This window comes from Eriocheir sinensis, unplaced genomic scaffold (assembly GCF_024679095.1).
Source record: "Eriocheir sinensis breed Jianghai 21 unplaced genomic scaffold, ASM2467909v1 Scaffold19, whole genome shotgun sequence".
NCBI lineage: Eukaryota > Metazoa > Arthropoda > Malacostraca > Decapoda > Varunidae > Eriocheir > Eriocheir sinensis.
The window spans coordinates 880,136-1,120,135 of record NW_026111294.1 but is presented as its reverse complement, the minus strand read 5'-3'; the positions used below and the strand labels follow the sequence as shown (position 1 = coordinate 1,120,135).

General features: G+C 44.0%; 3 protein-coding genes and 1 long non-coding RNA gene across 15 annotated transcripts; 1 reads left to right on the top strand and 3 right to left on the bottom strand.

Annotated features, from left to right (window-relative positions):
• Nucleotides 1–106,096: 106,096 nt before the first annotated feature.
• On the top strand, nucleotides 106,097–181,069 carry LOC126990689 (gamma-aminobutyric acid receptor-associated protein-like 1). 11 transcript variants are annotated; one of them, XR_007744645.1, is made up of 6 exons: nucleotides 106,112–106,253; nucleotides 106,567–106,666; nucleotides 122,033–122,091; nucleotides 176,740–176,919; nucleotides 179,313–179,419; nucleotides 180,850–181,069. XR_007744645.1 is itself a non-coding variant. In XM_050849373.1 (5 exons), the coding sequence occupies exons 1-5, from the start codon at nucleotides 106,246–106,248 to the stop codon at nucleotides 180,997–180,999; spliced, it is 531 nt and encodes a 176-aa protein (XP_050705330.1). In that variant the 5' UTR covers nucleotides 106,097–106,245; the 3' UTR covers nucleotides 181,000–181,069. The 11 variants fall into 11 exon arrangements, 3 of the variants coding, with proteins under 3 accessions (XP_050705330.1, XP_050705332.1, XP_050705331.1); XR_007744642.1 differs by having other exon boundaries at nucleotides 106,113–106,253; nucleotides 180,860–181,069; XM_050849373.1 differs by lacking the exon at nucleotides 122,033–122,091 and having other exon boundaries at nucleotides 106,097–106,253; nucleotides 179,313–179,415; nucleotides 180,860–181,069.
• LOC126990690 (uncharacterized) lies at nucleotides 180,857–208,488 on the bottom strand. Of its 2 annotated transcripts, XR_007744650.1 has the most exons (5): nucleotides 208,289–208,488; nucleotides 205,034–205,201; nucleotides 184,810–184,976; nucleotides 184,401–184,551; nucleotides 180,857–180,953 (listed from the first exon to the last, which is right to left on the bottom strand). XR_007744650.1 is itself a non-coding variant. In XM_050849376.1 (4 exons), the coding sequence occupies exons 1-3, from the start codon at nucleotides 208,466–208,468 to the stop codon at nucleotides 184,512–184,514; spliced, it is 387 nt and encodes a 128-aa protein (XP_050705333.1). In that variant the 5' UTR covers nucleotides 208,469–208,488; the 3' UTR covers nucleotides 180,857–180,953; nucleotides 184,401–184,511. The 2 variants fall into 2 exon arrangements, 1 of the variants encoding a protein (XP_050705333.1); XM_050849376.1 differs by lacking the exon at nucleotides 205,034–205,201.
• A 6,992-nt stretch (nucleotides 208,489–215,480) lies between these two features.
• Nucleotides 215,481–223,239, bottom strand: LOC126990681 (uncharacterized). Its single transcript, XR_007744639.1, has 5 exons — nucleotides 223,010–223,239; nucleotides 221,692–221,801; nucleotides 218,096–218,231; nucleotides 217,173–217,250; nucleotides 215,481–215,979 (listed from the first exon to the last, which is right to left on the bottom strand). It is a non-coding gene; the product is annotated as an uncharacterized LOC126990681 (long non-coding RNA).
• Nucleotides 223,240–223,288: 49 nt separating this feature from the next.
• Nucleotides 223,289–233,026, bottom strand: LOC126990680 (protein SpAN-like; the record flags this gene model as incomplete). Its single annotated transcript, XM_050849364.1, has 10 exons — nucleotides 232,963–233,026; nucleotides 232,230–232,416; nucleotides 231,617–231,804; nucleotides 230,741–230,944; nucleotides 229,731–229,857; nucleotides 227,175–227,309; nucleotides 226,789–226,872; nucleotides 226,157–226,322; nucleotides 223,536–223,676; nucleotides 223,289–223,382 (listed from the first exon to the last, which is right to left on the bottom strand). Coding segments are annotated over exons 1-10 (1,338 nt in total), but the record flags the coding sequence as incomplete, so codon positions are not given.
• Between the last annotated feature and the right edge of the window lie 6,974 nt (nucleotides 233,027–240,000).

Sequence of the window (240,000 nt, the reverse complement as noted above, 5' to 3'; positions counted from 1 at the left end):
ACATGTACATGCTCTGATACCTAATAATTCACGTAAACAACATTATATAGTTGGACAAAGCGGGCATCGGCCCGCCGCTGTCGGGGATGTTCGGTGGCGGTGCAGGCTAGCGGCGTGGTGTTGTGGCAGCGCTGTCAGCGCGGCTCACGTCGCCCGGCTGTGCGGGGTGCGGGCGTTGGTCACCGTGGGGGGGGTGCCGCCCGTAGCACCTCGAGGAGGACCTGTGACGGGGTGTGTCGGACCGTGAGGGCGGGCGGCCTTGGCTTCACACCGCCTCAGGGGCCGGCCGTCTCCTGCAGGATGGGCGGCAGCCGCTGGCGCTGGTCTGAGGCGCGCGGTGGCTGGGCAAGACAGTAGGTAGTGCACCAGGGGGCGGCGGGCGCGCTCTTCACAGTGCTCGCATATCCGCCCATCGAAGCCGTCGTACAGCTCCTCCCTGGTGCAGTAGCCCAGTCTCAGGCGCTGCAGCAACGCGTCGTCTGCCCTGCGCTGCTGGTAGGCGGCGTCCAGTTGGGTGTAGGCGGTGGCCGCAGCGTACCAGGCTGCCTGTTTCTTTGTCCCCTCCAGTTCTCGGAGCTGCTGGTGGGCGTGGTGGACTGCTGCGTGTTTGGCCTGTGTCTTGGCCTGTTGCAGGCTCGGCCGCACAGGTTTGGTGACGGTGGGGCCTTTGGGTGCCCTCTTGGCGGCCTCGTCGGCGGCGTCGTTCCCTCTGACTCCCACATGGCTGGGGATCCAGTGGAGCCGCACCCGCCTGCCTTGCGCTGCAAGGCTTTGCAGGATGCCCAGGATGGCGGTGATGAAGCCCACGCTGTCCTTGGGGTGGCCCCCCGGGAGTCTGTGTGGAGCACGACGGTGTCCCCTTGGCGATGATGTGCGTGCTCGAGGGCGTGCAGGATTGCCACTAGCTCTGTTTGGAGGGAGGAGTAGTGGTCTGATGTCCTCCACGCCCGCTGCCGTCCACCAGTGACGAAGGCGGCGCCCGTCCTCCCGCTGTCGAGGTCGACAGAGCCGTCAGTGTAGTACACCGCAGCGCCCCGCTCAGTGACCTGCGCCATGGCCACCAAGGCGTGCTGACGCAGCTCCGCGGTAGTGCACTGCGCCTTGCTGGCGGGCAGCTGTGTGGCAGTGAACACTGCGGCAGAGGGCTCCCAGGGGGCAGAAGGCCTGTAGGTGGGGTGCGGGCGGTCCGGCTCTCGCCACAGCCAGTTACCCGCGTGCCGGCTGGTGTTGGCAGCAATAGTGGTGCCGATTAGCCACCCGTTGTTGTGGAGGCACTCGACGCCCTGTGCCATGGCTAACCGGAGTCTTTCCGGCGCCACGCCCTCCACGTCGCGCTGCAGCACTCTGGCCACCCGGCAGGCCATGATGCAGTCCACCCTGCAGGTGAGGGGCACCAGTCGGGTCTCATTCTGCATCACGCAGGCGCTGGTCCACCGCGGTGCTCCCAACATGGTCCTCATGGCGTTGTTCTGCACCACCTCCAGGCGCCGCTGCTGGTGCCGGGACAGGCCTACGAGGACAGGTGCGCTGTAGTCCACCAGAGAGCGCACCGCCCGCAGGTAGTACAGCCGGAGGACGGAGAAGGTGGCGCCCGCCCACGGCCGCGTCATGGCCCTCATGATACGCTACGAAAGCATTGTTAAATGTGTGTGTTTGGGCGCCGCTGTGTTTAATATGACCCTACCTCTCTTCTATCCTCCTTGCTCTTGACCTTTCCCTCGGCCCAGAGATCCTCCGCCTCTTTTCATGGTTAATGCGAGGGTTTCTGATCGCTCTTGTGTTCCCGAGGCCTCGCGTGACAACCGTATATAAATTTCAGGTGATTCATTTAGGGGCTTTGATAGGCGGGAGAAGGGTGGGATAACATACTTGTGACGCAGTGAACGTTTGATTGACTATAATATCTGTAGCATATAAAACAGGCGGTGGCATTGATTGGGAGATGGGTGGGATAACTTATTTGAGGCACAGTAATAAACGTTTAATTGACAATAATATCGTAGCGTATAAAACAGGCGTACTAGAGGTGGGTGGCGTTGATAGGAGTGGCTTTGACAAGTGGGAGAAGGGTGAGATAACGCAGGTATTTGTGACGCAGTGAACGTTTGATTGACTATAATATCCGTAACGTATAAAACGAGCGTACTAGAGGTGGGTGGCATTTATTTGAGGCTAAGAAATGCTATAATAGTGTTATGCCGGACGTGGTACTTGGGTTCCGTGTCGCCGTCAGGAGACTCCGTGGGAGGGAGATATGTAAACACTTTGCACAGCTTCTGTAGTTTAATATTCTTCCTTAGTAGTACACTTCACTCTGACTCTTCACTTACCACTAGCTTACTATGACTGGGACTGGCCCTCTCTCGCCCTCTTCTCCTATATATATCCAGAACAGTACAGTCTAGAATATTACAGTATATTTCAGATCATACAAGAACATGTAGCAAAAATATATGCGAGTTGGCAACACTTCCCGCCTGGCGCCTGGCCGCGCCCCGTGGGGCGCGGACGGCTCGCCTTGCTCCCCGCCCCTTTGCTCGTTTCTCCGGGAGCCTTCTAGAGGCCTATGGTCGCCGGGGGAAGCTTCCAGCACAACACTATCCCCCCCTCTTAATTGTGATCGTCCCGATCACACACTTAACTATGTACAAACATAAGAGAATTAATCAAAAACATAATAATCGTCGTATCGCTGTGGACGCCTGCGTTGTCTCTGTCTTCTGTTCGTTGCCTCCTGCGCGTCTGTCTCCTGGTGCGCCTCGTCGTCGTCCGCTTCTTGGGGTGTCCCTGAACATCTGCCGAAGCCGGAGGTTATCTCCCTCGGCTGAAAGGGCCAGGAGGCCTACGTCGTCGTCGACCTCCTCTCGGTCCTGGACGTCCTTGCTTTTCGTCGGCTGCTGGGTGTCTGTAGTTGTTCCAGGTGTAGTTTCCCGGACCGTGGTACCTCCATAGGCGGTTGACGTGGACAACTTTCGGCTTGGTCTTTTCCGTTCTCCGGATTCGGTAAGTCACGTCGGAGAGGCGTTCTAGCACAGTGTAAGGGCCTTCCCAGGGGCTCTGTAACTTCGGAGACTGTCCTTTCTTCCTCTGCGGGTTGTAAAGCCAGACTCGGTCTCCTTCCTTGAAGTCAACGTGGCTTGCCCTCATATTGTAACCGCGCTTCATGGCCTCCCCGGAGAACTTCAAGGCACCTCGGACTTGATGGTGCACCTCTTCCAGCCGTTCCTCTAGTTGACGGGCAAAACTGGAGGCGTCCCTTGGAAGGCTTTCCCCAGGAGGCCTTCCTGTCAGTAGGTCCACCGGCAATCGCAGCTCACGTCCAAACATCAGCTTTGCCGGTGAATACCCCGTAGTCTCGTGGGCGGCAGACCTGTAGGCCATGAGGAGCGCAGGCAGCTTCTGATCCCATGAAGACTTATCATTGTTGCACTGCTTCGCCAACTCCAGGCCCAATGTCCAATTAAACCTCTCCACCATTCCATCTGAATGTGGGTGCAGAGGGGTGGTCCGGGTCTTCTTGATACCCAGAAGCTTGCAGCACTCTGCAAGGACTGTTGACTCAAAATTCCTTCCCTGGTCGGAATGGAGCTCGTTAGGCACACCGAAGCGACAGAAGAACTCCTCCACCAATACCTTGGCGATAGTAGTGGCTTCCTGGTCAGGGATGGCGTAGGCTTCCGGCCACTTGGTGAAGTAATCCATTGTGACGCAGATGTACCTATTTCCGTTTGTCGTCAGAGGCAAGGGTCCTGCTATATCCACTGCCACCCGTTCCATGAGGGCTCCAACCTGGTATAGTTGCAATGGGGCACGGTGGCGCTTCTTGGGGCCCTTCTTTGCACAGCACACCTCACACGCGTGACACCATTCTTCCACTTCCTTCCTCATGCCAACCCAGTAGAACCTTTGGCGCAGGCGACTCAGTGTCTTCTTTACCCCAAGGTGTCCGCTGGTGATGCTATCGTGCATTTCTTTCAAGACGCCTTCCGGGGACTTCATAGGTAGCACCGTGGACCAGTAGTGGTCAAGACCATCATGAGAGACCCAGCGTCGCTGCAACACCCCGTTGTCCATCCGAAGAGTGTCCCACTGAGTCCAGTAATTCTTGGTGGTAGGGCTTTCTCTCGAGATTACTTCCCACCCAGGTCGCGTTGACGACTGACTCAGCCACTCCATAATTGGTCTCAGATCTCGGTCCTCCCGTTGCAGTTTTCCCAAGTCTTCCCATGGCACCTCCGCTGTCTGTTCCACTATAGTGCGGCGGCACATATTCTGGACGCTTTCCCTCTGGAGGCAATGTTGACACTCAGGTAGGCAGGGGCGCCGGCTCAAGCTGTCCGCGTTACCGTGTGTTAGTCCAGATCGGTGCACAATAGTATAGTGATGCTGCTCTAGTTTACCTATCCAGCGAGCAAGCTGGCCCTCAGGGTTTTTCAGTGACTTCAGCCACCGCAATGCAGCGTGATCCGTGAGGATGGTGAAAGTTGCACCGTACAGGTAAGCATGGAAAAAGTCAAGGCTCTTGACTACTGCCAGGAGTTCTTTCCGGGTCACTCAATAGTTTTTCTCGGCTGGAGTGAGCTTCTTGCTGAAGTAGGCCACAACCCGTTCCATGTCGGCACATGCCTGGGACAGCATTCCACCAATCCCCTCATCACTGGCATCACAATCCAGTATAAAAGGCTTAGAAGGGTCTGGGTAGGTGAGTACGGGCGAGCTGATGAGGGCCTCCTTGAGCTTCTCAAAGGCAACCTGAGTTTCCGCTGTCCACTCAAACTTGCGCCCCTTCTTCGTCAGGAGGTGCAGTGGTGCAGCAATCGTAGCGAAGCCTTTCACAAACCTGCGGTAGTATGAGCACAACCCGAGGAAGCTCCGCAGCTCCTTCACGTTGGTGGGTGTCGGCCAGTCCCTTACCGCAGCCACCTTCTCAGGATCAGTGCGTACTCCAGCCTCGCTCACGATGTGTCCCAAGTATTGGACCTCCTTTTGGAACAGACAGCATTTCTTCGGGCTGAGCTTAAGGTGTGCAGCTCTAAACCGGGCGAAAACCTCTGATAGCCTTTCCATCTCCTGCTCGAAGGTCTGGCCAAAGACAATCACGTCGTCGAGGTAGATGAGTGCCGTCTTCCAGTGAAGTCCCTCCAGCACCCTCTCCATCAGCCGCTCGAACGTGGCCGGCGCGTTGCACAGGCCAAAGGGCATGACCTTAAACTGCCACAGGCCTTGACCGTAGGAGAAGGCTGTTTTCTTTGTCCTGCTCCGCCATTTTGACTTGGTGATACCCAGACTTCATATCCAGTGTTGAAAACCACTTGGAGCCCACCAAGGCGTCGAGCGTGTCGTCGATCCGTGGGAGTGGGTATGAATCCTTGATGGTGAGATCGTTGAGGGCTCGGTAGTCCACGCAGCACCTGAGGGAACCGTCCTTTTTTCTGACGAGCACTACAGCAGACGCCCACGGGCTGCTGGACCGCTCGATTAACCCCTGTTGCCGGAGATCATCCATTACCTCATCCATCTCCTTGCGACGGGCTGGTGCCATCCTTCGAGGAGCTTGCTTCACTGGGCGGTGGCTACCTGTGTCGATGTGGTGCTCTACCAGATCCGTACACCCCAAGTCCAGGTCTCCTGTGGAAAACACATCTGCATTCCTTACGAGAAGCTCCCTGAGCTGTTCCACTTGGGGCTCCTCTAGACACTTGGAGCTCCTGTCAAACAGGTCGCGCAGGTAGTCGGGCAGCTCCTCCTGGGGCTTCGTCAGGGTTCTCCTGCAGACACAGGTTCTTGGTTTCTGGTCGATCTCTTGGCACAACCCCAGCATGGTCCCTTGTTCTATTTTCTTTGGGCTGAAGGAGACATTGGCCACGACGACAGGCACTTCCGCTGCAGCAGGGTCTACCAAAGTACTGCCTACAATCACCCCGTTTTCTACCGGACATCGACTTCCACTCTCTACCACACACAGGCTAGCCGGGTGGGCACCCGTAATTTGACAGGGTAACAACATCTCCGACCTCGCAGGGATAATGGTGGTGCGCTTGACCGTCACTGGCAGGTCTTCCTTGTTCACAGTCGTCAGTGGCACCCTCCTTCCTCCTACAGTCAGCTGCTTAGCGCGAAAGTCCAGCTCGCACCTGTGGGAGACAAGATAATCCATACCTAGGATGCAGGGGTCGTCCATGTCGGCCACGTACACAGAGAGGAACTCTTCCTTTCCTCCGAGCTCAAACTTCACGTCCACTGGACCTCTGAGCTCTGCATACTGTCCAGTGACTCCGCACAGTCGATGCGACGTCTTAGGAAGCCGACGATGACTCACCACGTCAGGCCGCACCAATGTGCGTTCCGAGCCTGTGTCGACGACCACAGGCCACAACACTCCGTCAACCTTGCCTCCACTTGGCAGCTCGTCATGGTGGTTCTCCTGCACATTGACATCTTCGGGGCATGTACAGGACAGACTGGTCGTTGCCCCGTGAACCAGTCCTCCTTAGTTTCCTGAGTGGTGGTCCCAGTACAGTTTTCCGACACTCATTCTTCCAGTGCCCCTTTCTCCACAGGTCCAGCACTTGGGTCCTTCTCTGGGCTTCTTCTTAACGCCACCTTCATATTCTTTCTTCCTCTTATAGCATTCGTTCTCCTTGTGCCCAACCTTCTCGCAGTACCAGCACGTTCCTTGGAACCTGTCTGTGTCGCTGACAGCGCCCTTTCGTGCCCTAAAGCCAGAAGTCGAGTCGTCCCTGAAGCTTGACAAGCTAGACCTAACAAAGGACTCAAACTCCATGGCACGTGCCAGAGCTTCCTGCATTGATGTTGGCTTAGCTTGGTTCACTTGTATCTTCAGCTGAGGGCTGTCCAGGGCATCGATGAATTGATCACGCAGCAAAACCGTCAGCAGGTCAGGGGTGGCACCTGGGTAGGCCTTGTGCGCCATGCTCTCAAGGTCCTGAGCGAGTTCCTGAAGAGACTCGCCGCGCCTCCTGTTGCGGGTTCTGAACCTAACCCTGAAGAGATCGTTCTGGTGCTTGGTCCCATATCGTTGCTCCAGCGCCTGTGCCAGCCCGCTGTAGCTGCCCTTTGTCGCATTGTCGAGCTGAGCAAGGACCTCCAGCGCCGCCCCTTTCAGGCTAGTGGCCAGCTGTACCGCGCACTCTTGGTCATCCCATCCGTTCCGAGCTGCCAACAGCTCAAACTGAGCGCGGTAAGCCTCCCAGGAGACCTTGCCATCAAACTCCTGAGGCTTCTTTCTAACAGGCGAACCCAGCAGACTCATGGGGCTGGCGGAACTTCTTGCGGGGATAAACTCAGGCGAAACAGGGCCCAAACTACCCCGGACTTGCGTAGGAGAAGCATCTTGGGTACAACTAGCCCCTGCAGGCACTGGCTGTCCGTTTCCAGCCAAGCAGTCTTCAAGGGCCTTCACTCTGTCACTTACGTCACAAACTGCCTGTTCAGTACGGTTCACCTTTCCCTGCACTACTAATATTTCTTTGTGTGTCGTCTCCCGTACCACCTCCATCTCTTTTTGAAGATTTGTGTGTTCTTTCTCCACTTCTATCAGGCGTTGTCCCAAGTTCGTGGTCACATCAGTCATTTCTCTTCGCACTGACTCACTTCCATCTTGTACTGCTTTAAGCTGTAGCTGTAATCCTGTGAAGCGATCTTCTAGCTGTTCTTTGAGTTCTTCGAGTGTTCCTTCATGTTGTTGCTGTGCTCTTTCTTGTTGTTGCTGTGCTCTTTCTTGTTGTTCTTTGAGTTCTTGGTGTGCTCTTTCTTGTTGTTCTTTGAGTTCTTGGTGTGCTCTTTCTTGTTGTTCTTTGAGTTCTTGGTGTGCTCTTTCTTGTTGTTCTTTGAGTTCTTGGAGTGTTCTTTCTTGTTTCTCCCCCTGTAGTCTCAAGGCTTCCAAAAGTTCAGTCAACATGTCGTCACTCTGGGCAGCTTGGGAACGAGTCTCCATGGCGAAAAAACAAATGGCTACACTCCTGACACCAGTGTTATGCCGGACGTGGTACTTGGGTTCCGTGTCGCCGTCAGGAGACTCCGTGGGAGGGAGATATGTAAACACTTTGCACAGCTTCTGTAGTTTAATATTCTTCCTTGGTAGTACACTTCACTCTGACTCTTCACTTACCACTAGCTTACTATGACTGGGACTGGCCCTCTCTCGCCCTCTTCTCCTATATATATCCAGAACAGTACAGTCTAGAATATTACAGTATATTTCAGATCATACAAGAACATGTAGCAAAAATATATGCGAGTTGGCAACACTTCCCGCCTGGCGCCGGGCCGCGCCCCGTGGGGCGCGGACGGCTCGCCTTGCTCCCCGCCCCTTTGCTCGTTTCTCCGGGAGCCTTCTAGAGGCCTAAGGTCGCCGGGGGAAGCTTCCAGCACAACAATAGTTCCTTCCACGGGAGGGATAAATAAGAAAAACATGAACACTGACAATAACGCTCAGAAGTGGAAAATAAATAACATTAATAAAAATACAATAGTAACAGCTGTAATAAAACAAACAGCAGTAGAAATACCAGTCAGTAAAAAAAAGTCACTCTACTTAACCTCCATGGAAAACAAAAGTAAAACTGGACAAACGAAAGACTAATGATCAAGAAAGAAAACAATGACGCCAAAAACATACAACATGAATCATAATAATGCGAAAAAAATGCAACTTAATTCACAATGATAATGCTCGCCAAGAAAAATTTCTCGCACATTAGTTACGTTACGAAGACGGCATTAGGCTAACCGATGATGCTGACGATGATGATGATGATGAAAACAAAACAGAAGGAAATGAGGAGAAAAATGATAACGACTAAAACATGACAACTTAGAAACAATACAGAAATTACACTAATACTAATACTCATAACACTGATAACACATAAACAAGAAGCAAGACAAATAAAGGGAAAAAAGAACTAGTATACATGATAAAATAGAAATAATACAAAAATGATAATGATACAAATAACACTAGCACGTATATATATATATATATATATATATATATATATATATATATATATATATATATATATATATATATATATATATATATATATATATATATATATATATATATATATATATATATATATATATATATATATATATAACACAAACAGACGGACGAGGACACACACACACACACACACACACACACACACACACACACACACACACACACACACACGCATAAAAAGACAAGTAGATACAGACCGGCAGACAGACACAAAGGCAGAAATAAAAGAAAGACACACACACGAACCAGGAGAAACCCAGACAGACAGACACGAAAAAACAAATACACAGACACACACAGAGGAATACAGGCATAGACAAGAAGGTCACCATGACGCAATAGTCTCGAGATGGCTTTCTCTCTCTCTCTCTCTCTCTCTCTCTCTCTGACTTACTCCCTCACTACAAACAATAACCGCCGTGGTGTACCGGGCCGGTACACCATTGTATTTCCTGTATTTTTTGTCTCTGCCCTTCTTTTCTTTTCTTCCTCCTCCTCTTTCTCCTTCTTCTACTCCTAAATCGTGCCTGTCTCCACCTACACATCCATTTCCACTTAGCTCCTCTCTGCCCTCTTCACTTCTTCCTTTCTCTCATCCCTTCGCTCCTTCTACATCTATCAAAAGTTTAATTACGACATTTTTTTTTTACAGAAAGGTAGGCAGCTCAGGGACACATATCAATACAACAGCAAAACAAAATCTCGCTCGGCGCTGCCCAAGCAAAAGAAAAGAGATTGAGACGCCAGAGGAGAGGTCAATAACTTCAGATGGAGAGGTGTCTTGATATTCCTTCCTCTTCAAAGCGTTCAGGTCGTAATTATAACTGACTCACTCACTCACTCCCGAAGATAAGTAATAAATCCAACACAGATGTTTATATATATATATATATATATATATATATATATATATATATATATATATATATATATATATATATATATATATATATATATATATATATTACAATTTGTTTTTACCATTAACTTCCGCTCTTGTTCTGGTTCTTCTTTCGCCTGTCATAACTTTTTTTTACCAACTGGCTCACCCAAGAATATAAAACCACTAATTCCAGCCCAAACTACAGAAAACAATATATCCAACAAAGCTTTTTTATATAGTAATTTCTTTCATAAATTTAACTTATGTTTGACTTTTGCTTGTCATGGCATATTTTAACTAACTAACTCATCCCAGAAAATAAAACAACTAATTCCAGCCAAAAATACAGAAAAAAAAACCGGCTGCATTACTATAACAAAACTAATACGAGGTTTGAATAATAACAACAAAAATAATAATAATAATAATAATAATAATAATAATAATAATAATAATAATAATAATAATAATAATAATAAAGGATAACGATAATAACATTCCAACCTTCCTCCTCTTACTCGCTCTAGTGACCACAATAAGACAGAGGAGAGAAAGCAACAACAGCCTAACCAACACACACCGGACAACAAAAACACCCTACCCTGTGACCTCTCTCTCTCTCTCTCTCTCTCTCTCTCTCTCTCTCTCTCTCTCTCTCTCTCTCTCTCTCTCTCATTTCCCTTCTATATGACATCGTAAAACACAAATGAAAGACAAATAAAAGGTCACCCACGTGTCTGCATGGTGTGTGTGTGTGTGTGTGTGTGTGTGTGTGTGTGTGTGTGTGTGTATGTAATTAGCCTGCTTCAACCGGTAGAAAAGAAGCAAAAGTTAACTATTCTTGCTGATCAAACACCTGCTCTCTCTCTCTCTCACACACACACACACACACACAGGTACACATACAGTCACAGGTATGTATACATAAACCCACATTCTGCTGTAGACACACATACATATAAACCTACACACACACACACACACACACACACACACACACACACACACACACACACACACACACACTCATTCACCGCTATCGCCGCTTCTGCCGTCACGCTTGTAATGCCATGACCGCATTTCACTGTTTGGGGGGAGCTGATTCCCCCTCACCCCCTCTCTCCACATCGCCTGCCCCCTCCTCCCTTCCCATCCCCCACCACACCTTCCCCTCTTACCCCTTCCCTCTCTTCCTCTTCTCCTACACAATTTTTCCCCCTGCCACACGTCTCCCTCTCCCCCTGTCCCCTCTTTCCTTCCCCTTCCCCCTTACCACTTCCCCCTTACCCTTCCCCCTCTCTCCTATACTCTCCTCCATGATCTCTTTTCTCTCTCTCCCTTCCCTCATATCTATCCCTTCATCACCTCCCATCATTGCCCTACTTCCCTACCTCTTCCCATTCCCCTATTTTCAACTCCCCCTCGCCCCGCCCCTCCCATTCCCATCTCCCCATCACCACAAATCACAGTCGCCTGATGTTCATGTACTCCCCATCGCCCCATCCATCCTCCCTCTCCTATATCTGACGCCACAATAGCCCCTCCCACCCCCCATTCCCTTCCTCCCTCCCCTTGTCCCTTCCTCGTCTCCCTTTATTCACAGTCAATTTCCCTTCCCCTTCCCTCCATCCTCCCTTCGTCTTGTGCTCTCTCTTATTTGCCCTTTACCTTTTATATATATATTTTTTTCTTGTTCCCTCTCAGTCGTCTCTTTCCTAATACATTTCACCCTCCATGCTCTTCCCTTCTATTTCTCCTTGTCTTCTTTGCTCTCCAACACTCCCCAGTTTTCAGAATTCTGTTTGAAGGGAGGCAAAGACTGTCACGTAAAGGTGGCACATGTTATCCTCATACACTTTACAAACTGCACATGTCTTATTATTTTCCAACTTTTTCCCTTCTCTTTTTCGGGTGGTGGCTGGGACGGTCACTCCACACACAGACATTCACTAATCTATGTTTTCTTTTTATTCTCCTTCTTTCAGGGTGTAGGAAGGGGCAGGTACTCGGTGATATAAGAGCAAAGAAAGAAGAAATGCGGGAAAGGAAAAGAATAAAAAAGAAAGCGGAGTAGAGGAAATGAGGAAATTAATCTGGGAGAGCTGGAGGAAAAGATGACTTAATCGATCACACATACAGTTTCCAAGACTCCTCCTTTCGGGCAGTGAGAGGGGGAGGGGGAGGGGGAGGGGGAGGGGGTTGGGGTTGGGTGCTACACATAAAAAGAGTCACATACATAATTTTTTTCTTCAAAGGAAATGAATGGTGGAAGAGATGGACGAAGAGATAACATAAACGGACGCACATACACATTTTAATCTTTCTTTCGGTCAGTGAGAGGGCGGGGAGGCGGGTACTCCGTATGCAAAAGATCACATATGTATATTTTTTCTTTCCCGAAGCCTTGATCCGCAGAAAGGCAACAGTAATGGCGGCCCAAACGTCGACTTCCAGCACTTGGCGTCTGGCTCGGGCCGCGGCCTGCACAGAATCCGAAATATCATCCTCTTGCCTTGCCATTCATGCAGGGAGATGGTGGTGGGGGTTGAGGGAGAAGGAAGGGGGAGGGAGGAAGAAGGGAAAGGAGGAAGGTGGAGAGGGAGGAGGAAGGGATGGGGGAGGAAGGGGAGGAAGAGAAAGCGGAAGAGGGTGATGCATAAAGTGTTGAAGACGAAGAGGAAGAGAGAGCAAGGAGGTGGAGTAAAAGAGTGATGCGGAAGTAGAAAGAGTAAAAGATGCGGAAAGAGATGAGAGGGAGAGGAGAAGGAGGAAGAGGAAGGGCAGAGGGAAGGGGTGAGGTGGAAAGGGTGAGGCAGAAAGTGTTGAAAATGTGGAGGAAGAGAGATCAAAAGGAGAAGCAAGGGAGTGATGCGAAGGAAGAAAGAGTAAAAGATGCGGAGGAAGAGTAAGAGGAGGAAGAGGATGGAGTGTGCGAGTAATAAGAGAGAGGGGAGGGGGAGGGGAGGAGGAGAGGTGGAGATGGGGAGGAGGAGAGAGCAGGAGCGAGGAAGGGGAGAGGCGGAGACAGAAAGAGTGGGTGCTGGTGAGGGAGAAAGTAAGGGGATGGAGTGAGAGGGAGAGGAAGACGGGGAGGGAAAGGTATATATGGAGAAAAATAGAGGAGGAGGAGGAGGGAAGGGAGAGGGAAAGTTAGAAGGATTTATAGAGGGAGAAGAAAGGGGAGATAGAGAGGTGAGAGAAAAGGAGCAGGCAGGATGTAGGAGAGGATTGAAAAATGAAACAGAAAACAGAACAAAATATATGGAAGGAGCATGGAAGGAAGAGATGGGAGGGATGACGAGTAGTGGAGTAGGATGAAAGAAAAGGTGAGAAGGGAAACAGGAAAGGATGGATGGAAAAGATATGGCGGCAAGGAGATATGGAGGAAAAAAGGGAGAATATAAGAAAAAGCTAAATTATAAAAAAAAATAAGAAAATAGAAAAGAACAAAAAAAAACAATAGCAAACTCGCAAAAGTAAAGGAAAAGAAGAAATAAAGGAATTAAATAATATATAAAAGGAAAATAAAAAAAATGTAAGACGAATAGAAAAGCAGAGAGGAAATAGGCAAATTTAAAGAAGGAGAAATAAGAGGAAAGAAGACAAAGAGAAGCAAAGAAAGGAGAAAAGAAAACTAGGAGATAAAGAGTCTGCCGGAAGATAAATTGCGAACTGTTGAAGAGACAAATTAACGAAACGATTTATAAAGAAGAGAAAGGAGAGAAGAGACAAAGACAAATGGAGACACAGGAAGAGAAACAAGGAGAAAAAAGGGAAAAAGAAAGAAAACAAACCAAATATATATAAACCGAAGACACACAGAATGCCAAGACACGAGAGAAAACGACGTAATGGAAGTGAAAGTGTTGGAGAAAACTGGAGAGAAAAAAAACAAAAATAAGCAAACGTGAATGTAGTGGAAAAAGAGAAGATAAAAAAAGTTTGCAAGGAAAGAAAAATCTGGAAAAATGGAAACGAATAAACAAGAGTGAGAAGGAGAAAAAGGGGGGGGGGGGAGAAAGAGACAGTGGGAAGAAGAATATAAAAAAAGTTCGGAGAAAGGAGAAAATGAGCAAGAGAAAGTAAGTAAAGTGATTAAGGAAAGAAAAAAGACAAGGAAACAAACGAGGGTGGAGAGAGAGAGAGAGAGAGAGAGAGAGAGAGAGAGAGAGAGAGAGAGAGAGAGAGAGAGAGAGAGAGAGAGAGAGAGAGAGAGAGAGAGAGAGAGAGAGAGAGAGAGAGAGAGAGAGATTTACATAGATTTACATAGAAAATCAGACCACACAGACCCCATGGTCCAGACTTGGTGGTCTGTCCTTAAACCTAAGTGATTTTACATTAATCAGAAGACTCCAAAACGTTGCACTTCTACTCTAGTTGATATTAAGTTGAAGGAAGTGACGGTCGAGCTTATTTTTGAAGGAGTCAATCGTGTTACACTGGACCACTGATGGTGGAAGCTTATTCCATTCTCGCACTACAACGTTGGTGAAGAACAATTGGTGCAGTCTGAATTTACTTGTCTACATCTGAGTTTTACGCCATTGTTCCTCGTGCAGACTGTCATCGATCATAAACAATGTTGATCTGTCTACATTCGTGAAACCATTAAGTATTTTAAAACATTCGATCAGTTTTCCTCGGAGGCGACGTTTCTCAAGAGAGAACATGTTAAGGGTAGAAAGCCTTTCTTCGTAGGATTTGTTGCGCAAGGAAGGGATCATTTTCGTTGCCCGACGCTGAACACCTTCTAATTTAGCAATATCCTTTGTATGGTGGGGGGACCAAACTGTACCGCATAATCCAAGTGGGGTCTGACTAAACGGTGGGAGAGCGGGAGTCTTACATCTTTATTCTTGAATACAAAGTTTCTTTTAATGAAGCCCAACATTCTGTTCGCTTTATTTGCTGCATCGATGCATTGCTGTGAGAATTTGAGGTTTGACGCGATTTTGACCCCCAAGTCTTTGACGCATTGAACGCTTTTGAGTTTAACGCCGCTATTGAGTTTAACGCCGCTAAAGAGAGAGAGAGACGGTCGAGAGAGAGAGACGGTCGAGAGAGAGAGACGGTCGAGAGAGAGAGACGGGAGAGACGGAGAGAGAGAGAGAGAGGTTAAGGCTGAGGAAAGAGCAAAGAGGAGGTGTGAGGTGTTTACGAAATAGGCCAAGATTTGTTCCACGAGCTATTCGTTTCTTCCTGACGCCGGAAGGAAGGGAGAGAGGAAGACAGGAAGGAAGGAAGGAAGGAAGGAAGGAAGGAAGGGAGAGAGGAAGAAAGGAAGGAAGGAAGGAAGGAAGGAAGGAAGGAAGGAAGGGAGAGAGGAAGAAAGGAAGGAAGGAAGGAAGGAAGGGAGTCAGGAAGGAAGGACGGAAGAAAGGAAGGAAGGAAGGACGGAAGGAAGAAAGGAAGGAAGCAACGAAGGTACGAAAGAAGGACGGAAGGAAGGAAAGAAGGAAGAAAGGCAGGAGGGTAGGAAGAAAGGGAGAGAGGAAGAAAGGAAGGGAGGAAGGAAGAAAGGCAGGAGGGTAGGAAGAAAGGGAGAGAGGAAGAAAGGAAGGAAGGAAGGAAGAAAGGCAGGCTGGAAGGAAAGAAGGAAGGAAGGAAAGAAGGAAGGAGAGGAAGGAAGGTAGGGAGGAAGAAAGGAAGGAAGGAAGGAAGGAAGAGAGGAAGGAAGGAAGGAAGGAAGGGAGAGAGGAAGAAAGGAAGGAAGGAAGGAAGGAAGGAAGGAAGGAAGGGAGAGAGGAAGAAAGGAAGGAAGGGAGGGAGGAGGATAAGAAGAGAGGAAAGCCAGATCCAGTTTTCTGTATCACTTGCACTTTCTTTTTGCATCCGTGTGTGTGTGTGTGTGTGTGTGTGTGTGTGTGTGTGTGTGTGTGTGTGTGTGTCACTTTGGTAGTCATCAATCACTCATCTCTTTCCTCTCAGGTATTTTTCAATTCGTTTCATTTTTTCTGCTTCGTTTTAAAACATTTTCGTGTCTGTTCGTTGCTTCGTTAGTCTCTTAGTCAAGCAATCCGTCGGTCAGTCGTCCAATTTGTCTGTCTGAATTTGTTTGTCTGTCTATATGAGCCTTGTTTATGACTCTCCCGATTTTTTTCTGCTTATCTGTCAGCGTGTCTATCTGCCTGTCTGTCTGTCTATTTGTGTATTTACCTGTATTTGTCTTTGTTTGTTTCTCTGTCTGTCTGTCTGTATCTGTCTATCTATCTGTACTTGCCCCCCCCCCTCCCCCCCTCTCTCTCTCTCTCTCTCTCTCTCTCTCTCTCTCTCTCTCTCTCTCTCTCTCTCTCTCTGTGCCATCGGGGTCGTGTACGGCAGGAAACGTTTCAGGCTTCGCTAAAATACAACCTTGACTCGCGAGGCTCAGGGCGGAGAAAAGACAGAGAAAATAAGAGAGAAACTGCACAGAAAGAAAAACAATACAGCACTTAGGAGATAAAAAAGCCAAAGCAATGAGAGAACGCACATAAAAAGGAGAGACGCTTGCACACCTTTGCTCTAAAAATAAAGAATATAATGAATAGCAAACAGGGAAATAAATATCATGATACTTACAGATGAAAAAGGAAGAAGACAAAGTTCATACGAAAATAAAATACAAAGAAGATGAAACACATGCACATCTTCACCTTCCTCCTCCACGCCCCCCTAAAATATAAGAAAAAAATAAAACTAATTACAAATAAATAAAAAAAACTGTCAGAGCAATGACGTGGCAACAGGTGGAAAAGATAAAGGTTAAAACAAAAAGAACGAAAAAAAAAGAAACCCTGTGCGCACCTTCACCCCTCATATAACTAAAAGAAAACATAATGAATTGCTCGGGAGGGAAAACAATGACAACGTTAAAATGAAAAAGAAAAAAAATCAAATTGCATTCACCGGACATCTGATGCAACAGACCAACAAAGAAAAGAATGAGAAGTTAAAAAGAAAACAAATAACTCGACCTGCATCAGCCAAACACTAAACATTAAAAAAAAAAAAAATATATATAGATATATATATATATATATATATATATATATATATATATATATATATATATATATATATATATATATATATATATATATAAACCAGGCAAAAAAAAAAGTGATGAAACAGAATCCAACAGTTACTTTAATTCAGAAAAAATAAGAAAACTGTCATTGAAAAGAAGACAAGTGAGAATACTAATGGAAACAGTTTACTGAAAGACAAAAAAAGAACAAGAAAAAAAACAATCGAAAAAAAAGAAAAAAAAAATCTAATAGAATAAACAAATGGAAGTTATTAGCAAGGAACAGTTAGTGAAAGAATATAAAAACCACAAGAAAAATCGAAAGTAAAAGAATATAAAACAAATTGAAATAGTTTAGTTAGACACCAATGGGAAATCAGAGAGCAGCCTTCAACGCATTCACTTACACAAAACATAACAAACATTCATCAAAGAAAAAACACATTGAAAAACTAATCCAACAAGGAGGCGGTGGCTGAGTCGTCAAAGTAACGGCCTCGTGTTCAAGAGGACGCGAGTTCAATCCCCGCCCGGTGCCACCAAGCTGGGATTTTTCAGCCGCCGCCGAGTGGCTTAAAACTACCCACATGCTGTCCAGAAGACCACCTATCAACCCGGACTCTAGATTCTAGGATCAAAGATGAGCTCCGGGAGGGCAGCATGAGCCAATGCAAGATGGCGCCACTATAAACACTCGCCTGCGCCAGAACGGGCTGGGCCGACCATCAGGACCTACCGGAAAGAAGCCTTGGACCGACCATCAGGATCCACCGGGAAGAAGCCTACCGGCGCAATAGGCTGCAATGTAAAAAAAAAAAAAAAAAAAAAAATGGTTTAGTGGACGGCCATAAATATCGAAGACCCCCCGTCACGTTACCGAGTGGAAAACGGGAGGCACGGACTGGAAAGAGAGAGTGGGAGGAAAGGTGCGGAGGGGAAAGGGAGACAGGGAGGGAGGGAGAAACTTGTAGGCAGGCAGGTGGAGAGGAAGGAAGATGTATAGGTTTTTGAAAGGAACAAAGGAGAGAGAAATAGGGAGAGGTGGAGGGAGAGAGCGAGGGATATTCGTGGGAAGGCAGAGAAATGGAGGAAGATAAAAAAAGGGAAAAAAAGGAAGGATGGAGGTGGCAGTGAGGTAGAGATATTCGTAAGAAGGTAGAGAGGAAGGAGATAATTAGAAATTTTGGTAAACAGAGAGGGAGAATAGTGAAAGTAAGCAGAGAGACGAAACGCAGAAGGCAGAGAAGGAGAGTTAGGGCTGATTAGTTAAGTTTATTGACCACACATTTCAGTCGGCATACAAAACAATCTTAAATGATACAAACTCTAATATAACACAACAAAAAGTAGTATTGAACATAAAACATTAATGTTCCATAATTTTCTGCCAACCATAAAAACTGATGGATGCAATTACACACCTAAAGGATAATTGAAAACACAATAAACTGGAAGGACGCGCAAAAAAAACGTCAAGAAGAAAAGGAAGCTGTCCACTACTATAAACTCAAACCCAGACAGAGAGGGAGATACGGAGAGAGGAAGATATTCAAGGAGATTAAACGGAAGGAACAGACGTATGGAGCGAGTTTTGACACACGGAAGGGAGGGATGGAAGTAAATAAGAGACTGAAACGATAGGCGGGAGGGAGGCAGAGGAAGTTGGGTGTAACTGAACGTTTGTGGAGGGAGCAGCGTGGGTAAACACACAAATACAACATAATATAAATAGAGGAGGAAAGGGCAGCGCGGTGGGGAAGCTATAGCGAGGGTGCCATAACGAGGGGGGAAAGTAAGAAGGATTTACAAGTCAAACAGGAAAACAACACTCAGCGCCTCACGTCACAACACAAAGCTTGGCGTGGGTGGTCTGAGCGGCTTACTGAAGCCTACGCCCATACTCCGAGCTCTCCCTCCCTCCGCCATTCCCTCGACATCAATTGCAACAATGGCATTACTCCAGACTCCCAACGAGCTGTCTATGAACCTCTGTTACGGGTTAATGGCCACGCCTAACAGTTTATACCGTACTTCCCTTTCAGTATTATTATGGCGCGTAGAAGTCCAGAATAAAGGAATTGGAAGTGAAAGATGTGGAATTTAAATCAAACGAAAGAGTTTAAAAGCTGACACAGGTTGAGAATAACAAATAAACAATGTAAAAATAAATAATAATAAATGAATATATAAATGTAAACTATTAGGTCACTTATGTCACTTCCGATTCAATGGAGGGGAAGATTGCAGAACATCCTGTGGAATGAACTTTGATGCTATTTTGAGAACACGGACAAGAGCTGAGGAAGGGAGGAAGAAAAGTAGAGATAACGTACGTGTGTGTGTGTGTGTGTGTGTGTGTGTGTGTGTGTGTGTGTGTGTGTGTGTGTGTGTGTGTGTGTGTCACCTGCAAGACACTCGCCTACGCGAGCATGATCAGGAAGTGTATGCAAAGGCTTGGCCCTTAATCCAGGCGGAGAAAGGAGGTCACCCCCCCCCCCCTTCTCTCTCTCTCTCTCTCTCTCTCTCTCTCTCTCTCTCTCTCTCTCTCTCTCTCTCTCTCTCTCTCTCCCCACGCCGCCTAGCATAGCACACAGGACGCACCGGGCCTCGGCAAGTGTATCATTATGCAGATTAAACCAAACGGACGCGAGCATGTAATAGGAAAGGACTTGAGACGGAGATTAAACAGCGGCCGGGCATCCATACCGAGGCAGTCAGTCCCCTCTTAGTGTGCGGAGCCCCGGAAGATGATGTGCAAAGAAAACGTGGAATGGAGACGTGGATACGGAAACACGAAGCCAGGAGGAGCAAAGCTTAATATTAATAGGAATAAAAATGATAATAATAATAGTAATGGAGTTGCTGATGTTTCATGAAGGTCTCAGAGGATTAATATGAGGCTGGCTTGATGAAGAGGAAGTGAGAGAGAGGAGGGGAAGAGGAGAAGAGGAGGGAAATGGGGGGGGCCGACGTGGAGGTTGGTAAAGAGCGAGAGTTCACCTAATGATTCATGTTCTTGGGCTGGGAAGGGGAAGAAGAGATGGTGAGGAACTGAAGAGGCTACAGGAAGGTGAGATGAGAGAATAGAAAAGGAGCTCTGACTTCACCAATACCTTTCTTATTCCTACTTTTCCTGTGTGTGGGTTGGAAGAAAAATAGGAAGGAGGAAACAGAGTAAAAAGAAGAGTGGGGAAAAACAGAAGAATGGGAAGGAGGATATAAAGAGAGGAAGGAAGGAGAATAACAGAGAGATATAATTATCTGGAGAAAGAGAAAAAGAGAATTATAAAGCAAGTGGATGCTGCTGAGAGACAAAGGGTAAGGTGAGTAGAGAGAGGAGGGAAAGGTGAAAAGGTTAGTGTTCTGTGGAAGAAAAGAAGGGAAGGGCAAAGGAAATAGGGTAAGAATTGTGTTTGGATACGGCTGAGAGGGAGGAAGAAGGGAGGGAAGGAGAGAGAGAGGTGATGCAGATGAATGTGAAGAGGTAGTAGGGTGAGGAGGAAGAGGGAAAAACAAAGTGAAAAGGGCAGAGCAGGGAGGAAGAAAAGACGGGAGCGAGAAAAGTGGGAGATAAATTTTTCTTTTTTCTCATTATTTCGCCTTTTTCACTTCATTTTCATTCAACTTTTATTTCGTTGATTCACTGGCGAGGAAACATCTGGCGGCGAAAGACGATTAATAGTTTTGTGAATAATACGAAGAAAGGAACATTACGAAAAGCTTCACGTTTTGTTTCCCAGTCATGATTCTTGGTCCGTATTTTGTGGGAAAACCGGAAGTTATTATAGAAACCATTACTACTTCATTATTACGACGGAAACTGTGTGTGTTTGATGGACACACACACACACACACACACACACACTTTTATATTCACCTGGGTTATGACCGATTACACACACACACACACACACACGCACACGCGCACGCACACACACACACACACACACACACACACACACACACACACACACACACACACCATTAGCTCATCACAGTCATGTCGTCAAAAGTATGATATGAAAAAGAAAATCAATCTCTACTAAAACGTCCAAATTTTAACCATCCAATACATCGTTCTGATCCACGCATCCACCTGTGTACACCTCCCTGGCCATCCACTCAGCCATATACACCTATCTATCAATGAACCAATCCACTATTAGCAGCCAATCCACCATCACAAATCAATCCACCATCATGGGTCACTACTAGGCGTACATCATGACTGAAGGAGACAGGTTTGTTGCGGCAGTAATAAACATGAAGCTCAAGTGAGTCGTGTTACCTGGCTGCGTCGCCACGCCCCGTACAGTATGAAGAGTAGAGTGGAACAATCTGGGAGCTCCATCATCACCTCCGTCAGACAGAGCTCGGCCTATGTATGTGGATCTATGCGGCGGGAGTGGCTGGGCCTTCTGTACGTGTAGATTGTGCATAAGTGTGCCGTGCATACGCATATATAATCATTAAGCTTTCATCTATTTGAGTGTGTTACGCCTCCGTGGTCTCGTGGTCAGCGTGCCTGGCTACTACTCCGCGGGCCCGGGTTCGAATCCCGGCCCGGGCAGTCGGTGCGCAGCTCACCCAGCTGTTCTTCCTCCCTCTCGGGCTGGTCGATAAATGGGTACCTGGGGAAACCTGGGGAAGGTAAATTGTGGTGACCCGGATGTCACACTGGCCCTGTGTCCCGGGGTAATGGGCTCTCTCCCACCACAGGCTCAATGGCCAATGTCACGGAGATGAGCACAGAGGCCACGCGCTGCTACAGCGTATGCCCCCAACTTTACCTACCTATTTGAGTGTATAATTATGTATTTCGATTTTATTTTCGTTCGTTTACTTGTCCTGTTCTTTATATATGCCGATGTGCAAAATAAAATTATTATTATTATTATTATTATTATTGTGTGTGTGTGTGTGTAATATGTATGTAATAATAATAATAATAATAATAATAATTAGTGGCTGCAGGTGAGCGCCGGACAGGTGGAGGGACAGGACGGGTGGCGGGTCACGTGTCGCTGATTGCTGGGCTGTCTGTCTGCCTGTCTGTCTTGCTGTTATATCGTTTTTTTTTTTTGGGGGGGGGGGGGTGATAGTTTGTCTCTGTGTCTTTTTCCCTTTTTTTTTGTGTCTGCTTTTCTTTTCGTCGATATATCTGTCTGTCTGCCTGTCTATTGTCAGCGAATCAGTTTGTCTGTGTCTGTCTGTCTCTCTATCGTCGTACTGTTCTTCATCTTCATAGATTTTCTCTTTCCTCCCGGTTGTTTATTATTTTTCTTAATTTAATCGAGTTTTATTTATTTTCCATATTTTCTTTCGTTTTTTTTCTTTATTTCTTTTTCTTTCCTTTTCTGTTCCATCCGTAATCCTCTCTGAAATAATACTGTCCGTTAATGTGTGTGTGTGTGTGTGTGTGTGTGTGTGTGTGTGTGTGTGTGTGTGTGTGTGTGTGTGTGTGTGATAATATTATAATAATATTCTCTCTCTCTCTCTCTCTCTCTCTCTCTCTCTCTCTCTCTCTCTCTCTCTCTCTCTCTCTGAAGCCTTTCCAATTAGCTCCCCTCCCCTCTTCCCCTACGTTCTCTCCCCAAAGTTTTCCCTCCACTCTTCCCGCCCACAAACCTACGCACAACCAGCCTCACCACCTCACAGATGTTGCCCAACCCTTTCTTCTACCCCAATCCCTATTCCACTCTCTACCTTATCCTCCCCCTCCACTCCTCCCCCACCACCACACCCCTGCCTCCTACACCAAACAACCCCCCCCCCTTCCCCCTCTACCCTCCCTCCTTCCTCCAACCCTCACACCGCTCCCTCCCACACCCTCTCCCTCCGCAGGTGCCGCCCACAGAACCCTGGAGGCGGATCAGCTGTGTCCCACCTGTCCTTATTTCCTGCCCACGTCCTTCGAGGTCACTACACCTGTGGGCATCCCGGCAAACCTCATCTGCGGCGTCAGGCAGCTCGGGGACAAGAAGGTGCGAGGGAGGAGAGGAAGGGAGATGAGATTTAACCTAGTCCTTAATGGTCTTGGGTGAGGAGGGAGATGAGGTAAAGAGGAGATGAATGTGAGAAGTGAGGAGAGAAATGGAGGTCTGAGTTCACCTATTTCTTTCTGTTCGTTGGTGAAAGAGAGGAAAAGGAGATGAGGAGAAAGGTGGTGAGGAGATGAGGAGCAGGAGGTGAGGATATGAGGAGGTGAAGAGGAGACGTATTCCTGTTCTTGGGTGAAAGAGGAGAAAGAGGAGGTGAGGAGAAGACGAGGAGCAGGAGGTGAGGAGAAAGAATAAGTAAGAAGAGAGGAGAGGAAAGGAGCTCTGAGTTCATCTATACGTATTCCTGTTCTTGGGTGAAAGAGGACACAAAGAACACAAAGCTAGAATAAACAACAGCAGACCTGCTGGTCCTTACGAGGCTGTTTGTGACAAGCTACACTAACTATCTAATCAAAGATGGAAGATGAAGGAGAGCAAAGGCGAAGGCTCCTCCCCTCCAGCCTAAGCTGGCAGGAGAGGAAAAAGAACCATGCGGCATGGAAAAACTGCATGGAAATTATGTAGGAAAGAGGAAAGAACTACCATTACTGCTACCACTAACCAGGGGATAAAAGCGGACAAGGACACCAGTATTCGAAAGAACTTAACGTTATTACGACAATGAGTAATATCTTAGTTGCTGGTTGGATTCAAAATACTTGTCTAATCTATTCTTGAAGGCCGTAACTGTTGTACTATCAACGACATCACAGGGTAGAGAGTTCCAAACATTAACAGCTCGATTGAAGAAGAAGTGTTTATAATCTTTTACCACTTATCTCCAAATTGTGATTTCTTCTTGTTCTATTTGATCGATCAATTGTAAAGTCATCTTCAGCATTAATATCACTAAATCCTTTAAACATTTTAAACACTTCTATTAGATCGCCTCGCATTCTTCGTTTTGATAGGCTGAATAAATTTACTTTTTTAAGCCTTTGTTCATATGATAAATTTCTCAACCTAGGAATCATCTTTGTTACTCTTCGTTGAACCCGTTTCAACTTTTTCTATGTCTTTTCTGTAATAGGGAGACCAAAACTGTACACAGTACTCTAGACGGGGTCGAACCAACGAATTATACAGTTTTAATATTACTTTTTCCGAATTATTATTAAAGACTCGTCCGATGAAGCCAACCAATTTGTTTGCAGTTTTAACTACTTCTGAACAATGCTGACCGGGCTTTAAATCGTTTGATATAGTGATTCCAAGATCCTTTTCTTTACTTACTGTAGAAAGTTGTTGGCCATTCATTACGTATCGAACGCGATTGTTATTTTTTTCCGATGTGCAACACTTTACATTTGTCAACGTTAAATTTCATTTGCCATTGATTGGCCCAACGTGCAAGTCGATCTAGATCTGATTGTAAAGCTTCTTCGTCGAGTGTTGCAGTTACTTTACTAGCAATTTTTGTGTCATCAGCAAATTTTGATACTTTGCAAGTGAGCCCCTCATTGATATCATTAACATAAATTAAGAAGAGCATGGGGCCAAGCACTGATCCTTGAGGTACGCCGCTTTTGACATCGAGCCAATTAGATGTAACACCGTTTAGAACTACTCTCTGTTTCCGCTCAGAGAGCCAGTCCGCAAGCCAATTGTGAATGTTACCCGAGATACCGTGCGCCAATAGTTTGCTGAGCAATCGTTGGTGGGGGTTCTTATCAAATGCCTTTTGAAAATCCAGATATATGACATCTACTGATCTGCTTTCATCGAACACCTCAAAAATAAAATGAAAAAAATCAAGTAAGTTAGTTAAACACGAACGTTTACTACGGAAGCCATGTTGCGAATTATTTCTTATATTATTTTCTTCGAAGAATTTCTCCATGTTGTCGCGAATGATAGTGTCCATTAACTTACAATCAATCGATGTCAGGCTAATTTTTTATGATGTACTGTATGAATAATTTACTTGGTCAGGAGAGTTTACTAAGGCTCTTCGTCTCATCAGCTCTCCTGCTCTTACTGATAGTCTTCTACCTCTTAAATTCCGCCGCCATGGTGCCTCCCTTTCTATCTTCTATCGATATTTCCTTTTTACAGAGAGTCTTTTTCTTCCTTTATCTCTTTTTTTACTGTTTTTTTTCTTTTCTACCGACAGTAATAAAGTCTCTTTCAACCTTTTTCTAATTTTTTTTTATTTTACTTATTATAATTTTTGCTTTACTTTTACTTTTTACTCATTTTTTCTTCTTTTCTGTTATACATAGTGACAAAGTTTCTTCCTTACTTTATTTTCTCTTTTTCTTAGCCACAGACGACTCAAGTGATTCTACGTTATATTCATACTAGTTCATCTTTCAAGCTATGTGTAAATGCAAGTATTTTACTGACCTTTTTCTTCTTTTCCTCCTATTATGAATTCCTCTAATTACCTCACTTTTATATCTATTTGTCTTTATATTTCCTTGCGGTTACTGTCTCTATCTTCCTATACATTCACCCGTTTGATATTTCTATTCCTTTCCCGTAACCGTCATGTATATCTAATGAAGCCGCACCATACGAAACCTGACGTGTTCCGTTCTAGCTTGTGTCTGTTCAAACACTTCTTGTTTTTTGCAGCGTCCTTTTCCTTCTCTTTCGTCATTCTTTCTTCCGTCTCTTTCCTCTGTCGACTCCCTTCCTCTATAGGTGCCCATTGCCGGCCTTTTCTTTTACACCAGTTTAAAATTACTCAATCTTTTTCCAGGTCATTTCAACGGTTTCCAAAGGCTGCTGCTGAACCGTGATAGGCTGCAGATTTTGTCATGTAAATTATCTGCTGTTCGGCGCCCCAGTAACGCTATAGTGCAGCACCAATAACCTCAAGCTAACCTTTTCGATCGTACGGGGGTCGGAGACACATGCCGATCACAGTCACGACCCTGTGTAACCTCCCGCGAATTACAGGTCGCTGGTTGTCGTTATTAGGTCGTAAAGTCAGTGTGCCTGGGGCTTTATCTGCTCGTATTCGAGCCTGTACACCTGTCTAATTAAATACCTGTACCTCGAGAGACGGATGAAGTGGCTTTAATAGGACAAAAGGGATGTGGTAATTAGTGCGTGTGTGTGTGTGTGTGTGTGTGTGTGTGTGTGTGTGTGTGTGTGTGTTTACGTTTTATATAACATTCAACGTTGTATTGATTGCAGCAACACAGCTCTATCTCCCCTCCCCTCCTCTCTCTCTCTCTCTCTCTCTCTCTCTCTCTCTCTCTCTCTCTCTCTCTCTCTCACATTATACATTTTCATTGTGCATATCAAATCGTGGGTCGTGGCAGCAACACACACACATACACGCACAAGCACACACGCGCGCGCGCACACACACACACACACACACACACACACACACACACACACACACACACACACACACACACACACACACACACACACACACACACACACACACGTTAAATGGCTGAGTCCGATAATAATTTGGGTCTTGTTGATTATTCCGCAGTAACAGTGTGGGTATCCCGACCGCGGCGGGGGGGAGGAGGGGGGGTAGTAGTAGCAGTAGAAGTAGAAGAAGTAGTAGTAGTAGTAGTAGTAGTAGTAGTAGTAGTAGTAGTAGTAGTAGAACAAAGGAGTACAAAGGAAAAGCAAACATCAACAGACCACTTGGTACTAACTAGGCTGTAGCCTTTTTGTTGTTGCTACCATCTACTCTAATCTACGAGTCAGAGACACAGGACAGCAAAGAAGAAGGCTCACTCGTTTCCTGACCCTCCTAGGCTAAGGTCACGACCCCCGCTCGCTCCGGCTAGAGTGTTCACCGTGATTCAGTGATTCAGTGTTAACCGTGATCCCTTGATTTAGTGTTAACCGTGATACAGTGATTCAGTGTTAACCGCTATTCCGTGTTTCAGTGTTAACCGTGATTCAGTGATTCAGTGTTAACCGCTATTCCGTGTTTCAGTGTTAACCGTGATACAGTGATTCAGTGTTAACCGCTATTCCGTGTTTCAGTGTTAACCGTGATTCAGTGATTTAGTGTTAACCGTGATACAGTGATTCAGTGTTAGCCGCTATTCCGTGTTTCAGTGTTAACCGTGATCCCTTGATTTAGTGTTAACCGTGATACAGTGATTCAGTGTTAACCGCTATTCCGTGTTTCAGTGTTAACCGTGATTCAGTGATTTAGTGTTAACCGTGATTCCTTGATTTAGTGTTAACCGCTATTCCGTGAGTCAGTGTTAACCGCGACTCTGTGATTCGGTGTTAACCGCGATACCGTGATTCAGTGTTAACCGTGATTCCGTAATTCAGTGCTCACCGTGATTCCTCAATTTACTGTTAACCGCGATTCCGTGAATTAGTGTTCACCAAGTGTGTTGTGCAATCTTTATACGCCATCGAGGACTTTAACTGTAGTTGATATTACTTGAAGAGGTTGGACATCGCTCATCGGTAACTTCATCGTCGCTTCACTGCCTAGCAGACATCACCGCCGCTGTGGAACGCTAAGTGTCATAATTCTACTGCTTCCCGTACCCGTCACAGGGTAACAAAGTAAAGTATTTCAACAACAGCACACACATTGTTTAAACATAAACCCGAGTGATACATTTACACACTTATTATAGCAAGTATTTTATTTATTTTATTACTATAGTAAACGGTCAGATCACAATTCACTGTATTTTCTTGTTCATTACCAATCGTTCCTGAACCCCGCCCTATTTATTTCCAGGGGTATAATTACTCCCGGTACCGCCCGTTAAGTCTGAAATTTTCCGGGATTAGTGAGGTCGGCTAATCTTTTCACCGGCACTCCCTCACCAAGACAGTCAGGTGTTCACACACCAAGACCCAGGTGTTCACACACCCGCCCATATCCCACAGCCACCGAGGGCTTAACGAAGGAAACCACCCGGCACTCCTTAAATAATCCTAATCAACACAGGTATTTCTATTTCTATTTTAATCACCTTCCCTACTCCTCCTTCTCCGCCCAAACCCATATTTCCTCCTCCGCCTCCTCCTTTAACCATTTCCTCCTCCTCTAACTATTTCCTCCTCCTCCTCCTCCTTTGTGCTCCTTTGTGTTCCTTTAACTAAACAAGCCTCTCTACCGTCCAACTAATTACCCCCGCGGGACTCGACCCGACCCCTACCTAACTCCTTCCAGGTGTTCAGTTGAGCTCCTTCCTGGTATTCAGCAAGCCACCCACGCGGTTTCTAAATATATCATAACTAAAGTTTCTTGCTACAGAAAAAATAAAAGAAAAAAAGGAATTGTAACCATGCCCAAATATTTCACTTGCGGTAATTGTTCGCAGAAATTTGCCACGATCCACTTTCAACTCAGCGAGTCTAAATGTAAATATTGTGTCTTGGACTCGCGTATCCAAGCACTTAGCTCGATTAACGATGAGTTGAAACGCTCAAACGTTCTGATATGGGAAGTTGTGACGTCATTCCCCGCCCTTCCTACTCCAGCTTCCTCCACCTCAAACTCATATTCTGACGTTCTGACCCAATTACATACCTCCTCCTCCTCCTCTGCCTCGCCTGAACCCGCCTCCATCCTTACTATTCCTTCCGCCCCATCCACCTCCCTTGCTACCTCATCCACTCCCACTCCCTCTTCTCCCTCCACCACCCTTGACTCCTCCCCTATCCTCATCACCACTCCATCTTCCCCTTCCACCTCCACCACGAGGAACGACTCAAGCGACTCAATCTCTTTACATTGGAGAAAAGACGCCTACGAGGGGATATGATTCAAGTCTTCAAGTATCTAAAGAAGTTCAACAACGTCGATTACTCCAAATTCTTTGAACTGCAAACCAACTCAAGAACTAGATATAACGGTTTACCCATTCAGACGAGTCGATGCAACACAGACATTGGAAGGAGTTTCTTTTCAAACCGAGTCATCCGCCACTGGAACAATCTTCCCTCAGAAGTAGTAAATGCGAATACCATCAACTCCTTCAAATATAGAATCGACCGTCATTTCGCTGCGTCGGGAGTAAACTGAATAACGAGGGGCTTCCATCTGCTCCCCAATATCGAGGTGCTTTCATCTGCTCACCATGCCCCAAGTGGCGGTCGAGGAGATTAAATCACCCAAGCGGGCGACCTCGTAATGAGCCAATAGGCTTTCTGTTGCCTGCATTTCCATGTTTCCTCTGCCTCGCCTCAACCACCCCACTCCTCTGCAACGCCTGAACCCGCCGCCACCCCTACCATTCCTTCTATCCCATCCACCTCCCTTGCTACCTCATCCACTCCCACTCCCTCTTCTCCCTCCAACACCCTTGACTCCTCCCTTATCCTCATCACCACTCCATCTTCCCCTTCCACCTTCAACACGATCTCCTCTGCCACGCCTGAACCCGCCGCCACCCTTACCATTCCTTCTACTCCATCCACCTCCCTTCCTACCCCATCCACCTCCATCCACAGTACCACTCCTTTCTCCCGCTCTCCCGTCCTCGCCCTCCACCACCCTTGACTCCTCCCCTATCCTCATCACCACTCCATCCTCCACTTCCACCTCCAACACGAACTCAACCTCCGCCTCCTCCTCCACTTCTGATACCACATCTCCCTCCATCCACACCTCACCCTCCACCCTTCCCCAACCACCCACTACTATCACCACCACCACTTCCAAACCCACCTTAGCCCGCGCTCCCTCTTGTACCTCGCGCCCTTCCAGAAGAAATCACAAGACCATTCTACCAGCTGTCACTTGTACGAACCAGACGCTATTTCCTGGTATGGGCAAACTAACTACTAGAGTCAATTTAGTTGGAGACAGTGTGGTGAGAGGCCAACTTACGGAGTTTTGCGGTCGGAATACGTTGACACGGCAGCGTTTCTGTATCCCCGGAGCCAAACTGGTCGATATTGAATCAGCTGTCGATGCAGTTTCAGTAAATGCGAAGGACGACACAGTGTATCTGATCCATGCGGGAACCAACGACCTTCAGTCAAATAAAATTCAGGACCTGTTAGCAAAATAACGTCAAGTCATACGGAAATACAAGACCAAGTCCCTCACATCATCGTCTCTGGAATTCTACCGAGAGTCAATACGTTCGCCGGATACAACAACAGTAAAGCGTACGGCGTCAACACTAGTCTAAAGCAGTTATGTAACGATGAAGGCGTAGGGTTCATGAACGCATGGCATCACTTCAACCAGCGCCCAGATTTGTTTTGGGAGGACGGACTCCATTTGAACGAGGTTGGTTCGGCGCGGCTAGGAAGGCTCCTGAACGATGCAGTTGAAAGCTTCTCGAAAAGCTATTCAAAAAACTGGAGGCGAGGGCAAGGCAAAGGCAACCCTTGATCAACCGAACCGTAGCGTCGATGCGGCTTGCAAGAAACTGTGTAACCAACGACGCCTCCGACAAGCGAACTCATTCAACACGACGCGGCCAAACCAGTAGTCACATTTCCATTTTGTACACAAATGCACGCAGTCTATTACCCAAAAAGGACGAAATTAGGGCGTATATTGCAACTGAGAAACCAGATGTGGTAGCCATCACAGAGACTTGGGCCAACTCTGCACATCTAGTATCTGAACTGTCATTTCCCGGGTACGAAAGCTTCCAAAAAAATCGAATGCACAAGAAAGGAGGAGGAGGAGTTTGCTACGTAAAAAGTACGCTCCCTGCCATAAAAATAGACAAACAGGACGCAGAGAATTACGACTCCGTCTATGTGGAAATAACTGCGAATAATAAGAAACTAACACTTGCGACCGTATACAGGCCTCCAAAACAACAGGCAGCCGATGACACTGCCCTGTACGAAGAGCTTCACTCTTTAACACAAAGTAAAGAAGCAATAATAATTGGGGACTTGAATTGCCCTAACATTGACTGGGGACAATTGACCGGAGAACAAGAGGGTAACAGGCTTATAGAAATGGTGGAGGATTCGTTCCTCATTCAAGTTGTAACTCAACCAACAAGAGAAAACAATCTGCTGGATCTGGTATTAGTAAGCGTCCCCGACCTCATTCGCGACTGTGAAGTTGGTGAAAAAATTAACGGTTGCGATCACCACTTAATCCGTTTCAATGTCAACATAAGTCACAAACTCGTAGACAATCCGTCAGTGATACCAGACTACAAAAAAGCAAATTTCAACCTAGCCCGTGAGCTGCTTCCCTCTGCGACCTGGGACCAACTTCACCTAACCGACAATACAATCGACAACGTGTGGAACAACTTCAAAGATAAGCTTTTGGGAGTAGAAAAGGCTACAGTGCCGACGAAACCCAGGCGAGTAAATGGTGCCGTAGATCCACCGTGGATGATCAGAGAAATAAAAAGGGCGGTAAACTTAAAAAAAAGGAATTATAACCTAATGAAAGAGAATGACACGGCCGAAGCCCGTACTCAGTACCACAACAGCCTCAGAGCTTGTCGCACCCTTATTCGGAGTAGTAAACGCAACTACGAAAAACAAATAGCGCGTGACATCAAGACAAACTAAAAAAAAAATCTTCACATACATCAGATCGAAAAAGAAAGTAAAATCCAATATTGGTCCCCTGACAGACGAGACTGGATCTGTAACTCAGGACAGTAAACAGATGGCCAGAATCCTCAACAGTAACTTCGCATTCGTATTCACAGTCGAGAACATCGAAACCATGCCCGAGAACCCTGACCCGCCGAGGGGAATCACGCCCCTGAAAATTGACTCAATATGCGACCAAGAAGTGAAAGAGTATTTGGATAAACTCGACACGAACAAGTCAACAGGACCTGACGGTTTGTCCCCGCGGTTATTAAAAGAACTTAAACAACAAATACTTCAGCCACTCACTAACATATTCAACCAGTCTGTTCAATTGAAAAAGGTCCCGGAAGACTGGAAGATGGCGAACGTAACACCAATTTTCAAAAAAGGAGACAAAAGCGTTTCATTAAACTACAGGCCCATAAGTTTGACATCAGTGGCAGGAAAAATACTCGAAAAGATTATTAGAGACAAACTTGTTAAGTTTCTAGAAGACAATAATGTAATCTCCGACACCCAGCATGGCTTCAGAAACAAGCGCTCCTGCCTAACGAATTTATTAGACTTCTTCCAAGGTATATATAAGAACTGGGATGCCCACATCCCCAGTGATGTTATATACCTGGACTTTCAGAAAGCCTTCGACAAAGTACCGCACGAGCGACTCCTTAAGAAACTGCACTCGGCGGGCATTGGAGCCAACCTGATCGCGTGGATAAGAGATTGGCTCACCGACAGAAAACAACGAGTACTACTCAACGGACAGCCTTCCGATTGGCTTCCAGTCACTAGTGGAGTGCCTCAAGGGTCAGTGCTGGGACCCATTCTCTTCATCATATATATCAACGACCTCGAAGCAGGACTGAAATCCACAATATCGAAATTTGCTGATGACACTAAGGTGGGGGGAAAGGCCCTCACAAAGACCGACTGCGAAATCATTCAGAAAGACCTCAATCAAATTATCGAATGGTCGGAAAAATGGCAAATGTCTTTTAATGTTGACAAATGCAAAGTCATGCACATTGGGTCCAGAAATAGTAACCACACATACATCATGAATGGGAGACCTCTGCAAGCGATGCAGGAGGAAAAGGATCTTGGAGTCACTATCAGCAGTGACCTGAAACACGCGAATCACTGTAAAAAAGCATACAACAAAGCCAACACTATGCTCGGGTTCATAGCGAGGAACTTCGAGTGTAAAACGCCAGACGTGATGCTATCCTTGTATAATTCCATGGTAAGACCGCACCTCGAGTATGCAGTACAGTTCTGGTCTCCTAATTACAGAAAGGACATTGATTTACTGGAATGGATTCAGCGACGCGCCACGAAAATGATACCAACCTTAAGGGCTCAACCGTACGAGGAACGACTCAAGCGACTCAATCTCTACATTAGAGAAAAGACGCCTACGAGGAGATATGATTCAAGTCTTCAAGTATCTGAAAAAAATTCAATAACGTCGATTACTCCAATTTCTTTGAATTGGAAACCAACCTAAGAACTAGAAATAACGGTTTACCCATTCAGTCTAGTCGATGTAACACAGACATCGGAAGGAGTTTCTTTTCAAACCGAGTCATCCGTCACTGGAACAATCTTCCTTCAGAAGTAGTAAATGCGAATACTATCAACTCCTTCAAATATAGAATCGACCGTCACTTCGCTGCGTCGGGAGTAAACTGAATATTGAGTTGCTTTCATCTGCTCCTCAATATCGAGGTGCTTTCATCTACTCCTCAATGTCGAGGTGCTTTCATCTGCTCCCCAGGCCCCAGGCTGTCGAGTAGATTAAATCACCAAAGCGGGCAGCCTCGTAATGAGCCAATAGGCTTTCTGTTGCCTGCGTTTCCATGTTTCCATGTTTCCTCCCCTCCCACCAGTCCCTCCAGCCGAGGCTGGCACGAAAAGGAAGAATACCATGTAGTACAGAAAAACTACAATGGAATTTTACATGGACAGAAGGAAGATCATACAAGACAACTAAGCTAACACTACTTTCTGTTGGACCGGAGCAAAATAGCGGATGTTCGGATTAGCTTCTAAATATGTCTAGTCGTCTTTTGAACGTGCAAGTAGTCTCGCTTCCAGCGACGTTTTGAGGCAGACCATTCCATACATTGATGACACGTTTAAAGAAGAAGTGCTTTGATTCATTTGAGTTGAAACGCTTCCTCGTTATTTTATATCCATTGTTTCTTGTTACGCTTGATTGAGAGACTGTAAAATAATCATGAACATTAACGTTGTCGAATCCCTTGAACATTTTAAATACTTAGACAAGGTCACCTCTTAGTCTGCCTTTGATAAGCAGAATAAGTTCAGTTAACATAAGATCATAAGAACGTAGGAGTCTGCAAGAGGCCGGTAGGCCTGTACAAGGCAGCTCCTTTGAACCTAGGCTCCCGTGTATCTAACCCCACCTAATATCGCTGTCCATGAATTTATCTAATCTATTTTTGAATGTGACAATTGTATTGGCACTCACCACGTGACTGCTAAGCCTATTCCACTCATCCACCACTTTGTTAGTAAACCAATTTTTTCCAATGTCCCTGTTGAATCTGAATTTATCCAGTTTAAACCCATTACTTAGAGTCCTATCCGGTTCTCTTACCAACAAAACCTTATGAATATCCCCCTTATTAAAGCCCTTCATCCATTTATAAACCTCGAGCACGTCTCCACGCACCCTTCGCCTTTCTAGAGAATGCAAGTTTAACTGTTTGAGTCTTTCCTCGTATGGCGCCACTATAAACACTTGCCTGCGCCATGACGGGCTGGGGCCGAGTACCATCCAGGCCCCTCAAGCAAGCCTACCGGCGCAATAGACAGAGACGTAAAAACAAAAAAATAATAATATGGCGAGTTTCTCAACCCCTGAATCATCTTAGTCATCCTCCTCTGCACCGATTCTAACATTTTGATATCCATTCTATAGCAAGGTGACCGTTCGAACTTATTACTCCAAGATCTTTTTATTTGCTAGCTTCAGAAAGTCACACTCCGTTAATTTGATAATGAATACGATCGTTGTTGATTCCGATATGCATAACCTTGCACTTTTCAATATTGAAATTCATTTGCCATGCTCGTAGTATTAGTATTAGTATTAGTATTAGTATTAGTAGTAGCAGTAGTAGTAGTAGTAGTAGTAGTAGTAGTAGTAGAAGTAGTAGCAGTAGTAGTAGTAGTAGTAGTAGTAGCAGTAGGAGGAGGAGGAGGAGGAGGAGGAAATTGGTAGGATTGAAGAGCATGGAGATTAGCATAAGTTGACATCAGACTGAGGGAAATGGAGGAGATATGGAGGTGTTTTGGGTGGATATTGGAGGAGGAGGAGGAAGAAAAAGACGAAGAGGATGCAGACTGGTTCAAAGTGGTGGCAGGTAAAGAAAGGTAGTTTTGTAGTAGAAAAGAAAATATAGAAAAAAGAAACAAAAGAGGATGAAGTGAAGGGGAGACAGATAAGAGAAAGGTGGGCAGTGGATATCCCTAGAGGAAGAGAAAGGAGGAAGAAAGGAGGAGGAGGCAGGTGGATGACTGGCAATTCGTGGAGGATGCTGGGAGAGAAGAAAAGTAAAAGGTAAATAGAAAGATAGCAAGTGGAGGCCAGTGGAGATCGGTAAAGAAAGTAAGATAAGGTAAAGTAAGATAAGGTAAGGAGAGGTAAGGTAAGGTGAGGTAGGGTAAGGTAAGGCAAGGCAAGAGATAGATCAGTAGTGGAGATTGTGAGAGGGAGGATACAAGACCGCTATTGAAGTGGAGGTATTCAGGGCACGGGAGATAAGTGGAGGCCAGCAATGAGACTAAACCCGCTAACAGTGTCGAGAACATATGTGGAGATGAAGGCAGCGTGGGGAGGCGGCTTAACCTGATGGACCTTCCCGGGAGCCTACCAGACGAATGGGGGTAACGGGAAGGGGAAGGGGAAGGAGGGGGAGGGGGGAGGGGGGAAATGGGAGCTACTAGGGTGTAACTTGTAAGTACTTAGGGGGCAGCGTTACCACCTAATGAGGTTAAGATAAGGGGTCTGATCGCCTACATATCAGGGTATTAGAAACGACCCACGAGCATGTTATAAGGGGAGAAGGAGGAGGAGGAGGAGGCTATTGCTAGATTAAGAGATGGGAGAAGATGTGGAGGAGAGGAAAGGCCCCCAAAAAGATAAAATAGAGAGAGGACTAGAAAAACGTAAAAGACGTCATGGAATAATCAGGGAAGAAAACAAGAGGAATAAGGAGATAAAAGAGGAGGAGGAGGAAGGGAAAGGGTGGAAGTAAGATCAGGAGGAAAATGAATAAAAATGAATTCAAGAAGAAAAGCTAAGGAGAAAAAATGAAGAAAGACAGACGAAACAGGAAAAAAAATATGAAAAAAGATAAAGACAACGAAATGAGAGGAAGTTGAAAATAAGAAGACTAAAAAAACAAGAACCGAAAAAGAAGAACCAATGGAAAAAAAGTGAAATAAAAAATCAAGAAAACAAACAAAACGTAGAAAAGAAACAAAGCAAACCATGACCTGAAAACGAAAGAACCGAAGGAAAAAACAAGAAAAGAAGAAAATAAACAGAACACGAAGACCAGAGGTAAGGCAAGTAGAGGTCACAATTTGAGACGAAGAATTAGTGGGCAAAACCTTTCCCTCAAGAGCTTCACGTCTGTCTGTCAGGCCCCGCCACGCCCCTGACCAGCGCCGAGGGGAAGCAGCACAACAGCCTGGCTCCCCACGCCCTTGTCACACTCACACACACACACACTCAACTTCCTTCTTCATCCCTTCTTTATTCCCTCGTATTCTTGTTCTTGTCCTTCCCTTATCTTTTACCTTACCAACTCATTCCCTCCTTCATTTCCTCCTGTTCTTTTTCCTAATCTTGTCGTCCCCTTATTTTCCTCATCCTATTTTCCTTAAAACCCATCCATGCTCTTCCTTTTATTTTCTTCCTTTCATCTATAGGTCTGGATTAGACTGAGCCGAAGAAAGGAAAAAAGCGAGAGAAAGGGAAGGAAGTAAGGAAGGAGGGAAGTAAGGAAGGAATTAAGGAAAGAATGAAGGGTAGAATTACGTTTTTAGTGGACATCATAATAAAAAGTGAAACATGAGTAAAGTGAATGAAAGGAGCGGCTGAAGAAAGTAAGAATGACAGAAGGCAGTGATGGGAGGAAAAGTTGAATGGAGAGATGGATTGAAAGGAAGGACGAAAGTAGAAAGTGAATGAAGGAGGAGAAAGTTGGGATGCAAAGGACAGATGATCTGAGAGGAAGAACGAAAGAAGGAAGTGAAAGTTGGAAAGTTTGGTTTAGTCGGCGCAACATCTGTGGTCATATGCCGGAGAGAGACAGAAGGGGAAGGAATTATAGAAGGGAACAGATCCCAGGAGACGGGACACAACCCTCGATTAATACCTGGTACCCATTCACTGCTGGGTGGACAGGGGCGTAGGGTATCGGAAAAGCAGACAAAATTTTTCCATTCCGCCCGGGAATCGAACCCGGGCTTTCTCGGTTGTGAGCTGAGTGTGCTAATCACTGTACCACGAATACCCCTCTAAAGGAGAAAGAGAAGAAAAAGGAAGAGAGGGGAGGAGAAAAGGGAAGACAAAACAGGGAGGAGCAAGAAATGAAGTAAGAAGCGATAAAGAAGACGACAAAGAAAAGAAAAAAGAAAGAAAATAAGGAGATAAAGAGGCTGCCGAAAGATAAATTACGAACTGTTAAAGAGACAAAAGGACGGAACGACTTATAAAGACGAGAAAGGAGAGAAGACACAAAGGAAAATGGAGACAGAGGACCAGAAAGAGAAAGAAAGGGAAAGAAAGAAAACAAACAAAATGTGTATAAATAGACGGCACACGGAATGCCAAGACAAGCGGGAAGAAAAAAAAATGGACTAAGAGGAAATTAGCCTGAAAAAAAGTATCAATGAACTGAATGAGAGATAGAGGGAAATGATGATGTGGAATGGCCAATGGCATGGAACGAAAGGAGGAACAAAAGGTGAAAGGAGGAAAAGGATGGGAATGAAGGGAAGCAAGAACAAGGAAATGGTAGAATAATACGGAAAAGAAAAGAAAGAAAGCTAGGAAGGACGGCAGGAAGAGAACTGGTGGAAAAAATAGGAGGAAATAGAAAACAGGAGGAAATGAAGAAAATAATGAAAAATGAGAGGGAAAGGAAAGCATGGATGGAATGAAGGGAAAAGACGATAAGGGAAAAGGTAAGAAAAGGGTAAAACACAAAATGAGAGAGAGAGAGAGAGAGTCTGACGTAATAATAAAGTAATTAGTGTAAATCACATATTGGAGGGTGGGATGACGAAGGAAGAGAAGAAGAAAGGGAGGAAGGAGGAAAGGAAGGTATGAAAGAAGATAAGACGGTAAGAACTGAAGGAAGAAATAAGGAAAGAAATGAAGAATGAATGGAAAGAACACAAATGAAGGAAAAAGTGGACAAAGGAGGGAAAAAGAAAAGGAATGGACAGAGGAGAGGAAATGAGAGAAAGGAAGGAACCAACTAACGAAACAACGAGCAAACGAATGAAGGAAGAAAAGCAAGGGAAAATGACAAATACATAAACAATGAAGAAAACTGAGATAAGTGAGGGCAACAACACAGCCAAAGAAGAAGAGAGAAAGGAGGAAGAGAAGGAAAACAGGAAGAACGGAAAAAAAAGAGACCGAGATGATAATAATAGAGCTCATATATGGGAAGAAGTAGGGAGAGGGGAAGGAAGAAGGGAAGGGAAGGGAAGGGAAGGAAAGGGGAGGCGAGCTGAGGGTTTACGGACAAGGGAGATGAACCTTAAACCGATAACCTTTTCATCTACTAAGAGAAGGAGTGAGAGGATGCGTCTGATAATGTTGTGTGTGATGAGGCGATTTAGCCGGTGTGAGTTGTCTGTTTAACGGAGGAGGAGGAGGAGGAGGAAAAAACTAGCCTATTTTCACCTTTCGTCAGGGGAAGGGAATAAAGTTAGTCGTGCGTGTGACTGGCGGTGAGAAAATGATACTTGTGGGAACGTTCATGTAGGAGGGATTACGCATATTAAGCTGGCAGAAGGCGAGTCTGTGGTAGTGGGAAAAAATCTTATTGCAACGCTTAAGCTTAAAAAAAAGTAATGAGATGGAGTGTGGCGATGAGGAAAATAAAATAATCCCAACATGTAAGTTCGGGAAAAGAATAAAGTTTGCGAAAGGTGTTACTGGCAAGAAAATGATGCTGGGAAAGGTTGTAGATATGGTAAGGGAAGTAAACAGCCTATCCCAGTGTGCGAGCGAAAAGTGTTTATCATCACTATCACCACCACTACCACATTCCTCTCTAAACACCCCTTCGACTATCATCACCATCTTCCTTTCCATCATTATCACAATATTCATCACCCAACATCTAAACTATCATCATCACCACCTTCATTTAACACTATCATCACCACCCTCATTCAATCCACCACACTCAACACTATACTCTAACACCTTCACCACCACCTCTCACCATCAGAACTCCTCCTACTCCTTCTCCATCACCATCACCCAGCCTAAAACAAAGCTAGATAAATGGAAAAGAGAGGAAACAATGGTGGCGGTCAACTGTTATCTTTTATTTTCACGGTAAAGAGGCGGATCAAGCGCTTAAATAAAAATAAAACAATAAAATACAATCCTGCCAACGCAGTGCTCCCATAAAAATAAAAGAATTAATGAAAAAGTAATGTTCCTGTTTAATAACAGAGTTGTAAAAAAAGGTGTTTAAGCTCTTAAAGCAAGCCTCACACGGCACGACCTAGACCAAAGACCTGCCGCGACCTCGGGGGTCGCCAGTGATCGCAGTAGGTCGGGAACACATCCTAAATAGGTCAGGGGGGGATCTTGGGTGAGGTCGAGGCGGGTCGTGAGGTCTTGTCCAAAATCGTGGGATTTTCAAAATGTTCAAAAAATTCCACGACCTGGGCCGCTCGCAGGCAGCTCTGAAACGCCTCGGAATCGGCTCTTTCATACTCAGATGCTGCTCGGATCGGGTCTTTATTGGTCGATGTCGTCAGATGCCATCTGTATACGATTTACTTAGTTTTAAAATGATTTTTCTTCTACTTGGAACAATTTTATTCACAAATATGGCATTAGTTACACATTTTAGAAATACAATTGGCATTAGTTACACATTTTAGAAATACAATTGGCATTAATTACACAGTGTAGAAATACAATTGGCATTAGTTACACAGTGTAGAAATACAATCGGCATTTGACATCATAATGCAATTCATGGCATTGGCTACACAATAAAGAAACTCAATCGACAATACAATCAGTAAATATTTAAATTTAAATCATCTTGTCCTGCCATGGCATCGCCCCAATATTGTTGTAGTAGACTTGTAGAAAGTCTCGCTGTTCCCTGGCTGTCCTTCTTGATGTGTTGCCTGCCAGGGCTTGCAGTCCTTGTAGCCATTCTTCTCCAACTTCATCTCTCCAGGCTCCTCTAATTACTTCATGGGAGTTTGGATCTTCTCTGTCTACATCTGCAGCAGCTCTCGGGTACCTGGTCAGGATCAAGTTGTGCAGAACACAGGCAGCCATTACCACAGACACAACTTTCTCTGCGGCCATCGCCATTGTTGTCAACAGGAATCTGAATCACTGGGTCAGAATTCCAAGAACTGCCATCTGTAAGTTCTTCTGCATCTCTTCCACTTCAGCACTTTGCCATGGCATGACCTCACCAGTCAATGGTATGGAACTGGTTCTCCAACTTTTGAAGAACTGTTATCTCTGAAGACACCACTGTCAGTTTCTGCATCTGCCATTGGACCCACAGTCAATGAAGATGAATTTGTGACCAGCATTTCAGTGAACAGCTCTTCATCTACCCTCAAAAAGTTCTTGTAGCCAGGTGGGTCTGTTTCAGCAAATCTGGCAGAAGATCCTTTTCCTTCTTCTTTAACCATCCCTTGACCCACTTCTATTTTATCTGGGCCTGGAGGGGAGGTGCCTTCTGTGTCTGAGGAGGAGTCATCTAGCAGGGCCGCTGCTGCCTTCAGATAGGTTTCTTTCTGCAGCAAACCAAGAACTTGCTTCTGCTTCCTTATGTGCCATACTGATACTGATCTCTGTTCTGTCTTCTCTTCTGGATTTTTGGAGCAACTGAATGCTGGCCTGACAGGGCTTGCTTTTATACGGTGCAGACAGACAGTTGCGACCTCCGGAATTCTGAAAACTCGGGAAACAGATCGAAAAATGGTCCAAAACGAGTCTTTTGTTGTCGCAAGAGGTCGTGACAGGTCGGAAGAGGTCGGTGACGGTCGAGTCGGACACAGGCCGGAAAGGTCGGGAAAGGTCGAAATAGATCGGGAATAGGTCGTAACAAGTCGGAAACGGGTCACGGATGGTCGTATGTACCTCGTAAGTAGGTCACAGATAACTCGTATATTGGTCTTGTCTGGTCGCATGTGGGTCGCTCAAATAAACCCGATTTTCTTACGTCTTGAACAGCGAGCAAACGGTTAGGTGCCGGTATTTTGAGGTCTTTAAAGGTCTGTAAAGGTCGCTGGGGTTTGGGACATTTTTTCGTAGCTAATCTTGAGTATATCCGAAACACGTCGTACACTCGTGTGAGCCTGCACGATCAGAGGCCATGATTCACAGGTCGGCTGGGTCGGCGACCCCGAGGTCGCGGCAGGTCTTTGGTCTAGGTCGTGCCGTGTGAGCCTTGCTTAATTCTCTCATTCTCCCTCCTCTTCCTCCTGCGCCTCGTTACGTCAAGCGCTGAGGGGAAGGTGGTAATCTTTCTTTACTCCTACTTTTTTCCTGTAACTCTCCTTTTCTTTTACTTTTCTTTTCATCTTACTTTCCTTTTCCTCTTACTTTCTTTTTCCTCTTACTCTTAAGCTTTTTCTCTTAGATTCCTTTACTTCTTACTTTCTTTTTTTCTTCCCTCTTACTCTTACCCTTCAGTGTTAGTTTTTTTACTCTTACTCTTTGGTTTCCTCTTTCACCGTTTCCTCATTTTCCACCTGGTTAAGGAGAGCAGGTGTACGCTACAGGGGTGGTGGTAAAGTGTCACGTGTCACTTTCTTACTCTTTCTTCTTCAACTTGGAAGGCAAGAGGCGGGAATTCATGCTTTTTTTTGTTCCTGATCATGAAAATATAAAAAAAAAACTTTACACTTCGACATTTTCTGCACCGTCACAATTTTTTATTATTTTGTTTTCTGTTTCTACTTAACTTTCTTTAATATTTGTTTGTTTACTTGACTTCATTCTATTACATTTTTATATATCAAAAACGAAAAACATTCCATTCCTTCTTTTTTTTCTAACTTTTAAACACGTTATCTTTTTTATCGTTTATTCATCCACATTCTTAAAAGTACCCACACCAACCTTATGTTTTATTGCTTTTCATTACTCTTTTTCTCCTATTTAATCTTTTTCCTCATCTTATTTCTTTCCTTCTTTTTCGCTCACATTTTTAAACGTCTTTCAATATTAATTACAAGCATCTTCTCTTCCTTTATCGCTGTTCTTTAACGTTCTTTCCATCATTAACGTTTTTCTTGTTCTCTCTTCTTTCCTTGGTCCGCATTTTTACACTTTTTTTTTTTAATAATAACTACACGCGCCATCCTTTACATCGTGTTTCTCCACTCTTTCCGCCCCGTTACGTTCTTTCTCCCCACGCTTCCACCCCGCCCCTCAGTCTTCACACCTCTTTAATGGCCCGAGCACGAGGCGACCAAAGGCATCCTCTGCTCCTCTGTTATTTCCACTACTTAAGTTTTCCTCTAAACTTTTCCTCCGCTCTTTTTCTGTCACTCTCTTTCCTTTCATGATTGTTCTCATTTCTCTTTGTTCACTTGCTTCCGTATTAACTAAAAACAACCAAATTTAAAAAAAATTATTGATATCTTTTCATTTTGCGCCTTTATCCTTTCTTCAAATCTTTTCTCTTTTACTTTATTTTCCACAATATCTTTCTTCATATTTTTATTCTTTTCTTATATCCGCAGCAAAGAAAGTTGGCCACATTTCTTCCTTTCTTTAGTCTTTCTATTTTATTTTTACACTCATGTTCCTTTTCGTTCTCTAATCGCTTCTCTTTCAATTTTCAGCTTAATCTATTTTCACTTTTCACATTTATTTTTCTTGCTTCTTCAGCCACCAAAAGGAAGCACCACCATTACTTTTTAATCCATCATTCCATATGTTTACATCTTTCCTTCTTTCGCTTTCTTAAATCCCAAATTCCTTCCTTTTATTTTTTTTGTTTTTTTCTCACCTCCATCTATGATCAGGGGTACATAGTAAATACCTCAGCCAATCTACTTTCCTAATTCCTTCTTTGTTTTTAAAAGTTCTAGTATCATATTCTTTTCTCACGTAACTTTGTTACCACGAATACTAACAAAAAACAAACTTTACTGTTTTCAGGTCAACAAAAACAACAACAACAAAACAAAAACGTCGATAGTCAGCAATTAAGACATTCAGTGATAAAAAAAAAACTAAGAAGACATACATGAAATTATATTAAAAAGACTAACATAAGAATACACATTAAATTTTATCAAGACATGCATGAAAAGACACGTACATCTAATAGATGTCTTCATCTACTCGATGTACATATGTAAGTCTTTTCATGTATGTCGATAAAATTTCATGTATGTCTTCTTATGTTTGTCTTTTTAATATAATTTCATGTATGTCTACTTGTTTGTTTTTTTACACCAAACTGGTAAGACATAAAATAGATATGCATGGAATCGATAAACATATCAAATAATAAGAAAAAATACTTAAAATAGATGAAACAAAAATGTACAAAAAACAGACTCGCAAAACAAACACGAAACAAAACATACACAGAAGACAAAACACATCAACAAGTAGATACTTGGCTAAACAAAAAGGCAAAGCGACAGGTAATCAGGTTAATCTATAGGAGAGGAGGAAAACCCAACAGAAGGAGAGGAGGTAGGACAAGGGAAAGGGTAGGAAGAGGGTGGCAATGAGGGAAGAAGGGAGGGAGGAAGTGAAAGAGGGAGGGAGGGAGAGATGGAAAAGTAGGTAGGAAGAGGGGAAGGGGAGGAGGAGAGGAGCAAGGGGAAGATGGCTGCAAGGGAAGGAGAGGAGGAAGGAAGGGGGAGGGAGAGTGGAGAGAATTGTGGGGAGGGAGGGGCTAATAAGGGTCAGTTTGCAATGCTCTCTCCACATGACCAAAATTCCCCTTGAGCTGACTTTACCAATGTTGTCTGAAGGAGGAGGAGGAAGAAAGCTGGAAAGTTTCGTTTAGTCGGCGCAACATCTGTGAATTATAGAAGGGAACAGATCCCAGGAGACGGGACAAAACCCCCGATTAATACCTGGTACCCATTCACTGCTGGGTGGACAAGGGCGTAGGGTAAGGAGGAGGAGGAGGAGGAGGAGGAGGAGGAGGAGGAGGAGAGAGGAAAATACAATCTAGAAAATGACAACGAAGGAAAGAAAATCAGACAAAGAGGCAAGATAACGCTAAAAAGAAAAGGACAAAGAGAAATGAAAAGGAAAAGGAAGAGGAGGAGGAGACCGCCGAAAGACAAGGAAAAGAAGGAAGAGAAAGAATAATAATACGACTTTAAGGGAGAATAAACGGAGGAGGCGTAGATGTGGAGGTAAAAGTGGAGGCGAAGATGGAGGAGGACGTGGAGGTGGAGAGGGAAACCACGTGATGAGAGAGAGAGAGAGAGAGAGAGAGAGAGAGAGAGAGAGAGAGAGAGAGAGAGAGAGAGAGAGAGAGAGAGAGAGAGAGAGAGAGAGAGAGAGAGAGAGAGAGAGAGAGAGAGAGAGAATGGAGTAGAGGGTAAAGTTTTGAACTGGGTCAAGGCGTGGCTTAGCAATAGGAAGCAAAGAGTGCAAATCAATGGTAAAAGATCTGACTGGGGATGTGTTACGAGTGGGGTCCCACAAGGTTCGGTATTAGATCCACTTTTGTTTATTATTTATATCAATGACTTAGATACAGGAATTAGTAGTGATGTTAGTAAATTTGCAGATGATACCAAGATCGGTAGAGTAATTGAGTCGGATCAGGACGCTAGTATTCTCCAAGGTGAACTCAACAGATTGTATGACTGGGCGGATAAATGGCAGATGGAGTTCAATGTAGGGAAGTGCAGTATTCTGAGTGTAGGTAGGAACAACCCCTCACATAGCTATTGCTTAAATGACACTCTCATAAGCAGGTCTGGGTGCGAGAGGGATTTAGGGGTCTTAGTGAGCTCTGATCTCCGTCCAAGGGCACAATGCATTCAAGCTAGAAATCGAGCTAATAGGGTACTGGGATTTATTTCAAGGAGCGTAAGCAACATAAGCCCCGAAGTCTTCCTCAAACTATATTTAGCATTAGTTAGACCTCATCTTGACTATGCGGTTCAGTTCTGGTCACCTTACTATAGAATGGATATCAAAATGTTAGAATCGGTGCAGAGGAGGATGACTAAGATGATTCAGGGGTTGAGAAACTTGCCATACGAGGAAAGACTCAAACAGTTAAACTTGCATTCTCTAGAAAGGCGAAGGGTTCGTGGAGACATTATCGAGGTTTATAAATAGATGAAGGGCTTTAATAAGGGAGACATTCATAAGGTTCTGTTGGTAAGAGAACCGGGCAGGACACGAAGTAATGGGTTTAAACTGGATAAATTCAGATTCAACAGGGACATAGGCAAAAATTGGTTTACTAACAGGGTGGTGGATGAGTGGAATAGGCTTAGCAGTCATGTGGTGAGAGCCAATACAATTGTCACATTCAAAAATAGACTAGATAAATTCATGGACAGCGATATTAGGTGGGGTTAGATACACGGGAGCTTAGGGTCAAAGGAGCTGCCTTGTACAGGCCTACCGGCCTCTTGCAGACTCCTACGTTCTTATGTTCTTATGTTCTAAGAAGACAAGATCATTTATTATAATACATGGAAGAGAGAAACTAATGGAAGGGAGGGAGGAAGGGAGGGAGAGAGAGGAGGAGGAAAGAGAGGAGAGAGGGAAAGAGGAAGGAGGAAGAGTGGAAGAAGGGAAGAAAGGAAAGGGAGGAAGGGTAAGATGAGGAGAGGAAGAAGAGATAATGGAGAAAAAGGAAGAGACAGATAGGCAGAGCCGGAGCGAGAGAAGAGGGAACAGAAAGAATGAAGGGAAAGGGGATAAAAAGAAGGCAGAGGAAAGCAAGCCGAGAAGGGGAAGAGAGTAGAAGGAAGGAGACGAATCTGATGCTCTTCCTCCAATCTGCAGCCTCTTTTTCCCTCGGCTGATCTCTCGTCTCTCCTTCCTCTCAATTTCCTTCCTCTTGCTCTCAAACTGACTGCCCTCTCACCCTTTCCCTTCCACCTCCTCCTCCTCCTCCTCGTCCTCCTCCTCCTCCTCTTCATTCCTTTACATATATTCCTCTCTTGTTTACCTATCTATCTTCCTCCTTTCCTCCCTTCCTGCCATCTTGTTTTCTCTCCATTTCTCCATCACCTCTCCTACTGCTTCCCACCTCCTGCTTTTTCCATCTTTTTTATTCTTCCTTGTTTCTCTCTCCCTTTTACCTCAGAACATCACATCTTCCTTTTGCGTCTTTTTCCTTTCCTGCTTTCCTCTTTGCTTCTCTCTCCGCTGCTCTATCTTACCTCTTCCTTTTCTTCTTTTTCTCGTCTTTCCTTTCTTCCTCCTCACATATTAATTATATTTCAACCTTCTTCTTTCCTGTCTACTCTTATCTACCGTTCTTCTTTGCTTTTCTCTTCCGCCACACTTTCTTACCTCCTCCACTTCCTCCTCCTCCTCCTCCTCCTCCTCCTCCTCCTCCCCTCCCTGCTCCCATACTTTCTTCCGTCTCTCTTTTCATACCACATTTCTTTCCTCCTTGTCCGCTTTTCACCAGCTTATGCCCACCTTCCTTTTACTTCCTCCCTTCCTCCTCCCTCCTTCTCTTCTTTCACGCTTCCCGCTCTCCCTCTTCCGCTTCCTTGCTACTTATTATCTCCCTTCTTTGAGTTCTTTCCTCCTACTATGAAACTTTTCATCCTTTCTTTCCGCCTTTCTTCCTTTCTCCTTTCGTCCCTCCCTCCTCTCATCCATGCACTTGCTCCAGCCTTCTCTCTCTTTCTCTACTTTCGCTTTTTACTCACACCTTTTCTCACCTGATCTTCTTCCCTCCTTCCCTCGCTACCTTCTAATCCCAAATCGTTTTCCTTTTATCTTTTTCTTCCTCCATCCTCTCTTCCTTCCCCTCCTCCCTTAAGCTATTTCTTCATACCTCCTTTCCTTCCTGACCTTTCTTCCTTCCCCAACTACCGTCACACACCAAGTCATCTTCCTTTCATCCTCTCCTCCCCCTTCTTTCTCTCCTTCCTTCACTTCACCGAACCGCCATGGGCCTCCCCCCCACACTGGGTCAAAACACCTTCACGCAATATCTCCCAAACGTGAATAAATAAGGGAGAGAGAGAGAGAGAGAGAGAGAGAGAGAGAGAGAGAGAGAGAGAGAGGATATTTTATACATTGTCTGTCTCCAACCCAACGCCTTTCTCTGCCTCTTGTCTCTCTCTCTCTCTCTCTCTAAGCAAAAGTGTCACGTATCACAATAAGATATTATTTTGATTATTATTATTACTATTATTATTATCATTATTATTTTTATTATCATTACCATTAATAATATCATTATCATCATGATCCTACCAACCAGCCAAGCTACATGCAGGCAATTAGTCAGTAAGTGTCAGTCAGTAAGCGAGTAAATCAGTCATTCAGTCTGTCAGTTCGTCAGTCAGTTCATTTACCAGTTGGCATATCATTTCGTCAGTCAGTCAATTAGTTGAGTGGGTATGAATCCAATTACTCAGTCATCCAGTCAGTCAGTCAGCTAATTAGTTCATCGCCAGCATAATCAATCAATCAGTAAATAAGGTCGCAATCGCCATAGTCATTCATTCATTCAGTCTTCCTTCTCCTCCTCCACCTATACAACCTTCTCCTTCTCCTCCTTCACTCCTTCCGCTTGGCATGGTATCTATCTCCTCCTCTGCTTGTTCCTCCCGCTTCTCAGTTCGCTCATCTTCCTCCTCCTCCATTTTCTCCTTCCGATTTACTTTCTCCCTGATGAATTTCTTGTAATCTCTTTCGCTGATCTCACACTTCCTCCTCCTCCTTTTCCCCCTCTTACCAAAATCCCAATTCTGTTACTACTGCTTCGTCTTTTTTTTTTCTCCTCGTTCGCTTTTTCTTCCATATTCCACTTATTCCTAACCACCAGTGCCCAACCAGTAACCATCCCGTTACCATCAGTAGATCCCGTACCTTGAATCCACCTCATCCTTGTTTGCATATTTTTGGTGAACAGACTAAGGATGTTTCTAGTTGGGAGTCGCTCTTGATTCTAAACTGACATTTGAGAAGCACATACGTTCCACGTCTTCCACTGTTGCACAGAAGACAGGCTTGCTTCGGTAGTGCTTCAAAACATTTGCTTGTGACTCAACTGTAATCAAATCTTCGTATGCATTAATTTTGCCCCACTGAGTATTGCGCTCCTGTTTGGATGTCTGCTGCCAATTGCCATTTAAAGTTACTTGACAGAGCTATCAATTCAACTAAATTTATTTCTCCGGCACTTGTTCTTGATCTTGACATTGGCATCAAGTTGGTGCCCTCAGCATTTTATTTGAAGTTTTTAAGAAAAATCGGCATCCCTTACAGTTTACACAATGCTTTGCCTGTTCCTTTTACTCATGCCCGGGTCACGAGGTTTGCTCTTAGTCAAAACGATCTTGCTTTAAATCCCACAAATCTTTGCACGACACAATTCTCACGATGTTTTCTTCCGTCGTTGACAAATTTATGGAATCAGTTACCCAGTGAGACTGTCCTTTCTGCAGACATTTCTACATTTAGGTCTCGTGTGAATTTCTGTTTAAAACAGTATTTTTATTTTTCCTCCTTTTGGCTTTGACTGGCCAGTTTCTTAACTATTCGTTGCCTTTGCTTCTCTCCAGTGTCTTTTGGTATTTTGTGTGGTTCAACTTGTTGTATCTGCACCCTGAAGGGAGGCTTTGGTAGCTTATCATAATAATAATATTAACCACACACACCTTATCACCCTCCTACACAGCTTTCTCCTCCTCCTCCTCCTCTTCCCATCGCCTCCTTCAGAAGTAACAACACACTTAAAGGATCTGTGCGGCATCAGGCAATTTAAGTTTCTCACAATCTTCATGTAAGTTAAGAGGACGGGAATATGATAATGGATATAGATTGTGTAGCCGCGAAGCAGACGATGTAAAGTGTGCCCCGGAGACCACTTGAGCCACCCCTTCGAAATACATCTTCTACCTCCTCATCCCGTTTTTTTTCGTTTTATTTCTCTCGTGAGTAAACAGAAGAAAGAAAATGGTGTCTTGGATACTCTCTCTCTCTCAACACAGGCCCAAAGAAAATGCGTCCACGCGTCAATTATGAACAACAATGAAAACGAATACCTCCCACGATTACTGCTCCCCTTCCCATTCACCTCACCCATCCACACATTCTCACAAACCTAACCCCCTCACCCCCTCATCCACATCCGACTCACGTTCCCCACCCATTCTCCTCTCACCCGCTTCACACACACCCAAGTCATCCACCTTGCCATCCATCTGATACACTGTCACCCGTCTCTCTGCTCGGTGACCGCATATCGAAAGGGTGGAGGAGAGGGAATTTTAAGAGATGGGGTGGTGGTGGGGGTGGTTGAGAAAGTGGAAGAATGAAAATAGGAGGTAGTTGGGTGGTGGGTGAAGAGGAGGAATAAAAGGAGGTAGTGGAGGAGGTGGAGGGAGAGATGAATGTGGTGGCTAGGTGGAAGGGATGTGGTAGGGGAGGTGGTGGAAGAGATGGAGGTGGTGGTTGAGTGGCGGTGGAAGTGGAGGAAAAAAAGGAGGTGATGAAGGAGGTAGAGGAAGAGATGGGTGTGTTGTTTGGGTGGCAGTGGAGGAAGAGGTGGAGCTGATGAATGCATTGTGATGGTGCTTGAAACAGCGGGGAAATGATGCTAAAGTTTCGTTTTTTTTACCGATTGTTTAGTTTAGTTTCCCAGATATTCCTTTTGACGTGGTTGCTGATTATGTCATGCCATCAACCTTTAAACACACACACACACACACACATACACACACACACACTTCAACACTTACGTACATGACGCGACGACTTGAAGACACACACAACCCACCTTTCTCCTGTAAAATAACAGAAAAATACAACTCAAAATCTTTGGTGTAGAACTTTCTGACTATTTAATATTGTCTCGCCAACACACACCTACTTTAATGTTGTACTTTTGTAATAATATGACATATTTGTGGAGTTTTTTGCTCATGGTTAAAAAACAAAACAAAGGGAGACAGAAAGACACAAAAAAATCATAAAAAATCACAAATACACACAAAATGACAATTAATACATACACTAAGAAAACTAAAAGAAACAAAATTCTAGTTAAAAACAGTAAAGCACAGATCCACGAATACACAGCAAAGATGCAAACATAAAACACACAATACCGATAAATAAACACACACACACACACACACACACACACACACACACACACACACACACACACCGCTCCGATAGCTCAGTGGTTAAAGCTCTGCGCGGCCAGGCTTCGCGGCTTGGCTGGGGGAGGTTTGAGCCCCGCTCACGCCAAGATTTTCCGCTGGTAAAGAGCGGTTACTGTCCCCCCTTGTGCAAGGAGGATGGTGTGTGTGGTGTGTGAAGGTCTCAGCAGTACCCAGAAATCGACTATAATATAATGAGCCTTGCTCTAATCGGAAGGGTACCTGCTGGCGACGACGAGTCCAGCTAGTGATCAGGACGTCGGTGAATTACACACACACACACACACACACACACACACACACACACACACACATAAAAGAAAAACACTAGAGAAAGCATAAACTCGTCCCGACCACAACATGTTCCGGTAAAGTCTACAAATAAAACACACACGCAGACTTATTAACGGACCAAGTTAAGGTGGACCAAACAGAGCAGCACGAGTCACACACGAGGAAAACACCGGCCCGCAGCGCTGCACGGAGGGGGAAAATAACACGGAAATGACCGAAAGTAACGGAACAAAAAAATGGTAAGAAGGTTAGATAAAATGATGTTGACCTTGGGCGTGAGGAAAAAGTAATTAGAGCTAAAGTCTGGCTGTATTATACTACCCAGGAAACCGTGTCCGCGCAGGTAAAAAATGTGAATAAAAGGCGTATAATGTAAAAAGGTGCGGTAATTCGGACTTCTAAGGAGAAAAACGTAAATACACAATGAGGGAGAAGGGGTTGAAGGGAGAGGGGATGGGGGAAGGTGGCACAAACAGGTCAGTATGGGGAAGGGGAGGAGGCAGGTAAGAATAGAAAGGTGGAGGGAAGGCAAGGAAAGGAAGGGGGAAGGAAGGGAAGGAAGAGAAATGGAGGGAAGGAAGAGAAGGGAAAGGAGGAAAAGAAGGGAAGGGAAGGAAGATAAAGGAAGGAATGAAAGGGAAAGGAAGGAAAAGAAGGGAAGGAAAGGAGGAATGAATGGAAGGAAGGAAAATGGAGGAAAAGAAGGGAAAGTATGGGAAGGAATGAAAAGGAAGGGACGGGAAGGAAAGGAGGGAATGAAGGAAAGGAAGGAATGGAAGGGAAAAAGGACATGGAAGGAAAAGAGGGAAGAGGAGGAAGGAGGAAGACAGGAAGGGAAGGGAAGGAAAGGGAAGGGAAAGGAAGGGAAGGGAGAGGAAGGGGGATGAAGGGAAGGGCAGCTCACCTGGCGTAATTAGTAGCAACATTAGTCTTAAGAAACGGGAGATTACCTGCGTAACGAATGAAAGGGAGAATTATCTAAGGGGGAGGTGAGAGGGGGGGTAGGAGGGGGGGGGTTGAGACATGACGAGAGGGTGTGTTCGTCTTTGGTTTGGGGGAGGAGGAGGAGGGAAAGAAATATAGAGACACAAGAGGAAAGGAGGAAGATGGCAAGGGTATAGAGAGTGCCATGATAACGGGAGAGTTGGAAGAGGACGAAGGAGGATTGGAAGGGAGAGAGGGAGGATATCCAAAGTGGAGAACAGGGAAAGGGAAAGGAGGAGAATGAGAGTGATGGAGGAACAGGGGAGGGGAGAAGGAGAGGATACAAGGAAGGTCATGTTTAAGTAAGAGTTGGAGGAAAACGAGGGAAAAAGGAAGGAGAGGGGAGAATATCTAAAGTGGAGGAGAGAAGGAAAGGAAGGAGAAGAAAGGAAGGAACGAGCGGGAAGGAAATTAAATAAATGGAAGGTTGGAGGAAACTGAAGGATGAGAGAAAGCGAAAGGGAAATATCAAAAGTGGAAAAGGGGTGGAGATGGAGAAGAAGGAGGAAGAGGAAAGAGGGTGATGATGAGGAGGAGAGATATTGCCGGGCCAAGCCACCAAAAATGGAGAAAAAAAGCTATATTGGATAGGGATGGAGGAAAGCTGCGAGGGATGACAGGAACATGAATGTGGAGGAAAGAGAGAAGGGAGGAAAAATTACTGGAGGTAAACTGTGATAAGAAAATAAGAAAACTCTGTAATGAGAGAGAGAGAGAGAGAGAGAGAGAGAGAGAGAGAGAGAGAGAGAGAGAGAGAGAGAGAGAGAGAGAGAGAGAGAGAGAGAGAGAGAGAGAGAGAGAGAGAGAGAGAGAGAGATTTACATAGATTTACATAGAAAATCAGACCACACAGACCCCATGGTCCAGACTTGGTGGTCTGTCCTTAAACCTAAGTGATTTTACATTAATCAGAAGACTCCAAAACGTTGCATTTCTACTCTAGTTGATATTAAGTTGAAGGAAGTGACGGTCGAGCTTATTTTTGAAGGAGTCAATCGTGTTACACTGGACCACTGATGGTGGAAGCTTATTCCATTCTCGCACTACAACGTTGGTGAAGAAAAATTTGGTGCAGTCTGAATTTACTTGTCTACATCTGAGTTTTACGCCATTGTTCCTCGTGCGCAAAGTGTCATCGATCATAAACAATGTTGATCTGTCTACATTCGTGAAACCATTAAGTATTTTAAAACATTCGATCAGTTTTCCTCGGAGGCGACGTTTCAAGAGAGAACATGTTAAGGGTAGAAAGCCTTTCTTCGTAGGATTTTTTGCGCAAGGAAGGGATCATTTTCGTTGCCCGACGCTGAACACATTCTAATTTAGCACTATCCTTTGCATGGTGGGGAGACCAAACTGTACCGCATATTCCAAGTGGGGTCTGACTAAACTGTTGTAGAGCGAGTATTACATCTTTATTCTTGAATACAAAGTTTCTTTTAATGAAGCCCAACATTATGTTCGCTTTATTTGCTGCATCGATGCATTGCTGTGAGAATTTGAGGTTTGACGCGATTTTGACCCCCAAGTCTTTGACGCATTGAACGCTTTTGAGTTTAACGCCGCGCATTTCGTACTCGAACTTCTTATTCCTCGTTCCAACTTGAAGGACCTGGCACTTGTCTACGTTAAAGGGCATCTCCATCTATCCGACCAAGCTGAAATTTTGTGCAAATCCTCTTGGAGGCTTTGCCTGTCTTCGTCAGTGAGAACCGAGTTACCAATCTTTGTGTCGTCTGCAAATTTACTAATGCGGTTATTGAGTCCAACATCCACGTCGTTGATGTAAATAATGAAGAGCACTGGGCCAAGGACCGAGCCCTGAGGGACGCCACTAGTGACAGGCGCCCACTCTGAGTTAAATCCGTCAATCACTACTCTTTGTTGTCTGTTGCTCAACCAATTCGCGATCCATTGGTTTACTTGACCGTCAATACCTATTTGCTTTAATTTGTAAAGTAATTTTGATGGGGGATTTTATCAAACGCTTTCTGTAAATCAAGATAGACTACGTCCAGTGATTTGGTTACGTCATAAACAGTGAATAGGTCGTTATAAAAGGTTAATAGGTTTGATAGGCAGGATCTTTTGTTTCGGAAGCCATGTTGTGAGTCCCCAATCAATGAGTGGCTTTCAAGGTAACACAATTTTGTCTCTAATTATGCCCTCAAGTAGCTTACCTACAACCGAAGTTAGACTAATGGGCCTGTAATTACCTGGTACTTTTTGTCTCCTTTCTTGAAAATCGGTGTCACGTTAGCCTTTTTCCAATCTGAAGGGACGATGCCTTGTCGCAAGGACATATTGAATACGGTTGTGAGGGAGGAGAGTATTTCGCACTTTGTTTCTTTCAGCAGAGTTGGATATACTTTGTCAGGTCCAGGACTTTTATTTGTTTTAAGTGAATGGAGAGCTTTAAGGACTTCATCGGTTGTTATTTCAAAATTAGGCAATGCATGCTCGAGATTTACAATAGTACTGATGTTGGTGGTAGCGAGAGGAAGACTGTTAGTATTAAACACCGAGGAAAAGTAATTGTTTAAGAGGTTTGCAATGTGTTGGCTGTCAGTCACTAGTGCACCGTCGCTGTTTGTTAAAGGTCCAATACCACTTTTGATCGCCTTTCTGTTGTTTATGTAACTGAAGAAAGATTTCGGATTATTTTTACAGTTGGCTGCAATATTTTCTTCGTATCTACGCTTTGCCTGGCCTACTAGTCTTTTTACTCGTCGCCTGGCATCATTATAAAGTCTAATGTTTTCGGGCGTGCTTTGTTCTTTCTTTAACCTGTAAAACAATTTTCTCTCATTGACTGATTGTTTAATTTCGCTATTAAACCACGGTGGGCTTGTATTAGTGTTAATTCGCTTCTCGCACAAGGGGACGAATGTGTTCTGCTGAGTGAGTAAGTGATTTTTAAGGCTTAGCCAGGCTTCCTCTACGTTGCCGTCATCTGATAGTTGTATTTTTGTTAGTTTTTGTCGAATTTCTACGAAGTTAGCTCTTTTGAAATTGGGCACCTTTACTTTATTTTCAGTCACTGATGATTGAGCTTTAATGTCGACGCGCACTAATTTATGATCGCAAGAACCGAGGTGTTCTCCTACCGTGACACTACTGACTAGGTTATCTTGGGTCGTTATAACAAGGTCGAGTACATTATTTTGTCGAGTTGGCTCAGAAACCATTTGGCTTAGATAATTTTCTTCTAGAAATTCGATCATTCTATGTCACTCGCCTTCTGTACCTGACAGTGTCGCCCAGTCGATATGGGGGAGGTTAAAGTCTCCTAATATCAGTGAGTCGCTGTTATTAAGTGACTGCCTTAAGACGCCGTACATTTCAAGGTCGTCATCGAGTGATTGCCCGGGAGGTCTGTAGGTGACAGATATATTTAAATTGACTTTTGCAATGTTTACTCGCACGCACAAATGTTCAACGTTACTGTTTCCCGGTGTTTTGTCAGTGGGTTGCAAATAGCTTTTGACATAAAGGGCGACGCCACCGCCTCTACGGTTTACACGATCTTTGTTGAAGAGTCTGTAGCCATCTATGTTGTATTCGGAACTTAAATCAATATTTGTGGTGTCGATAAATGTTTCGGTTATAGCAATTATGTCAAAATTTTCTGTTAAAGCAAGACATCTCAGTTCATCAAATTTGTTCCTTAGGCTACGCGCATTGAAACTAAGGATTTTTAAGTTATCTAGAGGCTTGGTAATAGAGGTGGTGGTACTTGCGGTATCACGGTTCGGGGTTTGTTGCTATGCAGGGCGTATTTTTACAGGGGGGGGGTGGGGGGACGTGGCCGTGACTCGTTTTTTGCTCGGATGACACGCACTGCTTCGTTGAGGAGCCTTCCGAGTCTGGCTGCCCCGATGGGACAAAGGTGCAATCCGTCCCTGTGGAAGAGCTCATTTTGTCCATAGAAATTGTCCCATGTGTTTAGGAACTCCACGTCAAGCTCCCTACAAAGAGTCTGTAAGCGGTTGTTTAGGCTGAAGGCCTTACTGAAAAAGTCGCTCTCCGCCCAAGTCCGTGGTAGAACTCCTGATATCAAAATGTTAGGGGATTTAGACTTATACTGCTGGATGAGCCTACGGTACTTCTCCAGGAGTTCCTCAGACCGGGTCGTGGTGACGTCGTTCGTACCTGTGTGAATAACAAACAGTGAATCATTAGTAGCCTGGGGGGAGATCTCCTCAAGAGCAGCAGTTATGTCGTCGATCCCAGCACCAGGATAGCAATAGTTCCGTCTTCGACGAGGAACTCTGCCGCAGAACTCAACAACCTGCTGGCGAATCATGGAGTCACCCACCAGGAAGGTGCTCTCCTGCTCGTCCTCCTCCTCCAGAATGGCAAACCTGTTGAAGCAATGAACAGGATAAATCGCTTGTCTGGCTGGTTTGGCTCCTCCAGAGAGAGAGAGAGAGAGAGAGAGAGAGAGAGAGAGAGAGAGAGAGAGAGAGAGAGAAACATACAAAGAGCGAAAGGAAAAGCGCGAGAGAAAATGGAAAAAAGATCGCTGAGGAGACGTGGAGAAGGAAAGGAAATTATTTATAAGGAAAAAAAATGGGGAAGGAAATTGAATAAAAATGAAAAAAAGAAAAGAAAAAAAGAGAAAGGAAGAAAATGAGAAGGAAAAGGGGTAAAGGAGTAAAAAACGAAAAAAAAAGATGAATGAAAGGTTGGAAAGGAGAAAAAACAAATGACAAAGATTATGAAAGGATGAATTGATAAAACTAAGTGGGGAAGAAGAGAAGAAAACAATAAACAGGCTAAAAGAAAACAAACACGAGAAGATGGAAGAAAGAAATCTGAAAATAACGAAATAAGAGAAAGAAAACCAAGAGAAAACAAAAATAATGGAAAATAGAAAAAGGCAACAGAAGAAAACAAAGAAAACGGTAAAAAAATAAGAAACTAATGAAAACCGGGGAACAACAACATGAAGAGAAGGAAAACAACACGACGAAGAGAAAAGAGAAAACGGTGAAGTGGAGGAGACTGGAGAAAAGGAAAAAAAGAAAACGAGTAATATAAATAAGAGGTGAAATATTGAGGAAAAAACACGGAATGAAGAGAAATCTAGAAAAAAACGCTGACGAGGATAAAATGGTGGAGAAAAGATGACCAGAGAGAAGAAAAGGAAATAAGGAAAAAGATGTAATAAAAATAAAGAGAAGAAAGTCGGAGAAGAAAACGAAACAATGAGAAAACAAACAATGATGAATGACGAAGAGAAAGAGAAAATGCTGAGGAGGAAACTGGAGGGATGAGAAGGAAAGGCGGAAAACTACGTGATAAAAGTAAGAGATGAAAGACAATAGTAGAAAACAAAAAAATGAAGAGAAAAAGAAAAAAAACGACAACGAAGAGAAAAAAATGCAGAGGAGGCCGGAGCGACGAGGAAAGAAGGAAAACGAGTGAAAATAAGAGAAAAATGAAAACCGGGGAAAGAAAAATGAAATGAAGAGAAAAAGAAAAAACGACTAGGAAGAGAATGAGAAAACGATGAAGAGAGGAAGAGTCTGGAGAGAGAATAGGAAAGAAGGAGAACGAGGTAATAAAAATAGTCGAGATATCCTACAGGAATTTCAGAACCCAACAGGAATAGTAGTAACAAATGTACGGAAGTGGGGGTTGCCCCTCTGCGGGGGGGACTGGAAGTGGGGGTTGGGGGGGTCAGCGGGGGGGTTACGGAAGAGGGGGTATCTGGACCCCCCCCCCACCCATCTCTTTTACCTTTTCACCAACCCCCCCCCCCTCACCCCCTCTCGGACTAGCGTACGGAAGCGAGAGGGTGACGGGAGTAGGGGTGCCCAGCAGGGAGGGGGGGTGACGGGAGAAGGGCTACTTGAAGGGTTAAGATAAGATCTTGGACCCTCGAATGACCACGAGATTATAATCACGGAAAAGGTTAAGGACATTAGGTTAATGACCAGGCTGGAATATGAATTTACTCTCTAATGCAAGTCCGAAAATAAAATAAAAAATCGCCATTGAACGTAAGACTCGATAAATTATTTAAGTTTTTGCTGGATGCATTGTATCATTATCTTCTTATTTCTCATTTCTCAACTTGTTTCTTCTTATTTCTTTCCTTAATATATATATATATATATATATATATATATATATATATATATATATATATATATATATATATATATATATATATATATATATATATATATATATATATATTTTTTACTCCGGTTATTTGGTGCCATCTAACCCTAAACACTGCAGCACCAAGTCTTTTTTTTTCTGATTTTGCATTAATTAATGTCTTATATCTCATTTCTTAACTTCTTTCTTCTTATTTCTTTTCTCAACTTGCATTTCTTTATATTTTCTGCCTGCTCTTCGATGTCATATGACCTTAGACGTTGCTGCATCGAGTTTACCTTTTTTCCGTGAAAAAGGGATCATGTGTGTGTGTGTGTGTGTGTGTGTGTGTGTGTGTGTGTGTGAGTGTGGGTGTGGGTGTGTGTGTGTGAGTGTGTGGGTGTGTGTTCCATTCCTCTCTGATTCTTGAGAAATCTGCGGCTAGCTCGAAATTTTGTGGGCCATCTTTTTTAGCCGATTATATGCTCCGAAGCGGAATTTAGTGAGGATTCTTATGGTATCTTCAAAAAGTTACACCGATAAAACTATTTTTTTTTCTCTCGTCAGAGTAGCCTAACAAATAAAAATCACTCAAAGCTCCTCATCTACGTTCCTTAGAAAGATTGTCATATGTTACTATTAAACTTGTCCCAACAACAGCAAATTTGACGCACTTTCTTTTTTTTTCTGATTTTGCATTAATTTATGTCTTATATCTCATTTCTTAACTTCTTTCTTCTTATTTCTTTTCTCAACTTGCATTTCTTTATATTTTCTGCCTGCTCTTCGGTGTCATATGACCTTAGACGTTGCCGCATCAAGTTTACCTTTTAGTGATGATTCTTATGGTATCTTCAAATTCCTCATGCGTCTATTAGTCCCCGAGTTACACCAAGAAAACTGTTTTTTTTTTCTCTCGTCAGAGTGACCTAACAAATAAAAATCACTCAAAGCTCCTCATCTACGTTCCTTAGATAGATTGACATATGTTATTATTAAGAAACTTATCCCAAGAGCCGCAAATTTGACGCACTTTCATCGAAAACTTAATTTTTAATCATTTTTTATTTACTTTTATGGCGCGTTTCGCGTCATCGTCCGCCAGAACCTTTTACCCTTGATGACACGAAATGCGTCATCGTGCGCGAAAGGGTTAAATAAGTCAGATTTATCTCAAATTCACTGTCTGGGCTGACAAATATTCGGAAAAGAGAAGGCAAACCAGTTTGTAGATATATATAAATATGCTGTATATTCACGTTCTTATGGATATCTTCTTGTTGATTTGGGTATAAATACTCCTGACTCCCTACGGGCCTACAGTTTCGCTCAACTCTCCCTTCCATCATACCTTTCTCCCTCCCTCTTCTCTCTCCTCCCCCCCTCCCTCCCTCCCTCCCCTTCCCTTTCCTTCCCTCGTGTTATTAAATAAGTCAGATATATCTCAAATTCACTGTCTGGGCAGACAAATATTCGGAAAAGAGAAGGCAAACCAGTTTGTATATATATATATATATATATATATATATATATAGATATATATATATATATATATATATATATAAATATATTTATATATATAAATATGCTGTATATTCACGTCCTTATGGATATCTTCTTGTTGATTTGGGTATAAATACTCCTGAATCCCTACAGTTTCGCTTAAACATTGTTGGAGAGCCTCCCAGGTGAACGCGTATTCCAATGGTGAGCTCCAGGAAAAAGGAATTCTTACACGTTCTATACTCCCAACATAACGAACCCTATGGTTTAAGCTCTCAGCTACTTCTGATCTAACTCTCTTAAGCCTTTGCAGCTGCTTTTTTAAACCCTCGAAGTCCGTCTTCCTGAAGTCAGGTATTAAGTGTTGTTTCTGCTGACTCTATCCTCCCATTTAATATTAAATATAATTTCCTTATGATCACTGTTACCTAATGAACCCCCAATCTCAATGTTGCTTATTATGTCCTCTTTATTAGTTAACAACAAATCCAAAATATTTTCTTCCCTCGTTGGTGTTCTAATTAACTGCTTAAGGAAACTATCCTGGGGAAATGAAAAGAACCATGCAGCATGGAAAAACTGCATGGAAATTTGTGTGCCTGTGAGAACAAGACAACGCTTGCTGAGCACCCAATGATGATCACAAGACTAAGATTCCCACCTGCGGGATATACTGTGAAATTTATTAATAATGCTAAAGGATATGAGCCATCTTATTTAGCATTCTATGTCTTTGAGAGTATTCTCGTAAAGCCTTCTTCGAATGGGTGTAAAGAGACATCACTTTGCCATAGCGTATGCTTACATTATAGTGAATAGAAACGGAGAAACAGTAGAAAGCGGATCCTATTGTGGAAGTAATGCTGTAAACCATTTTAGCTGAACCCACACTGTTTTGTATATAGAACGAACTTACATTAGCTGAACTCACACTGTTTTGTATATAGAACGAACTTACATTAGCTGAACTCACACTGTTTTGTATATAGAACGAACTTACATTAGCTGAACTCACACTGTTTTGTATATAGAACGAACTTACATTAGCTGAACTCACACTGTTTTGTATATAGAACGAACCTACATTAGCTGAACTCACACTGTTTTGTACATAGAATGAACTTACATTAGCTGAACTCACATTGTTTTGTATATAGAACGAACTTACATTAGCTGAACTCACACTGTTTTGTATATAGAACGGTCTTACATTAGCTGAACTCACACTGTTTTGCATATAGAACGAACTTACATTAGCTGAACTCACACTGTTTTGAATATAGAACGAACTTACATTAGCTGAACCCGCACTGTTTTGTATATAGAACGAACTTACATTAGCTGAACTCACACTGTTTTGATTATAAAACGAACTTACATTAGCTGAACTCACACTGTTTTGTATAAAGAACGAACTTACATTAGCTGAACTCACACTGTTTTGAATATAGAACGAACTTACATTAGCTGAACCCACACTCCTGGAAGAAGTTAACATTTTCTAAAGGCTACAATAAAATCAATATGACCGATGAAGATACGGCACGTCACAATGAACAAATTCACTGTCTTCTCTGTAAATACGGGTTTTAAAAGGTAAAGGAGTAAAACATCATGACCATGAAAAATCAGGAAACAATTACATTGAAGCTTATTGTAATAGATGCAACCTTCAAATGAAAAAATCACAAATTGCAGCGCACTCTCATTGCACATAATGCGGATTACGACATGACGTTAATCCCGCGTGAATTAACGCTACCTGACTTTGAAAATCAAACTAAGACCAAAACATTCAGTTCACAAATACCATGAAGTCATCATAAATGACTTGAGATTTATTGACGCGTATGTCTTTATGTCTGGTTCACTCGCGGCTTTAGCGAACCAATTCATCAGCAATGGGAACGAACCCATATGCACACAACAGATGTTGAAAGATGTGCCAGCACCTGCGTTACCATTATTGATCAAGGGAAAGCAGGTTTTTTTTATGACTATATGGATTCGATGGAACGACTTTCTGAGACACGTCTTCCATCCCGCGAAGATTTTTTCAATTCGCTTCAAGAAGCAGAGCTTTCCGAAAGTGATTATAAACATGCTCAGAATGTTTGGAAAGTAGCTGGGTGTCAGAGCCTGATGGACTATTTGTTGCTTTATGTAAAAGCGGATGTTGGCCTTCTATGTGATGCCTTCCTAGAGTGGAGAGGTATTTTGAAAACTCAGTGGAGGTTGGATATTGTAAATTGTGTTAGCCTGCCAGGATTTGCCTGTGACTCTTTTCTGTTAAAAACACAGCAGGAATTAGAGATGCTTAGTAGCCCACACATATATCATTGCATTCAAACAAATGTGCGTGGGGGCTACACAAGTGTTGTGCGTCGTTTTGTACGCACCAATAACATCTACACGAGCCCTCAGTTTAATCCAAAACATGATAGAAACACTTTCCTTTCATATCTTGACTTCAACAGTCTTTATCCCACTGTAATGCAAGAGAAGTTACCATGTGGAGATATGAGAAAACTAGATGAGACAGAAATGCACTGGTTTTTGAGCGGGAGGGGGGCTAGGTCAATCGAGCAACCGATGGCGATTTTGGATACCTCATTCTGTGCGATACTGAGGCTGTCTCACGTGAAGTCATTGAGAAAACGGATGACCTCCTGACCATTATCAGACACAATATCAATGCACACGAATGGTATGAAGAAGAAAGACGGTTTTCTTCTTCATACCATTCGTGTGCGGCTGACGATATATCTCTATTGATGATATTGTGTCTTCTGTTTGATGGCGTAATACAGAGCACCTACAATACCTGGTGAATGGTTAGCCATATTTAGGTGGAATCCTGGAATACCCTCAGGAATAAGACGGGAATACAGGTGTCAGAAAGTAAAAAAAAACAAAGACCACTAAAAAGAGAGAGAGAGAGAGAGAGAGAGAGAGAGAGAGAGAGAGAGAGAGAGAGAGAGAGAGAGAGAGAGAGAGAGAGAGAGAGAGAGAGAGAGAGAGAGTCTACTGTAATACATGTTGGACTAGAATTTTGAAACAAATAAAAGCTGTATTTCAGAGATTGCGTTAGGTGAAGAATGTAAGAGTTTCAACAGCTTTGGTTAGGATTTATGTGTGGTGATGAGAGACTACGCGCCGGGCAGCTTCATTTGGACCCGCACGGAACGACACTCGGCTCGAAACACCAATGCGGGATCTTGACGAGCTCACGATATATCGCTCGTTACATCATTACCGGAAGCCTTATGGACGAGTTAAGCATGAACAACACCAAGTATAAGCTACATACACAACCTTAGTATAATAAAAGATGCATTGCGTAAAATTAACACACTATCGAGACTTGCTGCGGCTTGTCTTGCTGACCCTAAGACCCTCCTCTCCTCCCTTCCCCCTCCCTCCTTCCCTCCCAGCAGCCTGAGGTACGACGATTATCTCCTCATCACTCCCTCACACTCACGCTCCCCGGTTCCTTCACACTCATTCCTAAGCATTGTGTCAGACTGCTCATGACTGTTCATGCTACACACACCCACGCCGCCCCGGCCCTCTCGTCGGGGCGGGGCAGAGCGCGACTCACACTCCGATCACCGCCGCGGCGTCAACATCACCGGCCAGGCACCGATGACGTCACGGCCGGCAGCCAATCACAGCACGGAACAACCTCCTTCAAATATTACGAATTATACGCCTTTAAATACCTTCAATTCACTCCCCAGGCGATTCTCAACATGGACAAGCCTCACAATCACAGTAATAATCAAGAATAGTCGCACGGGAAGGAGCAAACTGGCAGGACAAGGCTTCAGGCAGCAGGGTGCTCACTCCATCCTGCTCTCAATCATTGTCTATACGCCGCGTCCCTTCCTGCAAGAACAACCACACCGTTTCTCACCTGATCCTTGCCTCGCCTCGCCTCAGCACACCGCCGCCCGCCTTGCACACGCGCGACACACCCGCTGGGACCCCAACACGCACGGCACACGGACACGCCCTCACTCCGGCACTTTCCGCAGCACTCTGGGCTCGGCGTGACGTCACCGATGCGCCTTTGTTTTACTCACAATGCCCCGATGGTTTTGTCGACATGGTTACATTGACACCTGGGCCCGTATCCTCGACAACTATTAATACTAAACTTGGTATTAACTTTCGACTTTGGTATTAACTTCACTCTCAAAGTGTATCCTCAACAACTATTAGCCTAATACCTACTCTTAACTTTGGTATTAACTTGAGAGTGCTGGCGAGGACTTCTAAACACTTAATAGTAAAGTTAATAGTGAATCCCAGACCCAGACCCATATCAACATGGCCACCGGACTTCCTCGTCCAGCCCGCCTCCGCAATTTAGAGTTTGATAGGGCGCTTTGGAACTGTATAACGATGGTGAACTTGTCAAGACATACATATTAGACCGTGCAGGAATGGAGTATGTGACTGATTTGGTGAGAAGAGAGCTACAAAATCCAGTTCAAAGGGAGCATTCCCTCACCCCGGGGTTGAAAGTGATTTTGACTTAAGGTACTTGGCTACAGGAAAAATGCTGCAGTGTTCAAGTGATGAGTTAGGGGGTAAGCCAGAGTAGTGTAAGCAGGGTGATTGTGGAAACTCTGGCCGCCCTCAGTGACCCGTAGGTAGTCGGGAGGTTTATCCAGTCTCCCCTTGATAGGGTGGAGATCCGTGGGCAAAACTCAAGAACAACCACTCCAAACCAATATTCGTAGTATCTTAGCACGTGAAAGAATTATTATTATAATGCATTTTCGTATACGTTTTACCTTGGGGAGGGGCCAGGGGGGCAAGCCTCTTTAATTATAGAGTTAGGTGGCTTGGATTTTCTAAGTCCATTGTTATTGTTTCACAAGCGCCTCTATGCACAGACTGAGCCTCATACCTGCCTTGCAGTGCACCCTACAAACTAGTTCCTAAGTCAGTAATATCCAAAATGCGCATGGATTATAACGATTTCGGACAAAAAAACGGTCTTTTAAGAGTTTTATGTTATTTTTTTCTCTATATTAATTAAAGCAACTAATGCCACAGCTATTTGTATTTTCTAATACATTCGTAAAATGTTACTACGCGAGGGTATCAGCGGCGGCACCTAACGGCGGGTTCCTGAAGTCAGTTGTTTTCAAGCCGCCATAATGGATGGAAGGCCCGACACTCACTCCCTCAAAATATCCGTCTACTTTACCTTTCGGTAAGTGTTAACTGAGTATTTAACCTCTTTATTGGTGTGCATGTAGGTTGACAAAAGGACCGATTACTATCCCAGTACCGGGTCCAACAAAGACACGGGCGTGTCAAGTGTAACATATGGTGTGACAAGCACGTGTCAGAAAACAAACGGATATTGTTCAATGCGCGATACTTAAAGTGGAATTTGAGTAAAATGGAGGCCAGGGTCATACGTAGCAGTCGGTAGGTCACTCCCGCGTCAGTTAACAGCAGGAGCGTCAGTTCGATCTGGATGACAGCTGTCACAAATCTGTTTTATTTTGTATCTTAAACTACTCGGTAAAAATGATCTAGCATCAACTTACAAGAAGTGGACGGGTTAACCGTCAGTATTGTACCATATGTAATTATGAAACATGACATTTCCCAAGAGTTGCTTGACTACGATTGGGGTGGTGGGGTGGGGGTTCAACTACGCTGACCATCCAAGTACACGCCCTACACTCGTCAACAGACCCGCTGCAGCGGCTACTACGTTATATAGGAATAGATTACAGGAGTATACGTTAGGGAATTTCCTTTCTTTAAAGACTAGGGATTTTTCCCGATTTTGGGGATTTTTGTAGGGACATTTTGAGAGCCCATTTTTCAGTGATTTGGCCGCCCACCACCAAAATCACTGTTCCCTACAAGGATTAATCGAGCTAACGACCACCAAAACCACAGCTCCTTAAAGGGATTAATCGAGCTAACGCCGCCGCCGCAAAATAGCTCGCATTCACTACCTACCGTATGAAGCATCACTTGGTCTTCATATATTTTTTTCTACAAACGTTTGTTTAGCGACGGTACGCTTGGTTAGCAACGGTACACTTGGTTAGCGCTGGTATGCTTGGTTAGCGATGGTACGCTTGGTTAGCGATGGTACGCTTGGTTAGCGGTGGTATGCTTGGTTAGCGACTAGCCCACGCATGTGAGACCAGGTCCACCACGCGTGGTTATTATTTTTTTTAGAACACGCAGCCCAACGGCTGCCATGCTGAGGGCCGGGTATAGCCCGGGCCGGTTCAGCCCGAGTCCCGGATGACCTTGAGTCATGGCTCAGGGCTGTTTTGGGGTGGTTAGCGATGGTATGCTTGGTCAGCGATTAGCCCACGCATGTGAGTATACGGTAGGGATTTTTCCTACTTTGGAGACTAGGGAATTTTTCCTGATTTAGGGATTTTTCTAGGGAAATTTTGGAAGGCCATTTTTCAGTGATATGGGCCCAATACCCCGGTTCCCCACATTTCCCCAGGCTTGTCTTGGGAGATTGGGGGGGCTGGGGTGGTGGAGGGGGTGGAGTGGTGATTCTTAAGATTTACCGATCCGTGTAAAGCAAGCAGAATTCTACCAACTTGCCGGTGTTGTGGGAGTGATAGACTGCACCCATGTGAAAATAATGGCACCAAAGAAAAACGATGTAGTTTATGTCAACAGAGAAAAAAAATAAACATAGCTTGAACATACAATTAGTGTTTAATGCCTTTGTTATTGATTAAAATGTGAAATATTCGAGTTAAGGAAAACAAAACATGGGAAAAAAACTTTTATTTGTAGCAGAAAGGTACACACATGCAAATGAAAAAGATGACATTAAAATTGCATTAAAATGTCATTTAGAATATGATTTATAATTATTGCTGCCGGTTATTCATATTGAGATAATGGTGGTAAGAAAGCTTGTTAGAGACGTCTGCCAGTGTGAGGGAGGAGGAACGAAAGGTCGAGATGACCACATCGCGAACATCATGACTTATGAGTGAAGTAAAACGAGGTTACTTGGTTTCTGTTTACAAAGTTCCAAGTGGAAAAACAACTTTATTGTGAATTCAGTGTATACTTTTCTGGAGTATTGTGGTTACTGAGTGAATTGGTGACCAATCTGTTGCTATTTGTGTCTTGCTTGAAGATATTCATCATTGGATTCAAAGCTATGGTATTAATGTGCAATAGTCATCATAACAAAATACGTAGTAATTAATTATATATGTCAACCTATACATAGCTTTTTTATCTTGGCTCCATTACAAATTCAGTATATAATTACTCTATTAGTGGAATCTAGTTTTCAGCATCTTTTATTATTATGCCAATATTCTAAGCACTCAGCTTGCAAACATGCTTAGGTTTATGTTGTCAGCTTGGGTCGGACTTATGTGAACACTTTACCAAGTGACCTAAGATTACTCAATGCTCGCAAAGCTATGGTATTAACGTGCAATGGTCATCATACCAAAATACGTAGTAATTAATTATATATGTCAACCTAATTATTTTCATGAGATCATGGTATGACCGCTGAAAACATAGCTTTTTTTTATCTTAGCTCCATTACAAATTCAGTATATAATTATTCATATATTCAATAAAGTAGTGGAATCCAGTTTTCAGCATCTTTTATTATTATGCCAATATTCTAAACACTCAGCTTGCAAACACGCTTAGGTTTATGTTGTCGGCTTGGGTCGGACTTAGTTGAACACTTTACCAAGTGACCTAAGATTACTCAATGCTACCATATAGGTATACTACATCTTTGATTGCGAGTTCATCAGAGAGCACTGGAGAGCAGCATGAGTCTAATTAGGTGCTAATGAATATCCTGCCTGCATCACAGACTACGTAAAATGCAAATATGATCAGTGCCTAAAGGTGTTATAAGCTAATGATGGTATATATATATATATATATATATATATATATATATATATATATATATATATATATATATATATATATATATATATATATATATATATATATATATTTATAAAACTGTCTGCCCTAATGTCCCTCCCACTTTTGAAGGCCAAATGACGCCCCTGATTGTAACAACGCATCTTGTAACAACCATGACTGGGTGCCGGTGCAAATCTCCTCATTTAACACCGAGAAATTAATCTAGGCTCTACGGAACTCGGAAAAATCCAAGTTAGAGAGTGCTGGCTGTGGAGATTGAACCAGTGACCTTCGACATACAAAGCCATGTCTGTCAGTCGAGCCAATAAAGGTAAAGGTAAAGTTGGGGCATACGCTGTAGCAGCGCGTGGCCTCGGTGCTCATCTCCGTAACATTGGGCCTTGAGCCTGTGGTGGGAGGGAGCCCATTACCCCGGGACACAGGGCCAGTGTGACATCCGGGTTACCAGAGTTTCCCCAGGTAGTCATTTATCGACCAGCCCGAGAGGGAGGATGATCAGCTGGGTGAGCTGCACGCCGACTGCCCAGGCCAGGATTCGAACCCGGGCCCGCGTAGAAGCCAGGCATGCTGACCACTAGACCACGGAGGCGTATTGGAGCCCAATCTCAAGTGAACCCACTCACAATGGCACACAATTTTTTTTCCCGTAAATTTTGTGCTTTGAATGAATTTGCTAACCATTTCTGTCGAAAAACAGCAGAGATTATTTTTCACCCCTTACACCCTAACCTCCTCAGTAATAAAAAAAAAGTGACAAAATCATAGCCTTGAGGCAGTAATATTCAGCCCCAGCATCAAAAAATTATACTGCTGCCCTATGAAAGGCATCTCTTAACTCCGATGAAGTAGGTGGTGACTGTGGTGGAGCAGTTTCATTGTCATCCCTTGCAGTGGCAGGTGTCATTGGGCCAGCAGATGATGAAGCAGTGGCTGGTGTCATTGGACCAGTAGATGATGAGGCAGTGGCTGATGTCATAGGGCCAGCAGATGATGAAGCAGTGGCAGGTGTCATTGGGCCAGCAGATGATGAAGCAGTGGCTGGTGTCATAGGGCCAGCAGATATTGAAGCAGTGGCTGTTGCCGGAGCAGCTAATGGTATCTTTTCCACAAGTAATGAACAATGTGCTGGGATGGTCTCTAGCAATACTGATAAAGTGTGTATCTACAAAGAATATGAATTTAAGGGTAATTAATAAATTGTTTTAATAAGAATATAAAAGTTTTTGCCAAAAACATACAGGCCAGTCAGTCAATATTTCACTGCTGCTTGACTGTTGCTGCTGTCCTATCCCTAGAACATCAAGTCAATGCTGAATGGCTCTGGTACCCCTTCAAATACACGAGACGAGTAGCCTATGATGTCATACACCAGTTTATCTACCACAGTTAATGTCATAGCTATATAGGCAGGCGCCTGCGTATCTGTGGTGCCACACGTGTGGGGCACTCAGGTGCTGGGGGAAATGTCATTGTTATGAAGGGGCAGGGGTAAACCAGTGTATGCTGTGAGGCCTTGGTGTGGAAGTTCCCTGTCTGAACTGTGCAGCTAATCCCCCATACAGTGAGGGCCTTTTTTACTCCCTCAGGGGCTGTGAAGCTGAGAGAGTGGTGTACATGAGTGTGAGTGTGTGAGTAAGTGTGTGCCTGTCTTGGCTAAAACCCTTCACTGGGGGAAGACAACCAAGGTATTTAGATAGACTGATAGTCATTGACAGATGAACATTAAAAAAATTTCTATATCAAATATGCAGTTCACTGCTATGAACTTATTAACTTTAAGCTGAAATAAAGGCATTGTGGCCAGTATAGCTGCATTCTGTGAGCACATAAAAAAACTAACTAATATAAGTTTTACGTTTAAAGACATAACAACAACAAAAAAATTACCAGTCTGCCGCTGCTCATTCTTGCACTTGGCAATGCAAGGCTTTGATTTTTGTTGTACGTTGTACTAACGCCTCTCACAGTCATCCTGCGTACGGGGTCCACTCCCAGGGAAGGCACTGTCAGGGTATAAATGTGAAGCAAGTTTCTTAATCGTTTCACTATGGCATGCTTTTTATTTCCCATACCTTCTCCAATAACATTTAATACATGCTGTGATGGAAAGCTAAATCAGTACCAATATTTTATTTACATGCATCAAAAGACATAAACTTTTTAGTTGTTATGAACATGGCCATAAATACTACTTTTCATTACCTACTTTTCTAAAATGCTTTTCTCTAAGTAGGATGATATTACACAATACAGCTATACAAAAAAATTCAAAGCATTAATCTTAATTCCATTCTTTTGAGTACTTCTAACCTAACATTATATCACCAGAAACTGTTTGGCCAATGCTATCAAAATAATATTTTAATCTTACTTTACCATTCTCATCAAATCTACCTATTCCGATATAGTCTTAACATAAAATATTTGTAAAAGTGTTGAGAGCCAGGCATGCCCAACCCACCCACCCCCCAAAAAAAATCTAAATAAGGAATAAATAAAATAACAGGTAAATATGACTTGACTCTCTTATACTAACCCCCTTTCCACCCTAACAAACTTGGGGACCTACCATGTTAGGTTAGGACGTGTTTGGTAGGACATGTTTAGCAGGAGTTGGTTTAGTTATGTTCGATTGTTGAGGGAGTGGGGGTTGCAGCAGAAATGGTCATGATGATGCTATTCACATGGAGCAGTAGGAAAAAGTATGTCCTGTTTGGAAACTCTGTGGTTGTGTTTGTACACAAAAATACCCATTTGACGAGGTTAGGTTAGTTTGCAAGTTACTTGAATCATGGATATGTGAATATGTAACAAAAAATAAATAAAAGCGTTAACCTTAATTTCATTATCTTGAGTACATTCCAATCTAACATTATATCACCATAATCTGTTTGGCCAATGCTATAAATATACTATTTTAATCTTACTTTACCGTTCTCACGAAACCTACCTATTCCCATATAGTCTTGACATAAAGTACTTGTAAAAGTGTCCATAGTCTGGCATGCCTAGCATCCCCCCCCCAATAAAAATAAATAATAAACAAATAAAAATAAATAAAGAATAAAAAAAGGGCAAATATGCCTTAACTATCTATACCAGTGGTATTCATTGCGCGGCTCGCGAGCCGCTGGCGGCTCGCAATGACTCAATTCACGGCTCTCGAAAAATATATAAATTAATTAATAAAAAAATACATAGAAAAATAATTTAATAATTTATCAAGAAAGATATATATTTTCATGAGGTGAGATGGAAGACAAAGTCACAGTAAGCGATAACATTCTAACATCCCTGCCCTAATCGTACAGAAATCATACGTGTCTACTACGGGAAAACTGATCAGCGACACGTCTACGTAGTTCTAGGCCGCGCGAAATCATACGTGTCTAATACGGGAAACATCAGCGACACGTCTAGCTCTAGGCCGCGCGTCGGTGGTCTCCCCGAATCAGTTGAGTTAAACCTTTCGGGGAGACTGGACGTATTGCGTTACTCTTACTCCTGGAGATTTGTGTTTGAAATTAGGCAACAGATATTTGAGACTGCGGCAACATATATGAAAGTAAGGGCTTAACTGTTGCTGCTTGTGGAAGGTAGCTGCGATGGGCTAGTTTTACTTGAAACCAAGTGCAGTCAAGTAGTGTCCGTTATGATGGATCGATTTGTGGTTAAACAAAAACGCAAATGTGATGAACAACCATCCCAGACCCGACCAGTAGAGAAGGAGTATGAAGGAGAATCGAGTGGTCAACAAGGAGACTGTGAGGGACAGGTAACCAAAAAGAGAAAGGTACGAGCGATTCAAGATGAACATAGAAAATTTCAAGAAAAATGGACGGAAGAGTTTGCCTTCGTACCTCATGACACAAATTCACTATGTTTGATCTGTCAAAAGGTGTGCTCTGGTTTCAAACGTGGAAATTTAGAACGTCATCTCAAAACAAAACATCCAAATTTCAATAAGACGTACCCACCTGGGAGTAGCTTGAGAAAAAATAAAATTGAGCAACTTACTACCTTGACTGTATGACAGCAAAAACTGATTCACAGATCGACCTTTGCTGCTGAGAAATTGACAGAGGCGTCATTTGAAATTGCATGGATCTTGGCTAAGCATAAGAAGGCCTTTACAGACGCAGAGATAGTTAAAGAGTGTTTCTTGGCCTCGTCTGAAATAATGTACGCTGACTTTAATAACAAAGATGAAATCATAAAACAAATTAGAGGACTACAGCTATCAGACACAACAGTAATGAGGAGGGTAGAAGAACTTGGTAAGGACATTCGGGGCCAGTTGATTGCAGATTTATCAGCTGCACCATGCTTTAGCATTGCATTGGATGAAAGCACAGATCTGTGTGATGTTGCTCAAGTGTGTGTATGGGTCAGGTTTCCGAAAGAAGACTCTTTTCGGGAGGAACTATTGTGTTTGTTACCACTGCAGGGCCAAACGAGAGGAGATGATATATTAAAAGCTCTTCTATTCTTTTTCCATGAGAATAACCTGAACTGGTCAAATCTAGCATCTGTGTGCACTGACGGTGCTCCTAACATGAAAGGAAAGGAGAAGGGAGTTGTGGGTTTGATGAGGAAGAGGGATTCTATACCAACCCCCTCTTCCCCCCCAACAAACTTGGCATGTTAAGTTAGGATGTGTTCGGTAGGACGGGGCAGGTTTGGCACTTGGGGACCTACCATGTTAGGTTAGGATGTGTCAGGTAGGACAGGTTTAGCAGGAGTTGGTTTAGTTATGTTAGATTGTTGAGGGAGTGGGGGTTGCAGCAGAAATGGTCATGATGATGCTATTCACGTGAAGCAGTAGGAAAAAGTATGTTCTGTTTGGAAACTCTGTGGTTGTGTTTGTATACAAAAATACCCATTTGACGAGGTTAGGTTAGTTTGCAAGTTAGGATGTGTTCGGTAGGACAGGGCAGGTTTGACATGGTTAGGTTTAGTTATTTTAGGTTGTTGAGGGAGAGGGGGTTGTGGCAGAAATGGTCATAATGAATCTATTCAGATACAGAATGAAAAGGTATGTTCTGTTTGGAAGGTCAGTGGTTGTGTTATTATGCAAAAAATACCCAATTGATTAGGTTAGGTTAGTTTGTAAGCTAATTGAACCATGAATATGTGATTCCCAACCTTGTTACAGCTTCTGCCACTTCAGTCCACGCTCTCTTCTTATCCTCAGGGGTGATGCTCTTCCCATAACACCCTCTGATTATACGTATTTTTCTTGAATTTGATGTAAGAAGACCGTTTCATCTGGCGACCAATTAAAGTTACTCCTTTTCTGCGCTGGTTCTCCGGCCCATAGATGTGCTCATTGGGGCAGATGACATGGTTATGGTGCGGTAATTTCAGCAGAGCAAGTCGTGACGCAGGAGGGGAGATACGGGCATTGACGAGTGACGGAGTAAAAGCAGCCTTTGAGGCTGCTTCTATCTGCCACAAAACTCAGTATTTTCTTGTGTTTGCCATTTATTATGTTTCTGTTGTACATTTATACATCTTTTCTTTATTTTTCTTTTGAAATATATACTTAATTCATGTCAGATGTTTACGTTTTGCACGGAGGCGTCCTTAGCAACGAGCCCGCCATAAAGAAGAAGAAGAAGATAATAGTAGCCAGGGATTTGCTAATACTTACACTCAAAGTTGACGAGGATAGCTTTTACTCTTAATAATTTGAAACTATTAACTTTGATAGTAACTTTAAGAGTAAAAGTTAATAGCTCTCGAGGATACGGGCCCTGGGGCACTTTGGTCGCTTTCCATCGAATAATGAGCATTGCTATTGAAGTTTGCGATTAAATAAATAACTTCTTCCATTGCTTAGTTAAATAGTAATACTAAAATATAATGGCGTTCCCTACGTTACCTCTCTGAGAGTTGGCAACACAAGGCGCCTTCCATCTACGTCGGTGCTTCGCCACTCGCTTGTTACTGCCTAAATATTTCACTATAAACGAAGGACTCCATGCTATAAATCATTCCTCTGTTTGAGGCGGCGCAGGGATCACTGTACACCCCCCTTTCCCATCCCTGGAGTCGTGACCTCAAGTGAGGTCGCCAAGCGTTTTTCCTGGGGTCGCCAAGACCTCAAAATTTCAATCATTGTGTTATAATAACACATATACAACTAAACTACTGGGGTCGCAGTCATGTCTAGAGGTGCATGATTGGGGTCGCAGTCATGTCTAGAGGTGCTTGATTGGGGTCGCCTGAAAAAAGGTTGGAAAACACTGCGGTACACCAGCATGATGACTTGTACGCCCCACGCGTGCATGATCACTTCCACCAGGGAGACACATCGTTCACAGGCTTGCCAACACTGCTGACACACATAATAATGCGGCCCTTATAACCACAAAAAAAAAAAAAAAAAAAAAAAAAACATTTCAAACAAAATTCCTCCCCTCGTACACACAACCAGGTATTCTTCCTTCCCAGGTGTCACAAATCATACAAAAGTTCCTGATATTCCTCTAATAATTTCATCCCTTAATTAAAACCAGGCACCTCATCAACCATTACAAGAACAAAACAAAACACACATTTCTCCCGCACTACATCAGGTGTTCTCCCCCCCAGGTGTCGTGGATCAGGCGCCAGGACCTGCACGTGCTGACCACAGGTAACTTCACGTACACGACGGACACGAGGTTCCGCGCGCTGCACCTGCCCGGCTCGCCCTTCTGGAGCCTGGAGGTGGACCGGCCCGCCATCACCGACTCCGGCCTCTACGAGTGCCAGGTGTCCACGCAGCCCAAGATATCCCGCCGCTTCAGGCTCAGCGTTGTGGGTGAGTGATGATCCTATTCAAGTTAATGAAGTAGACGCTCAGATTAGCACCATGAAACCTAACATGCCTTGTGGACCTGATGGTCTCAGTCCCGGTGTCTTGAGATTATTACCTGCCCAGTGGATCCTCACCATTTCAGTGTTATTTATTGCAGTCTTTTCCTCAGGGTGTTATCCCTCATCCTGGCGCCGTGCTCGTATGTTCACTATATTTAAGAGAGGTAACAGGAAAATTCCGGTGAACTACCGAGGGATCAATGTTATTAATTGTTTGGCAAAGCTCTTTGACTCAGTTTTGGACCCTTCTTTTCTTGTATTAAATCAACTCTTTTATCACACATTAATTACTCAATAAAGGATCTCACCGTCTCGTATCCCTGGTAACGTGATCCGGCTAAGTTGTTATTGGAGACTGGTGTTCGGGGATAAACAAGGGAATAAGAAAATATACATTTATTTAAAATTAAATGAAAGTAGTTGACTTACGCAATATTCTATGCTCAGACGATCATAACACTGGCATATTCAGCAATGGATGAAACATATGACAAACGACAAGTCTTAAACATAATACTACAATATGTGCTCAATTGTTGCCAATAATAATAACACTCGTCGTTCCACAAGCAGTGGTTTGTATATCTCTGCTTACATCACAATCATTATGTACTCTCCTCACAATCCTACTACACATTCCTATAGTATACTCTTCAACAAGTCACGGAGGCACCAAATTATACCACACCCAGTGGTTTTACCTTTGCTTTACATCGCAAACAAATAATCACAATCCTGTCCCACTCACAATCCTACATCACATCTCCTACATTATAATCTCCAGGACAATACAGTCGGTTTCCCTTAGATTCTCGAATTTCTACTCAAGCTTAAGATCACAACAGCCATTCTCGGCTGAGTGAGTAGCAGGTCTGCTTGAGGCGAGAACCAAGCTCGGTCTACTCATACCACTGATTTATAGGCCACATTTTTCTTTGCTTGAGGCGGATTTACATCCTTGACACGCCCTTAATTTTCTACATAACCAATGGCCAATACTTCCTGTCACACCCATCTGCTCGCTCATTATGTTGTATTGTTTTACTTCTCCTGCTATTCGTGATTCAGTCTTAAGACACTCCCGCAGTGATTTTTCTGTTAAATTATTGGCTCATAACATATCGCCACGACTGACGTCACGGATCAGAGTCTTACATAAGAACATAAGAACATAAGAACGCAGGAGTCTGCAAGAGGCCGGTAGGCCTGTACGAGGCAGCTCCTTTGACCCTAAGCTCCCGTGTATCTAACCCCACCTAATATCGCTGTCCATGAATTTTGTCTAGTCTATTTTTGAATGTGACAATTGTATTGGCACTCACCACATGACTGCTAAGCCTATTCCACTCATCCACCACCCTGTTAGTAAACCAATTTTTGCCTATGTCCCTGTTGAATCTGAATTTATCCAGTTTAAACCCTTTACTTCGTGTCCTACCCGGTTCTCTTACCAACAAAACCTTATGAATGTCTCCCTTATTAAAGCCCTTCATCCATTTATAAACCTCGATCATGTCTCCACGCACCCTTCGCTTTTCTAGAGAATGCAAGTTTAACTGTTTGAGTCTTTCCTCGTATGGCAAGTTTCTCAACCCCTGAATCATCTTAGTCATCCTCCTCTGCACCGATTCTAACATTTTGATATCCATTCTATAGTAGGGTGACCAGAACTGAACCGCATAGTCAAGATGAGGTCTAACTAATGCTAAATATAGTTTGAGGAAGACTTCGTTGGCTTCTGTTGCTTACGCTCCTTGAAATAAATCCCAGTACCCTATTAGCTCGATTTCTAGCTTGAATGCATTGTGCCCTTGGACGGAGATCAGAGCTCACTAAGACCCCTAAATCCCTCTCGCACCCAGACCTACTTATGAGAGTGTCATTTAAGCAATAGTTATGTGAGGGGTTGTTCCTACCTACACTCAGAATACTGCACTTCCCTACATTGAACTCCATCTGCCATTTATCCGCCCAGTCATATAATCTGTTGAGTTCACCTTGGAGAATACTAGCGTCCTGATCCGACTCAATTACTCTACCGATCTTGGTATCATCTGCAAATTTACTAACATCACTACTAATTCCTGTGTCTAAGTCATTGATATAAATAATAAACAAAAGTGGACCTAATACCGAACCTTGTGGGACCCCACTCGTAACACATCCCCAGTCAGATCTTTTACCATTGATTTGCACTCTTTGCTTCCTATTGCTAAGCCACGCCTTGACCCAGTTCAAAACTTTACCCTCTACTCCGTGAGCCTGTAATTTAAGCAACAGTCGTTGGTGAGGAACTTTGTCAAACGCTTTACTAAAATCAATATAGATTACATCATAATTTTCATCTCTGTCAACCGCCTCAAATACTTTATTGTAGAAGGACAAGAGATTGGTGAGGCATGACCTACCTTTTGTGAACCCATGCTGCGAGTCGTGAATTAAGCTATGTTTCTCTAAATGCTCCCGAATGTTCCTGGCTATTATGGACTCCAGCATCTTCCCTATAACCGATGTTAAGCTAATTGGGCGATAGTTTGAAGCAACTGACCTGTCCCCTTTTAAAATCGGCGTCACATTAGCTACTTTCCATAGGCTCGGCACATAGCCAGTGTTTACCGACATCTTAAAGATGTCGGTTAGTTAGTGGTCACTGATTATATCACCTAACTCCTTTAATACCCTCGAAATATCCCGTCAGGACCTGGCGACTTGTTCTTCTTAAGCTTATCTATCTCATCCTGAACTACTTGCCTGGTAATGATTATATCCCTCAATTTATCGCCATCCCCGCCCTCGTACACCTGAACTCTTTCCGGTATAGTCGTTCGATCCTCCTGTGTGAATACTGAAAGGAAGTAGTCGTTCAACAATGTGCTCATATTTTCGTAATTTTCTACTAGCTCCCCTGTGTTTGTTTTCAGCGGTGGTTGGTTGGTGGTTGGTTGGAATGGTTGCTCACACTTTCTGACCACGCCCACTGGGTATCTGTTTTCTGTATCTGAGTCTGGGTATCTGTTTTCCTTTATCCTCGCTGTTTCCCTCCTTGTTAGTGTTTGTCCTATGAGATGTTTACACAGTTGTATATCTGTCACCCTACTTGTTAATGTTTGTCCTGTCAGATGTTTACTCTGTACTGTTATGGCTGTTCCTCTTGTTTGTTCGTTTTCTGGTTCCCGACATACTTCCCCTTCCGGAAGATCTCGCCTCTGAGATCTCACAGGTGTTGGTGGAGAAGATACACCTTGCAATGTCTGCAGTTGGCTCGAGTCTGGAAGGAGGCGGCATTGTGCGTACCGCAGGACATAGGAATACCCAACGGCAGACGTCACCAGCAGAAGAACCAGGATGACGACAATGGCGAAGACAATCCACCAATGGATTGCGGATTGGAAGGGCTGTTCCGGCTCGACCACAGAATTGAGGGGCTGCAAGCCAGCTGTTAGCTCCTGTAGGGGGATGGACTCAGCACTGCGAAGAGAACCTTGCCGAAGCGTCAATATCCCATTACCCGCCAGGCTGACAGTATGTCTGTTTACAGGATTGGTATGGCATGTGAGTGTCAGAGTGATGGGGGAGGCAAGTGAACAGGTTCAGTAGCCAGGACCTTTTATAAACATAGGGGGAAATGTTTTCAAGACTATTGTGTGGCAGAGGTTGATCACTGACTCATGTTTCAAGAAAGCAGCCGATTCACAAGAGGCTGCGTGACTAGCCTCATAGACGGGGCCTGTGGGAGGACAAACTAACATATGGTTATTCTTCTTACTGTGTTCCATACTAGAAAGCAGAAAATATATTTTCCTATTATCATGAAGGCAATATATCGTGAATCAACACTATACATAAGAAAGTAAGTGCTATTCTGCACAGAAAATGGAAGGGAGTCGATTCGAAAGACATCAAAGGTGTCATGCGGATCTCCTCGTAAAGGTTTGGTGAGACAGAAATTACGAGAATCGTGCAAAGCCGTTGTCCTGGAGGACACAGTTATTACATCCCTATATAAAGCTAAAAAATCAAGAACTGCAAGGCACAAAGGACCTGGAGGCCGAACCTAGGCTTCCTTTAATGTGCTGAGCAACTGTTTGTCTCACATAATGGTTGGAGTTATGTATGTTTGCAGGGGAGCCTGCAGACTCACCTTTAAATCTTGTATACCTGGTCTCATGTGTCTCTATGCTAAGTCAAAATACAACAATGCTTATAGGAGCTTTTTTCTCTTCTTAATGCCAAAGTCTATAGAAAATTAGCGCACAACTTGGTTCAATACATCTACAGCTGAATATAGCCTATTAAAAGCAGATTGCATGGCATGCATATTACTTAACGATGTTGAGTTTTCCATAATAAACATTTGACTATATAAAATTTTATCAGTTAATGACTCTAGTACTCTATTTTTCCATGAATAGCATCTACTTGAGCCTGGGTCGCGGTACCAAATAAGATATTAGACAAGGTTCCTTAAAAAAATATATATTTCTCTTTTTTTTATAACTCATAGAAGCATGCAGCTTGTTTTGATTAGCAGTCACCACATAGCCTAAGACTTTTCTTAGATGATGCTACAATGAACTGAATTTTTTTTCAAAATTAAAGAGTGTGTATTTTATTGCTTTTACAGCTGGATACTCAGGTGACATTTGAATAACATTTCAAGCTAAAGAAGCAGTTACATTCCGTGCTTTATATAATGCAGCTAAAACATCTTTTGTAAAGCTAAACAGTACTATAGTCTCTGTCTGGGAGGAGTATAATATAGAGAGTATGTTGGTGTGAAACTTTGGCCAGCACGTGTTGGGGACTCCTGTTGTGCCATTGAGTCGTACACCGAAAGAGTCAAATCAATCTGTGGTTTATTTCGTCATATTTCCGCTCAATCATTGCATTTTCATCCTTATACATTATTCCTGTTTTATATCGTATTAGTTTTGACATTACATTAGGCAACTCTTGTACCGTCGAAGAGCGAAGGCTTTATCTATGCCGAGGTGGCTCTGAAAGTTTGGGAGTAACCTGAGAAGGTAGGGCCTGTGCATCAGCTGTTTATTGCTGTTGTAGAACGAACATTATTTAATGTGTCATGAGTAGCAGTCACCTCTCCGCTACGAGTTATCATTTTCGGTATAATTTTTCTCAGCGACTTCAGGGTTGAGTAATGCAAAACATAGATCAGTGTGTGTCTCTGGATTTAAAGGGTATGCTCGCCTAACCGTTGGACATTGCTGCACATCGATGCAGTCTTCATGAAGGACTTTTACTCTATCTGTGAGGTCGGTTGAAACCTTACTAGTCCTGAGGTCTCTAATTTTTAGCTTATTTGTCTCTGGCCCTTAAGCCTGCGTCAAGTGAGAACCTATTACCCTGGGACACAGGCAAGTATCTAATGTCTAAGTTAAAAGAGTTTGCTTTCCCGGAAAACCCATTTATCCATCAGTCTGATAGGGAAGATGAACAGGTGGTGTGCCATCTGCCTAGGCTGGGCCTATGGATTTTAGAGTAAAAGAGTCGACATTAAGATGGTACAGCAGGACACAGAAGCTAGCGGGAGTAGACTGGCATGTAGGTGACTGGGGGAGCAAGCTAATGTTTAAAGCAAGAACGAGAACCCTGGAGGCAAATGACAGGAACAGGGACGGAGGAAACCAGAACTGTAGCTGTAGGACAGGGGAGAAAGAATCAGTGGAACACCTAATAGTAGAATGCAGCAACTAAGAGAAGGGAGTTATTAGTAGCATCAAGGAGGAGTAGGCTAAGAGGCTAGAGGAGGATAACGGGGCAGTCGCACGGTACGTGTTGGATGGAGATGCAGTGCTGGGAAAAAAGGGCACAAATGCTTGAATAAGTGCACGGATAAGCAATGTCAGTAAGTTATTCCAGCAACAAACTGAAAAGTAAAGTGTGATAGTGTATTGCAGTGAAGAAAAATTAAGCTACACAGCACAATTGATAGAAAAGTGTGTGAATAAACAGAAGAGACGCCCGAGAGGAGGAGGACAGGTCAAAAGAAGAAGAAGAAGGTTTGTTTACATATCCGCCTAAATGCGTTCCATTTACGGCGCGAAAACCCGGACCTGGGTCTGGGTTTAAAGCCGAACCTGGTTCCGGGTTTTGTGTCTAATGGAAAACGCTATTGATGAGACCCCAGGGGAGGGGGCCGTAAAGCCGCCGGACCAGTCGTCTGACCCACCGCATGACCCCGTCCAAGAAATGAGGAATGCATCAGCTCCCTCAAGCGGTCCATCTCTCCAGACTGATCAACGTACAGTCGACGATAGAGAGTAGTGTCACGGTTTTCAGAGTGTTTAGCCTGGTGGCGGTATATGGCAACTATACCACGGTGGCGCATTCACTGGCGATGTTAGTGACGCGTATCAGGGTGTACAGTGTGTGTGTGACCGTAAAATTATAATGTTGTATAATATTATATTATATTATAATATAATGTGGTTAGAAATATACCAGATTACATGAATTCAATTTAGAAATGCGATAACGAATGTCTTCTACATGATGATGATGATGATGACGAGGTAAAACATCACGAACAGTCTGAAACACTTTTTCTTATTAAACTTTGAAAATACCGTGTGCAATGCTGTCCTTCACAGAGGCAGGCAGTGACTAATTCTCCTTACTATCAAACAGCAAATAGGCTTGAGGGTCTGTTTAACTTGCAGCCTTAATTCCCGTCACTATAAAGCCTCAAAGACAATTCAGATCATCAAAAATCTAAAATCATTTATCCGTGAAGATTACGTAATATCTAAGTATAAATACGTGTGTGCGTGTGTGTGTGTTGAGTGCGAGGGTAGAAAAGCCCGCGGTCGACGACGCCGTCATGTGAACGTTTATAGCCTATTATTACGTATATATATTTTTTTTAATAAAGAACAAGATCTTGGCTGTCAGGGATTTATTTTTTAAGTCAAAAGGCATAACAATCTCCCTTAATAAGTGCAGTATATTTTTAAATGTATCATAGTTTGATAAACAACTTAGAGTTGCTCTTGACTAAATTTAAACGAAACTAAAAGCTCGTGTCAAAATGTAGCGACAGAGCCGAAAGAAAAAAATATTTATTAAGCGTTAGCGACGGGCACTTTTGATAAATATCTATCTTAAAATTATGTAGAGTGCACCTGTGACCACCGATCACCACAACAGTACAATTTCGATAGGATATAATAATTTTCATGTCGAGTGGAGGGGTTGCCAGATGTCGCTTTCTGAACGAAACTTACTGGACAGTGTGTCACTACTCTCAATAGCCGACTGTACGTACAGTCGCGATATGAAGTGATGTCGCCGCTCTCAAAATGTTTCGTACGGGAGCATTTGAAGGTAACGGAAGTGATGTGTATTTATTATTTATGTTATAATGTTCCCTTTTAATGATAATCTATAATACGTTGTGATGTAAAACACGGTAAAATAACATAGTAGTGCCTGAATTACAATTATACGTTCATTTGGTATAAAAAATGCGACTGCGAATGTCATGTGTTGTCTCCAGTACTGAAGACAACCTTGAAATATTTAGCTCACGTCGTGTGCTTATCTTTGCAAAACAGTTGTTATACGTTGTTCAGATTTAGGCTATATATATATATATATATATATATATATATATATATATATATATATATATATATATATATATATATATATATATATATATATATATATATATATATATTCTGGGTCATTCCATGAACTGTCTTCTGCAGTTATTAATACACACGCACAGTATGACACGAAGCGAATGGACAGTTACTGGTATTACTTTGCGTTTTACTGATTAAGAAACGATCAAATGATAAGGTTTCACATTAAACACCTTTTATTCACTATGATGGCTTCTTATCATAAGCATGGGCACTGAAATATATAGTAAAACTGCTCAGTAACGATGATGAATGAAGAATGCTTTCATAGGTAGGGTTGCCATAATTATCTGAACTATCAAAATTCCGGACGCCTCTACGAACACTCGACCATAGCCTAATGTTTGGCAATGCTACGATTAGCCTACCCGCCCGCACCACCACCTCCCTTTCAAAGCCATATTTTCTTATTTCCCCACCTTCCTCGATTATTCTATGGCACTTATAAGCTGTGGACATCTTCCACTGATCACCTCCAAGCATTAGAAGTCTACATGAAGCTTTTGTTATCGTTATATTGACCAAGAAAGGCAATGATGTTTACGATCGGCGGCAAAGAGTGAGTTACAATACACGACTATTCTGAAGCTATTTATTCTTATTTTCCCATCTCCGACTATCCCTCGATAGTTATAGGCTGCGGGCACCTTCCTTTGATCACTATCATGCATTAGAAGTCCACGGAAAGCTTCTGTTATCGTTATGTTGACCACGAAAGGCAAAGAGTGAGTCAGGGGTGACTAATAGGAATGGTGCTCGGACGATGACGTCATCATCAAACGAGAGTATAAATTAAATAAATTACGCCATCCTAGTTCAGGATATCGACTAATTATGCATGTCTTATATATTGTGTATATGTTAGATTTATTGTTGGCAACAATGATCATGAAAAGATAATTTTACTTTCTGTTTGAGTAATATGTCGATATTTGGACTTCATTTGACTCTTTCCTTGGTGAACGAAAACACTTTGTGTCAAAATATTTCGACAAGTCTTCGTAAGACATCATTGGATATTTCTTTTCTATTTTTTTTCTAGCTTGTAAAATATATTTAGTTAAGTTATGATGAAGATACAGGAAAATAACGGTACTCTTGAAAATATATAACGATACTTGCGTGATCGAAAATAAACGTACACGGCGACATCACTTCATATCGCGACTGTACCACAAAATAAAACCATGTGCAACCTGATTCCCCTTCTCGCAGTGTTCACAGTACCGCCACCAATGACACTAACCCCAACACTCTCCCCCCCTCCCCACCCCCAGCTCCGCCTGGTGCCCTCCGCCATGCCCACAACCCCGGGACGCATATTCACCAAGTCTGGAACACCTCGTCTCCACGGGAAATTAGGACCATCACAGCGCGCGCTCAGCCAGGCCAGGTATTGCCAGCTCGTGACGTCATTACTTACCCTTTATTTACACAGTTTTATCAAATATATGTTAATTATTTCGTGAGAACACACATATTTTCAACAGTTGAGATGTTTCTACTGATGTTACTGATGTCTGACATATTATAACACAGAGCTGGAACACATAACTGATAACTCTGACGAGCTAAGTTGTTTCTGGGGGCGTGAGCTGGATGCAAGGGGAACGTGATTCCGTCTGCCAAAAATTGCATTTTTGCAAGAAAGACACCCACACCCACCCACACCCACACCCACATACATGCACATTGCAATAAATAAATAAATACACACATTGGAAGAAATACACACACACACACACACACACACACACACACATTGCAATAAATAAATAAATACACACACATTGCAACACACACACACACACACACACACACACACACACACACACACACACACACATTGCAATAAATAAATAAATATACACACACACACACACACACACACACACACACACACACACACACACACACACACCAGAAAAACTTCCTCTGCCCTCGCCTTTATTGATTTTCGGAAAGCCTTCGACCTGATTGACCACACCACTGCCATCACCAAGGCCATAAACATCGGCCTGCCCTCCCACCTGACATCCTGGCTGGCGGACTTCCTGACGCACCGGCACCAAGCTGTGCGTCATCAGGGCTGCACCTCCACCCTCCAGCCCCTCTCTGCTGGGGTGCCACAAGGGACGCGCATGGGGCCTCTTTGCTTCCTTATTCTGATCAACAATGCACTGTTAGACGCCCCTCATCGCTGGAAGTACGTGGATGATTCTACAGTGGGCATCTCATTCAACAACACAGCCCCTGACTACACGCCTCTACAACACATTCTGGACCGCCTGCAAAGCTGGACGCAAGATAACCACGTCACCATCAACACCAACAAGACGGCGGTGATGCATTTTCACACCTCCACCACTGCCATCCCACCGTCAGCCCTGGAGGTTGGCCCTCACCAGCTGCAGGTGGTTGAATCCACCAAACTACTTGGAGTCACCCTGGACGGCAAGCTGAGCTGGGGCAAGCACGTCGCCACCATCATCAGGGCGGCTTCCTACAAACTTTTCATTCTGAGGCGCATGAAGGCACTGGGAGCCCCCCAAAGGTCGCTCAAGGACCTGTACACCACCTTCATCCTCCCCAGACTCCTCTATGCCTCTCCTGCTTGGGCTTCCTCCATCAACAAGACCCAGCAACGCCAATTATTAAGAGTGCAAAGCCGTGCTTGCAGACAGATTCCGGGCAGTTCTTACACTAACTACGAGCATGCACTCACCGTGCTGAATATGCCCACCCTACAGGACCGATACCAGACAAACCTAACCAAATTCGGCAAGTCCCTCCTCCACAACCCCCGTCATAGAGATCTACTCCCACCCACCCTCCCACCCCCCACTAGACCCACAAGACACCACAATATTCTCGTCCCGGTCAAAACTCGCACGGACAGATATCGGCTTAGTGCGATACCGACGCTTGTGAGGGTCATTAACACCTCCATGATCACATGACCCCTCCACCCCAACACACACACACACACACACACACACACACACACACACACACACACAATCCTTCCCCATTTCCCCCATTACTCACCACATGAAACTCATTGTATGGTATTTTTGTGTATTTTCAGCCTTATGGCTGCCTACAAATGAATAAACCATTTATTATTATTATTACAGACACACACACACACACACACACACACACACACACACACACACACTCTCTCTTTTATTGATTTCCGAAAGGCTTTTTCCTAGCTCACCATACCACAGTCATCAACAAAGCAATAAACCTAGGGCATCACCCTAACCTGGTCTCCTGGCTGGCTGATTTCCTGCACCAGCGTAGACAGGTGGTGAGATTTCAGGGAGTGGCCTCCCTTCCTCTACACTTTACTTGCAGGATACCTCAGGGGTCCAAAATGGGCCCTTTGTGCTACCTTATTCTAATTGATGACGCCCTGACCCACACCCCCCACCGCTGGAAGTACGTGGACGACACCACAGTGGGAGTAACAGTCGACAACAGCAACCCAGATTATTCCCACCTCCAGGAAACACTACACAACCTACACACATGGACAACACAAAACATGGTCACCATCAACGACACCAAAACTACACTCCTACACATCAACACCTCCTCTGCCCCTGTTGCCCCCCCTGTGGTGTCCATCAACGGCACTCCCCTCCAGGTAGTGACATCTGCAAAACTACTTGGAGTCACCCTGGACAACAAGCTCACATGGAAGGAGCACGTCTCCCAGCTCACCAGATCTGCCACCTATAAGTTGTACCTGCTGAGGAGACTCAAAACGCTGGGGGCCCCTGAGTGTGCGCTGGCGAGCGTGTACTCCTCATTCATCCTCCCCAAACTGACATACGCGTCCTCCATCAACATCACGCAGCGCCGCCAACTTGAACGCGCCCAGAAGCGAGCCTGCAAAATCATCCTGGGCCCTCACTACACCAGCTACCAGGATGCCTTCGACTCCCTCCATCTCACCAGCCTACAACACCGTCACGAGACCCTACTACACCGGTTCGCAACCAAGCTTCTCAACCAGCCCAGACACAGACACATCCTCCCACCCGCAGTGAACCGCCCTCAGCACTCAGTGAGACACCACAACATTATTGTCCCGAAACGGGCACGGACTGACCGCTATAAGAACAGCGCCGTGCCCGTGATGGTCAAGTATATCAACAATGCAAATTAGGAGCAGCACTATTTGTATGTTTTGTAAATATTTTTCATTGGACTTATTGTTGTTGTTATTATTATTATTATTATTATTATTATTATTATTATTATTATTATTATTATTATTATTATCATTATTATTATTATCATTATTATGATTATTATTAATATGAAGATTATTATGATTACTATTATTATTACCATTATTATTATCATGATTATTATTATTATTATTATCTTTACTATGATTATTGCTATTATTGTTATTTCTATTTTCCTTTTTATTTTCAATCATACTACATTGTTCATTTGTCTCATTCATTTCATTTCATCTTCCATTGATGTATATTTTCAGCTCTAGGGCTGCCTGGTACTTCATGCAATAAACCGTTTATTATTATTATTATTATTATTATTATTATTATTATTATTATTATTATTATTATTATTATTATTTTACACACACACACACACACACACACACACACACACACACACACACACACACACACACACAGTCTGGGGGTCTACTTATTGTCATTAGGAAAAATATTAGCTTCCAGTGGAGGCACAAAAGAACTAACTCTCAATTACAGTAGACAGAGGGAGGGCAAATTTAGGTAAGGAGTTGGTAATAAGCTGTGTTTACATTCCCCCTCAAACTCAAGATATGGCACTGAAGAGCACTTTGATGAGTTGGACAATTTTTTGATAACTTATACCAGTGATGACTATATGCATGTACTTTGTGGTGATTTTAATGCTCATACTCTCATTATGTCTGATGTTCCCTCTGGTGCTGGTGATGATGATCGGGTGCCTGCCGAGGTACCCCACATAAGTGTAACTGATTATGGTATACCTAAGACCAGGGCAAACCAAGATCTGACGCTAGACAGGAACTTTTATGACAGGAAACTGGTTGAACTTTGTAAAAATCATCAAATGTTTATATTTAATGGAAGGATGGGGGAAGACTGTGGTATTGGAAAGCCTACAACTCCATACAATACAACTATAGATTACTTCTTAGGTTCACCTGAAGTTATGCAGTATGTGGTGGTTTTTAGAGTATTGGTGATCCGCTATTGTCTGATGTACACTGTGGATTATACGTAAGGATGAAATTTATGGGACCAAGTAATGTACCCGCTGTAAGCATGAGTGCCCAGGAGGCAGAACAAAGAAGAGCAAGTGAAAGGCCAGGAAAGTGGAATGCTGAGAGAAGGGGTGTATATGTGAGGAATATTAGTGAGTGTAAGGTAAATGCGTTGACGGTTAAGTTGAATAATTTATCCATAGATGATATTGACCAGGAATTAAAGCAAATATTAAATGACCCTGCACTTGCACCTTTTCCACAACATAAGAAAAAAACATATATCAAAAAGAACAACAGTGCCACTGTAAAGGGTTATGACAAACAATGCTGGAAAACAAGAAAGGAGTACCATAAAGCTAGGCATAGATATCATTTGCACAGGAATAGTGTAAACTTTAAGAGCATGATTGAGGGAAGCAGAAAATACAAAACAAATCTTAAAAGAATAAAAGACAAGAAGATAAACATAATTAAAGAACTTAGGAAATGCAAAAGTGATGACCCTAAAGAATACTGGAAAATCCTTAATGGTCAGAAAAAGAGCCATCAGATCCCCATTACATTAAATGAATTTCCGAGCATTTCAGACAGTTAGCGAGTGATGACAACATTGATAATAATGAAGTAAATATTCTAAATGATCATGATAATATGGATATTGAGCTCTCACCATTACTTAATGGCCCTATAACCAACGAGGAGGTTGCTAGAAATATTTAAAAAAAAAAAAAAAATCCCCAGCATCTGACATGATATTAAATGAATACATTAAAAGTACTGAACATATTTTGTTCCCCTATATGTCAAGCTGTTTAATAAGATACTTGATACTGGCGTCATGCCATCTCAGTGGCTGGTTGGGACAATAGTGCCACTTTATAAGAATAAGGGTGACGCTCAGGATGTCAACAACTACCGGGGGATCACTTTGCTTAGTTGTATGGGAAAGTTATTTATCTCAACACTTAACGAGAGACTCAATGAATACTCAGATACAAAGTTTATTATTAATGAAACACTAGCAGGTTTTAGGCATGAGTACTCTACACTGAATCATATATTTTTGCTTAAATGTATAATTGATTGTTCACTTGGAGGAAAAGGAAGCTCTTTTGTCTGTTTGTGGACTACAAGAAAGCTTTTGATATGGTGTGGCGGGAAGGTTTGTGGTTCAAGTTGGTGAAGGAAAAGGTGAATGGGAAAATATTTAATGTAATCAGAAACATGTATGATGACATCAGGTCTTGTGTCATGCTGAGCCAATAGTAGGGTTAAGGCAGGGATAAAATTTGTCACCATTGCTGGTCGCTCTTTAATTAATGATATTGAAAGTAAATTGCTTGAATTTAATTGTATTTATGTAGATTTTGCTGATGATTTCTTAAATTCATACCTAAAACTCCTGGTATTAATGTATGCATATGATACAGTTATTGTGTGTGATAGTGAGGAGGGAATGCAACAAGCCTTGACTGTTTTGAATTTGTACTGTAATCAATGGAAACTACAACTTAACTGCAACAAAACAAAATAGTCATGTTTAGTAGGGATGAGCCAACATTGATAACCACAAATTTGAATTTGGAGGTGAAAATATTGAAGTAGTGGAAGACTATAAGTATCTTGGTGTTATTTAATTACAAAGGAAGGTTCCGTAAAGGCGAGCTGGAGCTTAAAGAACAGGCAACACGGGCAATGTATTCACTGATAGGAAAGTGTAGGAAATTTGACTCGCCAGCCGACATGCAAACTGAACTATTTAATACCACGGTGTTGCCCGTACTGACCTATGCTTCAGAGATTTGGTGATTTTACAGAGTTAGAGAGTTAGAGTCTTTGCGTATGAAATTTTTAAAACAGGCATTGGGAGTTCATAAGAATACTAGCAATGACATGGTATATGGTGAACTGGGAGTATTTCCACTTGACATACATATAAAAAGCAGAATGATGGGATATTGGTCTAAAATTATTTTAGGTAAAGATACAAAATTTTGGTCAGTAATGTATCACTGCTTGTTACATTTGGATAGGTTAGGATATATACTTCTCCATGTTTGGCCTGTATTGAAAACATTTGTGATGAGTGTGGTATGTCATGGTTATGGTTGTCTCAAGATATTCCCAATACAACATGGGTTAAAACAAGCTGTGGAATTGAGATTGAAAGACCAGTGAATTGCAACTTGGCACAACAGCATAGTAACAAAATCTCTGTGCAGTAATTACAAAATGTTTGAGGTGGATTATGGCATGGAGTGTTATATTTCAAGGTTACAGAAGAGCAACCGAATAATAGTGACGAGATTAAGAACTTGTAACAACAGTTAATGCAACTGTTGTAGTGACCCATTAACGCACACCATTTTCTTTCTCGTTCTCTCCATCTTCCGTTTCTTCAGTCTACCCTTAAGTCATCACGTTCTCTTTCTTTTCTCTCACTCTCAACACACACTATTCTATTTCATCTATTACACATATCCATCACACATCAATCTCTTTTGTTACGAGTCACTACATATAAATAAATGTACATAATCATTATAAATATTATAAGCAACATCATGTTCAAGCATCATCATCAAAGAGCCATTATTGTAAGTACTACTGGATATCACCATTGTAAATATTCATTCACAACATTTAAATACATGTATATTCTGTAAAATATATGTCTTCCTCAATGGAGTCACCACTGGTTATTAGTTGTGTCTTTTAACCTACAAGGCGGCCTTAGCGGACCCAAACGGCGTTGTACCAGCTACAACGTATGCTGCCTCGAAAACACACAAACAGAAATGTTTGGTTTTCGCTGTAGCGGCCTAGGCTGCCGCCACAATTGGTGACCTCCGGACCTGAATTACGAGGTACACCTCGGGTATTTGCTGCTGTCGCTGCTGGCCATGCTTCGTCCGCTCCGTCGCGGCCCAAGCTACCGCCCCCGGAGGATCCACCGGCCCGCAGCAGGTCGCGCTCCGCCTCCAGCCCTCCCAACGTGACCTCTCCTGCCGCCGGCCAGTTCCTGCCCTCGCCCGCGCCACCTCGCCTCGGCCTCCCTCAAGGATTCAGCCAGCAGCTCACCCCCCACGCATGTGTCGCCGTACTCGCCGTGGTACCTCGCCACTCCCTGCCCAGCCCAGCCAGCCATTCCGACGCCGCCCCTACGGCTCCCTCACCCCGCTGTACCTCGCCCCACCCAGCCCAGCCACCCGCTCCTACGGGTAACTCGCCTCCGTGCATCAGCCTCTACCCGCCGCACACACCTCCCATGGCTGTCTCCCTCCTTCGCCAGCCCAGCACACCAGCCTTCTGCCGTTGCGGTCTCCGGCTTCCCCCGTCGGCGCCTTTCTACTCCCGCAGCATCGACCCTACCGTTGGTGTTCCTGAGGCGGCACTCCCGCCGTAGTGGCCCCCGACTACCATCAGCGCCTCTACCTGCTCCGCGGACATCGAGTGCAGCGTCGCCCCTACACCCAGCAGTGCTCAGTGACGTGCCATGTGTGCATGCATGTGCAGTGACGCCCCGACAACAACACTAGTGCCGTTCCGCCCCTACCCACCATCACTCTGTTTCAAACAGCGAGCGAGTGCGTGATTGTGCAGTGACACCCATGGCATGTAACAAGCCATAAGTGAGTGAGTGTGTGTGTAGTGACGCCCCTCCCGGCAGTGCTCCCCGTCGGTAGTCAGTGCTTCCCCGACGTAGTTTACCGCTTAGTGCTGTGCTCCGTTACACCTCCGGGATGCCTGACGCGACTCTCGGCCTCCAGCCGCCGCGGCCCCTGGCTACACTGCCAGCGCCTCTACACGCGGTCATGGCCTCCACAACCGACACCGACCCTGCCCAAACGTGCCCCTCCACGATGTCTGACGACGACGCTGCACAGGGCATGGCCAGCCTCCATGCCCCCACCGTCACCAGCGACAGTCTGACCCACCAGCTCACGGCTCTTATCACTAAGCTACGAACAGAGGTCAACACGCTCAGGGAGGACATCAGGAGCCAACGCAGCCACTCCTCGTCACCACACACCCACTCCTCGTCGCCACACGGCCACTCCTCGTCACCACACCACCACTCCTCGTCACCGCACCACCGCTCCTCGTCACCCCGCCGCCACTCCACCTCCAGTAGTAGCCCATCACATAGCTCCGGCATCTGATACTACCACCGGAGGTTCGGCAAGGATGCCAGGCAGTGCACATCTCCCTGCGGCTTCCAGGGTTCGTCACAACAGCCCGGGCGTGGACTAACAGCTCACAGCGTCCGCCAACACACCTCGAAGCTGTTCCACATCTTCGACCCACTCTCCCGCACCAACTTCCTCATCGACACTGGAGCCGAGGTCAGCGTCCTCCCCGCCACACCAAGCCAGAGGTCCTTACCAACCATCGCTCGCCTCTACGCTGCTAACGGCACGGGGATCCCTGTTTTCAAGAAACAGACGCTCCAGCTCAACCTCAACCTTCGCAGGTCGTTCGAGTGGACTTTCTACGTGGCAACAGTTTCACAACCTATCCTGGGCGCCGATTTCCTGTCTCACTACAATCTCCTAATCGACCTCAAGAGTCGCAAGCTCCTGGATCCACTGACATCCATCTCAACCAGGACCAGAGCAGCAGCAGGCGAAAGCACCCACATCTCCACCATCAGCGCAGGCAACCGGTTCGCGTCTCTCCTCAAGTCCTTCCCGACGCTGACACAGCCACACACAGCGAACAAGCCTGTGAAGCACCACGTCACGCACCACATCGAGACGACCGGACCACCAACATACGCCAAGGCTCGCCGCTTAGCTCCAGAACGCTACCAACAAGCCAAGGCCGAATTCGAGTCGCTGCTGCGCCAAGGTGTTATCCGCCCCAGCTCAAGCAACTGGTCGTCTGCCCTCCACGTCGTTCCCAAGAAGAACGGTGACATACGCCCATGCGGCGACTACAGAGCCCTCAACTCGCGCACCGTCATGGATCGCTATCCGGTGCCGAATATTCAGGAGTTCTCCTCACAGCTTGCTGGCTCCACTATCTACTCCAGGATCGACCTCATAAAAGCCTTCCACCAGATCCCAGTCAACCCAGCAGACATCCCGAAGACAGCCATCGTTACACCTTTCGGCTTGTACGAGTACGTACGGATGCCCTTTGGACTCAAGAACTCTGCCCAAACCTTCCAGAGGTTTATGGACGAAGTGCTGCGAGGACTGACATTCTGCTTCGCCTACATCGACGACGTCCTCATCGCCAGTCCTGACGCCGACACACACCGCCAACATCTAGAGCAAGTTTTCACCCGTCTCCAGGACTACGGCATCCAGATAAGCGTTGAGAAGTCAGAGTTTGGTGTTACCTCCGTCGACTTCCTCGGCCACACCGTCTCTCCTTCAGGCATCACTCCCATCTCTTCCCACTGCGACGCCATTCAACAGTTCCCAAAACCGACAACTCAGCGCCAGCTCAAGCAGTTCCTCGGGATGATCATCTACTACAACCGCTTCATTCCACACTGCGCGCTCATCTTTCAGCCACTCTACTCCATGATCAAGCCCTGCAAGAGAGGCCAGTCCGTCACTCGCCTGGACTCTCCAAGCTGACGACGCCTTTCTCAAAGCCAAGGAGGCACTGAAGGCTGTTACCACACTCAGCTTCCCTACTCCAGACGCCACTACTTCAATCTCCACGGATGCCTCAGACACCGGCGTTGGTGGAGTCTTGCAGCAGCACGTAAACGGAGCCTGGAGACCCATTGCATTCTTCTCACAGAAACTCAACAACGCCGAGAAGAAGTACAGCGCCTTCGACAGAGAACTTCTCGCCATCTACAAGGCTGTCAAGCGCTTCAGATACTTCGTCGAAGGCCGGGAATTTCACATATACACCGACCACAAGCCTCTTGCCACAACCTTCATCAACAACAAGTCCACCTACTCTCCCAGGCAGCTGCGCACATCGACTTCATCTCAGTTCACGACAGACATCCGGTACGTCAAAGGCGAAGACAACATCCCCGCCGACGCTCTCTCCCGTAACATCTCTGCAACATCATCCTCCCTCATCGATTATGCCGCCATTGCTGCAGACCAAGTCGACGACGCCGAGCTGCAGCAATTGAGGGATAACCCCGCTTTGTCGATGAGGCGAGTCGAGTTCCCAGGACCAACGTGCACCTGTACGCTGACGCATCTACCGCCACCATCCGGCCCTACCTGCCGAAGAACCACCGGTACCCACTCTTCCGCCAGCTGCACGACCTCTCTCACCCCGGGATCCGAGCGTCACAACGGATGATGTCCTCACGCTTCATATGGACGGGGATCAACAAGGACGTCAGAGACTGGACCCGCACCTGCGTCCAGTGCCAGGCTTCCAAGGTGACGCGCCACACCGTCTCGCCTCCAGCAGCGTTCACGCCCCGATCCTCCAGACTCGAACACGTCCACGTCGACCTCGTCGGCCCACTTCCACACTCCAACGGCTACAAGTACCTCCTCACCTGCGTTGACAGGTTCACACGCTGGCCCGAAGCTGTCCCGGTCGAAGACATAACAACGGACACCATCGCCAGAGCCTTCGTCAACACCTGGGTGTCGCGCTTCGGTACGCCTCTCAGCCTCACATCCGACCGTGGAAGCCAGTTCGAGTCGAGCCTTTGGGACAAGGTCATGTCCATCCTGGGGATTAAGCGGATCAGAACCGCCAGCTACCATCCTCAGTCAAATGGCCTTGTCGAGCGCTTCCACCGCCAACTCAATGGCCTTGTCGAGCGCTTCCACCGCCAACTCAAGTTCAGGACCGCAGCGACTGGACTACGACTCTGCCTCTAGCCCTCCTCGGCATACGGACGTCCCTCAAAGAAGACTTTGGCCACTCCCCTGCAGAGCTCCTGTACGGCACCACTCTCCGCCTTCCAGGAGAGGTTCTCTCGCCCACTCCTTGCCCTCCCTGCGACATACAGGACTACGCCAGGAACCTCAAGAACGCAATGCAGAGACTCCAGCCAGTGCCGCCACGTACATCACCATCCAAAACGTTCGTGAGCCAGGACCTCGACACCTGCACACACGTGTTCGTGCGAGTGGACGCCACAAAGAAGCCTCTGCAGCAACCATACGATGGCCCATTCACCGTCATCAAGAGGACGCGGAAGAACATCACAATCGACCGCCACGGCAAATCCGATGTCATCGCCATCGACCGGGTCAAGCCCGCGTACCTCCTGCGGCCGGATCCTCCACCCACCAACACCGTGTCAGTGTCCCCCAGTCCAGTGCTTACAGACAAAATCCAGTGCCGCAAGAAACATGTAACGTTCCTCCTCCCTCGTCACTAGGGGGGGAGTTATGTAGTGACCCATTAACGCACACCATTTTCTTTCTCGTTCTCTCCATCTTCCGTTTCTTCAGTCTACCCTTAAGTCATCACGTTCTCTTTCTTTTCTCTCACTCTCAACACACACTATTCTATTTCATCTATTACACATATCCATCACACATCAATCTCTTTTGTTACGAGTCACTACATATAAATAAATGTACATAATCATTATAAATATTATAAGCAACATCATGTTCAAGCATCATCATCAAAGAGCCATTATTGTAAGTACTACTGGATATCACCATTGTAAATATTCATTCACAACATTTAAATACATGTATATTCTGTAAAATAAATGTCTTCCTCAATGGAGTCACCACTGGTTATTAGTTGTGTCTTTTAACCTACAAGGCGGCCTTAGCGGACCCAAACGGCGTTGTACCAGCTACAACGTATGCTGCCTCGAAAACACACAAACATAAATGTTTGGTTTTCGCTGTAGCGGCCTAGGCTGCCGCGACACTGTTAATGCTGACAGGCATCAAGGCGTAAATAGAGAAGATCGGCTTTGTAATAGATAAGTGTGATGCTGGCGTTGTGGGAGATGAATTCCATGTTCTTTTTTAGTGCACTGATAGTGAAACTGTAAGGTTGCATAATATGTACATATCAAGCTATTATACACACAGGCCATCACATTTCAAATATATATCACTGATGCAAACCACCAATGTTACCATCATGAAAAACTTAACTCTGTTCTTGAGGCCAGTGCTAAGCATGTTCAGATGAGTGTCTGGTGTTGGCACTCATTATTCTCCTTCAATTATTTTTATTTCTTCGTACCTGTTTTTGTTACTTTTGTTAATGTATTTAATTATTGTTGTGTTTGGTTTGGTTAGTTATATAACCAGATATTTACTTGTGGCATGGACAACATATTGTGTTATTTTTTTTCTTTTGGAGGAGCTCCAAACTTTTTTTATAAAGTCTGAGCTTGATCAGTAAATTCAATTCAATTCACACACACACACACACACACACACACACACACACACACACACATATTGCAAGAAATAAATACACACACACACACACACACACACACACACACACACACACACACACACACACACACACACACACACACACACTGTGGGCCAATGTTCCGTCAGTGTTGCCAGATAGCTTAGCTCGTCACAGTTATCAGTTATGTGTTCCAGCTCTGTGTTATAGCATGTCAAACATCAATAACATCAGTAGTGCCATCTGAACTGTTGAAAATAAAGTAACACAGCCCGAGGAGCAGGGGACGATGTTCCGTCAGTGTTCCCAGATAACTTTAATAATAGCTCGTCACAGTTATCAGTTATGTGTTCCAGCTCTGTGTTATAATGTGTCAGACATCAATATCATCAGTAGAAACATCTCAGCTGTTGAAAATAAAGTAACACTGCCCGAGGAGCAAGGGACGATGTTCCGTCAATGTTCCCAGATAACTTAGCTCGTCACAGTTAACAGTTATGTGTTCCTGCTCTGTGTTATAATGTGTCAGACATCAGTAACATCAGTATATACATATCAACTGTTGAAAATATGTGTGTTGTCACGAAATAATTAACATATATTTGATAAAACTGTGTAAATAAAGGGTAAGTAATGACGTCACGAGCTGGCAATACGTAGCCTGGCTGAGCGCGCGCTGTGATTGGTCCTAATTTCCCGTGGAGACGAGGTGTTCCAGACTTGGCGAATATGCCCCCGGGACTCGAACCTATGGGTTCACGGGCTCACCACGCCGGCACGCTGATCGACCACTCAGCCACCGCCTCGATCCTAACAATCCCTGTAGCTACCGTCAGCTGTCAGCCTGTCGCAAGAGAGAAAAGTAATCATTTGGTACTCGGTTTACTTGGTTTTGAAGAGTAATCAAACCCAAATTACTCGGTTTGTCAAAAGTACTCGGTTGCCCCATCCCTACGATTCTCCTGCTGGCAACGTGATGAAAGTAATCCAATGAAAGTCCTCACACCAAAGAAATGCTGCCAAGTCATATTCATTGAACGATCTGCCTCGTAACATGGACGTTATCACGCATCAGCAAATAAAAATAAATAGAAAAATAAAAGAAATAAAAATTTCACTAATGTATATAGGTTTTTGGTGAAGTACAAAGGTTAATGTATACTCACCCCCCCGAAAAAAAAATCCTACATGTCGTCATACCTGGGCCAAAATAGTCACTTCCAAAACTTTTTTTGACAACAAAAATAACGTTACAGGAAACGCTGTGCCGAATGGCACACGGGGCACTCATACCAGAGAAGTGAGAAGGAGCAGCGGACTGTGATACTATCTCCTCAACAGGTCACCCGATGCACTAATACATGCCCATGAATGAGTGGAAAAGTCGGCAAAGGTTAACCACAGTGAACGCGAGTTTCAAAAACACCTGAATTTTTGTGCCAAATGGCATACAGTTTCCATTTATTGAGGTTAGTGAAGAAGTTATTTAAGTTTCCCATGTAAAGTACAGTTTCTTTAATTACTCCTCCACATATTTTTATAAATCCTGCAGTTTAAGCTGAAATTACTGAATCCATTATTTTCCTTTATTATAATTAATTTCATTTAGTTTCTGTAAATCAAGTTTTGTATTCTTAGTTGAACTGAGATAGCTACATATTTGCTTTTCTCGGGTTTTGTCTGTATAAGTTCCTGTCGCTGAAATAAACAAGTCTCAGCAAGAATGTTATAGTAGGATATCAATGTATTATTATTATTATTTAATATCACCACAAATTCGGCATACACTTGTCAATGGAAAAAACTTACGACAGATAGATCACGCCACCTTATAGGAATGTCGTCCATCAGTGTTTACCGTCTCAGTTTTGTACACATCGCATTTCATAGTGCGTGGAGGTCACCTTGACGTACGTGACCAATTGTAACAATTATTTTCCAACCTGTAACTCGTCACTCCTTCACGAGAGTCCGACTGACACACAACGGAGTCGCTCTCGCTCCGATGCTCCTTTGTACATAGGCTACGAATATAATTCGCCTTAAGGAAGCTGAAGTCTTAATCAACGCTCTTTAAACGCCCCCCGCAAGCCCGTTACATTTGGTTGGCAGCGGTCACCACCGCGCCTGTGCCTTCGCTACTTCGTTCTCCTCCAAGCTCCGAGCCACGATAACTCACCAACAAACTCCGGGGACAGGCGTAGAAGGAAGGAAGGAGTCACAAGCCAGCCGTCCGCGGCAACTCACCAGGCGCCAGCTACAAGCAACTCACCAGGCGTCAGCTACAAGCTCTAAACAGGCGTCAAGCCTCGAGCCACCTACAGGCCTACGCAGCCGAAAGCGAGGGCCACAATCTACAAGCCACTCCCCCGCTTCAAGCCAGCACTGCTACGAGCACTGCAAGCCACTCACAGCTCACTCGAAACCCTCCACGATACACTCTCGGGCCTCCGCCCGCGGGAGGAGGCACGCCCCGCTGACCTTGGAACAACCCACATGCCCCTCGCACCACAGCGGGCGGCAACACCGCCGCTGCCGGGAGCACCGGCCCAAACCTCTTTCGGCAAATAGTCAGCAAGGATACCCGCGGACATCTCCCGGTGACTGCAAGTAGTTACCACTACCGTTTCCTGCAAGGCGTCTTCTCAAGAGGTTACACACCCAAGTCGTCTTATCTGCCACCGCGACCCATCTCTCAATATAACAAGAACGCCGCAGCCGTCCTACGTCTGGCGGCAGTGTTCCGGCACCCAGCCGCGGCCGGTCAAATCGCTGGGTCAGCAGTTTCCAGCAGCCATTACGAATCCACCGATGTCCGCCCTTCCCTCATCTCTCACCGCCGCTCCTGCCGAGGCCGAGGTTTCCCGACGCGACTCCAACGACTGCACATACCCCAGGGCGTCACCAACCTTTGCCCTCTCCACTACATCAGCTGATTAATCTTGGTATTTGTGGATAATCCCTTCTGGTCAAAATATGCCGGCTCGGCTTATTTCAGTTTTGTTTCGAGCAGAGGCACGACCTTTTTATTTCTGTGTTCCTAACACTGTTAATCAGTCATAATTGTGAGAGTAACGTTCATTCGCATACGATATTGATCCTTTCTTATTGTTTGCTAGCGGTATACTGTGAGTTCCCTGATCAGTGTGCCCTGCCTCCGTTTTCTCTTCGCCGCTCGAGGGAAAACGAGAGCTTCAAAGGTATACTCACTTAATTTTCTCCTACCCAAAATACCGCAGTATTTATGGAGTTATTATTTTTTTTCATATACCCATAACATTATGACATTCCATTATAACCTTAACTTTTATTACGTCTAACTGGCACCTTGCTAGCCATTCTTTTTTTTTTTTTTTAGGGTTTCGGCGCAAACTATTAATTCATACACGTTACGTTTATTGGTTAATAATTACAGCTATCAAAATATGCTCCTATGTTGTAACTGATTTACACCATAGTATGAACGAAGACACTGTCGCTAAACTCGGCGACACTTTTATGCATTTAACACAGACCACAGACGAAGAGGGTACGGAACACGATACCAAAACCGGTGAATTTACTAAGGTAATCTTATGTTCAGGCACTCATTATTTATCAATTCCAGGCCGCAGAATTCGTTCACCTCCGGGTTCGTCGGCATACTTACAACCCACTCAAGGTTCAAGAACACCCTCACCATCAACCCCTCGCAACAGCCGCAACATTGCAGGCTCAAAGTAAGGCATCTCTCACCTGTAGTTTTTGCAAACAATCAGGACATTCTGTACATTCTTGCTTCGCGAAACGTAGGGAATCAACACATTCAAGACAGGGCTCTGATAGGAGGTCAGGAGGTTACAGGGGCGGGCATCATTCATCACACAAGAATCCTAGGCTAAACCATCAGCGGAAGGCTGCCTTTTGCCTTGTCCACGGGAATTGTTTTCATGATTCAGACAGTTGTCCTGCAATACAAAAAAGCAAGGAGGAACAGAAGTACAAGTCCTCGGCGGACAGTAAACCACACTCCTCCTCTTCTCAGAATAAAAAGACATGACTTCGTGACAGCCCCAAGGCGTACATCCACGTGTCCTTTAAGGACAATACTAATTGGGAGCAACTTGACTCCGTCATTGCCGCCTTGGGACGGACAAACATAATTGCCCTCCCTTGCAAAGTGGGCAAAATTTCACTCACCTTAGCGGTAGACACAGGTGCGACAGTCAATGTCATCTCAGACTCCGCTTACGGGTCACTGACACGACAGGCGAGAGGAGAAAATTGGCCGCTCCAAGAGAACGACCTGAATGTGGTAGGCGTGACGGGCACCACTTTGGGAATCCTTGGGCGAGTACCACTAACAGTCAGCTTACATGAAAAAGTATGTCCCTTTCGAGATTTATTTTATGTCTCTAGCAGGTTTGCCTTACCTGTGGATGGGATCTTAGGATTAAACGCCATGAAAAACCTGCACATCGCCATAAACCCTGAAAGCAACGCGATCGTGTATCAAGGCCGACGCATACAGGGGATGGTAAATCCATCGCCTCTGTCACCTGTAATCCCACCCTCAGAGGGGGAAAATGACCAACCCACCACAGACTCAGGGTCTGCCACCGCCCAAGTGTCACCTCTTACGGTCAAACCACACGAAAACATTGCAGACTTGTGGCAGACAGTAACGGCAGTCGTAGAAGGTCCTCAAATAGTTCCGGATCGTGCTGGAAAACTTGTTAAAATCCGTTTGCCTAACGCCCCTCCAACGGGCAGTGATGTGTGTATCGACAGAGCTCCTCACATACACCGCGTGACGGTGGAGGTAACTCTTGCGACAGTCAAGGAGGGAGGTTTTGCAGAGGCATTGGTAATAAACACGTCTGGATCCCCTGTATCCTTAAAACACGGTGTTAGATTATGCCAGTGTCTAGTGTATGGGAGAAATGTCGCCCCGGAACCAGCTGAATACCCTTCAGCCCAAGTCTCAGGCATAACCTTGGCGTGTCAGGCTTCTCCCGAACAAGACACAGCTAATTTAGAGGCATTCCTAAAAGTTGCACACTATTCCGAAATTAAGCCAACCTTAGTCCAGCTTGCTCTACCAGGCGAGCCGCTTGGAGTTACGCAGTGTGCTGAACACCACATTAAGTTAAAACCCAATACAAATCCTGTATATATCAATGTGTATAAACTCCCCCACAGTCAGAGGGAGGTCGTACAACAACTTATCTCTGAAATGTTAGAACAAGGTGTCATCAAAGAATCGAATTCCCCGTGGAATTCACCCTTGTTTCTGGTTCCAAAGAAAGACGGTTCTTATCGTCCTGTGATTGATTTCCGGCGTGTGAACACCGCGACCGTGGATGATCATTTTCCGCTTCCCGTTCTTAGAGATATTCTGATGTGGTGGAGGAAATAAAGTATTTACGAGTCTTGATCCGGTCAGTGGCTACTGGCAACTGCCCATGGCCCCCGAGTCACGTGAAATAACGGCTTTCAGCACAACCTCATGGCCACTATGAGTGGACGAGGATGCCGTTCGGGTTCAAAGGAGCTCCCTTGACATTCCAAAGGACAATGAACAGTATTTTTGGTGATTTGTTGGGCAACTCTGTCTATGTGTATTTAGACAACATCATCATAGCAAGTAAAGACGTGCATGCACACATGGAAACCCTAAAAGCAGTCCTACACAGACTTCAAGAGGTCGGATTAAAGCTCAAAATCACCAATTGTGAATTCTTAAAGCCTCGGATCAAGTTCTTGGGGCATGTCGTGGACGAATTCGGCATCCACACAGTGGACGACAAAATAAAAGCTATTGCCGAGTTCCCTCAGCCAACGTCTACGGACAAGGTACGGTCTTTCTTGGGTGTCGCAGGTTATTACAGGCCTTTCATAAAGGACTTCGCAGCACGCGCGAGTCCCCTAACCCATCTATTAAAGAAAGACGTACCATTTCAGTGGCTCCCAGCTCAACAAACGAGCTTTGAGGATTTAAAGAAAGCGCTTACACAGGCTCCGGTCCTTGTCTTTCCGGATTTCAAGGACCCCTTTCAGCTTTGTACCGACGCTTCGGCTAGTGGACTAGGAGCCGCTCTGATGCAAACAGATAAGTCCGGCAAAAAGCATGTAATAGCGTTCGCCAGTCGAGTGCTAACAGCTCCGGAAAAGAACTGTTCTGCTACCCACCTAGAGGCTCTTGCCATTGTGTGGGCTCTGAAGCATTTTCGTGACATAGTGATGGGGTACATAATTGTGGTGTATACGGACCACGCGGCCATAACTGATCTTTTCAAGGGAAAAAACCTACACGGCAACCGACGAGGACGTACGCGATTTGCGGGACCACTACGCTCATGTACTTTCCTTTACTGCCCGAAATCGCAGGGTGATCAACGCCAATTGTAGAAAACTTGCGCGGTTGCGTACTAACATTGAGGAACTGCTAGAGCAGACAAATAAGATGGTAGAGGTTATCAACATAGTTGTCAAGCAGATCGACCAGGTGAATCAGTTTCTCCTCCTAGATCAGGCCTTGCATGTATTGGAAAACGTCATTAACTCTGTCGCAACGGCAAATCAGCAGGTTATTAGCAACATGGTTGATGCAGCGCACGGTAGAGTCACACCTGCCTTGTTCCCTCTACACGATTTGAGAACGACTGTCCATATCGGGTATCAAAATTATAGCCTGACACCTTTATTCACCCCAGACATGAGTCGATATTTTTACCCCTTGATTGAGTCCAGCCTCACCCCCGATGCCATAATCATTCATGTTCCATTTCAGACGGCGGACGTGTTTGAGGCACACGAAATTGTCCTGTTCCCTTTTTCAGCTAAGGACAGTGTGTTAGCCCTGGACACGTCCCCGTCTCTTGTTCTAATCGCGAAGGATTTCGCTCTGTATTCAACGGGTAGCTACTCACTCTTGCAATATTGCAAGGATACGGTCTTCGGGGGATTCTATTGCTCTGCGTCTCTCTTTGCGTTCCTACCAGTTCGGGGAGGGGTATGCGAGATCGCCCTCACTCACGTGAACGCGTCTGACGCTCTTTCCCTGTGCCCTTACAAGCAGCTAACACCAACGCCTGTTTTCCATAAGAACTTTCAGGGTCTGCATTATTTTTATTTCCCTCAGTCATTCTATGTATCGGTCATCTGCCCGGAGGGTACCACTTATCAACGGGTTACTGGTCACTATGCCATAGCGGAAGCATGCTATATCCGCTCCACTAACATAACAACGTACCCGTCCCGGATCCGTCTGGTTTTCACGGGCAATATTTCCCATCGAGTGTTTCCTCTACGGTCTCTCGATAACATTAACTTTTCCAGCATCTCTTATGTGACTGATTCCCTTAATTCATTGTCTTTCGCAAACAAAACAGAGTTTGCGGAAACCCTGGAGGAAACGCTGCCTGAATACCTGCATCTCCCCTACCTGTACCCTGGATTTTTTGTACCAATGTTTCTGATGTTCGTCAGTCTCGTCGTCATGTGCTACCTTATTAGGAGGAACTCTGTCCTGCACGATTATTTGGTTGTGCAGACACGGCGACTGGATGCAGGGAGGCCACTGGCAAGGTAGTTTTTCCTTTTCTCAGGCAAGTCAGAGGACAGAAACCTGGCATTCCCCTGCTCCTATACTTAACATTGTACTATGTTTCACTACTGTATGTTTCACTACTTTATTTTTTTTTAGGAGCTAGATGAACGTTTCATTGTCTGTAACTATGCCAGTTGATAGCTTCTTATACATGTGTCCTTATATTTATCTTTTGAGAGATTTCTTATGTTTCGTGTCACACACGTTGTGTTTTACCTCTCACTATTTATATTATGACTACAGATATGTTCTTACATAGCCAGTGTTTTAATGTAATTGTGTCATAGGCAGTCTGCTTGACAAACTCCCACTATGTATGTTAATGGTAACTAGACTGCTATTTAGATTCTTGTATATCGCGAGGTCGCGATAACTGGTAGGTGACCGAGCAGTGTTATAGTAGGATATCAATGTATTATTATTATTATTTAATATCACCACGAATTAGGCATACAATTGTCAATGGAAAAAACCCACGACAGATAGATCACGCCACCTTATAGGAATGTCGTCCGTCAGTGTCTATCGTCTCAGTTTTGTATACATCACATTTCATAGTGCGTGGAGGTCACCATGACGTACGTGACCAATTGTAACAATTATTTTCCAACCTGTAACTCGTCACTCCTTCACGAGAGTCCGACTGACACACAACGGAGTCGCTCTCGCTACGACCCTTCTTGTACATATAGGCTACGAATATAATTCGCCTTAAGGAAACTGAAGTCTTAATCAACGCCCTTTAAACGCCCCCCGGCAAGCCCGTTACGTCGGTAAATGTTATAAATGAGATAACCTGCACACCTTGTATGTCGGTAAATGTGAGAAATGAGATAACCTGCACCCCTTGTACGTCGGTAAATGTGATAAATGAGATAACCTGAACCCCTTGTATGTCGGTAAATGTGATCAATGAGGTAACCTACACCCCTTGTATGTCGGTAAATGTGATCAATAAGATAACCTACACCCCTTAAAAGTCGGTAAATGTGATAACTGAGATAACCTGCACCCCTTGTATCTCGGTATATGTGATTAATGAGATGCCCTCCACCCATTGAATGTCGGTAAATATGATAAATGAGGTACCCTACACCCCTTGTATGTCGTTAAATGTAATAAATGAGGTACCCTACACCCCTTGTATGTCGGTAAATGTGATAAATGAGGGGCCTGGTGGTCGGCCAAAGCCCGTCATGGCGCAGGCAATTTTTATAGTGGCGCTAGTTATGCTTGGCTCATGCTGCCCCCTGGAACTCATTTTTGATTCGCTTGTACGGTTTCTTCTAGAATCCGGGATGATAGGTGGTTTTCTGGACAGCCTGTGGATAGTCTTAAGCCACTCGGCGGTGACTAAAAAATTACAGGTGGTAGCGTGGGGATTCGAATCGACATTGTCCATGGCGTGATGAATGCTGGCCCCGCACGCTAATCACTCAGCCACCGCCTACCTTTGTATGTCAGTAAATGTGAAAAATGAGATAACCTAAACCCCTTGTATGTTGGTAAATGTGATAAATGAGGTAATCTGAAACCTTGTATGTCAGTAAATGTGATAAATGAGATAACCTGCACCCCTTGTATATCGGTAAATGTGATAAATGAGATAACCTACACCCCTTGTAAGTCGGTAAATGTGATAAATGAGATAACCTACACTCTCTTCTGATTGATGGTCATGTTTCTCGGATTCTCTCCATTTAATGGTAGGCTATCTGAATTATGGGGTCCATGTCATTCTTGAATTTGGCCATTTTCCCATAAAAGCTGCCATGCTGTCTTGCCGCCATCTTGCCTGGACAAACTACGATATCAACACTGTGTTTGTAAACATCGGGTTCCGCGCATGCGCAGATCAGGATGGGATGTCTTAGGATACGTGGATGGCAGATGACACAACACCGGCTCACTTAAAATCAAAACCTTATTTCTTATGTTCTTGTAACTAATTTATTTATGGACCAATATCTTTTATTCAGAAAGCTATTTCAACAGGAAGGATAGGAGATTAATGATCACTATCGCTCGTTTTTTATAGAATAGTAAAAAATATTTCCTAGATATCGATAATAAAATATTAAAAAGTTGAAAAATGTTTGTCAAAAATCTAAATCAACTTCAAACAAAAGTTAAAATAGCGAACATAATTCCGTTTTCATACTTTCAGAAGTTGAATAAAAACAATAGACTTAAATAAATGCCTAAAATAAGAAGTTAGGACAACATTTTTCTTTACCATGTTCTACATATATACCAAAAGAAAGAGGAAAAATAAAGATATTTATAAGCAAATAATTAAGTTATTACTTATTTGAAATTATTACTAAAAGAACGCCTAAAATAGGTGGTTCTTGTAATTATTATAAAAAAAAAAATAATAGTAATTATTATAAGTTTTAACGATCAGATGATCGGAATGGTGATCGGAACAGCAGTACTTAAAAAATGATCGGATGATCGGAATCGGATCAGCTGCCTAAATTGATCGGATGATCGGGATCGAACAGCAAAAAGTGATCGGTGCCCATCACTGGAGGTGACCTTATAGAAGTGTTTAAAATGTTCAAGGGTTTCGACAACGTTAATGTTCATGATTATTTTAGTCTCTCAATCAAGTGTAACAAGAAACAATGGATACAAAATAACGAGGAAGTGTCTCAACTCAAATGAATCGAAACACTTCTTCAACCGTGTCATCAATGTATGGAATGGTTTGCCTCAAAACGTCGTCGAAAGCGAAACTATTTGCACGTTCAAAAACCGACTGGACAAATATTTAGAAGCTAACCCGAACATCCGCTTAGTCGTCGTGAATGATCTTTTTATTCATATAAACATTGTAATTTTTCTGTACTACATGGTATTCTTCCTTTTCATGCCAGCCTCGGCTGGAGGGACTGGTGGGAGGGGAGGAGCCCTCGCCTTTGCTGTCCTGTGTCTCTGACTCGTAGATTAGAGTACATGGTAGCAACAACAAACAGGCTAGTTAGGACCAAGAGGTCTGTGGCTGTTTGCTTTTCCTTTGTACTCCTGTGTACTCCTCCTCCTCCTCCTCAGCCAAGACCGATGCGGAGATATACTAAATAAACATTGTCTATCTGATGACCACCACCACCACCAACAACAACAACAACAACGTCACCACCCCCATCACCACTACCACCACCAACAACAAAAGGACATAAATACCATAACCACCACCCACACCACCACCAACACCTGCTGCATGTCTCTCGCTCTCTTTCGCTCGTTTCTCTCTCTCTCTCTCTCTCTCTCTCTCTCTCTCTCTCTCTCTCTCTCTCTCTCTCTCTCATACCAAGGTGTCTGTTTCTGTTGAACTATCAATCAACTTACTTAATTTTCTCCTCCTCCTACTCTTCGTCCTCCTCTTTCTCTTCCTCCTTAACATTCTCTTCTTCTGTCTCTTCGTCTTCTTTTCCACCTCTTTCTGCTCTTCCTCCTCATCTTCCTCCTCATCCCCCTCCTCCTTCTCTTCCTCCTCCTTCCCCTCCCCCTTGCACACTGTCTTCTTCCCCAAGTTATCAGACGCAGTAGTGGATAGATCTGTGGCGCACGTCGATCAGGTGGCGCGAAGTTATGTCCAGGTATGAAAAGTTGTGTTGGCTGCGGGCGGGGAGGGGCGTCCGTGGGGTGTTCTGCGGGGCGTCGCGTCTTGTTTGCTGATAACAGGCGATGCTTCAGCCAATTGCCAGGCTGTTGCCGCCCCTGGACACTCGTGGGTGGCAGCTGCAGGGGAAAAGGAGACATGGCAGGAGGGCGAGAAGCAGAAGTATTTGAAGGACGCAGTTTGGAGAGGCGAAGGGTTAAAAAAGCGGGGAGCCGGAGTGACGAAGTGCCCGGGGATGTTGCTCGTAATCAACTGAGAGAGGTACTTAACGCCACTCGTCTGTCTTGCAGGGCCTGTGAGGTGGCTGGCAACAAGCGTGTCTGGCTTCCTGACGGACTGACGGGCTGCCCGGCTGACGTGGAGTGCCGCCCCGACGTTCTCCCTTTTTCGGTAAGTAGATTCTACTGTCATACTTGGCGCCTGAAGTATATGGCGATGCCGGGCTGTGACGGACGGATATGTACACTTGAGCTGTGTGGGTGTGGAGTGGAGGCGTGTGGGTGGGGTGGTAGCAGTGTGGGGGTGTGGAGGCCTTGTGTGTGTGGGAAGGGCGTGGGCGTATGGGTTGACGTGGAGGGGGATGAAGAAGAGCTGAATTGTGCTCTGAGGGGGAGATGAGGGGAAGGGGAAGACCGACACACACACACACACACACACACATACACACGGCAGCTGCGGTGACCTAAGCCTTCCCCACGGGAGCATGCATTACCCTCAAGCTTTAGTATTCAAATATTTATAAATCCGGCCCGTAACAGCGGCCCGTCACTCCTCGCTATAAATACAAGCGGCACCTTCGAGTGGCAACATTTCAGCCAGCAGATGGGCGGGGGTTCGGTTCCCGTCAGCACCGCCAGAGGGCAGCACTGAGGCGAGTCGAGCTGCGTGCCGACCCTTTGAAGCCTTGACTAAGAGTAATCAAACCCAAAGGGGACAGACTAAGAGAAACTATGGTTCATCAGCTTCACATCGTACCTTAACAATACCCATGAACACTTGTTAGGCATAAGTAAGGAGGCGCGAGCTTTGTCTTACTGGAATCTAATCTTATACTTGGCTAAAACTATCACCGCTTTTCTATTCGACTTACTAAAGACCTTCACTTGACCAACTCTTGACAACTGAATGACCAGGCAAGGGGAGGAAGTAGGAGGAAGCGGATCATCGTATTGAGAGCATGGCGGCGGTGTCTCTCGCGCGTGTTTTGTCGTGTGTAGTGTCGTGAACTTTATCGCTGGTCATCCGCGTCATCCGTCACCGATCACCCTCCACGGCCCGTCAGGAGGATAGATGAAGGTATGGTGAATATTTTGTCTATCTGATGTCACCACCACCACCACCACCAACAACAACAACAACCCAACAACAACGTCACCACCCCATCACCACGCCACCAACAACAGGACTACCATAACCACCACCCACACCACCACCAACACCTGTGCATGTCTCTCGCTCTCTTTCGCTCGTCTCTCCTCTCTCTCTCTCTCTCTTCTCTCTCATCTCTCTCTCTCTCACTCTCTCACTCTCTCTATATCTCTCTCTCTCTCTCTCTCTCTCTCTCTCTCTCTCTCTCTCTCTCTCTCTCTCTCTCTAATACCAAAGGTGTCTGTTTCTGTTGAACTATCAATCAACCTTAATTTCTCTCTCCTCCTACTCTTCGTCCTCCTCCTCGTCCTCCTCTTTCTCTCCTCCTTGAACATTCTCTTCCAGCTCTTCTCTTGTCTTCTCCACCTCTTTCTGCTCTTCCTCCTCATCTTCCTCCTCATCTCCTCCTCCTCCTCTTTCTCCTCCTTGTTTTGCAAAGTCTTCTTCCCCAAGTTATCAGACGCAGTAGTGGATAGATCTGTGGCGCACGTCGATCAGGTGGCGCGAAGTTATGTCCAGGTATGAAAAGTTGTGTTGGCTGTGTGGCGGGGAGGGGCGTCCGTGTGTTCTGCGGGGCGTGCGTGTGTGTGTGTGTGTGTGTGTGGCGATGTGTGTGTGTGTGCCAGTGTGCTGCCGTGGACCCGTCACTCCTCGCTATAAATACAAGCGGCACCTTCAGTGGCAACATTTCAGCCAGCAGATGGGCGTGGGTTCGGTTCCCGTCAGCACCGCCAGAGAGCAGCACTGAGGCAGAGTCGAGTGCGTGTGTGTGTGTGTGTGTGTGTAATCAAATGGGGACAGGCTAAGAGAAACTATGTGTTCATCAGCTTCACATCGTACCTTAACAATACCCGAACACCTGTGTGTGTGTGTAAGTGTGTGCGCGAGCTTTGTCTTACTGGAATCTAATCTTATACGTGGTTAAAACTTTCACTGCTTTTCTATTCGACTGAATAAAGACCTTCACTTGACCAACTCTTGACCACTGAATGACCAGGCAAGGGGAGGAAGTAGAGAAGCGGATCATCGTATTGAGAGGTGGCGTCGGTGTCTCTGCGCGTGTTTTGTCGTGTGTAGTGTCGTGAACTGTCGCTGGTCATCCGCGTCATCCGTCACCGATCACCTCCACGGCCGTCAGGAGGATAGATGAAGGTATGGTGAATATTTTGAGCCCATCTATTGTCACTTACGCTTATGGTTGCTGTGTAATTTGGTCATCTCCGCGAACATCTTCATTTTTCCTGCTGGTCAGCCATCACGCGTTACGAAGGTGGAGGAAGATTGGTTACAGCTTTCCTGTGTTATTGGCTCCCTGGTTTATGTCCGTAGTGAGCGTTGCATTTCTCTTGTCTTAATCGTTCAACATCCTCACCATAACTTATCCGTCGGTATTTGCCGTCATTCAAAGTGGTATAGGAAGGTATGGTGAATGTGTTAAAACTTCTCTGTGGGGGCTCCCGTGGTCCGTGGTAGAGTCTCGGCCTTGCGCTTCGGCGGGTTGCTAGGGCGTGGGCTCGAGACCTATCCCGTGCCATGGGGGTGGAAAGGTGGGCTCCGACACCCTCAGCCTCGTTGTTGGGCCTCCTCCTTGAAAGAATTGGGTATCTCTCTACCAGCCGTCTGGGGGTGCCTTCCTCCATTGGGGTATATAACGAAATACCCCATCCCCCCACCCCATAAAAAGCTTCTCTGTGACATTTCCTCCGTGGTTTACGTGCGTATTAAGAGATTTAGTTTTCTTAAGTAATCGTTGGAAATCCTCGCCATCACTCATCGTTCACCATTTATATTAGATAACAAGGATAGAAAGTATGGCGAGTGTTCTAAGTGTATGTGTGTGTTATTATCTACAGTTAATAATATATCATTGGCATGAGTGAAATAATGGCCGAGTCGTTCTGTAATACCTGTGTCAGGAAATAGTGTGTGTGTGTGTGTGTGTGTGTGTGTGGGTGTGTGTGTGCAAGTCTAATTCTGTGATCGCTTGAAAAAATAATGTGTGTGTGTGTGTGTGTGTGTGTGTGTGTGTGTGTGTGTGTGTGTGTGTGCAAAGTCTACTTCTGGGGAATTGGCCAGAAAGAGTAACTGTGTGTGTGTGTGTGTGTGTGTGTGTGTGTGTGTGTGTGTTACAAGTCCTTCAAGTGGCAAGAGTAACTGTGTGTGTGTGTGTGTGTGTGTGTGTGTGTGTGTGTGTGTGTGCAAGTCTAATTCTGGGGGTGGCTTGAAAGGTAATGTGTGTGTGTGTGTGTGTGTGTGTGTGTGTGTGTGTGTGATTTAGGGCTTTACATTTTAATTCCCCAGCCATTTTCTCGACTTCCTTCGCTCCTGCTCAATACTTCAGCTCAATTAGTGCAGCTCGCGTGTCACTAAGTGCTGAGTGACTGGCGGGAAGGAGGTTTTATTTTATCTTTCACGTTCTTTTTATTTTTTCGTTGTCATGGGTGATTTTTTGTGGGGTGGTCGAGTTCCATTCCGAGGTGTTCGGGGCAGGCAGGGCAAGAAACTGTTGATGTTATTCGTCCACATATTTTTCTTCCTTTTCTTCCTTTTTTTCTTGTCAATGGTACCATCTTTATCTTCCCTGTAGCCTAATGTTTTCTAACAAACCATCTACATGTTGACAATCTTTAAAACTCATTTATTACTGTTTACTTGTCATTAATCTCAGTGGCACTGGGGGAGACGGAAGGGTGAAGAGAACATAAGAATATAAGAACGTAAAGTGCAGGCAGTTGGCCCTATAGGGCAGCTCCTGCACTCAACCACACCTCACCATCCATGGCTATCTAACCTCTTCTTGAATGTCTATGGTATTGGCACCCACAACATGACTTAGGCACTAACCATTCGTCCACCCGCTCTGTTGGTGAACCAATTCTTGCCTATGTCTTTGTTGAATCTGATTTGTCAACCAAACCATTTGCCACGCGTCCTACACAAATCTTTCCTCTCAAAATTTGTGACATCCCTTTATTATCACCCATTTATAAACTTCTATCAAGTCTCCTCGCAACCTTCGCCTTTCTAGAGTGTGGTTATGCCTTCAGCCTGTCTTCATAAGGCGATTTTTCTCACCTATCTTTGTCATCCTCCTCTGTACAGATTCTAACATCTTGGAAGGAAGGTAGGAAGGTTGTTGATAAAGATTACCCCTAATTGCTGGGGGAACGATACTGTCCGAAGACAAGAGGAAGTTAAGAGGAAAGATCGCTCCCCTGCACCCAGGCGGCCCGTAGCAGGGGTGTCGACAGACCGACTCTATAGGCGATCAAACCCTAGCAGACCAAATCGGTCGTCGACGAGGACTGACGTGTCTCTGGGAGGAGAGCATGTATGCCTACAGCCAAACGACACATTCGTATTATAGTTGCAGCACATTAAGCAGTTAGGTTTCCTCACTATCCTGGCCTCTAGATTTTCTGGGAGATTTTTTGAGGCCATAAACATAAAAATCTGTTTACTAGACACCTTGAGGATTACAAAAATGTAAGTGAGAAAATACTCACCATAGATTGCGGACCCATCCCCTCCATTGACTATCTTAACGGTATAAGCCATTAGCTGTAGCAAAGTTTGAAGAAACGCCGTTCAAGGAGGCTGCTGTTTAGTTTACTATTGAAGGGAGTAAGAAAGAGTGGAATTTGTTAACCCTTTCATTTGGACACCGAGAAAGGAGGGGCACAGTAAAGTCGCTAGGGCAGGATGTGAGGCAGCTAGGCTATATGGGTCTACCTCCATGATATGGGTCTAAGCTGGCGGCCATCGCGCGCGCCCAGTCCTCACCCTCCCCGTCTGTAAGGGATACGCAGCTGTTACCGGCGCCCGCCACGCGGAGATGAGGTGACGAGAGGATTGAGTAAATGATACAGTGCCGTGAGGGCGGCAGCGTGGAGCTGGCAGGCGGGGCAGAAAGAGGCTTGGTGGAATGGGCGGCGGCGCGCTGGCGTAGTGCGGCCCGTGTGATGTGATTGGTCAACTCGCAGCCAACCCCGACATTGTGTTTCTCCTCCAGCGTCACTTTGTTCCTGCCACCCTTCATGTACAGACGAGCCGCCAGCAGCCCGTAAGTGACCTTACCGCTGACCACAGTGCGGTGACGAGGGGCAAGAGGCCAGGGGCCGCGGAATGAGAGAGCAAGGGAGCCGGGGCGCAGGGCGGCGAGAGAGAAGGACAGGTGTCGCCCGGCGGCAGGCGTCACCAGAGGCCACTTTGTGCTTTATCTGTCGCCCTTTACTGGTGACGGTACTGGCGCCTCTCACACCGAGACGAGGCCCAATGTGAGCTTCAGGCCAATGGAGGCACCCCGCCGGGCAGCAGCAGGGGGACGGGCCAGGGGCAGCGAGGGTCAGGGGCGGCGTGGCAGCGGTGGCGGCGGAGGGTGGGGCGGCGGCGGCAGCCCGTGACGTGATGTGCGCGTTACGCTGTCCGACTCATCCACATTCCGCGTATTACACTGGCGTGGGCGGCTTTCCTGTGAGCTGCGGGCTGTTGGCACTCCTCTCTAGTGGACGTCGTGTTTAAAACAAAAATCGAAGTATGAGAGATGACGTGGACAGCGGTAAGCGTAGCCGAGCTCCAGCCGTGGCGGGAGCGGTGTTTAGGGCGGCCATTTTACGGTGTGAGCGAGCGGCAACGATGGAGCACCACAGGAAGCGTGCAGTGCTCGCGCCGCTGACCCGTCGTCGCTCCGGTGATGGTCAGCTGATACATCTCAGGTGTCCAGAGGCGTCCAGTGACTGTGTAACCTGCACCGTTGATGGCGTAACACAGCAGCAGCAACCTTTGAACTCTGCTTGACGACTATCGTGAGGAATAACACACACTATACACGCACACACACACACACACACTGCTCCGCCCTCCGCCACACTCTTCAAAACGGACGGAACAATAATATTACCAATAATAACAGTAATACCAGCCTTCAAAAAAAAAAAAATCCCCGACTCGGCGGCGACTCTCTGCCAGCCTGGTCACTTTTCGGCCTCCGTTGACTGCACCCGCGCGCCTCGCCGCTCTCTCTCGGCTAATATTTGAGCAATTTCTGGATACCACATAACAATGCTTGTTCCGACGGCGGCGGGGGCAAAGTAGTAATGTGGTGTACACACAGTTTCGAGCCGGGCTCTTCATCGTCCTACCTTTCCCTCTACGTGAATGGCCGCGTCGATAGAGTGAGGAAAAATATCGCCGACGAAACGAGGATAATGATGGTAACCTGTTGACTTCAGTGGTGCTGGTGCTGGTGGTGGAGATAGGAATAGGTCCATGTTTTTGGTAGTTAAAGTGATGGTAGTGAAAAATAGGAAATGGTGGTGGTGGTGGTGACAGAATGGTGAAATGATGGTGATGGTGATGGTGGTGCTAATAGATCATCACCACGCTAGCGCAATCAGTCAAGAGCGTGTTTCGTTGACTCAAAGGAGAATCATATTTAGTATAACAGTGCAAATGTATTAGTTAACTTTTCTTCTGTAAAATCTTACTCGAGGCGGTGCTTTTGTTTTTGGGTCAAGTAAATCATTTACATTTGCGTTTGATTTCGTACATCAGCTGAAGGTAATTCTTCTGGCTCATAGAGTGTTTTTCACATTCACCGGTGCAGAGGCCTTCTCAAACTTTCACTGAAGCTTAAATAACTGCCATAAAGCACCCACAACCGCTATAAAAGCCTTATTGAATGTCGAATGTTTTGTGGATAATGATCCAGAACATCCTATTTTGAGCTACATTCAAAATTCACAACAGCTTAAGTCTTACTCGAGACTATCAAAAGGTAAAGATTCAGGGGTACGCTGTATCAGCGCTTACAGTAGCTCAATCAGTACAGCGGTGCGCTTTGCGAGGCACTAACACAGCCAAACAAGGCGGCAGTTGGAGGCCCACTCAGGCCGGATTCTTTCGAGGTGACTTAGGGGTAGTTACTGTCTCTCCTTGAGCAAGGGGATTGAGGTGTATAGTAGTGTGAGGTCCTCCGGGAGATCGACCCGATAATGAGCAGGAGAGAACCTGCTGAAAAGCGAAAGCAGGAGTCCAACTCGTGATCAGGCCACGATAAATTACACACACACACAACTACCTGGCCACACACAGACACACAGAGCCTGAACCTCCACACACACACACACACACACACACACAGGCACACACACACACACACACACACACAGGCACACAGAGCCACACACACACACACACACACACACACACACACACAGCACAGACACACACACACAGGGCACACACACACACACACACACACACACACACACACACACAGGCACACACAGACACACAGAGGGATAGTTAGCGACCTACTAAACTATACTCAAACGAAAAATAATCACAATACAAACAAAACTTGAAAAAATCTCACTCAAGTAGGCCCACCCCAAATTTCGACTCTCAGCTCTCTCCTTTTTGAAAAAACATCATAATTTACATACAAGTTGGTAGTACTGCTTTTGCACTTTTCTACGTTTTATTATTGTTTTTCATGGGTGATTTTTTAACGTTTTTTCTTCTTATTTAGGAGCTTTACTTGCGACAATTTTAATGTGATAATGCGTGAGAGCGTGAGGAGCAGGAGAGAGAGAGAGAGAGAGAGAGAGAGAGAGAGAGAGAGAGAGAGAGAGAGAGAGCAGGGTTGTTTGATTTAAATCACTGATTTAAATCAAGATTTAAATCACCGAATTTAAATCAAATGATTTAAAAATCATTGATTAATTTAAATCAAGATTTAAATCAATGATTTTTTAAATCATTGATTTGAATCAAGATTTATATTGTTCGATTTTTTTATTTCATTGATTTAAATCTTGATGTTATTGCAGGGCAGCAATATAGAATGGAAAAAATAAACAAATAAAACACTCTAACTTTGACATCAATGTTTTCTGTCAACTTCACAAATTTACCTGAGCTGCTATATGTTCAGTCAGCCACGCCTGGTCCGTCTAGTGTCCTGGGCAGAACAAGACGTTGACCGCCTTTCGCACGTTATCTTGCTGAGGCAGAGTGATGGTTTTATAAGTATTTGCAACGTGAACCACATGTTTCTATGTTACCAATTTCCAAATCATGAGCCAAAACATTTTAGAATGTGTGCAGGGCAACCATGGGTTAGCAACCTCTGTTCATTTGCTTTTTTATTACAGCTAAAGAAACAGCTCAAGGCCAACAAACAAAGCTGTAAAAAAAGCCCGCTCATCGCTGTTCACAAAAACAAAAGTAATGAGGCCAAAGAGAGGTCGATCTCGGGAGGAGAGGTGTCTTAATTCTGGATCTGGATCTGGATTGATGATGCAGGGCAGCTGTACAGGTGCATAACACACATGTTTGTTGGTTGTTGGGGGACAGGGAGCCAGGTGTGCAGGGGAGGGAAGTGAGTCAAGTGTAATTGTTAGTGTTGGTGTGTTGTGGTGACAAGTGAGTGTGTATTTGTTTTCTGAATGAGTCTATTGTACCGCAGTCTGTTGAGGGAGGCTGTTCCAGTGGTGCGTGGTGCGTGGAAAGTATGAGTGCTTGTATGCGTCAGTGTTGGTGTGATATGTTTGGTATGTGTGTGTTGCGAGTACATTGACTGTTTGCGTTGTGTAGGTATGTTTGTGGGTCAATGTGAGTGTTTGTGATCTTGTACATAAGTGTAAGTGTGTGCTTGTCTGCGTATGTGTTCCATGTTTATCTGTTGCCCGTGTTGTGATGCCAGGCGTTCGAGTGTAATTGTTTGTAATGAACCTTGCCGCCTTGGTGTTGATTTGTTCTAAGCTATCAATGTTTCTGTGTGTGTGAGGATCCCACACAATGGAGCAGTATTCCAGTGTTGGTCTCACAAGTGTGTCATAAGCTATGTGTTTAATGTCAGGTGTGCAGTTATGTAAATTCCTCCTCAGGAACCCCAGTGTTCTGTGGCACTGATATGGTCTATGTGGGTGTTGAATTTCAAGTTAGTTGAGAGATAGATACCAAGGTACCTGTGTGTGTGAATTGATTATAAATCTGAATTGTGGAGAGTGTAAGTGTGATGTTGTGCGCTCTGGTGAATCTTAAAAGTTTGCATTGGTCTGGTCGGAAGTGCATCTGCCAGGTGCACCCACCGCTGGAGGGCGTCCAAGTCGTTTTGTAGTAGTCTGCAGTCGTCAGTAGTCTTTACTGCTCTAAACTATCATCGGCAAATAGTCTAGTGGAAGAGTTAGGCGATGACAGTGGAAGATCGTCAATGTACAGGAGGAAAAGAAGGGGGCCTAGAACGGTGCCTTGTGGGACACCTGAAGAAACAGGGACATTGTCAGATGAAGATCCGTCAAGAAGAACACGTTGAGTCCTGTTAGTAAGAAATGCAGTGATCCAGTGAAGAATAGGTCCTGGAATACCGTAGTATCTCAATTTTAATGTCAGTCTTTTGTGCGGGACTTTGTCGAAGGCTTTGGCAAAATCTAAAACAATAGTGTCAACTTGTTTAATGTCACGTCGGTCAAGTCGCCTCGTAATGTCGTGATATGTAGTAATGAGTTGCGATTCACATGAGCGTTTAGGTCGTGTTGTGAGTCAGTAAGGATGTGTCAAGGTGATTCATTATGTGTTTGTGTATTATGTGTTCGAAAATTTTACATGGAATCGATGTTAGTGAGATGGGGCGATAATTGGCAGGGTCAGTCCGGTCACCTGTCTTGAATAAAGGATTAATGTTTGCCAAAAGCCAGTCAGAGGGTAATGAGGTGGATGATAGTGATTGGGCGAATATGGCCTGAAGGATGGGGGCAAGGATGGGAGCAAAGGATTTAAGGATGAAGGCGTGAATGTTGTCGGGGCCAGTCGATTTGGTTGTGTCGAGTCCTTCCAGTAATTTCTGTATTCCGTTAGTCGTGATGTCAAGGGGGGCTATGGGGGGGAAGGGGCTGTGTGGCATGTTTGGTGTCAGGTTGTGATCTTGTGTGTACACCGATTGGAACTGTGTGTTGAGTAGCTATTTGTGCTTTGTGTTGTAGGCTGGTTACTGATGTGTTAGTGTTGTCTTTAAGTGATGTAATCGTGTTAGTGTCATGTTTGCGCGTCTTAAAGAACCTGAAAAAGTTTATTTTGTTATTTCTTACGTTGTCTGCGAGGTAAGTTGCTATGTGTTTGCGTTCCGCTACTTTTATGTTTTTGGCAAATGTCTTTTGGTGGTTTTTGTAAGCGGTCCAATTATCTGTTGTGTTGTATGTCTGCGCGCGTCTGTAGAGACTTTGTTTCTTGCGATGTTGTCTGCGTAGATTCCTGGAAAACCAGGGGAGTGTGTACCTACTAGAAAGTGTTTTTTGTGGTATGTGTCTGTTCATTGAGGTGTGTATGGTGTGTTTCAGGTTGTTCCAGTTGGTGGAAGGAAGTCTTGTGTTTGGGTCACTCGCAAAAAAGTCAGTGCTGAAGGCAGTTAGGTTTTGTTTGATCATGTCTAAGTCAGCCCTTGAATAAAGGAATATCTGTCTGGGTCTCTGTTTATGTCTAATCGGTTGAAGGTCAGCGTCAGCGATGAGTATGTCGTGGTCACTAAGTCCTGGAACAACCCGAGTGTTTGTTATGTTAAGAATGTTGTTGGTGAGAAAAAGGTCAAGTGTGTGTGCTGTGGTCACAGGGCCACCGTGGCCAGCGGGGCGTGTTACAATGTGTGTCCGTGTTGGCTGGAGTACTGCTTGTGAGAGTGAAAATGTATTTATGATGTCAACGAATGTGTCGTGTAGTTGGCGTCTGTTTGTGTGGGGAATAATGGAGTTGGGGGCGTCAGCATCGGGAGGGCCAAATGGGGATGCTGCAGTCCAGTCAATGTCGGGGAGGTTGAAATCACCCGTGATCTAGATGTGCTTGTCTGCCTGTATGCGTGAAAGGGAAATTTGAAGGTTGTGTAAATAGTCTGTATTAGTAGAAGGCGGTCTGTAAAAAGCAGCAATAAGAAGAGATTTACAGTTGAAGGTTTGTAAGTGGACCCAGGTGATTTAGCAGTCTGTGTCAAGGTCAGGCCTATGCTGAACACAAAGACCCGGCTTGGTGGCGATGATAACACCGCCACCTTTGCCGAGGTCTGTCGGGCGGTCTTTACGGAATACTGTCATGGTAAAGGGGGGAGGGAAAAGCTCACTACTCTCAACATCAGGAGTTACCAAATCTCAGTCCCTATACTATTATGTCAGGGTTATGTGTAGGGTTTGTTTCCCGGGATCTCGGACAATTTTTAAGGTTTAATAATCCCGGGATATTTTTGCACATCCCGGGAATTCCCGGGATGAAATTAAGTACAAAAATAGGGGCAAATTTGACTGTAGGATGGTTTTGGACTTGTAGTTCTATCTATATTTATATACAGGGTGTGGAATGTTTTGTGTGTGTGTGAAGGAAGGACTTACTGTCTAGGTATTCTCTTGAGTATTATCAAGCAGCCACGGCACTCCCGTTACCGTAACACAGCTCGTATAATGAACACCATGTCTGCATATTCCACGTTGCTGTATGTATACGGCATTGAAATGAGCGTGACAACTTAACAAAATTACAAGAAAAACAGCACACTTTCCCTCCTCGCGTGAGTGACCGACCAGTGACGGTTGACAGTAAACTGTCTGTCTGTCTGCCTGCCTGCCGGCACAGCTGATCGCTGTTGCCATAGTTCCCAACGCTTTAGCTACTGGTTGCTGCGATGGTACGTAACGGTTTTTTTTATGTTGGACATGTAATGTGACAAATGTCTAACTATCATCTTTGGGTAATGACATACCAAAAAGAGTAAAGAAAAATAACATATTTTAAGATAGATAATAACATAGTAAATAGTAACATTTAATTCCTGATCTAAATGAAGAATGTTTACTACATTTTCTGTCATTAAGTACTCTCTTCATTTCACTGAATATAAATGGAAACAAATGTATTTTCTTATCATCGATAATGAACTATAATTTACATTGTCACTCGCATTGGAATTCGGAAGCAGAACAAAAATAAAGCAGTAAAGGAAGCATATTTAGCTCTTATTCTTGCTCCTTTTACTTTGTTGAGGAACAAAGTGTTTGCTGGAAATTTGGAATTAAACATTAAGTGGAATTAGTAAGACAGTCAATCTTCAGTAATATTTCTGCATATCTATTAATGTTAAGCACATCAAAAACCTGAAAGGGAGACTAGGAATAATGTGCAATTTTAGACAATTGAAAATCCCGGGAATTCCCGGGATTCCGGGATTAGAGCTAATTTTATCCCGGAATCCCAGGACAAAGAAAAAGGTCCAAAACGACAATCCCTAGTTATGTGTAGGGATTAGATGGTGTAATTGAGCTATTTTGTTTTTAATACTACTGAAATTAATTGTTAATAGTGGGAGGGAAGTGTGGCTGTGACGCGGTGGATGTGGAAGTAAAGAGCTCGGCGAAGATGGTGATGATGGAGGAGAAGAAATGGGAGAGAGTGAAGAAGTGGAGGAGGGAGGTGGAGCCGGAGGCGATGAGCAAAGGAGGAAAAGGAAGCAGGGACAAGGGAAAGTGGACGAGTAGGATAGGGGGAGGGTGATACGGCAGACCTGGGTGTGTTAGTAACGGAAGGGAGAGCCTGTCAGCCTTAAACACACACTTCCTGGCCTCGAACACACACTCACAGGCTTCAATAAGTGTGCAAAATTAGTGTCCAGCCATAAACACACTCACTTACATTCTTCAAACACACACTTACATGCCTTAAAAAGTGTGTTAAGTCTTTTCAGTCATATATACACACTTTCTGGCCTCAAACACACACTTACAGGCTTCATTACGTGTGCAGTCAGTGCTCAGCCATAAACACACACTTCCAGGCATCAAGCACACACTTACATGCCTTAAAAAGTGTGTTATGCCAGTTTCCAGCCTTAAATATACACTTCCAGACCTCAAACACATACTAATAGGCTTTAATAAGTGTGCAGTCAGTGTTCAGCCATAAACACACACTTACACTCTTCAAACACACACATATACGCCTTAAAAAGTGTATTAAATCTGTTTTCAGTCATAAATACACACTTGGGCCTCAAACACAACTAATAGGTTTTAATAAGTTTGCCAAGTCAGTGTTCAGTCACCAATACACAGTTACAGGCCTTAACCCGGCAGCTGGGGGGATCATGTTTCTTAAGGCCCCTCTAAGGGAATCAATGAGAAAAAATCATCACTCACGCAAACCATTTCATACCACATATCAACGCATTTGTGATCAGTTTATGCATCATCTATTTTGAGGGGTTTATATTATGGCAAAAGATTGGCCCGTCGCTGGTACGTGGTAAAGCCACAAATTTGGCCCTTCGCTGGTACGTGGTAAAGCCACAAATTTGGCCCGTCGCTGGTACATGGTAAACCCACAAATTTGGCCCGTCGCTGGTACGTGGTAAACCCACAAATTTGGCTTTCGCTGGTACGTGGTAAACCCACAAATTTGGCCCGTCGCTGGTACGTGGTAAACCCACAAATTTGGCCCGTCGCTGGTACGTGGTAAACCCACAAATTTGGCCCGTCGCTGGTACGTGGTAAACCCACAAATTTGGCCCGTCGCTGGTACGTGGTAAACCCACAAATTTGGCTTTCGCTGGTACGTGGTAAACCCACAAATTTGGCTTTCGCTGGTACGTGGTAAACCCACAAATTTGGCCCGTCACTGGTACGTGGTAAACCCACAAATTTGGCTTTCGCTGGTACATGGTAAACCCACAAATTTGGCCCGTCACTGGTACGTGGTAAACCCACAAATTTGGCTTTCGCTGGTACGTGGTAAAGCCACAAATTTGGCCCGTCACTGGTACATGGTAAAGCCACAAATTTGGCCCGTCGCTGGTACATGGTAAAGCCACAAATTTGGCCCGTCACTGGTACGTGGTAAAGCCACAAATTTGTCCCGTCGCTGGTACATGGTAAAGCCACAAATTTGGCTTTCGCTGGTACGTGGTAAAGCCACAAATTTGGCCCGTCGCTGGTACGTAGTAAAGCCACAAATTTGGCTTTCGCTGGTACGTGGTAAAGCCACAAATTTGGCCCTTCGCTGGTACGTAGTAAAGCCACAAATTTGGCCCGTCGCTGGTGCGTGGTAAAGCCACAAATTTGGCCCGTCGCTGGTGCGTGGTAAAGCCACAAATTTGGCCCGTCACTGGTACATGGTAAAGCCACAAATTTGGCCCGTCGCTGGTACGTGGTAAAGCCACAAATTTGGCCCGTCGCTAGTGCGTGGTAAAGCCACAAATTTGGCCCGTCGCTGGTACGTAGTAAAGCCACAAATTTGGCCCGTCGCTGGTACGTGGTAAAGCCACAAATTTGGCCCGTCGCTGGTACGTGGTACAGCCACAAATTTGGCCCTTCGCTGGTACGTGGTAAAGCCACAAAGTTGGCCCGTCGCTGGTACGTGGTAAAGCCACAAATTTGGCCCGTCGCTGGGGTGTGGTAAAGCCACAAATTTGGCCCGTCGCTGTCACCGGATTACTAAGTGTGCTAAGTCAGTGTTCAGCTTTATACAAACACTAGTAGGCTTCCAAAACACACTTATAAGCTTTAATAAGTGCACTGAGTCAGTTTCCAGTCATCAGCACACACTTCCAGGGTAGAAAAATCATGATTTTTATATACAGATTGTCCATCTTGTTGTTGTTCTCTTCAAGTTGTTTTCCTGGCTTACCCAAGCATTGTAGACATGACATTGTATACTAACATTTGCTAGCCCTGATGAACCCTACAACATGGCATTATAGTTTTTTTTTCTTTTTTTTCCGTCTTGGCCTGTGGCGCCGGTAGGCCTTCATAGTAGGGCCTGATGGTCGGCCCCAGCCCGTTGTGGTGCAGGCAAGTGTTTATAGTGGCGCCATCTTTACTATTCAGCATTTTCCATTTTAGACCCCTAGTTGCATAATGTAAATTGTTGGGGTGTGTTGGAGGGTCATGAGACGGCGACCTAGCACAGTTTCTGTGCTGTTAACACTTGATAAGAAAAAAATGATTTATTTGATTTAAATCTTTTTTTTTTCAAATAATTTTTTATTCAAATGACTTTTTTTCTTAAATAATTTTTTTGTTGATTATTGTTTTACTTTTGTGAGTACATTTTTTTGTGATAAACTTTGGCAGTGCCAAGTGAAGGCACGGCTCAGTGTGTCACCTTGGCCAGGGTGAGTTGTCACGGGGAAGTCACAAGTGGACAACCCTGACAGATGACTCAGCCCAGGCAAGTTAAGGCAGCCAGCACAGAGCAACAGAGGAGGGACTGCAATCACCATGGGGTCAAATTTGTATCCTAATAATGAGACAGTAGACTCAGTCGTGTTCCTGTGCTTTCAAAAAGCAATTATGTTCATTAAAATTCATAATTACGTTTATTGTAGTTATCAACAACAAGACATATTCTTTCCAGGCAAGTTGGTGATCAGGGCCACACACCCACACCCTCCTGGTGCCTCTGCTGCCGCGCCGGTGAGTACTCCACCCGGTCTTGTTCTGTACCTTTCTTGTGCTCGTGTGTAAGGAAGTTTGCAAGACACCCGAAATTGACCTCTCTTTTGGCCACTCTTTACTTTTATCTGTTGTGGGAGCGGTGAGTAGCGGGCTTTTTTTTTACACTTTTTGTTGCCCTTGAACCGTCTTCTTGTAAAAAAAAAAAAAATACATGAGTGACACAAGGTTATGCTGATGCTTAACAAGGAGCTAAAATGTAGGCCAAGACGTGGGTTTGCTTAACAAGGATCTAAAATGTAGGCCAAGACATGGGTTTGCTTAACAAGGAGCTAAAATGTAGGCCAAGACGTGGGTTTGCTTAACAAGGATCTAAAATGTAGGCCATGACGTGGGTTTGCTTAACAAGGAGCAAGTTTCGCGCTTGCTTTGTTCCAAGGGTTTAGCGCTAAACTCGAGGATTACAAAACTCTGTGTCTTGAAAACACTGGAAAGCACTTATTTGTTCTTACCTGTGAAGCTGACCTGTTTTTCCGGGTTCCATGTCAATTCAACCTTTGGTCAGTTCAACCCCGGTCAACTCAACCCTGGTCCGTTCAACCTCGGTCATCTCAACCCCGGTCAACTCAACCTCGGTCAACTCAACCCATGTAGTATGGGTTCCGCAAGGGGCGTTCTACTGGTGATCTCCTAGCCTTCTTAACTGACTCTTGGTCATCCTCTCTTAGCCGTTTCGGTGAAACTTTTGCTATTGCGCTGGACATATCAAAAGCTTTTGATAGGGTCTGGCACAAATCTTTGCTTTCTAAACTACCCTCCTACGGTTTCTATCCTTCTCTCTGTACCTTTATCTCCAGTTTCCTTTCTGACCGTTCTATTTCTGCCGTGGTAGACGGTCACTGTTCTTCCCCTAAATCTATTAACAGTGGTGTCCCACAGGGTTCTGTCCTATCTCCCACTCTTTTTCTGTTGTGCATTGATGATCTTCTTTCCAAAACGAACTGTCCTATCCATTCCTACGCCGATGATTCCACTCTGCATTATTCAACTTCTTTTAATAGAAGACCCACCCTTCAGGAACTTAACGACTCAAGGCTGGAGGCTGCAGAACGCTTAGCCTCAGACCTTACTATTATTTCCGATTGGGGCAAGAAGAACCTGGGGTCCTTCAACGCCTCAAAAACACAGTTTCTCCACCTATCCACTCGACACAATCTTCCAAACAACTATCCCTTATTCTTTGACAACACCCAGCTATCACCTTCCTCAACACTAAACATCCTCGGTCTATCCTTAACTCAAAATCTCAACTGGAAACTTCATATCTCATCTCTTACTAAATCAGCTTCCTCGAGGCTGGGCGTTCTGTACCGTCTCCGCCAGTTCTTCTCCCCTGCACAGTTGCTGTCCATATACAGGGGCCTTGTCCGCCCTCGTATGGAGTAGGCATCTCATGTGTGGGGGGGCTCCACTCACACAGCTCTTCTGGACAGAGTGGAGGCAAAGGCTCTTCGTCTCATCAGCTCTCCTCCTCATACTGATAGTCTTCTACCTCTTAAATTCCGCCGCAATGTTGCCTCTCTTTCTATCTTCTATCGATATTTCCACGCTGACTGCTCTTCTGAACTTGCTAACTACATGCCTCCCCCCCTCCCGCGGCCCCGCTGCACTCGACTTTCTACTCATGCTCATCCCTATACTGTCCAAACCCCTTATGCAAGAGTTAACCAGCATCTTCACTCTTTCATCCCTCACGCTGGTAAACTCTGGAACAATCTTCCTTCATCTGTATTTCCTCCTGCCTACGACTTGAACTCTTTCAAGAGGAGGGTATCAGGACACCTCTCCTCCCGAAACTGACCTATCTTTCGGCCACCTCTTTGGATTCTTTTTAGGAGCAGCGAGTAGCGGGCTTTTTTTTATTAATGTTTACTTTTTTGTGCCCTTGAGCTGTCTCCTTTGCTGTAAAAAAAAAAAAAAAAAAATGACTAACTCAACCTATGGTCAATTCAACCCTGGTCAACTCAACCCCGGTCAACTCAACCCCGGTCAATTCAACCCCGGTCAACTCAACCCGGTCAATTCAACCCCGGTCAACTCAACCCCGGTCAACTCAACCCCGGTCAATTCAACCCCGGTCAACTCAACCCCGGTCAATTCAACCCCGGTCAACTCAACCCCGGTCAATTCATCCCCGGTCAACTCAACCCCGGTCAACTCAACCCCGGTCAATTCAACCCCGGTCAATTCAACCCCGGTCAACTCAACCCCGGTCAATTCAACCCCGGTCAATTCAACCCTGGTCAACTCAACCCCGGTGAAATCAACCCCGGTCAATTCAACCAGTCAATCCGCCTTCGGATTTGACGGTTTCGCGGCAACATCCTTCATGTTCATCACTAAGTGTTATCGTTTTGATACTTAGTCTACCAACGAAGCAGAAAAGCATGCAGATTTCAGAATTGAGCTTGAAAATTTGATACGATGAAAATATTTGAGAGCTGAAGAGTCGAAGACGAATATGTGTGCTGTAATGTTTATTTACTACTAAACTGTCGGGTTATTTTCATATATTTTTATTATCATTACTAGCAATGATACCCGGCTTCGCCCGGGTTCCTATGGAAATGGGTGAAGACTGCAGGGGAGTGTACGTGTCCACGTCATGTCTCTCTACCTCCAGCCCCACCTTCCTCCCCACCCCATCCAACGTCAGCTCTCTCTCCAACCCTTCCTAACCCCTTTCCAACTCTTCCTAACCCTTCTCAACCCTTACCGAACTCTTCCCTATCGCTTAGTAACCCTTTCTAACCCTTCCTAACTCTTCTACAATGCTTTTCTAACCCTTCCTATTTATATCCCAATCCCTCCGCAACCCTTACCTATCCCTTCCTAACCCTTCCCCAACCCTTCCTAACTCTTTCTTAATCCTTCACTAACCCTTCCCTAACCCATCCCTAACCCTTCCCCAACCCTTCATAACTTTTCCAACCTCTCCCTAACCTTTCCTAACCTTTCCCCAAGCTTTCCCTAACCCTTTCTAACCCTTTTCTAGCCCTTCCCAAATCCTTCCCAACCCTTCCCGAATCATTCCCCAACCCTTTCCCAATGCTTTCCCAACCCTTCGACAACCCTTCCGCAAACCTTCCCTAACCCCCTCCCATCCCTTACCCAATCCTTCCCCTACCCTTTCCCAACCTTCCCAACACTTCCCCAACCTTTCCCCAACGCTTCATTAAACCTTCCCCAACCCTTTCCCATCGAGTGCATGTGTATGAGAGAGAGAGAGAGAGAGAGAGAGAGAGAGAGAGAGAGAGAGAGAGAGAGAGAGAGAATATTTGAATATTCGAGAGCCTATATTCAGCCTTGTGTGTGTGTGTGTGTGTGTGTGTGTGTGTGTGTGTGTGTGTGTGTGTGTGTGTGTTTTGCGATCGAGTGCTTGTGTTTGAGAGAGAGAGAGAGAGAGAGAGAGAGAGAGAGAGAGAGAGAGAGAGAGAGAGAGAGAGAGAATATTTGAATATTCGAGTGCATATATGCAGCCTTGTGTGTGTGTGTGTGTGTGTGTGTGTGTGTGTGTGTAGCCATCGAGTGCATGTGTTTGAGAGAGAGAGAGAGAGAGAGAGAGAGAGAGAGAGAGAGAGAGAGAGAGAGAGAGAGAGAGAGAGAGAGAGAGAGAGATGTGTGTGTGTGTGTGTTGTGAAATAAACGACAAATTTGAGTCTACCATTAGTTATTCTTAATTGAAGAGGAAGACGAATTATATATTAATTTGATGTCTGATAAAACTGATGCAGCTGAAATAAAGGAAACTTTTATGTACTGATTTGAGTTAAAATAAATCCTTTTATTTATTAGATTTCTCAATGGCATCGGCAGCTGGGCTGTTCGGAATTGCTACCGTATGGAGGTTGGGTAGGTCTTTATTAATTAAGCTGATTCTATAATTAGCTTAAGTTTGGCAGACTCAAGTTCTAGAACGTTCAACAGTTGAGCTGTCACGTATGTGGCTGTGGAAGCGTATAATTATTTAAGAGAGAGAGAGAGAGAGAGAGAGAGAGAGAGAGAGAGAGAGAGAGAGAGAGAGAGAGAGAGAGAGTTTATAGGCTATAGCGAGCGCAGAGAGGGGGGGGGAGAGCTATCGATCAGCGACAATACTAGGACGGGGTCGGCCATCATATGATCATGGGGTCGGCCAGTCAGCGACGCGCTCGCACACACACACTCACAATCGTATTTGTACTTAAATATTACATATTCTTCACGGATACATTATTTTAGAGTCTTTTATGATCTCTCCTGTATTGTCTTTGAGGCTTTATAGTGACGGGAAGGCTACGAGTTAAAGAGGCCCCCAATTATGCCTATTTGCTGTTTGCTGGTGAGGGTTATATATATGATTACGGTTGTCATTGTCTGCCGAGGCACTGTGAAGGACAGCATTGCAAGTGAAGAAAACTTTACACTCAGTGTTGTCAGAGTTTGACAAGTAAAAGTATTTCGCACTGCGATCGTGATGTTGTTTACCTCGATCGTCGTCATCATCATACGTAGAAGACATTCATTATCGCATTTCTAAACTGACTTCACATAATTTGGTATATTTTTAACTGCATTATGTTATAATGTAGTATAATATTATATAATACTATGATTTCACGGTCACACACGCACATTACACACAGATACTCATCACTACCATCACCAGTGAATGCGACGCCGTGGTATAGTTGCCAGATACCGCCACCTGACTAAGCATTCTGAAAAGTGTGACATTACTCCCTCTATGCGAGTGTACTTGCACCTCAGAAAGTATCTGCAGAGACTTGTGGTTGTCGTGATTAATTGCATCGCGAGCGTGAGACTATCATAGGTAAAGAATCAAGCCGGGCTAGTGTTGTTCGCCAGTCGCCAATAAGTCACTTTTTGCTCGGCGAGTCTTCACTCACCGTTATACACCATAACCGGCAGCCAGTGACCAGTACTTCACGATATTCAGGCGGAAGCGCATGTACATTTCATTCCCTTCTTCAGTTGTTCCACCATCACAGTCATGGATGGCAATAACCTTCAAATTGTATTTTCTAAATCAGAGAGAGGGGGAACTGGTCTTCAATACATGGGGCATGAATATCTTTTTAAAAAGAGTAACCTACAGGGACAGAGATACTGGAGATGCAGACATTATTTTAAGATCAAATGTCCTTCAACAGTTGCCACTCAAGGAAATAATGTTGTAGTACAGCCAGGCGAGCATTCTCATGTTGGTGACACTATTCAAACTCAGGCAAATGCATTAGTTGCTAAAGTCAAAGAAGCAGCTTCTTCCCATGTTGCCACAAGAACTATCCTTGGTGAGCAGCTACGTGATTTAGAAAACGATGTTTTAGCACGACTTCCAAAAAGATCATGCATGGAAAGAACTATGCGGCGGGAGAAAAAGAAGACAAATGCAGTAACCCCTAACCCTCGAAACATAAATTTTGAAATTCCTGCTGAGTATGAGGACATTATAATGTATGATTCTGGTCAAGATGATAATGAGAGGATTCTGGCCATTGGTAATCATGATGTTCTACGTTACGCACAGAGCACACTATGGTTGGGGGATGGTACATTTGAAATTGTTCCCACGCTGTTTTTTCAGCTATATACAGTCCACTGCAAAGTTGGAAACAGCTATCCTCCATTCATATATTTTTTGCTGACAAACAAGACAGAAGGAACCTATACTAGAATGATTCAGATACTTAAAGAACTGGTTCCAGACTTCATGCCAGAAAGAATTCTCCTTGACTTTGAAATGGCTGCAATCAATGCTTTCAAAAATGAATTTCCTACATCAGTTGTATCATGCTGCTTTTTTCATCTTTCACAGTCTGTTATAAGAAGAGTAACAGAGCTTGGATTGAAAGTCAGGTATGAAACAGATGGAAACTTTCAAATGCTAGTAAAATCACTTTCATCCCTTGCTTTTGTTCCCAATGATGATTTATATGAGGTGTTCGAACAGCTGGCCGCAACATTTCCTGATGAGCCAGTATGTAATGATCTTCTTACCTACTTTGAGTCCACCTACATTCGTGGGCCGCGAATAAGAAGACAATACAGAAATCCCAGATTTTGCCAGAATTGTGGAATCATTATGAAGATGCTATCGCTTGTGCTCCTAAAACAACCAACTGTGTTGAGGATTCCACAATTCTATTAAGTCAATGTTTCTTTGTGCTCATCCAACAGTCTGGACTCTCCTAAACGGCTTACGGCGTGATATTGCTGTTCATCGCTTGACTGTACAAAATGCTGAAGTCCAAAACTTAGAGACCAAGAAACAAATATGTAAATTTGGCTAACAGGCTTGCTGCAAAGTTGCAGGTTACAGAAACGAAGAAGATAAGCTAAGGTATCTCAGGGCAGTTGCTCATATGCAGTAGAATTTAGGCTATTCACTGAGCACCAGTTGAACCCTTATGGTCATATGATGCAGACGCTTTATTAATTTTTATTGTATAGAGTGATTTTTTTTTACTGCCTACCAATTATTTCACACCACGTCTTCCTAAATCATGCAAGGATTGCCTGGGTGTGACGCTGACCTTGGCTTTACTGCCTGGGTGGGATGCTGACCTTGGCTTCAGTGCCTGGGTTGGATGCTGACCTTGGCTTTATCGCCTGGGTGGGATGCTGACCTTGGCTTCAGTGCCTGGGTGGGATGCTGACCTTGGCTTTATTGCCTGGGTGGGATGCTGACCTTGGCTTCAGTGCCTGGGTGGGATACTAGCCTTGGCTTCAGTGAGTTGACCGGGGTTGAGTTGACCGGGGTTGAATTGACCAAGGTTGAGTTGACCGGGGTTGAGTTGACCGGGGTTGAACTGACCGGGGTTGAATTGACCGGGGTTGAGTTGACCGGGGTTGAGTTGACCGGGGTTGAATTGACCGGGGTTGAGTTGACCGGGGTTGAATTGACCGGGGTTGAGTTGACCATTGGTTGAGTTGGTCATAGGTTGAGTTGACCGGGGTTGAGTTGACCGGGGTTGAGATGACCGAGGTTGAACTGACCGGGGTTGAGTTAACCGGGACCGGAGTTGAGTTGACCGGGGTTGAATTGACCAAGGTTGAGTTGACCGGGGTTGAGTTGACCGGGGTTGAATTGACCGGGGTTGAGTTAACCGGGGTTGAGTTGACCGGGGTTGAATTGACCGGGGTTGAGTTGACCGGGGTTGAATTGACCGGGGTTGAGTTGACCATTGGTTGAGTTGGTCATAGGTTGAGTTGACCGGGGTTGAGTTGACCGGGGTTGAGATGACCGAGGTTGAACTGACCGGGGTTGAGTTAACCGGGGTTGAGTTGGTCAAGGGTTGAGTTGACCGGCCACCGTTTTTCCGCCTTCCCTCCCTTTTTATCTCAAAATATGTACCTTGGAAAAAGAAAGAAAATGGGAAGAGAGAACGAGTCGTTTTGAAGCCGCAGTTGAAGACGGCTGCCTTATGACTGGCTGACAGTTCTGAAAACACTCTTGTGATTCGCTGTGAGTCCGATGATGTCATCTCTGGCGCTCACCCAATCAGCGGGATCACTGCCTTAAGGCGGTGTCACACTGGCCGTTTTCCTCCAACCATTGGGGTTACAGGCAACGCCCATACGCCCAACCAGGAGCGAATTGTCGGTTGTCCTTAACCTGGTGTCACACTGGGCCTTTTTCTCCCACCGCGTTGGAGGCAGCTAGGGCAACCGTTAACTCCAACTTTTCCAGGTGTGCGTCACACACGGCCAAGGTCGGTTGCCCGTATCCACATCCATAACGTAAACAAAGCACCTGCCCTGTATCGACAAGGCGTCGTCTGCTAGAGTAAGGGCTGTCGCGGCTTGTGCTGCCATTTCCCAAGTTGTGGACTTGTTGCTGCAGTCAAATGGCAGGAAGAAGCGGTTGTGGATTGGGCGTGCCTGTGGTTCCTCCCTGCCAGAATTTCTCATTGTCACCACTGCACGTGAGCGGCAAACCCACCCATCCAGACTTCAACCACATAAACACTTGGATCGAGTAACAACAATCTCACACACACACACACACACACACACACACACACACACACACACACACACACACACACACATGCACATAACAGACTCATCAGGAATCATGGCAGATGTTTCTGACAAACAGAAACAACTTCACCATTTCTTTGAGTGTGTTAGAATGTACATATTTGGTGAGTGGCTCACATGAACCAAACCTAGCTGTTGGCAAGAAGAGAGCAGTCGTCTTTAACACTGCTCTCTTCTTGCCATTGGGTATGTTTGGTTTGTATGAACCACTCAAAGATATTAGAGAAAATTGTAGCCCAACAGATGACTGCCTTCCTAGAGTCCAAGAAACTTCTCTCTAACACTCAGCTCGGATTCAGACCTAGACTTTCAACAGAGACCGTCCTTACCACAGTTACAAATAAACTATACAGAAATTTGGATGAAAAAAAAATATCGCTTATAACGTTGTGCAACCTATCAAAAGCCTTCAATAGTGTAAAACACGATATCTTAATAGATAAACTACTCAAGGTCAATATAGATTCATTTTGGTTCCATGACTATTTACTTGATAGAAGTCGAAAAGTCAAAGTCAATAGTACCACGTCTACGACTGCACCAATATAATACGGAGTTCCTCAGGGATCAATATTAGGGCCAATTCTCACCATTTTTGTCAACGACTTCTCTGAAACGATACATGGACGCGAGATAGTACAGTACGCAGATGACACGCAGTTCGTGAAAACTGGTACAGTTAATGCGCTGCCTGACCCCATCATGGCAGCACAAGCGACCTTCTCACTGGCCAGGGAATACTTTAATAAAAACGGTCTATTGCTGAATACTTATAAAACACAGTGTCTCTTTATTGGGACCAGGTCAGTCATCAAACAAATTCCCCAAAACACCACTCTCATCTATGGCAACACTCCCATCACTCCCAGCAAACATATCAAGAATCTTAGCCTTTATATGGACTCCCACTTGACGTTTAACATATATATAAATGAAACCCACAAGAAAGTCATCGGAGCTCAACTATTTACAAACAAAATTAAAGATAAATTTGATAATATAACACGTAAAATAGCTATTGAATCGCTCGCTCTAAGTATCTTTCATTATTGCCTACTAGTGTAAGTCTCTCTCTCTCTCTCTCTCTCTCTCTCTCTCTCTCTCTCTCTCTCTCTCTCTCTCTCTCTCTCTCTCTCTCTCTCTCTCTCTCTCTCTCTCTCTCTCTCTCTCTCTCTCTCTCGACCGTAGCCCCAATGTTCGAAGGAAAACGGCCAGTGTGACACTACAGCAGGGATCATGTTTCTTAATGGTCCCTCTAAGCGAGAAAAATGAGAAAAAATTACCCCTCACACAAACCATTTCATAATATATATCAAAGCATTTGTGATCAGATTATGTATCATCTATTTTGGGGGGTTTATATCATGGCACAAATTTGGCCCGTCGCTGCTACACGGTAAAGCCACAAATTTGGCCCGTCACTGCTACCGGGTTAAAGGCAGTGTGCTTGACGCCGATGGTAGGTGGACGTGACCCGTACATGACAAAGCAGCTCAAAACTCGGGATGATAATGCGCGAAAGTCAGGATGGTAAGAATTTAGGGTTAAGCGAGAAACTCGAGGATCGCAAAACTCGGATAGTACGAAACTCGAGAAGGTACTTTATAATATATATATATATATATATATATATATATATATATATATATATATATATATATATATATATATATATATATATATATATATATATATATATATATATATATATATATATATATATATATATATATATATATATATATATAAGCCTGATGAGCGAGCCTCCTATAACTCACTCTGCCAGGGGCACCTCTTTGGCCGACTGGTAAACTCGCTGGTCGTGTGTTCGATCCCCAGCCAGCAAAACCTTTCCTTGTCTGGATTAATTTCTCGTGTTTCATAACACGTTATATATATATATATATATATATATATATATATATATATATATATATATATATATATATATATATATATATATATATATATACTGCAGTGACTAAGCCTGATGAGCGAGCCTCCTATAACTCACTCTGCCAGGGGCGCCTCTTTGGCCGACTGGTAAAGGAGCGGCTCTCCCGTCTCGCTGGTCGTGTGTTCGATCCCCAGCGCCGGCAAAACCTTTCCTTGTCTGGATTAATTTCTCGTGTTTCATAACACGTGGGGGTCGTGTTGGAGTGTATTAAAGAAAATTCTGGCGATATATATATATATATATATATATATATATATATATATATATATATATATATATATATATATATATATATATATATATATATATATATATATATATATACATATATACATATATACATATATAAATATATACATATATATATATATATATATATCTCTATATATATATATATATATATATATATATATATATCTATATATATATATTTATATATATAGCTTTAGAGAGAGAGAGTGAGGAAATGACCACCCCTCAGCTTAAAGTGGCAGCTCAGAGGTGGGGAGGAACGTGCCCCACACCACAGGTGATGAAAAATATATAGTGAACGTATGTAATAGGCTTTTGAAATAATGCACGAGGTAAAGTGTCATTGCAAGCCTTGAAAAGTACACAATGAGACATGTTTCTCGTTCAGGTTCAATCGCCCGTCTGTCTGCTAAAACAAAAGTTTGATGCGTACTACAAATTAAGTTAACCCGTCCACTGTGATAGGCACGGATTTGGCTTTCACTGGTAGCTTGGTAACATATAGACCCAGGCCCTTCTCTGCCTCTGTGGTGGATAGTGGAGTGTTTCCCATGTGGTACTGGTGTGCTGGATATCCCCTCCCAAGGTGCAGGACTTAACATTTTTCTTCATTGAATTGTAACAGCCACTTTTTGTTCCATTCCTGTAGGTTGAGGAGGTCTTCTGGCAGGAAATCTGCAGTCAAGGGGTTAAAGAGAGAGAGAGAGAGAGAGAGAGAGAGAGAGAGAGAGAGAGAGAGAGAGAGAGAGAGAGAGAGAGAGAGAGAGAGAGAGGCTTTTCTGTATATTACAGGTATCATCAGATAACATATATATCAAAGTAAGACTTGAGCTAAAAGTTTACTAAACTATATACAAATCAATATCAAAATAGCGTGAGCGTGGCATCAGTAGAATCCTAGTTGATATTTGTCATTATTAAGTAAGAATTTCTTTAGTCTTTTTCTGAACACTTGTATAGTATTTGATTGTGTTACATGGTGTGGGAGAGCGTTCCATAGCCTGGGGTCTACACTAGGAACAGACGTGTCCCTCATGCAGGGTGTTGGTACGGGGAACTTGTAGGGTGTCCTGCTGTGTACCTACTCTATGTCACCTCAGTTGTGGAAGGCAAGTGCAGGAACCACTCTGGAGACATCTGACATTTTATCTTATACGTATACAGTTACAGCAACATCAAAAATTATCTTCTTGTCCATTTTCAGCCAGTTCAATTGTGTTATAAAGGGGGTGGCGTGGTCACGCCTCCTCGCTCCCCCAATACATATCTCTGCCGCAAAATTAATCAATCAATCAATACTACTGAAGGTAAAACTCGTTTACTTAAAGTATTTCTACAATATTAGGCTAATGGACCAAACTCATTGTGGTTTTAAGATATGGCAGTAGCCTTTTGGGGTGTCTGGGATGAATTCATGCCTTTCATTTTACTAGAAAACAGTTTACGTCACATTGATGGCGGCATATTTTCACAGGTGAACGTACTTGGTCCCGAGCACACAGCCGGTCTAGACACCTAGATCGTCATTAATAACGGCCAGGAATTACCAGGTGTAAAGCCGCTTTCACGGGCAAAATTGAGCCTCGGGCAAACTTGAGCCCGGGCATCAACATGCCTCTGTTATCTTAGCTCAAGCTCGTGTATATGGGCTTCTTTTCGTCTGATATGACGTCTAGAGCTAGCATGATCATCATTCTTTATTATGATGACAAAGACCATGTCAAAATTTGCCCCATTAAATAAGAAATTACATAAAGTTCGACAGCTTTTCCTCGTCGCCAAGCCATCCTCCAGCAGCGCTCCGACACCCATGATCGCACATTCATTTTTCTCAGAAAATAGGATACCAATCACATTTGCATCGACATATTTCCACAAGTGAATACTTAGACCATGTTCGCACCAAGTTGTGACACCTGAGATTCATTAATAATGACAGGGGAAGGAAAACTGTAGGGCCTTCCTTGTCTCTAATTAAGCGACGTCGATGAAACCGTACACGGCCTGAGATGGTACCAAGGACCAAGGCGTCTGGCGATAACAGAAAATTTAAATGTCAAAGACAGCTGAGATGATCATTACAATATTACATGCCGTAATTGTACCTCCGATCTGATATTGAAGTTTTTTTTTTTCAGAACACAGTATACATTACGTAGTTTACATCATGTGAATATTAATATGAGTGTTTTTACAGTGCTGTTAATTAAGGTGAGGATAGGTGTTAATATGCTATCAGAATTAATATATAATGGCTCCACACAATATCATACGTAGGTATCGTTCTTCATATATATATATATATATATATATATATATATATATATATATATATATATATATATATATATATATATATATATATATATATATATATATATATATATATATATATATATATATATATATATATATATATATATATATATATATATATATATGTATGAGAAGGTTTTAAGGAGCGATGTTATGTTAGGCAACACTTGATAGGGCAACTAACCTAACATGGATAAACCACAAATCTGTTAATAAAGACTCACCAATGCTTTTCAAAACATTAAATCATGATAAAGTACTTACATTAGCTGTGCCTAGGAAATATGATCAACCTGAGAGTCAATATATGAGAAAATCATGATAGGGAAACCAAGAAATTTACCAAATATTACTTACCAAAGAGCTAAAACAGGCTGCCCTGCAGAAGTTGGTAAGTTAAGCTTGAAAAAGATGATTCTCTCTCTCTCTCTCTCTCTCTCTCTCTCTCTCTCTCTCTCTCTCTCTCTCTCTCTCTCTCTCTCTCTCTCTCTCTCTCTCTCATGAGGAGTGTAGAAACAATTCAACAACATATTGTTTCAGGACTGCAGATTGCGGGTGGTGCTGTGAAACGTAATTCAAGATGATGCAACCTTAAATTATGATATATAGTGTGCATGAGAAGGATGGGGTTATTTTATGCAGTAGATGATAAACAAAATGTTTATTTGAAATCCATTTCTGATGTTGCAAAGACAATGGAACTTTTCTAGTCTTTCATCTACATTCTACACAATGTGAGATAGACATAATGTGCACATTTGCAACTACCACAGTATTATAGATATGAAATCTATACTTGCATCACCAAATTATATCCATATCTGCATCACCAAACAGTATTATGGAAACAAACATGTAGACTTGCATTTACTCTTTTGTACATACCTTACAAACAGCCAGAGGGTGTGAGGGTGTGATGTCTAGTCTGAGCCTACCCCTCTATGGAATTAAGACAAATATACTGAATGCATTAAGTAATGTTTTTAATACAGGAATAAAGGAATAATGGTATTATTCCTGTATTCCAAGACACTTGGCAAGTATCAAATAACAATTAATAAATAGAAGGCAAAGCCAACCATGCATAAGGGACTTTTAAGACCAATAGCACTAACAGATACAACATATAAGCTATAACTGGGAACAGAAAGAAATGAAATACAAAATCATCTTAAGAAAATAGCAAGCATAGGACCAGGGTCCAGATAGAACGCCTGCACTGAAAATAGGAAAGCAGCAAATAATTCATTTAAATGAAACTATTTTGTTCAAAGGTGTTTTGAGACCAAGAAACCGTTAATAGGTGTGAGAATTGAATTCCAAACGGTTTTGAGTCTTAACATAGAAGCGCTAATAAGAATAATGATGAAAAATAAAATACACCTGAAATTCATTGAATTTATTGCAAAAATATACAAGTGATAAGACTAAAATGTTCCTCAATAATCAAGATGCAATCTGATACAGGCAACTTGTTAACTTCACAGAGACAATATTTCTCTTTTTTACAATAGGACTTTTCACATGTATAAGCATCACTGACATGGTGAAACTGAACACGCAATGCACTGTCTAATCACTTACATAGTCTTTGACATAATGTCCTTGGCCAGTAATAATAAGAGGCAATGTTTTCCTCTGTGGTATGTTGACCACAGTGGCCTGCATCATCATGATACTGGGCAAGGATGCGCAATATGTCCTCCTGATGCAGGAGAACCTGCCGCCTCCTCCCCTCGGCCCCTTTGATGAGATATAGTTTATCTGTAAAATCATGCATGAGAATTTTTAGCAGTCGCATTGTCCATTGCTCTTCGTTTTCCCTTTAACCCAGCACGTGCGCACACACACACACATACACACAGATTTGTAACTTTATATCCAGACACGTGCTTTTGTTCCTGCCATATACATATAAAATATCTGGCATTTGACAATAGGAACACAGACAATAAACTCCTTTCTTTTTTCAGCATTTATGTTGTATGAATTTTTGGTTGAATCTTGGATTTTTCCCCTTAATGGCACTGTGTTTTATAAGGCAGAAGGTATAGGCCCATTTTTACAATGACTCACAGGCATGCATGTCAGCAAGAAGCACTGCAGTGACGAGACACAACACATCAAACATGCGACCTAGAAATCAATATCCAATTTTTCACCCACCACCAACAAAGGGAAAATAAGGTCAAGCTCAATGGCGTCGTTAGCCTTGGGCTTCCGGGGCTTGAGCCCCGAATGTTTTGACTCTAGCCCCGAACCTTTTTTCACCCCCGGGCCCCGTGCCCCCGTCCCTCCAAAAAATAATAAATAAATATTATCCACTGTTTGAACGGAGTTGATGTTATTGATGTAGTTCATACTAAAGATTACATTTTGAAGCCACATACTAGTCTAGTAGTTTGAGTAGTTTGTAGTTTACTGTGCAATCTGGGAGTGTAGCTGTATGTGTTTATCTTAGGTGCATGGTGGTCAATGCAAACAGCCCCCCCCCCCCCCCCACACACACACAGACACACACACCTTTTTTTTTTCGCTCACTGTTAACTTCAGCCCCTGATGTTTTTCTCTTAGCACCGAATGTTTTTGAACCCTAGAAACGCCCCTGGTCAAGCTTAAGAATTTTTGCACAGGAAAAGATGACCTGCACTGTGCCAATGACTTTCATGACAACCCAAATCACAATACTAAACTTACTCTTGTTATCTTGGTGATTTCAGACTCATTCAGCTACAGTATATATATATATATATATATATATATATATATATATATATATATATATATATATATATATATATATATATATATATATATATATATATATATATATATATATATATATATATATATATATATATATATATATATATATATATATATATATATATATATATATATATATATATATATATATATATATATATATATATATATATATATATATATATATATATATATATATATATATATCATTCTGTAGCAATCTTAAGCAAATCACAACCCTGTTAAAATAAAGCAAAAGTATATACGTACATACCAGCATTCTGTAGCAATCATAAGCACCAACACCAAAGCATAGTAAAAGAACCCACATGCATATTTTTGCAGCATTCTGAGACATAAATATTATGTCACCTACTTACATTATTCGATGACAATTTTCACCTGGTAGGATTGAAAAAAATATTATGCAATAATATGATTAACTTAGCCTTAATAATGTCGCACATTTGCCTTCAGTTATAATAGACAAACAAAATATATTTTAATAAACATCTGGAGATAATATATAGCTTCACTGATGATAAGTCAGGAAAATAAATATATATATATATATATATATATATATATATATATATATATATATATATATATATATATATATATATATATATATATATATATATATATATATATATATATATATATATATATATATATATATATATATACATATATATATATATATATATATATATATATATATATATATATATATATATATATATACACACACACACACACACACACACACACACACACACACACACACACACACACTCGTATGAGGTTTCTGTGGAATAAAATTATTCAGCTATTCATCGGTAATTTATCAAATTTACCTTCATCAAGAGAGCATTTTTCTTTTAATCTTCAGGTTCTTCTTTTGCGTGGCAACATATTTGGTTCTTCCCTCGCAGCCACTGCTTCAGTGTGCAAACGCACAAACTCTTGCTCACTGAAAATTAACATACATTCTTAATAAGAATATTGTTGCAGCTATCAGATAACGATATGTTGGGAGTCTAAAAACATTATAGGTCTACCAAAATTCTTCTGGCTTACATAAGGCAGCCCCCTGTCTGACCTAGCTTGGGTGGTAATTCAAAACCAATAGTTCCCTTATGAAAAACAATTTAATTGGCTATCATAGTAGAGATGTGGGCTCTCAAATTTCTGGGCACCATAATATCCAATGTATTTTAACTGTCAATTTCTGACCAGGGGGTGTTGGGTTTACTAACCTGGTTGACTACCCTTAACTCACCAGTCAAATGGTTCATAAAGGAAATTTGGTAGTATATAAATGAAGCAGCTAGAATCTGCGGGGACGCCAGGACTAACAGTAGTTTAGTACTAAGATGGTGTAATTACAGTTTAAAAGAGCTGGATAGTGTGCCATATGTATCATCCAAGAACAACCTGCTCTAGTATGGATAATATTGTGGGGTTTAGTCTATGTTTAGTTATATATCGCCAAGTGGCCTAAGACTACCCACATGCTGTCCTGAAAACCACCTATCGACCCGGACTCTAGAAGGAACTCTACAGTGCAAGTGGAATCAAGAATGAGCTCCGGGGGGAAGCATGAGCCAGTAATAATGGAGCCATTATAAAACAATTGCCTGCGCCATGACGGGCTAGGGCCGACCATCAGGTCCCTACGGATAAGCCTACTGGCGCTATAGGCCACATGTAAAAAAAAAAATATAAATAAATAAAGGATCCCCTAATAATCAGGATAAAAATTTCTTAAATGGAATCAACACCCACAACCTCATCAGGTAACTAAGGAATTCTAATGATCAATGAATTTTATGCTAAAAAAATAGCATCTATATTCAACATTAGTATGGGGTTTATGAAAGTTTAATGTGTGACCTCTGGTGACATTCATGGTACTGGTAGCAGGGAGGAAAAGGTCAAGTGGGGCAATTTGTCGATTCTCCATGGAATATCGTCCAACAGTGAATTAAATCTGATCTAAGTAGCCCACTACATACTGAGTGAAGACTTCAGAGTTCTTGTGCAATCAGAATAGTTTAGCTCTGAGAGACTGTCAATTGGTTAGGTCCATCTGGTAAGGGGACCCTAACTCTAACAAAGGATTTTAGAAAGGGATACCATGAACTCAATATTTGTGCAAAGAGTGGACCTCAACAAATTGTTATCCAGTCCTGCTGCTTTACTGACTGTGATTTTGAGGTGAGAGTGGAATTTTAGACTGTTATCAACCAGAATACCCAAGAGTCTATGTACTGGTTCCAGAGACAAGTCTGGCATTAGTACTACACTCTTATTGGTGTTAAAATGCAGTCCCCATGAGAAAGCTACCCTATGGATAGCATCTATATCCCTCTGACAAAGAGATAGGTCGAAAGATAGGGTGGTGCAAAAGTCATACTGACCAGGTGGTGTTAGGTTCTGACTAGGAGCATTAGTACTGACCAAGTGGCATTAGGGTCTGACCAGGTTGAGTTAGATTTCATTTAGATTATATTGAGGCACAGACAATTTTTTCCTGTGCATTTCATGATGGTTTCCTTATGAAGATAGTTTCTTTTTCAGGAATAATATAAAATTGTCAACTTAAAAATTGAAAAATTGACACACTTCTATTGTTTTCCAGAGAAAAAAAATATTCCATTTGAATAAACGGTTTATAAATACAGTATTAAGACTAGGACCTGTCTCCTAATGGCAGATAAATGTACATTCTTCTGGTAGATTTAGATGTGTTTTAAATGAATCTCCTCATTGTTTCTGTCGTAATTCAGTTTTTATCATCCCATTCCTCCTCAGAAACTACACATTTGTGACGAAATCAATTAACAAAGCAATCAAAACACCAAAAAATAATAAGTTCACCTATCTCATTGCAAAAAACTTTGTTGTTCTTAATGAAGAACTTGGGTCACATACAACACAACGGTGTATATCTTACTGTCAGAATGTTCATTCCTGAGATATTAATTTTTATATAATTTATCATTTCCTCCAGAGTCCATCCACATTACCCTGCACCATGATGGTCTGCAGGGGAAGAAGGGGGGTAAAGGGGGTAGAGGAAGGGATTCAAATCTAAACGTGCAGACCCGATGGCGATAAGTACTGAGCAAAGTGATGATAGTAATGGCCAAAGTGGCGTTTGGTACTGATCCAGTGCCAATAAGTACCAACCAATGTATTAAGTTAGATTAGGTTAGGGAATATTGCCCGAAACTGCAACTTTACCACATGCTTGGAGATGAAAATACATTTTTCTGGTAGATTTTGGTGTTTTTTGTATGAATCTGCTTATTTTCGTTGGAAATCCTTCAGTTATGTGGGGGAAGGGTTTGAAAAAGGTTGATTTGCAATGAAAATGGTTATATACTAGATTTGTTCAAAGCACATAAAAATCTACCAAAAAAGTGAAGTTTCATCTGAAAATCTGAGACAGGTGAACTTATAGTACAGTATATGTTCACCCCCCCCAAAAAAAAATTTTGTTCGCATGCTCGTATAATTAAACCTAAGCAAAGCTAACCCATCGTAAATCTAACCTAGGTACTCGAACAAACCTAATGCCACCTTGGTCAATACCCTAACCCCACTGAGGACTTGTCGGAAAAGCAGAGTTTATGGTGGGGGAGGCCTAAATAGGCGAGATTTGGCAAGAATTTCCGACAAATCTATGTAAATTTCCTAAAACCAACATTATAACCTCCTAGCCGGGGCTCTTTGACCTCCATACTAAGTATCCTATCCTAACCTAATCCTTAACATAACCTAACATAGCCCATAACTTAACCTTGCCCTTAACCTAACCTGACCTGAAAGAGGGGAAAAAGGCAAAAAAAAGAGGGTAAATGAAAAGATTCAAAGACTTACCTTTGACCGGGGTTATTTTGCTCCATTACGTTGAAATGGCATGGATATGCAGGCTTGCAGCAGTAGTGGGAGGAGTTTGTGTTGATGTAGTTGTTACAAACAGGTCTTGGTACCATCTCAGGCCGTGTACGGTTTCATCGACGTCGCTTAATTAGAGACAAGGAAGGCCCTACATTTTTCCTTCCCCTGTCATTATTAATGAATCTCAGGTGTCGCAATTTGGTGTGAACATGGCCTAAGACCCTAAGTATTCACCTGTGGAAATACGTTGATGTAAATGTGATTGGTATCCTATTTTTTGTGAAAAATGAATGTGCGATCATGGGTGTCGGAGCGCTGCTGAAGGATGGCTTGGCGACGAGGAAAAGCTGCCGAGCTTTATGTAATTTCTGATTTACTAGGGCGAATTTTGCGGTTTCCTTCTATATGTAGATACAGAAAGCGTTAATTTACTCATACATGTCAACAGAACGATCTTACAACATATAATAGCGAAGAAATCCGAGGCATAGAGATGCCCCGGCTCAATTCTGCCCGAGGCTCAATTTTGCCATTGACAGGGGCCTATATTTTTCCTTCCCCTGTCGTTATTAATGAATCTCAGGTGTCACAACTTGGTGTGAACATGGCCTAAGTATTCACCTTTGGAAATACGTTGATGTAAATGTGATTGGTATCCTATTTTCTGAGAAAAATGAATGTGCGATCATGGGTGTCGGAGCGCTGCTGGAGGATGGCTTGGCGACGAGGAAAAGCTGCCGAATTTTATGTAATTTCTTATTTAATGGGGCAAATTTTGACATGGTCTTTGTCATCATAATAAAGAATGATGATCATGCTAGCTCTAGACGTCATATCAGACGAAAAGAAGCCCATATACACGAGCTTGAGCTAAGATAACAGAGGCATGTTGATGCCCGGGCTCAATTTTGCCCGAGGCTCAATTTTGCCCGAGGTTCAATTTTGCCCGAGGCTCAATTTTGCCCGTGACACCGCCTTAACACCTGGCAATTCCTGCAGTCGGCAATACAAGACGGACGCGCTCAGCTGCAGAAAACTGTATTGCCGCGCCTGTATTGCCGACTAGGAATTGCCAGGTGTAAAGCCGCCTTTAAATGCGTGGAAGAACATGGCAAGGTCCCAGCCAATAACGCGCAGGTTATCGGCCCAGCTCTCCAGTCAGCGCACGACACCACCCTGGCGTCCGTCAGATTCACGTTGATACAATTTTTCACAAGGTTGGGTGATTCTTTTTTTCTGTTATGAACTCCGGAGCAGAAAATTATGTTGGTCAGAAAGCCGCTCATTCAAGAGGAAGGAAAATAAGTCGAAAAGAAGATAAATGGAAGCGAGTACTGGCGAAGAAGAAACGCAACAGAGGCGATGGCTACAGAAGTGGAACTACCACCAGGTTAACATAAAACTATTATTTTTTTTATTTAATGTAATAAACTTATGAACTAAAATGAGTAAATGAAGGAAATCAAAACATTGTTCTGGGATGTGTGTAAAAGAATAAGGTAGCCTAGCCCGTAGTCTGCATAGTCCATAGCCTAGGAAATAGCCTAGTCTGCACATCTATGGACATTGATCTTTTTCTCGCATTCTGTTTCTGTAGAATGAGGACTTAATTTTAGCTGAGATAATATTGAAGAGAGAGAGAGAGAGAGAGAGAGAGAGAATCTCCTTTAGGCTACTCACGTCAGACCATTAATTAGCAATACCAACGATAATAACAATATCAGTTGTTTCAATACTACTACTACTACTACTAATAATAATAATAATTATGATCATAATAATATTTTTTTCCAATGGAGGAACCGTTAGCTGCATGATGTTCCCTTCTTTATTAACCGCTCCGTTTTTTTAATCACAACATGAGAATGACCATTGCCAGTGGTAGTAGGTTAATGGACTGGGGCGAGGTGTGTCACATTCTGCCACACAGACGAGCCTCCACAAAAATAAATAAACAAATAAATAATGCCCGCTGAAACCAATTAAGAATTCTAAAGGTTGAGGGAAGCTGTGCCTTTTCTGATGTACGATGTTCCCACACCAATAAAAGTAATGTATAGTATTTAGAGGGAACAAAAGAAGAAAAAAAAAGTGTTGTGATACCGTGTGCATTATTTTTCTTGGCGTAGACAGCACACAGAAATTAAATGTCCATATTTTTGGTTCAAATAACTGCAACTATAATGATGAGTAAGGAATGGGGACAGCATTGTTATCAGCTGAGAGAGAGAGAGAGAGAGAGAGAGAGAGAGAGAGAGAGAGAGAGAGAGAGAGAGAGACTGATTGACTGACCGACAGAGACTGATATTGACTGACTAACTTTGAATGACTGACTGACTGAGTCTGACCGACTGACTGACAGATTGACTGACTTTGACTGATTGACTAACTTTGACTGACTGACTGACTGACTGATGACTTTGATAGACTGACTGACTTTAACTGGTCGACTGATGACTTTGAAAGACTGATTGACTGACTGACTTTGATTAACTGACTGACTGACTGGCTGACTGACTGACTGACTGACTGACTTTGAATGACTGACTGACTTTAACTGACTGACTGACTGACTGACTGACTGATTGACTTTGACTGACTTTGATTGATTGACTGACTGACTTTGACTGACTGAGTGACTGACTGACTTCGACTGACTGACTGACTTTGAGTGACTGACTTTAACTGATTGACTGACTGACTTCGACGGACTGACTGACTGAATCCGACTGACTGACTGACTGACTGATTGATTGATTGACTGAATCCGACTGACTGACTGAATGACTGACTTTGACTGATTGACTGACTTTGACTGATTGACTCTGACTGACAGATGACTTTGATAGACTGACTCACTAACTTTAACTGGCTGACTGATGACTTTGATAGACTGATTGACTGACTAACTTTGACTGACTCACTGACTGACTGACTGACATTGACTGGCTGACTGATTTTGACTATCTGACTGGCTTTGGATGACTGACTGACTTTGACTGACTGACTTTGACTGACTTACTGATTAACTGTGACTGACTGACTGACTTAAACTGACTGACTGACTTTGACTGACTGACTTTAACTGACTTACTGATTGACTTTGACTGACTGACTTTAATGACTGATTGACTGACTGACTTCGAGTGACTGATTGAAACCGACTAACTGACTGACTGAATGACAGACTTCGACTTCGACTGACTAGCTTTGAGTGACTGACTTTAACTGACTGATTGATTGACTGACTTCAACTTACTGAATCTGAGTGAGTGACTGACTGACTGATTGACTGACTGAATCCGACTGACTGACTGACTGACCGATTGACTTTGACTGACTGATTGACTTTGACTAACTGACTGACTTTGACTGACCGACTGACTGTCTCTTACTGACTGACTGACTTTGATGGACTGACTTACTGATAGACTTTGACTCACTGTGATTGACTGACTGACTTTAACTAACTGACTGATTTTAACTGACTGATTGACTGACTGACTGACTAACTGACTGACTTTGGCTGAGTGACTTTAACTGACTGATTGACTGACTAACTTCGACTGACTGACTGACTGATTGAATCCAACTGACTGAATCCGACTGACTAACTGAGACTGACTTCGACTTACTAACTGACTATAACTGACTAACTGACTGACTTTGAAACTTTGAATGAGTAACTGACCTACTGACTTTGATTTACTGAATGACTGACTGACTTTGGCTGACTGGCTCTGACTGACTGACTGACTTTCACTGACTGATTGACTTTGACTGACTCTAACTGACTGAATGAATGAATAGCTTTGACTGAGTGACTGACTTTGATTGACTGACTAATTTTTACTGAACGATTGACTGATTTGACTGACCTTGAATGATTGACTGATTGACTGAGAGATTATGACTGACATACTATGGCTGACAAACTTTGACTGACAAACTTTAACGACTGACTGACTGACTTTGAATGAATTTGACTGCCTTTGACTGACTGCCTTTGACTTAGAGAGAGAGAGAGAGAGAGAGAGAGAGAGAGAGAGAGAGAGAGAAAGGGCCTACAACAGTAATTATATATACACTTGTATTTGCCTTTCATAAATCGACCTGTCCACATCAGCATACAAAGCCTTGCAGGCACACGTATACATACCTCATGGCAGAGCACATCACGAGATACATGCAAGCACATGCATATAAGCATGCATGCATATACATGCATATAAGAATTCACATACACGCTCACAATTGAAGCCAACAAGCCAACAATTTCCAAGGGCAGTTTTTTTCCCTTCCCTTCCCTACCCATCTCTCCCTCTGTCTTCCCTTCTTTTCCTTCCCCTGTAAGCCTCCCTGCCCTTCCCTTCCCTAGCCTACCCTCCTCTTCCCTTCACTAACCTTCTTTCTGCTTCCTCTCCTTACCATTCCCTTCCTTTCCCTTCCTACCCTTCTCTTGCCTTTCTCACTCTTTTCTCACCACACATTCCTTTCTCTTCCTTTCCCTTACTTAATTCTTACCTAAAAACGACACAGTATTTGCCGTTCTCATGCCATGGTGTCAAGACCTCGTGCCTCTATAAATAACTCGTTTTCGTGCAAGAGACATCCCACAAAATGGGGTTTTAAGATTATGAGATCTTCTGTTAGGAAAATTCCGAGTAACATCGAAATCCACAATCATCCTATTATGAATTTAAGGCATTGTACACAAATTTACCCGTCTTCTACTGTGCAACATCTGGTGACGCTAATAGTTTGTAGCCTCGGTGAGCAAAACAACCGTTGTGTGACATCATTCTTAGATTGGGATAATCTCTGACTTTATAGACTACACCAAGAAAGTCTGTGGAGATCAGTTATGAATGCCCCGCCCGTGCAGCAGATCCACACAATTCAGGAAATGCGTCGTAGGAATGTGGCGCCCCCTTATACGGAGCAATATGTATGCGTGAAATATCTATCAGTGTTTGTTGTAAATGCCACGCACACACGAGGGAACAGGAAATGCGTCGTAGGAAAGCGGTGCTCCCTTTCTCGGAGAACACGTGGAACATCTATCACTCCTTGGTCGCGTGAAGACAAGCTTTATCACCGGAAGGCTATTGCGATATCACTGGAGCTAAATTGCCTTACCATTCCCCTAACCCTTGCACGCTTACCATTTTGGCCTTAATGTCCTTAGTGGTGAAGGGTCACTATTCTGCAGCGCTGGGTTACTGTTTGAGCGAGGATGGGGGACTGGCGGGGGAAAGTGGCCCGTATTCTTAAACGCCACAATGCTCAAGGCACACGTATACGGCAAGGCTTTCCAAGGAGGTGCGGGGATATCCAGGGGTAGTTTTATGACCCTTGTGGTAGTCTGACCCTTCATCTGTACCATGAACCTAAAAAAACACTCATTAGAACCCGACATTTCCAGGGGTAGTTTTATGACCCTGGTGGTAGTCTGACCCTTCATCTGTACCATGTACCTGAAAAAAACACTCATTAGAACCCGACATTTCCAGGGGTAGTTTTATGACCCTGGTGGTAGTCTGACCCTTCTTTTGTGCGTAGAACCTGAAAAAACACTCATTAGAACCCGATATTTCAAGGGGTAGTTTTATGACCCTGATGGTAGTCTGACCCTTCTTTTGTGCGTAGAACCTGAAAAAACACTCATTACAACCCGACATTCCCAGGGGTATTTTTTTCCCTTTCCTTCCTTACCCATCTCTCCCTTTGCCTTCCCTTCCTTTCCCTCCCCTAAGCCATCCCTCCCCTTCCCTTCTCTAACTTACCCTCCTCTTCCCTTCACTAGACATCCTTCCTCTTCCTTCCCTTCCCTTCCCTAACTTACCTTCCTCTTCCCTTCACTAGACTTCCTTCCTCTTCCTTCAATTCCCTTCCCTTCCTTACCCTTCTCTTCCCTTCCTCACCCATTTCTTTCTAAACATTCCTTCCTCTTCCCTTCCCTACCCCTCCCTTCCCCTCCATACCCTTCCCTTCCCTTCCCTTCCCTTCCCTTCCCTTCCCTTCCCTACCCTTCTCTTCCCTTCCTCACCCATTTCTTTCCAAACATTCCTTCCTCTTCCCTTCCCTACCCCTCCTTTCCCCTCCATACCCTTCCCTTCCCTTCCCTTCCCTTCCCTTCCCTACCCTTCTCGTCCCTTCCTCACCCATTTCTTTCCAAACATTCCTTCCTCTTCCCTTCCCTACCCCTCCTTTCCCCTCCATACCCTTCCTTTCCCTTCCCTTCCCTTCCCTTCCCTTCCCTTCCCTTCCCTACCCTGCTCTTCCCTTCCTCACCCATTTCTTTCCAAACATTCCTTCCTCTTCCCTTCCCTACCCCTCCCTTCCCCTCCATACCCTTCCTTTCCCTTCCCTTCCCTTCCCTTCCCTTCCCTACCCTTCTCTTCCCTTCCTCACCCATTTCTTTCCAAACATTCCTTCCTCTTCCCTTCCCTACCCCTCCCTTCCCCTCCATACCCTTCCCTTCCCTTCCTTTCCCTTCCCTTCCCTTCCCTTCCCTACCCTTCTCTTCCCTTCCTCACCCATTTCTTTCCAAACATTCCTTCCTCTTCCCTTCCCTACCCCTCCTTTCCCCTCCATACCCTTCCTTTCCCTTCCTTCCTTACCCTTCCCTACCCTTCCTTTCCCTTCCCTTCCTTACTTACCCTTCCCTTCCTTCCTCACCCTTTTCTTTCCATACATTCCTTCCTCTTCCCTTCCCTACCCCTCCCTTCCCCTCCATACCCTTCCCTTCCCTTCCCTTCCCTTCCCTTCCCATCCCTTCCTTACCCTTCCCTTCCCTTCCCTTCCCTTCCCTTCCCTTCCCTTCCTTACCCTTCCCTTCCCTTCCCTTCCTTTCCCTTCCTTACCCTTCCCTTCCCTTCCCTTCCCTTCCTTACCCTTCTCTTCCCTTCCTCACCCTTTTCTTTCCAAACATTCCTTCCTCTTCCCTTCCCTACCCCTCCCTTCCCCTCCATACCCTTCCCTTCCCTTCCCTTCCCTTCCCTTCTCTTCCTTACCCTTCCCTTCCCTTCCCTTCCCTTCCCTTCCCTACCCTTCCCTTCCCTTCCTTACCCTTCCCTTCCCTTCCCTTCCCTACCCTTCTCTTCCCTTCCTCACCCTTTTCTTTCCAATCATTCCTTCCTCTTCCCTTCCCTACCCCTCCCTTCCCCTCCATACCTTTCCCTTCCTTACCCTTCCCTTCCCTTCCCTTCCCTTCCCTACCCTACCCTTCTCTTCCCTTCCTCACCCTTTTTTTTCCAAACATTCCTTCCTCTTCCCTTCCCTACCCCTCCCTTCCCCTCCATACCCTTCCCTTCCCTTCCTTACCCTTCCCTTCCCTTCCCTTCCCTTCCCTTCCCTACCCTTCTCTTCCCTTCCTCACTCTTTTCTATCCAAACATTCCTTCCTCTTCCCTTCCCTACCCCTCCCTTCCCCTCCATACCCTTCCCTTCCCTTCCTTACCCTTCTCTTCCCTTCCCTTCCCCTCCCTTCCCTTCCCTACCCTTCCCTTCCCTTCCCTTCCCTTCCCTTCCCTTCCCTTCCCTTCCCTACCCTTCTCTTCCCTTCCTCACTCTTTTCTTTCCAAACATTCCTTCCTCTTCCCTTCCCTACCCCTACCTTCCCTTCCATACCCTTCCCTTCCCTTCCCTTCCTTACCCTTCCCTTCCCTTCCCTTCCCTTCCCTTCCCTACCCTTCTCTTCCCTTCCTCACCCTTTTCTTTCCAAACATTCCTTCCTCTTCCCTCCCTACCCCTCCCTTCCCCTCCATACCCTTCCTTTCCCTTCCTTACCCTTCCCTTCCCTTCCCTACCCTTCCCTTCCCTTCCTTACCCTTCCCTTCCCTTCCCTTCCCTTCCCTACCCTTCTCTTCCCTTCCTCACCCTTTTCTTTCCAAACATTCCTTCCTCTTCCCTTCCCTACCCCTCCCTTCCCCTCCATACCCTTCCCTCCCCTTCCCTTCCTTACCCTTCCCTTCCCTTCCCTTCCCTTCCTTACCCTTCTCTTCCCTTCCTCACCCTTTTCTTTCCAAACATTCCTTCCTCTTCCCTTCCCTACCCCTCCCTTCCCCTCCATACCCTTCCCTTCCCTTTCCTTCCTTACCCTTCCCTTCCCTTCCCTTCCCCTCCCTTCCCTTCCTTACCCTTCCCTTCCCTTCCCTTCCCTACCCTTCTCTTCCCTTCTCTTCCCTTCCTCACCCTTTTCTTTCCAAATATTCCTTCCTCTTCCCTTCCCTACCCCTCCCGTTCCCTCCTTACCCTTCCCTGCCCTTCCCTTCCCTTCCCTACCCTATCCTTCTCTTCCCTTCCTCACCCTTTTCTTTCCAAACATTCCTTCCTCTTCCCTTCCCTACCCCTCCCTTTCCCTCCTTACCCTTCCCTTCCCTTCCCTTCCCATCCCTTCCTTTCCCTTCCCTTCCTTACCCTTCCCTTCCCTTCCCTTCCCTTCCCTTCCCTTCCTTGCCCTTCCTTAGGGTTTGGGTTTTCCCGTCTTTCTTTCTCTCTGATTTATCCTCCTCCTCCTCCCCGAGTTGCTCTCGGTCACAAGTGGAGTGCCACAGGGGTCAGTGCTGGGACCCATACTCTTCATCATATATATCAACGACCTAGAACTAGGATTAAAATCCAATCTTTCAAAATTTGCCGACGACACAAAGGTGGGTGGGAGGGCCCTCACGACGGCAGACTGCGAAATTATCCAGAGAGACCTGGACCAGATCACTCGGTGGTCAGAAAAATGGCAGATGTCCTTCAACACTACCAAATGTAAAGTAATGCATATCGGATCCAGAAACAGCTACCACACATACCACATGGGTGGCGAACCATTACATGTAGTGCAAGAAGAAAGAGACCTCGGGGTCACCATCTGCAGTGACTTGAAACAAACAAAACACTGCAAGTCGGCCTGTAAGAAAGCCAATACAATGCTTGGGTTCATAGCGAGGAACTTCGAATACAAGACGCCGGGAGTTATGTTATCCTTGTATAATTCGCTGGTAAGGCCTCACCTGGAATACGCCGTGCAATTCTGGTCTCCAAATTACAGGAAAGACATTGAATTACTTGAGAGAGTGCAGCGCCGCGCCACGAAGATGATACCATCACTGAGGACGAATCCCTATGAAGAGCGACTCGAGCGACTCAACCTCTTCACTTTGGAAAAGAGACGACTGCGGGGAGACATGATACAAGTCTTTAAGTACCTGAACAAGCTCAGCAACGTTGATCACTCCAAACTCTTCACGCTACAAACTAACCTGAGAACAAGAAACAACGGAAAAACAATTCAATACCGACATCGGCAGGAGTTATTTCTCGAATAGAGTTGTTCGCCTCCTTCAAGAAACGCATTGATCGCCACTTTGCTGCAACGGGAGTGAACTGAACGTTCCCAAGAGTAGATACACAAGTGCTTTAATCCTTCCCTGCAAGCCACTCCTGTGGCAAACGGATTGATTGAATCACTGAACGCAGGCAGCCTAGTAAAGACCCAACAGGCTTTCTGCTGCCTGCTAGTCCATGTTTCCATGTTTCTGCTTCCATCTCCTCCTCCTCCTCTGTCTCCTCCTCTTCCTCCATTTTCTGATTATCTCTTTGTTTTCCTCTCTCTCTCTCTCTCTCTCTCTCTCTCTCTCTCTCTCTCTCTCTCTCTCTCTCTCTCTCTCTCTCTCTCTCTCTCTCTCTCTCTCTCTCTCTCTCTCTCTCTCTCTCTCTCTCTCTCTCTCTCTCTCTCTCTCACGTCCATAATTTATTTCCTTATTCTTATCAAGGTGTCTCACATTCAGAAGACCGTTTTTTTGTTGTTGTTATTTCACGTTCGTAATACATTTTCCCATTGTTTACAGCACACTGAGGACCCTGATTTTGATTGTTGTTGTTGTTGTTGTTGTTGTTGCACGTTGATTATACCTTCCCTATTTTTATACTTTTTTGTTTTGCTATTTTCATATTTTTATATTTTTGTTATTATTTATCTTGTTGTGTTGTTATGTTTTTTATTGTTTTTTTTGTTCTGTTTTGTTTTCTTATTCTATTATTTTGTTATTTCTTTTGTTCTTTTGTTATTTTTTGTTTTCGTTATCTCGCGTGCGTACCTAATACTTCTCCCCATCTTGTTTTACGGAAGAGCGGCTAATCACACTTTTTTATGGAAGCTGATATTTTTTGTTGTTTTCTTTTCCTTCCAAGAAAATCAAATGGAAGAAAAACCAGCACGCGAGAGACAGCAGAGAGAGGTTAGCCAAAGCGTACAAACTGGGGGTCCGCGTTCCCGAGATACCATAAGAGACGCACGCCTAGGAGAGGTTGAAAGGGCTCGAGGCGTTGATGTATTTCCTAATGTACTTCCGGGAGATCAGTGGGAAGGGAGTGGCAAAGACTCACCACTCTACACACTCACCCTGATGCTGTCTCCCACCCTGCCTATTACAACTCCCTCTTTGCCTTACCACTCTACACACTCACCCTGATGCTGTCTCCCACCCTGCCTATTACAACTCTCCCTATTTGCCTTATCACTCTACACACTTACACTGATGCTGTCTCCCACCCTGCCTATTACAACTCTCCCTATTTGCCTTGCTGGAAGTGAGCGAACATATGCTAGATTTATCATACGTCCTGTTTATCAGTATTATACACACACACACACACACACACACACACACACACACACACACACACTAACGCCTCTCACATGCTATATTTATCGCACACTTGCCTAACAGCGGGTTTTCCACGCTTTCAAACACAAGCAAGAAGTCGTTATCAACCTCAAAGCGGGGACAACATCCGTTTACGACACTTTTATCTACTTGAAGCATAAGAAAGCTGAGATAAATGAACACGCGTCTGGGAAGGCAGGAAGGGATCGATCCAGCTGACCTATTCTTGGTAGTGACGGAAGTGGCTCTGATAGTCCTTAATGCGCAGTTCGTTTGCTGATAACTTTTTTCCTTCAATTGTTGACAGCTCGAAACACTTATCATTGTTGTTGTTGCGTCACTACACATCCCCTCCTGCTGCGACCATAGACAGACAGACAGATAGGCAGACAGACAGACAGAGAAATAGACAGACACACAGACAGACAGACAGACAGACAGACACAGAAAGACAGACAGGCACAGAAAGACAGACACAGACAGACAGATGGACAGACAGACAGACAGACAGACAGACAGACAGACAGACAGACACAGACAGACAGACAGACAGACAGACAGACAGACAGACAGACAGACAGAGACAGACAGACAGACAGACAGAGAGAGAGAGAGAGAGAGAGAGAGAGAGAGAGAGAGAGAGAGAGAGAGAGAGAGAGAGAGAGATTACTAACAGGCCAGCAGACAGAGGAGGAGGAGGAGAGAATAAGGTCAAACTGTCATAAGGTCGGAAATCCTGCATCTTTTTATAATGAATCTGAACCTTTATCGCAGGGTCAGAGCTCCCTCCTCCTCCTCCTCCTCCTCCTCCTCCTGCTCCTTCCTTCATCTGTTTTTTCTACTGAACTGTAAATGTTTTAGTCATTTTGTATTTTTTTAATTTTCCGTTGTTTTATCGCGGTGTTTTGTTCATCAAAAAATAGAGATAGATAAGAAAAAAAAAAAAAAAAATAAACAGCTTTTTTTTCTGTTTTTTCTCTTTTATCGCGTGTTTTTGTTCATCTTTATCTTTTTGCTTTTATTTTTTTTTCTGCAGTTTTTTCGTTTTTTCCCTTTTTTGCGTTTTTTTCTGTTTTTCATTTTTTTCTATTTTTCTGCGGTGTTTTTTGTTCATCTGTTTTTTTCTCTTTTTCATAGCGTTTTTTTTCTGTTTTTCTATTGTTTTCTATTTTATTGCAGTGTTTTTTGTGTCTGTTTGTTTTTCTTTTTCAGTGCGGTGTTTTTCTGTTTCTGTTTTCTGTTTTTTTTCTTTCTTTCTTTTCGGTGTTTTTTTTCTTCTTTCATTTTTTTCTTTTTAGCGCGGTGTTTTTGTATTTCCGTTTTCTGATCGCAGCGTTTTTTTTCTTCTTTCATTTTTGTTTTTTCTTTTTTTAGCGCGGTGTTTTTCTGTTTGTTTTTCGTTGTTTTCTCCATTCTCGGTGTTTTTTCTTCTATCACTTTTTTTAGCGCGGTGTTTTTCTGTTTGCTTTCCGTTTTTTTCTCTATTCTCGGTGTTTTTTTCTTCTATCACTTTTTTTAGCGCGGTGTTTTTCTGTTTTTGTTTTGTTTTTTCTCTTTTTAGCGCTGTTTTTCTTAGCACGGTGTTTTTCTCTGTTTTTTTGTTTTTTTCTCTATTTCTTCTCGTCAGTTGTTTCCCTCTTTCTTTTTTTTTTTTTTAGTGCGCTGTTTTTAGCGGTGTATTTTGTTTTTGCTTCTGTTTTTTTCTTTTTAGCGCGGTGTTTGTTTTGTTTTTTCTCTTCTCGGCCATTTTTTTTGAGCCGTGTTTTTCTGTTTGTTTTCTGCTTTTTTCTCTATTCTTGGCATTTTTTTAGCTTTTTTTTCTTTTTGCTTCTGTTTTTTTTTTTCTTTTTAGCGCGGTGTTTTCCTGTTTGTTTTGTTTTTTCTCTATTTCTTCTCGGCCATTTTTTTTGAGCGGTGTTTTTCTGTTTGTTTTGTTTTTTTCTTTTCTATTTCATCTGTCTTTTTTTTCTTTTTTCTTTTTTAGCGCGGTGTTTTCTGTTTCTGTTTTCTGTTTTTTTTCTGTATTTCATCTCGGCCGTTTTTTTCGTCTTTCTTTTTTCAATTTTTTTTCTTTTTTTAGTGCGGTATATTTGTTTGTTTTCTGTTTTTTTTCTCTATTTCTCCTTGGTGTTTTCTTTTTCTTGTTTCTTTTTTCTGTTGTTTTTGTCTTTTTTTAGTGCAGTGTTTTACTCTTTGCTTTCTGTTTCTGTTTCTCTTCTTGGCGTTTCTTTCTTCTTTCTTTTTCTTTTTCTTTTTTGAAAGTTTTTTTTCTTTTTTCTTTTTTTTTCTTTTTTTTAGCGATGTGTTTTTCTGTTTTTGTTTTAACGCGTTTTTTTGTACGTTATTCCCATTTATACAATTTTTTTGGTGTGCCAGAGAGAGAGAGAGAGAGAGAGAGAGAGAGAGAGAGAGAGACGCTTTCCCTCAGTCCTCCTAAGCCCGTGGTTCCCAAGCAGGGGTCCATAGAGATTCTAATTATTTTCAAATTTATTATACTGGAATTAGGAGACATGCAGCTCAGAATTATATCGTCACCTTCGTAAACAAACCGCCCAAGTCATTGTTTTCTATTGTTCAGGAAATCGCAAAAGAACTCATTATTTCATTTGGCTTAAGATTTAGGCAGAAATGAAAAGGCCAAATCTCAAACCCTGAATGACGAAGGCAGAAGAAAAAAAAAAAGAAAAATGAAAGATGAAAAAACGCCGCACTGAAAAAAAGGAAAAAAAGAAAAGACGGAAAAACACCGCGCTAAAAAAGAAAAAAAAAGAAAAGACAAAAACTCCGCGCTAAAAAGAAAAAAAGAATAAAACAGACAGAAAAACTCCGCGCTGAAAAGAAAAAAAATAGAAAAGACAGAAAAACACCGCGCTAAAAAAAAAAAAGAAAAGACAGAAAAACACCGCGCTAAAAAAAAAAAGAAAAGAAAAGAGAAAAAACACGCTAAAAGAAAAAAAAAGAAAACACAGAAAAACACCGCGCTAAAAAAGAAAAAAAGAAAACAAAAACACCGCGCTAAAAAAGAAAAAAAGAAAACAAAAACGCCGCGCTAAAAAAGAAAAAAAAAGAAAACACAGAAAAACACCGCGCTAAAAAAGAAAAAAAAATAAAATCAATAAAAAACACCGCGCTAAAAAAAAAAGAGAAAAAGACAGAAAAACACCGCGCTAAAAAAGAAAAAAAAGAAAAGACAGAAAAACACCGCGCTAAAAAAGAAAAAAAAGAAAAGACAGAAAAACACCGCGCTAAAAAAGAAAAAAAAGAAAAGACAGAAAAACACCAAGACAAAAAAGAAAAAAGAAGAAAAGACAGAAAAACACAGCTATAAAAAGAAAAAAGAAGAAAACAGACAGAAAACAACAGCGCTAAAAGAAAAAAGAATAAAACAGACAGAAAACCATCGCGCTAAAAATAAAAAAAAGAAGAAAAAAGACAGAAAAACACCGCGCTGAAAAAGAAAAAAAAAAGAAAAAAGACAGAAAAACACCGCGCTAAAAAGAAAAAAAAAAGAAAAGACAGAAAAACACCGCGCTAAAAAGAAAAAAAAAAGAAAAGACAGAAAAACACCGCGCTAAAAAGAAAAAGAAAAAGAAAAGACAGTAAAACTCCGCGCTAAAAAGAAAAAAAAAGAAAAGACAGAAAAACACCGCGCTAAAAAGAAAAAAAAAAGAAAAGACAGTAAAACTCCGCGCTAAAAAAAAGAAAAGACAGTAAAACTCCGCGCTAAAAAGAAAAAAAAAGAAAAGACAGAAAAACACCGCGCTAAAAAGAAAAAAAAAAGAAAAGACAGAAAAACACCGCGCTAAAAAGAAAAAAATAGAAAAGACAGAAAAACACCGCGCTAAAAAGAAAAAAAAAGAAAAGACAGAAAAACTCAAAAGAAAAAAAATAGAAAAGACAGAAAACTCGCGCTAAAAGAAAAAAAGAAGAAAACAGAAAAACTGCGCTAAAAATAAAAAAAAAGAAAAGACAGAAAAACACCGCGCTAAAAAGAAAAAGAAAAAGAAAAGACAGTAAAACTCCGCGCAAAAAAAGAAAAAAAAAGAAAAGACAAAAACACTGCGCTAAAAAGAAAAAGAAAAAGAAAAGACAGAAAAACTCCGCGTTAAAAAGAAAAAAATAGAAAAGACAGAAAAACTCCGCGTTAAAAAGAAAAAAATAGAAAAGACAGAAAAACTCCGCGTTCAAAAGAAAAAAAGAAGAAAACAGACAGAAAAACACCGCGCTAAAAAGAAAAGGGCGTCACATGATGAAAAATTGATGTAGACATTAACCTGGAAATCTATGAAAAATGACTCAGGCGATTATTTTATGAGGGTGACGATATTCATACTACTGTACACAGTCCTTAAAGCTTAATACTTAAGTGCTAGAATGTCTCTGCACTAGCTAAGGGTGCCAGGGTGTCAAACTCACGGCTCACGTCACAAATTTGGCCCCGGGGATGGTCGTGAGTGGCCCGCGATATTCCCTGATTAACCTGCTTCGTTCCTCTTAACTCTTTTTAGGAACAGTGAATAGCGGGCTTTTTTTTTCTTCATTATTGTTTCCTTTTTTATGCCCTTGAACTGTCTCCTTTGCTGTAAAAAAAAGGGTCCATAGGTGAAGGAGTGACTGGCGAAGGGAACGCGACAAAGAAGGTTGTGAGTCACTGTTTCAAGCAATTTTTCAAGTATTTTCTTTCCTTTTCTTCCTGCCATTTTCTGTTACTCAGCGCGAAGAAAAGAGGAAAGCACTATTCGCTTCATCATATCTGCACGGGCAGGAGATTACGACAACCGCCTTCACTCAGTCCTATGTAATCTTCTCTCCGTGGTATATTGAGTAATTAATAATCCCAAGGGGGGAGTCTAAAATCTAAATGAAGTTCACTTTGGTTGGTGATTTTTTTTTTTGCACTCTTTTCTAAATAATACAATGGTCATTTGTTTCTTCCTTCTATGTTTTCTTTTTTTTCTTTTTGTGCTCTAATCCGTCTCCATTCCCTGAAAACACACACACACACACACACACACACACACACACACACACACACACACACACACACACAGAGCCTTTAATCAATCCAGTTTAATCTTTTTTCCGCGATATCCTGGAGCCCCTACTATCTCTTAAGTTCATATAAGCCAATGTTCCCTAGAATCGAATACAGGACCATGTTCTTTTGGCCCTAAAGTTCGTTTGATGCAGCATGTGATCGTCTACGTTCATATAATCAAATATTTCCTACAATCGAGCTCAAGAAGGAGAGTTGCAACACGTTCACTTAACCCTCTACATTCATTTGATCCAATATTTGATCCTTTACGTTCATGTCACCCAAAGTTGACCAGAACCGACCCCGAGGAAGATAAGAAGAGGAAGTCACGTTCATTTTTAAGCCAGCACAATCTCCGTTCTGGCGCTTTCTCATCTTCATTCCATTAAAAAAAAGCACAAGAGGGGAGTCTATATCAAGCTGACTTTTTTTTCTATAATGGGATTTTTTTTTTGTTTAGCGCACTTCTTGGAAACATCATTTACTGGAACGTACTTTAACTTTTCTTTTATTCTTTTTCCTTCTTTCTCTTTGTTCTCTAATCTGTCTCCTTTTCTTGTACACACACACACACACACACACACACACACACACACACACACACACACACACACACACACACACACACACACACACACACACACACACACACACACACACACACACACACCAGACGACTCTTGCCCTTTTATCGTTATTTTTTCTTCTGTTTTTCTGTTTCTTTTTGTTTTGTTTTTTCTATAATGGGAATAGTTTTTTTTTGCTCAGCGCACTTCTTGGAAGCATCATTTGCTGGTACTTTTCTTCCATTTTTTTCTCCTTCTTTCTCTTTCTTTTCTAATCCGTCTCCTTTTCCTGTACACACACACAAACACACACACGCACACACACACAGAACAGACGACTCTCACCGTTATTGTCACATAATATCCGCAGTCGCTTCCTGTGGTTCTCCTACGACTATTTTTACTCCGGTGTTCACGCGTCATGCCCCCCACTCTACAAACTCTCCGGACATCGCTGAGTAAAACTTTGGGGCATAATCTAAGACATGTTGGCCTTTCGTAGGAGTTTGGGGCATTTCCAGGGGTAGTTTTATGGCCCTTCCAGTAGTTTGAGCCTTCTTCTATGCCATGAACCTGGAAAAACACTCATTAGAACTCCACTGATCTCTTTCTGGCCACTGGAAATAGTTGGTGAGTCGGGCAATACAGACTTTAGAGATGTACCGACGCCCGCATCCGTGTCCTCACTAGACAAAAGGGGTGTGGCGGGTGTACGGAAATAGAAATAGAGGATGTAAAGTGACTCTGCTAGACTTCGGCCCGTATCCCTAAATGTATCCTGGCCTCTCGTGGAAGTAGTCGGGGTTTAAAGGACTGTTTGGTGATCCTGGTGATAGTTTTACCTGACTTCTGCACCTTCACCGGGAAGACCACTCGTGCAACCCTGTTAATCTGTTTTGGGGCCTTGGAAGACAGTCGTAATGGGAGTCTGATACTTGACACCCTTCTAAGTAATCTCGTAATATCTAAGTCACTGTGCCTGGTCTAGAATTCTTCCCTACAGCAATATTTTCGTCTTAAGGAAATGGCCAAGGGAGGGAGGGAGGGAGAGCTCTTAAACGTATCAGAGTTGTCACAGTTTGTCTTTTTTTTGTCGTGAATATTGGCCTCCTCCTCCTCCTCCTCCTCCTTTAAGTTCTTCATAACAACCTCCTTTTCTTTACCTTCCTCTTACTCGTCTCGTTCTCCCTCTTCTTCCTATTCCTCCTCCTCATCCTCCTTTTGAATTATCTCCTCGTCTGCAGCTTTCTCCTCCACTTTCTCCTCAGCCACACATTGGTTAACATACAGACAGCTTTGGCTAGAGAGAGTCCTAGTTTGACGTACTGAAGTGAAGAGTAGAGACAAGGAAAATGCTCTCTCTCTCTCTCTCTCTCTCTCTCTCTCTCTCTCTCTCTCTCTCTCTCTCTCTCTCTCTCTCTCTCTCTCTCTCTCTCTCTCCTCTCTCTCTCTCTCTCTCTCTCTCTCTCTCTCTATCTCTCTCTCTCTCTCTCTCTCTCTCTCTCTCTCTCTCTCTCTCTCTCTCTCTCTCTCTCTCTCTCTCTCTCTCTCTCTCTCTCTCTCTCTCTCTCTCTCTCTCTCTCTCTCTCTCTCTCTCTCTCTCTCTCTCTCTCTCTCTCTCTCTCTCTCTCTCTCTCTCTCTCTCTCTCTCTCTCTCTCTCTCTCTCTCTCTCTCTCTCTCAAGGAGTGTGGTATTTCGTACATGACTGCCTCTCGTAGTTCTCGTCTTCGCTGTATTTCACGTATTTTCCGTATCTTCTCCCCTTGATCAGTTCTTTACGTCACCAAGAACCAACAATATACGACAAATCCTATGAAAATCTTTATGAAAAAATCCATGAAATCCTTATAAAAAAGAATCCTATGAAAATCTTTATGAAAAAATCCCATGAAATATTTATCAAAACGAATCCTATGAAAATCCTTCAGAAAATATTTTGTGAAAATACTCATGAAAAAATATCCCACAGAAGCCTTATGAAAAAGCATCCTATGAAAATCCTTATTTAAAAAAAATCCTATGAAATTCTTAGGGAAAAGAATCCTACAAAATCCTTTGGCAAAAAATCCAATGATATCCTTATAAGAAATTCCTATGACCATCCTTTTTGAGAAAGTCCTATGAAAATCCTTATAAAAACAATCCCATGAAAATCCTTATAACAAAGAATCATTATGAAAAAGAATCGACAGATGACGTGGCACTCCTTATGAGAGAGAGAGAGATTGATAGATTGACTGATTTTTATTGGCCTCAAGGTAGTTACATAGATTATTTTACACATTGTCTTTAAAAGCCACTAGTCCATTGAGCCGTAGCTCTCTTATGGACTACATGTTATATATATTTATATATAAGTGAGCATAACAGGTGCGACAAGGTCTCTCAAAAATATATTAAAGATTGCAAAAAAATGAAGTATGGCTAACTCAGAATGCATACTATATACATGTGCACCCCAATACAAAATTAATGAAAATAGGCTTTTGTTCCTGATTAATAGAACAAAGTGATAATACTAATAATAATAATAACAATAACAATAGCAACAAAAATACTACTAACAGTAATAATAGTTTCATAACAATATTACTAATAATAATGATAATGACAATAAAAAAAATAATAATAATGACAGACATGATAATAATGAGACATGATAATAATGATAGACATAATAATGATAGACATAATAATGATAGACATGATAATAATGATAAACATGATAATAGTGACAGTAGTAACGCATAATAATAATAATAATAATAATAATAATAATAATAATAATAATAATAATAATAATAATAATAATAATAATAATAATAATAATAATAATAATAATAATAATAGTGATAATAAAATTATAATAGTGATACTGATCCTGAACATTACTATTACATATTCTAATAGTAGTAGTAGTAGTAGTAGTAGTAGTAGTAGTAGTAGTAGTAGTAGTAGTAGTAGTAGTAGCAGTAGTAGCAGTGGTAGTAGCAGTAGTAGCAGTAGTAGTAGCAGTAGAGAAGGGAAGGAGAATAGGAGGAAAGCATAGCAAGCACTCTTTAACATGCCTTAATGTGAGGTAGTTAAGGTATATATTTCACTGAAAAATATTAAGTATAATTACCATGTAACAATGAAAATAAATTTCTTTTAAATGAGACTAGATTATCATTATTTAGAAGGGACTGAGGCAAGTTATTCCAGCTTTTTGATCCCCGTGACAGAACACTCTGCTGGGCGTGTGGTCCTGCATAACAGTGGACGAAATTGATGAGTTCTACGGGTCACAGAGCGGGGCATCACAGTAAAGCCAGGGTATACAGGGAAAGAGTGAAGAGCTTTGTGTACAAATAAGTTAGTTTGAAGGTATATAATATCGGGAAGCTTTAACAACCTAAAATCTCTAAAAATACAGTTTGTATGAGCATACCGATCTTTAAAGAACATAACACGTAAGAGTTTTTTTTGTGAAATAATCAGGCTGTCGATGAAGGTGTTATAGGCGCCTCCCCATATGGCACAACAGTATAGAAGGTGCGGATATATTAGAGATAAATAAATTTGCCGTAAAGAGTTTTGGTTCAAACAATCTCTTAGTCTGTATATTACGCCCGTTAGCAGGGCTACCTTTGATTTTACCATGTCAATGTGTTGTTTCCATTTTAATTTATTATCGATAGTTATACCTAAAAATTTAAAATCAGTAACTACATTTAATGCAAAATTATTAATTTTTATTGATGTATGAACTGGCTGAGTCGTGAGTGGACTAGAAATCATGAACTTAGTTTTGTTAATATTTAATGTTAATTTATTACTCATGATCCAATTTGATACATTGATAAGCTCAGTATTTAAAGCGTCTGTTATATCTTCAAGATCATGTCCTTGAATGAAAATTGTGGTATCGTCGGCAAATAAAAGGAATTTTAATTTATTGCTGCTATGAATTATGTCATTGATATAAATTAAGAAAAGAATCGGGCCAAGAATTGATACCTGGGGCACACCACATGCATTATCTGTATATGGCGATGACACATTGTTAGACGATGTACCTTGTTTCCTGTGCTAAGTAACTTATGAACCAATTATGCGCATTGCCACGAATTCCATAAACAAACAATTTATCTAGTAGAATGTTATGAGAGAGAGAGAGAGAGAGAGAGACTAAGGAGTAATATTCACAAATCCTCTCTCTCTCTCTCTCTCTCTCTCTCTCTCTCTCTCTCTCTCTCTCTCTCTCTCTCTCTCAAACACACACACACACACACACAGCACGCGTGGTAACCTTCAGCAATCTTTCTTATGAACTGAATAAACCACGAAAATAATAATAGACATGTCTTAGTAAACCAGACGTTCTACCTGACAACTATTTTATGATGGATTAGAATGTACCTGTGTGTGTGTGTGTGTGTGTGTGTGTGTGTGTGTGTGTGTGTGTGTGTGTGTGTGTGTGTGTGTGTGTGTGTATTTACCTAGTTGTATTTACCTAGTTGTAAAATACAGGAAAAGAGCCGTACTAGGCTCGTGCTGTCCCGTCTCCATAACGCTTATTATCCAGTTTGGCTTTAAATTCATGAATCGTTTTTACACACACAGTCTCCTCGTCAAGTCCGTTCCAAGTTGTTATGCTTCTGTATGGAAAACTGTATTTTTTGATGTCTCTCCTACAGTCGCTCTTCTTCAATTTCTTACCATTGCCTCTTGTTACACTTCCGTCGCGTACCACTAGGTCTTCCCTGACCAATTACTCCAATCCTTCTTGCATCCTGTACAATGCTATTAGGTCCCCTCTCTTCTGCTCTCCAGTGTTGCTTGTCCCAATTTCTCCAGTCTTTCTTCATAAGTATGTTCTCTCAGAGTTTCCGGTAATTTAGTCGTTGCTCTTTATATTCTTTCCAACTTTCTAATTTTTTTCTTCAATCTAGGTGACCACACTAATGCTGCATATTCCAGTCTTGGACGTATCATCGATGTTATTAGTTTCTTCACCATTTCTTCATCTAAATGTGTGTGTGTGTGTGTGTGTGTGTGTGTGTGTGTGTGTGTGTGCAACAGTCCCACGCAGCTTGTCAGGAATTGCGTCGTAGGAAACATGCCGAGCCCTTTTTTGTAGCAATACTTATGCGCAAAATATCTCGGTGTTTTTATCAATGCCCGCCCCGCCCTCACAGCAGCTCACGCAACTCGTCAGAAATGCGTCGCAGAAAATGTGCCGCGCCCTTTTCAGAGCAAAACATGCGCAATATTTCTATCACTCTTTTGGGCATTTCAGGGTAGTTTTATGAGCCTGGTGGTAGTTTGACCGTTCTTCTGCATGTACCCTGAACCTAAAGAAACACCTATTTGACAAGCCTTTCGTGGGAGTTTTGGGCATTTCCAAGAGTAGTTTTATGAGCCTGGTGGTAGTTTGACCCTTCCTCTGTATTATGAACCCCCCAAAAACGCTCATTAGAACCCGTCTGATCCCTCTTTGACCTTTAGAAATAGCTGATGTGAAAACCGAAAGAGTCTTATAAAATCAACCTTTGTTATCAGTGCCCTGCCGATGTGAGAACCGAAAAAGTCTTATAAAACCAACCTTTGTTATCAGTACCCTGCTGATGTGAGAACCGAAAAAGTCTTATAAAACCGACCTTTGTTATCAGTGCCCTGCCGATGTGAGAACCGAAAGTCTTATAAAACCGACATTTGTTATCAGTGCCCTGCTGATGTTAGAACAGAAATTCTTATAAAACCGACCTTTGTTATCAGTGCCCTGCCCTTAATATTTTTTTCAACAGTAAAGGAAACAACTCAAGGGCAAAAAAAAGATAAAACAATAATGAAAAAAAAAGCCCGCCAATTACTGATCCTATTAAAAGAGTTAAGAGGTGGCCAAAGAGAGGTCAGTTTCAAGAGGAGAGGTGTCTGGATACTCTCCTCTTCAACAGTAAGGAATCACTGATGGAAAATAAATATGGTTGAGTCAGTATCCAAAATATCTCTTGACACCACAGACCACGTCTATAAGTCTGGAAGCTTTCATTTTATATCATTCAAGTGTGATTTACAAGTCAAGTGGCTGAGAGAGAGAGGTAAAGAAACACGGGAAATAGTCCTTTGCCGTTTCTTGAAGGCTGTTGCAATATTGGCGTCATATCATGTATTACATACAGATAGATATCACATTTGTCCCATCATATTCAAATTCATCTTCACACAGCATAACACATTCATAGTCACATCATGTAATATGTTTTTCATCGTGTTCATGTCATGTCATATCCTCATTATAGCCACATCACATTCATAATGATAACAGCCTGCCACACCCCAGTCATAGGGTGGTATTCACATTCATTCCTTACTCACATCATATCACCCAATCTTATTCTTATTCATATAATTTATTCATATCTTTTCCATCTATATTGATATCCATGTTACATGTTTATATTCATAGTTATATATGTTATTCGTATCCATATCCACATCATATATTATATTCATTGCATATTTAAAAAATCACGTCATATTCATATTATGTTCTTAATTAATTAATCATACCATATACATATTCATGTCACATAGTCACATCCCTGTCATAGGGCATCATACTCATATATTCACATCAAAGAATATTCACATATAATACATATGTCATACAGGCTATTATATAAACTATATCATTGGCTGTTATAATGCCGGCCAAACCCTCATCTTCCTTTAGTTAATACACCCGTCATGGATTTAAACCCACTGGCTGTACTAACCGTGGCTACTTGGTCTTTTCTTCTTCTTCTTCTTATTATTATTATTATCTTCCCTTCTCGCCATCATTCTCAGCACGCGTCAGCCCCTCATCGTCCCCATGGCCGCGTACACACGTGTCAACCTGTTTCGTGTCCCCTCCAGTCCCCGCCTAACGTTTTGAACCAGCAAGGCAAGCAACGTCGTTATAAATCTCCCCCTTCTCCTCCTCCCCCCCCCCCTCCTTCGTATACTTCTTCTTCATCTTCTTCTTCTTCTTCTTCTTCTTCTTCTTCTTCTTCTTCTTCTTCTTCTTCTTCTTCTTCTTCTTCTTCTTCTTCTTCTTCTTCTTCTTCTTCTTTCTCTCTTCCCTTCCTTCCTTTCTTCAAACGATGCAGCAATCTGCCAATCAATGGGGCATACGCCGGGGGTGCGTCGCCTCGCCCACCCCACAGATATCGGCAGGAGTTATTTTTCGAAGACCCGTCCGCCACTGGAACAGCTTTCCAGCAGAAGTTGTTTGCTCGAAAGCGATAATTTCCTTCCAAGATCGCACTGGTCGTCACTTTGCTGCGTCAGGGGCGAGCTCGAAGTGCCCGCGCGTGCGTACAAAAGTGCTTCAGTCTGTGGCGCAGGTCTCTCAATTGGCTGACGAGCTGATTCACATGTCGCTAAAGCAGGCAGCCTCGTGATGAACCAGCAGGCTTTTTGTTGCCTGCCCTCCCATGTTTTCACGCCTGCTCCTCATCTTCCTCCTCCTCTTCCATTTCCTTCTTCCTCACCGCGGCTTCCTCACGTTTTCAAAGGGCTCGTACAGGCTGTTCTCGACCACCTCGGTCCTGCGGGTGTTGTCCAAGGTCTCGTACAGGCTGTTCTCGACCACCTCGGTCCTGCGGGTGTTGTCCAAGGTCTCGTACAGGCTGTTCTCGACCACCTCGGTCCTGCGGGTGTTGACCAAGGTCTCGTACAGGCTGTTCTCGACCACCTCGGTCCAGCGGTTGAAGTCCAAGGTCTCGTACAGGCTGTTCTCGACCACCGCTGTTCTCGACCATCTCGGTCCTGCGGGTGTTGTCCAAGGTCTCGTACAGGCTGTTCTCGACCACCTCGGTCCTGCGGGTGTTGTCCAAGGTCTCGTACAGGCTGTTCTCGACCACCTCGGTCTCGCCTTGGAATCGCATCCTCACATCTGTGGGTGTGTCGAGGACATGCTGGGACCGATAACAGAAGGTACTACTGCTGCCACTACTACTACTACTACTACTACTACTACTACTACTACTACTACTACTACTACTACTACTACTACTACTACTATTATTACTACTACTACTACTACTACTACTACTACTACTACTACTACTACTACTACTACTACTACTACTACTACTACTACTACTACTACTGCCACTACTACTACTACTACTACTACTACTACTACTACTACTACTACTACTACTACTACTACTACTACTACTACTACTACTACTACTACTACTACTATTACTACTGTTACTACTACTACTACTACTACTACTACTTTTACTACTACTACTACTACTACTACTACTACTACTACTACTACTACTACTACTACTACTACTACTACTACTACTACTACTACATTTTTTACTACTACTAATACTACTACTTTTTACTACTTTGCTACTCCATCTATTAGAGTTGCGTTGTGGTATATTCTCTCATATCCTTTCACAAAGCAATTCATTATTTACCGCCAATGACTGTGGCCGACAACCATCTTTATTTAATATTACAAACTTTACTAAACATTTTATTTTTAAGCTAACAGACTACTACTACTACTACTACTACTACTACTACTACTACTACTACTACTACTACTACTACTACTACTACTACTACTACTACTACTACTGCCACTACTTCTCTTACTACTACTACTACTACTACTACTACTACTACTTTTACTACTACTACTACTACTACTACTACTACTACTACTACTACTACTACTACTACTACTACTACTACTACTACTACTACTACATTTTTTACTACTACTACTACTACTACTACTACTACTACTACTACTACTACCATTATTATTATTATTGCATTTAACTTTTTTTTCTCTCTTTCACACTCACACACACACACACACACACACACACACACACACACTACTGTAATAGCATTGTAGCAGGACTCTTTTTTCTCATCTTTTCCTTGATCTGCTTACTCTGCTGTAAGAGAGAGTTTTTACCTTCTTATGATATCCTTCGCTGACGGAAACTCAACATCACTAACACAAGAACAAAAAGAACACAAACACCTATCAATGACGACACAACGATGAAGGTGATGGTGGTTTTGATGATGGTTGTGGTAGGGGTGGTGGTGGTGGTTGTAAGGGTGGTGGTGGTGGTTGTAGGGGTGGTGGTGGTGGTGGTGGTGGTGGTGGTGGGGATGTAGGTACAGTTTATCCATGAGAGGCTTTGACTTTTGTATCCTTTAAGAGTGCATGGTCGATTCGGGTACTGTGATCTCCACCATGAGGGCCCGTGAGCCTCAACAAGTAACAGCCCGGTAATCAGGGAAGTAGTCTGTTCTGCGGCACCCAAGAGCACAAGCACCAGCCCATACTGCAAACCAAAGACCGTAGCCATTGTTGCTGCCATAGATCCACACACCTACCCACAACCCCCACCACTGTGCGTCCCCAGGGAAGCAAGTGGCGTCCAGCGTGAACCAGGCGTCACTCAGCCTGCCATCGCCCGCCGCCACGAGCCTGATGCCTTTGAACCCTAGATCGGGGTGCACGTATAAGGTGGTGCTCCATTCGTACCAGTTATATTCCCTGGTGTTAACGTTCTTCCATTCCTCATCCCCCGAGATGGTAATTTGGGCAGGGCAGTGTGGGTTCCAGTGGGGTCTGAAGGAATTTCCGGCCACAAGCAACGATGATTCAATAAACACCAAGATCAAGGGCAGCCTGGCCTTCATCGTGGCTCACCGTGTGTGTGTGTGTGTGTGTGTGTGTGTGTGTGTGTGTGTGTGTGTGTGTGTGTGTGTGTGTGTGTGTGTGTGTGCAGGGGAAGAGTGTTGAGTCTTGAGTGTTGAGCTTCTAAAGACTGCTGAGGCGTTCACTCTCGTATCTTCCCAGCGACTCTTGGTCTCCCTTTTCTTGGAGACGCAATTCAGCGAGCAGCGACCACTCCCGGCAGGACGAAAGAGACACTGGGGAGAAATGGCTGTGCTTGTGACTATATACTGGGCGCCTTTTAGATAATTTTCCTACAGTTTCCTGATCTGGGACAGGATGTTTCGTGCGTGACTTGCTGTGTACTACTTGACGCCTCGACACAACTTACTCCGGGCTCAAAGTACGACTGTTACTCAGCGCCACAGAGAACATCAACCGGGAGCTCACGGGTGACTTTCTCTGTTCAAGGTGCAGAAGCTGAGTAAAACTATCGCGAGGATCACAGAACAGTCCATGCTGGAAAGTCTCAGCACCTTCCAATAGAGGCTTTTCAAACAGGCGAAGTGAGGCGCCGAGACGCTTGAAAATGCGGCTTTTTGTCTCCCTTGCAGGTGACGGAAGGAAGGGAAATGATCAGAGAAGAATGGACACGAAAGGAAGGGAAATGATCAGAGAAGAATGGACACGAAAGGAAGGGAAATGATTAGAGAAGAATGGACACGAAATGAAGGGAAATGATCAGAGAAGGATGGACACGAAAGGAAGGGAAATGATCAGAGAAGGATGGACACGAAAGGAAGGGAAATGATCAGGGAAGGATGGACACGAAATGAAGGGAAATGATCAGAGAAGGATGGACACGAAAGGAAGGGAAATGATCAGAGAAGGATGGACACGAAAGGAAGGGAAATGATCAGAGAAGGATGGACACGAAAGGAAGGAAATGATCAGAAGAATGGACACGAAAGGAAGGAAATGATCAGAGAAGAATGGACACGAAAGGAAGGGAAATGATCAGAGAAGGATAGACACGAAAGGAAGGGAAATGATCAGAGAAGAATGGACACGAAAGGAAGGAAATGATCAGAAGGATGGACACGAAAGGAAGGGAATTTATCAGAGACGGATGGACACGAAAGGAAGGGAAATGATCAGAAGGATGGACACGAAAGGAAGGGAAATGATCAGAGAAGAATGGACACGAAAGGAAGGGAAATGATCAGAGAAGGATGGACACGAAAGGAAGAAAAGAAGAAAAAGGAAATACAAAGGAAAAAAAAGAAGAAGAACAAGGGACCAAGAACAACAACAATAACAAGATTAAGTTAAAGAAGAAGAATAAAGGTTAACAAAGAAGGGAAAAATAGAAAATACCAAAGAGAAGAAAGAAAGCAGAGAGAGAGAGAGAGAGAGAGAGAGAGAGAGAGAGAGAGAGGAGAGAAGTATAAGTCTGAGTGTATGTGATACGAGTTATGACTCTCCCTCTTCTCCTCCTCCTCCTTCTCCTCCTTTCCTCCTCCTCCTCCTCCTCCTCCTCCTCCTCTTCCGCCTCCTCCTCCTCTTCCTTAATCAATCGTATATAATGGAATAGTGAAATTTGGATGTCACTTCCGGAGACTTTACTAACACTTGTCAAGCTAATCAATTTCTCTCTCTCTCTCTCTCTCTCCAGCCTTTTCCGTCTTCATATAATTAATGACCCGTCTTACTCCCTTTATACTTTGTTCAGTAAGTAAGTTTGTTGATCGTGTTTCTTTATTTGCTTATTTTTTCTCTCTCGTTTCAGTGTCCCATATTTTTGTGCCTCAGTGGTCAGTTTGTCTTCGTCCAGGTTGCATCAGCAGGTATCATTCTTAAACTCCCTTTCGGTTTTCCCATGACTAATTTTCACGTCCCAATCCCTTTAATCTTCGTTCGGTTAATCTGCTTCAGTCTCTTCGTAAACTCCCTTGCGGTTCTCCTAGGATTAATTTCACGTCCCAATCCCTTTAATCTTCGTTCGGTTAATCTGCTTCAGTCTCTTCGTAAACTCCCTTGCGGTTCTCCTAGGATTAATTTCACGTCCCAATCCCTTTAATCTTCGTTCGGTTAATCTGCTTCAGTGTGTATTCGTGAACCCCAAGAAGGGGTCGGTAACCTTTCCTGCAGGCCATACACTCAAGCGATGCGGGCGCCCAGGAACCCATATTTGATACCGTTTTCGTAGAGTTTGGGTCATTTTCAGGCTAGTTGAAAGACCCTGTGATGGTTGGACCCTTCTTCTGTACGCTGAAAGTGAAAAACCTCATGAAAAACCCTGAGGATATCCTTTCAGCTCTGCAAATAGTTGACATGAGAAGTGTGTGTGTGTGTGTGTGTGTGTGTGTGTGTGTGTGTGTGTGTGTGTGTGTGTGTGTGTGTGAAAGTCTGGAGACAACAAAGGCTTGCTGGTGACAGGATATCGTTTCCGCTGCTGATAACATGAGTACACGTGACACCTTTTACTACGACAAGAAGAAGATGATGAAGATGAAGAAGGTGAAGAAATAGAAGAAAGGAAAAGAAAGAGTACATTAGAGGAATAAAGAGGAAGAAAGAAGAAAAATGAAAAGAAAGAGAGGAAGAGAAAAAAAAGGAAAAAAAGAAAAGAAGGAAAAGGAAAAGAAAGAGGATGAAAAAGAAGGAAAAGAAAAAAGAGGAAAGAGAAGAAGAAAGAAAAAGAAAAGAGAAAGAGGAAAGAAAAAAGAGGAAAACGAAAAAGAAAAAGAAAAGAAAATGATAAAAGTGAAAAAACAAATAAGACGAAAAAAAAGAAAAAAGGAAAATAAAAATAAAAAAGAAGAAAAATAAGAGGAAAGAGAAGAAGAAGAGGAAGAAGAAGAAAAAGAAGAAGAAGGAGAAGAAGAAATGAAAATAAAATAAAAAGAAAAACGAAGAGGAAGCAGAAGAAGAAGAAAAAGTAAAAGAAGAAGAAGAAGAAGAAGAAGAAGAAGAAACGAAAATAAAATAAAAAGGAAAAAGGAGAGGAAGAAGAAGAAGCAGAAAAAGATGAAGAAGAAGAAGAAGATTAGAAGATGAAAAAGAAGAAATAAAGATAAAAATATAAAGAGGAAAGATAAGAAGCAGAAGAAGAAGAGGAAGCTAATAAGAGTCGGCCATCCATCTCATAATCTAACCTTTGGACTCACTGAAGAAGCCCCCCAAAAAATCAGATCCCAGTAGAACGCGTCGCCTTCCAGTCCCCATTACTCTTGGCGCAATCGTGAACAGGTCAGGTCAATACTAGAGGTCATCAGGGCAGAAAATGAAAATCGGCATATTCAGAGAAAGGAAAAAATGCCACAGAGATTGAAAGGGTGACTGTGTGTGTGTGTGTGTGTGTGTGTATGTGTGTGTGTGTGTGTGTGTGTGAAAAGATTAGTGAGGAAGTAGAAATATGAAGGAAAAAAGGAAGGGAGAGGAGGGAGAAATATTAAGGGAAGAGAAAGGAAGGAATAATATGAAGGAGGGAGAAGGAGGAAAGAAATAGGGAAGAGGAGAAGAGAGAAGAGACGGAGGGAAAGGGGGAGAGAAGGAAGAGAGGAAAGGAGGAAACTAAAAGAAGAAAGAAAACAAAAAATAAAAATAACGAGAAAAAAAATGAAAATGAATATACGCATGACAGGGAGAGAGAGAGAGAGAGAGAGAGAGAGAGAGAGAGAGAGAGAGAGAGAGAGAGAGAGAGAGAGAGAGAGAGAGAGAGAGAGAGAGAGACAAATGATAAGAGTTTCAATATTAGTCTCTCTCTCTCTCTCTCCAGAATGAATGAAAATATACGCATTCACTTACGCACGTAACAATTTAAGCATGCACACACACACACACACACACACACACACACACACACACACACACACACACACACTGATTACGTGTATTATTATTATTATTATTATTATTATTATTATTATTATTATAAGTAACTCCGGCTTATCATTAACCATTCTTCCTCCAAGAGCATAACGGGCGGCGGCCCATCACACAGGAAGTTGAGGCCGCAGTCTCCCCTCCATTGATACTGATATCGCCACTCACCAGCATGGTCCCGCGACACTGTTTGTTGACTTCCCATCGTGCCCCTTGGCCACAAACGCATGATTCGTAGCGTTCATAAACATATTAGCTGGACCCACCCCTGACTTCCCATCGTGCTCCGTGGTAGCGGCCACAAACGCATGATTCGTAGCGTTCATAAACATATTAGCTGGACCCACCCCTGACTTCCCATCGTGCTCCGTGGCAGCGGTCACTAACGAAGGATTCGTAGCGTTCATAAAAATATTGCTGGACCCACCCTGACTTCCCATCGTGTCGTGGTAGCGGCCACTAACGTGGATCGCGTGGCTCGTATCGTTATCAAACATACTTGAACTGTAAAGGTAAGAATAATTAAGAGGCCTGACACTCATCCCGGCATACTTATCACATACAGAAGGTCCCACCCGCGGTGTTGTAACGGGACAAGGGCGGGAAGGGCGACGCGGGTTCGGGGGTGGTGCGACAATCTGATCAGGAGGAAAAGTGGAAAGAAAAGAGTGATGATATAAATATGAGGAAAATGTCCGTAATTTAAATTAATGCAAAGAAGGACGGACGAGACGCGGGCAGGAGGGTGTTGCGACCGTCTGAGCAGGAGGAAAAGTGGGAGGAAAAAGTGATGAATTAAATATATGAGGAAAAAATGTCCGTAATTTAAATTCAGCGGAAAGAGGAATCTGGATTTCATTGTAAAAAATATATATATATATATATATATATATATATATATATATATATATATATATATATATATATATATATATATATATAGCATACTGTAATATATATATATATATATATATATATATATATATATATATATATAGAGAGAGAGAGAGAGAGAGAGAGAGAGAGAGAGAGAGAGAGAGAGAGAGAGAGAGAGAGAGAGAGAGAGAGAGAGAGAGAGAGAGAGAGAGAGAGAGAGAGAGAGAGAGAGAGAGAGAGAGAGAGAGAGAGAGAGAGAGAGAGTCCAATCTAAGACAAAAACAGCTTGATTAAAAGAAAAAAAAGACCAAGAGAAATTTAAGATGAAAAAGAAAACATGAAAACCAACGCAAAATTAGAAAAAAATGTAGGAAATAGAAGAATATTTGGAAGGGAAATCATTTGTGCTTCCTGCAAATGTCTGAGAAAGAACCTCAGAAAACTTTGCATCAGACAAAGAGGAAAGAATTAATTATATGGACCTGAGGGGGAAATATAACAAGATAAAAAGATAAATTACTCAAATTTAAAGGAAAAAGAGACTTATATGAAGGGCTAAATAAAATATGCGAAAAATAATTACAAGAGAAAAGACTAACTCAGCACATCAACACACACACACACACACACACACACACACACACACACACACACACACACACACACACACACACACACACACACACACACACACACACACACACACACACACACACACACACACACACACACACACACACACACACACACACACACACACACACACACTCTCTCTCTCTCAGATTTACGCACATAACAATTTACGCATGTACACACACACACACACACACACACACACACACACACACACGGCCCGGTAGCTCAGGGGTAGAGCGTCTGGCTCACAACCATAAGGACCGTCTGATTCCTGGCCGGTTTAAGATAAGTTGGGTTTATCTTCCTTCATATGTAGCCCCTGTTCACCAGACAGTGAGTAGGTACGCGCCGTAAGGCGAGGAGTTGTGACCTCGTTGTCGCGGTGTGTTGTGTGTGAATGGTCTCAGTCCTACCCAAAGATCGGTACTATGAGCTCTGTGCTCTTCCGTAGGGGAACGGCTGGCTGTCTCGAGAGAGACTCGCAGCAGACCAAGAGGTGAATTACACACACACACACACACACACACACACACACACACACACACACACACAGACTACCACCTCCATTACTACTACAACTACTTAACTCTCTAACTACCTAACTAATTAACTATGAACGGATAAAAAGGGGAGGAAACAAGGGAATGGAGAGAGGGGGAGGAGGAGGAAGGGAGGGAGGAAGAGGAGAAGGAAAGGAGGGAGGAAGAGGAGGAAGGGAGGTGGAGGAGGAAGAGAGAGGAAAAAGGACTGGTTATTTGCTATCTGGACGTAAAGAGAGGAGGAGGGAAGGTACGTGTGTGTATGTGTGTGTGTGTGTGTGTGTGTGTGTTACCCGCGCTGATAGTCGTGTGAGGTAATTAAGATTTCAACACCTGTCAGTATGAAGTTAATGAACAGTGCAATGATCTTTTTAGTGGTTTGAGGTAAAATTGAAGCACCTGTCAGTCTTTGTGTCATTAAGAACGTATTGGTTGGTTTAGGAGTCGTGTGAGGGAGGACGTAAGTAGTACCTGTCAGTAGTAAGTATTGGAACATTAAGTTAGGGTGTAGTTTTGTGACCCTGGTGGTAGTTTGACTCCTCTGTACCGTGAACCTAAGGAAACACACATTTGACAAGGCTTTCCCAGGAGTTGTGGGCATTTCCAGGGGTAGTTTTGTGACCCTGGTGACAGTTTGACCCTTCCTCTGTACCGTGAACCTTAGAAAACACACATTTGACAAGGCTTTCGTAGTAATTGTGAGCATTTCCAGGGGTAGTTTTGTGACCCTGGTGGTAGTTCGACCTCTCCTCTTTACCGTGAACCTGAAAACACATATTTGACAATGCTTTCCTGGGAGTAGTGGGCATTTCTAGGGGTAGTTTTGTGACCCTGGTGGTAGTTCGACCTCTCCTCTTTACCGTGAACCTGAAAACACATATTTGACAATGCTTTCCTAGGAGTAGTGGGCATTTCTAGGGGTAGTTTTGTGACCCTGGTGGTAGTGTGACCCTTCCTCAGTACCGTGATCTTAACAAAACACACATTTGACAAGGCTTTCGTAGTAGTTGTGGCCATTTCCAGCAGGGTAGTTTTGTGACCCTGGTGACAGTTTGACCTTTCCTCTGTACCGTGAACCTAAGAAAACACACATTTGACAAGTTCTGGGCATTTCCAGGGGTAGTTTTGTGACCCTGGTGGTAGTTTGACCCTTCCTCTGTACCGTGAACATAAGAAAACACACATTTGACAAGGCTTTCCTAGGAGTTGTGGGCATTTCCAGGGGTAGTTTTGTGACCCTGGTGGTAGTTTGACCCTTTCTCTGTACCGTGAACCTAAGAAAACATACATTTGACAAGGCTTCCCTAGGAGTTGTGGGCATTTCCAGGGGTAGTTTTGTGACCCTGGTGGTAGTGTGACCCTTCCTCAGTACCGTGAACCTAACAAAACACACATTTGACAAGGCTTTCGTAGTAGTTGTGGGCATTTCCAGGGGTAGTTTTGTGACCCTAGTGGTAGTTCGACCCTTCCTCTGTACCGTGAACATAAGAAAAAACACATTTGACAAGGCTTCTCTAGGAGTTGTGGGCATTTCCATGGGTAGCTTTGTGACCCTGGTGACAGTTTAACCCTTCCTCTGTACCGTGAACTTGAGAAAACACACATTTGACAAGGCTTTCGTAGTTGTTGTGAGCATTTCCAGGGGTAGTTTTGTGACCCTGGTGGTAGTTCGACCCTTCCTCAGTACCGTGAACCTAGGAAAACACACATTTGACAAGGCTTTCGTAGTAATTGTGAGCATTTCCAGGGGTAGTTTTGTGACCCTGGTGGTAGTTCGACCCTTCCTCAGTACCGTGAACCTAAGAAAACACACATTTGACAAGGCTTTCCTAGGAGTTCTGGGCATTTCCAGGGGTAGTTTTGTGACCCGGGTGGTACTGTGACCCTTCCTCAGTACCGTGAACCTAACAAAACACACATTTGACAAGGCTTTCGTAGTAGTTGTGGGCATTTCCAGCAGGGTAGTTTTGTGACCCTGGTAACAGTTTGACCTTTCCTCTGCACCGTGAGCCTAAGACAACACACATTTGACAAGTTATGGGCATCTCCAGGGGTAGTTTTGTGACCCTGGTGGTAGTCTGACCCTTCCTCTGTACCGTGAACATAAGAAAACACACATTTGACAAGGCTTTCCTAGGAGTTGTGGGCATTTCCAGGGGTAGTTTTGTGACCCTGGTGGTAGTTTGACCCTTCCTTTGTACTGTGAACCTAAGAAAACATACATTTGACAAGGCTTCCCTAGGAGTTGTGGGGATTTTCAGGGGTAGTTTTGTGACCCTGGTGACAGTTTGACCCTTCCTCTGTACCGTGAACCAAAAAAACAATACACATTTGACAAGGCTTTCGTAGTACTTGTGGGCATTTCCAGGGGTAGTTTTGTGACCTTGGTGGCAGTTCGACCCCTCCTCTGTACCGTGAACCTAAGAAAACATACATTTGACAAGGCTTTCATAGGCGTTTTGGGCATTTCCAGGGGTAGCTTTGTGACCGTGGTGGCAGTTTGACCCCTCCTCTGTACCGTGAACCTAAGGAAGCATACATTTGACAAGACTTTGAGGGATTTTGGGCATTTCAGGGGTAGTTTGTGACCCTGGTGGCAGTTTGACTCCATCTCTGTACTGTGAGCCTAAAAAAAACACACATTTGACAAGGCTTTCCCAAGAGTTTCGGGCATTTCCAGGGGTAGTTTCGTGACCCTGGTGACAGTTTGACCTCTCCTCTTTACCGTGAACCTGAAAACACATATTTGACAATGCTTTCCTAGGAGTAGTGGGCATTTCTAGGGTTTGTGTTTTGACCCTGGTGACAGTTTGACCCTTCCTCTCTACCGTGAACCAAAGAAAACACACATTTGCCAAGGCTTTCGAAGGAGTCATGGGCATTTCCAGGGTTAGTTTTGTGATCCTGTTGACAGCTTGACCCTTCCTCTGTACTGTGAGCCTAAAAAATCATTAAGGAAAACTCAACTGAGCGCCATTTTGGCCTTTGAAACTTGTTGACGTGAGGGTAAAATAGTTACACGTGGTTACCCTGTTCACTTGTATAGCCTGTGTGTAGGGGAGTGATCCAGAGGTGCGCGCGGCCTCAGTGCGCATCTCCGGGGTAATAACATATAGTAATTACCCTGTTCACTTGTATAGCCTGTGTGTAGGAGAGTGATCCAGAGGTGCGCGCGGCCTCAGTGCGCATCTCCGGGGTGAAAACAGATTATACATTGATTTATTGGTGTTGTGGTAGTGTTGTGGTTTGTCTCTCTCTCTCTCTCTCTCTCTCTCTCTCTCTCTCGTATGATTGAGAGAGTGTGTATGTCATTCTCTCTCTCTCTATCTACTACTACTACTACTACTACTACTACCACTACTACTACTACTACTACTACTACTACTACTGCTACCACTACTACTACTACTACTACCACTATTACTACTACTACTACTACTACTACTACTATTACAGGTCATCGTGGAGAAGGCCCCTCAGGCTCGTATCGACAAGAAGTATTTGGTTCCTTTGCCAGTCGGTCAATTCTACTTCCTCATGCGCAAGAGAATTCCCCTGAGACCCGAGGATGCCCTCATCTTCTTCGTCAACAATGTGATTCCTCCCACCAGCGCCACCATGGGATCGCTCTACCAGGTATATTAGAGTGGTTGTTTGTTTGTTTATGATTTCCTCTGAAGGAGTTGTAGATTCATCATTTCTCTTTCTTTTGGCTTGATCTGCATCCTTCTATCTTTATTCAATTATGACTTATTTTGACTTTTATCAGAACTTTTTATGAGTCTTCCCTCTAGTCTTAACACCGTAGGCTCGTTTTACCAAGTATACGAGTGTGCTTGTTTGTTTGTTTGTTTGAGATTTTCTCTTATGAAGTTGTTGATTGATCCTTTCTCTTACTTTTAGCGCTCCCTGCATGTTCCTATCTTTATCCAATTTTGAGTAATTCCCATTTTTATCAACATTTTTCATACACGTTTTTCAATTTCCGGGGTCGCTCTACCAGGTTCAAGGATGTTTTTCTCTGCTTTCTGTTTGTATGTTTGAGACTCGCTTTTGTGTATTTGTAGAGTATTTAATTGTCTTTCTTTTGACACTTATCTGTATGTTTCTATTTTTATCCAATTTTGAGTAATTTCTATTTTAATTGACATTTTTAATTCTTGTTTTTCAATTTCTGGTGTCGCTCTACCAGGGTCAAGGATGTTTTTCTCTGCTTCCTGTTTGTTTGTTTGAGATTCGCTCTTGTGTATTTGTAGAGTATTTAATCTTCTTTCTTTTGACACTATCTGTGTTGTTCTATCTTTATCCAATTATGAGTTAGTTTGACTTTTTTTTTTTTCTCTCTCTCTATTAATTTTATTATATACCATGAAAATAACTATGCTGTCAAGAATTGGTATGCTCACTACACAAAGGAAACTGAATAAGATTTTAGGAGGCGAAGGATTACACTTACCACTCTCAAAGGTGACAAAATACTGGTGGAAGCTGTCCCTGTGTTGTTAGTTGTCCCTGTGTTGCTAGTTGTCCCTGTGTCGGTAGCCGTCCCCGTGTTGGTAGTCGTCTCTTTGTTGGTAGTCGTCTCTGTGTTGTTAGTCGTCCCTGTGTCGGTAGCCGTCCCTGTGTTGGTAGTCTTCCCTGTGTTGGTAGCTGTCCCTGTGTTGGTAGCCGTCCCTGTGTCGGTAGCCGTTCCTGTGTTGGTAGTCGTCCCTGTTAAAATAGTCAATTCCTCATGTCAAAAAACTATCTTCCGAGCCAAAGTGTCTTCTGGGCAGTGGTGCCAGATTGTCGTACTCAGGGCATCATAATTACCTGGTTTTGACCCTTAACTATTCCCCAAAGACATCTGCAATTGACGATTTTAATGATAACTATAAGTTTTTCCAGCTATTGGGATGAAGGAGGCAGTTTTCAGGTTAGAAGTCGGCAAATGTAAAATGATTGAGTAGGACATTTTGTACTACCGTTTAAACACTTAATAAGTTGCTACCGTGTCAGAGGGAGGTGTAGTACGGGGATCGTAATGACTAAGTTGCTTATAATATTTATTCTAACAGTAAAAGGAATATACCTGAGCACATCAGTAAGTACAGAATCAACAATTTAACGTCACTACTGATTGTCACACGCCCAAATGAAATCAACAATCTTCACGGCAGACACACTCGTAGCGACCAGTCACTAATGAAACACACATGTACGGTTGGTTACGTTTCACTACCAACAACACTGAATGTTCCTACTCAACATAACAAAGTTCCTAATACTCCAGAACGATCACATGCTACACAGTCACAAGAAATACGGCTTCTCCTAACAGAGTCTCGTAATTCTACTCACCAGTGTTGCCTCAAGTACAGTAACGGCCACAGCCCCAAAATAGGTTGACTGTTACTGAATTGGTGAATGCGACACTCCTGCTCCTTGCCGAGGAGCTCTTATATAGGGCCAGCGGCTACCATACAAATAGTCACCACCGTGTCGTTTTACATCACAACACGTCACAAAACGTCATGACAACGCCCACGTGAACAGTTCATGCCCGCCGGCCTTATACCCGTCCATAGGAGGACCCACGAGTGTTCCGCCTCCCGGCACTTCCTGCCTACGCGCTCACTCCCTGTCTATTCACACATCAGGTCGTGGAGCCCTTGTTATTAGTAGTAGAATTTGCATCTATGAACTCCTGCTTGTAACCATTTCTCAGAACATGGTCCAAAGTGACCCTTCATGCGGTTAGCTCGCATACTTAGCCGTGCTCCCCGTTGAGGGTCCAAAAGCCAGCCATCCCAGCCCAGTCCTGGTAGCGAAGGGTCACCTCTCACAAGGTCCACGACATCCCCAAATTATTTGGTTCCTCGTGTCTCAGGAGCTAGAAGCACTGCCAGTTACAGGTGTTGTAGGCGAGTGTTAGGAGCATCTTGTGTTAGAATATTGTGTTCCTAACTGTTGTCCTTGCAGAGATATTGGCACTTGAAGTTGACACACACACATACACACACACACTAACTCCGTGATGGTTCTTGCAGGGAAGGAACCGAGCTAAGACCAGACTCTGCCCTCCAGTGAGCCCAGGAGACCACCGAGGGACAACGACGCACCTCATGGCATGGGGGAGGACGGATGGAGATGGTGGGTGAGTGAAGCAACCCACCCCCTGTGTATGCTCAGGCCCAAGGTTACGTCAGGTTAGGGGCTGCCTTGAAAACAGGTCCTTTCTCTCACTGATTCTCTCCAGGTTTCCTCCGTTTTTCCCTTCTTTCCTCCTCTCTTCTTCCTTTCCTCCTATGCCAAAAAAATTGCTTAATCTTTCCTCTTCCTCCTCCTGTCTTCTTCTTCTTCCTCCTCCTCTTCGTTTCCCAGTTATCTCCACTTTTATCAAGGTCTGTGTATTTCTCCGGCGTAATTTTGGTGGTTTCGTTCATTTCCTCCTCCAAGTTCAACTCCATTTTTCTCATTTTTCCTTCCTCTCTTCCTCCTTTCCTCCTATACCAAAAAACTGCTTAATCTTTCCTCTTCCTCCTCTTGTCTTCCTCTTTTTCCTCCTCCTCTTCGTTTCTCTTTAATCTCCACTTTTATCAAGATTTGTGTATTTCTCCGGCGCAGTTTTGGTGGTTTTGTTCATTTCCTCCTCCAAGTTCAAGTCCTTTTTTCTCCTCTTTCCTCCACCTCTTCCTCCTTTCCTCCTATGCCAAAAAATAGCTTAATCTTTCCTCTTCCTCCTCCCATCTTCCTTTTCCTCCTCATCCTTTTCATTTCCGTTATCTCTATTTTTTTTATCAAGGTCTGTGTATTTCTGGCATAATTTTGGTGGTTTCATTCATTTCCTCCTCCAAGTTCAAGTCCATTTTCCTCCATTTTCCACCTCTTCCTCCTTTTCTCCTACACCAAAAAATAGCTTACTCTTTCCTTTTCCTCCTCCTCCTTTTCATTCCTCTCCTATCTCCACTTTTATAAAAGGTCTGTGTATTTCTCCAGCGTAATTTTAGTGGTTTCGTTCATTTCCTCCTCCAAGTTCAACTCCATTTCTCTCCCTTTTCCTTCCTCTCTTCCTCCTTTCCTCCTATGTCAAAAAATAGCTTAATCTTTCCTCTTCCTCCTCATTTTCGTTTCTTTGTAATCTCCACTTTTATCAAGGTCTGTGTCTTTGTAAACTTTGCAGAATGGACGAAAAAAACACCAGAAATTGCTTGTATATTTATTGAGCAAACTGACACTTCTTGCAGAGAGAGAGAGAGAGAGAGAGAGAGAGAGAGAGAGAGAGAGAGAGAGAGAGAGAGAGAGAGAGAGAGAGAGAGAGAGGGGGTTCTTATGTGTCTGGGGGGGCATGTGTCTGTGGGGGTTGTCAACACACTGTGGGGGGGACACCCTGTGGGGCCTGGGAGCTGAGAGAGAGAGAGAGAGAGAGAGAGAGAGAGAGAGAGAGAGAGAGAGAGAGAGAGAGAGAGAGAGAGAGAGAGAGAGAGAGAGAGAGAGAGAGAGAGAGAGAGAGAGACACACACACACACACACACACACACACACACACACACACACACACACATTCTTGGCACTAAACTCTGCCAGACTCTTGCAGGGAGGGAGACAGAGACGAGACCACTGAGCCGAAGGAACCAGTCAGGCCTTCAAGATGCTGCCTGGATGCTGGGGGAGACCAGACGAGACGAGTCCTGTTGGGGAGAAGATGGAGGGAGATTAATTGAAGGGCAGAGATGAGAGAGAGATGGAACTAACTCTCTCTCCCTGTATTTTTATAAAGAGAAGACTAATAAAGTTTGGAAATATATATTACAATGGATATATTTAAACCTACTCTTCTTCTTCTTCCTTGTCTCTTTCCTCTGTCCACCAGTGAGCTATTGTATTCTTCTCTTCCCTTCCCTTCCCTTCCCTTCCCTTCCCTTCTCTTCTCTTCCCCTCCCCTCCCCTCCCAAGATGCCGCCTGGATGTTGGGGGAATAGAGAGAGAGGGAGAGAGGATGAGATGGAACACACTCTCTCTCTCTTCTTTTCAATGGGAGAGAGAGAGAGAGTTCAGCTTCAGTCCTTGCTGAGCTGAGTGACCAGACAGCACCAGCCAGTCAGCCATAGCCCTGAAAAGATTTATGGTGGTTAGGTCCCGGTAGATTGTGGTGGAATGGTAGAAATCGTGGTTGAATGTTAGGTCTTGGGCTGAAATTTTGGGGTTACAGAGTTGAAAAAGTTTTGAACAAGTTGAGTTTTTGGGTTGAACTTGTGATGACTGATGGTTGAATTGTGGAAAAAACTGGCAGAGGGATGTTGGGCGAATATTGGTAGACTGGTAGAAATCATGGTTGAAAGAGACAATAGTAACTTACCAAATATCAGCAACTTCCTGTCCCAGCTTCCATCAGTTGCACGATCAGTAATAATAATAATAATAATAATAATAATAATAATAATAATAATAATAATAATAATAATAATAATAAAAGTATATAAAATTATCCTGTATTTTCTCATTCCTGAGAGAGAGAGAGAGAGAGAGAGAGAGAGAGAGAGAGAGAGAGAGTTACCTACACATCTGAAAAGGAAAAATCTATAATCTTCCTTCCTCTTCCTCTTCACCCCCCCCCCCAAAAAAAAAAAAAAAAAAAAAAACTGTTACATCCCAAAGTTATGACCGCAGCAGCAGCAGCAGTCAGAGGCTGAATTATAGTCACAAGTTAAAGTGTGTGTCGTGCCAAGTCCCTGCTGGTGAGCCTGGTTCAGACCCTCACACCAACCACCTCCCAGGGCCAAAACGGAGGTGGGTTGAGTTCTAATGTGTGTTTCCTTAGGTTCACGGTACAGAGGAAGGGTCACACACCTAACCCGGGAAATGCCCACAACTCCTAGGAAAGCCTGGTCAAATGTGTGTTTCTTTAGGTTCACAGTACAGAGAAAGGGTCACACTACCACCAGGGTCACACACCTAATCCGGGAAATGCCCACAACTCCTAGGGAAGTCTGGTCAAAAGTGTGTTCCCTTAGGTTCATGGTACAGAGGAAGGGTCAAACTACCACCAGGGTCACACAACTACCCTGGGAAATGTCCACAAATCCTAGGGAAAGCCTTGTCAAATGTGTGTTCCCTTAGGTTCATGGTACAGAGGAAGGGTCAAACTACCACCAGGGTCACACAACTACCCTGGGAAATGCCCACAAATCCTAGGGAAAGCCTTGCCAAATATGTGCTTCTTTAGGTTCACGGTACAAAGGAAGGGTCACACTACCACCAGGGTCACACAACTACCCTGGGAAATGCCCACAAATCCTAGGAAAACCGGGTCAAATGTGTGTTTCCTTAGGTTCACGGTACAGAGGAAGAGTCACACTACCACCAGGGTCACACAACTACCCTGGGAAATGCCCACAACTCCTAGAAAAGCCTGGTCAAATGTGTGTTTCCTTAGGTTCACGGTACAGAGGAAGGGTCACACTACCACTAGGGTCACACAACTACTCTGGGAAATGCCCACAACTCCTAGGAAAGCCTGGTCATATGTGTGCTTCCTTAGGTTCACGGTACAGAGGAAGGGTCACACTACCACCAGGGTCACAAAACTACCCCTGGAAATGCCCACAACTCCTAGGAAAACCTTGTCAAATGTGTGTTTTCTTAGGTTCACAGTACAGAGGAAGGGTCACAAAACTACCCCTGGAAATGCCCACAACTCCTAGGAAAGCCTGGTCATATGTGTGTTTCTTTAGGTTCACAGTACAGAGGAAGGGTCACAAAACTACCCCTGGAAATGCCCACAACTCCTAGGAAAGCCTTGTCAAATGTGTGTTTTCTTAGGTTCACAGTACAGAGGAAGGGTCACAAAACTACCCCTGGAAATGCCCATAACTCCTAGGAAAGCCTGGTCATATGTGTGTTTCTTTAGGTTCACAGTACAGAGGAAGGGTCACAAAACTACCTCTGGAAATGCCCACAGCTCCTAGGAAAGCCTGGTCATATGTGTTTCTTTAGGTTCACAGTACACAGCAAGGGTCACAAAACTACCCCTGGAAATGCTCATAACTCCTAGGAAAGCCTGGTCATATGTGTGTTTCTTTAGCTTCACAGTACAGAGGAAGGGTCACAAACTACCTGGAAATGCCCACAACTCCTAGGAAAGCCTGGTCATATGTGTGTTTCTTTACGTTCACAGTACAGAGGAAGGGTCACAAAACTACCCCTGGAAATGCCCACAACTCCTAGGAAAGCCTTGTCAAATGTGTGTTTTCTTAGGTTCACAGTACAGAGGAAGGGTCACAAAACTACCCCTGGAAATGCCCACAACTCCTCGGAAAGCCTGGTCAAATGTGTGTTTTCTTAGGTTCACAGTACAGAGGAAGGGTCACAAAACTACCCCTGGAAATGCCCACAACTCCTAGGAAAGCCTGGTCATGTGTTTCTTCAGGTTCACAGTACAGAGGAAGGGTCACAAAACTACCCCTGGAAACGCCCACAACTTCTAGGAAAGCCTTGTCAAATGTGTGTTTTCTTAGGTTCACAGTACAGAGGAAGGATCACAAAACTGCCCCTGGAAATGCCCATAACTCCTAGGAGAGCCTGGTCATATGTGTGTTTCTTTAGGTTCACAGTACAGAGGAAGGGTCACAAAACTATCCCCGGAAATGCCCACAACTCCTAGGAAAGCCTGGTCATATGTGTGTTTCTTTAGGTTCACAGTACAGAGGAAGGGTCACAAAACTACCCCTGGAAATGCCCACAACTTCTAGGAAAGCCTGGTCAAATGTGTGTTTTCTTAGGTTCACATTACAGAGGAAGGGTCACAAAGCTACCCCTGGAAATGCCCACAACTCCTAGAAAAGCCTGGTCAAATGTGTGTGGCGGTCGAAATGTGGGCCGAGAGAGAGAGAGAGAGAGAGAGAGAGAGAGAGAGAGAGAGAGATAATGTTCCATAATAGACTCGGAGCAGAGTGAGGATGACTCATTTTCTCGCCGGCAACACACGCCTCAGTGAATAAGCTACCCGAGTAATACGTTCACCTGGATCACAGTCTGTTCACCCCAGGACGGCAATGAGTCAGTATTTTGATTTTTTTTTACAGCTAAGGAGACAGTTCCAGGGCATAAAAAAAAAAATAAAAAAGCCCGCTATTTACTGCTCCTGAACAGAGGTCAAAGGTTTGGCGCACGAGGTCACATGTTGCCTCCTGCCCGGGGTCGCCTCAGAGCACGCTGCATCCTGCTGAACAGATCGTCGGCGGCACATATTAACCAGGCGGTGGTGGATCATGTTTCTTAATGGTCCCTCTGAGCGAGAAAAATGAGAAAAAATCACCCCTCACACAAACCATTTCATAATATATATCAAAGCATTTGTGATCAGTTTATGCATCATCTATTTTGGGAGGTATAATTATATCATGGCACAAATTTGACCCGTCGCTGCTGCCGGGTTAATATGCTTGCTTGTATGAGATCACTTGAACACAATGCATGCTTTGGTGAGGTCTGAACTAGGTTGTGATACACACACACACACACACACACACACACACACACACACACATAATGTCCACCAAGTCGACAATGTCCCTCTTCATCTCCTCGGCCTGGTGCTTTTTCTCCTGGGCAGCCTCGTCAAGGCAGCGCAGCGTCACCCCTCGGCAATCCAGCCTCTCCCTGCTTTCTCCGGTCATCAGCTGGTACTTCTTCCACTGTTCCTCTGGGAGTGCCTGTGGGAGGGGGGTAAAGAGGGTACATTCATCACCCCGTACAGGTTATAACTATTTGCATCGGGGAAAAAAAAGCCTGGAAAATTCTGCATAGCCCCTTGACTGTGGATTTCCTACAAGAAGACCTCACCATGTTATAGGAAAGGCACAAAAGGTGGCTGCTACAATTCAATGAAGAAAAATGGAAAGTCCTGCACCTTGGGAGGGGATATCCAGCACACCAATACCACATGGGAAACACTCCACTATCCACCACAGAGGCAGAGAAAGACCTGGGAGTGTATGTTACCAGGCTACTAATGAAGGGATATCCAGCACACCAATACCACATGGGAAACACTCCACTATCCACCACAGAGGCAGAGAAAGACCTGGGAGTGTATGTAACCAGGCTACCAGTGAAGGGATATCCAGCACACCAATACCACATGGGAAACACTCCACTATCCACCACAGAGGCAGAGAAAGACCTGGGACTATACTTTACCAGGCTACTAGTGAAAGCCAAATCCGTGCCAATCGCAGCGGACGGGTTAAAAACTAAGTAAAAAACTGACTCTCAAGGCAAAGTTGGAATATGAGAAACTGATTAAAAACATACAATTCATCTAAATACCTAAGTTCAGGGCTTAAGTGTTGGAGTTCATTCTCTAAGAGTTATGGACCTGGAGTAGTGAGCACATCCCACATGATCTTGAACCCCTGAAGGGCGGGTGTTTTGACCACAAGGGCTCACTCAGGGGGGGGATTGGGCCACAAATAGCTGTTCTTCAAGCACTCATAATCCTTGAAATAAACATCTTATGGATATACATGTAATACCATGATAGCTATGATGGTGAAAGGAGCCTGATATGTGTGATGCCTGAGCGGGCCAAGCCAGACCTATTGCTGGGCTGAGCCTGGTGGACGGGACAATGTACTGGATGGGGGACTCACGCAAGCTAATTTATTATATAACACATGAAAATTTACTTTTTAGGTGTGCATATGTTGTACATATCTTGTGCTCTGTCTGGCTGGCTATCTTGGTTAGACTTTCTCTCTCTCTCTCTCTCTCTCTCTCTCTCTCTCTCTCTCTCTCTCTCTCTCTCTCTCTCTCTCTCTCTCTCTCTCATATACAGGATATAAAAATCTATATATTTCAACACAACCTATTTCTCTCTTGAAAACATGTTGTTAGCCTTTTTGTTAGCTGTTTTTTTGTGTTTTTGATTAAGGCGCGAACTGTTATCTCACGTCAGGTCCGGTGTGCCGTTGCCTGCTTTCTCCAGTTGATAGAAGTCGTGAGACAACACAATAGCCTTTTAGTTAAGTGATGTGGGTTATGTGTTGGCCGAGCGGAGCCGTTAAGCTCACTTTGAGTTCACTTAATTTACTCTCTCTCTCTCTGGTTGATTAAATGGTTGTATTGCTTTTTAAATATATTCACAGAATAGTTACAGCATTTTGTGGACGAGTCGTAAGTCGTACGCACACTCCGAGAAGTCCTGTGCTCTCGTCCGCCGCCCGCCCTGAACAGCCGGCTTCTCTTGGTACAGGAGCGGCCAGCGGATAGCATGCTTGCTGAATCAGCACCGTTCCCACGGCAAGGAGCACCTCCTAAGCACAACGTAGCGTCTGTGGGTAACGTCCTGGCGCCGCTGGGCCATACATTCACACATTCACATGTATGTTATAATATACACATTACATCGCTCGGTCACGGAAAAAGTCGCGACCTCGCGGTTCACCCGACCCTTAAAATCAGTGTACCTACCCATGTTACAGTCGCACAATGTGTACTAGTTAAACGAGGGCCTATTATGGTTGCATGTAAAAAAAAATATATACAAGTCAGAGCCCGCCTTACGATACAACATCGGGAAATGCCAATGACAATAAAAATAATCATGGAAGTAACAATAAATGGGCAAAGTACATACAGGGCGAGGTAAACAGGAAGCTCAGCACTATTCCGAGAAAACAAAATAATAGCTCGAGTAGTAATTTACAAGATACATCCTAGAAAAATAAATTGACTAAATTGTCATTAGGATACATGGTAATGGAGCTATTTGGAATAGTAATAAGAAAAGGAAAAAAAAATCCTTGAAGAAGATTTGAGACAAACTGAGTCTTCGAGTCACAATGCGTACGAACTCAGCGCGGTGGGGCAACTCTTGCCTGAAGATGGTTGTACAAAGTCAGAACCCGCTTAACAAGGCAGAACAGGGGGATGACAATGATGATAAAAAGAACCACCGGCAAGATCAGTGATGGGTAATGTACATATGGGGCAAGGTAAACCGGTAGAGAGTCATGGACAGTTGACTCCAATTCCGAGAAATTTGAAAAGGTTAGCTCGGAAAGGCTATTTGTCACATACTTCATCCCAGAAAAGGTGAGATTCACTAAACTGTCAATAGGATAGATTGGGATGGCATTTGTGGCCGCAGGTGACCTGCAACCTCTCTATAAGTTGAACCTTCAGGACAGACCACTGTCACAAACACTGGTAGTGTGAAAAAGAAGTAGTGAAATCCGGAGAACCTCCTGTGGAAAAGCGATTTAGGGACGACGTGACGATAGGGGCAAGTCTCTAGAGCTTTAGAAGCATCTGACTAGGTTAGCACCACTAACTCCTGATACTCCGTTTTTCAGGTCTACAGCACTATAAAAGAAAATCCTGTCACCAAGTTGTGAAATCACCGTTGTAACAAATCTCACTGAAATATATAAATCCAGCATAAATAGTTAAAGTAATTCCAGCATTAATAAACAGCAAATTCAAAAGACAAATTTCCACCTATCCTCCGACCGGAACGAGCGTGGATGACTGACATCTTTGATGTCAAAAATAATTTCCGTAACGGTTAACAGTGGTATGTCAAGGAAAAGGTAAGTAAGTAAGACTTGTCTGCGTACTTCCAAAGCCGAAAGGTATTCACATGCTGGATACAATAAAAGTTAGGGACAGCATTTGCCCAAGTGTAGTTAAGTCTGTCTTTGCAGAGAAAAATGTCTGTTTCAAGCAGAAGCACATGAGGTTCAAGGTTAAAAGTACCTATCCCTATGGTAGTCTACACCCTCGATTATTACGGTCCCAACAACTATGGAGACTGACTGCCCTGCATCAACTCAGCAATAAAAAGAAAATAGTGAGTAAGAGTGAAAAGTATTACTCAAGCACTCCCCTCTCGCATGAAAAAGATGCAGGCAAAAGCTCAGGAACCAAATAAATTAGTAATTGCGAGGACGCAGGTTATAGTCGTGTGTTGGAAAGATAGACAAAGCATCGTCAGGCTGAGGCAAACAGGCGGTTCTCGCTGGTTCAACTAAAGTCGAATCGATGACCTCAGGCTGGGCGTCTGTCTTTTTGAGGCGATCACTATGCACAATTTCATATGAATTAAAAATGAGATCATAAAGCTCAAATTTCTGACCACCTAGTTGCCTAACTATCTGGCGTGGGCCCACGAATTTAGGGGACAACTTTGAATGTCTCTCTGGGACTCGAATCATAACAAAGTCACCCACTTTCAAGGAAACAGGGGCGGCACGCTTGTGTTGCTGCAAGCACATAGCCTCAGATGTAGCCTGTAGTCTCTTTCTGACCTCTCTATGAACATCTGTGAAAACCTTGAGTTGAACCTTAGAATAATCATCTACATTATATACAGGTGAATGAGAACTACCAAGCAGGTCATACGGAGTCTCTTCTCAACCCCAAAATTATGTAGTGGGGAGATTATCCCGTTGACTCACAAACACGGCTGTTTATGCTTGCTGCAACATATGCTAGCCAGTCCTCCCATGTATGCTGAAGTCCGCTAACGACCGGGCGCAAGACATCTAAAATCTTCCTATTCGCGCGCTCAACAAGGCCGTTGCTGGCTGGGTGATAAATGACTGTAAAAGATTGTGTAATGGCAAACTGTTTGCATATTTCTGCTAAAAGTTGATTTCGAAACTCGGTTCCATTATCACTTAACAACACTCTAGGTGTGGAATACGGACAAATGAGATGAGTAATCAGGGCATGAGCAATGGACTTAGCAGATTTATCTTGCACTGGGGCTAAAACAACGTACCGAGACAAGTGATCTACACAAACTAAGAGGTACCTAGAGCCCTGGTGGCTGGCGGGAAGCTGTAGCAAGTCAATAGAAACTACATCCCAAGGCCGGGCAGGGGGCGGGTATTCTAGGATCGGCGCAGGCCGAGGCACCGTCCCTTTATGTTGGGCACACTTGACACACTTAGCCACATACGCGTCAATATCTACACGCATAGTTGGCCAAAAATAGACCGCTCGGGCCGCTGTTAGTGTGCGCTCCCTCCCCGGGTGACCAGCAATGATCGCGTCATGAACTAAGTTCAGCACCGCCGGTACATAACACTCCGGTATCACAAACTGTGCGACAGACTCCTTTTTGCGGGGCCAGTAGCGGCACAGGACACCGTCCTGTGACAAGAAAAATTGTGAAAAAGACACAGGTAGTGGCGGGAGACTTGTTTCGTCACCCGACTCCAGAGCGTATATTACCTTACCCCAAACGTCATGGCGACGCTGGGCTGCTGCTAAATCCCTAAGACAGAAATTTTGAATTTCAGTAAGCGCTTCTGCCACTGAGCCAACAGGTACGTTCCTAGACAGTGAATCCGCGACGACATTCGCGCGGCCAGGTAAATACTTAAAGGTTGGCCCAAACTCCTGGATAGTCAGGTGCCACCGGGCGAGGCGACCGGTGAGGTTTCTACCCTTAAAAAGCTCGGTGACTGGCGCGTGGTCCGTAAAGACAGTGACAGGATAGCCAAGGATAATATCCCTAAAATGTTTAGGAGCCCAAACAACCGCTAGGGTTTCCTGGTGGGTCACTGAATAGTTCGACTCAGCCTGGTTTAAAGTACGACTTGCGTACGCAATAGCGCGATTTTTACCGCGAGCGTCCGGTTGCATCAAAACAGCACCAAGACCCAGGGCTGAGGCATCTGTAAAAAGTGTAAAAGGGACGTTGTAGTCCGGGAATGCCAAGGCTGGAGCGTTGATTAACGCTGACTTCAAGTCTGTAAAACTCTTGTGTTGTGGGGCATTCCAATGAAAAGGGACCTCTTTCTTTAAGAGTTGCGTTAGAGGCGAAGCAATTTTGGCAAAACCTTGTATGAAAGGCCTATAGTAGCCGGACAACCCAAGGAAAGACCGAACGTTTTCGACGGTTTGGGGTTGCGGAAAATTCTTTATGGCCGATATTTTATCGTCCATCGTGTGGATACCATCTCCATCAACAGTGTGGCCTAAAAAGGTGATTTTCGCCTTTAAAAATTCACATTTAGTCAGCTTGGCCTTAAGGCCAGCGCCTCTGAGTTTAAGCAGAACCGCTTCTAGTTTAGCTTGGTGACTGTCGCCAACCTTGCTGCAGATGATTAAATCATCTAAATATGCATAGACTTCTTTGCCTATCATGTCTGAGAACAATGTGTTGAACATCCTCTGAAAAGTAATGGGTGCGGTTTTGAGGCCGAATGGCATCCTTAACCATTCAAAATGACCGCTAGGGGTACTGAAGGCTGTAATCTCTCTGGATTCAGCTGCCATCGGCACCTGCCAGTACCCACTTAAAAGGTCAAGACTACTGAAAATAGTATTCCCTTGCCCCAGGGACATTAACAAGTCACCTAAAACAGGCAGTGGGTACCTATCATCCTCAGTCACCTCATTTACTTTCCTAAAATCGATGACAGGCCTGAAACTCCCGTCCTTTTTAGGGACTAGAAACAAGGGCGAGTTCCACGGAGATCGGGAATGCTGAATAACACCCTGGTCCAACATATCTTTAACCTGTTCATCTACAACCTGCCTTTGACTGTGTGGTAGTCTGTACGCAGAAATGTACACCGGTTTGGTGTCGGGTTTAACCCTAATGTTGTGTTCTGTCGTAGCAGTCGCACCTAAAGGTTCACCGGGCAGGGCAATGACATCACGATACTGATGTAAAAGCTTCAGAAGCGGGCCCTTAAGCTCGGGATAATCGACCACTTTGACTAAAGAATCGACAGATGAGGCCTGACAAGATGTGTCGCCGGCGGCGGGTTGACCCGCTTCGCCGACACAAGGCCGCTTTAACTCTAAAGGGTCTGGGGACACCTGTCCGTCGAACGCTAAAGCGCGACCCAAAATGACTCCATTTCTGAGTTTCACTGGACCGCCAGTGGCATTAACCACTAAAGCTACGGTCCTACCTCCCTCGCGCACCGTGTTAAGGGTGGACTCTATCGCTAGCGTGTTGACACGACTAGGCCCTTCTAGGCAGATGTCACAACCTACGGTGGCGTTAGGGACTGACACAGGGATGTGCATTGCGGTTCGTTGAGGGATTCCCCACGACTATCGCATTGACATTTCTCCATCCCCTGCAAACGTCAGCTGGTGTTGGTGGTTGACCATGAAGTGAGGTGGTGCCCGCGCCATGCACCGGCACCGTGGAAAGAGTCGGCACGGTATGCACTACCGACTCAGGAGAAACACTTTCCCGACCCTTGCTGGGTATTTCTCTTCTTTCCCAGGGAGAAGCGAGGCGCACAGGTTGATCCATGGCCTTGAAACACCTCCCTTGAAACCTTACTGTATTACTATCTGGAAGTATTACCATGCGGTTAGACCTCAGTGACGACAACCCAAGAAGACCGTCAGACGGCAGGGAAAAGTTTGAAGTCACGTAAAAATCCAAACGCATGACAGGGGTGTTTCGTCCCAAACTCACTGGTAAACTCACCAATCCAAGGATGTTAAGCCTGTCGGCGGTGGCACCGCAAAGGCTCAGGTCCGAGGGTCGTAGCTGGTAGCGGCCTCCCCGCGACGCGCGTTTCAAAGCTAAGTATGTCCAAAATCTAAACACGTTAGGTCGGGCGGCCTGGTGGCTAATGTCAGCCTGGTCCGCGCAGTGACGTCACGCGTGGGCCAGCGGCTGGATTCTGCTGCAGTTTTCAGCTGGGTTTTGAGTTCTTTAAACAATATTCTCTCTGTTTTTTCTTTACTTATCCTAAATATTTATTAAATTTTACTCAATTGGGGATGTGAGTCCTTCAGTAGGCGTTTTGGAAAGGTCGAGTACGGGGTAAAGTCTTCGTACTGCAGGTGTCTTTATTGCTACTTAACAGTTATTTACATGAACATAAAATATTATTTACAGCATATGTATATATTTACAGCATATGTAGCCTATGTTATCATTTTCATTTTCTTCCTTGCCATTCCCCTACATTCATCGCGAATAAGTGCATTCTGTCTCTTCTGTTTGTTCTGTTTGATCATTTTATTCAGGTGCCTCATCCTAAAGAAGATAGATATTCTAGCAAAAAATGCAATGACTTCAGATGACACATGTACTCCTGCACGTTCCATTTCTGCAGTAAGAGTTTGTACACACTCAGTGCCTGCCCTCAGCTCTTCACCATGAACGGCTTTAAATACTGCCCTCATAGTACTTAACTGGGAAGAAAAGCTATCAGAAGGCATATATAAATGACCTCTACTGATCATTTCAGTCCATGAGTTAGTTGGCGACCCACAGTTCTCTGCCACATGTCCTAGATTTGGGTATTTCATTGAAAACTTTTTTCACAATGTAGCCGCCAATATACTGTAGAGACTGTTCTTCTATGACTGTACTAGCTGACTCCAATACATTCACATTTTCCATATTTTCTTGGTTTTCATGCAAGTCCACAGACACTTCATCGCCCACCGCTTCCGTATCTAACTCCATATCTTTAAACAGAAGACTAGTTAGGCAGATTTCCAGTGCAAGTTCGCGATCGCGAGAGTCTGATTTACTCTGTGTTTTACTGGTACTTTAGCCAAAAAGAATCACAAAGTTCTTCATTTTGGCTTACATTACTCTTTTCACTAACCAAAGCAACCTCTCTACCCAACATGATCTTCTTTAACCTGTACTTAAAACTAACAGCATCTGGGTGATCATGAGTGCTGCCCATCTGCCTGATACAGCCAAATAAATTTTCTAGGCAGTCTTGATTCAACCTCCTAGTCATTATGAAATCAAGTTGATGACTTTGTTTCAGCATTTCAAAGAGTCCTATGAGCGACTTGCAAGATAAAATTATCCCTTATTGAAAAGCGTAGAGTGATCTAGATCTAGAGTTCTTTACTCTCATAGTTGACATTAGGTTTACCATTCGAAGCAGTATGTCTTCCTGCAGTTCCAAATGCATACCAAATGCACAGCGCTGTTGTTTATCCCCATACATATGTGAATTCATAACATCGAACCACTGATCCGCAAAGGAGAGAAAATTAGCTGTTGCCTTCCAGTTTTTGCTCGTCAACAGTCCTCGCTCTCCTAAGTATTGTATAGCACTTGCACAGCTTTTTGAAAGAAGCTGTGTTGCATAATTTACCCTTTGTCTTTGCTGTCCAACCACATTAAGGTGCACATCACTCACTTTATAAGCTAACCCATATTCTGTTTTTGTCTTTACTAGCATTTCACGAATACATTCATCAGAAACCGTGTCACCATTTTCTAGGACAAATCCTGAATCCAGAAGATTGTTTCTGATTAGTTTAATCATATGTGGGACATCGGCAAAAAGAAATACTTCCCTGTCGGCACATGGATTTTTGAAAGACACTTTGTTAGTTTTGACCGGATCTATGCCCAGTGTCTTCCATAAGCGAAGATTAGTAGGTCCTAAATCATGTACTATACCTATTACTTGGTAGCCTACTGCTTCCACTTTTTCAATTAAATCCAGTACAATATCATGCATCTTTGAGTCATCGAACTGAAAATAAATTGGTTGCTTCCATTGGCCTACCAGGCTTCTCAGCATCACAACCTGCACATACTTATGTGGCTTATATAATGTGTCTGTACCCTTCTGAACTGGTAACTGAAACAACGGAGACCCATTCTGAGAACATGTCAAGAACGGTGTTCTTCATGGAGACTTATGAAATACGTGTTTACACCGTGGAGAATCGCATACATCATTGATGCATACAGAGACTCATATAAAATCTAGATACATTGTGGGGATACACATAAAACCTACATATAACATAGGGAGTCATATAAGAGCTGCATGCATCATGATATGTACAATCCTCATTTTTCATGAGAATTCAAGGACCGAATACTGCCTACATATATCTTGGTCATTTATTTAACATCACTACTAATATACATAACAAATAGTTAAGCAACACTTTGTAACGGGCTTGTCGGGGGGCGTTTAAAGGGTGTTGATTAAGACTTCAGCTTCCTTAAGGCGAATTATATTCGTAGCCTTTATGTACAAGAAGCGACGGAGCGAGAGCGACTGTCGTTGTGTCAGTCGGACTCTCGTGAAGGAGTGGCGAGTTACAGGTTGGAAAATAATTGTTACAATCGGTCACGTATGTCAAGGTGACCTCCACGCACCATCGGAGTGCTAAGTATACAAAACTGAGACGGTAAACACTGACGGACGACATTCCTATAAGGTGGCGTGATCTATCTGTCGTGGGTTTTTTCCATTGACAATTGTATGCCTAATTCGTGGTGATATTAAATAATAATAATACATTGATATCCTACTATAACACTGCTCGGTCACCTACCAGTGATCGCGACCTCGCGATATATAAAAATCGAAATAGCAGTCTAGGTACCACGAACATACATAGTGGGAGTTTGTCAAGCAGACTGCCTATGATACAATCATATTAAAACACTGGCTATGTAAGAACAGATGTGGAATTATAATATAAATAGGGAGAGGGAAACCACAACGTGTGTGACATGAAACATAAGAAACCTCTCAAAAGATAAATATAAGGACACATGTATAAGAAACTATCAACTGGCATAGTTACAGACAATGAATTAAGGGAATTAGTCACATACGAGATGCTGGAGAAATGAATGTCATCGAGAGACCGTAGAGGAAACACTCGATGGGAAATATTGGCCGTGAAAACCAGACGAATCCGGGACGGGTACGTTGTTATGTTAGTGGAGCGGATATAGCATGCTTCCGCTATGGCATAGTGACCAGTAACCCGTTGATAAGTGGTACCCTCCGGGCAGATGACCGATACATAGAAGGACTGAGGGAAATAGAAATAATGCAGACCCTGAAAGTTCTTATGGAAAACAGGCGTTGGTGTTAGCTGCTTGTAAGGGCACAGGGAAAGAGCGTCAGACGCGTTCACGCGGGTGAGGGCGATCTCGCAAACCCCTCCCCGAACTGGAAGGAAGGCAAAGAGAGACGCAGAGCAATAGAATCGCCCGAAGACCGTCTCCTTGCAATACTGCAAGAGTGAGTAGCTACCCGTTGAATACAGAGCGAAATCCTTCGCGATTAGAACAAGAGACGGGGACGTGTCCAGGGCCAACACACTGTCCTTTGCCGAAAAAGGGAACGGGACAATTTCGTGTGCCTCAAACACGTCCGCCGTCTGAAACGGAACATGAATGATTATGGCATCAGGGGTGAGGCTGGACTCAATCAAGGGGTAACAATATTGACTCATTTCCGGGGTGAATAAAGTCGTCAGGCTATAATATTGATACCCGATCTGGTCAGTCGTTCTCAAATCGTGTAGAGGAACAAGGCAGGTGTGACTCTACCGTGCGCTGCATCAACCATGTTGCTAATAACCTGCTGATTAGCCGTTGCGACGGAGTTAATGACGTTTTCCAATACATGCAAGGCCTGATCTAGGAGGAGAAACTGATTCACCTGGTCGATCTGTTTGACAACTATGTTGATAACCTCTACCATCTTATTTGTCTGCTCTAGCAGTTCCTCAATGTTAGTATGCAATTGCGCAAGTTTTCTACAATTGGCGTTGATCACCCTGCGATTTCTAGCAGCAAAGGAAAGTACATGAGCGTAGTGGTCCCGCAAATCGCGAACGTCCTCGTCGGTAGCCGTACCGAAAAGGAACTTTGAGGCGGACCCCACGATGTTGAGCAATCCCCTCTTTACCCGAGAGTGAACAGAGTGAAAACTATAATCCATGTTTACCTCATCAACTTTTCCCCGTAAGAACAGAATCCTATCCTCCAGTAGTTGAAAAAGAGTCAGAGAGTTGGTACTAGAAGGTGCCTTTGATTCCCTAGTCTTGGTAGCCCGGATGGCGTCTGCCATGCCGAGTAGTTTTTCTGAGACTATCCTGATTATGTCCGTGCTGTTGGTCAAGGAAGTATATGGATATTTTACGAGGAGCACAGCTTCTATGAGGAAGACCTCTCCTATGTGTGCCGTGAGGGCACCAGGCTTCAGGTGGATGGGTGTTGTTGCAAGCAGGGAGCCGAGGGACAACAAGATGGTCAGAAAACGCAACATCATGATCTGAAAGTGGTGGGAATGAAGTATTTAAACCCGTGGTCTCAAGTTATAGCTATGGGTGTTGGGATTATCTTGTTGAACATATGACTCTGAGGGGGAAGTACCAATATCAAGGTCCAAAGGTGAGGGAATTACTTTCAGACGATCACTGTGAACTTCTAGACTGACTCCACTATTCGACTCGAGAACCTCGAACCGATTTCCCCTGACATTCCGAACAACTCGGTAAGGACCCACAAATTTAGCCCCCAGTTTCGAACTCCTTTCCGCTTGCTTAATCATGACTGTGTCACCCTCTTTGAAATTCACCGGGACGGCCTGTTTGTGTTGTTTTGACATCATTTCAACCTTCGTAGCTTTTAACGTACACCTAACTTCTGAGTGTATCTTGGAAAACATATGCATCTGCTGTTGTGCGTACCTATCAATGTTGTAGAGAGGTTGCTGTGGGGTTGTTAGGAAGTCGTACGGAAGACGTTTCTCCACCCCATACAAGATGTAGTAGGGAGACTTCAACTTAGAGTCGTTTACCGACGTATTTATGGAAGCGGCTATATGCGATAGCCAATCCTCCCAATTATCGTGGAGATCGTTCACGATAGGCCTGAGGACCTGTAAGATTTTCCTATTAGCCCTCTCCGCCAACCCATTAGCAGCTGGGTGGTAAGCTGTGATGAAGGATTGCGTGATGTTAAACTGAGCGCATATTTCGCTCAATACTGAGTTCCTAAACTCGGTGCCATTGTCACTCAAAAGAATTCGAGGAGACGAATGTGGACACAACACGTGAGTCACGAGGGCATGGGCCACGCGTGTGGCTGTCTTGTCCTTGAGAGGCGCTAGAACTAGAAACCTAGAGAACTGGTCGACGCACACCAATAAGTAGCGCGAGCCATGTTGGCTCTGGGGGAGCTGTAGTAAGTCTATATTAACAACATCCCATGGCGCCTCTGGTACTGGGTATTGCAACATAGGTGCTGGCCCTTTGACGGACCCCTTGTGCTTAGCACAAACGACGCAATGTGCGACATGTTTTTCTACATCAGCCCGTAATGTCGGCCAGTAGAAATTTCGTCTGGTGACAGATAGCGTCTTGTCTCTTCCTGGGTGACCCGCAATGGGTGTGTTATGGACCAGCTTAAGCGTCACGGGGACGTATATGTCTGGGATGACCAGTTGGTCTATAGGTACCGGTTTGGTTGGCCATGACCTACAAAGGAGGTTGTCCTCTGATAGGAAGAATTGTGAAAAGGGAACTGGCAATTCAGGAAGGTTTGATTCGTCTCCCGACTCGAGGGCGTAAATTAACCTCTTCCACACAGGGTGGTCACGCTGAGCAGTGTGTAGCTCAGGTGAAATGAAGTTGTGGATGACCTCTGGGGTGGTAATCGCGCCAATCGGAACATTCCGAGATAAGGCATCTGCGACCACATTTGTTTTCCCGGTGATGTATTTTATCTCCGGATTGTATGCTTGGATCGTTAAGAACCATCTTGCCAGACGACCGTGTAGGTTTTTTCCCTTGAAAAGATCAGTTATGGCCGCGTGGTCCGTAAACACCACAATTTTGTACCCCATCACAATGTCACGAAAATGCTTCAGAGCCCACACAATGGCAAGAGCCTCTAGGTGGGTAACAGAATAGTTCTTTTCCGGAGCTGTAAGTACTCGACTGGCGAACGCTATCACATGCTTTTTGCCGGACATATCTGTTTGCATCAGCGCGGCTCCTACTCCACTAGCCGAAGCGTCGGTACAAAGCTGAAAGGGGTCCTTGAAATCCGGAAAGACAAGGACCGGAGCCCGTGTAAGCGCTTTCTTTAAATCCTCAAAACTCGTTTGTTGAGCTGGGAGCCACTGAAATGGTACGTCGTTCTTTAAAAGATGGGTTAGGGGACTCGCGCGAGCTGCGAAGTCCTTAATGAAAGGCCTGTAATAACCTGCGACACCCAAGAAAGACCGTACCTTGTCCGCAGACGTTGGCTGAGGGAACTCGGCAATAGCCTTTATTTTGTCGTCCACTGTGTGGATGCCGAATTCGTCCACGACATGCCCCAAGAACTTGATCCGAGGCTTTAAAAATTCACATTTGGTGATTTTGAGCTTTAATCCGACCTCTTGAAGTCTGTGTAGGACTGCTTTTAGTGTTTCCATGTGTGCATGCACGTCTTTACTTGCTATGATGATGTCGTCTAAATACACATAGACAGAGTTGCCCAGCAAGTCACCAAAAATACTGTTCATTGTCCTTTGGAAGGTCAAGGGAGCTCCTTTGAGCCCGAACGGCATCCTCGTCCACTCATAGTGGCCATGAGGCGTGCTGAAAGCCGTTATTTCACGTGACTCGGGTGCCATGGGCAGTTGCCAGTAGCCACTGACCAGATCAAGACTCGTAAAGACTTTATTTCCTCTACCGAGACACATCAGAAGATCTCTAAGAACGGGAAGCGGAAAATGATCATCCACGGTCGCGGTGTTCACACGCCGGAAATCAATCACAGGACGATAAGAGCCGTCTTTCTTTGGAACCAGGAACAAGGGCGAATTCCACGGGAATTCGATTTTTTTATGACCCCTTTTTCTATAATTTGAGAGATAATTTGTTGCACCACCTACCTATGACTGTGGGGTAGCTTGTTCGCATTGATATATACAGGATTTGTATTGGGTTTTAACTTAATGTGGTGTTCAGCACACTGCGTAACTCCAAGCGGCTCGCCTGGTAGAGCAAGCGCCCCCCGATAATGCTCCAGAAGCTGGACTAAGGTTGGCTGAATTTCGGAATAGTGTGCAACTTTTAGGAACGCCTCTAAATGAGCTGTGTCTTGTTCGGGAGAAGCCTGACACGCCGAGGATATGCCGGAAACTTGGGCTGAAGGGTATTCAGCTGGTTCCGGGGCGACATTTCTCCCATACACAAGACACTGGCATAATCGAACACCGTGTTTTAAGGATACAGGGGATCCAGACGTGTTTATTACCAATGCCTCTGCAAAACCTCCCTCCTTGACTGTTGCAAGAGTTACCTCCACCGTCACGCGGTGTACGTGAGGAACTCCGTCGATACACACATCACTGCCCGCCGGAGGCGTTAGGCAAACGGATTTTAACAAGTTTTGCAGCACGATCCGGAACTATATGAGGACCTTCTACGACTGCCGTTACTGTCCGCCACAAGTCTGCAATGGTTTCGTGTGGTTTGACCGTAAGAGGGGACACTTGGGCGGTGGCAGCCCCTGAGTATGTGGTGGGTTGGTCATTTTCCACCTCTGAGGGTGAGATTACAGTTGACAGAGGCGATGGATTGACCATCCCCTGTATGCGTCGGCCTTGATACACGATCGCGTTGCTTACAGGGTTTATGGCGATGTGCAGGTCTTTCATGGCGTTCAATCCTAAGATCCCATCCACAGGTAAAGCAAACCTGCTAGAGACATAAAAGAAATCTCGAAAGGGACATACTTTTTCATGTAAGCTGACTGTTAGCGGTACTCGCCCAAGGATTCCCAAAGTGGTGCCCGTCACGCCTATCACATTCAGGTCGTTCTCTTGGAGCGGCCAATTTTCCCCACTCGCTTGTCGTGTCAGTGACCTGTAAGCGGAGTCGGATATGACATTGACTGTGGCACCTGTGTCAACCGCTAAGGTGAGTGAAGTGTTGCCCACCTTGCAAGGGAGGGCAATTATGCTTGTCCGTCCCAAGGCGGCAATGACGGAGTCAAGTTGCTCCCAATTAGTATTTTCCTTAAGGGACACTTGGATGTACGCCTCGGGGCTGTCACGAAGTCATGTCTTTTTATTCTGAGAAGAGGAGTGTGGTTTACTGTCCGCTGAGGACTTGTACTTCTGTTCCTCCTTGGCCTTTTGTAATGCAGAACAACTGTCTGAATCATGAAAACAATTCCCGTGGATATGGCAAAAGGCAGCCTTCCGCTGATGGTTTGGCCTAGGGTTCCTGTGTGATGAATGATGCCCGCCCCTGTAACCTCCTGACCTCCTATCTGAGTCCTGTCTTGAAGGTGTTGATTCACTACGTTTCTCCAAGCAAGAATGTTCATAATGTCCTGATTGCTTACAAAACTACAGGTGAGAGAGACCTTACTTTGAGCCTGTAATACTGCGGCTGGTGCGAGGTGATGCTGGTGAGGGTGTCCTTGAACCTTGAGTGGGTTGTAAGTATGCAGACGAACCCGGGGGTGAACGAATTCTGCGGCCTGTAATTGATAAATAATGAGTGCCTGAACAGAAGATTACCTTAGTAAATTCACTGGTTGTGGTATCGTGTTCCAGTCCCTCTTCACTTGAAGGACGAGCCAACTGTTTAAAGGTGTCGCCGAGTTTAGCGAGAGTGTCTTTGTTCATACTATGGTGTAAATCATTTACAAAATAGGAGCATATGTTGATAGCTGTAAATATGAACCAATAACCGGAACGTGTATGAATGAATAGTTTGCGTTGAAACCCTAAAAAGGCAAGAAAGAATGGCTAGCAAGGTGCCTGTTTAGACGTAATAGAAGTTAAGGTTATAAAGGAATGCCCTAATGATATGGGTATATATAGAAAGAATAACTATATAAACAAAGTGGTATGTTAAGTGAGTATACCATTGAAGCTCACGTTTTCTCTCGAGCGGTGAAAAGAAAACGGAGGCAGGGCACACTGATGAAGATTAAATTTGATCAGGGAACTCACACTATACTCAATAGACTCGCTAGCAAACAATAAGAAAGAATCAATATCGTATGCGAATGAACGTTACTCTCACAATTATGACTGAAGAACAGTGTTAGGAACACAGAAATAAAAAAAAATCGTGCCTCTGCACGGATAATAATGAAAATGAGCCGAGTCGGCAAATTTGGACAAGAATGGAATATCCACAAATACCAAGATTAATCAGCAGATGTAGTGGAGAGGGCGACGGCTTGTGATGCCCTGGGTGACGTGCAGTCGTTGTAGGCGCGTCAGGAAGCCTTGGCCGCGGCCACAGCGGCGATGAGAGGTGAGGGATGGGCTGACATCGGAGGACTCGCAATGGAGGTTGAAAAACTGCTGACCCAGCAAAATGAGCGGCCGCGGTGCGGGAGCCGGTACACTGCCGCCAGACGTATGATGGCCGCGTCGTCTTTGTTATAGTAAGAGATGGGCGGCGGTGGCAGATAAGACGACTTGGGTGTGTAACCTCTTGAGAAGACGCCTTGCAAGAAACGGTAGTGGGAACAGCTTGCAGTCACCGGGAGATGGCCGCGGGTACCCTTGCTGACTGTTTGCCGGAAGAGGGTTGGGCCGATGCTCCCGGCAGCGGCGGTGGTGCCGCCAGCTGCGGAGCGAGGGGCATGCGGGGTGGCCCAAGGTCAGCGGGGCGTGCCTCCTCCTTGCTGGTGTGAATACTTCCGCCGTATCGTGGAGTGGCTTGCAGTGTTCGTAGCAGTGCTGGCTTGAAGCGGGGGAGCGGCTTGTAGATTGTGGCCCTCGCGTTCGGCTGCGTAGGCCGAAGGGTGTGCTCGGGGCTTGTAGGCTTGACGCCTATAGAGTTGCTTGTAGCTGGTGTGCTCGAGACTTGTAGGCTTGACGCCTGTAGAGTTGCTTGTAGCTGGTGTGCTCGAGGCTTGTAGGCTGGACGCCTGTAGAGTTGCTTGTAGCCGGTGTGCTCGAGGCTTGTAGGCTGGACGCCTGCAGAGTTGCTTGTAGCCGGTGTGCTCGAGGCTTGTAGGCTGGACGCCTGCAGAGTTGCTGCTGGTGTGCTCGAGGCTTGTAGTTGGCGCCTTGTGAGTTGCACGTAGGCGGCGACTTGTGAGATGCTAGTAGCAGGCGCCTTGTGAGTTGCACGTAGGTGGCGACTTGGGAGATGCTTGTAGCTGGCGCCTTGTGAGTTGCACGTAGGTGGCGACTTGTGAGATGCTTGTAGCTGGCGCCTTGTGAGTTGCACGTAGGTGGCGACTTGGGAGATGCTTGTAGCTGGCGCCTTGTGAGTTGCACGTAGGTGGCGACTTGTGAGATGCTTGTAGCTGGCGCCTTGTGAGTTGCACGTAGGTGGCGACTTGTGAGATGCTTGTAGCTGGCGCCATGTGAGTTGCACGTAGGTGGCGACTTGGGAGATGCTTGTAGCTGGCGCCTTGTGAGTTGCACGTAGGTGGCGACTTGGGAGATGCTTGTAGCTGGCGCCTTGTGAGTTGCACGTAGGTGGCGACTTGTGAGATGCTTGTAGCTGGCGCCTTGTGAGTTGCACGTAGGTGGCGACTTGGGAGATGCTTGTAGCTGGCGCCTTGTGAGTTGCACGTAGGTGGCGACTTGAGATGCTTGTAGCTGGCGCCTTGTGAGTTGCACGTAGGTGGCGACTTGTGAGATGCTTGTAGCTGGCGCCTTGTGAGTTGCACGTAGGTGGCGACTTGTGAGATGCTTGTAGCTGGCGCCTTGTGCGTTGCCGCGGACGGCAGGTGCGGTGCCGCGGACGGCAGGTGCGTTGACTCCTTCTTCCCTTGTACGCCTGTCCCCGGAGTTGTGTTGGTGAGTTCTCGTGGCTTGGAGGAGAACGAGGTAGCGAAGGCACAGGCGCGGGGTGACCGCTGCCAACCAAATGTAACGGGCTGGTCGGGGGGCGTTTAAAGGGTGTTGATTAAGACTTCAGCTTCCTTAAGGCGAATTATATTCGTAGCCTTTATGTACAAGAAGCGACGGAGCGAGAGCGACTGTCGTTGTGTGTCAGTCGGACTCTCGTGAAGGAGTGGCGAGTTACAGGTTGGAAAATAATTGTTACAATCGGTCACGTATGTCAAGGTGACCTCCACGCACCATCGGAGTGCTAAGTATACAAAACTGAGACGGTAAACACTGACGGACGACATTCCTATAAGGTGGCGTGATCTATCTGTCGTGGGTTTTTTCCATTGACAATTGTATGCCTAATTCGTGGTGATATTAAATAATAATAATACATTGATATCCTACTATAACAACTTACCATTTGGGAGGAAGAGTGATGGTACAGCTTCTTTCTTCAGAAGTCGTTTATTCCGAGGACTTTCAACACCAAGTAACCGACTTTTCATATCATCCATGTAACTGTCACTGGTAAAGTGCTTAGAACATACAACAGCATTTTTAGCATTGATTGAATCTCTCCTACGGCACACATTTACCCACACCTGTCTCAGTTTCTCGTCTCTTGGGAATCGGAAACATCGTAAGTTATTCTTGCCCCCTTTACCTTTTTTATTGCAACAGCCAAATACCGCACACTGATTTGGCATCGTTATTAATAATATTTACACTCCTCGGGACATGTGCCCTATGCAAGGCACAGAGGCAGACTGAAGGCCAGAACTATATTCGGAGGGGATTTAGATTATGGGATTAAGTCCACACCCTAAATATTGCGAAAGACAGAGTAGGAGCGGCTCCGGCCGACGCCCTCCTTGGCCCACACGTGACGTCATCACCACCTGTCACCTGCGCGCGCGGTCTCGTCCCGCCTGACCTAACGTGTTTAGATTTTGAGTATGTCCTTTCAGACAACACATTAACCGCCGCGCCGGTGTCGACCGCAAATGACGCTTGTAGCGGACCCAGCTTGACTTTAAGCGCCATAATTTCAGGCTGACTGCACGCGGCCACAGCAGATTCATACAAGCTACTATTGTCAGCCTGCACTGCAGTCTCGGTTTCCTCCCCCCCCCGGGTTGCTACCCTGGGTCGGTTTTGGGGGGGCGCTCGGCTTCCCCCGACCCCTTCACGAACTTTCCTGCTCGCTCTTTCTTTAACTGGAGCACAGAGAAACACTCCTCTGTGATGTGTCTACCAGCACCGTGGACAAAACAGAACTTGCCAGTGTGGTAGCCCGCGGCTCGACTTTTTGAAGCGGCCGGGGTCTTCTGAGAAGCAGATTTGCCTGACATCGGCGAGCCTCCCTTCTCCCTAGTAGCCTTGCGATCCCGCTGACGTTTTAGACAATAGTCAACCGTATGACCGTCGCGCTGACAGTACGAACAGTGGCGCTTAGGCTTTTCGGTGGTGGCCGCCACCACTGCTGAGGACGCGCTAACATTAGCGGCCTTCTGGTCGACAGAGGCTACAGCGGGACTGGCGCCCGTCTTTCTCCTCCATCTTAGTTTTTATTTTAAGCATGAAGTCGTGCAACTTGTCAGCGGGGCCGTAGGCTAGGATAAAGAACCTTTTCGAAACTGGCCCTTGATGACAGCCATGTATACAAAAAATTCAAAAAATTTGAGAACATTGGATAGACATATTCTCTCCCTCAGTCCAGCCACCAGCTTTCAGATAGACGCCCATATCAGTAGACAACCGATAGGCGTCTACTTGTCCGGCTAAAAGCTCTTTACTCTCCACAGCTGAAATCAATTTGGTCACAGCTACATTAACACCTTTGACGAGGCTGTGCCTAACATCTTCCCAAAAAGACTCCAAAAAATGTGACCGAAACTGGGCATAATCTTTGGTTTGTTGCGGTTCCATGAACGCGCTGGTGTACATAAGAGCTGATGCTTCTGTCCCCGGCTTTAATCTAGACCTAATGAAGGAGATTTTATCACCCGGTTCTGACACAAATGAGTTGTTCATAACATCCTCGCATTGCAGGATGAAGTCTCTCGCACTGTAATCCGGTTCATTGCCTGCGAAAGCTCTGACTGATGCCGTAGTCGGCAGAAGTTTAATAGTGTTAGTAGCCATTGTGGATTCTTGGTTAGTCAAGATATTACCTTTGTTATCATGCGGGAGAGAAGAAGGAGGAGGAGGAGGAGGAACTCTGTCATGAGTTGACCCGCTCCTTAGGACACGGGAATTGACATCCTCGGCGGGCGCTTCCGAATCCTGCAGTAACTTCTGGAACTCCTTGGCCAAAATTTCTATCTCTTTATCAGGCTGACCTGCCATTTAAAAAAAAAAGGCATTAGGAAAATATGGCTTCATGAGGAAAAATATGGGAAAAGAAAAAGTATCACCGCTAAGTGTGTGCTCACTCGCCTCAGATGCTTCCAAAACGCATTAAAAAGAGGGAAAAGAACAATGAGTGAATACTTAGCATGATAAAAACTTCCCCACTGTGCAATAAAACACACAAAAGAAAGGAGAAAAGAAAATGAATGATTATATATAAAATGCAAACAATGTTCACAAATCAGGAAAAATATTAAACATCCCTCTACACCTGAATAAAATTCAACAGCCTAAGGGAAACTAGATACGGCTCCACACGGAGACACACAAAGCACGTAAAAAAAAAAAAATCACCTGAAATGTCATCAACAAGTGGTGTATTAATATAATTAGTGGTGTGTCAGCTACATGCATGTGAATACCATAAAAAAAAGTGTGAAGATTGTGCCCGTGGCACTCCTTCGTCCTCGGCTGGCTCGCCCTCGTCCTTGGCTGGCTGTCCCCGCGTCCTTGGAGCGGCCAGAGAGACCGCCGGCAGTGCCCGGCAGCGGCTGGCAGCGGTGAGGAAGGGGCAGAGGAGCGACCACGCTCCACCAAGATCTCCACCAAGGCGAATGTAAGCGCCCACCCACGAATGACTGTGTCGAAGGCAGACAAGGGGGCGTCCCAGAATTGGGAAGCAGGATCCCGACAATGGGCGATGTGGGCGTGCGGGGCGCGTCGGGGCGGGGCGCGCGAGGTGTGGCGGGGCGGGGCGCGCGGGGCGGGGCGCGCGGGGTGGTGTGGTGGAGTGTGCTGACTCGACTCGGACGGGCCAAGGGGGAATGGCGTTGCTTGTGTCAGCTTTCCTGCACACTTTCCTGTCTGCCCCTTGACGACACTTGCCACCGTTAAGTGTTAAGTGTTAAGAGAGAGAGAGATAACACACATAGAACACTTCGGAGAAGGTCCGGAAGCCGCTGTTCACCACTTTTGTTAGCCTTTTTGTTAGCTGTTTTTTTGTGTTTTTGATTAAGGCGCGAACTGTTATCTCACGTGAGGTCCGGTGTGCCGTTGCCTGCTTTCTCCAGTTGATAGAAGTCGTGAGACAACACAATAGCCTTTTAGTTAAGTGATGTGGGTTATGTGTTGGCCGAGCGGAGCCGTTAAGTTCACTTTGAGTTCACTTAATTTACTCTCTCTCTCTGGTTGATTAAATGGTTGTATTGCTTTTTAAATATATTCACAGAATAGTTACAGTATTTTGTGGACGAGTCGTAAGTCGTACGCACACTCCGAGAAGTCCTGTGCTCTCGTCCGCCGCCCGCCCTGAACTGCCGGCTTCTCTTGGTACAGGTGCGGCCAGCGGATAGCATGCTTGCTGAATCAGCACCGTTCCCACGGCAAGGAGCACCTCCTAAGCACAACGTAGCGTCTGTGGGTAACGTCCTGGCGCCGCTGGGCCATACATTCACACATTCACATGTATGTTATAATATACACATTACATCGTATGTGTAGAAAAACATATCATAATTTTCAATGGGAGTGTAACATATGAAATGCATTTTTTTTCTAATGTTTACCAATATTCTGATACAATAATAATGTCAGGTGTTGGTTGGTGCCACTGGGAGTCAGGGGTGCAAGCAAGCATTTTGTGTAGTGTATCTTTTCTGACTTGTGCTGCCCACCTGTGCCTGTGAGTTCCCTGCCTGGCTGGCTGGGTTTATTTTTGTGTGTTTTTGGGTGGGTTTTTTAATGCCAACCCTGAGGATTACTAACAAGTGGAACAGCCTCACTGAACATGTAATCACCAGCACTAGTGTGAATATGTTTAACACGGTAGCAGCGACAGGCCAAATTTGTGGCTTTACCGTGTACCAGCAACGGGCCAAATTTTTGCCATGACATAACCCCCCCAAAATAGATGAAGCATAGACTGATCACAAATGAGTTGATATATATTATGAAATGGTTTGCACGAGTGATGATTTTTTCTCATTAATTCGCTTAGAGGGTCCTTTAAGAAACATGATCTCCGCTGCCACCACCGGGTTAAGAACAGATATGACCAGGTTGAGGCTGAACAGAAACAGAGAAGAGGCACCAGGCCCTTATGACTCTCTTGCCTCTTATACCTTCACTGGGTAAGCATCTTCACTCAGGATCGGACTGGCCTATGTGCCCGTGTGCCAATGTACTTACTCGTGTTTCTTATTTATCTGGTCCCACTTCCGCCGAAGTGCTCTGCAGGACCCACATATTTTAATTCATTAAATTTTCAATATTGATCACAACTTATATGCTATGTTACTTGTCAATGGCACATGGGCCCTCCAAGGTACATGTGTAGTGCGGCGACTAGGCCTGATGAACGAGCCTCCCACAACCCACTTAGCCAGCGGGGTACCTCTTTGGCCGACTCGGTAAAGAGTGGCTCTTCCGTCACGTTGGTTCAATGCCAGGCAGCCGGCGAATACCCTCACCTTGTCTTGATTAATTTCTCGTGTGTTTCGATACAAGCAGAGGACGTGTTGGGAAATAGAGGAAATAGAAAAAGAAAATCCCGGGGAATGACACATGGGCCCCTGGACTTAACCCATGCCAATGTGTATTATTTGAATATTTTGATATTTTAGCTTATATGGGCCCGGGCCCCCTCCAGCCACTAGATGGCACGGTCCCCTTCAGCACCCCAGTCCAACTCTATCTTCGCTAGGTAAGCACGTCAGCGCTGCCACGAACCCGCGCCATGAACCCTTGAAGCTTGATTGCAAGTCTTACGTAACAGTGCCACACCTCGCCTAATCGCCATTACCGGAGCACCCGGCAGCCCACACAACCCTGATGACAATGAGTGTGTGGTAACTGCCCCAACAATAGCCACTTTTAAAGCGCATTATGCCAGACGCCTTGATTTGATTAACTACGATACTGGCTAACTAGTCCTAAGAGGTGGGGGACATCATAAGAAGTCCTCTTAATTCCCCACTATTTATTCCTAGATAAGCATTCCTAGATAAGACAGGCACGGGAGAAGGAAGGAGGGAGGGAAGAATAAAGGAGGAACCAGTGAGTGCCATGCGGTACCTCACCTGCCACTCCGCCGTCACCAGCTTGGCCATCTCCACCTTTCTCTTGAGCCGCTCCTCCACTTCGGGTTTCATGGCCATCATGAAGTAGAAGAAGAAGGCGTTGCGTCTCTTCTGCTTGCTCATCGCTGCCCGCCAGGAATACTCAGGAGGTGGAGGAGGAGGGAGAGCACCGCCGTACATCCTGCCTCGATGGTGGTGGACGGAGCACTGACTCGCATCGTCGCTCGCAAGTTCACAACCAGCGTTACCATATTGTCGTACTAGGCATAATTTTTTCTTCTGCTTGAGGCCCAAAACTGTCGAGGCAACACTGATAACGATATACATTCACAATTAGAGTTCAGATGGTTAATTATCGATGTTTATCTGCAATTGTTATGGGTCAGAAACAGGAAAATGCGATGTTCTGAGTACGACAATATGGCAACGCTGTTCGCAACGTTGCCAAAGTGTCGTACTCAGCTGCTTATTTTTCCCGATTTCAGGCTAAAAAATGTCCCACCCACAAAACTAACGATACTTAGATTTCCCAACAAAAACTCCTAATGTATTCAGATGCAAACCTTTCCCTGAGTTGTGCTATAGCAGTGTCCGAAAATGGGAGAAAAATAGCTCTTCGATAGTACTCCTATGATTGATGATTGATTGATATAGTTTATTGTTGCAAGTAAAACAACAAAGGAGAAGGGAGGAACATGCCATTTGCTGTTGGAGGGTTAGCCTTAATTATGTTTCTGATGACCACTGATTGTTCAAGGCTTCTGGCTTCCGTACCTTTCCTCAGCTTGGGCAAAAAGTTGGTTGAACTTATTTCCATCACGATAGGACTGAAATGCATCTATGCAGCTCTGTACACTTCCAAGAGCATTATCAGTTCTTGTTGTGACCCCTACATCTTTTCTGGCAAGGGTTTAGTGACACTTAGAACTGAGGTGAGCACTTCCAAACTCATGAGAAAACCTGGGTCACTTATTGCTTTAGATTAGGCTTGGCTGCTGATTCTTCACCTAACGTGTTTTGCAGTAATTATTCTTAATCATTATTTCATTATTTACCTACCTCATTAACTGAATTATCCGGGGCATCAGCCGAGTCAGTGGTGACTTTCTTACACCAGATAGAGTACGTACGTGAAGTGTTTTGTGGCCAAGGAGGAAATATGTAAAGAATGGAAAGGCACAAATCCCAAGCCTGCCTGAATTCAAGGAATGACACACGCTACAGTAAAAAAGTACTACATAAACAGAAAATGAAATCTATCAATCATAATTTTCAGAAATTTGAAATTTGTGTTCAGAAAATATTATACGGATAACATGAATAGGCTATGTGAGCCTACGTCGTCAATGAATGTTTCTCAAAATAGATCACCTGCTCTTATTCAACTCAGCAGCTCCATTGTTCAGGTGCTGAACATACAATAGTCACTCAGCCACTCTACACTGTCCACTGCCAAGCACGAAATGGTCATTAAAGGTGGTAATATAGCGGCAAAGGTCGACCTTACAGGTCCCATACGCGTCTCGCGTCGCCTGCCACTCTCCCCGTCATAATACAGAATCATATTTCATACTCACCACTGTCACCAGACAAGTTCACTTGGTGCCTCTACAGTATAATTATATAGTCCTCCAATCACTTTGACTGCACCTTACACCTAAAATCAAGTAAATTTGAGAGGCAAGAAGGAGAGAAGGCACACTTACGACTTTCGTGCTCTCTCTCTCTCTGCCAGAGCCATCCCAATCTCGTATTCCTCTTCTTCCTGTCACCCGCTACAAACACCCGTCCGCCAGTTGGCAGCTTGACATCGCACTCTACACACAATTTTATGAGCCCATCATTTAACGCCTTACTTTTTTTTCATTCAGAGCAAACCTTATATCCTACCATTAACTCAAAACAAAACCAAAGGGGAAATAACTCGGTCACTCGGTGCCACTGAGCTCTCAACTCCACACACACACACACACACACACACACACACACACACACACATTCGTAATCGTAATACTAATATTTGGCTGGAGTAGGTAGGAAGACACCTACCGAACGGGCGCAAGCCACTCCCGGTGAGGTATATACGGGAGGTGAGAAGGGAGCTGAAGCCCTCCAAAGACCCTTCCCATGTCCTCACTAACCGTTTCCCTATTGTCTCACCAACACCGGAGAGTAGTTCAGCATGCTCTCTAAAGACAGATCCTCTCTTTATCCACACCACACTACATTCACATAACATATACACCTTTTCCCAAAATTAAAATTTCAAAATGGCTCAATTAAGCAATGCCTCGGAGTTCCCGCCTGGGGGGGGGACCACAAATTCCCACAGGAGGACTCCCTTCTGGCTGCCGACCCGAGAGGTGTCTTGATAACTCCTCGAACCTCTTTCTTCTCAATTTCTGCAACATTCGCGGTCTTCGCTCTAATTTTCATTCTGTGGAACATCATCTCTCCTCCTCTAAACCTCACCTTCTCTTCCTTACCGAAACACAGGTTTCTGAGGCTACTGACAGCAATCTCTACTCTGTTCCCTCCTACTATCTCTATCCTAAATTTCAATCCAAAGCTGGATGTTGCGCCTACGTGCGCAACGACATCACTTGCTCTCGTGCCCACGACCTTGACTCTTCTGAATTTTCCACCATCTGGTTAAGACTTCACTGTCATTCTATTACTAAATACATCTGTGCTGTTTATCTCTCACCTAACTCTACCAACTATGTAAAATTCTTTGACTATTTGAATTCTAAAGTGGAGCACATCTTGACCCACTCTCCTTCGCTGAAATCTCCATCCTAGGAGATTTCAATGTTCACCACCAGCTTTGGCTTTCATCCTCTTTCACTGACCATCCTGGTGAACAAGCCTACAACTTTGCTATCCTCAACGACCTAGAGCAGTTGGTCCAGCACCCTACACGTATTCCTGACCGTCTTGGAGATCGGCCCAACATTCTAGACCTCTTCCTTACCTCAAACCCTTCTGCTTATTCTGTCAAACTGTTCTCTCCGTTGGGCTCCTCCGATCACAATCTTATTTCCGCATCCTGTCCTATCGCTCCTGTACATCCTCTGGACCCACCGAAGAGGCGATGCTTCTGGCATTTTGCTTCAGCTCGGTGGGACGACCTGAGGATGTACTTTTCCGATTTCCCGTGGAATGATTATTGCTTCCAGGATAGAGACTCTGTGTGTGCTCAGCGCATCACAGAGGTGATTGTCTCTGGAATGGAGGCATACATTCCTCGTTCTTTCTCTACTCCTCACGCTAAAAAGCCTTGGTTTAATCACGCTTGTTCTCGTGCTGTCAATGATAGAGAGGTAGCTCACAAAAGATATCAGAGCCTTCAAACTAATGCTAATTATGAACTTTACATTTCTGCCCGAAATCGTGCCAAATCTATTCTCCGACTAACCAAAAATTCTTTCATTAATAGAAAATGTCAAAACCTTGCTTTCTCTAACTCTTCCCGTGACTTCTGGCATCTAGCCAAAAACATCTCCTCCAACTTCACTTCTTCATCTTTCCCTCCACTCCTCAGTCCTGACGGCAACACTGCCGTCTCATCTATCTCTAAGGCTGAACTCTTCTCTCAAACTTTTTCTAAAAACTCCACTCTGGACGATTCTGGGCATATTCCTCCTACTCATCCCCCTCTGACTCCTTTATGCCTGTTATAAAGATTCTTCAAAATGATGTTTTCTATGCCCTCTCTGGCCTCAATCCTCAGAAGGCTTATGGACCTGATGGAGTGCCTCCTATTGTCCTTAAAAATGTGCCTCCGTGCTGTCACCCTGCCTGGTCAAACTCTTTCGCCTCTGCCTGTCAACATCTACCTTTCCTTCTTGCTGGAAGTATGCCTTCACACAGCCTGTACCTAAGAAGGGTGACCGCTCCAATCCCTCAAACTACCGTCCTATTGCTTTACTTTCTTGTCTATCTAAAGCTTTTGAATCAATCCTTAACCGTAAGATTCAAAAGCACCTTTCCACTTCTGACCTTCTATCTGATCGCCAGTATGGGTTCCGCAAGGGCGTTCTACTGGTGATCTCCAGCCTTCTTAACTGACTCTTGGTCATCCTCTCTTAGCCGTTTCGGTGAAACTTTTGCTATTGCGCTGGACATATCAAAAGCTTTTGATAGGGTCTGGCACAAATCTTTGCTTTCTAAACTACCCTCCTACGGTTTCTATCCTTCTCTCTGTACCTTTATCTCCAGTTTCCTCTCTGACCGTTCTATTTCTGCCGTGGTAGACGGTCACTGTTCTTCCCCTAAATCTATTAACAGTGGTGTCCCAGGGTTCTGTCCTATCTCCCACTCTTTTCTGTTGTTCATTGATGATCTTCTTTCCAAAACGAACTGTCCTATCCATTCCTACGCCGATGATTCCACTCTGCATTATTCAACTTCTTTTAATAGAAGACCCACCCTTCAGGAACTTAACGACTCAAGGCTGGAGGCTGCAGAACGCTTAGCCTCAGACCTTACTATTATTTCCGATTGGGGCAAGAAGAACCTGGTGTCCTTCAACGCCTCAAAACACAGTTTCTCCACCTATCCACTCGACACAATCTTCCAAACAACTATCCCTATTCTTTGACAACACCCAGCTATCACCTTCCTCAACACTAAACATCCTCGGTCTATCCTTAACTCAAAATCTCAACTGGAAACTTCATATCTCATCTCTTACTAAATCAGCTTCCTCGAGGCTGGGCGTTCTGTACCGTCTCCGCCAGTTCTTCTCCCCTGCACAGTTGCTGTCCATATACAGGGGCCTTGTCCGCCCTCGTATGGAGTATGCATCTCATGTATGGGGGGGCTCCACTCACACAGCTCTTCTGGACAGAGTGGAGGCAAAGGCTCTTCGTCTCATCAGCTCTCCTCCTCATACTGATAGTCTTCTACCTCTTAAATTCCGCCGCAATGTTGCATAACTTTCTATCTTCTATCGATATTTCCACGCTGACTGCTCTTCTGAACTTGCTAACTGCATGCCTCCCCCCCTCCCGCGGCCCCGCTGCACTCGACTTTCTACTCATGCTCATCCCTATACTGTCCAAACCCCTTATGCAAGAGTTAACCAGCATCTTCACTCTTTCATCCCTCACGCTGGTAAACTCTGGAACAATCTTCCTTCATCTGTATTTCCTCCTGCCTACGACTTGAACTCTTTCAAGAGGAGGGTATCAGGACACCTCTCCTCCCGAAACTGACTTATCTTTCGGCCACCTCTTTGGATTCTTTTTAGGAGCAGCGAGTAGCGGGCTTTTTTTATTTTATTAATGTATACTTTTTTGTGCCCTTGAGCTGTCTCCTTTGCTGTAAAAAAAAAAAAAAATACATATTCCTATTATTTTCCCGTAACATTTATTTATTCATTATTATTTTTCTTTGCAAATGGGGGGGGGCATGTCACCCCCCCCCCCCCCCCCCTCGGTACGCCACTGCTTAGAAGGCTTACGGTGCGTCCTTTACCTTTACCGAGGTGCCAGTCTTGTGACGTCGGCGATCACGGACCTCCATCTCTCCCCATCATCAGCCATTCTCATAACTTCTGCCACACTGTGTCTTCCATCCATGTCTTGTAGCAGGCTATCCATAAATTTAATTCTTTGACGTCCTCTTGCTCCTCTTCCTTCCACTCTTCCAAGCAAGCAGTCACTTTCTAGTCCTCTCCTTCTTAGCACATGACCCAGAAACTTTAGTTGTCGCCTTCTTATACTTTTCATTAATTGCCTATCTACTGCTGCTCTTCGCAGAGCTTCCTGGTTTGTCACACTGTCTGTCCAGGGAATTCTCAACATTCTCCTTAAAAACACATTTCCGCCGCGTCTATCTTTTTCTTTGTATTTGCTATGATTGTCCATGTTTCGCAACCATATAGTAAAGTTGACCACACAAAACATTTTAATAATCTCAATCGCATTTCCATATTCATACTCAAATTATTCAGCAGTTTCCTCATATTTCCGAATGCCGTCTTTGCTATACATATTCTCCTGCCTATTTCCTTCTCACTTCCTCCGTCTTCACTAATCATGCTCCCAAGGTAATTAAATTTTTATACTTGCTCAATAAGCCTTTCACCAATCCGTATCCCCACTCGAAATTTGCTTTTTCTTTGTAACCACCATAACCACTGTTTTACTGGCATTGATTTTTAACCCTTTTCGCTCACAGCTCTCCTGTATCCTGTACACCAGTGCTTGTAGTTTCTCCTCTGAGTCAGCCAAAAGTACAGTGTCGTCTACATACTTTATATTGTTAACATTTCTACCTCCAATTAAAATTCCATCCATATCTTCCAATTCTTCTGTCACTCGTTGATCGTATAGAGAAAAGAAGTCTGGCGACAGGACACACCCCTGTCTGACTCCTCTTGTAATCTGTACCCAGTCTGTCTTCTCCTATCTCCTCATCCCTGGTCTGTCAAATTCCCATCTTTGTTTTTTCATCTCTTCCGCTGGTAATCTCTGGAACAGCCTTCCCTCGCCTGTATTTCCTCCTGCCTACAACTTTAGCTCTTTGAAGAGGAGATTATCGTGACATCTCTCCTTTCGAAGTTGACCTCTCTCCTGGCCTCTCATTATTTTCCCTCTGAATCTCAAGTTGTTGTTGTCCTTATCTTCTTTCTCCGTTCTTGTTTTTGTTCTTCTTTATCCGTTGTTCTTCGTATCCTTCATTTACCTTTCTTGTTGTTCCTCATCTTCTCCACCATATATATGTTTCTTGTTCTTTTTTTTTTGTTTTTTTTTGCTTTTGTTTCTTTTTTTTTTTTGTTCTTTGTCTTCCATTTCCTCTTTTTCTTCGTTTATTTTTTTTTTCATGTTCGTCTTCTGGTTGTAGCGTTATTGTTGTTGTTGTTGTTGTTGTTGTTGTTGTTGTCATTTGAGCAGGTTCTAGCGGGCTTTTTTTCTTGAGCTTCCTCCCTTGCTATAAAAACAAACTTTGCAGACAATACGGAAAAAACGACGTAGCCGGCACTCACGTGATCAGTAAATTTCTGTGCATAACACTAGCATGTCTGCAATGACACGGGGAGAGAGAGAGAGAGAGAGAGAGAGAGAGAGAGAGAGAGAGAGAGAGAGAGAGAGAGAGAGAGAGAGAGAGAGAGAGAGAGAGAGAGAGAGAGAGAGAGAGAGAGAGAGAGAGAGAGAGAGAGAGAGGGTATGAATGATACATGAAGCTGCTGCATATATTTATTTTCTTGGGGCGGTTATTGTAGAACACTATAAGGATGCTACTGTTCCTCGTTTAAGTTTTATCAGCTGACTTGGCTTACCAGCGATATGATTTTAAACAAAGAAACATCGTGGGCAAGAGGTAAACTGAAAGGGTTGCAGGTGTAATAATGAATTCGTGCCCGTACAGATACATTGGAGTAGTGATTGCATCGTCCACGGAGTGAGCGTGAAAATCAAGGAACGTTTGACTTAGATGATGGTATACTTGATAGTGACACCGCGGCTTCTCCTCCTGGTGCCTTGATAAGCTGCATACATCTCATTGGTCTCGGATGTCAGAGGTGAAGACACTACCCTCTTGCCGCAGATAATTAAGCTGGTGTCTGGCGGGTACATCCTCTCACTCCTCCCGTTCAGCAGAAGCCAGTCAATTGCACAGTTCCTTGTCCCTCGAATCCTAGATGTAACTTCGTCGACCTGCACGCGACTTCCAGAAGGAGCCTTTGGACAAAAAAAAAGAAAAAAGAAAAGAGTTGCGTTAGCTTAGAGGTAGATATGGAACGGGCCTCTGATGTTTCACTGGCGACCTGCTCGAAGAAAAATGGGTGTTTGAAGGGGGGATGAGCAAGTGATAATGTTATAAATCACTGGAGTGTTGGAGGAAGCAAGCGCATAGTACGTGTGGAGGACTCAAGTTTAATGTAACCTTTTGTGGAGTTGGTGGTGATTGTTTTAACCCCTTGAGTACGGATTTCCTACCAGAAGACCTCACCAAGCTACAGGAATGGAACAAAAACTGGCTGCTACAATTCAATGAAGAAAAATGTAAGGTCCTGCATCTTGGGAGGGGATATTCAGCACACCAATACCACATGGGAAACACTCCACTATCCACCACAGAGGCAGAGAAAGACCTGGGAGTGTATGTTACCAGGCTACCAGTGAAGGGATATCCAGCACACCAATACCACATGGGAAACACTCCACTATCCACCACAGAGGCAGAGAAAGACCTGGGAGTGTATGTAACCAGGCTACCAGTGAAGGGATATCCAGCACACCAATACCACATGGGAAACACTCCACTATCCACCACAGAGGCAGAGAAAGACCTGGGAGTGTATGTAACCAGGCTACCAGTGAAGGGATATCCAGCACACCAATACCACATGGGAAACACTCCACTATCCAACACAGAGGCAGAGAAAGACCTGGGAGTGTATGTCACCAGGCTACCAGTGAAGGGATATCCAGCACACCAATACCACATGGGAAACACTCCACTATCCAACACAGAGGCAGAGAAAGACCTGGGACTATATGTTACCAGGCTACCAGTGAAGGGATATCCAGCACACCAATACCACATGGGAAACACTCCACTATCCACCACAGAGGCAGAGAAGGACCTGGGAGTGTATGTTACCAGGCTACCAGTGAAGGGATATCCAGCACACCAATACCACATGGGAAACACTTCACTATCCACCACAGAGGCAGAGAAAGACCTGGGAGTATGTTTTACCAGGCTACCAGTGAAGGCCAAATTCGTGCCAATCGCAGCGGACGGGATAAGGTTTGATGAAAATAGAAGACATGACCAAACAAATCTCTTGTCGACACCCCCGCAGGAGTGGCAGTGTTGTGGAGAGAGACACATACTAATACCTTTCTTGTGTTACATCAGTTTTTACCTGGATTCGGTATTCGCAGTATTTTTCTGCTGGAGGGGAAGTTATTGTGCCAGTCTGACCAACAGCTGCCGTGATTATCTGTGGATGGATACCATTGTGATTATGATACCAGGCTTGACGGTGCATCGAGCAGGGATTATAAGCAGCTCTCGTATGTGCTTGTACGATGGGTCGAATTCAAATACAAACTATGTTCCATAATTTATCTTACTATTATTAAACACAAAAAAATATATACAATGGATAATATTATACATCTACTGTCAATATGTCCATCTGGCGAGAATCTCAACTTAGCAAGCAGCACAGTAACTGTTGTATATTGCCGAGGTAGCGAAGCTCAGATAAATCCACATGTTCCTTAAAGGGCTACTATTACGCTGGGCAAATTTTCCGTGGATCTTCAGTCAAACCACGATTTCCGCTGGCGTGGTTCTTATTTGTTTCGTGTTATTGTTGATGATGATGATGGTGAGTAATACCGTTTTCCTTCGGTGAAATCTTCCGTAGCTTTGGAAGATCGTGTACACGTCAGATAACCACGGAAATATGAGAACCACGCCAGCGGAAATCGTGGTTTGACTGAAGATCCACGGAAAATTTGCCCAGTGTAATAGGGTGGTATTATAAGACAGTTTCACTTCTCACATCAACTCTTTCTAAAGGTCAAAAAAGGTGTCAGTCGGGTTCTAATGAGTGGTTCTTTAGGCTCATGCTACTGGGGAAGGGTCAAACTACCACCAGGGTAAAAAAAACTACTCCTGGAAATGCCCTAACTCATACGAAAGCCTTGTCAAATATGTGAACTTGGGCGACGAAATGTTTTAAAATACGGCCCTAGTCCCTTTACCTGGTGACAACTTAGCAAGCAGCACAGTTGTGTATTGCCGGAGAAGTTCAGATAAATCCACAACGTTCCTTACCTGGTGACAACTTGTGGTTGCAGGCGTGAAGGAGATGTTGTAGCCCTGATAGGTTCTCTTGGGGTTGGTGAAGAATCTCGAGTTGAAATTGAAAGATGGCGATGTAAAAACTCTCCCTGATCGAGATCCACACAACCTGGTGATTAAATTAAGAACAAGGTTATAGATTTTTTTTTTTTTTTTACGTCTACGCTTATAGCGCCGGTAGGCTCGCTTGAGGGGCCTGGATGGTGTTCGGCCCCAGCCCGTTATGGCGCAGGCAAGTGTTTATAGTGGCGCCATCTTCTCTTGGCTCATGCTGCCCCCGGAACTCGTTCTTGATTCACTTGGACGGTTTCCTCTAGAGTCCAGGTTGATGGGTGGTCTTCAGGACAGCATGTGGGTAGTTTTAAGCCACTCGGCGGTGACTGAAAAATCCGAGGTGGTAGCGTGGGGATTCGAACTCGCGTCGTCCATCCCGCGGTGAATGTGGGCCCACCACGCTACCACTCAGCCACCGCCTACCCAGCGTCGTCTATAGTGGCATCGTCAACGTTACCAGATTGTTGTACTTGGCGTATTGTTTTTGCCGATTTCTGACCAAAAACTATCGTACCCACAAAGATAACGATATGCATTTATAATTATCGTTAAAATCGGTAATCATTGATGCTCTTTTTTTTGCAATATTTATGGGCCAGAAACAGGAAAATACAATGCTATGCGTACGGTAATCTGGTAACGTTGGGTATCGTTCCCATCTACTCGTTGCCAACCAAACATGTGAATTAAGTATGGAAACCCACGTCGCTCTTCCTCCTTAATATAAGAACATAAGAACATAAGAACGTTGGAGTCTGCAAGAGCCGGTAGGCCTGTACAAGGCAGCTCCTTTGAACCTAAGCTCCCGTGAATCTAACCCCACCTAATATCGCTGTCCATGAATTTATCTAATCTATTTTTGAATGTGACAATTGTATTGGCACTCACCACATGACTGCTAAGCCTATTCCACTCATCCACCACCTTGTTAGTAAACCAATTTTTGCCTATGTCCCTGTTGAATCTGAATTTATAAAGTTTAAACCTATTACTTCGGGTCCTACCCGGTTCTCTTACCAACAAAACCTTATGAATGTCTCCCTTATTAAAGCCCTTCATCCATTTAGAAACCTCGCCATAACTCTCCGTGTCGAGGTACAAAACGCCCAACCATTCTATTAACACACTAATGCAACAACTACCCATTAAACAAGCGGACCATCCCTTGACACCTACCCTTACCTGCCGCTGTATAAGGGGTGCTTCGTGGTGCAGTGGTTAGCACACACGGGTCACAATCGAGAGAGCCCGGGTTCGATTCCCGGGCGGAGTTGAAAAATTTAGGCGGCTTTTCCGATACCCTACGCCCCTGTCCACCCAGCAGTGAATGGGTACCAGGTATTAATTGGGGGTTGTGTTCCGTCTCCTGGGGTCTATTCCCTTCTCCTATAACTCCTTCCCCCTCCTGTCTCTCTCCGGCATATGACCACAGATGTTCCCTTCTCCTATAACTCCTTCCCCCTCCTGTCTCTCTCCAGCATATGACCACAGATGTTCTCGTCTCCTATAACTCCTTCCCCCTCCTGTCTCTCTCCGGCATATGACCACAGATGTTCCCTTCTCCTATAACTCCTTCCCCCTCCTGTCTCTCTCCAGCATATGACCACAGATGTTCCCTTCTATAATTCCTTCCCCCTCCTGTCTCTCTCCGGCATATGACCACAGATGTTCCCTTCTCCTATAACTCCTTCCCCCTCCTGTCTCTCTCCGGCATATGACCACAGATGTTCCCTTCTCCTATAACTCCTTCCCCCTCCTGTCTCTCTCCGGCATATGACCACAGATGTTCCCTTCTCCTATAATTCCTTCCCCACCCGTCTCCCTCCTGCATATGACCACAGATATTCCCTTCTATAATTCCTTCCCCTCCTGTCTCTCTCCGGCATATGACCACAGATGTTCCCTTCTATAATTCCTTCCCCTCCTGTCTCTCTCCGGCATATGACCACAGATGTTCCCTTCTATAATTCCTTCCCCTCCTGTCTCTCTCCGGCATATGACCACAGATATTCCCTTCTATAAGTCCTTCCCCTCCTGTCTCTCTCCGGCATATGACCACAGATGTTCCCTTCTCCTATAATTCCTTCCCCTCCTGTCTCTCTCCAGCATTTGACCACAGATGTTCCCTTCTCCTATAACTCCTTCCCCCTCCTGTCTCTCTCCAGCATATGACCACAGATGTTCCCTTCTATAATTCCTTCCCCCTCCTGTCTCTCTCCGGCATATGACCACAGATGTTCCCTTCTCCTATAAGTCCTTCTCCCTCCTGTCTCTCTCCGGCATATGACCACAGATGTTCCCTTCTCCTATAACTCCTTCCCCCTCCTGTCTCTCTCCGGCATATGACCACAGATGTTCCCTTCTCCTATAAGTCCTTCCCCCTCCTGTCTCTCTCCGGCATATGACCACAGATGTTCCCTTCTCCTATAAGTCCTTCTCCCTCCTGTCTCTCTCCGGCATATGACCACAGATGTTCCCTTCTATAATTCCTTCCCCCTCCTGTCTCTCTCCAGCATATGACCACAGATGTTCTCTTCTATAAGTCCTTCTCCCTCCTGTCTCTCTCCGGCATATGACCACAGATGTTCCCTTCTCCTATAACTCCTTCCCCCTCCTGTCTCTCTCAGGCATATGACCACAGATGTTCCTTCTATAACTCCTTCCCCTCCTGTCTCTCTCCGGCATATGACCACAGATGTTCCTTCTCTATAACTCCTTCCCCTCCTGTCTCTCTCCTCCGGCATATGACCACAGATGTTCCCTTCTATAATTCCTTCCCTCCTGTCTCTCTCTCCGGCATATGACCACAGATGTTCCCTTCTATAATTCCTTCCCCCTCCTGTCTCTCTCCGGCATATGACCACAGATGTTCCCTTCTATAACTCCTTCCCCCTCCTGTCTCTCTCCGGCATATGACCACAGATGTTGCCTTCTCCTAATTCCTTCCCTCCTGTCTCTCTCTCCGGCATATGACCACAGATGTTCCTTTCCTATAATTCCTTCCCTCCTGTCTCTCTCCGGCATATGACCACAGATGTTGCCTTCTCCTAATATTCCTTCCCCCTCCTGTCTCTCTCCGGCATATGACCACATATTATGTTGCCTTTTATAATTCCTTCCCCCTCCTGTCTGTCTCCGGTATATGACCACAGATGTTGCCTTCTCCTAATATTCCTTCCCCCTCCTGTCTCTCTCCGGCATATGACCACAGATGTTGCCTTCTCCTAATATTCCTTCCCCCTCTGTCTCTCTCCGGTATATGACCACAGATGTTGCCTTCTCCTATAACTCCTTCCCCGTCCTGTCTCTCTCCGGTATATGAATACAGATGTTGCCTTCTCCTATAACTCCTTCCCCCTCCTGTCTCTCTCCGTCACATGACCACAGAAATTGCGCCGACTAAACGAAACTTTCCAACTTTTCCGCTGTATAAGGCATCACCTGTTACTGTACATCTTAAACATACACACTCACACCTTTAGTCACTCAAGCAACAAACCACACACGCTACTCACGTTCTCGTTCGATTGTACAAGAATGTTAACTCGACGCCATCCACGCATCTCCTTCTCCTGGCTCTCTGCAGCGTGAACGTTTCCAGTTTCAGCGTCAACATGGATCTCGTCTGAACATGCAAAGGAACACTTCAATAAGCCCTGACTCGTTTGCCTGTATGCGGGTTTGCTACAAAAATATCGTGGCACCTTTTATCACTCCACTACTACGTCGAGTGGAATTATTATTGTGGACACTTTGTGAACTGCCTGAGTCATATTGTTAGTGGCGTGTTTCGAGGATATATATATATATATATATATATATATATATATATATATATATATATATATATATATATATATATATATATATATATATATATATATATATATATATATATATATATATATATGTGTGTGTGTGTGTGTGTGTGTGTGTGTGTGTGTGTGTGTGTTTACAGGAAAGGAGACAGCACAAGGGCACACAAAAAAGGAAACAATAAAAAAAAAATAGCCCGCTACTCGCTGCTCCTGTAAAGAGTCCGAAGAGGTGGCCGAAAGAGCAGTCAATTACGTGAGAAGAGGTGTCCTGATACCCTCCTCTTGATTGTGTGTGTGTGTGTGTGTGTGTGTGTGTGTGTGTGTGTGTAAAATTCACTTTCTTATTTGAAAGTCTTTTTATTTATTTATTATTTTATTTTTTACGTGTACGCCTATAGCGCCGGTAGGCTTGCCTGAGGGGCCTGGATGGTACTTGACCCCATCCCGTCATGGCGCAGGCAAGTGTTTATAGTGGCGCCATCTTCTCAGCTTCCAGGAAATGCGAGAGATATATAGTGTATGCCCTGACTACTTAGATATGATCAGCGTCAAGGCGTTTTATAACAGTAATTCTTGATTTGAACAATAAAATGGAATTGCAGACAGAACAATGATCTTAGGCAGTGCACTAAGGGCCGCTTTCACAGTCACTTTGTTTTGATCGTTACCAATGGCGGCGATCGCGCTATAGTATTTCCACGTAAAACTGGCCGATTGGGTAGTGGCGGCTGCGGGGTTAGCCTAGCCCCGCACCTTGCCACCCACCCTTAACACCTCTCGCTTCCTCTGCAGCCGCCACTACCCCATAGGATAGTTTCACGTGGAAAACTATAGCGTCGATCTCTGCCATTGGTAACGATAAAAACAAACAAAGTGACTGTGAAAGCGGCCCTAACTCGGCTTTCTCCTCCTCTGGTATAGAATATCATGTCTCGTAATATCATGGACGCCTTGTGACGCTGGAATGAGCTATTACTTGCCTCGCCCACCACGGCCAGAAAAGTAAGGCACATACCGAAAACCCTCGCACTGCGCAGTTGAAGTTATTCGGGTAGTTGGTGATGCCGAAGCCGGGGGAGGACCAGTAGAACACTCCGTTGACAGCCTGAATTAAACATCTAGGTGGTAGTGGGCTGGTGGTGGTGGTGGTGGTTGTTGCTGTGGTGGTGGTGGGTTCTGTAGTGGTGGTGGTGGGTTCTGTAGTGGTGGTTGTTGCTGTGGTGGTGGTGGGTTCTGTAGTGGTGATTGTTGCGGTGGTGGTGGGTTCTGTAGTGGTGGTTGTTGCTGTGGTGGTGGTTGTTGCTGTGGTGGTGGTGGTGGTGGGTTCTGTAGTGGTGGTTGTTGTTGCTGTGGTGGTGGTGGTGGTGGAGGTTTCTGCAGTGGTGGTTCTGAAGAAATAAAAAAAAATAGAGGAATCGTTAGGACGTAAGATATTTGCGATCTACGAATAAACACAGGCTGATGAAGATACAACGCAGAAAGGTGATTCTACTCTTCACTGGTCCTGAGACTCTCCCATCCCTCTTTTTTTTGTCACTTACGTGCATCCCGGTTGCGGCACAAAGGTGATTTGGGCAGACCATCCCCTGCGAATATTATTACTTATCGCCCTGAAGTATAAAACCATCTCTTGACCGGTTCCAGTGAAGGTCTGGCCTGCAGTGATGTCCGTGCCACAATACCTGCCGAGGAATGGAAGAGCTTGAGTGGTCACGGTGTCGGGACCCAGAAAACGAACAAACAGAAGAATGACCATAACAACACAGGCGTAAACATCTGACAGGACAAACACTAGCAAGGAGGGTAACAGATATACAACAGTGTAAACATCTGACAGGACAAACACTAGCAAGGAGGGTAACAGATATACAACAGTGTAAACATCTGACAGGACAAACACTAACAAGGAGGGTAACAGATATACAACAGTGTAAATATCTGACAGGACAAACACTAGCAAGGAGGGTAACAGATATACAACAGTGTAAACATCTGACAGGACAAACACTAACAAGGAGGGTAACAGATATACAACAGTGTAAACATCTGACAGGACAAACACTAGCAAGGAGGGTAACAGATATACAACAGTGTAAACATCTGACAGGACAAACACTAACAAGGAGGGTAACAGATATACAACAGTGTAAACATCTGATAGGACAAACACTAACAAGGAGGGTAACAGATATACAACAGTGTAAACATCTGATAGGACAAACACTAACAAGGAGGGTAACAGATATACAACAGTTTAAACATCTGACAGGACAAACACTAACAAGATTAACAGATATACAACAGTGTGAACATCTGATAGGAAAAACACTAACAAGGAGGGTAACAGATATACAAGAGTGTAAACATCTGACAGGACAAACACTAACAAGGAGGGTAACAGATATACAACAGTGTAAACATCTGATAGGACAAACACTAACAAGGAGGGTAACAGATATACAACAGTGTAAACATCTGATAGGAAAAACACTAACAAGGAGGGTAACAGATATACAACAGTGTAAACATCTGATAGGAAAAACACTAACAAGGAGGGTAACAGATATACAACAGTGTAAACATCTGATAGGACAAACACTAACAAGGAGGGTAACGAGGAGGGTAACGGAAAACAGATACCCAGACCCAGATACAGAAAACAGATACCCAGTAGGCGTGGTCAGAGTGTGTGGATGACCATTCAAAAGACTGAACATGTGACGTCAGTCGTGACGACATGCTATAAGCGAATAACTGAACAGAGAATTCACTGTGGGAGTGTCTTAAGAGTGAATCACGAATAGCAGGAGAAGTAAACAATACAACATAATGAGCGAGCCAATGGTTGTTGACAGGAAGTATTGGCTACTGGTTATGTAGAAAATTAAGGCGTGTCAAGGATGTAGGTCCACCTCAAGCAAAGAAAAATGTGACCTAGAAGTCGGTGGTATAAGCAGACTGAGCCTTGCTCTCGCTTCAAGCAGAGCTGCTCTACTCACTCAGCTGAGAATGGCTGTTGTGATCTTAATCGTGAGTAGAAATTCGAGGATCTAAGGGAAACCGACTGTATTGTCCTGGAGATTATAATGTAGGAGATGTGTAGTAGGATTGTGAGTGGGACAGGATTGTGATTATTTTATTGCGATGTAAAGCAAAGGTAAAACCACTGGGTGTGGTATAATTTGGTGTTTCCGTGAATTGTAGTAGATTATACTATAGGAATGTGTTATTAGGAATTGTGAGAAGAGTACATAATGATTGTGATGTAAGCAGAGAGATACAAACCACTGCTTGTGGAATGACGAGTGTTATTATTATTGGCAACAACTGGGCACATATTGTAGTATTATGTTTAAGGCATGTCGTTTGTCATATGTTGTATCCATTGCTGAATATGCCAGTGTTATGATCGTCTGAGCATAGAATATTGCGTAAGGAAATTACTTTCATTTAATTTTAAATAAATGTATATTTTCTTTTTCCCTTGTTTATCCCAGAACACCAGTCTCCAATAACAACTTAAAGCCGGATCACGCTACCAGGGATACGAGACGGTGAGATCATTTATGGAGTAATTAATGAGTGATAAAAGAGTTGTTTTAATACACGTTGATGCAAATAAAATAAAATATAAAGATACAAATAGAAGAAAAGGAGGGTCCAAAAACGGTCACCATCGGGCAAGTTTAGTGGCACAAAGGAATATCACAAACTAAACTTGTTACGTAATAATTAGAAGTGAATACGCCTTGTAACAGTAACAGTGGCAGCCTTGCTCGCCGTCACGGGGCAGGTAGGCGGTGGCTGAGTGGTAACGTGCTGGGCCCACATTCACCGCGTGATGGACGACACGGGTTCGAATCCCCACGCTACCACCTCGGATTTTTCAGTCACCGCCGAGTGGCTTAAAACTACCCACATGTTGTCCTGAAGACCACCCATCAACCCGGACTCTAGAGGAAACCGTCCAAGTGAATCAAGAACGAGTTCCAGGGACAGCATGAGCCAAGAGAAGATGACGCCACTATAAACACCTGCCTGCGCTATGACGAGCTGGGGTCGACTTCCATCCAGGCCCCTCAAGAGAGCCTACCGGCACTACAGGCGTACACGTAAAAAAAAAAAAAAAATGGCAGAGCGAGCAGGGTCTCTGTATACTCACACTTCACCGTCGTACAAGTTGTCGGTTCTGATCTCCAGGCCATCAAAGTAGCAGCACGTCTCTGTAGTCGATCCGCAGTAGGGATTCTCTCCGTACAGGTAAAAGTCTGAGAAGGTCACTCTGGGCACGTGGCATGCGGGAGCTACAATCCACTTGACGCACTGGACTGGCGGGGCAGGGAGAACGGAACAGAGGGTGAACACACCACACAAAGGAAGCTCGCTCACACACACTGTGTCTGGCTTCTGTACAAGACACACACACACACACACACACACACACACACACACACACACACACACACACACACACACACACACACCTCTCTCTCTCTCTCTCTCTCTCTCTCTCTCTCTCTCTCTCTCCTCTTCTTTTCTCCACCAACGTTGTAGTGCGAGAATGAAATAAGCTCCCGCCTTCAGTGGTCCAGTGTAAGACGATTGACTCCTTTAAAAACAAGCTCGACCGTCACTTCCTTCAACTTAATATCAACTAGAGATGAAATGCAAAGTTTTGGAGCCATCTGATTAATGTAGAAGCACTTAGGTTTAAGGACAGGCCACCTAGTCCTAACCATGGGGTCTGTGTGGTCTTATTTTCTATGTAAATCTATGTAAATTTCTGTCACTCACTCTTTGGGTAGTTGCTTGGATAGCCCGGCGAGGTGAGGGTGCCTTCCTGAGTTACTTTCTCAGTGCAGGGATTCGTCAACTCGTCTGTGGAAGACGAGGTTTGGTGTCAACAGTTATGCCGAAACAGCCTGATTTTGCATAATCCACTAGAAAAAGAACGATAATATAGTCACTGGATCATTCCAAGTTTTCAAAAAGGGTCGCTGAACTATAGATATAATTTAATGAGGAATTCTTGGACTACACTGTAATTGAAGATTGAACTGTTATCCTCTTTTATCCCAAGAGCCAAGCTATCGTAAGGTGCTTCCTCACTACAGAGGAACAAAGAGAACAAGTATTCTGAGAGCTCCAGAGACAAGGTGTGCAAAGGGGCGGCCAATCACCGTAGTAGTCTCCCGTCACCGTCTCACAGTTGGCCCCTGAGGTGCCCGAGGGACACACACAAGCGCAGCCTTCTCCATAAAACCCGCCGTTCTGGCAGGGGTCGGCGTCCACTCCGCAAGCAGCAAGCCACTTATCTTTAAAAAAATGAAAATTGTTGATCATTGTAGTTGGTGTTGACGGTCAAATTATTTAATACTAATACCTTACCATATGCATACATGTTTGTTACCTATCGCGATGGGATTTTTTCATCATGTAATTCAAAGTGCATGGTAAGTGCATGGATACTTCGCCGATGGAAACGGTTCGAAAAAGTAATGGTGGTTGAAGCCTGGCGAGTGTTAAAATAGGAGCGATATAAACATTATTTGTAAAAAAGATAAATTCCTATAATAAGTCCGAGTAAGCAAACGTGCTCATTTTTCAGTATAGGAAAGTTGGAAAGTTTCGTTTAGTCGGCGCAACATCTGTGGTCATATGCCGGAGAGAGACAGAAGGGGGAGGAATTATAGAAGGGAACAGATCCCAGGAGACGGGACACAACACCCGATTAATACCTGGTACCCATTCACTGCTGGGTGGACAGGGGCGTAGAGTATCGGAAAAGCCGCCCGAGTTTTTCCACTCCGCCCGGGAATCGAGCCCGGGCTCTCTCGGTTGTGAGCCGAGTGTGCTAACCACTGCACCACGAAGCCCCCCTTTAGTATAGGAAGGAGTTCAAGTCACAGACAGGAGGAAATACAGACCAAGGAAGGCTGTGTCAGACATTATCAAAGAAAGGGACGAAGGAATGAAAATGCTGGTTAACACTTGCATAAGGGATTTGGCTAGGATAGGGGTGAGCAAGAGTTCAAAGTCGTGTGAGGCCGCGGAGGGGAGGAGGCATGCAGTTATAGTCTGTTCAGAGCATGAAGTCGGTTCAGGGTGGAGCTGGTATCGTCGTTTACCTCTAGCCATGCTGCCAAATCAACCTTCGTACATGCGTCTCTCTCTTATTTCACATTCATGTGCTAGTTGAAAGTGATATTTTATATATTATGTATATAGTAAAGGAAGCTACATAGAACAATGAGTGTCGATGTTTAGGATTATAAAAGCGATTTGTATAAATTCTGACATGTGGCAACGATTTTTTCCCATGGTGCCACGTTTTGGTGGTGGTGGTGGTGGTGGTGGTGGTGGTCGGGGTGTCTCCTTAGGTCCCTCCCCCGGGTCGAGAGGGAGAGAGAGAGATATACAGGTGGGTTGTGGGTGGGTAGGGAGACGGTGCTAATCTGATAATTGGCGGTCGAACTGGCAGCGCCGCACTCATGGGAATTCAGGAATCTGCCACACCATGAACCGCCTTCATGCTCTGAACAGACATTTTTTTTTATAGCATGCCTCCTCCCCTCGCAGTCAGGATGAAAATATTGGTTGGGAACAGAGAGGCAACACTGCTGCGGAATGTAAATGATTGGAGACCAGGGGCGTATTTAGGACCTTGAAACATTGGGGCTTAGGGTCGTATTTTAAAACATTTCGTCGCCCAAGTTCACATATTTGACATGTCTTTCGTAGGAGCTGTAGGCCTTTCCAGGGGTAGTTTTATGGCCCTGGTGGTAGTTTGACCCTTCTTCTGTGCCATGAACCTTAAAAAACACTTATGAAAATCAGATTGATCCCCTCTTTGACCTTTAGAAATAGTTGATGTGAGAAGCGATGGTGTCTTAGCCCAGCTCAAAATGCTGGGTGGTTGGAGCGAGAGAAGCGCGGAGTTTTTAGGGTAATTCTGAGGCCTCTCTGACAAACATTAGGGACAATTTGTGTTATTGTATTTAGCAGTAACACAGAAAATATGGCAAGTGTGTCATAAAAAGACTTTGAAGGTAATGATCAAATTATGGTAAAGCATAACCACATTTAAGTGGTTAAGACTGATGTATCATACATATAAACTTCAAATTAAAATTTATTCTTTCAGATACTTTTACTGCAGAGAACAGGGCACTAAAAACTGATGAAAAGCAATTGGCCGTGTTTACAATATACCATAGAAAAATAACGAACATTAAGTGAGCATCAAGTATTTAGTAATCAGAAACTACCATTTTTCACAAATTCATATTGTATTCTATTAAATTTATTCTGTTACCAAGGAGATTGAAAACTACAACTCAGCACTCTTACTAAGTACTTAACTCTCTTGTTTTTTTGCCTGGAAAAAAAAATTGTACGTGGAAATTAGAACTCCAACACGTTCAATATAACACCCCTTTTTTTTTTCAATAGGAAGATTAAGCAATTCATTTTGTAATTTATAGTAATATTAATGGCAGCCACAACTTAAGGGAAGAACAGTGACCGTATACCACAGCATAGCATGTCCACGATCTTCCAAAGCTACGGTAGATTTCACCGAAGGACGACGGTATTACTCACCATCATCATCAGCAGCAGCAATAACAAGAAACAAATGAGAACCACGCCAGCGGAAATCGTGGTTTGACTGAAGATCCACGGAAAATTTGCCCAGTGTAATAGTAGCCCCTTAATTACTCATATATCATACTCACCGATGCAGCCGTACATGGTGTTGGCCAATAGTATGTCCCTGTGAGAGAGTCCCGTGCGCTGGCCGATGAGCTCCTGCGCCAAGGGATATAGGGTGGCGATGGTCGTCTGGCCGTTGTTGGTGAAGCCCTAAAAAATGTGTCAAGGGGGAGTCTGCTGCGGGGAGTTAAGGGCCAGTTCGACAGTCCAACACTCTGTGCCGATTTCACAGTCCAACACAGTGTCTTCGTAACAGCCCGAACCAAACTAGAGAATCCCATACAATTCAAAATAGGGAGGTCTTCGATGCCACACTAAATACACAAGACTTCCTGTATAGTTTCATGAAATTTGTGAACTTAAATATAAACACCAGACACTATACAAGAAAATTTCGAAGGCTCTGCTATTGGTTTGGGAGGTTACTAACCCATCATGGGGAACTGTGAGACTGGCCCTATGTCATTGTAATCGCCCAAACTAAACCATATCCACTATAATGATCCGCTATTTCTACTCATTACATGATATACTAGTAAGAGATTTCCTGTGTAGTTTCCTAAAATTCCCTCCACCTTTTTATATCAACTAGAGCTACAAGGAATTTTCGTCGTATTTTGTGTTTAGTTGGGGAAAAGGAAAGTTTGGTTTAGTCGGCGCAACATCTGTGGTCATATGCCGGATAGAGACAGGAGGGGGAAGGAATTATAGGAGAAGGGAACAGACCCCAGGAGACGGGACACAACCCCCGATTAATACCTGGTACCCATTCACTGCTGGGTGGACAGGGGCGTAGGGTATCAGAAAAGCCGCCCAATTTTTTCCACTCCCCCCAGGAATCGAACCCGGGCTCTCTCGATTGTGAGCCGAGTGTGCTAACCACTGCACCACGAAGCCCCCGTTTGGTAGGGGAGCTCACAAACTTGCTGTATTTGACTGTAAAACTGGCCCAAAGACGACGAGACGTTTTACAATAAGGGAGCGTATAGTCATCATGATAAGAAGGAAACCATACTCATGCAAAGTCCCTCACTGTAGAACCGTAGTGCATGTCGGATGAGTAGTCGTATGGTATGCCGTAGGTGTTGACCACTGACGTGCTGTACTTATTGAAGTTGTGTTCCTTGCCAGTTTGGATGTTGCCATAATTGATGACCACATAGTCGTCACGGTCGGGGCGACTCTGCTCGTGCACGAACCCAATGGCGTGGCCGATCTCATGGGCGACAATGCCGAGCTGACCCGCGTCGAGGAGAACGATGTTATTAAGACTTTGTCAAGCCTCTGGCAACTAAATAACTACACACACACACACACACACACACACACACACACACACACACACACACATATATATATATATATATATATATATATATATATATATATATATATATATATATATATATATATATATATATATATATATATATATATATATATATATATATATATATAAAATGCATGTAATATGATCAAAATAATGACAATGATAATGATATCAATGCAAATATTGATAATGATAATAACTATCATTATTTTTGTTATTGTTATTCATCATTATCTCATCTATTATTATTACTATTTATTATTTAGTTATCATTGGTAATGTTTTTGTGGTGCTGTCATCTTCTGTGCAAACAGCTGCGACTCCTGAATTTCATTTACTTTCGTATGGTTTCTTAATAGAGGAACGTTTCTAGGAGAAGACTTCATGGGAAGGTTTAATGCAAGGAATCAGTAGAGGCATGGAAAGACAGTTAAACCAAGTGGCATAAGTTTTAAATGTTGAGGGAACAGAGTATGTCATGGAAGCAGAACCAGTGTAGAGTGAGCGGTATTGGGGAGTGCAGTATGGTAACTATATAATTTATTGTGTTACGACATAATATTACCATAGTGTACTTACTTCTTTGCAGCCACTTCCAATGGAAATGTCTTGTCCATTCTGGGCCAGCATGCCGACAAACGACCAGCATCCAGACCCTTCAAAAAACCTGACGTGCCGTTGAGCGAGGTTGGACGTGAGCTGGAATCTGATGCAGGTGTTTTGCTCCCAGTGAGCAATCCCTGCATTTATGGCAGCCACAGTGGCGGCTGAGTCCGAGGTGAAAACCGAAAACATACATTTTTTTATGGTATAAAGAAAGAGACTGGCCGTGTTACTGAACGTATATAATCGAGATTTATAATTCAGGTTCTTTTGAGTATGTTAACACATCTCGATAGTAGGCCAAATACTCTTAGGATCGTATTACAAGACATTTCGCCTCCCAAGAACACATATTTGACAAGGCTTTCGTAGGAGTTGTGGGCATTTCCAGGAGTAGTTTTATGACCCTGGTGGTAGTTTGACCCTTCTTCTGTATCGTGAACCTCAATAAACACTCATTAGAACCCGACTGACCCGCTCTTTGGGCTTTATAAATAGATGATGTGAGAAGCGAAAGTGTCTTGTAATACCGACCATCCTGTACGCTCGTCTTTGTCTGCTTGTGAATGGAAACATAATTTTTACATACAATCGGTAGTGTCGAGGTAGTAGGGCACGGTGGGGAAGCCGCCCTGTTCAGGCCAGCGCGCAGAGAGGTCTGCAAGAGCCTTCCTCTCCCTGACCGCTCGCCACTGGCTCTCCGTCAAGACCATGTCTCCTTCAAAGACTTGGTGGCCGTTCACAACACTAGGATTGGTTTCCATGAAGTCTCGTGTCTTAATGAAAAAAACGGAGGAAAGAATAAAGAATATTCGGAATAGCTGACAGGAAGAAAGAGTGATGAAACTATTTGGACGGTATTATGAGACAGTTTCTCTTCCATCAGCTATTTCTAAAGGTCAAAGAGATCAATTGGGTTCTAATGAGTGTTTCTTCAGGATCATGGTACAGAGGAAGGGTCAAACTACCACTAGGATCATACTGGAAATGCCCACCTTGTCAAATATATGAACAGGCGACGAAATGTTTTAAAATACGACCCCTAGAGGGCCGTATTACTAAACATTTTGTCGCTTAAGTTCACCTATTTGACAAGGCTTTCCTAGGACGGTTAGGCATTTCAGAGTAGTTTTTGACCTGATGGTAGCTTGTCCCTTCTTCTGTACCGTGAACCTAAAGACACACTCATTAGAACTCAATTGCCTCCCTCTTTGACCTTTAGAAATAGTTGATGTTAGAAGCGAAATGGTCTTATAATACCAACCTGTACAGTGTGTACTGCGGAGTACTTACGTATTCATTATAATTTTATTCAGACTCACCAGATCTCTCATTTCTGCTTTGCCATCCGGTCCCTCGTGGCCTTTGTCATCACTCCCCTATAGAGAGAAAAAATATATTTATATTAGTGCAATATAAAGGTGAAGTTAAAGCTAGGTGCATCCACTATAGCTGAGCGTGGCTGCGGTGCTCAACTCCATCGCTTCCTTTGAGCCTGTGGTGGGAAGCTAAGTCTATATACACCAAGTCAAGTCATACACAGGTTTGTGGGAGGACACACGGCCGAGGCGTGTTTTATGCGTGACACTGCTTGGAGCCAAACTATAAAAGAATTATAGAGAATGTAGAAACAGGGATTTAGAGAAAACGAGGAAAGGCGGACTAATTTAAATCAATCACTTCAACATGCCCTCCCTCACACCCCACACCGCCGTTTGTAGGCATTGAAATTACAGTCACGCACAATAAAAAGTTGGTGATTTTTTGACTGCGATGATATATAGTTCTACAAAATAGATGCTGAATGATATACTGGGCGATATAGACTTGAGAAGTAATGAGTGTCGAACCCCATTGGATAATGTCGAGGAGATTTTAATGGTTTCCCACTTGGAATATGCAGGACAGTTTGGTCTCCCCACCATTAGAAGGATATTACTAAATTAGAAGGTGTTTAGCGTTGGGCAGATGTTTGAAGAACAATGGCGTGAAACTGAATCTTGTTGTTGATTCAGCTGCTGGTGCAAAGGTACGAGAATAGGTTAGCTTTCTGTAAGTGGTCAGTGTAACGTTGTTCCTTCAAAAAAGTTCGACCGTCACTTCAGCATAATAATATCAGCCTAGGTGAAATTTTGGAGCCTTCAGTTAATGTAAAATCCTTAGGTTTTGAGTAATTAAATTCTTTGACTGTTCAGGTGTTTATGAACATTTGATTGCACGATGAGCTTATTTGGTAACATTTCTTCTCTTCACTTGCTCGCTTCTTTAGATTGTTTACAGGTGGAAGCTTAGACTCCTCTGATTAAAAGTAATGATTTGGTAAGTGCACATTGTAGGTAGTTCTTCATCGTAGATTTGTCTTCGGCTTTCGGGCCTTGACTTTCTTACTTTTCAGCTGGTGCAGATTTGGAGGTCAATTACAATTCAACTGACCTCTGCCCACTCAAACGTTTCAACAAGACCTGAACCACTACTATTCTTAAGGAGGCAGAACGCTGATCAGACTGAATAAATTCAATGGACCATAATGGGTAAGTTGTCTAATAGTGGTTACTGCTGGTATAATTGATTATAAGATGAGGTATGCTGTGATGGAAAGTTCCTTAATTGTACTTGAGGGATTAATTGATTCTTGAATGAAAGGTGGGCAATAGACAAGTTTTCCTCGTTTTTGTTACTTATCGTCAGCCAGCTTAATTATTTCATACATATTCAAGCAAGTCAGATCAGAGATTCACGAGAATCTATACAGTCATTCTCTCTCTCTCTCTCTCTCACCAAAACAATTACTACAAGAGGCCCACGTTGGCCTACAGTTAAGACAGGTCTCAACAATTCTAACCCCCACCTTAATAAGCGCACCTAACAATACCATAGCCGATCCAGGATTCAGGACGTTTCCTAAGTGAGAATGTTAACGTATTTCGTAAAGAATCCTTATAACCAAAAACTAACTAAAATTATAGATATTCTTCATGAACACAACATTCAATAAACAACAGAACAATAATATGAAAATACGTATAGCTACCGTTGCCAATTGTCGTATAGAGCATAGTATTTAACGGTTTCTGACTTCTAACTATTGCCAAGAAACATCAAGACTTACTCTTTTAACATTAACTATAAATTAGTTTCGTTTGGAGAATGATTTGGGGCAGGAAGTCAGGAAATATAATCGGCTGGTACGACGAATTTAACAATAGCTGTAGCCGAGCAGCAGCAGCCTGCCATGTGCGGGTGTCAGATACTAAAACAGTATACTTTTACTGCGTAAAGCAGGGAATGTAACAATGACGACTTCGTGAGCTTTCATTTATCTATTTGTGTATATTTCATGGTGCCGAAGCTTTAATTACTAACCGACTTTTGATGACACGAATTTGACTGTTTATCACAACGAATTTCCTCTAATAAGTGAATCAGACTCCACAGAAATAATACTGCAGTGTGTGTATGAATGAATACAAGAATTATGACGCTATACGATTTACCTCTAGGATGTCTCGTGGATCGTGTAAATAAGGAATAATATCTAGCTATCTCCTTATCCGCAACCTTTAATGGCGCCGAGAAATCAGTCCCTCCGCCAAGTTTGCACTGACTTTGACCAATAGCGCCCTATTACTCTCTACGACTTTATCGACCCTTTTTGAATATCTGCATCATAATTTATAATTAGCTTACAGTGTCATGACTGCCAAGTTTATTCATTATTCTTTTCCACTATATGGTGGCGACTAATTTGCACCTATATCTTTGTTGAATCTTATTGTATCAAACTTAAATCCATTGTTACCTTTTCATCTTCTAGTTCTTTAACAATCAGAATCCTATTGACATCACTTTTATTTTATTGAACTTTTCGTGGCATTTATAAAAGCTCGATCAGGTCTCCCCATATCTTTTCTGCATGAGTGTAGATTTCAATTGACTGCTTCATTCCTACCCTCTCTCTCCTCTCTCTCTCTCTCTCTCTCTCTCTCTCTCTCTCTTTCTCTCTCTCTACATCATATCTATCTATATCTATTCTTCATCTATCTATCTGTCTATCTATCTACTCCATCTATCTATCTATATCTATTTACACTGTGAATATATTTATCTATCTATATCTGTCTATATCCATCTATTGAACTTCTCTCTCTCTCTCTCTCTCTCTCTCTCTCTCTCTCTCTCTCTTCTCTCTCTCTCTTATATTTATATATTTATCCTCCCTTGTATATATATATATATATATATATATATATATATATATATATATATATATATATATATATATATATATATATATATATATATATATATATATATATATATATATATATCACCCAAAGTTAAAAGTCACATGTACATAACACATACCATGGAACTATTCACTGACGCTGTTGCTTCTGCGGTAAATGTATCGGTGAGCTCGGTAATAACCACCATCACAGCAGGGCAGGACGGACGTCCGTCACGACAGCAGCTACTTTTATAAATGACTTCTTTTCACTCGAAAGACGCCCCATGCTGCTGATTGTTTTGATTTTTCGACTGCAAGTGACATATGATCCTCAAAATAGACTGAATGAGCGACTTATAAGTTTTTAGGAAAGTAACAGTGTCGGGAGATCATCTCGCCGCGTTCACTGCTGGGTGGACACTTGATTCAGATCGGTCAAGTATCTCCGCCCACTGACTGCGCAGGTGGCTGCAGGTTTGTAGCAGGGGAGCACAACCAAGGAGCGGATTTCATCACTTTCGCTTCCTGGACCTCTGTCTGGTAAGTTCATGACCATCTCCGCCCACCCGGTAATTCGCATTCTAATCTCATCCTGCACCGCCACTGGTAAACCAAAGATTACCAGGCGCCGAGCACCCGTAAAGTGAGGACACCGGAGCGGCAATGAAGGTGGTCATCACCTGCGGTTTATTTTCCCGTACGACTGAACATCGGTGGTTCCTGGTATGACAATGCAGGCTGCGATAATCTCTCGGTAATTTGAACTGTAGAAAACGTTTAATAGTGACGGAAATAAGTGGAAAGACGTGAAAGAAAAACAGGTGACACGTAGCCGCTGCAACGATAGGTTATACTTACTGTGTTCCATGGTTTATATGCAAAATATTCGACTAACATGCTTAGTAGTGAATGGGTGAACATGAGTGAGTACAGCCCGTGCAAATACCAGCGACAAATCGAAATGAAGAACACATGGCGGGTCATTGACAGCTCTGGGCACAGATCAAAAGTGGTGGTGTTTTTTACTGGAATTGCCGGGTTTGATCTGTAACGTTAAGACTCGAAGCAAATAGTTAACATGAAAGAAATGCTGTTTATAAGACTTGTGCGAAGGGTGCACTTGGAGCTCTGTTGAACAGATAAATCCAACAAGTCATAGGATATTGTACCTATTATTTGTTTAAAAAGTATGTCTGGTCATATTCAAACTGGATTATTGTAATTGTGTTGTGAAGCATTCACCAGGCTGGTCAGTGAAAGGACAGAAAGCCAAAGCTGGTGGTGAACATTGGAATCTGAATTCTGGAACATAGCATGAGGAAGTGGGTCAGAGATGTGCTCCTTAAAAATTTCAAATAGTCTCAGAATTTTGTATAGTTAGTAGAGTTAGGTGAGATAAACAACTGAATGTATTTATTAATAAGTGACAAATCCAGCAAGATGGTGGAAAAATTCAAGAAGAGTCAGGTCGTGAGACACGAAGAGCAAGTGATGATATATATATATATATATATATATATATATATATATATATATATATATATATATATATATATATATATATATATATATATATATATATATATATATATATATATATATATATATATATATATATATATATATATATATATATATATATATATATATATATATATATATATATATATATATATATATATATATATATATATATATATATATATATATATATATATATATATATATATATATATATATATATATATATATTGGGGATAGGCTGGAATGGTTATGTGACGGCCCCATTCAGGGCTCCCTGGAGGGACGCGGGTTCGAATTCTGGCCGCTGCACAGCTGAGGTTTTCAGTCACCGCTGAGTGGCTTAAGGCTACCCACATGCTGCCCTGAAGACCACCCATCAACCCGGGCTCTAGATAACCTCTCCAAAGAGAGGCTCAAAGATGAGTTCCGGGGGGCAGCATGAGCCAACACAAGATTGCGCCACTATAAACACTCGCTTGCGATAGAACAGCGTGGGCAGACCATCAGGACCCACCCGGATATATATATATATATATATATATATATATATATATATATATATATATATATATATATATATATATATATATATATATATATATATATATATATATATATATATATATATATATATATATATATATATATATATATATATATATATAAATATATATATATATATATATATATATATATATATATATATATATATATATATATATATATATATATCTATATATAAGTTGTCCAGTTCACCTGTCTGAGGTATGCATGTCCGATATCGTGGATACTGTATAAAAGCTTACGCATAGAAAACAATCGTCAGAATCATTAATATGCAGGTAACACTAAGAAATACCGTGAATTATACTCGATTTAGAATTAAAAATTATTAACACTGTTGCAAATGATGATTTGCAGGATCGCTGAATCATTTTGACTTAACAGCCTTGGTTTTCTCCACTAAACAGAAAATTAGTTGGTCTCGTATTAACTAAACAGCTCTCTACAACAGTATTAATAATTTTGACTGAAAATCGTCTACTACTGACAGTAGTTGTTATTGTTTTTTGCATATAGACAATATGACAATTGAACCTAAAGGGCTATGATGTATCATCCACGCAATCAGACACACCGTGTGGCGTATTAGATTTCCAGCGACGATACTGCATACTATTATGAGGCTTCAGTGACCGGCAACAGTGGGGCACACGACCATGATTATATCAAGAAAAAGCGCAACATTGGTTCCGGGAGTGAGGAAGAGGTCATTCCTGCAGATCAGTGATTTTGTCTAAACTGATTTACGGCGAGTCTGGGGCCTAAGGCTGCAAACCCTAACAAAGCCAAATATTTAATATAATCTATGATTACATATCTATATTCTACTCGCGCTGCGGGATTTTTTATATGCCTATAGCGCCGGTACGCTGCCTGTACCTGCCCAGCGGGCCTGACGACCCCAGCCCGTAAGTGCGCCAGCGAATAATATTTATAGTGGCTTTACTTGCTTGGCCTTGGTGCACCAGGCTCCTTTAGAACGAAGTCGATGAAGTTAAGGTTAACGAAGGTTTGAGAAGTATGAGGGCAATCTTGAGCCAATCGGTGATGGTGGAATATTGAAAAACGCGACGTCCTTCGGGGACTTCAACTAAAGCCCCGTTCACACTGTGGCGACTCTGGGCACGACAACCCAGCGACTTTTCCATTTGACAAGTTAGTTCCCACGCCCAAAAAGGGGAGTTTTATTGGGTTCAGGTCTTGCTGACTGTCTGGGACATCATCAGTCTCAAGACCCTTTCAAGACATTCCCTGACCCTTTCACATCAACACCCAAGACCTCGTGTACCCTAGAGTCGTAGGTAGTCGTGGCCCAGAGTCGACACAGTGAACGGGCTTAAGTTCTCAGGCTTTCCTAAGGCCATCTAGAGGGGAAGGCCTCTTCACTGGGGGGTGAGTAGGCCGTGACGTATGCCAAGTAGTGCCAGGTAGTGTCGGGTCAGCTGCGGTCGGAGAGGTCACGCTCTCTGTTTTGGGCATTATTGACTCTGAAAACAGTGAAAAACTTGTAAACATTAACATTATTTGTGCCTCATACCAAGATAATACTGCTACACAAGTGTTGTGTGCCTTACTGTGAAGGAAACTTCAAAACTGGACCCAGAGTGATCGTGTTTTCCTTCCCACAAGACAAGGAGGTGTCTGCCAAGTGGCTGCGCGCCACCAACGAAGCAACAAACAAACTAAGTAGCTACATGATATGTTCAGCATTGTGAGATTAGTATAGTCAGTACAGTCATCAGGTATAGAATCCATTACAGGTGTATTAAATTAAGGAAGATAAGGGTTTGTCAGGCATTGTAACAGCCAACACAGAAGGAGTAATATAGTTTATAAAATAGCCTGTATCACATATATTATATATGAATATGAATATTCTTGATGTGAATATATGAATATGATACATTATGAGAGTGAATGTGACTGTGATATGATTATGTATGTGGAATGACTAATCACTGATGAATATAGTATGAACATGATGTGATTCTTTACATATGCTAGGCATAATACATGTGAAAAAGAATAATATGATATAATTATA

Coding starts and splice junctions, on each gene's coding strand:
- LOC126990690 (XM_050849376.1), bottom strand. CDS start 208,468: ATGTACGGCGGTGCTCTCCCTCCTCCTCCACCTCCTGAGTATTCCTGG. Junction 184,977..208,288: donor TGGTGACGGCGGAGTGGCAG/GTGAGGTACCGC, acceptor CCCCTCCCACAG/GCACTCCCAGAGGAACAGTG. Junction 184,552..184,809: donor GTCGACTTGGTGGACATTAT/GTGTGTGTGTGT, acceptor TTTCTCGCTCAG/AGGGACCATTAAGAAACATG.
- LOC126990689 (XM_050849373.1), top strand. Junction 106,667..176,739: donor CCGACGTTCTCCCTTTTTCG/GTAAGTAGATTC, acceptor CTACTATTACAG/GTCATCGTGGAGAAGGCCCC. Junction 176,920..179,312: donor CCATGGGATCGCTCTACCAG/GTATATTAGAGT, acceptor TGGTTCTTGCAG/GGAAGGAACCGAGCTAAGAC.